The 249,581-nt window shown below is 52.5% G+C and overlaps 5 protein-coding genes, 1 long non-coding RNA gene and 1 other non-coding gene across 22 annotated transcripts; 5 read left to right on the forward strand and 2 right to left on the reverse strand.

The window, feature by feature from the left end:
- The first annotated feature begins 36,656 nt into the window (after window positions 1-36,656).
- Window positions 36,657-109,991, forward strand: DAGLA (diacylglycerol lipase alpha). Of its 3 annotated transcripts, XM_070457459.1 has the most exons (21): window positions 36,657-36,826; window positions 41,997-42,131; window positions 80,806-80,944; window positions 81,293-81,504; window positions 83,050-83,151; window positions 84,002-84,140; window positions 87,234-87,321; window positions 89,297-89,431; window positions 89,965-90,042; window positions 91,817-91,941; window positions 98,321-98,474; window positions 98,971-99,054; window positions 99,170-99,247; window positions 99,749-99,829; window positions 100,862-101,004; window positions 101,559-101,627; window positions 101,972-102,044; window positions 103,241-103,437; window positions 104,151-104,280; window positions 104,798-104,985; window positions 106,550-109,991. In XM_070457459.1, exons 3-21 carry the CDS (start codon window positions 80,850-80,852, stop codon window positions 107,502-107,504), a joined length of 3,126 nt encoding a protein of 1,041 aa, XP_070313560.1. In that variant the 5' UTR covers window positions 36,657-36,826; window positions 41,997-42,131; window positions 80,806-80,849; the 3' UTR covers window positions 107,505-109,991. The 3 variants fall into 3 exon arrangements, with proteins under 3 accessions (XP_070313560.1, XP_070313559.1, XP_020772546.1); XM_070457458.1 differs by lacking the exon at window positions 41,997-42,131; XM_020916887.2 differs by lacking the exons at window positions 36,657-36,826; window positions 41,997-42,131 and adding an exon at window positions 79,414-79,716.
- Window positions 109,992-115,857: 5,866 nt separating this feature from the next.
- On the forward strand, window positions 115,858-150,921 carry MYRF (myelin regulatory factor). Of its 10 annotated transcripts, none has more exons than XM_070457462.1 (27): window positions 115,858-116,046; window positions 128,888-128,975; window positions 129,155-129,418; window positions 131,792-131,853; window positions 132,781-133,060; window positions 134,063-134,313; window positions 134,394-134,517; window positions 136,432-136,627; window positions 138,196-138,272; window positions 138,458-138,568; window positions 139,210-139,300; window positions 139,657-139,857; window positions 140,095-140,206; window positions 140,699-140,808; window positions 141,665-141,825; window positions 141,898-141,970; window positions 142,072-142,160; window positions 142,460-142,528; window positions 142,955-143,035; window positions 143,174-143,262; window positions 143,372-143,563; window positions 143,803-144,054; window positions 145,545-145,632; window positions 145,863-145,937; window positions 146,292-146,397; window positions 147,859-147,933; window positions 148,117-150,921. In XM_070457462.1, the coding sequence occupies exons 1-27, from the start codon at window positions 116,001-116,003 to the stop codon at window positions 148,195-148,197; spliced, it is 3,444 nt and encodes a 1,147-aa protein (XP_070313563.1). In that variant the 5' UTR covers window positions 115,858-116,000; the 3' UTR covers window positions 148,198-150,921. The 10 variants fall into 10 exon arrangements, with proteins under 10 accessions (XP_070313563.1, XP_070313564.1, XP_070313565.1 ...); XM_070457463.1 differs by having other exon boundaries at window positions 143,177-143,262; XM_070457460.1 differs by having other exon boundaries at window positions 115,859-116,046; window positions 145,530-145,632.
- A 530-nt stretch (window positions 150,922-151,451) lies between these two features.
- On the reverse strand, window positions 151,452-155,265 carry TMEM258 (transmembrane protein 258). Of its 2 annotated transcripts, none has more exons than XM_020916877.2 (4): window positions 155,159-155,265; window positions 153,263-153,372; window positions 152,110-152,246; window positions 151,452-151,564 (listed from the first exon to the last, which is right to left on the reverse strand). In XM_020916877.2, exons 1-3 carry the CDS (start codon window positions 155,159-155,161, stop codon window positions 152,120-152,122), a joined length of 240 nt encoding a protein of 79 aa, XP_020772536.1. In that variant the 5' UTR covers window positions 155,162-155,265; the 3' UTR covers window positions 151,452-151,564; window positions 152,110-152,119. The 2 variants fall into 2 exon arrangements, with proteins under 2 accessions (XP_020772536.1, XP_070313574.1); XM_070457473.1 differs by lacking the exon at window positions 155,159-155,265 and adding an exon at window positions 154,996-155,079.
- A 118-nt stretch (window positions 155,266-155,383) lies between these two features.
- On the forward strand, window positions 155,384-160,000 carry FEN1 (flap structure-specific endonuclease 1). The gene is made up of 2 exons (XM_020916873.2): window positions 155,384-155,616; window positions 158,117-160,000. The coding sequence occupies exon 2, from the start codon at window positions 158,136-158,138 to the stop codon at window positions 159,276-159,278; it is 1,143 nt and encodes a 380-aa protein (XP_020772532.1). The 5' UTR covers window positions 155,384-155,616; window positions 158,117-158,135; the 3' UTR covers window positions 159,279-160,000.
- Window positions 160,001-162,714: 2,714 nt separating this feature from the next.
- Window positions 162,715-176,498, reverse strand: FADS1 (fatty acid desaturase 1). 4 transcript variants are annotated; one of them, XM_070457472.1, is made up of 13 exons: window positions 176,141-176,222; window positions 175,478-175,568; window positions 174,135-174,245; window positions 173,396-173,593; window positions 172,623-172,724; window positions 172,391-172,519; window positions 168,995-169,055; window positions 167,048-167,124; window positions 166,079-166,176; window positions 165,808-165,904; window positions 165,478-165,557; window positions 165,234-165,359; window positions 162,715-165,005 (listed from the first exon to the last, which is right to left on the reverse strand). In XM_070457472.1, exons 1-13 carry the CDS (start codon window positions 176,146-176,148, stop codon window positions 164,954-164,956), a joined length of 1,230 nt encoding a protein of 409 aa, XP_070313573.1. In that variant the 5' UTR covers window positions 176,149-176,222; the 3' UTR covers window positions 162,715-164,953. The 4 variants fall into 4 exon arrangements, with proteins under 4 accessions (XP_070313573.1, XP_020772524.1, XP_020772527.1 ...); XM_020916865.2 differs by lacking the exon at window positions 175,478-175,568 and having other exon boundaries at window positions 176,141-176,498; XM_020916868.2 differs by lacking the exons at window positions 175,478-175,568; window positions 176,141-176,222 and adding an exon at window positions 175,981-176,066.
- Window positions 174,902-177,167, forward strand: LOC139031859 (uncharacterized). Its single transcript, XR_011484368.1, has 4 exons — window positions 174,902-175,147; window positions 175,577-176,285; window positions 176,654-176,769; window positions 177,012-177,167. It is a non-coding gene; the product is annotated as an uncharacterized lncRNA (long non-coding RNA).
- Window positions 177,168-189,947: 12,780 nt separating this feature from the next.
- LOC139031954 (U6 spliceosomal RNA) lies at window positions 189,948-190,054 on the forward strand. Its single transcript, XR_011484503.1, has one exon. It is a non-coding gene; the product is annotated as a U6 spliceosomal RNA (small nuclear RNA).
- Window positions 190,055-249,581: the final 59,527 nt, after the last annotated feature.

Genomic DNA, 249,581 nt, shown 5'->3' on the forward strand with positions numbered 1-249,581 from the left:
GTGCCCTGGGGTCTGTGCTGTGCTCCTTTCCATCCCTGGAGGCCGGAGTCCAGCCCTAGGCCAGACCCTGCCTCCACCATTGCTGCCATGAGCCACAGGCTGCATCTAACTGGGGAGGGGACTCAGCCCTGCTCTGTTTAGGGTTCTAGCCGAGATGCCCCGACTGGGTGGGAGGGCAGGAGCTGGCTGTAACTCTGGGGAGGCAAGGAGGCTTTCTCCCCTGATACTCAGCCTCCCCCCTGCTTTCCTGGAAGGTCCAGGTCTCCCACCTTGGATGTCAGAGTAGCATCCATGCTTCAGAAAGCCAAGCAGGGGACTTCCCTGATGCTCCAGTGGTTAAGATTCTGTGCTTCCAATGCAGGTGGCACAAGTTCGATCCCTAGTTGGAGAACTGAGGTCCCACCAGCTGTGCCGTGCAACCAAAAAAAAAAAACAAAAAAAAAAACCACACACCCAATGAGCAAAAACAAGATAAACAAACAAAAATCCACAGGAAGCCTAGCAGGGAAGAGAAGGGTCTTGCAGCCCCACACTCAATGTCTCTGTCACCTGACCTAGCCCAACCCCTCCTGTCAATGCTACGCCTGGATCCAGTGCTACTGGATCCTGTGCATAAGCCCCCTCCCCAAATGACAGCCTTCCCACCCCCATCCCCGAAGGCCTCTCCCCAGCCCAGGCCCCCATCAGCACCATCCCCTTTCCTCCTAGTACCCTGACAAATCTGAATTCTAAGCCAGAGTGACCCGCGGGTCCTGAGCCCGACACACACCCCCCTCTGCTCCCACCCTCCACTTCCACCCCACTTTCCACTCAAGACGCCGACACCAGCGTCAAGGACAGCCACCAGCTGCCTGCTGAGTGCCCGCCCTGCCCTTTAACAAGCCTCCACACCCGTCCCCAGCTGCCCGGACCGAGGGACACTTTGTCACCACCAGGATTCACAGGCCCAGCTGACCGAGACCTTCCTGCCTGCCGGGGGCCACGTGACAGGCTGAGTCCAGTATACCTGCCCAGAGCTTCACCTGAACCAGGGCCGGGCTCCAGTGTTTAGAACCAGACACACCTAGCCATATGACCTCGGGCAAGTTACTAACCCTCTCTGAGCCTCTGCCATTTGTAGCTGACCCCAATCTGGCGTGCTTCCCAGGGGGCGCTGTGGTAAAAATCCACCTGCCAATGCTGGAGACGCAAGAGACGTAGGTTCGATCCCTGGCTCGGGAAGAGGAGGGAGGTCCCCTGGAGGAGGAAATGGCGACCCGCTCCAGTATTCATGCCTGGAGAATCCCACAGACAGAGGAGCCTGGTGGGCTCCAGTCCGTGGGGTCGCGAAGAGTCGAATATGACTGAGCCTGCATGCACACACACATCGGCCTCCCGAGGAAGGAACTACTGCACACTCCCTTACCCTTCTCTCCCTTACCCTTTGAAAGAGGCTCCACCATAACGGGTGGGTTGGGAGGGAGAGGGAGGACCAGTGTGCCTTCTGACCTTGCCCCAGGAGTTGGCCCCCAGGCCCACCTAGCTCAGAGCCGGGGAGACCGCACAGGCTGAGGAGGAAGGTGCTGATGCCCAGGAGAAAGTCTGGGGCGCCTCCTAGTGGACACCAAGGGAATGTCTACCTGAGCAGAGGACACAGCCACCCAGCTTCTAGTCCCGCCCTGTAATGAGTGGCTCTCAGCTCAGAGTCGGGGTCCAGTCCTGACCCATCGCTGCTAGCTCTGGCAAAAGCCACCTCTCCCCAGGGAACCTCTGTTTCCTCATCCCCCGAACGGAGCTGATGATGACAGTACCACCGCTCGGGACCACAGCGAGGTTTCCGTGTGCCTCGCGTACAGTAATGTTTCTCAAGGTCCGGCGAGGCAGGAGTTCGCCCGAGGGGCCCACGAGTAGTGGCCGAGTCAGGGTAAGGAGCCAAGGGCTCAGACTCCCGGTCCAGTGCTCTTTCCACTCCTGGGTGCTGTTCAGCATGTCCTTGGACTCGCCAGGCCTTTTAATTCCTCCTTGTGTCTCTAGACGTTTTCAGATGTTTTAGCACTGTCAGAACAAGCTTACGGCTGTGTCCAATTAACCTTCCTGCCAACCGTTATGGGACATGATATCTTTTCCAGGGCTGGCTGGGATATCTCTGTTCCCATCTCCTTTTCAAAAGACGGAAGCCTCCCGTGAGCCCTGAGGTGGCTGTCATGTCCCTCCAGCTGGGGCCACGTGACCCCATGCAAGGCCGACCAGCTCAACCAGGCCCCAGGTGGGACCCTGTTTCTGCTCCAGGTAAGAAACTGCATGTGTATACAGGGGGGCAGGGGTGGAGGTGGAGATAAAAGAGACCTCCCCAGGGGAGAAGGAAGGTGCAGAAGGGAAGCCCCGGCCTCAGAGGACGAGTTTGCTTGGTCTCTAATGAAAAGGGCCCCTCCTGAAATGCACGCTCCTGAATTCCTCTATGATGGTGATGGGGGTGACCCTGGAGACACGAAGATCAGAGGGGAACTTGGCCCTGCCTGATGCTGTGTTTGCCCAGTGGGCTGTCTCTTTTTACCTGGGTTTTGTGCTTATCTGGGGTGGCTGGTGCACTTCCCTGACTCCTTCATGCCAGGTCCATATCTCTGTGGCCCCTAGAATCCCCCCTTTCAGCCTGGGAGGGCCCTGGGGCCTCACTGAGAATCTGAAGGGATTGCATTCAGACATTTGTAAATGCTCCGTGTGCTCAGCGGCTCAGGCGTGTCCGATTCTTTGCGACCCCATGGACTGTAGGCCGCCAGGCTCCTCTGTCCATGGGATTCTCCAGGCAAGAATACTGGAGTGGGCTGCCATTCCCTCTCCATGGAATCTTCCCGGCCCAGGGATCGAACCTGTGTCTCTTGTGTCTCATGCATTGGCAGGCAGATTCTTTACCACTCGCGCCACCTGGGAAGCCCGTATGTGCTGCATACCCAGCTTTTAACAAACCACCCACAAGTACACAGATGCACAAAGAAACTGCGTGATCACACAGCCCTGAAAACTCTCTCTCTCTCTCTCTCACACACACACACACACACACACACACACACACACACGCACGCACTGGGTCCAAAAGCTAGTCAGGCCCTTGGGAAGTGGGCCAAGCCAGGGGTGTGAATGGATAGTTGGGACGTTGTGTGGGTTCCAAGCAGACAGGGCTGTGTCCCCTCCCAGACAGGTGTCCTTGCAGAGGGAGGCCCCCACGAGGGTGTGGGACAGTGAGGACTCACTTAGGTCTGAAGCTGGTAAACTGATCCACGCTGGGGATCCGACGCCTTCATGAAGCCAGGGTGGAGCCAGCCCTGGAAGTTCTCCCCTACTGATCCCAGCTGAACCAGCTCTTGCCTCCTCCCTGTTCAGCCCCTTACAGACCTTGCCCCACCTCCACTTTCATTTTTCTCCCATCTCCCCTCCCCTCCAGCTCCTTCCCTCCGGGTCATCCCCTCCCGACCTTTGCTTAGCTGGCCCTTTACCGCAGTCCCTGACAGACACCAGCTTGCCCTCCAAGACCCTTGCAGGATCTTAGCTCCCTGACTGGGGATTGAACCTGGGCCCTCGGCAGTGGAACCGCGGAATCCTAGCCACTGGACTGGAAGGGAAATCCCAATGCCTCCTTCTCAGAGAAGCTTTCCTGCAACCCTCTCTCTGATGCAGGATCAGTTCCTGCCTCCTGGTGCCCTGGGGCCCATGTACACACCTCTGCCATAGCTCCAAAGCCTCCCTGGTGTGACGATCCGAACGAACCTAACTCCTGGACTCTACTAACGGGGGCTGTGCTTTTTTCTCCTCTGTACTAAGGGCAATGGGAGCCTGGGCAACAGTTTTGATGGAGCTTGTAGGATCAGATTTGTGATCTCAAAAGGTCACGAGGCAGCTGACTGCCTGGTGGAGGGAGGCAGGGAGAGGGAGCATGGGACTTCTAATTGTCAAGATAGGGGGCTAAGACAGGAGACGTGAGCGGGTTCAGGAGATATTCAGGGTATAGCCTCCCCCCACCACCAACCAGTGGTCCCCAAGCCTGGATATGCACCCGATACCCTGGGGGAGGCTTTAAAAAACAGATTCTTAAGCTCTACCTTGATACCCCTAAATAGGATCTCAGGAATCAGGGACAGAATCAGTAATTTTTTAAAAAATTGTGATTAAAAAAATACATTACATAAAATTTATCATCTTAACCATTTCTCAGGGTACCTTCTCATGTTAAGTTAATTCACATTGTTGTGAAAAAGATCTACAGAACTTTTCTTATCTTACAAATCTGAAACTCAACACTCATTAAAGAACTCACCACCCCCACCCCAACCCAGGCCCTGGTAATTACCACTCTTCTTTCTTTTTTTTTTTTCACTTATTTTTATTAGTTGGAGGCTAATTACTTTACATCATTACAGTAGTTTTGTCATACATTAAAATGAATTAGCCATGGATTTACATGTATTCCCCATCCCAGTCCCCCCTCCCACCTCCCTCTCCACCCGATCCCTCTGGGTCTTCCCAGTGCACCAGGCCCGAGCACTTGTCTCATGCACCCAACCTGGGCTGGTGATCTGTTTCACCCTAGATAATATACATGTTTCGATGCTGTTCTCTTGAAACATCCCACCCTCGCCTTCTCCCAGAGTCCACAATGCACCACTCTTCTTTCTGTTTTGAATGTGACTACTTTAGATGCCTCATTTAAGTGGAATCATGCAGCATTTGTCTTTAAAAAATTTTTTTCTTGATTTGGCTGTGCCGGTCTTAGTTGCAGGATCTAGTTCCCTGACCAGAGGTTGAACCTGGGCCACCTGCATTGGGAGTGTGGATTCTTAACCACTGGGCCACCAGGGAAGTCCCTCTGTAATTTTTAGGATCCCCAAGTAGCTCAGATGAAGGTGGCATGTGGCCCAGAGTTTGGAAACTACTGTCCATGTTACCCAAGCTGGAAGGACCCCCTCTCCCTTTCCCTTTGCTCCTAGGAGAAAAATCACATCCTAGTGCCCTCTGACTTTCAGAGGATGGTGTTCACTTTGACCTCTGGGGAGAATCATCTCTCAGACAGGATCCTGAAGAAAACTAAAGTCAGACCAGATAATAACCCAACAGCCCATATTATTGTTCGTTTTCATGATCTACGTTTATGCAGTGTTTTAGATTCTAGTTACTCATGTCTGTTCCTGAACCAGCAGCACCAGTATACTTGGGGGCCGGTGAGAAAAATGTGGGGTCTCAGGACCCACTTGGGGTTCCTCTGAATAGTAAAGCTCTAGAAGCTCAGCTTTGGGGCTTAAAGAGTGGGTGGGCTGGGGGCTGGGGGAAGGAGAGGTCGCTGAGAGGCGGGGGAGGTGGCCCAGGTTGATATGGGCTTGTTGTGTCTCTCCCACACCACTGCCATGGTCTTGAACTTGAATAAGTTCAGCACTCCAGGCTCAGCCCCTTAGTCACCTGCCTCCTGGTTAGCCCTCTGGGGCTCAGCTACAAGTTCCCAAGGCTCGGCCTCTGGGTGGGACATGGGCTGTCTTCTTTGCAGCCCAGTCATGGAGGATACCCTGCCCTTGGCCAGTTCCTTCCCCAGCCTGGCCTGACACAGACCCTTCCAGCAGGGCACCAGGTCTTGTGACATCCAGCACTCCCATCAGGTCCTCGCAATGACCCTGAGAGATCCTGGTCATAACAATGGCTTACTGAACATGTATTAAACTCCAGGCACTGGGAAAAGTGGCTCAGGCTTCCAAGGACACCATGAGGTTGCCACAGGGGTTATCTCTACTTGGCAGATGAGGAAACTGAGGCTCAGAAAGATTGAAATGAGTTGTACAAAGTGATAGGACTTAGCACACAAGTGCTGTAAGTCCTAGAGCTAGGATTTGAATTTCCATTAATCTATCAAGTCTGAGTTTTTAAAAAATTTATTTATTTGGCCTTGACAGGTTTTATTAACAATTAGCCACATGTGGGATGTAGCCACAGGGGGATGTGCCCCCTGAAGGAGGGCATGCCAACCCACTCCAGTATTCTTGCCTGGAGAATCTCATGGATAGAGGCGCCTGGTGGGCTACAGTCCATAGGGTCACACGGAGTTGGACATGACTGAAGTAGCTTAGCTTGCTAGCTTGTGAAATGTATTAATAGTTCTCTGACCAGAGATCGAATCTGGGCCTCTTGCATTGGGAGAAAGAAGCCTCAGCCACTGGACCACCAGGGAAGTCCCTGTTATGTCTGAGTTCTTAACCAGGATGCCTCCTTCTTGCTGTCTTCTTACAGAAGGGGACCCTGAAATTCAATTCCGTAATTTACCCAAGTCAAATGACTGATAAGTGCCAAATCTTGGACTTGAACTCAAGACTGTGTGCCACAGACCCCCAGTTCTTCACTGATGAACCTGCTCTCTTTATCCCAGCAGCGTGTCCGCGTGCTGGTCTGTCCACCCCATTTCCGGCTGCATCAGACTCTTCCTGCCTGGGTTATCATGTCAGTGCTAACCGGCACGGCGGACCAGGGTCCCTGGAGCCACAGCTGCAGCCAGGAACGCAGGGAGCTCAGCACTGCGGGCAGAAATGGAAAGTGACACTTCCTGGCCCCACGGGTCCGTGCCTGAGCGGGGGAGCAGATCGCGCACCTGGGCACGGGAGGTGGCAGAGCGCAGCAGCTGTCAGAGGATCGGGAGGCGGAGGGAATGGAAACTGACAGTTCACCCACCCGGGCACTGCCGGGCACCCAGCACCACAGCTGGCTTGGAAGCTGGCGGGGGCAGGGCAGTCGAGCTCCTGGGGTGACCCCTGGCTTTCAGTGGGCTCCCCACACAATGGCAAGAGGACCAGGGTGTGTAAGCGTGGATTCAAATAGCGGGTGACCCCTCATCCACTCCATAACTGCAGTGCGTACATGCTCAGTTGTGTCCGACTCCTTATGACCCTACAGACTGCAGGCAAGTTGCTTAACCGCTCTGGGCCTCAGGGCCTCGTGTATCAGATGTGGACGGTCATAGTACCTCTGGCATTGCTAAGAGCCTTAGGAGTGTCAGCATATATAAAAATGCCTAGCTCTCAGTAAACATCATCATCTGAGCTGACCAAGTCCAAGAGAGGCAATGCACACCCGGCCGATGTGGGGGACAGATGAACTGTAACTAGGAGAAGCTGGTCATACCGGCACACAGCGAGATCTGGAGCTGCAATTGTTGTTGCTGCTGTTCTTTAATTGCTAAGTCGTGTCTGACCCCTTTGTGACCCCATGGACTGTAGCCTGCCCATCTCCTCTCCATAGGATTTCCCAGGCAAGAATACTGGAATGGGTAGCCATTTCTTTCTCCAGGGTGTCTTCCCAACCTAGGGATCGAACCCATGTGTCCTGTTTGGCAGGCAGATTCTTTACCACTGAGCCTCCAGGGAAGCCCATATCAGTAATAGATATTATTATTAGGAGCAAGACAGGCTACAAAATTTGCAGAATCCGGTACAAATGAAAATGTGGGGTACCTGTTAAAAAATGGTTAAGAATTTCAAGGTAGCGACAGCAGAACACGATCCCAAGCCTCGGTCCCTGAGCTACTTGCACATGTTTTTGTTGAGTCGCTCAGTGGTGTTTGACTCTTTGTGACCCCATGGACTGCAGCACGCCAGGCTTCCCTGTCCTTCACTATCTTCCAGAGTTTGCCTAAATTCATGTCCACTGAGTCGGTGATGCCATCCAACCATCTCATCCTCTGCCAACCTCTGCACATGTTAGACACCCGGGAAGCTGGCCCTGATCAGGAGATAGGACTCCCCAGTCCTTAGAGTGACTCCGTGGTCTGTCCTCAGGAAGGTTGCCATTCTGCTTGATGCTTAATCTAAATGAGGGCTTCCCTGAGCTTGCCTTCCCTGGTCTCCAGATTATTCCAGATGCATTTGTGACTGGGCACATCCAACTTGTCCTGCATGAGAAGGAGGCCCTTGGGGCTGTTCCCTGGACTTTGAGCCCTTCCAGACAGGCCCAGAGTCCTTGAATGTTAGGGCCCTTTGAGATTAACCCCAGGCCCACCCCAAGACAGGCAGGCCCTGCCCAAGGACACACAGGATGCTGCGGCAGGGTAGGATGAAGACCCTGGCCTCTGAGTTCTGCCTGGGAGGTCTGTCTCAGGGAACCAGCTGACACGCAGTGGGGGTTCCAGGCCCGGTGGTGGGAGAAGGGTGTGTGTGGGGAAGGGCAGTCTTCTGTATGGATGATGGGTTTTCAGCATGGGGGAGGGGAGTTTCTGTTCTCTTGGCTTCTCTGTTTTCTGCGATGGCACACACTGCTTTTGTAAGACCAGGAAAAAAAATACCATAAATGAACCTTCAGTTAAGGAATAGCACAGCGTTCTCATAGGAACCAAGAAGACAAGCCCTTGATGCAAAGTACATTCAGAGGGAAGAAAAATTTTTAAAAATAGACGGTTAGATCAGAGCAACTGATCTTGTTGCAATAACTCCTTAAGGCTCCCCTCCCTACCTACATGAGAACCCTGGTTCCAGGGACTGAGATGTCTCAGTTGGGCTCTGAGATTTTGGGTGAGGGCGTGTGTGTGTGTGTGTGTGTAGTGTGCTGTGTGAGTGACTGAGTGTGTAGGGCGAGGGACAGTGAGTCCCTCCAGAAGCCAGGCCCCAGGGGAGACGAGCGCAGCAGATGGCCCCAGAGAGCATGCTGTCTCTGAAACCAGGCGCAGTAGAGCCGGAATCCAGCCCCATCAACGGCTCTGGTTCTCTGAGCTGCAGTTTCATTTATAAAATGGAGAAAACGACGTCTGCTTCACAGGTTTGTAGCTGTGGGGATTAAAGAAAATGAGCTGGCTCAAAGAGTCAGCACGTAGTAGGTGTTCAATCACCAGGAACGCCTCCCTCCAACCTTGTACTGACAACCTTATGACCCCTTTCCCTTATGCTGACATCGTACTGAACGGTTTGATCACCGTCGCTGGTGATCTGATCCCAGGGGAGGGCAAGGGGAAAGGTTGGCATCGTAGAGGCCATGGCATCCTCAGGGGGTCACCACTAAGTCTGTTCTCGGCCGGATGGACCCTTCCCAAGCTAACCAATGCCCGCGGAACCCTTGACGAGACCCTAGCGGAGCCATTTGGTGGAGCGTGGAGACCCCTAGTGGCCTCACGGGGGACTGCCGTCTCCTTGGGAAACCCACCGGGAGCGGAGCTCCTGTGGGGACTCTCCTCTGTGTGGCGATCTTTCCTGAGTCCCTATTAAATACCAAAGCTGGCACCAGGTGCTGTGGAAGCAGAGAGAAGAGAAGCCCACCACCCCAAGGGCACCCATCATCAGGAGCGTTGCAGAGGCCGTTCCCTGCGGACTTATACTCCCATATCCATCCACAAGGAAGGGAACGCGGGGGTCAGCCTGGGACCTGGGTCAAGACACCCCCCCTCCCACAAAGCACCTGGAATAAGCAAGATTCAACAGTTATTATGATTATTAAGGGTATAAAAAGGCAGACACTTTGGGTTAGGAGTCATGCTCCCTTGCCCTTCTCCGAGCACGTTGGAAACTGCCAGATACTTGCATAAAATAAGTGCTTTCTCATATGGCATCTCATCTGATCTCTGAGGAACAGGTACTAATGACTAGCCTGTGGAAGAGAGAGCTGGTGCTCAGGGAGGTTTAGATAATTAAGTAAGAGTCAGGATTTGAACTCAGGTCCGTCTGGCTCCAGAATCCATGCTCTTATGCAAGAGGATCTGCCGAGTGGGGTAGCCAGTGACTTGCCAAGCAAACAGACTCACCTCTCCGGGCGTCAGCGTCCTTATCATTACAGGCCAGATGCTTTGCTTTTTGTTGTTGTTGTTGTTTTTAGGCTCACGTGGGCACTGGTTCCGACTCTGCATGGGGATCACTGGATTTCCTTGGTCTGGGTGCGTCCTGGGCCTTGGGATCACAAAGCATCTCAGGTGATTCTGAGATGCATGGAGGACTGGGACAAGACCCAGAGGTTAAACTTTATTTATTCTGCCGGGTGGTATTAAGCCTTGGGTGGGCAGGAGGGGGCTTCCTCCATCTCCCTGTGTCCAGTTCTGCTCAGTTCTCTTCTGTTATTTATTTATTAGAGAAAAATCACTTCCTCTAAAGTATACGGTTCAGTAGGTTGTTCAGATGGTAAAGAATTCACCTGCAATGCAGATCTGGGTTCAATCCCTGTGTCAGGAAGATCGCCTGGAGGAGAGCATGACAGCCCACTCCAGCATTCTTGCCTGGAGAATCCCCATGGACAGAGGAGCCTGGTGAGCTACAGTCCATGGAGTCTCAAAGAGTCAGACACATCTGAACGACTAAGGACACACAGCACAAAGTGTACAGTTCAGTGGGCTTTAGTATGTTCCACAAGGTTGTGCAAACATTATCACAGCAGATTTCAGAAAGCTTTCATCACCCGCAAAAGAAACCCTGTACCTATTAGCAATCCTTCCCTATCAGCTCTCCTGCTAGCCCCTGGCAATCTCTAATTGACTGTCTGTATCTACAGATTTGTCTTTTCTGGACATTTCACATAAATGGAATGTACGTGGCTTTCCGTGTGCACCTTCTCTCATTTACCTTTATATCTTCAAGTTTCATCCTTGTAACATGCACCAATTCCATATGGCGACATCACATTAAAAACATCCACTCATCAGTTGCCAGATGGTTTAAAGGCTCTGATGTTATCTTGGCCGAGAGAGGTGACTGGATTTACCCAGGTGGAGGGGCCAAGGGTGGCACCTGGGAGGCTGGGCGCTGCCTCTCAAGCCTGCGTGAAGGAACACCCAGAGGGGCAGGGATATGAAACCAACCCTAAAAAGCTCCAAGGAGGCAGATCCTGGGCAGCCGTGAGAGGTGGGCCATAACTGTTCCCTCCCGCTTCCATGAAAATAACCAGAGACCCGGGCAAAGTTGTATCCACAAAACTGCATCATCGCAGCACAGCTCAACAGTGAAACACAGAAATAATCTGGGTGTCGAAGAAAATAGGGAACTCATTCCATAAGCGATGCTACTGCTATCCGAGGGAATACCATGCAGTCAAATACGATGCAGTATCAGCTCACTTTTATTATAGTGCCAAAGCCTGCTTGTGCATTTCCCATGTGCTGGCCCTCATGGCTCAACCCTCATGATAAAAACATGAGGTAGGTGCTCTTAGGATCCCCATTTTAAATGAGGAGATGGAAGTAGAGAACTGTTAGGTAACTTGCCTAAGGCTGTGCAGCTAGAAAGAGGTGTGGCTAAACTCTAAACCAGGGTTGGCTTGCTTAATATCTCTGTTCTATCACTTCTCCGAGGGTAGAAAAAAATTTACCAGCGTGAGAAACCATTCACAAAATATTAGTTCAGTGAATAAATCAGTTCATGGAATAATATGCAGGGTACCAAGCAAGACTGGAAGGAAATACACCAGACTGTGGATAGGAGGGATCTCCGCACAGTTGGAGCAAGTGTAATTTTTGCTTTCTGCTCTGTGTTTGTATTTTCCCAGTTAGGTACAATACAAGGGACACATTTTCATTTTCAGGAAGAAAAGTATTTTATTTGGTTCATGTAAAAAATAAACAACATTCATATACAGATGGTGGGAATTTGATATGGAGCATTCCCTACAAAGGGCAACATTTTAACATTTATCAAAGTAGCAAATGCATTTGCCCTTTGACTCAGCAATCCTGGGTGGCTCAGATGGTAAAGAGTCTGCCTGCAATGCAGGAGATCTGGGTTCGATCCCTGGGTCAGGAAGATTCCTGGAGAAGGGAATGGTTACCCACTCCAGTGTTCTTGACTTGAACATTTCATGGACCCAGAAGTCTGGCGGGCTATAGCTGCAAAGAGTCTGACACAACTAAGCGACTAACACTTTTTCGCTTTTCAGCGATCCTATATCTACATTTTATCCTATAGGTAGAGCTGTTCATAAATGAATACGAGGCTACTCCCTATACCATTGCTTGTTATAACAAAAGCTTGGAGGCAAATTAAACATGCACTGTATATAAATAATCTTTGGAAGGACTACTATACAGTTGTAAAAAGAATGAGGATGCTTTCTATTCTGCTAGGAAAAGAGCACTGGGATATTTTTTCAGTGAAAAGGGCAAAATTCAGAACCATGTATTCATAACATTACCTCTGTGTGAGAAAGTAAGAAAGGGAGAAAATATTTTTTGTCTGCTTGTACTTTATCATAATGCTGGCAGCCAAGGTGATAATCAGAATATTTAACAGTTAGCACACAACAGATTACAACTGGCCTTATAACCACTGCAGAAAGGACACCCAAGGAACTATGAAGTGACTGCCATTAGAGACATGAAAATGGGGTGCATAGGACAGGGGTGGGAACAAGACTGACTTCTCAGACTCTGCCATCTTATACTGTTTAAATTTTTGATTCATGGCACTGAATTACCTGGTTGAAACATCATGATTTCAAAAACACCACATGCAAAACTGTGGCTTCCAGTGCCTGCTATCCCCCTGTCTAGGACATGGGAAAGCCTCGGAGGAGAGAGCACTTGGATTGCATGAGGGCTGGGTATCAGGGCATCCTCCGTTGTTGTGGCCCAGGCATGTAGGTGAGGGCATAGGTAAGGGGCAGAAGTGTTCCTCTGTCTTCAGAGGTCCCTGCGGGCTTTCTGGTGGGAGCAAAGGTCTTGAAGCTTCTTCAGCTGCTTTGACTTGGCACAGTGCCTGGCGCATAGTAGGTTCTTAGGAAGCATCTGTCTAATTAATTGCTCCCCTGCGGGCCCGATTATTTCACTGTTGGGGTGGTAAGCCTCTTACCTACACCGATCTGCCCCGTGGCTTAAGCCATGGAGTTGCTGGGCTCAGGACCACATTACTTTAATCAGATAATCAGATTACTCTTTCCCCTGCATCTGGCAGAGACCAGGCATTACAGAAAGGGAAATGAAAGCATAAAGTGCCCATCCCGTTGGGCAGACATTTATTAAGCACCTGCCACGCATAGGTCCTAGGCCTAGGTTCTGCCACGCAGCAAGCCTCTCCTGGGGCAGCCGTTCTCCCAGCACCCCTTGCAGCTAACGTCAATGGTGCACTCACAAGCAGCATCTCTCTTGGTCCTTCCCCCAGTCCTGCTTGGGATGTCATGCTTAGTCTCTTAGTAGTGTCCTACTCTTCGCAACCCCATGGACTATAGCCTGCCAGGTTCCTCTGTCCATGGGGATTCTCCAGGCAAGAATACTGGAGTGGGTTGCCGTCTCCTTCTCCAGGGGATCTTTCCAACCCAGGGGTCAAACCCAGGTCTCCCACATTGCCTATGGATTCTTTACTGCCTGAGCCACCAGGAAGGCCCATGGGAAGTGCTTTCATTATTCAGTGCCTATGGGTGCAAGTGACACAAACCAGACTCAAACGCATTTAAGCAAGAAGAGATTTGTATTGGCTCATACAACTGAAGGTAGGTAGGTTTCATGTACAGTGAGATCAAGACTCTAGCTGTTTCTGTTTTCTTTCTTCTGTATCCCCTTTGTCCTCAGGCTGGCTTGCCTCATAGTTGAGAGATGTCACCAGTAGGAGGGAACAGTATGTTTCCCTGTCTGTATCCATCAGAAGAGACACATAGCTTTCCAGATCTCTTTCAAGAATAAGGAAGATTCTTTCCCCCAAATTTCAAAAGCTTCAAATAAGTCTAACCTCACATCTTATGAACACAGATTGACTTAGAACTTCCCACCCTGTAATCCAATGGTTCTCAACCCTGGGGCTGCATGTCAGAATTACACAGGGAGTTTTTTGGGAAAAAAAAAGTTTGGTTCCCAAGCCGTTCTACCCCAGGTCCCATTAAATCAGAAACTTTGTGGGTAGGGCCCAGGCATCAGCATTTTGGGAAAGCTTCCTGGGTGCTTCTAATGCACAATGAGAGCCTCAGAGTTAGGCTTAGGGCATTGTCTCCCAAGGAAGTCGTCTGTCCAGTGACAGAGAGCTGGCCTGACTGAACCAGAAAACTTCACACCTGTGGCCCACTGCTGGCCCCCGCCACCTGCAATAGACCAGCAATTAATAATTTTAATAAATCCTATAATTTTCTTGTAAGCAGAGTAATTATATCGCTTAGCAATTTGTGTGCGTGCTAAAAGCATTAATTTGCTCAATGTAAACATCTAAAATATGCCACAATTATCGTAAGCCGTGTGAGCTTGTCTTGGTTTTTTTTTTTAATAAGCTGGGAGCTTACAGAACTGGATGTAGCCCAGAGCCTCTGGGCTCACGAGAGATTCCTGCCTGATGTGGGCCCAAGCTGAGTCACTTGGCCCAGGACCCTTCCCTTCTTTGGAGGTTTGAAATTTTGATCCCAATTCTTCCTTGCCCTGTAGTGGCTTTGAGACGTTACCCTTTCACAGGGGCCTCGTGGTGGAAGGGGGGCCCTTCTTGCTCTTGACTGTGAACTTGATCATGTGACTTGCTTTGACCCTTGGAGGATGAGGTGAATGGGGGTTCTCAACCTGCTTTCCAGCTGAGCTTGCCCCTCCCCCCTTTGCCCATCTGCCATATCCCCAGGAAGAACACATCCAGCTGTGGGCCCCTGCAGGCTGGGCCCCAGGAGGAGACGTGCATCTGAGCTGACCTGGCCCTTCTGCGTGGAGTAGAGCCACACGGCGAAGCCCAGCCCCTCTGCAGACCCATGAATGTGAGAAGTTGTGATTGTCCTTTTAAGCCACTGAGTTTGGGGACTTGCCTGGTGGTCCAGTGGCTAACAATACACCTGCCAATGCCAACGCAGAGGACATGGGTTCAATCCCTGGTTCGGAAAGATCCCACGTGCCACGGGGCAACTAAGCCCATGTGCCCCAACTACTAAAGCCTGCACACCTAGAGCCCGTGCTACTCAACAAGAGAAGCCCAAGCATTGCAGCTAGAGAATAGCCCCCACTCACTGCAGCTAGAGAAAGCCCACGCACAGCAAAGAAGACCCAGTACAGCAAAAAATAAAAAAATTAAAAAGCCTTAATAAAACTGGTGACCTTCAAATGACAAAAAAAGAAATAAGCCACTGACTTTGGTCGTATTTTGCTACACAGCACAATTGCCGCCTTCGTTGCCTGATACACCTTCCCAGACTATGCAGTGGACAGACATACCCCTAAACTCTTTTGGTCCCAGAGAACATTAGGGACCAAGCATAGTGACAAGAAGGGTCTGAACAGAAAGCATTTCCCTTCTGCAACCCAGTGATAGCATCCTATGTTTATGAAGGTTGTGGCCAGGCCTTAGGCCAAGCCTAGTGATTATAAGCATAGGTTATTTTGGAACCAGTTTGCCTGGGTTTGAAGCCCAGCTCCACCACTTGCATGCTGTGTGACCCCGAACAAGTCACTTAACTTCTCTGAGCCTTGGGTACCTCACCTGTCCAATGAAGATGTTAATAAGCTGTTTGCCTGCTTCTATTGTGCAGATGAAACAAATTAATTTGTCTGAGATGTGTAGAGCAGGGCCTGGCACACATTGTAAGCATTATATAAGTGTGAGCTCCTATTTTTAAGCACCGTCCATGCATTTAATTCTCTCAACAAAGCAACCGGAGAACCTTATCACTGTCTTGTGGATAAAGGAACTGAGGTTAAGAGGGGTTAAATAACTTGTCCAAGGTTACATAACACGTGAGTCACTGAGCCAAGGTATGAAAACAATTCCTTCTGACTCCAAAACATTTTTTATCTCTGTATCCAGCACACTTAAAGCAAACGTGGTGCTTGTCAGGAAATGAGGCACGTTGACGAATGAATGAACGGGCAAGGCTGATAGACAGCAGGCTGGACCGTGACCAGAACTCCTTATCCAGTGCTGTCTTTACTTTCCCCAGCTTTTAACTGGGCTGGGACTGGCTGGTGAGTGGGAACCTCCTCCAGAATGGTGTGGGAGGATGGAGGGCCATGGAAGCTGCCCTAGGTCAGGAGGCAGGGTCCCACATTCCCGTCCTGGCTCTGCCCCACCCACCTGGGCATCCCTAGGCCAGTGGCTCTGCAGACGCTCTGAGACCCAGTTGACTTGCAGGTTAAAGCAGGAGCCTGCAGGAAGGAGAGACAGGGAGCAGCAGGGCAGCCAATGCCAAGGTCTCTCTCCTGTCCTTCGCTGCCTACGACAGGCTCTGTCCTCCGAGGGAAATCTGAGCCCTGCTGAGCTGGCACATTCTGGGGTCTAGACAGCTGTGTCCCCATGCCCCCCAGCCCAGGGTGAAGACCTGTGCCTCCAAAAGGCAAGGACACGTGTGGAACTTGCTCAGGGCGTCAGCGGGCCCTGGGGTGGACCTATAGGCTGAGTCCAGAGGGTTCCAGAGTCAGATACGCCAAGGTGTCTCCTGACAGAGAAGGGCAGATCAGACAGAGCCCTGTGGCCCGGTACAGGGGAAAGAGAAAAGACCTAGAGGCAGGAAACAGCGGTCACTTCCCAGCTCTGGTCACTTAGCCACACGGAGCCTTAGTTTCCTTGGAACAAGAGTCACGATTCCTGCATCTTGGTGCCGCACAGTAGCTCCTAACGGGCTCCCTGGAGGGAGAAGTCCCTCCGTAATCTCTAAGGGCTTGGGCCCCAGGAGGTCACTTTCTGGACTTCAGTTTCTGCGTCTAAAACGAGAGCAAGGAGCTCAGAGGATGCTTCAGCCCAGCCCTGCGAGAAATGGTCAGTGCAAGTCAGCATGACTCCTGAGATGGAACGTGGCTTCTGGGGTAATGTTCTGTGAAGGAGACCACCGTCAGCCACCGCCTGTCCTCACCCAAAACACCTCGTGACCGAGCCCAACATTCTTCTGGTGACACAGGAGACAGAAGAATGAACGTAACAAGGCCAGAGGGAAACAAGGAGGTGAAAGCTGAAGGTGGAGCATTTGGCGAGGTAGCCAGTCTAGTCCTCACAAGTCTTTGTCGTAACAAAGTTGAGTGTGAGTCGCTCAGTCGTGTCTAACTCTTTTTGACCCCACTGACTGTAGCCCGCTAGGTTCCTCTGTCCAGGGGATTTTTCCAGGCAAGAAAGAATACTGCAGTGATGGCAGTATGGCAACACTGATGACCATTTCTCCGGGGGATCTTCCTGACCTAGGGATTGAACCCTGGCCTCCTGCATTGCAGGCAGACTCTTTACAGTCTGAGCCACCAGGGAAACCCGTCATAAGAAAAGGACTTGCTAAACCAAAAGAGACCTAAGTGCAGCCAACCAGAGGGTCACGGCAGTACCCGAGTCTACGTCGGCTTAAAGGATGTTTGGGGGCCATAGAAGGATTCTGAATACGTGCTGTGCAGTAGGTAAGACAAAAGTGTTTTGTTGGAGAGGTCAAGATTGTTAATGGCGGGGGGAAGGGGGAAGTAGATTACAACGCAGCAAGGGCTTTATGAGCTTGTCTTGATGATTATATATATTTATACGCATAAACAGAGATCTGGGAAGACAGACAATAAGGTATTTACAGTGATCCTCCCCAGATGGTAGGAAGAGAAATGGTTTTGTTTTCTTATTTTTGCTTATCTCTGTGTTCCAACGTTCTGCGATGTACATATACAGCTTTGGCGATAATCAAAATTTTTTAAGATAGAGAATTTCTCTGCACAGTCCCTAACTCTGACGGTTTCCTCTGGCCTTAGCCTCCTCTCTGAGCCTCTGCCCCGTCTCCAACCTGCCCTCAACACTGACCAGGCACTGGTGTCTTCATCACAGCTTCCCTTCCTCCCACCCTCTCCCATCATGTTTCCACGCGAAGGAGTGTCCATTGAATTGCAGTCATCTTCTAGCCTCTCTCTGTAGTTTACGCCCTCCTCTTCCCCTGCAGAGAAGTGATTGATGGCCAAGTTTGGGAGGCCTGCTTGGGCACGCCCGGCCCAGCCCCTTCTCTTTCGGAAGCTTCTACTCATCTGCACTTGGGCGGGGGATTGCGTGGTTTGGGTGGGTGAATGTCAAGTTCAAGGGTGGGGTCATAGGAAGTGCCCTTGGCCAAGGATCTGAAATCACAGAGGGAACCAATTTGATCTCTGTCTGTGCAGCTGCTGTGTGTTTCTCCCAGAGGGAGAAATGAGGAGGGATCTTGACTGAATTCTCTAAGCCCAGACATCTCGCTCTTCCTTCCCCGGTGGCCACTGCTCTCCTGCTCAATCCAGGCCCCAGTGGAAGCCCGTCTTCTCTCAGTGGACCTTCAGGACTGAGTTTCTGTGAAGAGGAGACATCCCTGGCCAGGACATCCCTGGCAGGTGGAGCTGAGGGTGGTGGTGGGGCTTGGGGATCCAGCAGAGGAAGCAGCGCGGGCACAGGCGTTGAGGCTGGATGGCCACGTGGGTGGCGGGAGTGAGCAGAGAGGAGGCTGTGTCCTGTGCCCAGGCTCAGCGAGGCCAGGCTAAGGGACTCTGACTTCAACGTGGGGCCACAGAACGGTTTTAGGTCCAGATGTGGCCTTGTCACCTTCAGATATTGAGACCATCTCTTGGGGCCACTGTGTGAGCCTCAATCAAGAAGGAAGTGGTCTGGAAGTAAGGGGACCAGCAGTGGGATTGTAAACCCAGAGCATTTACAGGGGAGAGAAAAGAACTGCTTAAAAGAATAAATGGAGACTTCCCTGGTGTCCAGGGGTTTGGAATCTGCCTTCCAATGAAAGGGACCTGGGTTTGATCCCTGGTCGGGGAACCAAGACCCCACATGCCACAACTAAACCTGTGTGCTCCGAAGACCAAGCCGGAGCGCCACAGTGAAGACCCAGTGCAGCCGAATTAAAAAAAAAAAAAGGAATAAATGACGGCAGCCTCCACAATCGAGTGAGCTGAGAACTTCGTTTCAGAAACAATCACACCTGGTTGGCAAGAGCTCAAGGAGGGATTTTATTTTGGGGGGTAGGGGTAAAAATTATTAAATGTTTTTAATACCTAGGTTTTTTTATTGTTGACTTCAAGTATTTACTATTTAACTGAGAGTAATAACAAGTCTGAACCTTGAAAATAAACAATGTTAATTATTGTTTATGTGAAAAAGAATGGGTTATTAAATTATGCAGAGGTGGGCCTTTGAGAGGTAGCTGGCAAACCCGGCAGACCCAAGCCCCTTTCAGAAGATAAATATTTTGCAAATATTCTAGGGCTTCCCTGGCGGCTCAGTGGTAAAGAATCCGCCTGCCAGTGCAGGAGACGAACACTTGAATCCTGGGTCAGGAAGATGCCCTGCAGAAGGAAATGGCAACCCACTCCAGTATTCTGGCCTGGGAAATCCCAAGGACAGAGGAGACTGGTGGGCTACTTTCCATGGGCCGAAAAGAGTTGGACATGACTTAGCAACTAAACAGCAACATTGCAAATATTTTGTTCCCCTGTTGCCAAGCTGAAATGGAATTCCTAAGTGATCACACATGCCCTCACACATGTTTTTTGGAAGGCAAATCGATGTAATATCCTGACCACAGTATGAAGAAGAAATTAAAGGGAAGTCATTTATAATAAAATAATTTCAAGGTGAAAATGCACAAGCGGACTGCGGAGGAAACGGGCTGCCGTAGCCCTGACACTTGCTCCTGGTGGCCCCACTGGGAACATGACAGCCACAGAGGCAGACGGACCCAAGTGGTCCTCCTGACAGTGACTCACACACCACGAGCCGTGCTGAGGCTGGTGACGTGAAATGGGCAACGAGTCCTGGCAAAATTCCGAACAAAACAAAGGACAATCTTCTCCTTCCGTGTACATAATAGAGTTGTGTTCCTGGAAGATTCTGTGCATATTAGAAGCGTGCAAAATTACTTGGTGTTTATATATAATAACTGATTACACACACACATTGTGACTAAGAAAAACAGCCTTACCGTTTTCCCAGACCCTTCCTAATTGAGTATCATTGTCTTAGAGCCTCTTCTACAAGACAGCAGCTGAGACCAAAATGTAGATGCCCTGCAGAATCAGCTTTGCACCCTCTGATGGCTAAGAGGAGGGAGGAACTGGAGAGGAGGGTCTGGAGAGGGGGTTGGTGAACAGGCTCCAAGAAATGGCCTCAGGTCTGGGCCACAGGAGATAGCAGGCTGGTGGGCACTTACTAAGATAGACAAGAGATGCTAAACGTGGTGAGGTCTGTGGTTCATCGTAAGTTGTTCTGATGCTGCACTGTAATCCCCTCCTTGATCTACCTTCCATAAAATCAGTTACAGGGACTTCCCTGACAGTCCAGTGGTTAAGACTCCAAGCTTCTACTGCAGGGGGTGAGAGTTCGATTCCTGGTAGGGGAACTAAGATCCCACATGCAGAGAAACATGGCCAAGAGATTAAAAAATAAATACATAAAATAAAATAAAATCAGTTGTAAACAGTAGTACTTGGTGAAAGGGAAAGTCGCTCAGTTGTGTCCGACTCTTTGTGACCCCATGGACATTACAGTCCATGGAATTCTCCAGGCCAGAAAACTGGAGTGGGTAGCCTTTCCCTTCTCCAGGGGATTTTCCCAACCTAGGGATCAAACCCAGGTCTCCCACATTGCAGGCAGATTCTTACCAGCTGAGACACAAGGGAAGCCCAAGAATACTGGAGAGGGTAGCCTATCCCTTCTCCAGCGATCTTCCCGACCCAGGAATCAAACCAGGGTCTCCTACATTGCAGGAGGATTCTTTACCAACTGAGCTATGAGGGAAGCCCTTGGTAGTACTTGGTAGGGGATGAATAAAAATGATGGCTCTGCCCCCTAACTACCAGTCACTGGAGGCTTTACCCACATCAACTCATATGACTGTTCACCAGCCTGAAGAGGAAGGGCCACACTTGCCCCTATTTTATAATGAGCAAATCAAAGCCCAGAGAGACAGAGAAGCTTGCCCAAGGTCAGTCAGCTGTCTGTCAGTGGAAGAGCTGAGCTTTGAACCTGGGCAGTCTTGCCCTTGTTGTCCAGCTTAATCACTCCATCAGCAAGGGCCAGGCCTGTGCTTGGGTGAAGCACCTTGGAGAGAAATCATAGCAGCAGGTGTGTATGTGTGGTGGGGGGATACTGCGATGAGGTTGCAGGAATCCAGACTAGGAGATACCAAGAGAGCAATCACGAGCATCCATTGGAGATACTTGGAGACGCGGTGAAGGATGACTGACGTTCCCAGTACGAAGAGTGTCTGAAGCCACTTCACCTGGCTCTTTCAAGGCAGGGGGACTCCAGGGAGGTGGAAGGTTTGAAGCATTCCATGACATACCCTCATGCTTTGGTAACCTCCAGTGGCCACACTGACAGCCAAGGCCTTCTGATCTCTTTTGTTTTCTGAACTCTTACATTTCAGTTTGACCTATTCCCACCCCATTTATTAATAGTTGTATTTTTGTGAAGTCACGAACTGAGAAAATATAACACAAAAGATGACTGCGAATACTGAAAAGCTTTCAGTCAATTCAAATGTTATTAACCACAATGGGATCCACATACATTTGAAAAACATTACCTATGCAGAAGCCAAATGCCTTCCAGCTACAATGCTTGTGGAACCTACAGGCAATGCTGGGTTGAGGTCACAGGTGGGAAATGAAAGCCATAGTGTGTGTGTGCGTTACTCGCTCAGTCGTGTCCAAGTCTTTGCGATCCCATGGACTGTAGCTGGCTAGGCACCTCTGTCTGTGGAATTCTCCAGGCAAGAATACTGGAGTGGGTGGCCATTCCCTTCTCCAGGGGATTTTCCTGACCCAGGGATCGAACCTGGGTCTCCTGCATTGCAGGCAGATTCTTTACGGTCTGAGGCACCAGGGAAGCTCAGAAGCCATAGTAGAGGCAGGCATTAGTCAAACAATCCCCCAGGTCCCAGATCACCCCATAGGGCGGGGGTGTTTAGGGTCACCACGAGAGTCCTGACCCATGTCATCTGCTCCCTGCTGATACTATATGTCCCGAGGAAAGGCTCTGACTGGGTGATCCTAATGCCACACTTTCTGGGATTCCTGGCCCCAATTTCAATGTGTGTAGAAGGCTTCCTCACAACAACAAGGAATTCCCCCACACCAGCAGGGTGCCTGAGAATTCAGTTCAGTGCTGACACCATCTGCCTGGAGATGGCATCAGATTCCATAGGTTAAAGGTTCAGTTCATCCAGACTGCCCTCCACCGCAGGTGCCAGGCACAAACCCAGGTTGTTACCTGTGTTTCTAACTGACCGACTGTAAACCGAAGTTTCCTCCTCAGGTGTAGTAAGTTTGCTAGAGCGGCTCACAAAACTCAAGAAGCCAGTTCAATCACCAGATTACGGGTTTATTACAGAGGATATTAAAGAACCCGACTCAACAGCCAGATGAAGAGGGTGCGGTCTCGAACAAAGGAGCCTCTGTCCTCTGGGAGTTTGGGGCTGGCCAGGAAGCACAATTGATGCTTTTGAACTTGTGGTGTTGGAGAAGACTCTTGAGTCCCTTGGACTGCAAAGAGATCAAACCAGTCCCTCCTAAAGGAAATCAGTCCTGAATATTCATTGGAAGGACTGATGTTGAAGCTGACTCTCCAATACCTTGGCCACCTGCTGTGAAGAACTGACTCCTTGGAAAAGACCCTGATGCTGGGAAAGATTGAAGGCAGGAGGAGAAAGGGATGACAGAGGATGAGATGGTTGGATGGCATCACTGACTCAATGAACATGAGTTTGAGCAAGCTCCGGGAGTTGGTGATGGACAGGGAAGCCTGGCATGCTGCAGTCCATGGGGTCAGAAAGAGTCGGACATGACTGAGTGACTAAACTGAACTGAGGCAGCACATGGAAGCATTCTGTTTCCCCTACATGTCAGTTGTCGGAACCCTCACGCCTTTTGTTTTTTAATGGAGGCTCTATTACTTAGGCATGATTGATTAATGCATTGGCCATTGGCAATCGATTCAACCTCCTTTTCCCCAACCTGGAAATCAGTCCCACTCCTGTATTCAGGGTGGTTCCCCTGACAACAAGCCTCCATCCTTAGGAGGCTTCTTTATAGTGCAAACAGAAGTCAGCTCATTAACATAAACCTAGTTGCGGTGGAAAGGGGTTTGTTGTGAATAAAAAAGGGCTCCCCAGGTGGCGCTGGTGGTAAAGAACCTGCCTGCCAATGCAGGAGAAGTAAGAGGCACAGGTTTGATTCCTGGGTCAGGAGGATCCCTTGGAAGAGGGCTTGGCACCCCACACCAGTACCCTTGCCTGGAGAATCCCATGAACAGAGGAGCTGAGAGGACTACAGTCCATAGGGTCACAAAGAGTCAGACAAGACTGAAGAGACTTAAACACATACACACACACACACACACACACACACACACGAATAACCAACCACTCATTTCACCTCTGTGTCTCTGAAGACAGATTTCATGAACCAAGGACAAGAGACCACATATCACTAAAAAAGATGCTCCCATTGATCATATTGCAAAGCAAATTCCAAGGGCTTGGGGAGCTGTGAGCCAAGAACCGTGGACGGGAACTAAATACAGGAGAAATATATTTCAGTCAAATGAATGACCAAGGGTATACTTCTTTTGAATCACAGCATTGAATACTTATTATAGAATGATTCCACGGGGTGAAGCTTAGATCAACCCCCACCAGGGAGTTAACTGACCTTCTGTCTGGTCCTTCAGAATGGGGGCCCAGGGCTATCAGCTCTGAACAATGGAGTCATGACAGGAGGTGGGAAAGGAAACAAATTGGGTCACATTCCTAAAAAAAAAGTGGATGGAAAGTCGACTAAAACAGAAAGGAGAGACCATCCCAATGTTAGCAAGGATGTGGAGTGACGGGAACTCTCATACATGGTTGGCAGGACTGTAAATTGGTAAAGCCACTTTGTGAAACTGGAAGAACTGACCAAACCTAACATACATATATCCTATGACTCAGCAAATCTATCCCTAGGAATGTACTCAACAGAAATGGGTGCACGCACATGCTCACCAAGACGTAGAAACAAACGTTCACAGCAGGACCCTGTGCTCTCACTGCCAAGGGTCCAGGCTGAATCCCTGGTCAGGAAACTTAGATCATACAAGCCACGTGGCATATGGCCAAAACAAAACAAAACACCCCACAAACAAACAAAAAAATAGAACAAATGAAAACAAAGCAAATAGGTGTTTCGGCAAATCAAAATATAAAACAAGCAGAAACAAATGAGCAAATAAGTTGCCAACCAGAAAACAAATCTTGGCAGGGATGTGGAGAAATTGGAACCCTGGGGCATTACTGAGGGGCGTATAAAATGTGCAGCTGCTATGGAAAACAGTATGACGGTTCCTCAAAAAGTCTAACATAGAATTAGCATATGATCCAGCAATCCTACTTCTGGGTGTTAAAAACAAGGTAACACGACCAAAATACAGTTGTGCATGCTAAACCCCATGTCACCAAACTGAGGCTGAATGGCAGTTTTGGCTCTCCCAGAAATGGAATCTTAACCCAGTCAATCAGGAATTGTCTGATCAGCGTTAGTTAGGTCATCTGCCTGACTGACCCCTGCCAAGCCCGGAAGAAAAGTAATTTTGCAATAACCAACCCACTTTTTTTGCCTTGTGTAACTTGCTTGTTCCCGTTCCCTTCTGCCCACAAAAGTCTTTCCTTCTGTTCAGCTCCTTGGAGCTCCTTTCTGTCTGCTAGATTGACTGCTTCCTGATTTGAATCCATTTTTTCCAATTCTTAAAAAATTTAACACGCCTCAGTTTATATTTTGACGTGGATACATACCCAAAATAATCGAAAGTGGGACTTGACCAGATATTTGTACATCCACGTTCATAGCATTATTACTGCCAAAAAGTAGAAACAACTCAAATGCCCATTGATGGATGAAATGTGGTCTATATATACAACAGTACATTATTTAGCCTTAAAAAGGAAGAAAATTCTGACATATGCTACAACATAGATGAACCTTGAAGATATTATGCTGAGCAAAATAAGCCAGACACAGAAGGGAAAATATTGCACGATGCCATTTATAGGAGGTACCTAGTACAGTCAGATTCATCCAGACAGAGAGTAGGAGAGAGGTTGGGACGGGCTGGGGAGAGAGGGGAATGAGGAGTCCCTGTTGAATGGATACAGAGTTTCAGGATGTGAAAGTCGCTCAGTTGTGTCTGACTTTTCGCGACCCCATAGACTATACAGTCCATGGCATTCTCCAGGCCAGAATACTGGCGTGGGTAGACTTTCCCTTCTCCAGGGGATCTTCCCAAGTCAAGGACAGAACCCAGGTCTCCCACATTGCAGGCAGATTCTTTACCAGTTGAGCCACAAGAGAAGCCCAAGAATACTGGAGTGGGTAACCTATCCCTTCTTCCCGACCCAGGAATTGAACCGGGGTCTCCTGCATTGCAGGCCAATTCGTTATCAACTGAACTATGAGGGAACAGAAAAATTTTGGAGACGGTTGCACAACAATGTGAATGTATTTTAACACCACTGAAACATACACTTTAAAATGGTTAAAAGAATCATTGGAAAAGACCCTGATGCTGGGAAAGACTGAAGGCAAAAGGAGAAGGGGTTGGCAGAGGATAAGATGGTGAGACAGCATCACTGACTCAATGGACATGAATCTGAACAAACTCCAGGAGACTGTGAAGGACAGGGAAGCCTGGCATGCTACAGTCCATGAGGTCACAAAGAGTCAGACTCAACTTAGCGACTGAACAACAGCAACAAATATTTCACCACCATACACACACATTTTTTTAAACTACTAAGAAACAGATGTCTGAGAGCAAATGCAATCCCTGAGGTTTCTGGGGTTCTTCCTGCCCACTGAAGTCCGTCGGGTTCTGTCCCCTCTGATATCTACCCTCCCAGGAAGACCCATTGCAAACTGCCTCCAGTGCCCTGTGGTGCAAATGCTTGCTTACCTTCTTGACAGGACTTCAAAAGTCAGGGAAAACATCAAGGTCCTACTGTATAGCATGGGGAACTATATTCTGCTTTTTTTGTTGTTGTTCAGTCGCTAAGTCGTGTCTGACTCCTTGCGACCCCATGGACTGAAGCATGCCAGGCTTCCCTGTCTTTCACTCTCTTCCAGAGTTTGCTCAGGTTCATGTCCATTGAGTTGGTGATGCTATCTAACCATGTCAACCTCCCCTGCCCCCTTTTCCTTTTGTATTCAATCTTTCCCAGCATCATGGTATTTTCCCATGAGTCGGCCCTTTGCATCAGATATCCTGTGATTAAACCATAATGGAAAAGACTATGAGAAAGAACATAATATGTATAAGTGAATCACTTCACTGTGCAGTAGAAATTAACACAACATTGTAGATCAACTATACTCCAATAAAATCAGTTTTATAAAAGGCAGGGAAGTCTCTGAAAGGTACTCGCTCTCTTTGGAGCCCATTGGGAAGCCATTGTCATTCACGAAATTCTCAAAAAGGCCACCTTCTGATTCCCAATTCAGAAAGAAACTGATGATATTGATTTGTTCAAATGGGTCAGCATCGAGTTCCTGCTAACTGTGCGCGTGTGCGGCTTAGAATGTCTCTGGGACCCCAGGGTAGGGCTCCCGGAAAGCGCCTTGGCTGAGCACCTAACAGCAAGCTCAGCACCCTGCGAATCATCTTCGCCACTGCCTGTCCAGGGCAATATTATTATTTTCTTGCAGGAAACTGAGCCTCAATGAAGGTCTCACATCCAGGAGAGGGGTGTGTGGGCTGGCTCGACTTGGCTCCAAATCCTGCTTGTGGACCTTCAAGCTGGGGCCTGCTTTAGGGAAAAGGAGGCTCTTTGAGCTTGGGGGCAGCTCAGTCTTTCTTCCAAGGTGAGAGGAGGAGGGAAGAGGGCAATGTCCACCCTGTGAAGCCTGTCCACACAGAAGTCCTTGCACACCCGGCAGACCTCTTCACTGGAAGTCTGTTTGTAGAGGAGGCTTCAGCTAGAAGGACTTCCAGTGTTTTCTACAGAATACATGTCTCCTCCCACCTTTGCCTGCGTCTTCACCCACTGTCAGGGTCTCCCTGACCCTTTCCAGAAGGGACGCCTCGGGAGAGTATATAGTGTATGTATGTATGCATGTGTGTCTGTCTGTCTGTCCCTAGGAGGAGAGCATGAAAGGAGAAGTTGATGACTCAGAACAGGGCTGAGAGGGGTGACATGGGCGGGAGTAGATGTGGGGGCCCTCCTGAGTGGAAAGAGCCCCAGAATGGGAATCAGAGTCTTGAGTTTTAGTCCTCACGAAGCTTCCATCACGCTGTGCAACCCAGGGGAGGTCCTGGCCCATCTCTCTGCCTCTGTTTCCTTGTCTATACAAGGGCAGGGTGAGAATTCTTAATTGCTAAGGTTCATCCACCAGTTAACACAAATATTCATGGAGCCCCTGCTCCAGCCACCAGCCAAGGTCTGGGGACTGAGAAGACTGACCTGTCCCCTGCCTCCCTGGAGCTGGTCTAGTGGGGAAGCTAGACAGAGTGACAAGCAAGCACATGCGCACTGTTTGCTCTGGGAGAGAAGAATGGAGGGGCAACAGACACCCAGAGCCGACAGACCCAACCCAGCCGCAAGGATGGGGCTCAAAGAATCAGCTCAGAGGATAGCCTGCTTTCCTCCCGGCCTTGACCCTGGGTCCCCAAGAGGCTCTCTGGTTGCTCCAGATCCCAGTAGGGGCACATGGATCCCAAAATAGAGGTTGGGGGGGGCTCCCCACTCCTGCCTTCCTGTTGCGCCATGGGGTAACTGCCATTCTCTGAAAGGAGAACTCCTCAGAATCAACCGGAAAGTGCTGAGAGAAGCCCAGGGCAGAAGGGCCTGGGGCACATTGCTTTGTAAAGGGGAGCAGCTGAGACCGCGGTAGTTCTCAAGGCTCTTCCAGGAGGCAAAAGCAGAACTAACACACCCTCAGCTGCCGAGAAGCAAGCGGGTCCTGCTACACAGTGGTTCTCAACCTCGGCTGCCTGCTGGGGTTGCCTGGGGAGCTTTGAGAACTCCTGATGCCTGAGTGCGATCCCCAGAGAGCCTGCTGTCACTGGCCTGGGGTGCCGCCTGGGCAGGTAATTCTAAGGTTCTGAGTTGAGAACCAGTGTCCTAGCAGAAGGCTGGGGTCTGCTCCGAGGCCGAAGTTGGTGAGTTAAGGAAGCCAAAGAGGTCAGAGGGTAGCCAACTCTGCCCAGGGGACAAACAGACTCTGTGTTTTCTAGAGAGCATGGGGACTTGGGTCCCCAGATAGATCTGTTTGGTAGTGAAGCTGGGATTAACTGCTCCCCCAACTCTGCCCTGTAGTCCTACTCCCCACCCATTGCCAGATAAAATACAGGATGCCCAGTTAAATTTGAATTTCAGATGAGCAACAATAATTATTTAGTATAAGTATGTCTCGTATAACACTTGGGACACACACTAAAAAAATTTTTTTATTGTTCATCTGAAATTCAAATTGAATTGGGCATCCTGTTTTTTAATTTGCTAAATCTGGCAACCCTACACCACCCCACCAACAAGCTGGGAGTCAAGAGCTCCAGTTTCAGATCCCAGCTCTGTTTCTAACACGTTGAGGGGGCCTTGGGAAACCCACCGCCCACCTTGGGGTTGCGGTCAGCTCCAGACTTATGTATAATACCCCTCCTTCCTCAGCGGCCAGGCTGACTGTTTCCAAGGCAGTAGGTATGAGTCACAGGTCCCTGGAAAGGCATCGAGCTGTCTTTAAAGGAAAACAGGGCCTTTCTCACTAAGAGATCAGCATTTCCCTCCTGTGGGTTTGATTCACATGGATGGTTTTCAAGAGTCTCCTTGCCCTGGGGATGCCGGTGAAATGAGACTGAAATTGAGGGTAGAATCTGGGGCTCGATGGTCTCCGGGGCGTGTGTTTCTGTCTCTCCTCCTGTCTCCTTGCTTCCTCTTCCATCCCTCTCTCCACACTTGTTCTGACATCCTCACTGTACCCAGACATCTCCCCATCCCTATCAAACAGAAGTTCATTCATTCAACAGGCAGCAGTTAGCTGCTGTGGGCCTACTATGTGCCAGGCACTGGAGCTGTGTGCTAAGGACACGAGAGTGACCCAGTCCCTACCCAAAGGGAGCTTCTCGTCTGTGGATAGGGTGCTGCGTAAGGATGGGGGGGCAAACTCAGTTACTTAAATAAATGGTTGTTCAGTCACCAAGTTGCATAGGATTCTGTGAGCCCATGGAGTGCAGCACGCCAGGCTCCCCTGTCCTCCACTTAAATGAGCATATCATGGTAAATCTTGATCTCTTGAGAAGTCTCTTGAGAGTTCCTTGGACAGCAAGGCGATCAAACCAGTCAGTCCTAAAGGAAATCAACCCTGATATTCATTGGAAGGACTGATGCTGAAGCAGAAACTCCAATACTTTGACTACCTGATGTGAAGAGCCAACTAATTGGGAAAGACCCCCGATGCTGGGAAAGATTGAGGGCAGGGGGAGAAGGGGACAACAGAGGATAAGATGGTTGGATGGCATCACTGACTCAGTGGACATGAGTTTGAGCAAATTCCAGGAAATAGTGAAGGACAGGGAAGCCTGGTGCGCTGCAGTATGGGTTTGCAAAGAGTTGCCATGACTTAGCAGCTAAACAAGAAACCTTGACAAGTGGCCTGGAGGAAAAAACTGGAGTGCTTGGAGAGCCCATCAGTAATTGGGAATTGACCTCCTGGGAACTGAGAGCTTAAGAGTGGGGGAGGGGACGGCCATCCTGGCAGAGGGAACAGCACACACAAGGGACACCTCTGAAGAACATCATGACAGGCTTGCCTGGCGGGAGGGTGGACAGAAGAGCAGAGAGTGGCCCAAGATGTGGGCAGACATGTTGGCAGGGCCAGACATGCTGGATGGTGGCATGAAGAACTTGAGGGTTTTGTCCATCTGATGACTGAGCAGTTCCACCAGTTCCACTCCTAAGTATCTACCTGGTTTTTTTTTTTTTGTTTTTTTTTTTTGTTTTTTTTTTTTGTTTTTTTACTGCATTGGCTCTTCGTTGTGATGCACAGGCTCTCTGTTGCAATGCTCAAGCCTTCTCCAGTTGTGGCTTGAAGGCTTCTCTTGTCGTGGCACACAGGCTCTAGAGCATGGGCTCAGTAGTTGTGGGGAGTGGGCTTAGTTGCCCCAATGTATGTGGGATCTTAGTTCCCCCACCAGGGATCAAATCTGTGTTCCTTGCATTGGAAGGAGGATTCTCAACCACTGGACCACCAGGGAAATCTCATATCTATCTGTATTAGCTTTCTATTGCTGTAATAAACTGACACAAACTTGGTGACAAGTTCAGAAGTCCAAAATGGGTCTCACTGGGCTAAAATCAAGGTATCAGCAAGCCTGTGTTCCTTCTAGAGGCTCTAGAAGGATAACCTGTTTCCTTGCCTTTCCCAGTTCCTTGGCTCATCTCCAAAGCCAGTAATGGCTGGTCAAGTCTTTCTCACATTGTCATCTCTCTGTTTCTCTCACCTAGCTTTCCCCTCCTACTTATAAAGAAGCTTTTGATTACACAGAGCCCACTCAGATAATCTAGGATAATCTCTCTATCTCAAGATCAGCTGATTAGAGAACTTATTTCCACCTGCAACCTGAATTCCCTTTTGTATTATACTTGAGGGCTTCCCAGGTGGCACTAGCGGTAAAGATCCTGCCTGCCAATGCAGGAAACGTAAGAGATGTGGGTTCAATCCTTGGGTAAGGAAGGTTCTCTGAAGGAGGGCATGGCAACCCACTCCAGTGTTCTTGCCTGGAGAATCCAATGGACAGAGGAGCCTGGGGTCCATGGGGTCCATGGGGTCACAAACAGTCAGACACAACTGAAGCGATTTAGCATGCAAGCACACACTATAATTAAACATACAAGTTCTGGGGATTAGGACACGGACATCACTAGGGGTCATTATCCTGTCCACCCCCAACCCAAGAGAAATAAGTGCAATATCCACTAAAAGACTTTTATAAGAATGTAGCAGCCTTATCCACTAGAATCCCAAGCTGGAAAAAGCCAGGGCAGCAGAATAAACAAAAAAATCATAGTATACTTATCTAATGAAATATTGTTGCTGTTGTTGTGGTTTAGCTGCTAAGTTGTGTCCTACTCTTTTGTGACCCCATGGACTGACTGTAGCTCATTGGGCTCCTCTGTTCAGAACACTCGAGTGGGTGGCCGTTTTCTTTTCCAGGGCATCTTCCTCACCTAGGGCTCAAACCTGCATCTCCTGCATTGGCAAGTGGATTCTTTACCACTGAGCCACCAGGAAAACCCTAAGGAAATATCACACAGCAATAAAAAAACAGTGAACTACTGGTATACATAATAACATGGATGAATCTCACAGACATAATGTTTCTCAAAAGAAGCCAGACACAAAAGAGTCCATGCTCTACGATTCCATCTGTAGGAAGTTCAGAAACAGACAAACCTAAAGTGTAGACATACAATTAGTGTCTACATCGGGGAGTGGGGTAACTGACTTTTATGGGCACAAAGAACTGGAAATACTCTGTGTCTTAGTCTGGGTGTGATCACAGGTACACACATATGGGGAAATTCATCATCCATACAGTTTACTGTATACCCAACAAAAATTGGGGTCTGTATTCTAAGAGCAATAAGAAACCACAGCGAGGTTTCAAGCAGTGACATGATGTAATCTGATGTTCTTTTATAGGAGGTCGCTTTATCTGTTGGGTGGAACACTAGATGAGTAGTGGGAGCAGTTAGGAGCCCTTGGCAGTGGCCCTGCAGAGAGGTAAGCGTGGCCCGTACCTGGGTGGTACTGGTAGGGATGGACAGAAGTGGATAGTTGCAAAGATATTTAGGAGGGGCAATCAATTGGACACGATTTAGGACATAGTTGGATAGGCGGAGAGATGGAAGAGTTGATGGACAGATAGGTGAGTGGATAGATAGATGGATGGATGGATGGATTTGTGGATGAGTGGATGGATGTGTGGGTGAATGGAGGAGTGAGTGGGTGGGTAGGTAGGTAGGTGGGCAATGGACAGACTGGATGGAAGAAGGTGAGTGGGTGAATGGGTGGGTGGGTGGATGTGTGGGTGAAGAGGAGGTGAGAGAATAAGTGGGTGGTTGAGTGGGTAGATGGATGGATGAACAACCTCAAGAGGACTCTCTGCTCTTGTTATTATTGTCCAGAAAGTGCAGATGAATCACACTAGTCAATAAGCATGCAGTCTTTCTCCTGAGACATCTGTGTTTATAATCCCATAGCTCCCTAGTGCCCCAAGGAGAAAAACTAGTTACTACAATGCCCGTTAGGGAGCAGACACTTACAAATAGGCTGGTTTAATGAGATGCGAGGATCCCCCAATCCTTTGGGCATTACAGTGAAAGTACTAGTGATACCCAAGTGAATGGAGGATGAAGTGGGAAAACTTTCCAGAACTACCCCCTTGGAAGTCATCAGTCCTTTCTCCTCCCCATCAATACCACCACCTAGACCATCAACACTCTCACCTCCTCCAGTATCTCCACCGTTATCACTCCATCACCATACAAATGTGTTGAGACTCTGATTGCAAATGATGCTCACTCAGGTAAAAGGCATGGGTTGCAGGCTCCCCTCGGGTGGGAGAGGATGACTTGCTTCTTGCACAAGACCTCAGCACATCCCAGTGGTAGCTGATTTTAATCCTCATGGGTCCAGCCCCCACTTACAGGCTATCTGCCCCCATGACCCATTCCTATATCTCGTAGTGGGAGGATCAAAAAGGCAGGAGAGCAGCGATTTTTAGGGGAAAAAAGGGCTGAAATCCTGCCATGAGAAACCCCGGGTAATCCTGAGCTGGCTCAGGTGTCCCAAACCCCAGTTCACATGCATTCATTCCCTAGACCTCGAAACTGGCTAATTTCTCTCCCTGTGGGAGTCTGACAGCTCAGCCTCCAGAGCTTTTCTCTCCTCTCCACAGGCAGAGTTCGTGCTATTTGGGTAAATAACATTTCTCGTGGTTGTCAGATGTTTACCCGGTGGGGCTTACCTGGTGGTGGGACTGAGCTACCCCTTCCCATCCGCCCCACCATGGGTGCCAGGATTCTGGGTGGGAGCCAGCATCCTACAACACTCAGAGATGGGGGACCCAGCACTGGTGAGTGGGCAATGATTTCACACCGACTACTGGGAAAGTCACATTCACTATTTCACTCGGGACTTGGACATCTGGGAACAAGCTAAAGTCACCATGCCCAGAGCTGATTTCATGCCTTATCCTATACCCTGCATCCAAGCTAAAATGTAGTCATTAGATCTCTAGCAGCCATGAGCAGATACTTTATACTTTAAAACGCTGCATGCTCTGAATTCCCGCTTAAGCCGTAAGCCAGTAGGCCGCATTGACGTTCCCTCCCTCGGGCTGTGAGGAAAGGCAATCAGTCAGTCGCTGGGACTAAGGGGCAATGCAGTCAGGGGGTTGGTGCCCAGCTCAGGAATGCTGCAGTTGTCTTTCTGCAGGCAGCTCTAGCCCGACGCAATCACCGGCCGAGCCATCCCACCCTGCAGCTGCTGGAAGCCAAGAGTCTGAGGCAGGGCACAGCTGTGCCAGCTGTCGGAGACAGATTACTCTACGGAGCTGGGCCGTGACTCACATTCCAGTACAGGGGAAACACGCAAAACTTAGACACCGTCTTTGGGGTGCCAAAAATCATCTCGGTTTTGTCTTGCAAGATGTTCAGCTTGCAGAGTGTGGGGCAGACGGAGGAACGGGGCGGGGAGGAGGCGAGCGAGGGGAGTAGATCTGTCTGCAGTTGACTCTGCCTGTCACACACCCTCATCGCTCTAATAACAACACTCAGCATTTAATCAGCCCCTTTGCAGAAGCAGACGATGTCATGCTCATTAATTAGTTAATCCACACAGCCCCCCTGGAAGGAGGAGCCATGTTATTATCCCCACTGGGACCCAGAGGGAAACTGAGGCCAGGGTGGGAATTTGGCATCAAGCTGAGGGAACACGGCTCGGCAGCTGGACCGGGACCAATCTCTGGCTCGTCTCCCATCCTGGAGCCCTCAGTCTTGTCTTCCTCCGTGACTCCAGTCTGCTCACAGCTCTGGTGGCCGTCTACAAAGACACCTGGCCAGACTCTGTCAGAACCGGGGCTGACGGCTTTCTCAGGAAGGGCAGATGGGATGATGGAGTGGAGAGAGCAGCCTGGTGGCTGGACCAGGTAAGGGCCCCAGGGAACATGTGTTCCGAACCAGATGTCTGGTAGGGTACGTTCCTTCCAAAGGGTCTCAGAACTAGGGGTGGACGCGGTGATGTGAGTTTCACCAGCGTCAAAATGTCTGCTGTCTGCTTCCCGTTCAGGCAATTCTTGAGTTTCGATTGTCTGGTGGTTTCAGGACTAAAGGGAGGGACGTTTCCACCAGGGGGCACAATAACGGTTCCGCTGAATTGGAGACTGGGACTGCCACCTGGCCACTTGGGGACACTCATCTCACACACACACAGACACACGCATAAGAGTGATACAGGCACGCAGGGTCCCCATGGAGTACCTTCTACGCCTTCATGCCCTACGGTAAAGGCAGACTGTTGTGATGCTTTACAGTTAGGATCACCAATAGCTCAGGGCCTCGAGGATGGACCCTGGAGGAGGAAATGGCAACCCATGCCAGTGCTCTTCCTGGAGAATCCCGTGGACAGAGAAGCCTGGCGGGCTGCAGTCCATGGGGTTGCAAAGAGCCGGACACAACTGAGCGACTAACACACAACTTCAAGGATGGGGGCTCGGGTCAGTCCACCAGGAAAATGAGATGCAGGCAGGAGTTAGAGGAAGGAAGTCATAAACACCTTTTAGGAGTTTGCAAACAGTTGCAAAAATAAAGATTGCAGCCACTATCTTGTTGGTTACTGGAGTTGCTGAAGATGAAATAAATCAGCCCTCCTGCTTTTCTTTTTAAACAGCAACGATCACCATTAAAACACATTTTTCATGTATTTTCTTCTCCTTTCCACCCGTATTTGGAACAGCAGTGCTTCTCAAATGGTGATGTGCACACATAACACTGAGGGATCATGCCAACCTGCTGAGACGTGGAGGCCTGAGATTCTGCACTTCTCACAAGCACCCCCCTCCCCATGGTGCTGCTGCCACCCTATGAGCATCAGGAATTCAGAGGACATGGTGGTGGTAGTTAAGTACCCTTTAACTCAATTGTTAGGTGCTCAGATGGGATCACCATAACCTTGAGGAGAAACGGACATGGACAGCACCTTGAAGATCTTGAACCTGGATATTCATCATGACATCAAGTCTGGAGGTAGCTGACCAGGGAATACTGGAACACAATATTGTTTGGTGAAGATGACTCTGAATGAATGGGAGGAGGTTCTGTGTGTGTGTGTGTGTGTGTGTGTGTGTGTGTGTGTGTGTGTGTACATACATGTGTGAATTTGTATGCACTGGGCAGCTAAGGGGGTGGAATGTAGCTGCTATGATTGACCATGGCCCAAGCTGGACCAACAAAACTTTTTCTTTTGGGAATCTAGAACTTTGAACCAAGGGAATGTTTAATTTGGCAGTTTTGATTCTGATTCATTGCAGTGATCTAGACAGAAGGTCCCTGAATTGCTACGCTACAATCAGTCCTTAAATCCTCCCTGATACCCTGCTCTTCCGAGGCTGGGAAGGTCCACCTCTTTCTTGAATCCCCTAAGGTATCCAATCCAGTATTCGTCCTCCCTGCCTCCATTTTTCTTTTTTTAAAGCAAACTGGAGTTTGCCTTCAAAATAACCATGGATAATACAGAACTCCTTCCAGAAGTAGCTCCCACATGCTTCAACAGAGAGGAAGGCTGCCCTGGACTCAGTCTCACTTTAAAGCAAAAGTTCAGAAAATTTTCAGGAGGGTGATCTACCTCAGTTCCCCTTCACATAACTCCCACTTACACCAAACTGCTGTGGGTCACCCTGTTTCCTTGGGATGACAACAGGGCCCCCGACAACACTTTAGAGGCACTCCCCTCGCTGAAATATGCCGCTCCCCTCTTTGCTCTGAATTCAACTCCAGCTTTGAGACCCAGCTGGGTCCTCTTGGCCTCCAGACCCAACTCCCTCCCCCAGGGCTTTCTTAAGGGTCCATCTAAGAGCTCCACCGCCCGCCGTCTCTGCTGAGCGCCTACACCGCAAGTACCCTGTACTGTATTTGTCTAGTACCCCCGAGATCCAACTCCTGGAGGTCTGGGCCTGGGTTCTGCTCATCTTTGTGCCCGCTCACTCCCCCAGCTTAGCTGGAGGCAGGGGGACAGTGGCGCTGTTGAGGGAATGAATGGATGCGTGTGAAGCAGAAGAGGAAGGGCAATTTTCTTCATTTGCCAGGAATTCAAAATTGACCAAGAGCCCTTTTGGAAGCCAGGCGCTATGCTGGGCCCCAGCGGGGTGGACGGCAAGAGGACACAGATGGTGAAGATGCGCTCTAACCGCCCCCCATCCCCCTTACTCCAAGGAGCGCTCTGAACCAGGAGGAGGTGGAATCCAGCTCCCTCTTTCCTCCCCCCAAATGAACTAGTTCTCCAGTGATCCTACACGCTTTTTTTTTCCCCCTCTCCCACGCTAAACCCGGTCACGCGGGGCCTGCAGGAGGGGGACCCAGGCGGCTCCCTTCCCCGCATGCCGAGCGGCGGGTCGTGCCCCTCCCGGCCGCCCACGGAGCCCCAGCAGCGGCAGAAGCCCGGCGCCCACCGCCCCCACGCGCCGGGCCCCAGCCCGCGAAAGACTCCGCTCCCTCCGGCCTCGGCGCCACTCCCCTCCCTGGCACCAGGGGGCGCTGCCACCCCACGGCCGTCGCCATGGTCACCGCTGGCGGCGGAGTGGGGTTTACGTAAAGGACGCAGCGTCCCCCGGGGGGCGGAGGCGGCCTTCGCGCCGGCGCCGGCGCCCTGCGGAAGCGGCGTTAGTGAATCGGGGCCTTGGGGAGCCCAGGATGGAGGTGGCGGTCGCGGTGGTGGCGGCGGGCCGAGCCCTGCGGCGGGCTGGAGGTAAAGGGGGACGCGGGTGCGGCGGGCCGGGCCCCGGGCTTGGGCGCGGTGAGAGCGGCGCGGCAGCTGGGCAGTGTCCAAGGCGCGCGATGGCCCGCCCGACGGGTCCGCAGGCGGAGGTGCGGCTGCCGCGCGCACCCGTGACAGGTGTGGGATCCGTGGAGCCCCCGGCACCGATGTGGGAAGGGTGACACGCGTGGCGCGGGCGTGGGCAGCGTGGTTCTCCTGGCACGGGTGTCAGAAGGAGACTCACCCCCACCTTGGTGTGGTGGTGGCCGCCCAGGTGTGAGGCGGGCGCAGCCCTCTGTGCGGGCAGGTGATGGGCATGGCCATCGGACTCCTGCTGGGGTGGCGGTGGCCAGCCGGTGGGCGCATGGTGGTGCCCCTGGCAGGGGTGTGAGGAAGTGCTCTCATTAGTAAGGTGTCCAATGGTTCTGGCCTTGAGATGGTCCGGAGTGATGGCACCCAGGGCTTGAAGAATGTGTGTCCTCAGCATGGCAGGAGTTCCTGGCTGTGACTGTGAGAAATGGCCCTGGCACAGCCTAGTGCTGGGGCAGCCTGGCCCTGCGAGGGGAGAATCCGTGGCCCTCAGACCCTGGTAGGCGGGCAGAGTGAATGCCTGTCCTCCCCCTCTGGGTATGAGGAGGGGTATTGCTTCTGGCACAGAGACCCACCTTTAACGTCTGCTGGGTGCACTGGGGGACTGAGGAATGCAGAAGTCTGGGAGAGGGTTGGTGTCCTTTATAATGGACATGGAAGAGAGCTACCAGGAGATGCTTCTACCTTGAAGACCCTGATGGTGACCCAGACGGAGACCTGTCCAGGCACTAGCCTCGTCCTGGGCTCATGAATTCATCCAGCTTTGGGGAAGAGGGGAGGGGTGGGTGGTTCTTAGCTCTGCTCCATATCTCTGAACATGTGTCCTGAGACATTTGCAGGGCTGAGAGGTGGGCCATGTCTGTGGGCAGGGGGAGGCGTAGGGCTCCAGCCATCTGTGGTTCCCGGGTCCTGTGTTTTCCTTGGGGTGATGGTGTCTGTGATGCTCAGAAGCCTTTGGGTCCAGAGGATCATTTGGGGCATGTTTGAAAGACGAGTCGGCAGCCACCAGGAGTGTGTTGGGGTTGCGTCTGCCCTCACCGATCCTTTGGGAAGCTCTGGGTGAGGGTCACACTCAGCATCACATATGCCCTACTTCACAGAGGGGCAATTTACAGACCCACCCCCCACCCCACCCCCAGAGAAGTCTTAGGATGTGGGAGGAAATTGTTAGGTCTTCGTGGATCTCTTGGGGAAGTAGAATTGCAAGAGAAGAATAAATGAGGCTGGGCCTTTAGGAGTCCAGAAAGACCAGGCTGAGGGTATAGGAGACTAGGGTGGGGCTGGCAACTCGTTTGCCCAAGTGGGTGCTTGGAGATGCTGCTGAGGTTCCTCAAAGCTGGAGTATTGTCCGGTGCCTTTGGGGCCAGAAGACTTGAATTCCAGTCTCACCGGTGTGACCTTGAGCAGCTGACTTTACCTCTCACAGCCACATCAGAAGGTGGTCGCAGAGGATGAAAAATGGTGCCTGCAGAAACCCTTTGTGAAGACCTGTCCAGGGGTCAGGGATTATCCTCAGGTGAAGAGACCAGGGCCGGAGACCGAGGAGGTGGAAGCATGGAATGTGAGTGGGGAGGAAGGGCCTGTCGTAGGGAATTAGAGGCCCTGAGCGTAAAGGCTCCTGGTGGGGAAAGTGGGATCTGTTGACACTGTGAGTCAGCTGCTGAGCTGGAACCAGGCCCCAGGTTTCCCGAGGACGGTCCGAGCATGGCCGCAGCCACTGGAGAGCCCTGCAGGAGTGGCCTGAGCAGGAGAAAGCCCTTCACTGGGGCTGCAGATGTGCCTTTGGCCGTGCCGGGCTGGGAGGTATCTGTGGCTGGCAGATCTGGGGTACCCGGGTGGGAGCATGACTTGGATGTGTGTGTTTTCTCTTGAGATTTTACTTTGGTTCCCGGTTCAGAGGATGTGAGTGGGCGGCAGCCACATCTGTGTTTTGGGGGGCCATGGCCTAAAGAAAGCCAAGTGGGTCAGAGTCACCAGAACATGGGGCGGGGTGGTCCTGTGATGGAGGTGGAAGCTAGATGGTAGGAGGCTGGGGCCCATGAGGAGTGTAGGGGGCAAGGAGAAGGGGTGAGGGACACCCTCAGAGCGAGCCTCTTGAGAGCGGACAGGTGTAGCAGGAATCCCCCAGGACCCACTTCTGCCTGAAGGGCCGACCCAGGTGAAGAAGATGAGTGAGGGTGGCTGCCAGGGTCTTTACTTTACGCCACTGGGGCCCAGTTACTAATAATGGGCTGCAGAGTCTGAATTACATACCCCACGGCTCGAAAGCTTCACACTGGCAGGCCGGATTCCATGAACCCAGGCCCGTTTCTCCAGCGTTCCACAGGAGTATCTGCCTTAGCCAGCAACCCATTTCACAAGCTTGGTCCCCAAGGTAGAAAGTTTTTGCCCTATGTTCACGCTGCAGTGTCACGGCACGAGGGGTGGAGGAGGATACATCCTACCAGGCCCCGGATGGTGAGCTGACTTGTCCAGGCCAAGGACTGTGCCTTCCCAGGGGTCGCCACCTGGACACTGCTTGGTGCTTCCTCGGCCACTTGTCCCCAGGTCATCCTTGGGGTGCCAGAGGCCTATTGTATGTGCTCCCCGCGGCCCCTTTTGCTGTCTCCCCAGGAGTTGCCAGCACTTCAGCTCCTGCTTGGAATGCTCTCCTAGTGAGAGTCCATTCAGAGGAAGCCTCAGGCCTCCCCAGTGTGAATATTGAACGATCATGTCCCCTCAGCGCACCCTCCACACCTCTGCCTGTTTGTTCTGATTGGTGGCTCAGCCTTGTGGTTTGGGGATCCAGAAGCCCTTTGCAGCCACCCCTTGCCATCTGCCTGGGAGGCTGGGACTCTGCACAGGCGAGCTGGGTGGCAGGCGGGGGAGATGGGAGAAGCCAACCTGGGAGGACCCAGCCTCTGTTGGCCCGAAGCAGAGCAGGATTGTCTTCCGAGTCCTCAGGGTTTGAGGCCACCAGGAGGCCCGCCAGGTCACCACCACCCCTTGTCATGGTTTTGAGCAGATTCCAGCTGAGGGGAGGGAACTGGTAACACAGGAGTGGCCATTGAGGGCTCTCTGGAGCCAAGATTTTTTTCAGCTCTCCTCAGTCCTATTCCCCTTTCTTTGTCCATGTTTCTCCAAAAGTTGCTTAACTCAGCTCCTGGCAACCTTTCCACCTCAGCTGCCTCGTAAATCATGGTGCCCAGCTGCTCAGCAGCAGGGGTGCCAGGGGATCGGGCATCTCTGGACAGAGGCTTCTAGGCCACAGCTGAAGGCACGGACCCTCCCTGCATCCCCTCTCTCCAGGACCAGAGAGGGATCCTGCTCAGGGTTTAATCACCTGTTGGCCCAGCGCTCCATCTGAGTTCAGTTTCTCCCTGGAATTGCTTTGCCTTACACTCCAGCAGGGGCTTCCCTGGTGGCTCAGTTGGTCAAGAACCTGCCTGCCAATGTGGGGGACCGGGGTTTGATCCCTGGGTCAGGAAGATCCTCTGGAGAAGGGAAGGGCAATCCACTCCAGTGTTCTTGCCTGGAGAATTCCATGGACAGAGGAGCCTGGAGAGCTACAGTCCGTGGGGTCGCAAAAAGTCAGACACGACTGAGCAACTAACACACTCAAGCAGACCAGGCATGTGGCGCTGGGGAATTATCAATGCGGTCAGAGGACAATAAATCTAGCGCCGTGGAGCCTGGGACGTTGTGGGATGTGGTTACGTCCCAGCGGGCAGGGCTGAAGGCTGTTTATCTTGTCCTTTTTCCTTTCTGATTCCGACTTTGGCTGCACGGGATCTCTCTGGTGGATGGGGCAGTGGGTGTGCTGGTGAGGAGGATGCAGAAAACCATCCTCCCTGTGGGGTCCTCTTGGCCACTGAGGGAGGGTTTGGGGGAGGTGATGTAGAGGGAGTGGTATGGCCACCGTCACGGGCAGAAGTACCCCGATCCTCAGCAGGATCCTGGTGGAGATGGGCAGGGGTGGGGCCGTTCCCGCCACAGGGCTGCCGGGCGAGTGCACGTGTGCGGAGCCGCGTGTGCCCGTAAGCAAGTGTTTCTGTGGGAAGTGAGGGCTGAGCGGGAGGAGCGCCTGGTGGTGGGGGAGCCCGTGGGCTCCTGTGTCTGGCTGGCCTGGTGTCAGTGGGTGTGTGCGCTGGGGTGTTGCTGAGCCCCTTGAAGCAGGAGAAAACAGTGGGAGGCGGGGGGAGGGGTCGCCTTCCAGCTCAGGGAGGGGGAGCTTAACGTCTCGTTGTGATTCTTACCGGAGCAGCCTTTCTGCTTTCTCAGTATTCCTTAGAAGGAAGCCCAGGCTGGGGGGAGTGGTTCCAACACCCGTATATGCTCACACAACGCCTGCTCCCGCCTCCTCCCCAAGCCCCCGGGGAAGTCAGCCGGGGACAGTCCACTCGGTGACAGAAGAGAGCAGCATAGCCCATGGGCTTTAGAACTTGGGACTCTGGGGTCAAACAGACCGGAGTTCAAATCCTGGTGCCTCTCTACACCTCAGTTTCCCCATCTGTAAGATGGGGACAGTAAAACCTCCCAGGGGGAGCCGGGGTTATAAGGACCGCATGCCTGGTGAGTAGAGAGATCACAGTCGTGAGAAGTACCCTCACTAAGTGCTTCTGCTCTTGCAGTCAGGATCTTTCCCACAAAACAAGCAGCTTTGTCCTGATCTGCATATATTAGCACCAGGGGGAGATGCAATAGGGCATGTCCCTTTTCTTGATGAGGAGAAATTAGCTCCACCCTACCCTCGGCATGGATGGAATCTGGCATATCTGTCAATAGAATCATACTCAAGATAACGTTGTGGTCCCTGGTGTATGTTCCCATTCCGCTGGAGCTGATAGTTATTTCTTGAGCACCTTCTGAGGGCTGGAGGTCAGTGAGGGCCATGAAGATGAAGTGGACACGCATGCATGCATGCTCAGTCGTGTCTGACTCTTTGCGACCCCATGGACTGTAACCCACCAGGTTTCTCTGTCCATGGGATCTCCCAGGCAAGAATACTGGAGTGGGTTGCCATTTCCTACTCCAGGGGACCTTCCCCACCCAGGGATCAAACCCACATCTCCTGCGTCTCCTGCAATTGCAGGCGGATTCTTTACCACTGAGCCACCTGGGAAGCCAAAGTGGCCATACCATCGCCTACAAGGTATGGAATCTGGTGTTCACAACCTATTGAGAAGCTATGAGATGGACCTGGAGGTCTCCACTGTAACATCAAGAGGTGGGTGCTACCGGAGGTCAAAGGAGAGAGAGCGGCTCAAACCACAAAGATCAGGGGAGACTTAAGTGGCCATGGCCTTTAACCTGGCCAGCCAGGTGATTGTAGAGGAAACGGCAGCAATGGCTGAGAAAGCGAGGGGCTGACCTTTTGTGATCTGGCTTGACCGTGGGAGCAGGAAACGGAAGTGATAAAAGGTTGAGAAGTAAGTTGGGGCTGGGTCCCCAAGAGCCACAACCATGAGGCAGAAGGTCCGGTCCTTGAACATGGGCAGTCACTACAGTGTTCTGAGTGAGAGTGTGCCGGGAAGAGGTGTTGCTGCAGGTGCCAGGGGGAGCTGGGGGGCGGGAATGGGGAGGCTGGCACCCAGGCAGTGGCTGCCCTCGGGAGGCCGGGAAGGTAGAGGCCACGAGGTTTGTCACTTTGGTCAGTAAGAGGTGGGGCCTGGGGCAGAGCCTCTTCTGGGACTCAGATGTGGCTCCCACACTTGCCTTCCAGCTGCTTTGACTCGGGCCGGGGGGGGGGGGGGGGGGAGTTTCCAGGCTGGGGGTGCGAGCAGGAGGCTGTCTGGGATGCCCTGAAGGAGGCTGTGCTCCTTCGTCCCCAAGCACCCAGCAAGGGGGCTCCAGTGTTCCTCACACTTTTTGCCAGGCTTCTGATCATATTCTCATTGTGTTACCCCTTGAAATTTTGCCTGCCCGAGTTCAGCCCAGGAGGTTACTATTCTGGGAAGTTTCATCAGAAACCCTCTTGGCGTCTGAGAGCTCTCCGAGCTGGAGGCTGGGTGGGAGGAGAGCTGGGCTTAGCTTCACCTGCATTTGGGGAGCTGCTTCTGAGGACCAGCTCCTCCACTGGAGATGCCCGTGGCTGCACACCCTGCGGGCCGGGGGCGGGAGGGTGGGCCGTGCTGCGTAAGGTGAGGCAGTTTGCCGCCCCGAAGAGGCCCCTTGTCCTTGCCTTTCCCGGAGCCATTTAATTAATTTATGATTGATGTTCCTGGACTTCCTTGAGGTTAATTTATTATTGATGTCTCTTTATTATATACAATCCGCCTTGCGCCTCCCAGCACACGGCGGCTCCCACTGGGCCGGCCTCACGTGGGGTGAGCTCTGTGAAGCCTCTCCTCTGGCTCCCTGCCCCCACCCACCTTAGGGCCAGAGCCCTGTCCTTGGCTCTTGCCAGACCCTTTCAGGTTTGAGGGGTTGGGAGGCCTCAGGGCATCTGTCTCCAGGAACCTTTGCTCAGCCACAAAATAACAGTAATAATAACAATAGTTTCCATTTTGTGACTGCTAGGAACTCAGCCTGGGACAGCATACAGCACAGAAAGAATCCCACTTACTCCTTGTGATTAAGTATCCCTCTACTTCCCCATCCCACTCCACTGGTGTCTTATAGGAGGCTCAGAGAGGGTGAGTTACCTGCCCAAGGACACACAGCAAGTAGGTGGGAAGCCAGGGCTTGAGCCCAGGACCCTACCCTCTCCTCTCTGAGCCTTGCCTCTCCTTCAGGCCTGCACAGTGCCCACATCTACTGTGATGCCTTTCTTCCCCACCCCCTGCCATTGCACTCCAGGACTGTACTACGTGACGTGGTCAGGGGGTGTAGCACCGGCGCCCTTCTGAGCGTGTGTTGTTAAATGTTCATGGCTTGCTCCCCTCACTAATGCATGTTCTCACTGAAGACCAACAATGATGGCAAATAGCACCTACCAAACATGCCAGGCGCCATGCAAAGCACTTTTCATGCATTAGCTCATTTAATCCCCATCACCACCTGAGAGGCAGGTGGTATCAACCCGTTTTATAGGTGAGGTGTGGAAATGTGCTCTAGGCAGTCAGCTGACAGAGAGCAGGGCTTCCTGGACTCCAGCAGCCTTGAGATACAGGGTGCTGGCCTCGTCCCCCTGTTATTCTCTCCTCTCTCCATCTCCTCTGGCCTGTTTATCCAATATCTGTATATTTATCCAGCGGCCTCAAACCTTTTGCTTGTCTGGTCTGATGTGTTGGGCTGCCTCCTTTGCCGTGGGGATCAGGAGCACCCATTCCAAGGGTCCCAGCATGGGTGATTTTAGGGAGACAGCAAGGCAGGTGGAGGCTGCCAGGCTTGGATCCTGCCTCTGGCTCTGCTGGGCAACTTCAGATGAGTCATTCAGCCTTTCCAAGCCTCAGTTGCCCCATTTGTATAACAGTAACAATGATATTTACTCTGTCTCCTTCTCTGGCTGTGCCCATGCTCAGAGGCGATGCTGGGTGGGAAAGACACTCTGCTGGTCAGGGGTTAGAATTGCTTGTGTGTGAGATTCAAAGCTTCAGGAGCTGGCATGAAGGCCAGGAATGCTTCCGACCCCGGGCCAGGGATCTACACCCACGCTCCGAGCTGCCTGCACAGACTAGTGAATTCCATGGTTTACCAGCTGGAAGGCCTTGCTTGAGGACCCTGCTGGGCCAAAAGCTGGGCAGGAGGTCCCTCAAGGGGGCCAGGCCACAGTCTGGTGTCCCGGATGGCTGACCAGTGTGCTTGGGCCCTTTGGGGGCCACCCCGCCTGCCCTGGGGCCTTGGGTCATATGGAAGTGCACGGGGCCTGCCTGAGCTTCAGACCTCACCACCTGTCTCGTCTGCCACTTGCCTGGGCAGCCTGACCAGGTTGCTTCAGGCAGGTTCGGTGCGGACAGAGGATGCCTCACCACGCCGCCCCAGGGTACCTCCCCTCACCCCTCCAAGTATGTGGAAAGCCTGGTGGAGAGGTGAGCCCCGTGTCTGCTCCGGAAGGCGGTGAGACTGTCAGTCTCCCGATGGCAGGCTTCCCAGGGCATTGGCTAGAAACCCTCTGGTTTCTCATCAGCTTTACTCCGAGCACGTCTTAGCACTGGACCAGGTCTGGGGGCGGTGGGGGGGGCGGTTCTCCCCCAGGCCCCGGGGAGGAGGGCAGAGGCCTCAGACTGTGGCAGGGGCGAGGCCCGCCTGGCATGGCCGTTGGAAATCTGTGGCCGGGCTGCAGCGAGGTGACGGCTGGTTTCATTTCCCAAGTTTCCGCCCTCTGCAGGCGGGGATTACATCAGACTCTGCTTCATAGGAGCTCCGCACTGCCCTGGGCCAGCTGCCCCGCCGCAGCTTCTGGCCGGCCCGGATCCTCCCGGCAGCCCTGGGCCCAGTGGACCGTCCTGGCCTCTGCAGTCTCATTGGATGCACTGCCTCCTGGTTGGCACTGCCCATCCAGCCCTCTCGGCACGGCCGAGCCTCCCAAGACCACGCTGCCCCTCTCATTCTTCCAATCACCCAGCACCAATTCGTTCTCTCTCTCTTTAAAGTCACTGTAACATGGGCCTGCGAACATGGACTTCAGCATAAAGCTCCATTCGAGTCCACTGCTATGTGGGCAAGTCCCTCAACTCTCAGAGCCTCAGTTTCCTCATCTCTAAAGGGGGGGGGGGTGGTGTCTAGTGGAACATGGCACACCGGGCAGCTGTTGGGATCAAATGAGATGCCACCTCTTTGGACATTGCACTCAATGCCAGGAGCACTGTAAATGTTAGCTGCCGTCCACTCATCTGTCCCCCCAGGGGACCCCCGCCACTGCTTTCGTGAGGCTGCATCTTGCAGCCAGGCAACCCTGGCGCTTCTCAGGGCTGGCAGTGGCCCGCCGGCCCTCTGGCGTCCAACCCTGTACCCGCCCCAGCACTCTCCGCGGCGGCCCGTCCCTCTTGGTTCCTCTCCTAGTTTGGTTTCCTTCCCTTTGGCGCCTCTTCCATCCGGCTGCCTTTTTTTCTTTCTTTTTTTTTTTTTTTTTCATCCACCTTTTCCTCCCCTGAGGTCTCTGGGAGAGGCCAGTCTTTCCTTAGAGAGTCTCTGACCCCTTTGTGCCAAGCGGCCGTCCCCCCACCCCTCCCCCTCCCCACGACTGTGGGAAGGTGGGCCGTGGGTGAGACTGTGCATCCCGAGCGTGGGGGGTCACGACTTGGACTCACAGCCAAGAACGCGGGCAACCTTGACAAGTCCAGAGTCCCATCCGGTCCTGTCCAGCCCTGGGAGCCTGTCGGCTGGGGCAGCCTCTCCTGCGACTGGAGGAGGCCAGCCTGCGGGGCCACAGAGGTGCTTCCTGAGCCAGCAGACCCCGCTGCTTCATCCTCCTGGGTTCCGGGGACTTGTGGAAGGAGAAGGCGCGTCAACCCCGGTGTCCCGGAGCCAGAAAACCCAGCCACATCTGGAGTCTCTTTCCTCCTAGGAAGTCAAGGAATGTTTCTCAAGAGGTGGCTTCAGACTCATACCTTTGAGAGAACTTGGTCTTCCGCCCAACACCGTCCCCGGGACCCAGGCCAGCCTGCAGAGCCAGGAACAGCCCCGCCACTTGTAAAACTCCCATCCACCCGCTCTCAGGGACCCTGGTCAAGCAGCTACTGCAGGCCAAAGTTCTGTGCCTGGAGCTGGGAGTAAGCAAAGTTACCACCGCTTCCTCAGAGAGTTCCCAGGTTAGGGCCGGATACATAAACAGACAATGTAACAACGGCAACAAAGCGCCAAGAATCCTCTCCCTGGCGGGCACACCTTCCTCAGTGCTCTGTCTGCGGTTAACTCATTTAATGCGAAGAGCAGACACAGCCCTGGTGCAGTGGGCGCCCACCCAGCTCTGTGCTGGGGCCGTGCCCTGGGAGGGAGGCACGTGCGTTTGACAGCTGAGGGACGGGCTGAGGATCTCAGCTTCCTTGGAGGATTGAAGAAACCTACTCAATGCCGTGTGTTTGCAGCTGGCCGGCTGGGCCTCGGACCCTCATTGGTCTGGCCCCTGCTCTTGGGTGGGGGGGTGGTGTTCCTTCTTGCTCCCCCACCTGGCATTGGGTTGGGGGACCCCTTTAGGCCCAGGAAGGACAGGTTCCTACAAAAGACCCCTCCTGGAGCCACCCTGTTGCTGAGAAGACCAGCCTCCCGTCTCCTTTGTCACTGCCCATGTGTGGGCCCATCCGTGGCTCAGACCCTGCGCCTTGGCAGGCCGCAGGGGGATGGGGGGGCTTCCTCTCACCCCCACATCCCCTGCCAGCCTTGCTGAGCTGCTGCAGATTGTTCCCCTTGTTGCCTGCCTGCTCCTCTGTGCGGCGTAATAAATGGCTAACAGAGGGCCCCCATCCTCTGGGCCCGCCTTCTCCATTTTTTGGCCCCTTTAGAGAACCTGATCCCTCCCCCCTCCACCCCAGGTGAACCCTATTCAGCAGGCTTCCAGCAGTGGTAACTAAGCCAGGCGCCCAGCCCACCACCTGCTCAGTACTTTATAAAAGTTTAACCTTAATGGTGTAATGAACTCCCATCATAAAGCGGCTGGAGCAGTGCATCCTGAGATGTATAAATTACAGGCGCCTCTGAAGTTGTAATTGGAAATGGCAGCAAGGGGAAGGTTGAAAGGGGCCAGCCTCATTGGGCTGAGCACAGATATTCTCTGCTGCCTTTCAAAAGGCACACATAGAGCTGAGTCTGGCTGCGAAGAAAGAATGTCCTCAGACCAAACTGAGCTCCTGGTAGCTCCACCCCAGTTCCCGCTTCCTGCCCCCACCCCCGATGACCGTGTCCACAGAGCCTGTAGGTTTCAGGAGGCGCAACCCCCACCCAGACCAGGGCAGAGTGGGCCCAGAGGGAAGGACGCGGGTGTGGACACAGCAGACCCACCCCCAAGCCCCGTCTGCATTTCCCTGGGAGCACTTCTGAGCAGTTGGTTTGATTCCCCTGGTCTCTGAGGTCTCACCTCTTGCCATGATTGTGGGGCTTGAACGGAAAACTGCAGAGGGTGTTGAGAGTTGGGGTGAGGAACCCGGGCTCTGGGGCTGGACCATCAGGCTTACTGTTGCAGCTCCTGCTGGTGGCACTTATGAGACCTTAACAACGTCACGTAACCTCACAGCTGCAGAATCTCGGCTGTAAAATCAGGAATAATTGACCTGCGTCGGAGGAGTGTCAGGAGGATGACACAGGTTGACGGAGTTCAGGTCCCAGCGAAGTGCTGCTTTAGGGACTTCCCTGGTGGTCCAGTGGCTGGGACCCCACACTTCCACTGTGGGGGTCATGGGTTCCATCTCCAGCTGGAGAACTAAGATCCTGCAGATTCCCTCTGAGGCCGGTGGGGCCCAGATCTGCCCCCTGGGACGAGGCTCTCGAACTCAAGGCTCACCTTGAGCGGCTGGGGCAGTGTTCAGGCCCTCAGAAGAGCTCACCCAGTGCCCGCTGTGACTGCCCTTCCAGGCGGGTGCCCGGCACCTGCACTTGCCCACTGTACTTGCACACGGTGCCCACGCTGGTTTAGTCTGAGTGCTCCTGCGTGTGGCCCATGAACCAGCGGCAACGCCTGAAAACAGGTTAGAAAGGTCAGAATCTCAGGGCGCCCTTTCCCACACTAAATCAGAATCTCTGGAGGGGGGCCCAGGACTCTGCAGTTCAAGCAGCTCTGAGGTGCCTCCTCGGCTCACTCAGGGAAGAGAAGCATGCTGGGCCTCATCCTCTCCAGGAGGGCATCTCTCAGTGCCAGGAGGCTCACCCAGCCTCAGAATCTCCTGGGGCTGACCTTGATGGCCTTGATGGGCTCAGCTGTAGGTTCCTGGGCCCTACCTAGGACCACTGGCTTTCACAATGCCTGGTGGGGCCTGGGAACCTGCCTTTACCCACCTCCTCTCTGCCTAGTCAAGTTTGAGAGTCCCTGGAAATCACTCATTGTCTGAGAGTGGTGGAGAAGGGCAAGACCCTTCTACCCACCTGCCCATACTGCACACAAGGCCCTGCCTCTGCTGGGGGAGAATGGACCCTAGATGGGGGCCAGGAGCCCCCAGTAGCCAGCACCACCCTGCCTGGGGGCCCGGAGCAGCTCATCCTTGGGTCCAGCTGTGGGGCTTTTCTCACAGTGAGAAGGGGAAACAGCCTAATGGCCACCAGTAGGAAATTGGTTGAATAAACTCACATACTGCATGCACATGGACTGCTGTACAATAATGAAGGAAGACTGGGCTAGAAAAATGTTTAGTGAGGAGAAATATTCACCTTCTCTGGCTCAGTTAAAAAAAAAAAATGTGGCAGGTACGGAATGATCCTGTATTTGAAGAGGAAAGAATGACTACACAGATCTTAATAGTTAATAATTTTCCTGGAGGGATCCTGGATGCTTTCTGTTTTTTTGTTTGTTTCTGTTCTCTGTGGAGAACATGTACTTTGTGATAAGAAGGGAAAAGAAGGCATAGGTAATCTTGTCTGGTCCAGGGTCCTCAGGCCACAGGTGCCAGTAGCAGCCCGGGACCCCCAGAACAGTGTTTCTCTTGCCCAGCCTGCCCCCCGGGGTGTCCTTCCTCTTGGTCTCTTCCTTTCCCCTCCAGGCTGCGCCCAGTGTTCCCCAGTCCTTCCCACTGTTTCTCCACTTTTTCACTTCCTCCCTTCTTTAAATTTTCCCCTGGTGATGGGAGGGCACCTCCTCCTCCTCTTTACACAAGAGAGATGAGTGGGAAGGAGAGAGCCAAGGGAGGGGCCATGGGAGGCCCCCTGCCCACCCCCCGTCCCCCAGCTTGCAAGCCTCAGGGGACAGACTTCAGTTTTCATCAGGGCATCATCTAGGAAAAGCCTAAGCCTAAATTCCAGAGGCTAGGCACCTAGGATGTGCTTGAGAAGTAACGGTTGACATGAAAGAGTCTTGGAATGAAGCCAGGGACAGGACAAGGACCCATAGCTGTGTGACCTCAGGTACATCAGCGTACCTCTCTGGGCCTATTGGAGTCTTCACCACTAAGATTCAGGGAGTGTTGAACTCTGAGTTCCCTGAGCCCTTCCAGCTCTCGTCTCTGGTGAGTCACATACCTTCCCACTCTTGCTCCTTTGCCTGGTTTTGTAAGCAGTTTGTGCAGTCCAGGAAAATCTCACCTGTCCGTTCTGGCTGCTCAGTTGTTGCAGGAAGGGGGACCCCTTCCAGGACCTGAAACTGGGCTCTTGTCTAACACTCAGAAATGAATTGTCCGAGGAGACACATGTGCTGACAAAGCAAGAGATTTTATTGGAAAGGGCACCCGGGTGGAGAGCAGGAGTGTAAAGGAACCCAGGAGAACTGCTCTGCCATGTGGCTCGCAGTCTGAGGTTGTATGGTGATGGGATTAGTTTCCGGGTGGTCTTTGGCCAAGCAATCTAATTCAGAGTCTTTCCTGGTGGCGCACGCATCGCTCAGCCAAGATGGGTGCTAGCGAGAGGGATTCTGGGAAGTGGACAGACACGCGGTGTCTCCTTTCAACCTTTCCCGAACTCTTCCGGTTGGTGGTGGCTTGTTAGTTCTGTGTTCCTTACTAGGATCTCCTGTCATAAAACAACTCATGCAACTGGTTACTATGGTGCCTGGCCAGGGTGGGCGGTTTCAATCAGTGTGCTTCCCCTAACAACTCCCCCCTGAGAGACTTCACACTCAAGATACTTCTTGGGAATTGGGGCGGAGGTCTCTTTCTTCTGCAACTTCTTCCTGCTGTGCATGGGCATAGGCCTGCCTAGCAGAGCAGAAGTCTCTCTCTCCCTGATCTAAGTTGGGGTGTTCCACATCTGAAACCAGCTTTCACCCTTGTAATAACAGCAATTTAGTTTGAAACTGTTGGCACCTCTCAGAGGTGAAATAGAAAGGGGCCAAACAGGAGACCTAACAGGATGGTCATCACTGGTTCCCAGAAACAGGAGGCAACATTTGGGGTGAGGGCTGCAGGGTTTGTGACTTTTTTGGTGGTGAAGCAACAGAGCTATGCTCCAGGACTCTTGTGTTTAGTCTGAAGCTACCATCCTCCACCTGGGTGGGGGCTCCTGTGACGTTGCTCAGTCGTGTCCGACTCTTTGTGACCCCATGGACTGTAGCCTACCAGGCTCCTCAGTCCACGGAATTTTCCAGGCAAGAGTACTTGAGTGGGTTGCCATTTCTTTCTCCAGGGGATCTTCCCAACCCAGGGATCAAACCCGGGTCTCCCGCACTCCAGGCAGAGGCTTTACCCTCTGAGCCACCTCAAAAGACACTGTTATGCATATTTCTTTGAGTAGGAACCAGGACCCTGTCTGGAGACTGTACCACCATTTGATTGTTTCTCCTGTGTTTCTGTATTCCCTCCCCTCCCTGATTAGCAATTGTTTGAATCCACCCTTTGGAACTCAGGGAAGGTCAAGGAGGCTGAATGAAGCCTATATCCTACAGATAAGAAATGGAGAACACACAGCAGATCTGTACACCAGAGTCGCCACCCCACAGAGTCCTGCTCAGTTTTAATTTAGGGAACAGGGCAACTATGACTGTGATAACTTCCTGTCAAAATGGGGCATAGGACTGCCTCAGCTTGGAGAAGAGACACTGAATTGGAAGTATTCCTGAGTTCCAAGTCCTACATCTGAGCCTTGTATGATTAAAATCTCAATCCCTTCGTCTGCCATTTTGTTGTAACAGACCCAATTAGTAGTAGCTGGAGGAGGGATAACTGGAATTTTAATAGACAGAATAAATCTCTTTCTTTTTAGAAGAATGGGCCTGAAACCCAGTCTGGACCTGGCACTTTGGGGAGACTTTTAGCCAGATGGCCAGTTGTCTAGTTTTATAAAAAGTAAGGTAGAAGTTACTAGCTTCCAGCAGACATTGTTTTGAGAATGATGGCATCTAAGCCTGACATGACCCAGAAAACTCAAGTGTTTAGCAATACAACGTCTAATCTGAAATTACACCCATAGTAACACCTGGTTATTTCCCAGGATGTCTGAACCATAGCTGAGTACTCTATTTTGACTTTTAATTGTAAAATTTTCCTTAATAGCCAAAGCATATGTCACCATTAATGATGTCAGTGTTTCTCTAGGTATGAGAAGATGCAAGAATTGGGACTCATAAAATCTCCTGAAAAGATCTAACTATTTGAAGGCCTGTTCTGCCAGTTTTTCTCAGAGCACGGAAGGCCTCATTCTTGATTTTCACCCTGAACTCCTTTCAGGGCCATTGAAAGTCAGCAGTTGCAGTGGCCATGATTTAATCTCTGTAGATGTAGATAGCAAGTGTCAGTCTTCAGTTGGCAGAGCCCCTTTTTGCTCATAAACTTGACCATGATTTTGAGGGGGGCATTTCATGACCATTTTATCCCATGGTACTGAGAATGTCCATTCTCAAGTTTGGCAAAGATTTTGTTGACAGGCCACTCAATGTGCTGTTACTGGACTAGGCCACAAAACAGTATCCAAAATTCTCTGGACCACCTGTCTTACTAGCCTCTTGGTCCAGGAAAACATTCCCTGTTGTTGCTTCTTCCCATATCTAGAGTTACACTGTTATCATCCTCGATCTCATAGGGAACTATATACTATTCTATCAGAGGCCTCAGTCATACATTTGACAGTGTAAGAAACAGCAATTTTGTAAAACAGGTGAAATACAAAGAACATAGCCAGCAGTATTAGTAAAGTCACAAGTAAGACTTAAGTTAAGAGCTTCCATTAGATGTAGCCCAGTATATCCCAGGTCGTCTGACTTAGTCTACTCTGTATGAATCTTTATCTTTCAGTGAAATTATACATTGGCACCTCCGTCTATAAGGCACATAGCCCAGTTTTCTAGTGTTACTAGACTGATTATCCTTAGTATGATTTAATTGTTTCTAACACAGGGGAGACTTTAAACCTAAATTACCATAGCCTGGTGTTATCTATATAAATCCATCTCATAATCGTGGGAGATTTCTTTCTCCCTTGCTGAAACTTTTCTTGTTGCTCTGATTGAGCTTGAGTAATAGAAAAAGGCTCAAACTTATGGCCAGAATCAGAGTAGGCATTATTAATTGGCCCAGTGAGGGGATCCCGTCTATTAGTATCACAGTGACCTGAATATGACTATAATTTTTTTTTAAAGTAAATTTCCTCAGGGCCAACCAGTTAGAGTCTTGTAGTAGAGAAGTTTACCAAAGTAACCCAGAACTAGATACAGGTGATTGGCCACAAACCCAGCAATTGGATTGATTTCTAAAACTAGCTTAGGATCAGGCCTATGAAAGAAAAGCATTTGATTTATATGCAAAGGTCTAAGAAGTCAAGAAAACATTATAAATGATCATACGAATCAGGTCCAGCATCTTGGGCAAGCTGTCTACCTCTGCTGTCGTCTTCTTCTCATCCTGGTGTAGTGTAGTTTCTCCTGGCAAAAAGTCCTTCCATCCGGGTTGGAGACAGTCCCTTAAATTATGTCTTTTTCCAGTCCTGGTTGTAGGTCATGAGGCATCTGATCTTCATCCAAAGACAGATTACTGAGATAAGCTTCAGAAACTAGATACAGGTAATTAGGGTGTGTTTAGGGGTGTTCTTTAAGAATTCAGTTAAATTTTGCTTGGGTGTTCTTTAAGAATTCAATTAAATTTTGCATTAATATCACATAACAGCAAAGAACTATCCAAGAAATGAGTCTTACTACATGCAGCCCTCCATTAACAAACTGGGATTTAACATTTTTTGAAATATCTTTTTCTCCCTGAAGTTACCCTCATTTTTTTCCCCTCATTTTTATCAAATACAACCAAATTAAAGCTAGTTTGTTTGCAAAATAGGTCTGTTCCCACTAATTTTGGTCTGATGATTTATATAACCATAATTGATTATAGACTTTTTATTTTGCTGAAACATTCATAGACTCTCAGACTGAACTTCTAATATAAAACAGGGCTGGGAAACTCACACCAAAGGCTTATCACAGATTTTGCCTAACAAACCTAGATGAACTCTTCCCTTTTTAAGTTCTCAAAAATTCCTTGAGATTTTTGTACCTGTTAGTGAGATAACCTTCTTAGCTCATTTGATAAACTTACTGGAAACCTAAGAGTTCAAATTTCTGGAGGAGTCAGATAGAGAGAAAATATAATTGTTTTGTTTATAATGTATAATTTTACCAAATTATTTTCATAATTAGTTTTGAGAGGAAGGTTTTCCCTGGAAAACACAAGATTCAAACTTGTAATTTTTCAGATAGAAACCATAAAAATTACAAGCGTATTCGCTGGTTCATTCCGTCCTTTGTTAACTTTTGTGAACGCATCAGGTTCCTCATTAGAATACCAAGACATATGTTAAGAACTCCATATAATTTCTAGGATATCTGTATTAGTAATTTTACCATACATTATAACATGAGTGGATTTATTACTCATTTGATAATCTTTTTTATGTAATTTAACCAACCAAATAAACACAGTTTAATATCTCTCTTTGGGATGTTTCAGGGGCCCTCTGAAGCACCCCAAAGTTAGCTAGAGGTCAAAGGAACTTCAAAAGAATTCAATTTAGGAAGTTTTATCGAAAAGATCAATTAAAAGTTTAGAACATTTGGTCAGATTTAGTCAATGTTGATGGGTGTATCATTTAGCTTGTTGATACGTCACAATGGGCGTAAAGACCAAGGCTCAAGGTCGAGTGAAAGTCAGCTCCGCCATCTTGGACCTAATTGACTCTAACCAGTTTTCTTATGACGTGTCATTCCTAACAAAATCCATTTATCTAACTAATTGTAATCCAATTTTATAAAATCCTGATCATGCATAACTCTTTTTAGTATTTTTTCATACCTTTTTTTTTTTTTTTACTGAAAGCACACTTCCTGCTTTCCTTTAGCAACCAAGAGCTAACATTTATATTAGCATTTTATAGATTGGTGAGCATAAATACCAGTGATAATTTCTAAAACCCTTGCTTTCTTAAAACATTTTGGGATGGCATCAGACATTATTCATTTATAGTCCCAAATCTCTTTAGTTTTCCTGTAGAAGGAAATCAGTGTTTAGTAGTAAATGTTTCAAAATCTTATTTTATTTGGAAATGACCTAATTATTTAATAGACTTCCAATACTTAGTTTAGTACAACTCTTAGAAATTCAAGTTACGCCAATCTGGAGAGACTACTGTAGACAGATATTCTTAAAGAATAATTATTCTTAATAGAGTTTATATACAAACTCATATCTCATTTACATTTTTTAGAAGTTTTTTCACTTGAGGTAATTTCCTTGTTGACAAACTTGTAACAGATATAATATTTAACTTATATGAAACCTAGGTACAATGAAAATATTCTACTTGATTACTGTAAGACATGTCTATATTAGATAGGTCAACAAACAAACATTAATATCAGGTATTTAATACTGAATATTTCCCAGTTCACCTAAACCTGGAATTTATTGTTTAATTTAGAATTATTTGATTTGTAAGTGCTTACTTTTCTTTAAGCCAGTTAAATAGAGCTCATTTACAAATTAACCTAAAAAATATTACCCAGAGACAAAGACATACCAAGACATATTTAGACAGACACAGTGAGAGATCTAGCTTCATTTTCTAAGTTTGGTCATGAATTAGATATTACAATATAAAATTTACTAGTTTATAAAAAAAGTTGAAATAAATAAAAATTTTAAAGGCTTTTTCCCTTTCCCCCTCAGTCTCAGGAGTTAGAGATGGTCTAGATAAGTGTTGCTGAGAGCCCTGGTCTCAAGGCACAGGGAAAGAAAATCAAGTTCTAACAAAATGGCAGCAGGTCTAAACCAAATGGTGGCCAAAGGAAAACGGCCATCAAAAATCACAACACAGAACAGAGTTAAAACACACACGTATAAACCTGGCAGTCTTCATCAGACACTCCCTTAAATATAAGAATACAGTCTCTCAGAAAACCTTCTATAGAGACACAAAACTTCAAAAGGAGGAAAGGAAGCCAGGTTGAAAGAAGGGGGAGGAGGCGGGAAAGGGGGCAAAAGGGGTGGCCTTACAGACGTCTCCTGCCACCTTCTGACACCCAGGCGTTACGGGACTTTTCCCTGGGCTTCCAGAAAAGGGAGGACTGGAACTCGGCCCTACCAGAACCAAAATTCGAGTTCTCTGCCAAGAGGAGGTGATCAGTCTCCAATCTTCAGCTCAAGCTGAGGCCCTTCGACCAGATTCCTGCGTCCAGTACCAGGGGACTTGAAAAACGGGAAGGATAGGAAGGGCTAAGGAGAGGACAGAGAGAGGGAAGGGGAGAGAGGTCAATAAAGTCTCTTGTTCCTTACCGGTCGGGGCACTCTGGCCAGTTGTCCGCATCAGGAGGAGACCAGGGACAAAAGGGTCCCAGTTGTGGCCACTGGGTCTGGTCCATTTGCAGGCAAGCTGGCCCCTGAGTACCCCGAGTGGTCAGGATGTCAGTCTCAGGGAAGAAGAGTCCCCACCAGAGTCGCCATTTGTTGCAGGAAGGGGGACCCCTTCCAGGGCCTGAAACTGGGCTCTTGTCTAACACTCGGAAATGGATTGTCCGAGGAGACACATGCTGACAAAGCAAGAGATTTTATTGGGAAAGGGAGCCTGGGTGGAGAGCAGGAGGGTAAGGGAACCCAGGAGAACCGCTCTGCCACGTGGCTCGAAGTCTGGGGTTGTATGGTGATGGGATTAGTTTCCGGGTGGTCTTTGGCCAATCATTCTAATTCAGAGTCTTTCCTGGTGGCGCACGCATCACTCAGCCAAGATGGGTGCTAGCGAGAGGGATTCTGGGAAGTGGACAGACACGCGGTGTCTCCTTTCAACCTTTCCCGAACTCTTCTGGCTGGTGGTGGCTTATTGGTTCCATATTCCTTATCAGGATCTCCTGTCATAAAACAACTCATGCAACTGGTTACTATGGTGCCTGGCCAGGGTGGGCGGTTTCAATCAGCGTGCTTCCCTTAACACAGGGAGACTGTGCAGAGGCAGCTGCTCAGGGCAGGGCCCTCTAGGCGAGGGTGACGAGAGGAGCAGGAGGGAGGGGGACCCATGGTGCTGGGAAGGCCACCCGTGGTCGAGGGCTTGAGGGTATCTGAGCGTCCCCGGGTCTGATGCTGGCCTCCCACGAGCCCTCCTCCGTCACCTTTGCCCTGCCTGTGGTCGGGTGTCATTTTTCATCTTCTGCCCAGAGCTGCCTTATCCCAGTGCCTCCGGCCCGGCTTTGCAGCCAACACTCCGTTTCCATCGGGCCCCAGCAGCCCTGAGTCTCTCCCCTGTGAGCTGCTGTTTTCCAGTGAGTGGCTCAGTGGGGAGAGAGGGTGGGAGAAATCCATTCAAGCCGTTTGCTTTAAAGACATTTCAGTAAGCTCATGGGATTTGTGGTCACATCTCTTCAGTGCTCTTTGAAAGAAATGGATGGGCTTTGGGTCTCTCCCATCACCAGCTTCCCTGCCTGGCAGCAACCCAGAAGCTGGAGCTGGGAGCTAGCCCTGATGCTCAGCCCAGAGCGCCTCCAGGGCAGAGGTGGGGGGGGTGGGGTACAGGCTGAATGCTGGCTGGGGCCAAGCCCCTGCACAGGCTGTGTTTGCCCCCAGGGGTTCTGGGAGGCTAGTGTGTATGGGTGCAGGAGGAGGGGGAGGACAAGAGTGACAAGTGCCTACCCTCCGGCCTGGTGGTGAACTCCTACTCAGTCGTCAGCACCCGACTCGAAGCCTTCTCTGTCTTGCCTTGGGCTAAGCAGCTGTCCTTGCTGCGGGGTCCCTGGCGTTAGAGCCCTGTATTCACTGCCCCGCATGTGGGTGTCCTCATTATTCTGCACTGTGAGCTCATCAGGGTTGGGGCTTGTCACTTTCGTGTTCACAGCCCGGAGGCTCCTAATTAAGAGCTCATTGAGCATCGGCTGGGGCGGGGCAGGGGCCTTGTCTGCTTTCCCACCCCTGATCTGAGGGTCGAGGATGCTCAGAATATCTCCCTGCCCTCACCTGTGCCCAGAAGGTGGTCCTCCCTGGGCAGGTTTCGGGCTGGGAGGGAATGAAATAACGGATTGGGTGGGGTCGACAGTGAGGCACCCGCTAGGCAGGATCTTGCTCAATGGGGCCCCCCGCCCCAGCACTCTCAGGCAGCCGGCAGTAAAGAGGTGGCCGCTAACCGGTCTGGCGGGTTTGTGGGGACCTGGCTGGGTTTCTTGAGGGACAGGACGTCCTGCTGGGGCAGGCTTTATGTCCGTCCTCTCTGTCCTCCCCACTCAGGCTGCTGGCCTTGCTCTTCGCTTTGCTCTGCCTCACTTCTCCTGGACAGGGCCTTGACCCTGCCCTTCCTGGAGACCAGGACAGCTTGTGGTGGGGGTGCCCAGGCAGGAGACCGGCCAGGGCCCCCCAGGAATGAGGGAGAGATACCGAGGATACCAGGAACATGCTCTGGAGATACCGAGACCCCAGGAAGCAGAATACCCAGAGGCCGGGGTGATGGGCGCTGGGCTGGAACTGGCGGCCACCATAGCGACCATGCTCCTGTCTCCTTCCCAACCGCTGCTCCAAGGATGAGAGACCAGAGCCCCGAAGAGGCCGCAGACCAAGGCCTAGGCCTGGAGCTCCCATTCGTAAAGCGTCTCTTGAGCAGTTACTCCTCTCTGCCCCGCAGCCAGGCTCCCTTCTCAGGGAACAGGGCATGGGGGTGGGGAGCCCTTGGGGTGTTTCTCTCACCCTGCGCCGGGAGGGGCTGGGCGCCCTGCTCCGGAGGTGTCAGCGGAACTGTCAGTGGGTGCCGGCGCAGGGATTCCCCTGGCTGACTCACTCACCCCGGCCTGCCTGTGCCTCAGCCCAGGCGGGAGCCGTTTGTGAAGGTGTCACTCACTCGGAGGGTGTCCCAGGAACCAGGGGAGCTGGGGCTGAGCAGCCCTGGGAGGCTGGGGGCAGATTCGCCCACGGAGCCCTCAGGCCTCCCTGGACCCCTGCACCCAGCTGCCTCCCTCACCCCTCGACATCTCCATCAAGCTCAGGGCTCCCACTTTCCAACACAAGAGGAGCCTTGAGGCCTCGGGGGTCCTGAGTCTGGGCCTGGCTGCTCCCTGCCTCCCTGAAAGATTCCCCCCAAGGGTGATGAAATGCCTTCCCTCCGGAGAACAGAGAAGCCATTGATTCCCTTGATCCGCCCGGGCACTTCAGAGCCAGGGCAACCCGATGGGGACTGAGAGGCAGGAAGTGGGGCCAGGGCGGTGACCCAGCCCGGGGGCCAAGAGCCCCTGGAGAAGGAGAGAAAACTGCAGGCTGCCCCCCGAGAAGAGTTCACACAATCCAGTGCGCGATCTCCAGGCCCACAGATGCCCCGCGGAGCCTGTCTTCAGACCCTCTGGAGAGCAGGCAGCGGGATGGAGGTGTTGCAATCACGGCGTGTTGGGGTGGGGGGGTTGCTGGGGGAGGACCAAGCAGACAGAAATGTGGAGCGCGCGGCTGGAGAGAAGGCCTGTGGGGGCGGCAGCAGCAGGCTGCGTGGGGCGAGCCGGGCTGGGGATGGGATGGGATAGGAGGCACAGTTATGGGTGATTGCCCCAGAAATCCTGCCTTCTGGGTGCCGAAGGGAGTTGGGGGGGCTGCCCTCTGACTTCTCCAGGCTGGAATGGCAGGGGCCGGCAGCCCCCTAACCCCCCCATCCCTTCGGGGACTGGGCTGCCCAGGGCTGAGTGAGCTCCATGGAGGGGCATTCAGGACCCTGGCACAGTTCAGTCTAGGCAGGCAGGCTTCTCTGCAGCCCACCTGCAGAAACCACCCTCCTGGTCTGGTGAGAGAGGCCAAGGGTGTGGTTGGCCGGGTGCCACGGGGCAGCTCCAGCGTCTCTGGTGAGCGGGCCACCCAGTACCCCTGCAAGCATGCCCAGCCTTTTTGGCCACATGAATCCCTCTGTGAGCAGGCTCCGGGCAGGGCGACCCGGGGGGAGGTCCAGAGCAGGCCTGGGGCACAGCCAGGAAGACAGGCCTCTCCTTCCCTGGCTTTCAGCTCGGCCCCCTGCTGCAGTCAGGGGCATGGAGGATCAGGGAGGCCTGGTCCAAACCAGGATGGGCCCTCGAGGCAGGGCCAGCCCCCTTAGCCCTCCGAGGGCTGCCTTCTTTAAAGGCCAGAGAACAGCCCTGCATGGGAGCCTGCTGAGGCCCCGGGAGCCGGGTCCCAGGCCAGGGTTCATGCTGCTCCCAACCTCCCGCTGACCTCAGGGTGGCCTGGGGCAGGTTTCCACATCCTTTGCGCTCCCTTCCCTCCCTGAAATGCGGGTGTGTGACTCCGTGGTCCAGAAGGTCCCTTCTCACCCAGATGTTCTCCTGTTGCTCACTGAGCTCCCCCAGCTTAGAGAATAAAGGAGGGCCCGAGGACCGTCTCCTACTGGGCCTCGGTGGCCAGGTGCCCTGCACCCTGGGGCAGAGCACAGGTGCCCTCCTGGACTCTCTGTGTCTCCTCCCTCCTCCCTGGGGTGACGGCTGAAGTGAGATGGTGGCCGCGAGCTCCCAGTACAAGGCCTTCCGGCAGGCCATCCGGCTCTCACTGAACCGGTGTTGTTACCCTTGTTATGATGTCTGCAATGTTATTATCATTGTGATGGACTTGTCCCCTCAGAGCCTGTGGGGGGCTCCCTGGAAGAGATGGCTCGAGTCCTGGGCTGGCATCGCCTCCCCCCGCCCCCTGCCCCAGCCTGCTTGAGAAGCAAGAGGTCAGGCGGGGGCAGCTGAAAGGTCTGGGTGGTGGGAGGGGGCCTGGCCCCTCTCGGGCTTGGCTGAGCCCGCCGGCGCCCATCTGCGGAGGGGCGGCCGCCCTCCGAGAGTTGGCTGGGAGACCTCCGAGCCGAGGAGCGCGTGTTCTCCAAACATCTTGTTCACGGCAGATGGCAGCCACGACTCCCTTTCCCCTTGCAGTTCCGGCTGCACTTCCCTTCCCTGTGCTCGCCCTCCTGTTAACTTTGCTTTCTGCTTTGGGAGACAGCCTGCAGCCCCCAAAGCCGCCTCTGACTGTGGGGAAGCTTGGTGCGCAGAGCGCGGACGGTGTCCAAGCAGAAGAATTCTCGAGCCCCCATCAGCTTGGTGAGGGAAGCTGTCTTGCCTAGGTTACCACACACTGCCTGAGTCTCTTTGGCCAAAAAAGTCCAGTGGAAAGATCTCGGAAGAACAAGGGCCTGGGACTGGTTTGACGTTTCTTGAGCAGCTGCGAGACCCCAGGCATAGTCTGGGTGCCAAGGACACAGGCAGAGGGTGCAGTCCTGCCCTCCATGAGCTCCCAGCTTGGTGGGGAACCAGGGCACCTGGGGCAGGAATGGAGGGGCACCAGTCGGATCTGCCTCAGGGCTGGCAGGCTTCTGCGGGCTTCACAGAGGAGGGCGTGCTTAGGCTAAGCCCTGGTAGGTTGAGGAGTTCGCGGAAGAATAGGACTAGAAAAGGCATCCTCTGCCAGGAGAATGGCCTGTGCCAAGACACGGAGGCATGACGAACTCTGATGCCGCAGAGCACTTGACCATGGTGAGTGATAGAGCAGATGAAAGCCAGGTGGTTTCACCAGCGTGTGCCATTCAACCCCAGAGTAGGGTCTGTGAGGAGGAGCAGACCGTGACCCTCTGGTTGCTCGTGGGGCAGGGCCAGCCTGACACAGAAGCCCTGCATTGGAGCCAGTGGGGCCCTCGGCAGCTGGAAGGAATTCTGGGATCTGACTCATGGTTGCCCTGAGTTTGGGGCCAGCAGGAGCATCTTCTGTTGGTAGAGCACTCCTGCTGGTGGAGCACCTCCTGCTGGTGGAGCATCTCCTGCTGGTGGAGCACCTCCTTCTGGCGGAGCACTCCTGCTGGTGGAGCATCCTCCTACTGGTGGAGCACTCATGCTGATGGAGCACCTCCTGCTGGTGGAGCACTCCTACTGGTAGAGCACTTCCTGCCTCAGCTGGTGGAGCATCTCTTGCTGGTGGAGCAGCCCCTGCTAGTAGAGCCATTGTCAGAAGTCTCTCCCAGAGGCTAAGACAAGGGGGCCATGAATAAGCGTGCCCTCAGAGGGTGTGGTGCCCAGACTCCCACGGGTGCTGCCCCTCATTCTGTGACCTGCCCCAGCTTCACCCCACGTCCATGTAGCACTGGACAGAGCCTCCGTGAATCAAGACCCTAGTCTATGCCAAACCGTGCTAAGTGCTCCCACACAGGCCTCCTCCCAATTAACCTTCACAAGAGCGGTACTTGTGGGCATTGCCCCAGGTCCCGAGACTTGTTCAGAGTCACCCAGTCAGGAACATGGCCAAGGTCCAGGCCCAGGTCAGCCTGACTCTCCCTGGCAGCCTCCTGCTCAGGTACATACCCTGTCCCCTGGAGAAGGCTTGGTGTACAGGTTGGGGTGGGGGTGGCCCGCAGTGTTTGCTTTTCCCAGCCCTGCTTTTGCCCTGCCGCCAGCACCTGGCTGACTGTTTGCCCAAGGATCTGCCCTCCAGTAAAGTGGGTGGGACTGGGCAGGGGTGGCGGACGAGTGGTCCACTGTTTTTGGCTTCCAGCTTTTCCGTGTAACCGAGAAGGGCTGCGCTGCCCGTAAGCGCCACACCCTGCAGTCTGACGCTGCCCCGGCAGTGCCTGGCCTCGCCCGCGCACAGCATGTGACTTTGCACTGCTGGGCCTGGCATGCCTGGCGTGCCAGGGCAGCAGTGGCAGCGGCAGCTGGATGGTCAGCAAGGAGCAGGAGAGGTCCCCAGAGCCCTTGAGTCAGGGCAGCAGTGTGGAGGCGAGGCCTGGCATCAATGGGGCTTTTGTGCAGCCAGGGGCAGAGGAGCACGTGGCCTAAGCTGGGAGCATCCCACCGGACACCTGTGTCCCTTCCTTTCCTGGGGCAGCTGCGCCTGTCCACGGCCCTGCTCTCCGTCCCAGAGAGGAGAGTCTGCCTTGATTCAGGCCTTCCCTGCCCTGCCCTCACCTCCTTTCAGATGAATCAGAACCAGAAACTTCCCTGGTCCTGGGCCCGCCCCCACCTCTCCTCCTGAGAGCGGCATTCACCGACTGGGGAATGTGTTTGGTGGCTCCCTGAAGTCACAGGCTGGATCTTTGGGACCAAGGGGAACAGATTAGGTAAACAGAGGCTGGGAGGGTCTCGCGTCCCAGTGGAGAAGGAGCCGTTTCTCCCCTGAAGCTGGGACCCCAGGGAGAGGCCTGAAGGAGCTGGACAGGGAGCTGGCACCCCTCTCCCTGCAGTCCTGCCTGTGGCTCAGGTCCTGGAGAATGAGGGATCTTGCCCTACCACGGCGTGCCCACCTTGCTTTGCACTGTGGCCTTTAGCAAGCCCACTGCCATGGCCCGTGGTCACTCCACCCCTTGGTACCTGCCAGACAAGCCGTGAGGACCAGCAGGCTGTCACCAGGGGGCTGGACTGCACCCACCATGGGCTGAGAACTCTCTACACAGAGCGCAGCCGGGAGCGCGTCCTAGCTCAAGTTGGGGACGGTCTTCCCAGGGAGGCACGGCCGTGTGAGGTTGTCTGGTCACTCCCATGGTGGCCCTGAGGGAGCTGGCTGTGTGCTGGGGCTAGGGAGGCAGCCTGGTGTCTCCACCACCACCTCTTATCTGGGGAGCAGGACCTACGTGGAAGAGGGGAGTGCTGGTCCTCCGAGGCTGTGATTTAAGTCACAGATTTAAGTCGGACACTCAGTTGTGTCCAACTCTCTGCGACCCCATGGACTGTAGCCCACCAGGCTCCTCTGTCCATGAAATTCTCTAGGCAGTAATACTGGAGTGGGTTGCCATTTCCTTCTGCATGGGATCTTCCCAACCCCGGGATCGAACCTGCGCCTTTTGCATCTCCTGCATTGGCAAGGGGTTCTTTACCAGCTGTACCACCTGGGAAGCCCCAACTTGCCCACAGGTAATATAAACTGAGCCCAGTACAAAGCCTGGATTCTCGGACAGCGAACCCCATGCATCTCCCCCCTCTGCCCCCGACCTAAACCAAAGTGCTAATAAATGAGCCCATTGATACGTAACCCCCACTTTGGATCCCTCTGGCTTTTTTTCTCTGAGGAGCTCCGAGCACTTCCCAGATGTGATCTCACGTGTCCTCCCAAGGCCCAGAAGAGCTGAGAGGACTCCAGATGCCAAGGGTGGGCGGGCCACACAGAGCCGGCCACAGGGCCGAGAACCAGCCTGCCCGCCGTCCAGACCTGCCTTGGTCCTCTGCCTCTAGTAGGGGGAGACTGGGGCGTGTCTCCCGCTGGGCCTGCCCTCAGCCTCCAGTCTTGGTCTCCTGATGGTGCAGGAGGAGGGGGGACGCTGGGAGAATCCCGATGAGGCCCCACGGGGGCGGGGGTGTCGAAGCCCAGGGTTCTGTCTTAAAGGGAAGTAATCATATTTTGAGGCTTTTTATAGTGCTTTCCTTCTAAGAAGCCTCCGCTCTGTCTTGTTCTCCTCCCATTCCTAGGAAGTTGACAAAGAGCAGATGAGGGTCACAGGGAGGAGGCAGAATGAGGATCTGCAGGGCAGGCCCTTTCCCTGGTCATCTCTGGTTCCCACCCCTAGCCAGCCCCCAGCCCAGGAGGCAGCCACTGTTCCCATGCCCATTGTCTGGAGAGGAAAGAGGCTTCAAGGCTCCGCAGTCACGGGCAAGTCACCGATGGCCTAGGTTTTGGCCTTGGTTCTGATTGATCTAAAATACTGGGCCTAGAATGATCATTCCTGGCCCATCTCCCTCCCAGGGCAGCCATGCGGTGGTATCGATATTTCAGTGTCTTTCCTAGGATTATGTCTGCAAAGCAGAGGCTGAAGGCCCTTGGCAAGTGAGCATTCGGGAGGAACAAAAAAGTGAGTCCTGGGGAAATGGGAGAGAGTGTGCATTGCATGCTCAGTCGTGACTGACTCTCTGTGACCCCATGGACTGTAGCCCGCCAGGCTCCTCAGTCCATGAAATTCTCTAGGCAATAAATAATACTGGAGTAGGTTGCCATTTCCTTCTCCAGGGGATCTTCCCGACCCTGGGATCGAACCTGCATCTCTTGTGTCTCCTGCATTGGCAAGGGGTTCTCTACCAGCTGTACCACCTGGGAAGCCCCAAACGGGAGAGGACTGAGGCTCTAAGAGGGGAGTCATTCTCCGGGTGTTCCCTTTCCTCCTGCTGACAGCATCCCTGGGATCCTGGGGAGCCCCCGGCCCCCCGGGCTGCAGGCACGTGGGTCTCTCAGGGACCCTGTTGTGGGGAGGGGGCTCGAGTGCTCACCACACCCTGAGAACACAAGCCCCGGTCTCCCCGCTGACGTGTGCCTTCCCTTCAGCGGCAGGCTTTGTGGTGGGGGGTACCACAGGCCACCCTCCCATGGACAGGCAGGCCTGGGTGCCTGCTGGGAGGCCAAGGGAGCAGGTGCATCCATGCAGTGGAGCCCCTTAGCCAACAGGACACCCCAGACAACTGGCCGCATCCTGGCTCCACTGTTCAGTGTCACCCCAGCAGATCACCAGCACCCTGACCCTGCATTTCTGCATCATTGGAGCAACGATGGCGCCGCATTTCTCCCCCGCCTCACCCGCAGTGTGGTCTTCAGGCGCCAGGGAAGCCCGTCCGTGGCCTCTGCTGCAGGAGAGCCATCCAGGCCCGAGCTGGGACTCAAGGCACATGGCCAGTGGGTGGAATGGAAAGAGCTGGGGCTGGAAATCAGGAGTCTGGTCCTGGGCTCCACTCTGCACTGGATTCCCCAAGGCTGCACTTTAGATGTGGCTCCTGCCACCTGCCAGGCCCTCTGCTGAGGGCTGGGGACACACAAGGGAAGGAAACAGACAAGGCCCCTGCGCAGGAGCCACATCCTGGTGGGGAGACTCAGACAGTAATGTGCGTGCTAAGTCACTTCAGTCGTGTTCCGACTCTGTGTGACCCTATGGGCTGCAGCCCACCAGGCTCCTCTGCCCATGGTATTCTCCAGGCAAGAATATCGGACTGGGCTGCTGCTTAGATAGTAAACACGTCAACCCGTGAATAAACCAGAGAGGGTTAGATGGTGGAAAGTGCTGAAAGGGAAATAAAATGGTAATGTGATGGAGAGGGCCTGCGGGCTGCCCTGAGGCTGGGCAGGAAGGCGGGAGGAGGGTGCATGAGCTGGGATCGGAATGATGGGGTGGGCAGGGGGGTGCTGTGTCCAGGAGACAGGACAGGCTTGGCTGTCTGAGGGACAGAGAGAAAACCCGCGTGCCTGGGGCTTGGTGAGCAAGGGCAGTGTGGAGGTGAGGGCAGGCCGGCCGGCAGAGGAAGGAGAGTGTTTTCTACATGTGATGAGCTCCGCATGGAGACTGGAAATGGGGTGTGGGGGCGGGGGGGGAGGCTGGTCGACTGGCAGAGACATCCTCTCTCCGAGCCTGTTTCCCTGCTTTAGTGCAGCACACCACCCCCCTCCCCCGGGTGGTGGCATGTGTGGTCAGAGCCAGCGGCCGGGAGAGTGAGGAGATGAGCACGGAAGGAGGAATGCCTCTTCCCTCAGACTCGTGATGGGGGTCCCTCGGCTGGGGGAGTGCAGCCCAGGGATCACCCCTGAGTGGGTGCCTGCTGGACAGACGCCCTGGCCTGCCGCACCGCCCGAGGGCAGAGCTGAAACTGGGGAGTGGGTTCCCCCAGGATGCGGTGGAGCGGGGCGTGGCCCATCCTCCCCTGCCTGCAGGAAGAGACCGGGCAGGAAGTGCTCCAGGCGGGCAGCCCCGGGTGACGGCTCAAGGCTCTGAGGTCTGATGTAGTGCCGGCCCCTCCGCCTGTCTGGGGGAACCATCATCAGGCCGGGGCGTCCTCAGCAGTACCTGGCCTGTCGGTCACTGCCATCTGCTGCATCTCGGTCTGGCCCCCACTCCTCTCCCCTATCATGCCCACCTTGGCCCGGAGCTTCCCACCCAGCCCCAGGGTGAAGCTGGCTCACAAGACCCCAGGAGGCTCTCCAGCGCATCCCTCCCCTCGGCTCCCATCTGGCTGGTTCTGGTCTTCACTCCATCCTCCAGGTTCCCCTCCCCGTCCCGCACATGGACCTGCCGCCCTCTCCGAGGGGCCGGGTTACTCCACCTTATACTTCAGATCTCAGCTCCGGCTCCCAGTTCTTAAGGCAGCTGCCCCTCAGCTCTGTGCTGGGGCTCCGATGAGGACCCTTCTTCTGACCACAAGTCGTAGAATTTTTCACTATCGTATGTGAAGATTAGCTTCTAGCCTGTCTTTCCTGTCTGACCTGCCGGATCCGTGAGGGCTGGCCCCACCTGGGCCTTTACTTATTGCTGTGGCCCCCTGGCACGTAGTGGGCTCTCTGATTGTGTGTTGGAGGGTGGAGGATGGCTGTGTGTGGGAAATTAATTTTTACGACGTTTCACCTGTGTTCACACCCTGGGGCCCCACCCCGGGGGCTGCCCCTGGCCTCCTCTCCCCTTAGGTCCCAGTGCTGCCCTGAGCCAGGGAGTCTGGAACCAAACTGGCCACACGTGGGGATTGGGGGTCCTCGAAACCACCAGGCCTGGGGCCACGCTGTGTCCTCTGCTCCCAGGTCCACTCAGCCCTAGGGTTTGGGGCCTGGACCTGCCCGGGGTCCCTCGAGGGGGAACAGGCTCACTCAGATGCCTACCACCGACTGGAAGGAGAGTCAGTGTCGAGTCCACCCAGGCTGGCTTCCGGGTGGTGGCAGGTTTGCAAGCCAGGTGGCGTTGCCAAGGAGCCGTGGACTGGGGCGGGGGGGGGGGGGGGTGGGCAGCGGAACAAATGGCCTTGGGGCCTTTGCCCATGGGCCTTAGGGTGGAGGCTGCAGTGAGTGGTCTCAGGCCTCCCACCTGTCTCCTCTGCGGACTGGCCAGGCTGTCAATCTCGGGGGATCCGGCATCCCTGGCGCTTGCCGCCAAGTGGTAGAAGGGATGGTGGTGGGAGACTGGGGTTGGGAAGCTGCAGCCATCCCTCCCAGTGCCAGGGTCTCCCCAGCCCTGGCTGAGGCCATGCTCGCCATGGGGGTGGGCTCTCGGGCTGCAAGGACATTCTGGTCAGGCTGCCGCATCTGATGCTGGCAGGGAGGGGCGCCCAGGAGGCCCCAGAGCCCACAATTCTAGGTCACCTCCTGCACCATTGGAGGCAGGAGCCATATTTATAGCAGCCAGTGGCCACCGAGGGTGGGGCAGTCAGCAGGAGCCGTGACGCAGGCCACCCCCTCTGGTCCCCTAGCTCTTGCCGACTCCCCCACCGCCACCCCCGACTCCAGAGGCTTCCTGGGCAAGCGGCGAAGGGCTGGGCCTGCTGAGGAAACAGGCCTTGTCACCCTGCTCCCGGAGCCCGGCGGGGACACGGTGCCATTCTCCGCCTGGCAGGAGCCTCGGCCCCAGTTGGTCTGGCCAGGACCCTGTCTGTCTTCTGGACCCCAGCTGGGCGCCCCGTCACAGCGCTCAGCCCCCGGCCCTGCCGGCCTGTCTCCGCGGTGCAGTCAGCTCTGGTTGAAAGGTCTGGGCCCTGGAGTCACCGGCAGCTTTGCCAGCCTCTCTGCGGCTGCCAGGTGCGTCCCTGCTGGTGGCGGGCAGTTAATGGGGCCACGGGCGCCTGCCCTAGGTCGACAGGGCGGAGACCCTGCCAAATGCCTGTCACCTCCCGCCGTGACCTTGTGAAATGGCCGAGGAGTGCCACTGGGGGCGGGCAGGGCGGGCAGCGAGTGCAGTCACCACGGCTGCTCCTCCTTCCGCCGAGGCCCCAGGGGTGACAGTGTGATGAGCCTGGGGCCCCAGGCCCTGAGGGTGAGTCCTCTGGGGAGGAAAGTGACACCCTACTCCGGAGCTCTCTCCCAGGCCTCATGTGCCCAGATACAGAGCTGGCCCTTAGGTCCCGCCCAGGCCTGAGGAGGCAGAAGGCTGACCTCTCTATTCGGGGCCTGATGAAGTCACTCCCATTGTGGAGGCCAGTGCCCCCCAATTTCCAGTCTATGTTGTCCTGAGCCACTGGGCCCATCCCCTAGCCTGGGGGGAGAAGTAGGGGGAGGCCAGTGGGGGGGCCTCCAGTGTTAACAGACAAGGTGAGACAGGAGGGCCGGGAGCCTGCAGGATGGTGAGCCGCAACTTCACTGATGAGCCGTGGGCTGACCAACCAGGACTGGGGCTTAAGGCTGATGGGATGGGCCCTGGGCTTTGCCAGGGAGGAATCCCTAAAGTGAGCGGGTATCTAGAGAGAAAGAAGCACCAGGCAGGGGCCACGCCACTAATGAGCAGGAGAGGGACATGGGTGCAGGGAACGGGCTTGCTCAAGAGCTGGGCTGGAGAGGCTGGTTGGTGCAGAGCTCAATAGCTAATAGTTGGGCGTTGTCATCTTATTTGAGAGGAATTTAGGGGCTTCCTTGGTGGCTCAGTGGTAAAGAATCTGCCTGCAATGCAGGAGACGTGGGTTTGCTCCCTGGGTTGGAAAGATTCCCTGGAGAAGGAAATGGCAACCCACTCCAGTATTCTTGCCTGGAAAGTCCCATGGACAGAGGAGCCTGGCGGGCTGTTGTCCACTGGGTCTCAAAGAGTTGGACACAACTTAGCAACTAAATAGTAACAACAAGGGGAATTTAGGAGTTTTAATGCACTTGTGAGGAGGGGGTTAATTTAGTTAAAACTGTTAACAGGTGTGGTTGGGTGGGTGTGTGTGTGTGTGTAGCCAATGCTACCAAGTATCCCGTGTATGCAGGACCCAGCTCTCAGCACTTCACAACTTTGAACTTACTCTGTCATCTCCCATGAGGAAGGCACTGTCATCACCAGCCCTGCTTTCCCGAGGAGGAGAAAGCAGTGGTTGATTCATCCTGACTTGGAAGGTCATGGTTCTGTGCACGCCTGAGTAGACAGACACTAGAACAAAAAGCAGGTTTACCCTGTTCTCCATCCAGTGGCCTTCGGAGCCCCCAGCCCTCCCTGGAGACTTGGGGTCATGTGCTTGGGCCTGACTTTGCTGTGCCCAAGGAGATGTGAGGGAACGAGGGGGTCAGAGGGAGTCTCCGAGCACCTGGGTCAGTGTTTCCTTTGGCGCCTTGTGGCGCAGGCCAGGCAGAGATGCGTGATGGTTGAATTTTCCTAGACCCCTGGGTGAAGCCCCGAGGCTCTCTCCTCCACCAAAATAGCAAGTAGAACTCTAAAATCCAAGGCCAGAGTGGACCTACCAGAGAGGTCAGGCTGTTTCCAGGGGTTTCTCAAACGTTTTTAAGCCCTGAGACCATTTAGCTCAAACACAATGTCACAAGGAGCCCCAGTGAGTAAAAAAGCTAAAATAGCGACTCTGACCAGCATAGCCTGCAAGTTGCAGCCTGCCGTGACCTGCTCCCCCCCCCACCTCCCGAGGCCCCAGGGCCCATGGAAGCAGCACCTGCCGCCTCCAGCAATGCTCCTGTGGCACACGGGGACTCTGCAGACCTCGTCCCCTGGGAGAGAGCTTGTGTTACGCAGTCACTCGATCCTTGCCCGCTTCTGCGATGCCCAGAGAATTGTTGACGTGAAACTCCATACCCAAGCGCAGGGCTATGCCCGAGATGGCTGTGCTGCCCGGGGAGGTGGCCCCCCTCTGCGGATCCTCCATAGCCCATGCAGCCCCCACCCCCGGAGTCGGGAGCCCCCCAGTACAGGCTGCAGAGGCAGGCGCGATAGGACCGATAGGACCGAGGTGGCACAGGGTATGCGGGGCGTGGGGGCGGGGTTCCCGGCGGGAAGGTGTCAGGCGAGGTGTGCCCACTTAGCAGACTCATTAGCGGCCTCGCTGGGGGCTCCTCATGAAGTGGAGGGTGCTAAATCCTCTCGGAGGTGTTGCCAGCACCCGGAACAAGGAGACTCTTCTCAGAAGCTCTGGGAAGCCAGGCCAGTGTGCTGCAGATGAACTGCCTGGTGGGGTTCCCAGTGACTGGCTCGCCAGAGAGCGGAGGCCCCGGGGGAGGCCAGGGGCCAGGGGGTCCACAGGGGGCACTGCCAGCAGGATGCTGGAGTGGGCACACGGGCATGAGCGGTGGGCCTCTGCTCCTTGGGGCATCCAGAGTCTGGGCTGGGAAGGGCCCTACAGGGGACCCCCTGAACCTCTGAGACAGATGATGGGGGGCGTCTGCAGGAGCATGGAGGGGCCTTGGGCCGGAGCTCCCCCTTCCAAGCTGAGCCGTGGGATGGTGATTCTCATCTCAGTGGCTCGTCCTGGGTTAAGGAGACAGGTCTGGTGAGGCTTCAGCCTGGGCAGGTGAGGCTCCTGCCATCTCTACCTGAGAAGGTGGGTCAGGGCATCCTGTAGGCTGGCTCGGGTGAGGGCAGGCATGGGTCAGCCTGGTGGCCAGGGGTGGGGAGCAGGGCCTTTCTGTGCAGGAGGCCTGACTCGATTGCAGAGATCAGTGGCCCTGCCACAGCTCAGGCGGTGAGGGATTTGGGCCGTAAGGATGAGGTCTAAGCACTCTCAGGAGAAGATGATGGATAAATAATGATGGTGGCAATGAACACTTGCCAGGCGCTGAGTGCTTTCGATGTGTTATTTCATTTACTCCTCACGACTCCAGGTGAAGCGGGGACCTTCGTTGTCCTCTCCTGCAGATGAACAAACAGAGACTCAGAGAAATGAAGGTCACAGACACCTCGAAGTAACAGAATCAAGATGCAAACTCAGGGCTGTCCCACCTCAGGCTGGAGGGAAGCCAGCGGTGGGCTCCTTGGAGGAACCAATACCCTCCAGGAGTTCGCATTTGAGACTGCGGGTCCCAGGGGAAGGGGGGACGCGACACAACCACAGGGGCAGCGCAGGAAAGACTCTGCCTAAATAGAAACAAACCTGTGAAGGGCTCCTGCCTCCATGCACAGACAGGCAGGAGGAACTGGCCAGGGGCTGGGAGACCAGAGCCCGGCCTCTCGGGGCCACCCCAGGGCACCTCGGCCCCAGGCACCAGAATGAGTGTGGGATGAAGGCCATTCCTAGTTTCAGGAATAGAAGCCGTCTCCAGGGAAGAATTCAGAAACAAAACCTGGACTGGCCAGAGGGGAATCTCTTCTGCTCTCCGGAACAAGTCCATTCTGGCCCGGGACAAAGCTGGAGGAGTGGACCAGGGAGGACTGACGGGCGGAAGGAGGGCCCGGCCTGACTGCCATGCCTGGGGAAGGGAGGGGTGGAGGGGTGGGGGGGGCACATCCTGCTGCCTCTCAGGGCGGCAGCCCCCCCAGACTCATCCCCCAGCAGCCAGCCTCCCTCCTGGAATAACTAGCAGGAAACGAAAGGCCTCAATTGATTCCCAGGGAGTTGGCTGGTGTCAGTGACAGGGCCCATGGCAGATGGCAAATTCCGCTTGTTGTAGACGAGTGGAAAATAATTAGCGTGAGAACGAGAAGCTGGAGCCTCTGTGCTAAACGGAGCCCTGATGAGGGCTTGTCGGGAGGGGCCAAGGGCACAGGCTGGAAGCTCGCGGCCCGGCTCTCACCAGCTGAGTGACCTTGGGCAAGGGACCTAACTTCTCTGGGCCTGTTTCTTCATCTGTAAAATGGGGTTGACAATATCACGTAGCTCATAGTGTTGCTAGAAAGATGAAATTAAAGTAGGTGATACTTATGAACTGCTCACTGCTGTACCTGGCGTGTAGGAAATGCTATGTTAAGAATTTTTTTTTTTTTTTTAATAACTGGTGATAGAATAGTTGCTGGTGCCATCTCCAGGTCCAGCCCAGCATGACTGTAGGTGTGGCCCCCAGCAGTGGGGCTGCCTCTCTGCATCTTCTTCCCTGAACTCTGTGCCCAAGCCCCAGAGTGCTGGTTTGTGGGCTGCCGCGGCTGCTCATGGCCTTCCCTGGTGGCTCAGATGGCAAAGAATCTGCCTGCAATGCAGGAGACTCAGGTTCGATCCCTAGGCCAGGAAGATCCCCTGGAGAAGGAAATGGCAACCCACTCCGGTCTTCTTGCCTGGAAAATTCCACGAACAGAGGAGCCTGGTGGGCTACAGTCCATGGGGTCGAAGAGTCCGACACGACTGAATGACTGACACATGGATGCTCGTGGGTGTGGGGAGGACACCGCAGGGAGGCCTGGCTTCACAGCCTGACTTGGCCCCTCGCTCAGTCGGTTACTTAAACTCGGAACCTCAGTGTCCCCATCTGTGATATGAAAGCATGACATGAAGTCATGCCCACCCACGGGCTCCTAGTGAGGAGAGTAGGAGGCACCTCCCCAGGTCCTTCAAGGCTGCCCTGGTTGGGGGGAGGGGGGGTTTGCAGGAAAGCTGCTCATGAGCTGAGACCCTAGGGGGGAGGGTGGCGGCGTGGGGCGGGAGCAGAGACAGCAGCATGCCCCCCCACTGCCCCGCTGCGGGCCTCACCAGACACCTGTTTCCGTCCCAGGGCCTGGGCGTGTGAGGACCCATCTCTTGCCGAAATCCGTCCACAGCCCTGGGCAGGCTCGCCTCTGCCTTCTGCTCCGGCACAGCTGACGTGTGAAAAGCAACAGCTTTCGGGCCCGGACTCCGGTTGCCCACACCCCGGCCCCGGCGGGCGGCCCCCACCCCCGCGTGTTCACTCTCTGTTGCCTCCCTCGCCGCTCTCCCCCGCCCCTCGCCTCTCCGAGCCCAGCTTCTGCGGGACCCTCACACCTGGGAGGCAGAGGGACTCGCAGGGCAAGCAGGAGGGGCAGAGACATTGTTTCCTTTGAAGTAACTCCAAGAGGCTGCTTTGAAATCCCAGCCCTGCAGCCTGATGAGGCTGAAGTAAGGGGACACATAAAGTTTCTAGCTCCGGGCTGCAGCCCACGCACCTGCAGGCAGCCCGTGGAACAGCCTCTCCTCAGCCTCAGTTTTCCTCATCTGGGAATGGGGTCGATGCTCACGGTCTCCCTCTAGTGGTGAGACCAGGAGTCTAGAGCCAGAGGAAGACCCAGACGGCGGGTTGTGGTCCCCAAAGACCTGGCGCCTCCCTTCACCGGGTGGGGGAGCATGAATAGCCCGCTCCCAGGTTTCAGAAACGCATTTAATTAGATCCTGCACCTCTGAAGTGCCGGTTAAGACACGGGCTGTGGAACCAGGGTATGTGACCCGGGGCAAATCACTTCATCTGTAAAATTCGGTAATAGCAGTGCCTCCAATGAGGACTGAGTGAGTTATGTGCACAAAGGGCTTAGAGGAGGCCCAGGACTCGATAGGCAACTGACAAATGCTGGAGGGCGCAGAAGGGCTGAGTCCCCCACTCGCGGTGGGCGGAGCTCTCTTCCCTCACCCGGAACCGCCCCGCAACCTCGGGAGATGATTGGTTACTACGTGCCGCGCCCCTCCCTCTGCGGGTGCTCCCCGTTTAAGTCTCACAAGCCAGCAGGGAGGTTAACGAGCTCCCGAACGAGCCACATAGCTGAGTAGTAGTGGCCGTGCCAGGATTCCACCGCCCCAGGAGCCCGTGCTCTGGACAGAGGTAAAGCGGGCAGGAGGCATCTGCCAGCCCACATAGGCCAAAGGGCAGCCCCGGTTGAGTCTGGCCCAGCTGGGACTGAGCCTCTAGGGGCCAGCACCCGCCCTGCAGGCTGCCCGGGGGCCCAGCCTCCCTGCGGTCAGTCCTCCAAGTCAGATGACCAACCTTCAAGACTAGTCAAGCTCCAGCGGCCAACACAGACAGGCCCAGAGGGCCTAGGAGGCAGCAGGTCCCTTTCACCGTTTTGGGAGCATCTTCTCTAAGCCCTGTCGCATGGGGCATCCCATTCATTATGGGAATGGGAGTTCTGGGCCCTCCCCTCAGAACCCCGAGGAATACAACACCTTACAGAGTGCTAAAAGACGCCTTGCATGCATGTGCATGCTCAGTCGTGTCCAATTCTTTGTGACCCCATGGACTGTAGCCCACCAGGCCCTTCTGTCCGTGCAATTTTTCAGGCAAGAATACTGGAGCCAGTTGCCTTGCCCTTCTCCAGGGGATCTTCCCGACCCAGGGACCAAACCCACGTCTCCTGTATCACCTGCATTGACAGGTGGATTCTTTACCACTATGCCACCTGGGAAGCCCTAGAGAGTGCATACAGACTACCCAATTTCCCTTTTCACTTTGGCCACAGGCAGCATGGAGGCTAATGCTAGTTTTACATGCAGCTCCTATGATGGGCTTTATGTCTTGTACATGTATGACGATTTCCCCAGCTTTCTATTTTAATTTACTTACTTTTTGTTCTCAAGTTTGTTTTTAAATTTGTATTCCACCTTTTCATTGTTTTGAGTTCCTATATAGGTACATGCAGCCTTGGATGCAAATAAATGTTAACAAATACAAAAACATCAGCCTCCCCTTAGTCCAGGCTCCTCATTCTTCAGAAGAGGTAATTGAGGTCTGGAGGGGCAGTGACTTTCTGTCCTGGGGACACTGCCCGTGGTCTGGGACTGGCAGCTCTGGAGCGTGGCTGGACCTGGCCCGATCACCAGCCTCAACCAGCAGGGCTGTTCAGGACCCAGGGAAGGTGGGCTCAGGGCTGAGGTCTCCTCCTCTGCTTTGTCAGCTGAGCTGCAGAGCCGCGGGGACCCCACCCACCGGGCGGTGGAGAGCTAGCCGCCGACGACTCTGCTTGAAGCTACTCAAGTGATTGATGCCTTCTTGCAGGTTGATCTCCAGCAAGGGAGCTCATGTGAATGTTGCTGGCTTCCAAGAGGGTTCTGTATCCAGAGTGTGAGAGAGGATCTCAGCCCAGGCTCCCTGGGGCGACACTCTCCTAATGGGAGCAGCTCTCAGGAGTTGGAGAAGGCGTGTGCTGTGTGGCAGGGAAGGGCCGGGCCGGCTCAAAGACTCTGGCTGCATGTCCGGCTCCCGCTGGGAGGGACATAATGGGAAAGCTCGGAGCCTCTGGGGCCTTCCTGAACGTGTTTCCTCACCCATAAATGGGGGCCCCAGGACAGTTTCCAGGATCCCCTCTAAGCGTGACATTCCTGCAGTGGGTGTGGGCTTTGGATGGCAGGAGGAAGGACGCTAGTCTCTTGCCTGCCCAGCCTCCTGCTCCTCAGAAGGTGTGGGGCAGGGTCTCTGAGCCTCAGCCTCCTCATTTTCAATGAAAATATGAGCGGAAGAGCCACGTTCGCTAAACATCTGTGACAGGTGCTGGCTTAAGTGTCTGCGACTCATGTAACCCTTGTGACAGTTCTGAGGTAGCTACTGTTCTTCGCCCCATTTTAGAAATAAGGAACCATGGCACAGAGAGGTTAAGTAACTTATCCAAGGTCACACAGCCAGGAAGTGCAGAGCACATATGTCTCACTCCCAGACATATGTGGAGTGAGAGTGAGGCTGTCACCCTGCATCGCTGTTGTGAGGATGGCGGGCAATTCGTCCGGGACTCAGAACATGGAAGGCGCTCAGCTGATGTCAGATGTATCCTAGTGGCCTGGACCTGGCTGTCATCCCTTCCTTCAGGCTCAACTTCCAGCCCATCCTTGGGTCCAGATGCCCGAGGCCACCTCTGCTAGGTGGGAAATCTCATGGGCTGACCTAGGGGCTGCTGGACGGGCCTCCCACAGCACATCATCCTGTCCCCTGTGGTTGAGCCTGACTCTGGCCCCTGGCCCCACTGCAGGCTAGCTCCCACCAGCTCGAGCTGGAATTCTCCGTGCCCTGGTCCCTCCCCCTGGAGCTCTCAGCACCCCATCAGCTAGGACCCACTGCTGAGGGGCACTTCTCCCTGAAGCCTGCCCCCAGGGCCGAGCCCAAGGGGACCTTCGGGTCAGGGGATGAGGCCCAGCCCCATCTCTATATAGCAGCGCCCCAAAGCCCATGGCAGGGCAGGGGACCCTGTTAGGATTCAGGTCAGTTAAGCCCAGCCATTTCTGATCAGTTAGAGCTGATCAGGGACATCCCAGTAACACCTGCCCAGACCCTGCACCTGTCACAGGTCACCCTGCCAGGAAACCCCCAGAAGCCCTGTTGATACGATCCCCCCACCCACCCACGAGTGGAGCCCGGGCTCTGCCAGGACCCATGCAGACCTCTGTGACCTCATCCCAGCCCTCTCGCTGCAGCCTTCTGGGGGCTGCGGTTGTCCCCCTTTTGCAGCTGAAGAAACGGAAGCCCTAGAATAGTTAAGATAGCCAGAGGAGAGGGTGGTCTTCTGAGAGCGATCAGGGTGGGGGTGCTGGGGAGGGACATTTTCCTCCAAAGTGAAGGATTTGAGCTAAGAGGGGCAGGAGTCATGTCTCCTACCCTTATGGCAGCTGCTTCAGGAGGATGGAGCAGTGGTTTGGAAGGACCAGGGCTGCCCAGGGGGAGAGGGGCTGTGTTCACACTCCAGGGGCAAGAGCTGGGCGGGGGGTGCGTAGGCGTGTGAAGGAGAGCAGTGCTGCCAGGCCCCCACCCCCCCACCCCGGGACTCTCCTTTGAGCATGACCGGGATGGGCAAGAAGGAATCAGCACGTGTAAGCCAGTATGCCCAGGGTATTGAGATGAGGGGTTCCCATAAGGGAGTGTCTTGTTCTGCATGAAAAGGGGTGGGGGGGTGCCATCAGGGAGGGTTTCAAAGAGGGCTGGCTTTTGGTTGGCTTACAAAGATGAGTAGGATTTTGCCTGCCAGAGGAACTAGGATAAACAAAGCACAGATTCCAATGAGGTGTTTTTAAGGGAGCAACAAGTTTGGGGGTTGGGGAAGGAGAGTGAGGGAGTGTGAGGGGGCACTGGAGTGCCTCCCCAGCCAGAAGGTGGCCCTGTGCCTGTCTGTGCCTCGGATCCCTAGGAGTTGGGGAGTGACTTCCTGCTCCATGACTCAGAGAGGGCAAGGCCCCTGCCCAAGGCTGCACAGCCTGCCTGCCAGCTGCTGCGGCCCTTAGGTGCTGCCTGATAGGCTTGGACTTTATCCTGCTGATCCCTGGAGCCATGGACGGTTTTTAAAGGAAGGGTCAGTCTGTGTGTTTTTGAAAAACAGTTTAGCATTTTTAGAAAGAGGAACTCGGAGGATGGTTCATACTTAAATCAAAGGCCTGAATCCCCATCAAGGAAACTGGGCTTTGTGAGTGGAGGAAGAAAGGGCCTCAGAGTGCCCCTCAAGTCATTCCACCCATGTGTGGGGAGCGTCCTGGGCGTTCACACCTGCCTGGGCAGTGGGGGGGATGTCCAGCCAGCAGCATAGGGGGCTCCCAGCAATGTTTCTGTTCTGCACCCCCTGAAGGGGGCACTGCCCCTCCCCTGGAAGTGCCCCTGGTCTGGATGACCCCTGCCCCATTGAGGCCCCTGAGGCCTGGGGGAGGAGAGCCAGAGGAGATGCTTTGTGGCCTCCCCAGACCAGGAAGTAGCCTCTGCCCTCCCCCATCCTGAGACATTTCCTCCAGATGAAATCACATCCCCAGCAGGGGAACAGGCCCCCATTGTGAAGGGCTGGGGTCTCGAGAGAAAGGGCGTCTTTCAGGCCCTTAAAAATAGCAGTCCTGAGATTTATGAATCCGCATGAAGTAGCGGGGTCCATCCTCCCCCCACCCCCAACAGCAGCACAGGCCCTGTCATCACCCCCCTCACCCCCCATGACCTGGTGGTGACCAGCTGGACAATCCGCTAGCCCAAGCAGGGGAGGGACAGCTCGTCCACCCGGTTCACACGCTCTCTCTCTGCTTCGCCCTCCTGAGCTAAAACTGCCGCTGGCTTCTTCCAGCGCTGCCAAGGCCTCTCGTATGGTCCGCACCAGACCCTTAGCAGGTGGGGACCATCGACATTTTACAGATGGGGAAACTGAGGCACAACTAGTAAGTCATACCGTGAGTGGGTGATGGAACCAGGGTCGGGAGCCAGGCAGCCCTGGACCTGGGATTCTGCAGTGGCAAGCTGGCCCCGGAGGTTGTGGGGTGTGGTCCCCAGACCTGTTACCCGGCACCCCGGGGGGGTCAGCCCGCAGCCACCCTGCCATGTGACCTAGGTGTGACCTAGTCAGTGCCTACAGCGGGCGGTCAGCTGGGCACTCCTCCCCTCACCGAGCTGGGGGGGCAGAGGCTGCCACTCTTCGTATCACTACAGGGGTCTTGACAGATCTTCGGCCCCCTCTACACGGGTGCCAGGCTCCCCGCCCACCCACTTATACCAGAGCCATTCTAGACTCTATAAGAGGTGAAGGGCTGGGAGAGGAGGCGGTTGAGAAGGGTTCACTGGGTGTACCCCTGAAAGCGAGACGTCCTGGGCTCCCGGCAGGGCAGCCCGCGCCTGCCAGCCCCTCTGGGACAGCCCTCCCCTTCCTCTGCTGGGGTCTGGCTTGCTGAGAGTGGCTGCTGCACCTGCAGGGACCTCGCAGTGGTTTCACATGTGTGTGTGTGAGGGACCCCCCGGGCCCAGCCCCACGCGGCTCCTCGCCCTCCGGGGGCCACCTGGCGTCGAGGAGGGGCTGGCGGCTGCCATCCCAGCTGTTGGCAGCTCCGTCCTCCCCAGCCCGGCCGCCGCCCACGGCGTCCCAGCGCCTCCCACCCCGCCCGCCCCGTCCCTTCCAACCGAAGCCGGCGGCGCGGTCAGCCCCTCGTCCCCACAGGCAACTGGAAGCCCCGGCCTCCCGCGGCCCCAGACCCCCGCCCCCGGACGCCCCGCCACGCAGCGCCGGGCTCTCCATCCTTCTCCCGCTTCCCAGAATCCGCGCTCCGCGCTCCGACTCCTCCTTGGAGAGAGTGGGATGATGTCACTTCCTGAGGGTGGGGGGAGGAGTAGGCACGACCCCGGCAGTCTAGCCCGCCCGCCCGCCAGGCCGCCACCTCGCTGAGAGCAGCCTGGCAGCGGCCGGATGAAGCGGCTGCACCCGGGAGAGGGCGACGGAGACCGGCCGGGCCGGATGTGCTGGGCCGGCCACCTGGCCCCACACTCCCTAGCCCACCCTGAGGGCCGTGCCCACCGGCTGGGGAGACTTGGCCACTTGCTGAGTGATGCTGGTCTCCACGGACGCTCTTCTTCCCTGGAGCCGTCACCGGGGAGAGGAGGACTTGCCACCCAGCCGGGACCAGGTGCCATGTAAGCCTCTGCCAGCCTGGGAGCAGCGGCCCACCAGCGCCCAGTCTCCGGTCGCTGGGGTTTCTCTGTTGAGTTGAGCGCGGGGCTACCCTGAGCCCCTCCCCGGTGTCTCCCCACCAGCCCCCTGTGGGGAGCCAGTGGCCTGCGCCACTGCCCTGGTTCCTGGGGCTCTTGGGAGGGGAGGACCGAACTCCTGGGCCCTTCTCCCCACGCCTCCCTGCGGCTAATTTGAATTCAGCTACTTCGGAGAGTTGGGATCCAGGCAGTAGAGACTGCATGGCTCAGGTGGAGCGTGGAGGGTGGAGGGTGGCTGCCAGGAGGATGGGATACCCCCAGGGCTCACCCACTGCCCTTCCAGCAGAGAAGCTGGGCACCCCGGTGACACTCCTGACCCGCCCCCCGTCTCAACCAGGTCCTTCCCTACCAAGGGGCGTCGCTGTGATTGGGGATTCTGTCTGATGGGTGCAAAATCAGGTCATAGAGTGTCCTCCTGGCATTCTAGCAAAGCACGAAACAGACCTCACTCAACAGATATTTACTGAGCACCTACTATGTGCTGGGTGCTCCCATCCTCCATGAGTGCCAGCCCCACGCATGCGCTCACCCCCACCTTCCCCAGCGCCTTCAGCCTTCCACCTCCCTGGCTTGGCTGATGCCGGGAGACAGGCTCAGGCTTGGGCTGGGAACCCCCCACCCCACACCAAGGACTGCATGCACTGGATAGGTGGGTGGGGGTCCCCTGATCCCTTGGAGGGGGGCAGGAATAAGCCCAGGTCTTTAGTGGAGCTTAGCAGTTCCTGTTGGGGTAACCCCAGGCTGAGCTGATCTCAAGGGGCCTGTGCCACTCTTGGGGACAGGCAAGTCCTCGGGGGTTAGACTGAAGCCAGTGTCTGGCTACTGCGGTTTTCCATACTGGCTCCAGGAGGATGGATATGGTGGGGGGTGGGTCCTGCCCAGGGATGGGACTGAAGCCCTGGGGATGTTGTACTAGGAGGATGCCCCTGCTGCTGGGCCTGCCTGGCCAGGAGCACAGTGGTCCTGGATGCGACCGCGGCCCGGGCAACCTGGGGGTTGTCTGCTCTGTTTCAGGAGGTGAGCGCCAGGCCCGCTGAGCCTCCGCAGAGCCGCCAGCCATGCCTGGGATCGTGGTGTTCCGGCGGCGCTGGTCTGTGGGCAGCGATGACCTCGTCCTGCCAGCCATCTTCCTCTTCCTGCTGCATACCACCTGGTGAGTCTCAGGGCCATGCACAGGCTTGGGGGTGGGGGAGTCACAGGCCTGGGGGAGGCCTTCTGACCCTCTGTCCTGACCCTGTCCCAGAAGTCAGCGCTGAAACATCCACCCCCTTTAGGGCAATACCCGCGCAGAGCCCAGAGACCCTGCCTGGCCACTCTGGGAGCCCTGGGCTCCCTGCTCCCACTGCCCTGTCCCTGGGCGCCTGTGTCCTCAGAGGGCCCTGCTGCCTGGCGGACAGTGGTCCCCTGCCCAGATCAGTTAAGCCCTTCATCCTGGAGTCCAGGCTGGGCGGGCCCGCCTGCCAGGGGCCGCCTAGCCCCTCTAATGTACACATTCCCCCAGGTTTGTGATCCTGTCCGTGGTGCTCTTCGGCCTGGTCTACAACCCGGACGAGGCCTGCTCCCTGAACCTGGTGGACCACGGCCGCGGCTACCTGGGCATTTTACTGAGCTGCATGATCGCCGAGATGGCCATCATCTGGCTGAGCATGCGCGGCGGCATCCTCTACACAGAGCCCCGTGAATCCATGCAGTACGTGCTCTACGTGCGCCTGGGTAAGGGCCACCCGCCGTGGGCGGGGGCTACTCCGGCCCTCCTCACCCCCACCCCCCTCCTGTGCCTAACAGTCATTCAGCCAGCACCGAGGGCCAGCCGCAAACAGGCAGACTCCCTGCACCCACTTCTGGACCAGGGATGGGCAGACTGCAGCCTGAGGGCCACATCCTGCCCGCTGTCTTTTTTTTTTTTTAATAAAGTTTTATTGGAACCCAGCCACACTCAGCTCCTTTAGTACTCCCCACCTCTGGCTGCTTCTGCACAACCATGGCAGAGCTGAGTCATTGTGATGGAGAGTATGACCCACAAGGTCTGAAATATTTACTCTCTGGCCCTTTATGGAAAAAGCTTGCCGACCCCTGTTCTGTCTAGGCTGTGTGTGTCTCTTCAGTCGCTTCTTGATCCTTCCCCAAACAGCCCCTCCTCCTCGTCCTGGGAGGGGGGCCCTCAGGAGCCTCGACCAGCTCCCTGAGGACACACCTGTCTCCTCCTCCTGGACTCGGGTTCCGCCGCCTCCCCCGGTCACTCCTGCTGGACACTCTTGTGCTCCCATGGCCTGAGCTTAGCCCTCTTCCTGTGTTAACTCAGGGAGGAGCCCTTTGTTGGTCTCATTTTGCAGATGAAGAATCTGGGGCCCAGGGCGGTTAATTAGCTCCCTTAAGGTCACACAGCTAACAAGTGTGCAAGTGTCAGAATTGAGATTTGAACCCAGGCTGTCAGACTCCAAAACCTGGACTCTTGGCTGCCACAAGGGGCTGCCTGTGGAGCTGGGGCTTCCAGTGCTGTCCCTGGGGTGGTGGGGGCTGGCGTCCGTTCTCCCCCCTGCTCCCCACACCCAACCCCATGTCAGCCCTGGGCTCAGCCCTGGACAGGGCACCTTGAGCAGCTGGTTCGCCCCTTTCCTCTTGTTGCCTCAAGTGCTGGAGGCCACCTCCCCGGGAACAGCCATTTCCGTGAAATGAACACCCTGTCCTCCAGTTCTCACAGCCATGAACTGTGGACCTCATCACTCCCATTTTACAGAGGAGGAAGTGGAGGCTCAGAGAGATTAGGTAACTTACCTAAGATACAGTATTAGTCGCTCAGTTGTGTCCGACTCTTTGCGACTCCATGGACTCTAGCCTGCCAGGCTCTTCTGTCCATGGGATTCTCCAGGCAAGAGTACTGGAGTGGGTTGCCATTTCCTCTTCCAGGGGGTCTTCCCAGCCCAGGGATCAAACCTGGGTCTCCTGCATTGCAGGCAGATTCTTTACCACTGAGCCACCAAGGAAGCCCCACATCTGATCCCAGAGTTCACTGATACAACTCTAATTCCTGAAAGAGCAGGGAAATGCCTCTTCATCATCCACCTTTGCAGTTACCTTCTCAGGGGAGTGTCAGGGCTGAGGGCACGTGAGCCAGAGCAGGGGATGGGATGGCCACACTCCCCGGGCCTCTGCACCTCGAGGCCTGAGAGCGGGGCAGTGGGTGGTTTGCTGCCGAGTAGCCGGGCCCAGGTTCCAGGGCCTCCCCGTCCTTCAGCCAGGACCCTGCTCTGCTTGCAGCCATCCTGGTGATCGAGTTCATCTACGCCATCGTGGGTATTGTCTGGCTCACCCAGTACTACACCTCCTGCAACGACCTCACTGCCAAGAACGTCACGCTCGGTATGTTGGTCGGGCCTGGGGTAGAAGGGCCAGGCCAGGTTAGAGACAGCAGTCCTGGGGTGGAGGGGATATAGCATCCTTAACCCTGGGTTGGGGGCTTCCCCGATGGTTCAGTGGTAAAAGAATCCACCTGCCACTGCAGAAGACATGGGTTTGATCCCTGGGTCGGGAAGATCTCTTGGAGCAGGAAATGGCAACCCACTCCATTATTTTTGCCTGGGAAATCCCATGGACAGAGGAGCCTGGCTGTAGTCCATGGGGTCTCAAAGACTCAGACACGACTGAAGTGACTAAACAGCAACGTATTCCATGGACAGAGGAGCCTGGCGGGCTACAGTCCAAGGGATCTCAAAAGAGTCACGAGTGACTGAGCACTCATGCAACCCTGAGGTGGAGGGGACACAGCCAGCCCTAACTCTAACCTTGGGATCGGGGGTCCGGGGGCCAGGTTAGAGGGCAATAAGCTCAGGCACCTTGAGACACCTTGAAACAGTTTCTGTGAGCTCGGCTGACGGATTGGCTGGGTGAGGCTGTAGCCTTCATCCTGAGGTCTGCTGTCTCCCCACTTGGGGGCCCTGGTCTGGGGGTGCACAGCAGAAGGCACAGAGCTGACCAGGGCTCTGGAAACCCACATAGCCGTCTGCCCTGTGCCAAGGATGTGGGGGGGTGGTGGAGGGTGGTCACAGTTCAGCCAGGTGATGGCCATGTAGCTGGAGGTTGGGGCTGGGGCCTTTGGAGTCTGGCTGTTGGGCCCCAGAAGCATTTTGAGGTAGGGAGGCCCCAGTGCCCCTTTCTTTCAGAGAGGTATCCCCAGTGCCATGCCCCTTGGCTTCCCACCCCTCCTCCGCAGGGATGGTCGTCTGCAACTGGGTGGTCATCCTGAGTGTGTGCATCACGGTCCTCTGCGTCTTCGACCCCACGGGCCGCACCTTCGTCAAGCTGAGGGCCACCAAGAGGAGGCAGCGTAACCTGCGGACCTACAACCTGCGGTCAGTGGGCTGGGCAGCAGGGTGGGACTTGCTGACCCTGGGGAAGACAGAGGCTGGCCCTGCGCCTCCCTCACTCCATCTCAACCTGTGTGAGTCCCAAGTGCTGGCCCAAGGTTTACCTCAGTTTCCTGGTCTGTAAAGTGGGAACGCAATCATTTCTGCCTCATGCAGCTGCTGTGAGGTTTATCAGAGTAATGAACACGGGCGCTCACGGGAGCTCCGTGCTCAGATCACCTTCGGGACTGAAAACATGACAGTAATAGTAGGAAGCACTCGGACAAGCAAGCCCAGAGGTGCGCGTATGCTGTTCGTGTCATCCCCATAATACAGATGAGGAAACGGGCACAGAGAGGTTATGTGACTTGCCTGAGGTTGCACAGCTGGCAGACAGTGGGGCTGGGATCAAGCTCAGACAGTCTGGCCTTAGAGCCCTGACTCTTAACCACTAGGCGAGGCTGCCTCTAGGATTAAGGGGGCTAGAGGAGGTTAACCAAGGCAAAAGGCTTCTTGCAGTGGGGGGGATGTTTTGTAGTGTTTTGGAGAAGGAGGGAGGCAGAGAAAATGAGGCAGGGTGTCCAGGACGGTCACAGAGTTCCTGTTTATTGAAAGAAAAAGAGCAGAGAGGCTTTCAGGGCAGGCCACAGCGACTCCCGTTCATCGAGCTTCTGTCCCAGGTTAGGCCCTGCACTTCCACGGTCGTCCGTTTCATCCCTTTGCCAACCCTGGTGCGGCTGTGAGACCCATTCTACAGATGAGCGGTCCGAGTCCCAGGGAGGGCAGGCCACATGCCTGGGTCAGGTTGGTGGGGGAGTGGAGCTGGCACTCCACCCCCAGCCCAGGGCAGCAAGGTTGGGAGCCCTCACCCAGGGGAGCGGGTTGCCCGGGCCCCCACCCCACCCTCCCATGTCCCTCCTTCCAGCCCCCCTGGGCCCTACACGTCAGCTGGGCCCTGCAGCCAGAGCCACACCCGCGCCTGGACTGGCCACCTCCCAGCCCCAAATGCCAGGTCTGGGAGCCAAGGTCCCAGAGCCCGCTGTTCGTCCCGGCGGCACAGCTGGCCACCACCACCCGTCCCATTTTGCTCATTCTGAGCACATGCCCCCACCTGACCTGGTTTCTGGACTCCTGGGGCCCTGGGGGGGAAAAAAAATTCCCCTCCCCTACTCTGGATAATTGCCTTTGGGGCCCAGGGCAGCCAATGCCTTTACAGTGGGGGTGGGGGAGGGAGGGGGTGTTGGCGGTGGCTGTCATCTGAATTAGTAAGTCTTCCAGCGCTTCCGGACCCTGTTCAGGTTGTAAGAGGCCTCAAGCTCCTAGACCCCCACCTGTTGCGGTTTCTCCAGCTCTCAGATGGGCTGGAGAGGGCAGCCCAGTCCACGACTGCGTTACTGTGACCACCTCTCCCGCTCTTCCCCCGGCCCCCTCACTCTGCTCTTAGACCAACAGAAAGTTTTTCTTAACAAGGACATTTTTCAAGCCTGCTGACCCTTCATCCGCTTCCAGGTTTGGTTTTGTGCACAAGTCATGCTGCTGCCACACTGGTGGGTTATTTTAGTTTCTGGGAGTTAGGTTGCTGCTCAAGTCCTGGGTCCTTTCTTCTTCCGGTGAAATCTGGTAGGATTTGAGATGGGTTCTTCCCACCACTGCTCCTTGGGGGCCTGACCTTGGATCTCTGCAAGAGTGTCTGCCCTCCCTTCGCTTTAGTGAGCCCCAGGGCAGAGGGGTGCCAGGTCCACGAACTTTCTGTCCAGACCGAGTGTCTTGGTCTCTGTAGCCCAACGGATGTATTAGGCCAAACTTGTCGTTGGCGCCATCTACCCCCTGGTGGGCATAAAGGGTACTGCAATATAGTATGCAGGGCTTAATCTGCCAGAGGGAAGGGAGGAAATTGTCTTTGAATGTTTGACCGCCAGTTTGGTTAGAAAGAGTTAAAGAATGTGATGCTCTGGGAACTTAGCTTAGCCGGCATGCTGTCCCTTCATCCAGCCCCCAGTAGGGGGGACTTTGGCTTAGGATATGAGGCTGCCCAAGTCCCTTAGGGCTGGCAGGTTCCAGAAACAGCAAGTCCCTTGCCCTGTTTCCTAACCCCGTCCTGTCGCTCTGACGGCACTGTGGCTTCCCCTGACCTTGTGGCCCATAACGCTGTGGCACCAAGATTGGGAGCAGGAAGCGGCTGTTAGCTGCAGAGAGGAGGCGGAGGCAGCGACCGCCTGGCCTGTCACTCCTGATGGATGCTAAGTGCCTTGCAGGCATCCAGGGTCATTCAGAGCCTGCCCCTCCTGACCACCCAGCACCAGGCTCTGAAAGGGCTGGCGGGGAGGGCGCATGTCACAAAAGCCAGCCAGCCCCTCTTGCTCAGTCTGGAAATTTACATTTTTAATGTTGGATCTGTGATCTTTATGCTCAAAACACACACCGACCTCTGGACACTCAGTGTTGGAATGGTCTCCATGGATAACCGGCCAATCATTCTCGCTTTGAGTGCAGACTCCTGGGTACCCTGCCGCCCCATCAAAGCAGCCATACCCACTGGGGCTGGGGGTGGAGGCGGGGGAAGGGCAGGGGCCCTCTCCCTTGTAAGATAATGGATCCAAGGCACTGCAGCATGCTGAACCTCATTCAGCCCTTTAAGCTTCCCCAAGTACCAGATGAGAGAAATCCTTTCTGAGAGGGGAACAGGTCTGGCCAGCAGGTCTGCTCCCAACGTGGAACAAATCAGCAGGGAGGCCCAGCACCCTGCCACCATCTCCCAGGGCCCTTGGTTAGAGCCTTTGGAGTGGGTTTCCGGGCAGCCCCCATTTCGGGCTCCCAGCTCCGAAGCCCCCCGGGTGTGCTGGCGCCCCTGTGCCAGAAGCCCAGGCTCCGGCCCTGGCCAGCAGCGCGCCATCGTAGGCCAGCAGGAGCTCCTCAGTGAGAGCCCTGCAGGCCGACAGCTCACTGGCCACCCGGCTCTGACCGGGCCCAGTTGCCCCCCCCCAGACCCTCCTCCTGCTGGGGTCCTGGGAACAGGCTGCTCTGTTACTGTAACATCTAGGCCCAGCTCTTCTGGTCCAGCCCTCTGACCTCACACATACCAACTCTCCCCCACTGCAGGCACCGCTTAGAAGAGGGTCAGGCCACCAGCTGGTCACGTCGGCTCAAAGTGTTCCTCTGCTGCACTCGGACGAAGGACTCCCAGTCAGTAAGTACTGGGAAGTCGCCGCCCCGGGGCTCAGGTCCTTGTCTCTGCCAGGTGGGGTGGGGCTGGGCTTCGAGCAGGACCGGAGGTTACAGCCTGCTCCTCAGAGGACCTGTTGTTCTTCACCGCCCGACTCCCTCCTACGTGTGAAACAGCCCTTCCCTTCCTTTGTCAAGGGACAGAAAAATGGGAAGACCTTTTATTGACCCCCTTGGAACTTAGAGATGAGTCTAGGAGAAGAGGTACTCAAGTATCAGGGTGACCTGAAGACGAAGCAAAGCAAGCAGCATCTCACCAGCCACAAGGGCTTCTCTGGTGGCTCAGTGGTAAAGAAACTGCCTGCCAATGCAAGGGACATGGGTTTGATCCCTGGGTCGGGAAGATCCCCTGGAGGAGGGCATGGCAACCCACTCCAGTGTTCTTGCCTAGAGAATCCCATGGACAGAGGAGCCTGGCGGGCTACAGTCTATGGGGTCACAAAACAGTCAGACTAAACCACATCCAGCTGCAAGTCCTGTAAGAGCAGCAGCCATGTGGTCAGTGCGGCCCTCGCTGTCCTGCGCACCCACTAGGGCGCTGCAGAAGGAAGGTGGGTCAGCAGTGGGTGGCCCCCGGGTGGGGGAGGGGAGGCAGGCCCTGGGGAGCCCTCCGTGGAGCGCCTCCCAGTGGAGCACCCCCTGCAGTGCTGGCAGGGTCCTTAGGGGTCATCTAGCCCCACCCCTCATTTTGCAGATCAGGCAACTGAGGTCCAGAGAGGTGGAGTGACTTGCTCAGCGTCCCACAGCTAGGTAGTGGCAGAGCCAGTGAGGTCAGGAGACCACTCCTGCCCGAGCCAGACAGCGAGTGCCCTCCATGGAAGCCACCGGAAAAGCCTCCAGTGGCTCCTACCCACCCGCAGCCCCTGCTGAACCATAGAGTGAGTAATGGAGTGTAAGAGAGCCCCGCCCACCCCGAGGTTCCCTGGTGGGTGGGGAGCACCCCCCACGGGGCTCTCTGGGCGGGGTCTCATCCAGGGCACACCCACCCCTCCTGGCAGGCAGACTGGTGGCTGGTGTTGGACCCTGGGGAAAAGGCTGAAGTCTTTTCTCAAAAAAGGCAGGGGGGCGTCCCCAGAAGCTGGGTCCCACCAGACACTGATGGTGGTCAGGTCAGGTCAGGTCAGGTCCCGCCCAGAGTTTTGATCAGCTCATGCTGTGTTGCTAAAACATTTGCACTGGATGCCAGGATTTAAAAATCGGGGGCGTTTGTGTCGAGTTCAGTATTTCTAGATTCGGCCCTTGCATTAGGCGTTTGAGTTTGCAGCCCTTGATTTTTCTTCTCTCACAAGTGCCAGACACTGAGGGGTGAAACCCAGCAGGAGAAAGCTGGTTGCCATGAGTCTGTTCCCACCACAGCCTCTCCTGACAGGTTAGGGAAGAGGTTCCAGGCTTCCACTTGTCGGGAGGCAGACAGGCCTCTGCACAGGACTGGCGGGGCTGCCTCTGTCCTCACGACCTCCCCCGAAGCCCCGGCCCCAAGCACAGGTGTCCTGCCTCTTGTCCAGGCACATGGTGGGGGTCCCTGCGCCTCCAGCTGTGGGCAGGAGGGGGAGGGGGCCTGAGACCCTGGGCTCCAAAGGGCCCTTGGCGGGCCATTCAGGGTCACAGCTGGAGGGAGGCGGGAAGAAACAGCGTGGAGAAAAGCAGCCAGGAGCTCAGTTTTGGCTCCTCTGCTGGAGGGAGAGAAGGGCGGAAGGAGAAACAGGCCGGGCCTGCAGGCCTTGGTCCTAGTCCTGGAGCAGGAAATGGCTTGGGGGTGTCAGGCTGGTGCCTGAGTGCCGAAGGAGCGCCAAGGACAGGAGGGCTGGGAAGGGGGGGCCAGAGAAGGGTCCCTGCAGAGGGACCCCGAGCGGACGCCCATCCCCGGACATTCACGCCCGGCCTCTGTCCTCTCTCCTGCTCCCTGCCACCGCCCCCCGCCGCCTCCCCGGACCACGTAGGACGCCTACTCGGAAATTGCCTACCTCTTTGCCGAGTTTTTCCGAGACCTGGACATCGTGCCATCGGACATCATCGCTGGCCTGGTGCTGCTCCGGCAGCGGCAGCGGGCCAAGCGCAATGCCGTGCTTGACGAGGTGAGCCCACGCGCGAATCACGTCCCTACAGTGCCCTCTGCCGAGGTCCGTCCCTGCTGCCCCCAGGTTCCACGCTCCCCTCCCTTCCCCAGCTCACCCTCAGCCCAGGGCCCCTGCTCCAGCCGCTTCCTTCTGCAGGGCCCAGAGGCTGTCTACCCCCATCTACCGTCTAATCACAGCGGCCCCATGACCCACCCAGCGCTGTGCTCCAGCCTTCGCAGCTTGCCTCATCACCCGCCCCACCTGCAACTCACCAGTCCTAGCTAGGGTCTCGCAGCATCTTGTATAAAATGTTTTCTCCTGGCCCTGGGCCAGCTCCCTCCCCTAGCATGGATGCTTTGGGTGGAAGGGAAGCAACTGGATATATGAGGAGACCTCGGATTTGGAAAGCGGGCCCAGTCGTGGAAGAGCTAGAAACCACACACCTCTTTGGGTTCTCAGGCCCTTGGGAGGCAGGCAGAGTGCAGAGCCGGGGCCTGGACCCCTTTCTCAGGCTGGGCCCGGGCAGCCACCCTCACGCGCCTGTCTTGCAGGCCAACAACGACATCCTGGCCTTCCTGTCCGGCATGCCGGTGACCAGAAACACCAAGTACCTCGACCTCAAGAACTCGGTGAGTCAGGACCACCCCCACCGCGTCCCGGGTCCCTCTCTCCCTCTCTCCCTCTGCTGGGCTGACCCGAGCAGACCACCTGCCCGCGGCCCTTGAGGCACCGGCTGCACCTGCTCCGCTGTGGGTCCCACCTCGGCCCTCCAAGCAGCCCCCTTCCTCCCAAGCACACCCTGACCTGCCTCCCTCCACATTTGTCTGGTTCTACAGGCAAGCCCCCTGAATCGGTTCCACTGAGCTCAGAATGTTTGGCCCTGGCCTCCTGAGATTGTCAAGTCCTTCCAGGGGCTGAGCTGCTGTTATTTTTGCCACGGTTGTTATTGTTATAAAAGGCAGCAAGACGTAAAACTTGGTTTCCAAGGGTTTTTTTTTTTTTTTGAGTAGCAGGAGCTCTTCTCAAGCGCCTTTAGTGGAAACTCTGGCGTTGGGTGTCCCAGTGAAGGGGGGGCTGGTCCTAGGCTAGGGGAGCCCCTCACCCAGGGCTGGAACTGCAGCCAGAGAGCGGCCCCTGCGCTGGGAGCAAACAGGTTTATTGTGCGGCTCCCCGCCGGGGGCTGTGACCTTGAGCGAGTCCCTGACCCGGCTGCGCCTATTCCCGCAGCGGAAGCGGTGCTGGGCCTGCCTTCCAGCGAGAGCCCTGGTGGGGAGGGGGATGAGTGAACTCTGGTGCCCGTAAGGACAGCGTTAGAAAGGATTCGGCTTTCACATCTGACTCACCTGGAAACGCCGGTTCTCCATCGCCCCCCAACCCCCGCTCCCCAAAGCGGGCGGGGGTTGCATCTCTCTCCAAGCAGCCCCTCCACAGCAGGCCCCCCGGCTTGCAGGTCCCCGCCTCCTTCGGGGATGCCCGCCCGGCTCGCTTTGCCCTGCGGAGGGGCGGGGCGGGGGCGGGGCCCCGCCGAGCCCCCAGGTGCCAGCGCCCCGCCCTCCAGGCGTGAGCCAGAGGTTAATTACCTCCTTCTGCGCCTTCCTGAAGAGCAGACCCAGCGGCCCGGGACGGTTCCATCCCTCTGGGCCCTGATTAAAGTCCTGCTTATTTCACTTCACGAGATGACTAATCACCGTCTTTAACTTTTACAAGGTGACTAATTCCCTCTAAGTGCAGGAGTCCCCCAGTGCCTGGGGCGCCCAGGACTGGGGAGAAGCGGCTTCCCTGGGACACGTGTGCCTCCTGACTGCCTCCCTGGGCAGTCTGGCTGATAACAGCAGCCACCGGCCTCAGACGCCTGCTTTCAAACCAGAGCCTTTCTCAGAATGATCCCGACTGCCCCAGACGCCCTTGAGTCAAGCCAGGGTCTCCCTGAGTGCAGAGCACGGCCGGGGTGATTGGGTCCCCAGCATGTCTGCATCTTCAGGGCCGGCCCTGCTGCTTCTGGCCTGGGCATCCTGCTCCAGAGGGGAGGGTCCAGACCTCTTGGGGTTCAATTGCCCTTCCCGGGGCCTGATGGCCAAGGCGGGTGATTGTGGCTCTCACCTCCCCCTCTCCCCTTCTTGGGAAACCGGCAAGGAAATCGATCCAGTGCTCTGAGTGTTTTTCTGTCCCCAAATCATTAATTCTGAGATTGGAGCAACAGGACAGGTCTCAGGAGGTTTCATGCCCTGGTTGCATGCAGATAATTAGGGAAATGCAATTATCATCTGTTGGCGTGTTCCCTCCTCCACGAGGGGTGGGGGTGGCATGGTCTGCTGCCTGTGGGGAGGGCAGCTCCCGCCTCCATCGCCTCCGAGGCTACAGGCGGGAAGGGCAGGAGGTAACCTTACTCTGCATCTCTTCCAGCATGAGATGCTCCGCTATAAGGAGGTCTGCTATTACATGCTCTTTGCCCTGGCTGCCTACGGCTGGCCCATGTACCTGATGCGGAAACCCGCCTGCGGCCTCTGCCAGCTGGCCCGGTCCTGCTCGTGAGTACCCCGGCCCTTCCCCGATCCCCGCCAGTGGCGAGTGCAGAAGGGCTGAGGTCACAATGCCGGGCCACCCATGGTAGGGCGGGGCCTCCCTAAATGGACTGGACCTGCTACCGTGCCCCCTGTGGCCCACACCACTGCACTTCTGCACCATCTCTGGGCCAGGACCTTTCTGGTTCTGCGTTATCCTGGCTGGGTTTTTGGAATTATCCATACTTTGTCATTTTCAGAGTCAGGGAAGTCAGCATACCTCTGCAAGCCTCAGTTTCCATCTGTGAAATGGGGATGGTAATACACACCTCCCAGAGCTGTTCTGAGAGGCTGAAATGAACCCAGCATCTGGCTGGCTTGCCGCTTCCTTCCCCCCACCCCCCATCTCCCTCCCTGCCCCTCTCGACCACTCCCCTCTGCCCACATCCTCCCTTCTCCTGACTCCCCTCCTATTCCCCTCCTGTGCTCTGCCTTTCTGGAAGAAAGGCCTTTCTGGGTAGAGGCCCAATCCGAAGAAACCTCTGGAAAGGCAGCAAGAAGGCCCTTTGTGAATGGCTCCAATCCTCTTCACAAGGAGTTGGCAAGACCTCACTGGGTGCCACCCTTGGCCAACTGCGGGGGGTGGCCAGGGTGGACCCTGCTTTCCTAAGTGGGCCAGAGGAGGGCTTGGCTCCGTGAGGGCCCCTCCCCTTCTCTGGCATCTCCACCTTCTGCCCAGGCCTGGCAGAAGGAGGATGGTTGCCCGGGTTCCCTGTTACGGACAGGCTGGCATGCTGGGCAGGCAGCTTCTGTCCACCACACCCCTACCCTCGGGGCCCACAGCAGCCACCCCGTCCTTCAGTGTCCTTTCCCCAGAAAGCGGGGGGGGGGGGGGGCTCTTTGGGTTGTTGTCACCATCCCCCAGTTGACTGATAGAGCCGACCAGGGCACCCCACGCCCCTCCCTATCTCTGCCAGCCCACAGACAGCATCCTTGGGAACCCTGCGGCCACTGAGAGGTCCTCGGAATGAGCCCAGCACCAGGAGTTCTGAGACCCGGGCTCCCACAGCCCTGGCAGGGCTTTCTCACTTACTTACTTACATTCCTTACTCACTGGCAGGGTAGGAACGACATTTGCACAGGCAGGGTCTGCCTCTCCCGCCGGTGGGATCTTTCAGAAGCTGGGAGGGAGATGGTGTCCCTGGCGGTCTGGGCATCTGAGGGGCTCTGCCAACAGGGGCAAGGCTGCATTCATATCAGCTTATCAGAGCTGCCAGGAGAGGCAGCAGAAAGACCTCAGACCCGTGAGGGCCCAGCTGGGTCCCTGCCAAGAAGAGCCAGGTGCCTGGAGGGTGGAGGAGAGGCAGGCCCGAAATCCCAGGCTACAGCCCAGAGAGTAGGGCTCCCTTCTCTGAGCCCAGCCTATCCACAGCAGTCCAGGTTCCCAGCACAGGCTAGAGGAAGGACTGCCCACCTGCCTCAGGCCCAGCCCTGTCACCTGGAGTTGTTTTCCCATCCCATGCAGAGCAAGGCAAGCCAGGCCTGCCTATGCGCCACCCCCCAACCCTGGGGACACCCCATTCAGACCCAGCCCTGCCCTGGACGTGTGGTTGGTCTCCTGTGGGCAGGAGAGGCCCTGCCAAAGGCCAAACAAATGCTCAGGGCTCCCGCAGCCTCTGAGCCCCTCAGCACCCAGCCTCCTCTAGGTGGGAGTGCTGGCCTCAAAGGTGCCATGGGCCCTTCCCTCCCAGGCTGCTGGCCCTGCCGCTCTCATGGTTCCCCAGGCCCCCAGATGACTGACTCGGGGGCTGCCGTCTCCCTGGTGCCTACTGTGTGCCAGGCTCTTTGTGCATCTTGGGCCTCTGATCTCACCCCAGCCTTGTGAAGTAGCTCTTGGCACCTGCCCCCCCGCCAGGCCATCACAGTCAGGAAGGGCCACCGGAGCAAGGATTCCAGCCCAGGCCTCTGTCTCCCCAGGCCACACCGTGGCAGTCACATGCTCAGTGCTGGGGGGCCAGGCTGAGGTCGGAGAGGAGTGCTAGCTGCCTGAAAACGAGCGCCTGGCCCACAGACCCAGAGCTGTGTCCATTTGGACCAGTAGTGGCAAGGGAGGGAGTAGGGGTCTCCCGGAGTAAATGGAGGTGGTTGCCCACCCCAGACCCATTCACTTCCAAGACGTGGCTTGACCCTGGGTTTTCCCGTGGAGGCCTCTTTCCGTTGGGAGGTCTGCATCAGTCCCCCAGGGGCTGCTGCAGTGAAGACAGACCTCTCCACATCACCTAAATCTAGGATTCTTAGTAAAATCTTAGCCATCAAATCAGGAAAGCAGATGGTGACTGCAGCCATGAAATAAAAAATGCTTGCTCCTTGGAAGAAAAGCTATGATAAACCTAGACAGCATATTAAAAAGTAGAGACATTACTGTGCCAACAAAGGTCCATCTAGTCAAAGCTATGGTTTTTCCAGTAGTCATGTATGGATGTGAGCGTTGGACCATAAAAAAGGCTGAGCGCTGAAAAATTGATGCTTTTGAATTGTGGTGTTGGAAAAGACTCTTGAGAGTTCCTTGGACTGCACGGAGATCAAACAAGTCAATCCTAAAGGAAATCAGCCCTGAATATTCATTGGAAGGACTGATGCTGAAGCTCCAATACTTTGGCCACCTGATACAAAGAGCCAACTCATTAGAAAGACCTTGATGCTGGGCAGGATTGAAGGCAGGAGGAGAAGTGGACGACAGAGGATGAGATGGTTGGATGGCATCACTGACTTGATGGACATGAGTTTGAGCAAGCTCTAGGAGATGGTGAAGGACAGGGAAGCCTGGCGTGCTGCAGTCCATGGGGTCGCAGAGTCAGACACAACTGAGCGACTGAACAGCACCAGGAAAGCCGGCAGATTTGGGTCACATGCTTTCTGGTTCCCTGATCCCCATATGTTGGGTGCTAGCTCCCTCTGGTGGCCCAAGGAGTAACTGCACCCACAATGGGCACCCTGCTCAGCAGCTCACCCATTCATTTTTGGGGAGCCTACTGTGTTGTGGAGAAGGAAATGGCAACCCACTCCAGTACTCTTGCCTGGTGAATCCCAGGGATGGCAGAGCCTGGTGGGCTGCTGTCTCTGGGGTTGCACAGAGTCAGACACGACTGAAACGACTTAGCAGCTTAGCAGCAACTGTGTTGTGGGCAGTGCCAAAGAATGTTCAAACTACCCCACTATTGCACTTATTTCACATGCTAGCAAGGCAATACTCAAAATCGTTCAAACTATGCTTCAACAGTGTGTAAACTGAGAACTTCCAGGTGTACAAGCTGGATTTAGAAAAGGCAGAGGAACCAGAGATCAAATTGCCAACATCTTCTGGATCATAGAAAAAGCAAGAGAATTTAAAAAAAAATCTGCTTCATTGACTACACTAAAGCCTTTGATTATGTGGATCACAAGAAACTGTGGAAAATTCTTCAAGAGATGAGAATACCAGACCACCTTACTTGCCTCTTAAGAAACCTGTATGCAGGTCAAGAAGCAACAGTTAGAACTGGACATGGAACAATGGACTGGTTCCAGATTGGGAAAGAACTATGTCAAGGCTGTATATTGTCACCCTATTTATTTAACTGATATGCTGAGTACATCATGCAAAATGCTGGGCTGGATGAAGTGCAAGCTGGAATCAAGATTGCCAGGAGAAATATCAGTAACCTCAGATATGCAGATGATACCACCCTTATGGCAGAAAGTGAAGAAGAACTAAAGAGCCTATTGAAGAAGGTTAAAGAGGAGGGTGGAAAAACTGGCTTAAAACTCAACATTCAAAAAACTAAGATCATGGCATCTGGTTCCATCACTTCATGGCAAATAGATGGGGGAAAATGGAAATAGAGACAGACTTTATTTTCTTCAGCTCCAAAATCACTACTGACTGTGACTACAGCCATGAAATTAAAAGGCACTTGATCCTTAGAAAAAAAAGCTATACAACCATTACAGTATACTAACACATATATATGGACTTTAGTAAGATGGTAACGATAACCCTATATGCAAAACAGAAAAAGAGACTCAGGTGTATGGAATAGACTTGTGGACTCTGGGAGAAGGCGAGGGTGGGATGATTCAGGAGAACAGCATTGAAACATGTATATTATCTAGGGTGAAACAGATCACCAGCTCAGGTTGGGTACATGAGACAAGTGCTCGGGCCTGGTGCACTGGGAAGACCCAGAGGGATCGGGTAGAGAGGGAGGTGGGAGGGGGGACTGGGATGGGGAATACATGTAAATCCATGGCTAATTCATATCAAGGTATAACAAAAACTACTGTAATGATGTAAAGTAATTAGCCTCCAACTAATAAAAATTTAAAAAAAAAAAAAAAGAAAAAAAGCTATACAAACCTAGACAAAGTATTACAAAGCAGAGACATCACTTTGCTGGCAAAGGTCAATAGCTTTGACTATGGTATTTCCAGTAGTCATGTATGGATGTGAGAGTTCGACCATAAAGAAGGCTGAGTGCCGAAGAACTGATGCTTTTGAACTGTGGTGCTGGAGAAGACTCTTGAGAGTCCCGTGGACTGCAAGGAGATCAAACCAGTCACTCCTAAAGGAAATCAGCTCTGTATATTCATTGGAAAGACTGCTGCTGAAGCTGAAGCTCCAATACTTTGGCCACCTGGTGTGAAGAGCCGACTCATTGGAAAACACGCTGATGCTAGGAAAGACTGAGGAGGGTAGGAGGAGAAAGGGGCAACAGAGGATGAGATGGTTGGATGGTATCATTGACTCAAGTGGACATGAGTTTGAGCAAACTCCGAGAGATTTTGAAGGACAGGGAAGCCTGGCGTGCTGTAGTTCATGGGCTCGAAAAGAGTCAGACATGACTGAACGACTGAGCAACAACTGTGTTTTTGGTGCTGGGGAGGCACAGACAAGGAAATGCAGGAGTATTTTGGAGAAAAATTGAGCTGACTGTGTGGTCAAACTGGGGAACACCGGGCAAGGGGTAGCTGTCATATGAGATGGCCCCAGGCGGATCTCACAGCAGTATGAACTTTGCACAGAGGCCTCAAGAAGTGAGGGATCCAGCCACACAGTGTCCAGGAGGAGAATGTTCCAGGCAGAGGGAACCGCAGTGCAGAGATGCTGAGGCAGGAATGACCAGTGCATCGGAGAGGAGTGGGAGGCAACAGGCCAGAGAACGGGGCCAGATGGAGCTGGGCCCTCAGCGCTTGCTCGGACTCTGGCCTTTACACTGGGCAGGAAGGGCAGCATTGGAAGGTGTTGAGTGCAGTGATGTGGCTCATCTTATATCTTTTTTAAAAAATAACTTTATTTATTTTTGGCTGTGCTGGGTCTTAGTTGCTGCACGGGCTTTTCTGTAGCTGGGGAGAGTGGGGGCTACTCTTGCTTGCCATGTGCAAGCTTCTCACTGCAGTGGCTTCTCTTGTTGCGGAGCGTGGGCTCGATGGTTGCAATTCCCCGGCTCGAGAGCACAGGCTCAATAGTTGCGGCTCATGCATGGCTTAGCTGGTCCAACACATGTGGGATCTTCCCAGACCAGGGATCGAACCCATGTCTCCCGCATTGGCAGGCAGATTCTTTACCACTGAGCCACCAGGGACGCCGCCTCATCTTTTATCATAGAAGGTCACTCTGGCTGAGAACGTAAGGGGCGGCTGTGAGTGAGGAGGACCTGTTGGGAGCCCCCGTGACACTCTGAGGCAGGCAGGCAGGGATAAGGTGGCTTGGAGCGGGGCAGGGGGCTGGGGAGAGGTGAGGGAAAGCATTTGGCATCTGGATGTGAATTTGAAGGCACAGCTAATGGATGTGCTGACAGACAATATGGGATATGAGGCGGGTTGAGGACCCGGTGGTTCTAAGCGTGGGCTGAGTGCTCAGGGGCAGGTTAGGGTTAGGGGACTGTTGAAGCAAGGGGCTAGGCCCCTGGGATCTGGAGCTGAGAGGACTGCAATCCTGGGGCATATCTGGGAGGAGGGTTTTCATGGGCGGTTGAATGGGAGCAGGGTCTGGGGGGCTCTTTGGCACTCAGGTGGTATTTAAAGCCCAAGACTGGGTAAGGCCCCGGGAGCTCGTGTCATTAGAAAGAAGAGGAGGTCCAGGGATGACCTCTGGTCTCAATGAGAAGACACGGATGAGAAGAAGCAGTCCAGGAGGGGGTGTGCCTCTGCCAGATGGAGAGAGTGAAGTGGGGCGGGAGAGACCCCCTGGGTCATGTGTTGTCAAGAGGCCGAATAAGGCGAGGCCTGGGGAACGGACTGGAGAGCTTTGCAAGGGAGGCTTTCAGAGACGGCATGGGGCTGGCTGCAGGAACAGGTTCCCGAGAGGATGGGGGAGACCGTGGCTCCATCGGGGTCCCGGGCTCTGAGCCCTCTGCCCCCCGCCCAGGTGCTGCTTGTGTCCTGCCCGGCCCCGGTTCGCCCCCGGAGTCACCATCGAGGAAGACAACTGCTGCGGCTGCAACGCCATCGCCATTCGACGCCACTTCCTGGACGAGAACATGACCGCAGTGGACATCGTCTACACCTCCTGCCATGACGCGGTGAGGGTCCAGGCGGGCTGGTGCGCAGCCTCCCCGCAGCCTGGGTCCTGCGCAGGGGCAGGAGCCCTTGGCCTGGCTGGCATGGCTCCCCTAGGTGGGCGAGCCAGAGCTGGGCTGCCTCCTTCTCCCCACATCCTGGCCTGGGCCCACTCTGGGGCTCGGATGTGAACCCCAGCCCTGCACCCGCTGTTGCGGCTTCCTGGCTCCAGCCTTGGGGGGAAGGAATTGAGGGACACGGAGAGGCACTCAGGAGGGGAGAGGGCAGCCCCTTGGACCGGGCAGGCAGGACCTCGTACTCAGGGCTCCCGAGTCAGCAGAGGTGGGAGGGCAGGGCAGGCTGGGTGCTGGGCTGGGAGGGACCTACTGTGACCCTTGCAGGCCTCAGGGGCCAGTGGAGCCAGACTCCTGGGCCCCGAAGGAAACCTGCTTCCGTCACTTCCCCACATCTGGCCCCAGCCCAGGGGCCACTGAGGCTCACGAGCTGCCCTTCTCCCAGGTCTATGAAACCCCCTTCTACGTGGCAGTGGACCACGACAAGAAGAAGGTGGTGATCAGTATCCGGGGAACGCTGTCCCCCAAGGTACGCCGCCCAGTGACCCTGCCCGCCCCCCAGGCCCCCTCATAGCCCCTGGGGGGGCACCCACCTCCTTCTCCCTGTTCTCAGCCCCACGCCTCACCGTCCTCCTGCCCCCTAGGACGCCCTGACAGACCTGACTGGTGACGCCGAGCGCCTCCCCGTGGAGGGCCACCACGGCACCTGGCTGGGACATAAGGTACCCCTCTCCTCTCGTGGGCCCCCAGTGGACCCCAGGCTCCTCCTCTCTGCTGCCAGCAGGCAGGCCTGGCCCGCGGTTGGGGCGGGGGCTCCTCCAGAGTCACTCCTCTCACCAAGAGAGATGGTCAGAGTGGTGTGGATCAGTCTGGAAGGTCCACTGCCCCCCACCGGCCGGGAACCCCGCAGCCCTGTGCAGCCCAGACCCTGCCCCACAAGAGAGAGCTCAAGGAGGCAATGGAGAAGGGATCTCACTGGTTCCTCTTAGACCCACAATCCCTCTGAGCCTCAGTTTTCTCATCTGTGAAATGGAAATAATGTGATCAAGTGTCCACCAGCCCACCCCTCATCCCCCCCGCCACCACCAGGTTGTCCTGAGGACCCAAGGGGGACGTGGGTGGGACGGGGTTGGTGAGCTTCACATCACTGACCTCACTGGTCCCTGACGGGCCCCCCTGCCTCCCCATGATAGTGACACCCACCTCTGTCCCTCCTCACCCAGGGGATGGTCCTCTCGGCCGAGTACATCAAGAAGAAGCTGGAGCAGGAGATGGTCCTGTCCCAGGCCTTCGGGCGAGACCTGGTGAGGGGTTTTTCATACTGCAAGCCCTCCTGCAAGGTGACAGGTTGGGGACAGAATGGGTGAATGATGACGCAACCCTGCCCGCCCCCCACAAGCCAGACTCGGACACTCTCCTTCCATCCCAGGCCCCCAGCCCTCTCCTCACTGCTCCGTCCCTCCCACCCCCTCTGGCCCTTTCTTCTTTTGTACCAGTTCCTCTTGGACACCTCTGCTTGGCCCCACCTGGGTGGTGGGCACCTGCTCAGTGCCGGGCAGCTGAGGCACAAAGGTGGCTCAGGTCCGGAGCTTCTGAGATGCTGAGCAGAAAGAACACAGAACGTGATTGCAAAGCAGATAGAAGGGGTGCTGCTGTGGATGGGGTGATCTGGGCCCGGCCCACTGCCCACCCCTCCCTGTGCAGGCAGGCAGCTCCCAAGAGGCTCCCAACTGCCCTTCCCACAGTCAAGCCGTCCCTGGGCTCAGGAGACCTGGTCCAGCTGTTGGGAGCAGATCCAGGGATGGGAGCAGGTGACCACATGGTCATAATAGAGCATAATCACCCATATAAAGGTCTGTCCTGGGTGCAGGCTTCTCTGGTGGCTCAGAGGTAAAGGATCCACCTGCCAATGCAGGAGACCCAGGTTCGATCCCTGGGTCAAGAAGATCCCCTGGAGAAGGAAATGGCTACCCACTCCAGTATTCTTGCCTAGGAAACCCCAGGGATAGAGGAGCCTGGTGGGCTACAGTCCATGGGGTCGCAAAGAGTCAGACATGACTTACTGACTGAACAACAGCAACAATCCCAGGTGCAGGCACATCCTGGAAAATCAGGAAGGGCTTCTCCAAGGAGGTCGCCTCTGTGCAAGGTTTTGAAGGATGAGTAGGAGTTTGTTAAATAGTCTGAGAAGTTGCTCCTTGGGTGTCTAGCTTGGCTCTTCCCCTGCCCAACACAACACAGACGTGATCCCAGGGCTCTGGGAAGCACCCTCTGCCTCCCTGGGGTCAGCCTGGCAGCAGCAGGTCAGGCATCTCAGGGCTTCTCTCTGCCCCCAGGGCCGCGGAACCAAACACTACGGCCTGATTGTGGTGGGCCACTCCCTGGGCGCGGGCACTGCCGCCATCCTCTCCTTCCTCCTGAGACCCCAGTACCCAACCCTCAAGTGCTTTGCCTACTCCCCCCCAGGGGGCCTGCTGAGGTAAGTGGTCCAGGGCCCCAGACTTGGCTGGGGCTGGTAAGGCAAAGGGTGGATGGTGAGGGGAGCTGGCTTGGGCCGGGGGCTGCACTGGGCAGACTGGTATCTGGTCATCAGGGAATCTAGGGATGGCCTGGAGGGTGGAAGTGGGCGCTCTGTCAAATACCAGGCCCACCCTGGGATCCAGCCCCAGCAAAGAGTTGCTGACAGGGTAGGCGGGGCAGGGACCCCAGCCCCACTCCCCACGGGGTCTTTTTTTCTTTTAATTTCTTTATTTGGCTGTGCCAAGTCTTAGGTGTGGCACTCGAGGTCTTTGCTCTTCCTTGTGGCCTGTGAGATCTTTGTAGTTGCCATTTGTGGGACCTAGCTCCCTGACCAGGGATCAAACCCAGGCCCCCTGCCTTGGGAGCGTGGAGTCCTAGCCACCGGACCACCAGGGAAGTCTCCCCCCAGAGGGTCTCGAGTCAAGAGACTGCCTCCAGGAGTGCTGGAGCAGAGCCCCCCGGGGACACACTGCACCCCTCCGTGGCCTTAGCACCCCTTGGCTTTCCTTGCAGTGAGGACGCCATGGAGTACTCCAAGGAGTTTGTGACGGCTGTGGTTCTGGGCAAAGACCTTGTTCCCAGGCAAGTGGGTCCCTCTCTCCCCCGGCCTGGTCTGGGCTGTCCTCACCCTCAGCCCTCACCCAGGAGGCCCATCTTTCTCACTGAGATTCCCACCTCCTCGAGGGACCCCAGAATCCCCCTCACTCGTGTCCAGGGTGAGAGGAGAGGGTGGGGCCCGGCCTGCCCCACCGCCCTCCCTGGCCCCACTTCCTGGCTGGGCCCTGCTGAGCTGCAGGCCCTGCTCCACCCACCCCATGACCCTGATGGACTGGTCTCCTTGTTCCTGGGGCTCCAGCTGCCCCTCACCCCCACCTCCCCATCCCTGGCCAGCCCCGGCTGACATTCCGTCTTGCTCTCTCCCCCAGGATCGGCCTCTCCCAGCTGGAAGGCTTCCGCAGACAGCTCCTGGATGTCCTGCAACGAAGCACGAAGCCCAAAGTGAGCTCGCTCACCTCTCTCCCACCTTGGCAGCCAGGGCTCTGGTCTCCCCAACCTCCTCCTGGCCCATGGGTCCCACAGCGCAAAGCACAGGGGCCCCCGCCACGGGAGGCCAGACTGGGGGTGTGGCTGGTGTTTCGGGGACCTCAGGCTCTTAGACTCTCAGCATCTCTGCACTCTCCCCAGCTGCCCCCTGTCTGTCCTTGTGCAGATGGGGAAACTGAGCCCCACAGTGGGCAAGGGACCCGCTTTTGCTCACACAGACAGTTGTAACAAAGTCAGGACTGGAGCTGAGGACTCCTGAGTCCTGGCTCCTGGGCCCAGAGCCACCTACAGTCAGGCCAAAGCAGTCCCGAGGTTCAGTGGTCCCATGTGACTGGAAGTCTTCCTCCAAAGCCCCCCGCGATCCCCCAGGCTTAGGGAGGCTGGAGGTCACCTGCAGAGGGGACCTGGGGGCAGTGGGTTCTGATTTTGCCTGCAGCTGAGAGGAGAGAGCCGGCCCTTCCTAACGCCCTTGCTCAGGCCTGTGTAGGGTGGGACACTGGAGGCTCCTCCTGTAGCAAGCTGGCCTTCAGCATGCTAGGCCGGGGGTGGGCAGGCTGCAGCCAGGCTCCCCGAGGCAGGCAGGGCCTCTGTGTCCCCAGGCCGGCCCTCTCTCCACTCACCTTCTCAGCCCAGGTGGGACCATTCCCAGCCTTGGTGCCCAGGACCCTCTGGCAGGCAGGGTGCTGGGCCAGGTGCCAGGTGCCAGGGTGGGCAGGCAAGAGAGCCTTAGGAGGGGCCTGGTTCCAGGATGTGGAGCTGCCCCTCCCAGGCACTCATCTGGCCCAGGAGGAAGTGGGGGCACCTGACACTGACCTGGCCGAGTGGGTGCAGCTGACCTGAGCTTCAGGGTCTATTCTGCCTCTGACTTACAGCCTAGAGCAAGTCCCCTTCCTTCACTGGGCATGTTTCTCATCACTCCACAAGGGGTTGACTGGTCTTGCAGTCCCAAAATCCAGCCATCCCACGCCAGCTGTCCCTGGCACCTTTTGGCCATCGTGGCCGCCAAGCACTCCAGCCCCGGCCTCTTCTCTGGGCGCTGCCCTTCCCTTGCCCCCTCCCAGCTCCCCCGTCCCTGTGAACCCTCCTTCTGAGCACTTCCCCAGCTGGCCAGCGCTGCTCAGGCCTGACCCCCCCTCCCCCTGTCCCCACAGTGGCGAATCATTGTGGGGGCCACCAAATGCATCCCCAAGTCAGAGCTGCCCGAGGAGGTGGAGGTGACCACGCTGGCCAGCACGCGGCTCTGGACTCACCCCAGCGACCTGACCATCGCCCTGTCGGCCAGCACTCCCCTTTACCCCCCCGGCCGCATCATCCACGTGGTCCACAACCACCCAGCGGAGCAGTGCTGGTAGGTGCTGCCTGTGACCCGGGCAGCTGGGAGGCGGCAGCGGCCGGGGCAGGGGGGCAGGGGATGGGCTGACCTTCACTCGGTCACCCTCGGGGCAGGGCGCAAAGGCTGGGCAGTGATGGCCCAGGGCCCCCACCGCGGGGCTGCCCCAGTCTCGGGCCCTGGACATGCAATGATCGGCCAGCCCATGCCTCCAGCATCAGCCCTTCCTGGTGTTCCCCCAGCACAGCTCTCCCCACTTGAGTCCATTTAAAAGCAAATGCCCTGGAGGGTCACCCTAAGGCCCTGGCTGGCCCACACCTCAGTTGTCAGTTGGCATCACTGCTGGGATCAGCTGGTGGGGGCAGGAGAGAGAAAAGGAAGGGCATCAGAGAGACTTCTCCCACCTCGCTCTCCTCACTCTGATCTCTCAGAGGAGTGAACTGGGACCCTGCCCTAGGGATGGAGCAGGTATGGCCAAGACCACAACTCGGCTCTGTGATCAAAGGCTCTGTGAGGGTCAGGACGGGGCCCCCGGTCAGCCTCTCTGGCTCCGTTTGGCATAGGCGTTCCTGGCGCGGGTGGGGAGCGAGGAGCCCAGGGACGCAGCCCGGCTGGCCTGACCAGGCAAGGGGTCTCCAAATCCACACAGGGCTGAGAGCAGGGCCAGGGGGCCAAGGCCAGGCCGCCCCCACCCCCGACCCCTGCTTCCCTCTGGCCCCTGTACCCCTCAGCTGCTGCGAGCAGGAGGAACCCACATACTTCGCCATCTGGGGCGACAACAAGGCCTTCAACGAGGTGATCATCTCGCCGGCCATGCTGCACGAACACCTCCCCTATGTGGTCATGGAGGGGCTCAACAAGGTGAGCCACGGCCCCCGCTGGCCGGGGCCGTCCCCGCATTACACACAAGGGGGCCACGACACGCAGAAGCGTCCACTCCCTGGACACCCAGTGGGCCGGGGAGCCCCTTCGTGTCCTGGCCTCCACACCCCGGCTTTGTCCACACCACTGTGTGGTCCTGGGGTGGGAGAGTCTAGAAGATGCATGGGGACCTGTCCCTGAGGCAGGCTGGGCTCAGAAACCCTGAAGCCACCTGGCGCTGGGCGGATACACAGCCAAGCAGGGGCTGCCTTGGTCATCTCCTGGCTGTAGAACGGCCGACCACAGGGCAGCTCCAATCTGGCCCATGTGTGGGGCGAGGCTCCATCACAGGGCCCGTCCCTGGCCTTCCTGGAGGAGCGGGGGCCTGGCAGGAAGGAGAGTGGGCCCAGCTGACCCCATGAAGGTCTCTCGGGCCTGAGAGGCCTGGCCTGCCACCCCGCGCCCACTTGTGATTGTCACCCCTCGGCCACTGCTGGCTTCCCCGTCCCATCCCCAGGTGCTGGAGAACTACAACAAGGGGAAGACGGCCCTGCTGTCTGCTGCGAAGGTCATGGTGAGCCCCACGGAGGTGGACCTGACCCCCGAGCTCATCTTCCAGCAGCAGCCGCTGCCCACGGGGCCACCTGTGCCTGCTGGCCTGGCCCTGGAGCTGCCCGCTGCAGACCACCGGAACAGCAGCGTCAGGTCAGTGCTGTTCCCCGCCCCAGGGAGTGCGTGCAGGGGCCCCAAGTGTGCGTTCAGAGCGTGAATGCTTGTGGACCTTCGTATATACACCCGGGGCCCTCCGTATGTTCACACAGCTCTGTATGCATGCACAGGAGGGGTTGCCCTTGTTTGGGGTCACTCCTGCTCTGCCCCCCACTGCCCCTCAGCCTGCCACCACTGAAGCCCATGTGGGCCAGTGGGCGTCTAGGGATACACACACCCCCAGTCACAAACACAGATTCACTCATTAACTGTTTAGACCCGAACAGGTGGACACCCATGCACTTACACACACACATTTGTTGTTCCGTTGCTCAGTCGTGTCTGATTCTTCCTGACTCCCTGGACTGCAGCACGCCAGGCTTCCCTGTCCTTCACCATCTCCCAGAGTTTGCTCAAACTCATGTCCATTGAGTCAGTGATGCCATCCGATCATCTCATCCTCTGTTGTCCCCTTCTCCTCCTGCCTTCAATCTGTCCCAGCTTCAGGGTCTTTTCCAGTGAGTCGGCTCTTTGCATCATGTATTAAAGCATACGTGTGTATATACTTGTGTTCACAGATAGTAGCTCTGAGTGTGCAGAGCCGCATACAGACTCACATATAGAACACACACCAAGACAGCAGCCAACACACTTGTACGAACACAGGTATATGCTTGCACGGGCAGCCATGCATGTAAATGAGGGATGCACTGTGCCCAGACCCAGCCACTCAGATGCCTGGACCGGCTGACACGCAACGCATGCTGCACACAAACAGAGGTGTGCGCACACACCCTGCGTTCATACACACCCTTTGGGGCCTCTGAGGCTGTGGCTCTTGAGGTGGATGGGGCTCCTCCTGCCTCTCTGGGACCTTTCCCTCCCAGGTCCTGGGTCCCGGTGACAAATCTGGCCCAGGGGCAGTTGAGAAGGGTGCTGCTGGCTTCCCGGTCCTTGGCGGGCACACTTGGATGTCTCTCCCTGCTGCTGACCAGACGGGGGAGCCAGTGTCCGTGCAGCCACAGTAACCGCTGCCTCCCCATCCCTGGACTTTCATTCACTCCCTGCAGGCCCGTGTGCGGAGCCGGGGGCTCCGGGGCCGCATCCAGCAGAGGCTACACCCCCTGGGAGAGGTGGGAGGGACCCCAGGGTGAGGAAGGAAGTAACAGCAGCTCGGAAGGGACCCCCTCTAGGTGCTGGCCTGGTGGATGCGGCTCTCAGCTGTGCCGCCTCCCTCCCTGCCTTCCCTCCTTCCCTCTCTCCCCTTCACCTCTGCCTGCAGGGACCTGGGGCAGCCAGTCTCTCTGGGCCTCAGTCTCCTGGTAGGTACAATGGCACCAGTGTCCCCCGCCCACCGCTGTCCTGCTCAGCCCTGCATCGACCCTCCTGTCTTCTATCTTGGGGTCTCCTGAGCTGGTTTAAAAAATGAAGGTTCCCTGTCCCCAGACCGTTCAACTACCTCCCTCTCCTCCCCTCCCCAAGTTCCCTCCAGCTAGAGGAGCTGGGGGTGGGTCTCCCCGCCCCTCTGAGTCTCACCCTTCCCTGCCCTCCCCCGCTGCAGGAGCAAGTCCCAGTCTGAGATGAGCCTGGAGGGCTTCTCGGAGGGGCGGCTGCTCTCCCCCGTGGCCGCGGCCTCGGCGGCCCGCCAGGACCCAGTGGAGCTGCTGCTGCTGTCCACCCAGGAGCGGCTGGCGGCCGAGCTGCAGGCGCGGCGGGCACCACTGGCCACCATGGAGAGCCTGTCGGACACGGAGTCTCTGTACAGCTTCGACTCACGCCGCTCCTCCGGCTTCCGCAGCATCCGCGGCTCGCCCAGCCTCCACGCCGTGCTGGAGCGCGACGAGGGCCACCTCTTCTACATCGACCCGGCCATCCCCGAGGAGAACCCGTCCCTGAGCTCACGCACCGAGCTGCTGGCGGCCGACAGCCTGTCCAAGCACTCGCAGGACACGCAGCCCCTGGAGGCCGCCCTGGGCAGCGGGGGCGTCACCCCCGAGCGGCCCCCCAGCGCGGCGGCCAACGAGGAGCCGGAGGAAGGGGGCGGGGGGGCAGCCCCCCGCAGCGGAGAGCTGGCGCTGCAGGAGAGGCGCCTGGGGGACTCGCCCAGCCCGCAGGTGCTAGAGTTCGCCGAGTTCATCGACAGCCTCTTCAACTTGGACAGCAAGAGCAGTTCCTTCCAGGACCTCTACTGCATGGTGGTGCCGGAGAGCCCCACCAGCGACTACGCCGAGGGCCCCAAGTCCCCCAGCCAGCAGGAGATCCTGCTCCGAGCCCAGTTCGAGCCCAATCTGGTGCCCAAGCCCCCGCGGCTCTTCGCCGGCTCGGCCGACCCCTCCTCGGGCATCTCGCTGTCACCCTCCTTCCCACTCAGCTCCTCGGGCGAGCTCATGGACCTGACCCCCACGGGCCTCAGCAGCCAGGAATGCCTGGCGGTGGACAAGGTCCGGACTTCTACCCAGGCCGGCCGCGGGGCCAGCCCCACCAAGCAGGACGACCTGGTCATCTCGGCACGCTAGCAGCACCCAGGAGTGGCTACCGACCTTGGCCCAGGCCAGAGCAGGTGGCTCCTTCGGGCTCCTGGTGGCTGCCCCTCAGGCCGGGCAGCTTTAGGGAGAGGCCCCTCCTGGGCATGTGTCGCCTCAGGCGTTGAGCACTGCTGCTGAGCTGGGGGGTCCGCCTCCCTACCTCAGCTTAGGACCCCCCTGGAGCCAAGGCAGCTGGGATCTGGGCCCTCCAGATAGGGAATGACAGGGAGGGCCGTGAGCAGGGAGGAGGCTGCAGGGACAGCCTGCCAGGGGTGGGGCAGGGCTGCACTCTGCCCTCCCAGCCTGACTGCTCCCCTGCAGGGGCATCCTGGCACCCCCTATTCCGGGACAGTCCATGAGTATGCTGACTCCCCATCACTGCCCTCTGGCTACTCTCCCAGGGCCGAGATGGAGAGCGGCCCCCTCCCCACATATTCTCATCTGTGGTCCAGGCTGGCACCTGCCCTGGCCACCCCGAGATCTGGTGCCTGCTGGCCAGCCCCCTGGGGGTGACCCCCCCCCAACCAAGGTGGCCCGCAGTGCCGTGTATGTTTACAGAAGCTGCTGGGCTGGGCTCAGGATGTGTCCTGGGCTTGCAAGCCCCCCTCGCCCTTGCAATCGTGTGTTCAGCCGCCCCTTTCTAAGCAGGCAGGGGCCAGCCTCCACAGGGCCCACAGCAGCCATGGGGCCTGGAGGTGGCCCATCCATCTGCTTGATGTCCCTCACGGTGATCCCTCTGTCGATGGGTCCCGGGTACCCGGGCCTGCCTGCCCTGCCAGCCCGTTCCTTCCTGGCCTGCCTTCTACCCCCAGGATCCTGGCCACTCAAAGGGTGGAGGGCACAGGTGTGAAAAGCCCTGGCTGCAGATTCAGTGCCCTGGGCAGAAGGAAGGCCCCACTACCACCCCCCCACCCCCCTTTTAATCACCTCCCCCAGGCCTCGGCACTCCAGGCCCTGGGATCTGAAACCAAACAAGCCTCTGCTCCCCACAGCTCCCACTCCTTGCCCCCGGCCCTGGGCTTTCTCCTGGGAGCTGGGCTCTCTCCCCTCCCTCCCGCCATGTCCTGTTGTCAGGAAGTGGGGCTGAGAGTAGGGTATTGTGGGACCTGGCTAGAGACCCGGGAGGGCCAGGGGCTTAGCCTGAGGCCTCCACTGGAGGGGCGCCTTTCCTGCTAGGTTGGGGAAGCATAGGGGATGGCGTGGAGACCCTGCCTGTCCCTGGAGGCCCAGCAGGGGGGTGGTGCATGCTGGGGTGGGGGTGTGTGTGTGTGCATGTGCATGAGTGTGTGCCGTCCCTGAGGACAGGGTCAGGGGGGTGGCTGGAGCGCCCTCCCCGCCCCGTCTGCCCGCTGGCCCCCACCTCGGCCTGCCGAAACAGCAGGCAGCGAACATGAGGGGCGCCATGCAGTGGGGGCCATGGGATGAGCTCAACTTCTGACACACAGTCCCCCCCTCGTCTCGCCGGCCACTCTGACCCCTGGTTTGGAAGACGGGTGTGTGCCGAGGCGTTGACCGCCTGCTTGTGCCTTCATCTCCTCGGAGGCATGGTCCCCCCTACTCTGGGCCCACCCACGGCCTCCCTGGGTCGCCTAGGGCTTCCCTCACCAAGACCCCCATCTCACGATCACTGCTATCTGGGACCCCTGCCCACCCTACCACATGGGGACAGAGACCTGGGAGCTGGGCCTCCCTCACCCTCTGTGACTCCCACCCTCATCAATCTCCTGCCCCTGCTGGCTGCCCCCCCACCGCCCCCCTGCACAGAAGCAAGATGGAATCAGTGGCTCTTAGAGTTAAAAAAAAAAAAAAAAGACAAATCATAAATCAGAGTAAAGTTCCAACTAGCACCCCAGCCAATAGCAGGGGGGCTTGGGATCTGGCCTTTTAATTCCTCCTCCACCAGGGTGGGCCTGGGACTTCTGAGGGGGCGTGGTGCCCACCCATGCCCGGGACTGAGCCATCAGGGACAGACTCCCCACCCCCAAGGCTGCAGCCGCACAGGTTGGCAGGCTTGGGGCTGGGGCAGGCTCGGACTCAGCCCTGGACGCCCCCGGGTCAGCCCACCCCCTCCCCACCTCGCCCCTGGAGGATGGGCCTGCTGCGTGTGTCTCCCTTCCTCCACGCACCACACTCGGGGGGGTCTGAGCCACCCCCCTCAGCCCAGCTCGGCTCAGACAGACCCCCCACTCTGTCCCCCAGACCCGCAGCACAAGGTCTCCCGGACGGCGCTAGCCTGTCCTCCCAGGGGCCTGGGCGACCTCCATATGCAATCAGTAGTGAGAGCTGGGCGCCACAGACACTCATGCACTGTTCGTGCCATCCTCCCATGACTTTTTTTGTACCTAATGTATGAAAGATCCAAACTAATATTGCTGTAAAAAGGAGAGACAAATTAATATAGCTTATTCTATAAATATATCTGTATATAAAGGTTTCTGTATATTGTATAGAGCTGTGTATAAACTGGATGTAGAAGCACGCTGGCTGCCTGGAGTGACCTCTCTTGCCTGCAGGTTGGGTGGGGGTGGATCTCAGTGGCAGAGTGGTGGGAGGGGAACCCCCCACCCCAGCCTGAAGTCAGCTGTCACCACTGTCAATGCCCTGGTCCAGGACCACCCTCGGAGTCACAGTGAGAGACCAGAAAACACTTGAAGCCCCGTTTGAATGGGGGCAGCTCCTTGTTGGGCCCTGCCTGTGTCAGACACATGCCAGGGGATCTGTCTGACCTTGTTAGGGCCCGTTCTTCCCCCTGGCAGGTCTGACAGTGCCTGCCCTCCCCCACTCCGACCCCGACTGCTGGAAGCCAGGGGTAGGGGGTGGCCGGTTGGTGAGGGCACTAAATCTCCTGATCTGGGTAGCACTGGGATGCAGGGGCCACTGGAAGTCTTTGCTGAGAGCTTCCCTGTGAAAGTGTCTAGTAGCTCAGTCATGTCTGACTCTGTGATGCCATAGACCGTAGCCCGCCAGGCTCCTCTGTCCATGAGATTCTCCAGGCAAGTGGGTAGCCATTCCCTTCTCCAGAGGACCTTCCTGGCCCAGGGATCGAACCCGGGTCTCCCACGTTGCAGGCAGATTCTCTACTGTCCCAGCCACCAGGGAAGCCCATCTTGGCAGCACTCAGACCGGAACTCAAGATTTCCCATCATGGAGACCTCCTAGCCCACCTTCCCTAGGGAGGGTGCAAAAGCCATGGTCAGGCCCAGGGACCCCCTTCCAGCCTGGCCCCCGGCCAGTGAGTCCTGAGGAGTGGCTGCAAGGCCAGGGTGGGCTGGCAGCCAGGCCTCCTGCCAGCCCGGTGCCCAGGTCTGCCCCCTCCGCGCAGCAGATGGCGCTGTTCCTCCAGCCAGTCCCGAGGGGACCTGCACCAGCGCCGCCCGGGCATGGACCAGCCAAGGTCTGACCAGACCTGGACCTTCCCCTCCCCACACTGCCCACACTCCCAGCTCTGAGCGCAGACTGAGGGGCTGCGGAGGGTGACAGAGTGGTTCTGTCTTCCCCCAGGCCTCTTTGAACAGAGGAAGCGGAGGCTACATAAGGGTGGAAACCTTCTCGAGGGCGCTCAGGCCCAGGGACAGATTTAGGACTAAAATCCAGGCCTTCCCAGCCCCGGATGGTGGCCTCCACCCTTTCCTAATGGTTTTCAGAGGCTCTTCACACCTTGTGGTCTCATTTGGTTTGCAAATTGTCTTATCAGGGGAGCAGGAGCAGAAGCTGAGGATCAGAGAGGTTCTGTGACTTGCCTGAGGTCACGCAGCCAGAGTGTGGAACGGGGAAAGGCTCTCATGAGGAGCGACTGGGGGAAGGACTGGAGCAGCGCCTTGCCTCCCAGACCCCACTCAGCACCCCCGGATGGCCTGTCCCGTCTCAGCTGGGAGGGAGGTGGGAGAGAGAGGTGACTCTGCAGGACCCCTCGCTCGCTGACTCCCTGGGTTCACGCTCACCACCCTTTGGGCCCTCCTCTCTTCCTCTGCAAAGTGGGCAGGTGCCAAGGGCTGTCTGAGTCCACAGGAGGCCCGGAGTCCTGCAGGCTGCAGCAGGGAGGGTTCTGCCCACAGCACTCCACCCTCCCCTGGGCCAGCCTCCAGCCCGTTACTCATTAATGCTCATGTCCCTGCCTCCCTCTCCCCAGGGTTGCCTGCTGAGTGGCTGCCTCTTCCTGACCCGACTGCCCCCTCAAGGGCCAGCGCTGGGCTCTGACCTGGAATCAGAGAAAGCCTCATTTATCAATCACCTCCCTGGTACTTAACCTACACCGTGAGGTGGGAATAATGGGTTGACTCAGAGATGAAGGTGCAGAGGACAGGCCTTGCAGAATGGTTGAGCCAGCCCCAGGGACAGCTATGTCTGATGGGCCAGAACGGAAATCTTGGTCCCTTACTCGTGTGGTGTGGTGAGGAGGGGGTACTGGTAGGGACTCCTCTCCACGGAGGGGTTCCCTCAAGGTCCTGCTTACGCAAGGCTCTCTGGGGCTCCTTCACTAGCCTCAACCTCCTTCATTATGGAGTTGGAAGGTGGCAGCTTTGACTCTTCGCTGAGCCCTGGAGTCTGGGACCTTTCAGCCACCCTAGTCCCCCAGCACAGAGATGAAGATTCCAGGGGACCACTGCTCCCTTGCTCAGTGGTTTAGTGGAGTCAGGGGAGACAGCAGGACTAGAACCCCCTGAGCGAGGTCAGCTCCCATGAGGTGAACAGGAAGCCCCATCCCACCACAAGCATCTTCAAGGCTCATGCGCCAAGACCCAACAACCCAGCCTGAGGACTTGGGTGCTGGGGACGAAATACGCATAGCCCCACCCACCCACTGCCAGGGTAAGGCATCACTTGCGGATGGGGACCGCGTCCTAACGGTAGACTTTTTGGGCACCGCGTGGGATGTGGCAGGAAGACCTGCGGATGGGGGAGGCTTATAAAGAAGCTGATTTTCCAGGCGGTCCTGGGCAACTCCTAAAATAAATTCATTTTAAAAAATCACTCGGCGTAGGCGGGTGTCTACTTTGTCCGCGGGGCGGGCCTGACCCGGGTGGGGGAAGGGGCAGAGCAGAGAATAACAATTGTCTTAAGGGAGGCTGCAGAGGGGGAAAAACCTCTGGGGTGTATCAGCTGGAAAAGAATAGGCGTCTCAGTGTGGCCCTCTCCCTCCCTCAGTCGGGCCCCTGCGGGGGGAGCGCCGGTCAGCACACACAGCTGGGGCCTCCAGCAAAATCCATTTCTATATATCTAAGAGCAACAGCTCGGAGAGCGGCCCCCGGGGGACAAAACCTCATTGTGAGGTGCCCGCCGGCCTGGGCACCCCCTCCCCCAGTCCCAGAACTGTCGTGGCATTGACCCTCCTCGGCGGGCCACCACGGGCCTGCTGACTGGGCCACATCTGGGGCTCAGGCCCCGGCCGTCCCCCCCACCCCCACCAAGGCTGGCCGCTGGGGAGGAGGAGGAGGGTGGCCTGGGTGGGAACCGCTTTGCAGGCTCTCATCGCCGCCCCCACCCAGCAGCCCAGCTCGCCCCCCACCCCCCACTGTCCTCTAAGGGACCACCGGTGGGCAGGCTAGACTGGCATCTTGATCTGCCAGTGGGTCCCCCCACCACCCCCTCCTTGGCCTCTGTTTCAGTTTTGTCCTCCAGCAATCAGCGCCGAGGAAACCAAGCCTGAATATTCACGGCAAGGACTGATGCTGAGGCTGAAGCTCCAATACATTGGCCACCTGATGCAACAAACTGACTTCCTGGAAAAGCCCCCGATGTTGGGAAAGATAGAAGGCAGGAGGAGAAGGGGGTGACAGGGGCTGAGCTGGTTGGATGGCATCATCGACTCAATGGACATGAGTTTGAGCAAGCTCGGGGAAATAGTGAAAGACAGGGAAGCCTGGCGTGCTGCAGTCCCTGGGGTCAGAAAGAGGAGAACACGACTTAGCATCTGGACAACAGCAAAACAGGGCTGGGGTGGGGTGGGTTTTTCCCAGCCCCCGTGCTGTGTCTGAGGATCCAGGGAGGCTGTGAGCGGAGCCACTCTGTAGTGAGATGATCTGCCGGGTCCAGGATCCCAGAATTCCCTGCTTCCGAGGTTTCAGAGTTCTAAGATTCTGCACTTTGAAGACGCCACCCTCCAGTCATTCATTCATCACATCTATCAATATTTTGAGCACCTACTGAGTGCCAAGTGGCATTTTTGGTGTTGAAGTTAGAGCAATGACCAAGCCAGAAAAAGCCCTTACCCTCATAGAGCTTCCGTCCATGAGCGAGGAGAAGAATGATAAAAAAGAATAGATACAAATCTTTTATGTGGTGAGAAAGAAATGCTTCCCAGGTGGCCCTAGTGGTAAAGAACTCGCCTGCTAGTGCAGGAGACTTTAAGAGATGAGGATTCAATCCCTGGGTCAGGAAGATCCCCTGGAGGAGGGCATGGCAACCCACTCCAGTATTCTTGCCTGCAGAATCCTGTGGACAGAGGAGCCTGTGGGCTACAGCCCATGGAGTTGCAAAGAGTTAGACACAACTGAGCAACTTAGCACTTATGCACACAGGGGGAATTGCTTTCAATAGGATGGCCAGTGAGGTGATGAGTGAGCTGAGACTGACTACTCCGAAGGAACCAGCTCAGGGGAGCCAATGTTGCAAACAGATGGAACAGCATATGCCAAGGCCCTGCGGCAGGTGTGAGTCTGGCATGTTTGAGTGATGGTAAGGAGGACTTTTGGTGGCTGTGACTTAGCAATGGAGAGAAAAGGAGATGATGAGGTCAGCATTACAGGCAGGATCAGGTCACACATGGCCTTGGAAACCAGGGTGGAGGTTTAGATGTTGTTTTTATTTTTTAAATTTTTATTGGAGTATAATTGATTTACAATGCTGTGATAGTTTCTGCTATATAGCAAAGTGAATCAGTTATACATACATGTGTGCTGTCTCTTTAGTCATTTCTAACTCTTTGCGACCCTACGGACCATAGTCCATCAGGCTCCTCTGTCCATGGGATTCTCCAGGCAAGAATACTGGAGTGGGTTGCCATTTCCTCTTCCAGGGGATCTTCCCGACCTAGGGATCGAACCCATGTCCCTTAAGTCTCCTGCATTGACAGGCGGGTTTCTTTATCACTAGCACAAACCGGGAAGCCTATCAGTTATACATACACAAATACAATGCCATTTGCAGGAGCATGGTAAGACCTAAATGTTATTTTGAGTGCAAAGGGAAACCCCAGGTTTTAGGAAAGAAGTGACATGATCTGATCTATGTTTTAAAAAGAGTGATTTGGGTGACTACCCTGGCCATCCAGTGTTTAAGATTGTGTGCTTTCCAATGCAGGAATACTGCGGTGGGGGTATCCATCCCTGGTTGGGGAACTAAGATCCCACATGCTGTGTGGCTGGCCAAAGAATAAATAAATAAAAATAGATAAACAAAAAGAGTGATGTGGGAGGGTTATAGAGGAGATCAGTGGAGAGAGAGGCTGTGCTGTTTGGCAGAAAAGAAATGAGACGTGCTCACAGAGATGGAGACAGAGAGAGAAGGCTGGTGGATTCACTCGGAGGGGACCCTCCTGGATGACGGATGGAGCAGTTTCCCAGGTCAGCCTGACCTGGCTCTGATGTTGCCTTTGACCCTAATCACTTTGAAACTGTTAGACCTGGACTGTCCAATATTGCACCTACACATAAGCTATTTAAATTTGAACTAATTAAAATTAACTAAAAATTGAGAAGTCAGTTTCCCAGTCTCAACAGCCACTTTTCAAGTGCTTGGCAGCCAGATGTGGCTGGCGGCAACCCTGATGGAAGACAGAGAAGGATTCCCCCATCACTGCAAGGTTGTACAGGACAGACTTCCTCAGACAGACTTCACTGAGCCTCAGCGTTCTCATCTGTAAAATCACATAGTAGTCTCTCCTTGACTTAGCAGGAGCAGCAGCAGTCTCTCCTTGGTAGGGTACCTGAGAGGATGTACTCAGAGATAATCCCCGTAGATCACTCAGGGTGGTCCTGGCCCCCAGCGAATGTTTAAGAAATGCAAGTTATTATTGCTGAGATGGGCGGTGGGTCAGCAGAGGAAACGGGGGCTGTCCCTGAGGTTTGGTTCTGAACATCTAAGATTGAGAAGCCCGCTGTCTTCTCTTACCCCAGGAGCAGGCGAGGACTGCGGGGGTCCTTACCTCCCGCAGCCCAGGGGTCTGGCGGCGCAGCGAGCCCCCCACCCCAGCTCGATTAGGACGCCCCACTTCCCGCCGAGCGCCCCCTGGAGGAGCTGCGCGCATCCTGCCCGGCGCGGGGCTGCGGAGGACCGGCAGGGGGCGCGGCGCGCGGCCGGCGGGCGGGGCGCGTGCAGGGCGGGCAGGGGCCGGGCCAGGGCCGCGCTGGGGGCTAGCGCGGCGGCGGGCCGGGCGGGACCGCAGCGGGAGCCGAGCCGGGACTGTCGCGCTGGCCGCGCCGGCGATGCCGCGCCCCCGGGCCGGGCTGTAGCGGGGCCGGGGCGGAGTGAGCGCCGGGCAGACCGGACATGGAGGTGGTGGACGAGACGGAGGCGCTGCAGCGCTTCTTCGAAGGTGAGGGACCGCGCGGGGCAGGCGGGGACGGCGACCCTCTCGCGCTGGGAGCCCCCAACCCGGTCTCCCTGGGGACCGGGACCTCTGACTGTGCTTTCGCCACGCCGGGACCCCGCCAGAACGCCTGCTCCGGACGGGGGCCCTCCTCCGTCTCCTGCAGGTTAATACCCACCTCTGCTGAACTTGGGCTCACCCTCCCTATCCCTCCCACCCCCAAACACACACAACTTCCTTGGAGCTGCGTCCCGTCCCTACTCAGCCCTACTTCACGCCTTCCAGGACCGCAGTCCCCTCTAAATTCTGACCCTTCCCGACCCCGGGGATCGTCTCTCTGCTTTGCTGGAACCCCCTCTAGGCTAGAGCTCCCAGCTCGCCTTCCGGGGGGTCTTCCATGCCTCTTAGGATGGCACCCCAGCGTGCCTCCCAGAGACTGGGACCCTCGCCTAACGACCCAGGCGCCCTGCCGTGCCTTTCAGGTTGGCACCCTGCTCCCGCTCCCCCCCACCCCCCGCCCCCGGGCTGACTCCTAGGAGCGGGGACCTGCCCCACGGTGCTTCCTGGAGCCTAGGACCCCCATCAAGATGGGAAGACCCCCTTCAGGACGGTCACCCACCTTCTCCAAGGCCGCCCCCTCCCCCACGGCTGGACTTCCCCTGGAAGCAGCTACCCCTCACCTACTAGAGGCTGGGGTACCCCTCCCCAGCATTCCTCTGTGGGCGGGATTCCCCCCCCCCACCTCCAGTGCTCTCCTTGGGCTGGAAGGAGCTGAAGTTGGCATCACCCCCCCCCCCCCCCCCCCCCGCCTCCACCCCGTTAGCCACCTCTGCCCTCTGAGACCCTCTGGCTGCCTCCTGCCACCCCCAGGGCCCTCTGGGCTGTATCTCACACCTGTCCCTGGAGCTCTGCCCCCTCAGACGGTGCCCCTGTCCTAGGAATGACCTCTTCTCCTCACCTTGACCCTAAAGGACCCTCGCCAGGGCTGGGATCTACACACACCCTACAGTGTTTTCTTCTGCTCTCTCCCCGCTCCTGAGCAGTGGTTTTGGGGGCGCTGCACCTTCATCTCGCCAACTCCTCTCCCCTTTTCCTGAGTAGCCTCCACCCCTCCTCCAGGCTGTCCCCCTCCCGGGTGCTGAGTTCAGGAGGGAAGGGACAGTGGGGGAGGGGGACAGGCGCAGGCAGATGCCCCCAGCTTCTCAGACCCTTGCTGGAACATCTAGCCAGACCTTCTGGGTGCTTTTGTGTTCTTCTCCACCCACCTCAGCAGTCCACCCTCTGCCCCTATCCGCTCCCCCGCCCCTGAGCCCATACCCTGCACCTCAGTGCTTTCAGAATGCAAAACTCGATGATCCAGAACCTTCCATCAGTGTGAACCTGCCCCTGGCGAGTTGCGGGTGGCCCATGGGGCACACAGGACAGGGAATTAGGGCCCAGGTTTCAAACCCAGCGCCCAGATCCCTTTGGAGTCCTGTGAGGGAGTAAGGAAGGCCTTTCTTTGACTCAGTTTCTCCCTGTGACTTCCGGGGGGTGAAGGTGGGAGCCTTTGTCCACTCTGCTTGCTGCCCCTCAGCCAGAAGTCACAGACAGGGAGAAAGCTTGCTGAACAGCCCAGGTAAGGGCATTCCCAAGCCTCAGGCCTCCCCACTGCAGTTTTTGGGAACCCCCACAGCCCCAGATCCGAGAAGTCAGTTTGGGACTAGGTTGAATGGTTCATCCTGAGTGGTTGGGCCACTTGAGGGTCCTGACATTTCCCCATCGGTCCCAGGGGCTCTGGGCTCTTGTTCATCCTTTAGGAGCCTTGAGGGGCTTTATGGGGGCCCTGGGGAGGCAGGAAGGGGACATTCGTCCTTGCTTGGGGGCTACTCTTTTGGGGGTGCCCTGAGCATGCCAGACGTCCCGATGACTCACAAGCCAGACCCCCTTGCTTCCGGCAGATATCCCTGTGCCTCCTCCCCCCAGGACCCTGGGCCTGGGCAGAGGGGTGGGCCTGGCTGGCCCAGGCTCCCTGTCTCCGGAGCCAAACTTTCCCTCCTGGCCGTGGGTGGGGGGTGGGGGTGGGGGCTGACGCCACGGCTCAGCCATGCGGCTGGCCTGGCTGGCCTGGCGGGGAGGCTGTGCTGCTCCCTCCAGAGAGATAAGAGGAGACTCAAGAATGTCTGTGGAGGGAGCCAGGGGCTGGAAAAGTGCTCCCAGAGCCTGTGATGGGGGGAAGGTGGGGCCGGCGCTGAGGGCTGGGGTCTCCCGGACAGCTTGGGTGGGGAAGGCCTGGCCAGGAATCTGGTGGGCAGTGACACATGGGGGACTCAGTGTGGGTGTTAGGGAGCCCCTGGGGGAGTGGGGGCTGCTGGCGAGTGTGCTCATGAGTGGAAGTGTGGAAGTGTGAGCAGCGGTGCTGTTGTGCGCGTGGTGGATGTGTTGTTCCAGGGGAAGGGAGGAGACGTGGTGCCTATGTCCCTTGGGGCTGGGGGACACCTGAGCTCTCATCCTGGGTCCTGCTTGGCTGTGGTCACCCCCCAGGACAGTGGGTACATAGGTGCAGGGTTTGTGCTTTCAGCTCTGGGTTTGGAGACGGGAGAGGGCTTGACTGAAGGGGGCAGGGCGTGCCCAGGCCCCTCGTGTGACATGGCCCCCTCTCCAGGCACATCAGGCGTGTGTCCTGGGTCCTGCCTGCACAGGGTGGGGGGCCAGGCTGTACCCGGCCCCAGGGTGGGGGGCTGTAGGCTAAGGCGCTTTGAGCCTCAGGTGGGAGGCTGGGACAGGGCGGCCCCCTCGAGGCTGGTACAGCCGGGCCCCCGTGACCGCCTTGCTAATCCCCTAGAGGGAGGCTACCCAGACGTGCGGGCACAGGGCCTGCGGAGAGCGGACCCTCCGGGCACGATGCACTGGCTCCCAGCAGGTAACCGGGACGCAGTAGCAGGTGTCCTCCTCATCACGTTGACCGGCTGGGGCCTGGGGCTCCCAGAGCTGGTCAGGGACAGGGCCAGGCAGCGTTGGAGAATCCCTATAGTGTCTTAGAGGTTGTGGGGCGGGCTTGGCCACTGAGAGCTGTGTGACCTTCTCTGGACCCCTTTTCCTCACCTGCAAGACAGGAGTGGGTGGCAGAGAAGGTTTTGATGCGGCCCTGGGCTCTGATGAGCCTTCTCCTCCAGCCCTGGGGAGGAGGGATGTTTTAGAAGGCGGAGGGTACTGGTCCCTGGCTTCAGGGACACATGGGGTGTGAAGCTGGTAGGGATGGAGGAAGCGACTGAGCGGAACTGGGCTGCCCGTATGTGCTGGAGAGGCCGCCCCGAGGTTGGGGTGCCTCCCCCGGCCTCTAGAGCCATGCTAGGGTTGGAGCGGGGAGCCGGGTTTTCACTCCTACCAGACCTGCTGGGTAGCTTGGGCAGGTGACTTCCCTTCTCTGGCTTCATGTCCCCTCCTGGGGTAGGGAGGTAGGCTGGACCGGAGCAGGGGCTTCCAGTATGATTCTTTTTAGCCACCAAACAAAGGCAAACTCCTGACCTCGCAATAGGACATAACCACAGGATACGGGGGGCGGGGGTGCTGGGCTCCTCACCGACCCCAGAACACCAGATCCTGGTTTTGACCCTTCCTCAGCTCTGGGATGGGGAAGGGGAGGGATGGCATTGGCCTGCTTTCCCCAGAGTCCAAGACTGTGGCTCCGAGAGAAGGGGGTCAGCCCAGGTGAACCAGGGCTGATACCCAGGCTTCAGCACGCCCCGTTGCCAGGGCCTTGGGGAGGGAGGGTGGCCTTCCTATGGGGACCAGCCCCTCTGCCTGCAGAGGAGACCCCCGGGGGAGCCCAGCTGACCATCGTGGGAGAGGACGCCCGCCCTGGACGGGAGTCTGGGGCTGAGATGTGGTGTGTGACCAGGCACTGTGCCCGAGTCCACCTGTCTGCAGTAGGTCTGGGGAGTCGGTGGGTGGGTGAGACCACTAGACCCCTGACTCTCAAGGGGATGAGATGGGGTGCCTCCTGGGTCCGCCCAGAGCCCCTCTGGAGGACTCCTGTCCCAGCCCCACCTCCCTAGGTCCTGACCCCAGCTGGAGGGGAAGTGGTAAGTAGCGGGGGTGGGGGCAGGGGGCCTGACTCATCCCCCTGTTCCCAGCACCCAGCGCAGGGCCGCACGGGGTGGGAGGGGGCAGGAGATGGAAGCAACAATGACCGTGTGAACAGAGGCAGGGTCGGGGGCCTGGCTCAGCACAGAGGAGCGGAGCAGGCTGCTTCCAGCCTGCCGACCCCAGGACCTCTCCTGAGTCTGGGGGCCTGGGCAGAGGGCCCCCCGGAGTCTTAGGCAGAGCCAAGCTGGGTGTTGAGGGGAAAGATAGGCTGCTCTGGGCAGAACGGCCCCCTCCTGGGGACCTGGCCCCCGCTCCCTGACTCCTTGCCGGACTGGGGGCCCTGGCACCAGAGGCTGCTGGGTAAGTGCCCAGCGGGGGCTGCTGATTGGCTGCTGCCCTTGGACTTTGCCCGCTCGATAAGGATGGGGAGAAGAAATCATTAACTGAATTATTAACCGGGGCTGGCCCCGCCCTACCCAGGCTGCCTGCCCTTTTTCTCCCACCTTCTTCCTTTTCACCGAGCCCTCCTCTGGGCCTCAGTTTCCCCCGCAGCCTGGGTGTGTGCACGGAGGGGCATCCTCTCCCATCTTGGTCTCCAGCCCCTGTTGCCAGCATGTTGGGCAGCCCCTTGGGCCCATGTGGGTCTCTGCATTCACCGAGGTGGGCTGTGGGTCTGTCCTTAGCCTTTTCCTGGTCCTGTCCCTAGACCTCTTTGTGCCTCCACCTTCCCATCTGTAGAATGGGAACACAGCTGTAGGCGTCGTACCTGCCTCTCAGGGTTTCCGTGGGGATGAGGTAAAGGGGGTCTGGGGTGGTGCCTGGTGGGGTGCCTGCAGCCTGGACTGTGATTGCTGTCCCCTGGGAGGCTCACATCAGGTACTATGCTCCCCGCTTTGAGGAGTTATTGGTCCAAGGGCAGGTCAGTACCCCCAACATGGGACTAGGGCTTGTGGCTGGTGCTGTGTGTCTTGGGAAAGCCCCTCACCCTCTCTGGGCTGCTCATTCCAGGGCTGAAGGGAAGCTGTCACCTCCTTGAGCACATTACTCAGAGGCCGCTCTGTGGCCCTGCCTGGCCCTGATGCCACTCCTGGGTCCTGGTGCCTTCAGCGGGGCCTGCCCCACCCTCCAGCTGAGAGATGAGGAACTCCTGGGCCGGTGGCTGGGGGAAGGGGCTTGACCATCCTTTGTCTTTGCCAGCCGCCCCCAGGCCGGAGGTTTAGGCGCGTGTTGTCTCCTGGGAGTCCTGGAGCCCTGTGGAAGTGCGGCTAGGGTCCCCTCACTTCTGAGAGGGGGCTGCTGAGGCAGGAGGAGGAGGCAATGGGGCAGGCTCACTCAGGGCAGCCGTGGCAGAGCTGGGTGGGATCCCATCTCCTGAACTGCAGCCCGTCACAGCTGGGTGCCAGCTTGGAGTGGGGTGGGAGGGGGCCTAGCATTTGTGTGCTGGGGGTCCTGACCCATCACCCATGGCTGTGCTGGGTGACTTCTGTCCAGCCCCTGGACCTCTCTGGACCTCAGACCCCTCACTCAGAGCATCAGGGTTGTCTGATAGAAGCAGTAAGACCCCAAGACTGTTGAAGCTGGAGGAAGGAAGGAAGGGAAAACCCTGGGTCGAGGGGCAGTTGGCGCCTAAGCAGCCCCTGGCCTGGACCATGGACAGTGGGCTTCAGAGCTTCCTGGCCTCTCCCTGCCTCCTTGCTCATCCGTGTGAAAGGTTTTCCTCCATCTGACCTAGATCCCTCCAGCCCCACTAATGCACAACCACAGCCTCTGTCTCTCTGAGGAGCTTGGGGACCCACCCCCCTCACTCCCCTCTTCATCACCTTAGTCCCCCTGTGCTCCCTTCTCCCCACCGTGGTTCTTCTCCTGGGGTCTGTGGTCTTGAGGGGTTAGGGGGGAATCCTCATCCCCTGCTTTGCTAACTTGGAGGGGGCTGCCTTTGGTGACAGATTTGGACTGGCTCACACTGAGTTCGCTCATCTGGACTGGCTTCACCTGGAGCTGATGGGGAGGTGTGCTGGCCTGGGCCTTCCTTGGGTCAGCGACCACTGCAGGCACGCGTGTGTGCTCACTCAGTCATGTCCGACTGTTTGTGATCCTATGGACTGTTTGGATCCTATAGCCTGCAAGGCTCCTCTGTCCATGGGATTTTCCTGGCAAGAAGACTGGAGTGGGTTGCCATTTCCTCCTCCAGGGAATCTTCCCGACCCAGGGATTAAGCCCGCATCTTCTGAGTCTCCCTCACTGCAGGCAGATTCTTTACCTACTGAGCACAGGTGTAGAAATGTGAGGTGTGTTGAGGTGTGAACATGCCTCAGGGCCTTTGCACTGGCTCCCCACTGCCTGGAATGCTCTTCTCTGTTGTCCATGTAGCTCACCTCCCCTGTGTCTTTGCTCTGTGCAGCCTTCCCTGCTATCCTGCTTAAAATGGCAACTCCTCCTCACTCTCCTAGCACCCCAACCCCATCTCCCTGGTTTATTGTCTCCATAGCATTTGTCACTTTCTAAAATGCTGTGGGTTTTAACCATCTATCTTGTCACCTGACTCTGCATGCAGAATGTCAGCTCCATGTAGGCAGGAGGTTTTTTATTTTTATTTTTTTAAGGAAAGTTTAATTTATATGTACAGCCAATAAGTCTGATATAGAAGAGGGGACTGGGACAGGCCGGGAGTGGGTGTGAAGAGACTGGGAGAGGGGCAGCCAGAAAGTGAAGGGGAACCAAGAGGAAGTGGGGTGTTCCTTGTGCAAACTGCCACCCTCCCCAGCCTCTCCTGGGGAAGAGAGTATGCCCGTGTCTCCCAAGCTTGCCCTTCGCTATTTTGCTCTGGTCCCAAAGGCAAGGTCGTCCCCTGAATAGGCCCCCTACCTGGTCCACGAGCGGGACAAGGCAGGAGGTTTTGTCTGTTTACTTCCCCATCTCCGGAGCCTATCATCATGACTGATACATAGTAGATGCTCAGTAAATAATTGTGTGAAGGTATGAATGAGCACACTTGGAACATGCTGGGGTGTGCACATGTGTGTGTCAGTGTTCAGCATCTGTTCCTCTGCATAGGTGTATGTTTGGATGTACATGATCATGTGTGTGCCAGTGGATACATACCTGGGAGTGTGCTCCTGTGTGCACACGTGCGTGTGGGGCATGCTGGTATGTGAACACAAATGGGCCTGGGTGACCCTGGTAAGCCCACCCCGAGCTGCAAGGTGCCTGCTTTATCTCTGTGGGGAGGGGTCTTCCCCAGTCTGCCTGGCCTGGTCATTGTGGGAGAAGGTTGGGGGTCGCAGAGCAAAGTGGAAATCCCTAGGGACCAAGGCGGGTTCCCTAAGAAGGGGCCACAGTTGCTGGGCCCAGCTCTGTTGAACCTGGTTTGGGAGCATCTTGGGGCTGAGAGTTCAGCCTTGTGTGGGTCTGAGGACAGGGTGTTAGCTGTGTGGGGACCCAAGGAGGACACAGCTATACCCCAGAGGGGGCTCAAAATTTCAGGTCCCCTGGACTAGAAGGGTCTCTGCAGACAGGATACAGGACTCGACTACATTTTTGACAAGAAGTTGAGGGAACAAAGACAACTGTGGATCAGATTTAAGGATCTGCTGGCAATGACTCCAGAGCCTCATCCTTGTCATTCAGCCCCAGGCTAACTAGGGATTTGGTGCTGAGATGCAGAGGGTAGCTTGCAGAACCAAGCATTTGACCTGAAGGCATTTCGGGTGAGAAGGCTCTGGTCACAATTTGAAGCCTGAATTAGTTATCATATATTAATCATAGGTCATATTAATAAAGATAGAAAGTCCAGACCAAGGGAGGTGAGAGCCCGTGTGCCCTGTCCCAGTGGGAACTAGTTCGGCACAGGTTGATCAGCTCAGTCAATATTGGGAGATGAAACCACAGCACTGGGGCCCCTCTGTGACTGGGGTGATTGCAGAAGGACCGCCAGGGCAGGCAGGCAGTCACAGAAGTCTTACCCACTGGAGTGAGGATGGCTAGAGCCAAGTCCTGGAGGCTGGACTATGCCGCAGGTATGCCAGAATAACAACATGGCACTGGTTGTGCCTGGGCAGGAAAGGAGACGGGAGTCCCAAGGTTGATGGAGACAGGATAATTAACGCTAACTGAGGAATGGCCTTCTGGGGTGAGGAGCTCTCCCACCATCTCATAGAAGACTCACAACCACCCCATGATGCAGGAATCTCCTGCACTTGAGAGAGAAGGAAGCTTAGGCCCAGAGAGGTCAGGCCACTTACTGAGGGTCACACAGCAATGAAGGAGGGGCCCACGTTACCAACCAGGTCTCTTTGACCCCAGGGGTGTGCCAAGGTGGGCAGTCTCCTGACCATTGCTACCCTGGCCCAGCCCTTGTCTGGAGGCAGGATGCCTGGAGTGGACCCTTGATGGCGAGAGGACAGACCTGTGCCCTTACAGCCCCAGGTTCTGATCAGCCAGGCCCGGATGGCATCCTGAGGCCCTGGCCTGCCCTGCCCACAGCCACGTGGCCGACGGGATTTCCGCCATGTTTGGGGCATGAATTGACAAGTGCCCCATTGACGGGTGGGGGGGAGGGTGTGGACAGGGCACAAGCCTCCCACTGTGCCGTGTCCCCACCCTCCCCCGTTCCCCGGGACAATGGCCGAGACTCAGCCAGCGGCCACAGCTGGTGGTGAGGGGGCGTGAGTATGAGGGGGGAGGAAGGGAAGGGTCCAGGGTGGAGGACCACCTGGGCCCCCACCCGCCCTCAGCCCGCACCTGGCTTGTGTCCCCTGGGTTCCCCTTCTGCCCAGCTGGGTGGCCTTAGAGGGAGGCGGAGAGAGGAGGGCAGGGGGCTTCCTTCCCACAGCCCCGATCCCTGTCTCCCTGGGAAGGAGCAGTGTCTGGCTCCTGTTAAAAGCAGGTAATAAAGGGCCTAATTAATGAGGAGCAGCTGGGGTGCATAGCTCAGTGGGGCGGGGGTGATGTCTGGAGGGGCCCTGTCTAGCCCCAGATCCTGACCACAGCACAGCTGGGTGGAGGTCCACAGACCCAGGCCGGCCTGGTTCCAGTGCCCCGCTTGCCACTGTGCTCATTCATCCTGTGAACATTTATTGTGTACCTACTGTATGCTTAGATGCTAATGCCACAGAGGGCAGAATGGGGAGGACTCAGCCCAGCTGCCATACCTGCATGGCAGTGGAAAGGCATTTATCCTTCCTGAGCCGCAGTTTCCTCATCTGTGAAACAGGGAACAAAAAAACCACCTACCCCGTAGGATTGTCTTAAGAATTATATATGGATTATGTATGGTCCAGTGGTCAAAACCCCGTGCTTCCAACGCAGGGGGCATGGGATCGATCCCTGGTCAAGGAACTAAGATACCACATGCCTTGCAGCCAAAAAAAAAAGGCTGTATAAAGTGTGTGACATGGAGCTGGGCAGAATGACCACTCGGTGAATGGGGGCTGCGAGTGGGCAGAGGACAAACTCTGCCCCTGGGGCGTGTGAGCAAAAAACCTGATGAGAAAGTAGAAAGGAGACCGCCACTCAAGGGATTGGAAGAGTCAGACACTGTCTCTGGGAGGCTCTTACACTTAAGGCAAAACCTAATGAGAGATGAGGAATGGGAACAGCGTGAGGGACAGAGGATGAGATGGCTGGATTGCATCACCGACGCAGTGAATATAAGTTTGAGTAAACTCTAGGAGTTGGTGATGGACAGGGAGGCCTGGTGTGCTGCAGTCCATGGGGTCGCAAAGAGTCGGACACGACTGAACTGAACTGAAGAGGGAAGAGCATGTGCCAAAGGCCCGATGAGCAAGTGGGGCTTTTTGTCCCAGGAGGGAGTGAGGTGGGGGCTGGACCGTGGAGAGTCACGGGGAGGGGCACTGGGGCAGGAGCAGCCGGGGAGGCAGGCAGGGTGCCCGGCTGCCAGGCCTTGCAGGAGGGTTCTGGTTGCCCTGAGCAATGAGAAGTTGGAGGGTCTGGGGAGAGGGAGGGCAAGGATGCTGGTTTGTGACCTGGTGGTGCCACCTTCAGGCTGTGGGACCTTGGGCAGCCTCCACACCTCCCAGGGAGGTCTTGAGGATCAGCAGAAGACACTCTTAGCTTCCTGCCTGATAGGTATCTGCTCCTGGCTCAGCAGTCTCTAGGGTTCTTTTGGGAGCAGTGGGGAACAGGGCACCCCCAAGAGTGTGCCCCAGGCGCCCTGCCTTTCTTCTGGGTTCCTGGGGGCCTCTGCTCCAGCCTCAGGAGTCCCTGGGCCAGAACGTTGGGTTAGAGATCTCCAGTGCGGTTCACGGACTGACTGGGGGCATCTGCTCAGTGGCTGGACCCTTTAGGATGGATGGTGTGGGGAGAGGACCAGGGAGGCCTCGAGGACTCCCAGAGAAAGCGAATATTTGGGGTCAGTGTTCCTCAGGAGGCCCACCAACCCCCCAAACCTCATACTTCTCTCCCACCCATTGGCCCACCCCCACCCTGCCCCAGGGGCTCACCCCTCCCTCCTGCATCCTCCCGTCCGCCCGGCCCCTGGCACCGGAGGGCCTCTCCTCCCCCCAACCACATCTGGTTCTCGTTAGGGTCTCCCAAGATGCCTCTGTCTGAGCGCCCCCCCCCCAATCCCCAGGGTGGGGGGAGGTGGGCAGGAGGATTAGGGGTGATTAGGAGTGCTCCTAGCCAGGGGAGGAGGGGGAGGAGAGGTGGAGGGGGCCTGGCCTGTTATAAATAGCAACACCATGACTCCATCACCCCATCATTCACTGTGGATTCCAAGTTCAGTCTCAAAAACCTGCAGCTTCGGCGGCCAAGGTGGGCGTGACGCTTCAGTACCTCTTCCCTCCCCGTTCCCTGTGCCCGATCCTCCCTCCCTGGGGACCATCCCCCGATCCAGGAGGGTCGCCCAGGATGGCCGGGAGCCTCTGAGACCACCAACCAAACCTTCCCTCTTGGAGTCAGGCCCGTGCCCCTGGTCTCTCCTCGCCCTGTTGCCTTGGGCAAGAGACTTGGCTTCTCTGGACAAAGGGAATGAGGCTAATAACAGACACCAGGTCTTCAGGGCGATTGGGAGCTAAACTCATTAAGCACTTAGAAGGGCGCTGGGGCCTGGTGGGCACTCAGTGGGAGCCCCGTCAATATCATCATCATCATGTCATCGTCACCATTACAGGCTGGGAGGGTGAAGTGTCTCACTGCACGGGAAAGGCCTGTAGGATGCCTTGCATAGAATAAACTTCTATGGTTATTAACATACTCGGCTCTAAAAGTGCCCGGCACACAGCAGGCACTCAATAAATGGGACCTTCAGTTAACTGGGGAGGACGGGGTGGGGGCCAGAGTGTGATCGGAGTCCTAGAATCTCGGCCTGCAGCCTGGTGACTCCCAGCTTGAGAAGCTCCCCTTGGCCCGGGCGGCCACTGGCGATGCTTGGTGGGTGTCCCTTGTTCCCGGCCGGGTGAGCCCAGGCAGGAGGGCCTGTCCCAGGCAGCGCGTGACTCCTAGGAGGGCTTAGCCATTCATTAATCACCTAAGCGGGGCTCAGCATTCTTGAAATGCCGGCCAGGGCCAGGGAGAGGCCTGGGCCAGGGGTTCCTGGGGACCCCAGTGCTCTGGGCGCTGGGGAGTGACGGGAGCCACTGTTTGCTGAGCACCCACTGTGTGCTGGGCCTCTTATATACCTTAATTTGTTTCATCCTCAGAACAACCCTTTAAAGTGTTAACTGTTCGTGTCCCCATTTTACTGAGGAGCTTGAGGCTCCGAGAGGGTGAGTGACCTGCCCAAGGTCACACAGCAGGGAGTAGGTGATCTAGGATTTATTACTGGACCTGAGGTCTGTTCCCAGGGTTCACCAGGGGAGGGGGCATGAGGTGCAGACCCCAGACTCAAGGCCTAGGGGCCTGTGGGAGGGGTGCCTCCTGCCTCAGTGGGGCCAGCCAGCCCAGGCCAACAGGGTGGGTGGGGCCAGCCTCCATTATCGGGGTTGACGCATCTCCCACGTCAGCCCCCTTATCACCCCGCCCTCCAACTCTCCCTGCAAGGTGACCCCGGAGGGGAAAGGCCAGTGCCTCCCCCTCTCCTCCACTGCTGATTCCCGAGAGCACGGGGGCGCCTTTTCTGAGAGTCCCTCCCCTTGGTGGGGCCAGGCCAGGCCAGGGGGAGGGCCCGGGGCCCCCACTGTTCCTCACTGAAACTCCCTGAGGCTGTTTCCTCCTCTCGGCTCAGCACCCTCGCCCTCATTATGAGGGTGGTGGGCACACACACTGAGGGTGGTCTGGACGCTCCTGACTCCGACCCTGACTCCCTCTCCACCTGCAGCTGGGCCTGGGGTGCAGGAGTCTCTCCCAACCCCATGTGCCGCCCCCACCCAGGATGTGTGGTCCAGCCCAGCTAGGCCTGATGCTCCCGGCTGCCTGCAGCTGGGCCGTCTGGAACCGCCGCCTGGAGGACAGGGCAGGACAGAGTCAGCAAGTCTGGGCTCAAGTCCCTGAGGGTGGCGGCACCTCATCTGCTGCTCATGGCACCCTGTAAGACGGGGACATGTTCATCCCATTTTACAGACAGACGAAGGGACTTGCTTGTGTCACACGTCTGGGAGAGGGGATGGAGGGGCAGGAGGCGGTGGGTCTGTCCAGATTCGGACTGTGGGCCCCTCCCCTCCTGGGGGCAGTCCAGGGGGCCTTGTGGGCTGGGGGCGGCAGCGTCCCTGCCTGCCGGCGGGGCAGCAGGTGGTGACAGTGAAGGGCTCTCCCTCCACTTGGACACAGGTGGGGGCGGTGCCAGATCTCTGCCCTGGCTCACGTCCACTCCTCCCCACAGGCCACGACATCAACGGCGCCCTGGAGCCCTCCAACATAGACACCAGCATCCTGGAGGAGTACATCAGCAAGGAGGATGCCTCTGACCTGTGAGTGGCCCCGCCCCCAGCCCCTCACCTGGGAGGCCTGACAACACCCCGCCTCCAAAAGCCGCTCCTCCCCCTCCCCCAGCCTCGGAGCCCTGTGCGGGGTCCACGCTGCCCCGTGGGTGGGGCCCCGGGAGGGACTGGGGCCCCCGCTGGCGCTGAGCTTCCTCCCTTCTCCGCAGCTGCTTCCCTGACATCTCTGCTCCAGCCAGTGCGGCCTCCTACCCCCACGGGCAGCCAGCGATCCCCGGTTCCAGCGGGGTCCACCACCTGAGCCCCCCGGGGGGCGGACCCTCCCCGGGGCGCCATGGGGCCCTCCCACCCCCGAGCTACAGCGCCCCGCTCAACTGCAACAACAACAACGGCATGGGTGTTGCTCCCAAGCCTTTCCTGGGGGGTTCTGGGCCCCCCATCAAGGCAGAGCCCAAGGCTCCCTATGCCCCCGGGTAAGTGAGGGCAGGGAGTGCTGCGGGCGGGGTAAGACGCAGGGGTCCAGGGCCAGGCAAGGTGTGGATGCATTGACGGTGGGCCTGGGGCCGAGGCTGGGCAGTGGGGAGCGGGCTGCCCTGTGGGTAGTAAGGTGGGGGTGGGGGGGAGGCTCCAGGGGTAGGCCGAGGAGGCGCTCACGGCTTTGTGCTGAGGCAGTGGGCAGCTGAGGGTCTGGAGCAGGGGAGTGATGAGGGCTGATGTAAGTGCTAGAAAAGGCTCCATCCTGAGCTGTGTGGAGAGTGGGGGGAGGGGCTGAGACCGGCGGCAGGACTGTTTGCATTCAAGGGCACTTCCATAGGCGTGCAGGCACCCCGAAGCCCTCACTGCGCTGTTTTCTGCGGCCCCAGGGCGCTGGCTGATGGGGCAGGTGTGGGACCTGAAGCCAGTGCAGCTGTGGGGACACGCCAGGCCCCACCCCAGGTCCTCCCCGGCTCCTCTCCAAGGAGTCCACGGCCCCGCCTGACCCAGGGGCTCAGCCTGGGCCCGGCTGTGACCCGAGGCTGCAGGTGGCCACCGGCCCAGTCCACGTAGACGCAGGGAGTGTGGGTCTGCCAAGCTCTGCAGAGGCGCTCAGAGAAAGTTTTGGGTCCCCCCCAGGCTGAGGCAGGGGGCAGGGGACCCCGTCTCTGAGTGGAAGGATAGTGGGGTGCTGGGAGCACTACACCCGTCTCCAGCTCCACTGTTCCCAGCCTTCTGGGACTGCAGGCAGATTCTTTACCAGCGGAGCCACCAGGGAAGCCCATCCTTCCGGGTACTGACCCGCAATCTCCATTAGGGTCTCAGCACCCCCAGCTGTAAAGGGAGCCCCAAATGCTTCCGCCCTGCCACGTGACTGTGGGACCCGGGGGAGGAAGCCCAGAGGAAGAACTGGGGGACAGTGGCCATGTCCTGGCTTATGGGGGAGGCCAGGCAGGGGTGAGCCGTTGCGGCAGAAGGCAGCTGGCTGCTTGAGGCCCAGACGCTGTCCCTAAGCCGCCGACCCTGAAGGGCAGGGAGGGAAGAGAACTAACACCACCTGACAAGTGTCTGCTGGGTGCCCGCTGCTGTACCCCAGGCCTCTCTGTGAGCTCATCAACTGCCCCAGTAGTCAGCTCCTGGGGGACCCCAAAAGCAGCCAGCCTGTGAGTAGAGCCCCGTCTCCCTCACAGCAGGATTCAGATGGCCCACTGAAGCCATTTGCCAGGGAGAGAAAGCGCGTGTCCAGAGCCACGCAGACACTCCGTGGGCCCCGGGCGGCTCCCACCGCCCCACCCCTGCCAGGCCCTGTTCTAGGTGGAAAACAAGTCAGGCCCTTCTCTCCTGCAGTCTGGTTGAGGAGGGAGTTAGTAATCAGTAAATGAGCAACTCGAGCGCTGTGAGGAATTATGAGGAAGAAGGCGAGGTCGTGTAGACTTGGCACGTGTGTTTGCAGGGGCTGGAGGGAGAGAAGGGCCTTTACACAAGGCCACTGTCAGGGCAGTGCAAGCAGCAGGCAGGGGACGGACGTGGAGCTGGAGAGGCCCCGGTCAGCCCACCGGGCCGCGAGGGCCACAGCAAGGACCGGGTCCCCATCACTTCTTCCTGTTGTCCTCACCCAGGGAGCCTGGGGGAGCCGGTGGGGGGGTGGCTTGTTCAGACGAGCTTGGGGACCCTCAGTCAGCCCAGGGCCGTGTCTGCAGTGACTGGGCTGCCGCAGACACTGCCTGGGCCTGACAGTGGCCAGTCTTTCCAGATTTGGGGGTCGCGATGGCCAGAGAGCCAGCCCCCTGCAAGTGGCCACCGCCCTCCCGTCTGGGCAAGCGCAGGGTTCATGCAGGACGTGCTGACCTCTCAGAGTCGAGTTTGTTCTTTCTCGCCCGAACTACTGATGATAACACAAAACCTCTGAGCGCAGGCCTGGCAAGCTGGCTCCCTGCCCAGCCCACACCTGCCTGTGGCAGGGCAGCCCCTCCGGTGACCCACTGACGTTTCCCAGGCCCAGCCCCCTAGGGCCCCCTAGAGTTTCCAGGAAGTGGGGCTTCAGTGGGTGCAGTAAGGAAAGAGCGGGCCTGGCCCTTGGGTCTGGGGAGGGAATCCTTGAACCCCTGAGCCAGCATCAGGGACACAGGTGACAGGCCCCCCAGTGACCCACAGGTCTGAGGGGATGCAGGGTGGGAGCCCAAGGCCCCCCTGACCCGCAACTCAGCCCCAGGCCCTGCCGGGCACCCCAAGGGGGCTGGTAAAGAGAAATGCCTGTGATGGGGGTGGGGGGAGACCTCGAGGCCTCCAGACCCCGGGCCTCTGGGACCCTGCCCCGCAGAAGAGCTGCCCGTCCCGTGGCCCAGCCAACAGCCCTTCCCTCTTCTCCACAGCACCCTGCCAGACTCCCCCCCAGACTCCGGCTCCGAGGCCTACTCCCCCCAGCAGGTGAATGGTGAGTCCGGCGGGCACCGCCCTCCCCCTCTGGGGTTTGGGCAAGTTGGTTGGGGCGGCCTTATCGGGAGGGAGGGAGCAAGCTGGGGGTGGGGGGGCCAGCGGCCGCCCAACAGGCCCAGATTATCGCTGGTCAAATACTCCCCGGCGCTGGCTATTGTTTCCCCGTGGGCGGGTGGGGAGCCGGCCGGCCTCTGAGCAAGTGTCCCTGCCGGTGATGCCACCCGCCTGCCCGCCTGCGCCATCATGGACGCACCCTTCGGCGGTGAGTGGACGGCTGGGGGAGGCAGCCTGGGTGCAGGCCTCGTCGCTGGCTGGGCCCACTGCGCCTTGGGGGGTGCTCAGGGGTGCTGCGGCCCCCAGGTGGCCAAGAGCAGAAGGATGGCAGGCAGCCGTCTCCCCACGGCCCAGAGAGGGGTCAAGAGTTCTGTTTATCTTACCAGAAACATCTCTGGAATGCCTCCTGGGGAACAAAGGGAGCTGGGGCCTCCCCCCTCAGGCTGGGGGGCTGGCCCCTGGGAGCCTGGTAGAGGGGCTGCCGGAGGGAGGAGGCCCCCCCCCACCGTAGGACTGTGCTGGGGGTCCCGGGAGACTCCTTCCTGAAGTCCAGAGGAGAAGCAGGCCTGCGAGGGGCTTAGGGGAGAGCCCTGGGATATGGGTCCTCTCCAGGGAGCTGGGCCAGGCCCGGCCCCGAGGAAGGAGCCGGCTCAGATGGGGTGAAAGGCTATCGACCCCCTGGACAGGGTCTGGCCTCCCCGCCCAGACCTGCAGTGGGATTGGGCTGCCCAGCCTCCTTCCACGTGGGATAGGTGGGAGGGCAGCCCCCAGGCTGGGCTCAGGAGGGGGTGGGTATGAGGAGACCCTGCCCCAGGGAGAGCTGGTGCCTGGAAACCTAATGTCCACTCCACCGCCCCTGGCTCTCCCACAGACCCCCATCTCCTGCGCACCATTACCCCCGAGACCCTCTGCCACGTGGGCGTGCCCTCCCGCCTGGAGCACCCGCCCCCACCTCCAGCCCACCTGCCAGGCCCCCCGCCACCCCCACCGCCCCCACCGCACTACCCCGTCCTGCAGCGGGACCTGTACATGAAGGCCGAGCCTCCGATGCCCCCCTATGCCACCATGGGGCAGGGGCTGGTGCCCCCCGACCTCCATCACGGCCAGCAGTCCCAGATGCTCCACCAGCTGCTCCAGCAACACGGAGCTGAGTAAGAGCCGGGCAGCCTCCTGGGGGGTGGGGAGATGGGCTGATGGGGCCCGGAGGGGCGGCCTCAGGGCAGCAGCTGCAGGACAGAGACAGAGGTAGGAGCAGAGATGAACCCAGAAAGGGCAGAGGCTCTGACCCCCCAGAGACGGGGGTCAGTGAATGTATATGTATATGCCCAGCAAAGCCTAGGGGATTTACAGTCAAGGCCACATGCTCACCACTAACTTATTTGATGAGCATGGTCATCCCTGTTGCCCAGATAGGAAAACTGAGGCTTGGTGGGGGCAGGGAGGTCATGGAGGTAGGAAGGGGCAGAGCCACAGCCTGAACCTGGGCTGGTGCTCTTACCCATATAGCAGTGACTTTCTAACCACCACGGAGTCCTCAGGTTTCTGAGGAGATTCTAGGTGTAGACCCAGAACTACTTTTGCTCTGACTCCAGCTGCAGAATTATCTTTTTATCAGTTTTGGACATTTGAGATTTTGTGAAAGATTTCATTCAAGGAAATATTCCACTGGCATAGTTTTTGGTAAACCAGAAGGGGAAGGGGTGCTGTGTAGCCCCCCAGATCATCAGCCTCTTTTCCAGGAAACTCTACCAATCTTGGTGGTCCAGACCCTCTGGCTTGTTTCTGGAGGCTGCCCTCCAAAGAGCCCTCACTATAAAGGGTGATGCTGAGAATGACCCCACAGGCAGGGACAGACTCATTCGTTCCACCAGCGATTCTGAGCACTTGGTGCACCAGGCCAGTTGCTGGGTGTGATGGGACACACGGACGAGTCAGGTGTGGTCCTGCCCTCTTGGATCCCACAGCCTGGGGGGCAAGGAGGAGGGACAGACACATGATGATATGCACAGAAGACGCGGGCTTCCTGCAGGAGGTGTCCACTGGGCTGGGCATATCTTGCTGGAACAGGGCAGAGAGGGGAGCAGGGATACTGCTCAGTGGGAAGGGTCCTGGGGAGGGGCTGGTCCCCCATGATGCACACCTGTATCCCCCAGGCTCCCCCCACACCCCTCCAAGAAGAGGAAGCACTCGGAATCACCTCCCAACACCCTCAACGCCCAGATGCTGAACGGAATGATCAAACAGGAGCCGGGGACTGTGACGGCCCTGCCCCCGCACCCAGCGCGAGCCCCTTCCCCACCCTGGCCTCCCCAGGGCCCGCTCTCACCCGGGCCTGGCTCCCTGCCCCTCAGCATTGCCCGGGTCCAGACGCCCCCTTGGCACCCACCAGGTGCCCCCTCACCAGGTACACGGCTGGCCTGCTCGGGCTTCTGAGTTGGGGGCGGGGCCCGGGGCTCTGGGCCCATGGCTGTTCCCTCTCTCCAGGTCTCCTGCAGGACAGTGACAGCCTCAGCGGCTCCTACCTAGACCCCAACTACCAGTCCATCAAGTGGCAACCACATCAGCAGAACAAGTGGGCAACACTGTACGACGCTAACTACAAGGAGCTGTGAGTGATTCGTGCCCCTCCCCTCAGTGAAGAATCCGCCTGCCAATGCGGGAGACCCGGTTCCATCCCTGGGTCGGGACAATCCCCTGGAGAAGGAAATGACAACCCACTCTGGTATCCTTGCCTAGAAAATCCCATGGACAGAGGAGCCTGGCGGGCTACCATCCATGGGGTCGCAGGAGAGTCAGACACGACTTAGCGACTAAACCACCACCACCCCTCCTGGTCATGCCATTTGGGCACCCCCAGCCCTGGCTTCAGGATCCTGGAGCAGGGCTGGAAGCACCCCAGGAACAAGATAGTCCCCCTTTCACAGAAGAGCAGACGGGCTCAGGGCAGAGCTAGGACTGCCACTCAGGGCTCCTGATTCCTGAGCCGACCCGAGGCCTCCTTAAGAAGGTGGTGTCGGCCAGGGAGGGGCCAGTGGGGGCGAGTCTGTCAGCAGTGGGTGGAGAGGGGTGTTTTCTGGCTCCTCCTCCCCCTCCCCTCCCCCTCCGCATTCCAGGAAGGTAGCCGGAAGCTGAGTGTCAGGGAGGCCCTTCCAGCAAGCCCCCTCCCTGCAGGGGAGGGACCAGTGGGCGGGGGAGGACTGGTCAGAGGCTGCCCCAGCATTCCTAGCTCTGCTGCAGCACCCACCCATGCGGATTCAGCTTCCTGGGACCCGGCCAGGAGCACTCTGGGACCACTCCCCTCACTCCCACGGAAGGCCAGCGAGGGGTGAGCGCATGGCTCACCATCAGCTCACTTTGGACCTTGCCAGGCCTGGGCAGGGTATCCGAGACTTGCCTTCTCACAGCTAGTCCAGCCTCCTGGAGTTGGGGGTCCCAGGCTCTGTGGGGTTGTTAGTGCGAAGCCCTCAGGGCTGCGACAGGGAGCTGTCCAACTGAAGTAGTGGCTAAAGGATCCTTTGAGGCCCTATCCAGGTGGCGGGGAGAGGTCTTTTTATGTCCAGCCGTATGGCCTGGTGAGGACCCCCCCATTCCTATGGCCATACTTCTCAGGTCAGCCCTGCCACCCCAAGTCCCAAGGCCAGGAAGTTGGCACCTGAGGTCCCCCCATCAGTGTGGTCCAGGAACTTTCTGGGTGTTTCCTGGGTGGTCAGGCAGATAAGCAGAGCCCAGGGAGGGAGAAGCAGTGAGCCCTGCGTCTTCCCGTAGATGTTAGCCGGGCCCAAAGGCCTCTCCAAGTTTGGCAACATTCTCCCTGCCCAGCTTCCTCCAGGCAGGCCTGGGCATCGGGGGCACTGATTGTGCCTGGTGACCTGGGGGAAGGCGGGCCAACAGTCTCCCTGTTTCCTACCCCCTGGAGATCCCCCGAAGAGCCCAGACCTAGAACACCTTCCCAGCAACAGATGGGTAAACTGAGGCTGAGTCCAGGCTGCCCAGAGAGCCCCTTCCCCACCCGGTAGGAGTCAGGATGAGGATGTCTGGGGGCTTGAGCAAGCTGGTGGGCAGGGGCTGGGCCCGTGCAGAGCTGGCGCCTGGTTCCACCGTTTCCATGGCAACCAGCTGTCAGGCACAGTGAGGCTCTACAGACGCATCCCCTCTCACCCTGTCTCCCTGGAGGGAGGGGGCTTCGGGCAGCGTTCTGGGAAGAAGCCAAGTGTGGTGGGCTGTCAGGCCCCCTCGTCAGGAACTCACTCCCGTCCTAGGGTCTTGCCCAGCCTCCCCCATCACCCGGGCGCAGTGGTCCCAGGCACGTAAGGGAAGGGTATTGACCGAGGCATTGTCAGACCAGAGCTCAGATCCTCCTGGGGGGCTCAGTTTCCATTTCTGAGAAGTGGGAGCAATCCCGAGAGAGGTTTGAGGATGGGGGCACCAGGTAGGAAATTGGCTTGGGGACATGGTCACGGATGGGACAGGCAAGGCAGGCCGGGCTGGGGGGCCTCGGTCGAGTGTCCTCACCTGCCCCCAGGCCCATGCTCACCTACCGCGTGGACGCCGACAAGGGCTTCAACTTCTCGGTGGGCGACGACGCCTTCGTGTGCCAGAAGAAGAACCACTTCCAGGTGACGGTGTACATCGGCATGCTGGGCGAGCCCAAGTACGTCAAGACGCCCGAAGGCCTCAAGCCCCTGGACTGCTTCTACCTGAAGCTGCATGGAGTGAAGGCAGGTCTGGGGCTCGGCAAGGAGGGTGGGCGGGAGGCTGGGGGAGCCAAAAGAGCCCAAGACCAGGTGAGTGTGTCCTGAGGAGGCTCCTGGGTGCTGAGTCCAGCCGCCTCTTCCCACCTGAACTCCCGTGCCCGCCCCTTAAGGGTCATGCCCCCCAGCCCTCTTCTCAGTTCCGCTTCCCGTTTCCTTCTCTACCCTGTGACCCCAAGTCTGTGCCCCCAGCCAGGACCCCGCTCCTGACCCTGCCGTCAGCTGCCTCAGTATAGCATCCCCAAAATTAACTCCCTGCAAACTCGCCCTCCCTAGGCTCTTCTCTCCGGGAATGGGGCTCCAGGGCCCTGGTTACCCAAGCATGAATCTGGGACCTGCTTGCCCATCTCTCACCATCCATTAGTCCCCGCTCTGTCTCCTGGAACGTTCCACACCCTGGTCCCCTCCTCTCCTCCCCACACCTCTGCCCAGACCAGGCCGGCCCCCTCCTTATCTGACCACCTACAGCTGGACTCCTGTTCCACCTGAGACACAGGCGAGCCCAACATTCCCCATTCAAGGCCCCCAGGACCCTGTCTCCCCCATCCACCCCAGCAAGGCCCTGACTGCTAGGCTGAGCCATCAGAGGCTTTCGGGACCCCCATCCTCACCCCGGCCCTGGTTTGCTGTGCCCAGTCACAGCCCCCACCTCCCCCCAGGCAGCTCCTTCTCTGGGACGCCCTCTGAACCCCACTGCCTGCCTCCTCCCCTGGCTGACCACTCCTTGACCTTCGCCGTTTACTCTGCTGCCTCCTTGGGGACACCTGCCCTGAGGCCCATCTTGACTTGAGGCCCCTCCCTGTCCAGCACCTCCACAGTGGTGGTGGTTGGTTTTGAGCCCATGAGCTCCCTGATGGCCTGGCCACGTGTGTCTCCTTCCGTGTCATGAGTGGGGCCTGGCATTGCTGTGGCTCAGCCAGTGCTCTGGAGGGCTTGAGAGGCCTGGGAGTGGGATGGGGTCTGGGGAGTGTGGTTTTGGGTGTGATTGGGTGTTTGTGGATGGGCTTCCTGGTTGGCTTAGCAATGAAGAATCTGACTGCAGGGCAGGAGCTGTAGGAGACATGGGTTCGATCCCTGGGTCGGGAAGATCCCCTGGAGAAGGGAATGGCTACCCATTCCAGTATTCTTGCCTGGAGAATCCCATGGACAGAGTAGCCTGCTGGGCTACAGTCCTTGGGGTTGCAAAGAGTCAGGGCCGAAGTGACTTAGCATGCACGTATGTGTTTGTGGAGGTTGATTTAGGATGTGTACTTGGAGATGGGTGGAGTGCGTGGATGTGAATTGGTGGCCGGCAGAGTTGCCTGTGTGTGTGCTCACGTGTGTGCACATAGGCGGGGAGAGTGGTGTGGGTGTGGGCCCATGGGGCCACGGCGGTGTAGGAGAAGGCACAGGAGTCTATGGCCGAGGGGAGGGTGGGCCTCAGTTCCCTCAGGAGCTCCCGCTGGGCTGGGCCTGGGCTGAGAGGCTGAGGAGGGCAGGACCAGGTGGGGAGACCCTGGGCCCTGAGGTGCCCTTGGCCTCTGCTCCTCCCCCAGCTGGAGGCCCTGAACCAGTCCATCAACATCGAGCAGTCGCAGTCGGACCGAAGCAAGCGGCCCTTCAACCCCGTCACGTGAGTGTCTGAGCTGTGTTGGGGGGATGGGTCCCCAGGAGGGCTCCCCTGGCAGGAGCTAAGAAGGGCCAAAGGCACCCACATCCTGCCCCTCCCACACATGCCTGACCCCGGGGCCCCACCGCGGCCTGGCTCTCCGCAGCCCCCCTTCCCTGGTCCCTGAGTACCCTGCCCCTCCTCTGCAGGGTCAATCTGCCCCCCGAACAGGTCACGAAGGTGACTGTGGGGAGGCTGCACTTCAGCGAGACCACCGCCAACAACATGCGCAAGAAGGGCAAACCCAACCCCGACCAGAGGTGAGCGGGCTGCGCCCCTGCCCGGGAGCCCCTCCATTTCTGAAGACCAGGGGCTGGAGGGTGTCTCCCCCCACCCCCCAGCTTGCCAGGCACGGAGTCCCAGAAATTGACCCACTTCCCAGATGAGGGACCTGGGTTTCAGAGCCCTTCACCACTTACGGATGGGAGAATGGAAGCTGGCTTCCTAGCTGTTTCCGCCCCCTAGTGGAGACTCAGGTTCCTTCTCTGTACTGCGTGCTTAGTCGGCGTACTGCGTGCTTAGTCGGCGTACTGCGTGCTTAGTCGGCAGTCGTGTCTGACTCTTTGCGACCCAAGGGACTGTAGCCCCCCAGGCTCCTCTACCCATGGAGATTCTCTAGGCAAGAATACTGAAGTGGGCTGCCATGCCCTCCTCCAGGGGGGTCTTCCCGACCCAGAGATCGAACCCACGGCTCTTCTGTCTCCTGCATTGGCAGGCGGGCTCTTTACCGCTGACTCCACTTGGGAAGTCCCTCCTTTGTAAGGTGGGGTGTTCATGCTCTCCTCCCAGGCGTCTGGGGGAGATGACCAAGTGCACTGTACATCTGACCCAGGAAGGTTGGTGGAGGTGGAAGGGGAATGGGGTGGGACCCTGGGCGCCTCTGAGACCCTCTTGTGTCCAGGTACTTCATGCTGGTGGTGGCCCTCCAGGCCCACGCACAAAATCAGAACTACACGCTGGCCGCCCAGATCTCAGAACGCATCATCGTCCGGGTGAGGGCCACCTCCCCACAGGGGGCTGAGAGTCCTCCCCAGACCTGGGAGAAACAGCGCCCAGGAGAAATACAGGGTCCTCAGGGGTCAGGAGCTGGAGTGCTGATTCTCTGTGGCCCTGGGCAAGGCTCCCACCCTCTCAGGGCCAGTGTCTCCTTCACAATTAAGTGTGGAGGTGGCCAGGACCTGGTTGGTGGCTTTTCTGAAAGTTGCAGACAGTTTAAGGACAGTTTAAGCTGAGCATGGGGTGAGGAGCTCCTGCTGGAGCTGGAGGGGTGGCTGCGGGGTTTCCCCCTTTCCCAGGGCGCTGCGCATTCCCCAACCCCCAGGACTGATCCAGCCCCAACTCCTGCCAGGCCTCCAATCCAGGCCAGTTTGAGAGTGACAGCGAGGTGCTGTGGCAGCGGGCGCAGGTGCCGGACACGGTCTTCCACCATGGCCGTGTGGGCATCAACACGGACCGGCCGGATGAGGCGCTGGTGGTGCACGGCAACGTCAAGGTCATGGGCTCGCTCATGCACCCCTCTGACCTGCGGGCCAAGGAGCACGTGCAGGAGGTGGGGGCAGGGCCGGGGGCGGGGACTCCCTGAGCGGGGAGGAGCCGGTGGCAGGGGCGGGCTGTCTTGTGGGCGGGGCCCCGAGAGGCGGGGCTCCAGGGGAAAGGCATGGAAGAGGCTGGCCCTGGGTCTCTGGATCCTGCCACGCTGGTGGTAGCAGGGTCTGCCCCCCCACACTCCTGCCACCGGACGGGCCCAGGAGGGGAGGGGTTCAGCTGGGCCCTGGCTCCCGCGCAGGTGGACACCACGGAGCAGCTGAAGAGGATTTCGCGCATGCGGCTGGTGCACTACAGGTACAAGCCGGAGTTTGCCGCCACTGCCGGCATCGAGGCCGCGGCGCCAGAAACCGGTAAAGATCTAGGGGCTGGGATCTGGCATCTGGTAACCCCGCCCCTGTCCCCTGCCCTCTGGAAACCCTGCTTCCAAGAACCCCTTCCCTCGACTTGTGGAACCTCGCCCCTGGGAATCCTGGCCCTCTGGGAGGCCTGCCCGTTCTCCCAGAGCCCCTGCACTTTGACACTGGAAGTCTGGCACTTGTGGCCCCGGGATCCTCCCTGCTCTGCTCCCTGGATAAATATTGCTTTTATTCTCCTGGATCTCTGTCTCCTTTCCCTTGTGGTCCGTCCTTCCGGGAGTCTGCCCCTAGCCCCGCCTACCCCGCGGAACCCCACGCCTTGATCCCTGGAACTGCCACCCTGTCCCTGGGAAACTGCTCCAGGGCCCCCTGAGTCTCAGATTTCTGGCTCCCAGAATTTCACCCTCACTAGTCCCAGCCCCTGCCTACGTTATGGTGCTGTGGGCAGTCCTCCCTCCAACACACTCTTGCCTTGTCCCTCCCCAGGTGTCATCGCTCAGGAGGTGAAGGAGATCCTGCCCGAGGCCGTGAAGGACACGGGAGATGTGGTCTTTGCCAATGGGAAAACCATAGAGAACTTCCTGGTGGTGAACAAGGTCTCTGGGTGGGGGAACTGGAAGGAGCCCAAGAGGCAGAAGGGTGGACCAGCTGGAGGGCATTCAGCACCACCCCCCACCCCCAGAGAGACAGGGCACTGAAGTGCAGAGAGTCCGAGCATCCCCCCACCCCAGTCTTCTCTCATGCTGATTCTAGAGCCCCTTCCCCACCCCGCAGGGAGAGGTGGAGGTGGGAGATGAGGACTTGGCCAGTCTGTGGCTATGTGATCAAGGGCGAGAGGAACCTCTTGAGAGTCATCTCCTCCTGCAAAAGGCGGGAAACAATTCCTCCTTACAGTCCCCCAGTTACAGCTGAGAACTTCTCATGCTATTTTGTTATTCAGTTGCTCAGTCATGTCCGACTCTTTGTGGCCCATGGACTGCAGCACGCCAGGCTTCCCTGTCCTTCACCATCTCCCAGAATTTGCTCAAATTCATGTCCATTGAGTTGGTGATGCCATCCAGCCGTCTCATCCTCTGTCATGGGGTTATGGCAAAGTTTAAACATGTGGTTTGTTGAGGATGATGTTTGTAACTTTCATGGCATGAGGCTGGGTGCCAGTGAGCATGTCTTAGGTCTTGGCCTCTGCTGAAGTCTCAGACACCGTGTCCATCAGAGGGGAAGATGGAGGCGGGAGGCTCTGAGGACCATGGGTTCTGATCACAGGTGGGGATAGGTGCAGAGGTGGGATGGTGTTCAGAGGCAGGAATGGGGAGCCAGGGAGCTGAGGCTGGACGAGAGGTGAGGCTGGCCGGGGTGGGGCTTCGAGGGCTCCCTCCTGCTCCCCCATGGGCCCGGGGCCCAGGGCTCCCAGGGGCTGACTGTGCCCTCGACACTGGCCATCGCCTGTGGCAGGAGCGCATCTTCATGGAGAATGTGGGTGCCGTGAAGGAGCTGTGCAAACTGACAGACAACCTGGAGACGCGCATCGACGAGCTGGAGCGCTGGAGCCACAAGCTGGCCAAGCTGCGGCGTCTCGACAGCCTCAAGTCCACTGGCAGCTCGGGCGCCTTCAGGTGGGGGCGTGGGCTGGGGGAGGGCCAGACCCCCTTCCCAGGGGCACCTCTGACCTGGTCCTCTTGCTGCAGCCACGCAGGGAGCCAGTTCAGCCGGGCAGGCAGCGTCCCCCACAAGAAGAGGCCCCCCAAGGTGGCCAGCAAGGTGAGGGTGGGCAGGATGGGGGGCAGGCTGGACTGGGGCCTCCCCATCCTCATGGCGCTCCCTAAGTCTGGGCCTTTGTCCCCTTTCCTCTTGGTCCTCAGTCATCGTCTGTGGTCCCAGACCAGGCCTGCATTAGCCAGCGCTTCCTGCAGGGAACCATCGTGGCCCTGGTGGTGGTCATGGCCTTCAGGTGACTGGTCCTCCAGACTCTGGGGGTGGCTGGCTTGGGGCGTCAGGCTGCTGGCAGGCCCAGGCCTCGGGGAGCAGGAGGCCGGGGCCCAGGAGATGAAGTGGCTGAGCTCTCAGGCAAGGAGTGGAGGGCTGCCTCATCCTGTCTCCTCCTCCCCGCCCCTCCCCGGGACTGGGGAGACCCACATACAGCCATCACTTTGGGAGCCTGTCCCCTGGGACCCACAGGGCCCCATCCTGGGGAAAGGGCACTGGTCCGTGGCCCCAGCTCTAACAACAGCCCTTTCCCGTGGCTCCCAGCGTGGTGTCCATGTCCACCCTGTACGTGCTGAGCCTGCGCACTGAGGAGGAGCTGGCGGAAAGTGATGGGTATGTCCCTGGAGGCCTGGCTGCCAGCCACCACCAGGCCAGGTGGGGTTTGGCCAGGGTCAGAGGAGCCCTGGAGAACATTTCCTGTAAAGGGGGCTCCACCTCCAGATCTCAGCCCGCCAGGGTTTTTTGGGGGGGTGGGGCAGGGGGTGGGTCAGAAGGCCCCCTGGTTTGGGGGGGAGGCAGCTGCTTTGCTGTCGTGCTGAAGCTGGTGTTGCTCCCTAGCCTGCTCAGGGCTTCTCCAGGTAGCTGGGCCTCTGAGGGGCCCTGGTTAGAGCAGGGGGTGGGGGAAGGAGGGCCAGGGTGGGGCCTTGGGCTCTTCTGCCCACTGTCACCCTCAGCCCTTGGGCCATCTCTGACCGTGTCTTCTCTCTCTCTCCTCCCCATGCCTGTCCCCAACCCTGTTTCCTCTCTGCCACCCCTTAGCTCTTTTGCCGTGTCTACTTCCTGTCTTCTGGCCCTGCTCCGGCCCCAGCACCCTGGGGGGAGTGAGGCCGTGTGCCCATGGTACGTGTCTGGACCAAGCCTTCTCCCCACTGCCTCCTTTCTGCCTTCCCTGTCCACCTCCTCACATCCCTCCCACTTCTCTGCGACTCCCAGCCCAGGCTCGCCCAGCCCCTCTGAGCTCAGCCCACGCTTCCCCAGCAGGTCCAGCCAGAACTTTGGGACCACTCAGCTCCGACAGTCCCCCGTGACCACTGGGGTGCTTGGCCCACAGCCCTCTCTGCTGCTGGGTGCGTGCCGGGGGTGGGATTGGAGGAGGTAGGACGGGGAGCGCTGGGTGTGTCCTAAGCGGGGAGTTGTGCTGACCCCTCCAGCTCATACAGTCTCTGGTTTCCTCAGGTACCACCGGCCCGACCCGCTCAGCCCCAGCTCCAGCGCTCCGCACCTTGGACCTGTGCTCTACCCGCCCCTGCCCGGTCATCTGCTGCTCCTCGCCCAGCCCCACCCCCTCCACTGACCCCAGTCTAGGCCCCAGCTTTAATCCTGGTCCTGGTCTCAGCCCTAGTCCCAGCCCCCCCACCAACCGCTCAGGTATGGCTTGCATGGGGCCCGGGGTTTGGCTTGAGGAGTTTTTACATGAGGCCTAAGAAAGGCCCCAAGGACCCATTAGTGGGAGGGTCTGATCTCCTGGAGCCCAGAATAAGGTTCTGGAAAAAGATTGAGACCAAGAGACAGATGGGAGTGACCTGGAGTCCCATGGGGCCCTCGAGACAGCTGGATAGGAGGCTGCCCATGCCCTCCTCTCAGCCTGGGCCTGTCTCTCCCCACAGGCCCCAGCCAGATGGCCCTGCTGCCGGTCACCAACGTCAGAGCCAAGTCCTGGGGCCTGTCAGCCAACGGCATTGGCTACTTCAAGCATCCAAAGAGCTCAAACCCCGTGGCCAGCCCTGTGGTCCCCTTCCCTGGGGGCCAGGGCAAAGCCAAGAACAGCCCCAGCCTCGGCCTCCATGGCCGGGGCCGCCGATCAGCTCCTGAGCCTGGCCTGAGCCCTGCTCAGCCCACTCAGGCCCAGGCTCAGCCAGGTACCTGCCCTACCCTCTGCCCAGTTCAACCTAGCCTTGCAGGGCTCACTGGCTGGGGCGCATCTCAGCCCATCACTAGACTCCCCAGGTGCAGAGTCGTCAGTCCACATTCACTGAACATGACTGAGTCCCAGGAATCAGTCCAGGCTGATTCTGTAGCGTTGTATCGATGGCCTTGGTTAATCCTCAGAATACTCCCATGAGAACGGAATCGTCCCCATTGTTCACATGAGGAGATGGAAATTTGGGTGAAGTGACTTCCTGGGATCATACAGTCTGTTAGCAGCAGAGATGGAATTTGATCCCACGTCTGCCTGGCTCCTTCTGTGTCACCCTGCCAGGGCAAGGAGGGTGCTGTGGTTCCCCCCAGTTTTCCAAACCTCAAGCTTTTGGTTTTAACAAAGCTGCTGCTGCTGCTAAGTCGCTCCAGTCGTGTCCAACTCTGTGCGACCCCATAGACAGCAACCTACCAGGCTCCCCTGTCCCTTGGATTCTCCAGGCAAGAACACGAGTGGGTTGTCATTTCCTTCTCCAACGAATGAAAGTGAAAAGTGAAAGTGAAGCTAGAGGACCCTTTAGTGTATTCGTTTTCAAACTGGGTGTCTCCGAACCTCCCCCACCCTCCACCCCAGGCTGCCTAGGAGGTTGAAGGGGAGGCTGAGAACCTTCCTGGTTTCAACCAGGCACCTCTGGCTCTAGGTACTGGGCCTCCTCATCAACTTTCATTTGATGGGTTTTGTGGCTTAAAAAAAAAAAAAGAGCTTCAAAACTGGTTTGCTGAGATTAAAGTTCAAAGTGATGGGGAAACCCCACGAGGCAGACGCTCACCAGGCACCATTTCCTGGGCCCCTGCTCTGGGGCTGGCTCTGTACAGGGCACCCGGGGGTGATGGAGATGGATGAGCCCTGCCCCCAAGGGCTCAGAGACATGAAACAGCGGTGTGGCAATGCTCCCCTCACCTGTCCTGAGGGGACACAGAGGCGGCTTGGTGACTGGTGAGGGCACAGAATCTGGACTGAGGTGGGGAAGTCATCAGGGGAGGCGTCCCTGAAGGAGGTGACATGGAAGTTGAGTCTCTGAAGGACAGGGGATTTGTGTATGGGAATACTACCATGGCTGATTTCAAGCTACCAACTTGACATCCCTGAGCTCCGAGTTGGAGAGAAATGTGTGCAGTCAGGAGCAGAGTTCTAAAGAGTGGGCTCCTGGACGCTCCTGGCAGGGGTGTGGAAGACCCATCCCTGCTCCTGGTTGTTCTGGGTCCATCAAGGAGGCAGACCTCAGGCTCATGGGAACTAGGGAGTCCTGGGGCTGCTGGGGAAGGTGGTGGTGTGACCTCAGTCTAAGTGGGAGCTGGAAAGAATAACCTGAAACTTATTCATGCTAAAGTGTGAATGACTGATCCAACTCAGGCAAGGGAAAATTTGACTCCTCATTTGTGTCCTGACTTGTCACCCTCCTTTCTGCTCCAACAGCCTCTCTCCTTGCAGACCCAGTGCCATCCCTGACCTCCATCCAGGTGCTGGAGAATTCGATGCCCATTACTTCCCAGTACTGCGCTTCAGAGGATGCCTGCAGGTGGGCTCGGCTGCCTCCCTACATGCCCCCAGGACAGGTTCCCTTGGGTGACATGAGGTCAGGGAACAGGATCTTGCTCCCCTCAGGGAGAAGTTTCCCTCACAAGGTGGGGCAGCCCCTTCCAGGCCCTCGAAGGGCTCCCCTCTAGTCTGGGGGCTGAGGAATTGATGGGCGTTAGGGGTGGGGTGGCAGGGTGTCCTTGGGCTGAGGAGCCAGCTTGGCCCTTTCAGGCCTGGAAACATCACCTACCACATCCCCGTCAGCAGCAGCACCCCCCTGCACCTCCGCCTGACCCTGCAGATGAAGTGAGTGCCGGTGCGGGGGATGGGGTGCAGTGGTCCTGGCGATCTGGGGGATGGGGGCCCTGAGGGGGCGGCCGGCTCTCCTGCCTGCTGCGTGCTTCACTGGCTTTGTGACCCGGCAGTCTCCGGGCCTCAGTTGCTCATCTGTGAAATGGGCTGTGAAGAGTGTGCGGGATGGGGGATGGGAAGGGGTCTGTAACCATTGAGGGCCGTGACGGCTGCGCCTCATTGACTGGCCGAGGGGAGTCAGTGGCCAGGTTCTGTGGGGAGAGGGAGGCCGAGGGGAGGGCTGGCTGGGAGGGGGCTGGGGTGGAGGAGCTCAGAACCCCAATTCCCCGCTGACTGGGCCTTCCCCAGCTCCTCGTCCCCCGTGTCCGTGGTGCTGTGCAGCCTGATGTCAAAGGAGGAGCCGTGCGAAGAGGGGGGCTTTCCACAGAGCCTTCACGCCCATCAGGACACCCAGGTATGGGGCGACGGGGAACCCGTGGGCCAGCCAGGCCGGAGCTTCCTCTCCCCAGCACAACTGAGCCCCCAAGTGGGTGAGGAGCGGGAGCCAGGGTCAGAGCAAAGGCATCTCCACAAGGGACCCTTTGGGACCTGGGCCTCTGTGCCCCAGGGAGGGGGTGTGCACGCACCCCTCCATGGCAAGTGTCTCCCGGCCCTGCCCTGCCCAAGGCCTAGCCTGGTGGAGACAGAGGGCTCCTGGGAGCCCGGCAGGGAGAGCTGACCTTGTCTGGTTGCAGGGTCAGGATGCCTGCCTGCAGGTCGTGCTTGATTTAAGACGAGACCTGAAGGATGATACGGGATGAGCAGGGGGAAGGAAAGGGGACAGCGTCCCAGGAGTCGGGGACAGCGTGTACAGCGGCCGGGCCACCAGGGAGAGCATGGCATGCCGGCAGAGTTGGAAACATGGTGATGGTCGTGCCTCAGCGGAGCCGGGGAGGCTAGACCTCAGGCTTGGGCGGGGGCGGTGACCCGGTCCCATCTGTGACTTTGGAAGGTCTTGGGCTGCCTGGAGGGGGCTGGGAACCAGGCGGCTGGGACCCAGTCATCGTCCGGCTCCTCTCTGGTCACATGACACTCAGCACAAGTTAAGGCAGTTTCTTCTCGCCAATTCGTGTGTTTATTCAATCAGTATTTCTTAGGGCCTCCCCTGTCCCTGGCCCTGGGCTGGGCCCAGCTGAGGGGAGCCAGAGATGGGGTAGAAACAGACCACACCTTCCAAGAATGCAGTCCCTCACCAATGAGAAAAGAGGTGCAGAAGTAGCTTGCGTAGAGGATGGAGTGCTGAGAGCCCTAAGGAGGCTCAGGCCTCGGGGCCTGGCAGACAGGGGAGAGCAGAGAGGGGTGAGCCCCAGCTTGGCCACATGTCACCGTGGGAGTTTAGGCAGGTAACTCAGCAGTGCCCTCATCTATAAGCAGCACCTCCTCAGCAGCGTGTAGCGAGCACAGGCTTAGTGAAACACGTCCATGGGCCCGGAGCACAGTGTGAGGGAAGGCAGTGAGACAGGAGGCCGTGGACCCTCAGGGCCGGGCACAGAGCATGCAGACAGATGGTGGCCCCTGCTGCTCCCCAAAGCAGAACTTTTGCCCTCCAGTCTCTCCTGATTTCTGCTTCTCCCCTATTGTTGCTCAGCTGGTAAAGTATCCGCCTGCATGTGGGAGACCTGGGTTTGATCCCTGGGTTGATAAGCTCCCCTGGAGAAGGGAAAGGCTACCCACTCCAGTATTCTGGCCTGGAGAATTCCGTGGACTGTATAGTCCATGGGGTCACAAAGAGTTGGACACGACTGAGCGACTTGCACTTTCCTTTGTAAAACCTGCTACAGAGCCCCGGGGCTGTGATGGCCATGGCGAGGGAATGCAGGTTGTGGGGATGGGGGTCTGTGCCGCTGTCCTGACCCCTCTTCTTCTCCCTCCCCAGGGCACCTCCCACCAGTGGCCAGTAACCATCCTGTCCTTCCGCAGATTCACCTACCACTTCCAGGTGGCATTGCTGGTGAGCAGGGCACCCCGCCTCCCCGAGACATTCAGTGTGGGGCTTGGGGGAGAAGTGAGTGGGGGGCGTTGGAGAGCACATGGTGGGACTTGGGGCAGAGTCAAGCGATGACCGTCAGTAGGGGGACCGCCTCCTGCCTGGCCCTGGAGGCACTTCACTGGTTCCCCCTGCCCTTCCACCCAGGGTCAGGCCAACTGCAGCGCGGAGGCCCCCGTCCGGCCGGCCACGGACTACTACTTCCACTTCTACCGCCTGTGTGACTGAGCTGCCCTCTGGAGGCAGCGCCACACCAGGGCCCGGGGGTTCCCGGGCGCCCCTTCCACACTGGATGCAATGGTGTTACACTGGAGCCCGCCGCCGGCACTTCTTTGGAGACTGAGCCGGCTTGGCCCTCCCCGCGCCTGGTGAAACTGGAAGTCCTCACACTGGAGCTGCTGTTCCCGCTGGCGGCACCCCCACACCATGGATGGAGCCAGAGAGAGACCTGCCGGGCCCAATTCACGTCTATCCAGACACGGCCGATGCAGGCCTGGCGATGTCAGGTGCCCAGAGGCGGGGGAAGCTGTGACTCTGTCCAGAGCCCACCCTCCCTGCCTCCCCTTCTGGCACTGGGAGCTGTCCCTCTTTGGGGAGAGCACCTGTCTGCCTTTGGTATTGGCGGGGGCTTGGCTCAGAGACCTGGCCGAGTCAGGAGTCAATGGAGGGCGGACAGCCCTCAGTCTCAAAGCTGCTCCCTGGGGAGAGTCAGGGAGCGGACGTTTTAGGGTTTGACTGTTACTGTACTCGGACTTCTAAGCTTTAAGCGTGGCCCAGGAGGTCTCTTCTCCCTGGAAGAGCTTGGCTCCAAGAGCTCCCAGGGCAGCTGAAGCCGGCCCTGGATGGGCTGGCGACTGACCATGTGCCTTCGATACACTCAGTGCCTGGCCGAACCAGGGGCGGGGCCAGCGGGCCAGGTAAGCCTTGGACCCTAGAACCTGGAGTATCCCAAAGTGAAGTTCCCTGTACAGCCACACAGCCTGGGCTCCGGGGAGTTTCCACTGGTCTCTGAGCAGAGGAGCCGGAATCCCTGCACGGCAGCAGGCTGGTCTTGGCTGGTGGATGAGTGGATGCAAATAGCTTTTGCTGTTATTAATGAAGTAATTACTAAAATGCACTTAAACCAGGGCAGGAGTAGAAGAATGGAGATGGAGAGTCCCAAATGGGCCAGAGCTCTGGGGGACACTTGAAAGGCAGGGCCCTGGCTTTGATCCGTCCTTGGGTGCCTAGACACCCACCCCACTCCGACCAACAGGATGGGCCTCTTCCCCCTCTCCTGTCTGCTGGTGGCTTCACCTTCCCAGATCAAGGGCCCCATGCTGGGCTCGGCCAGCCAGGCTGGGGGCCCTGTTCTCGGCAGTAGGCCTCAATTCTGCCCATCCTCTGGAGCAGAGCAGTGGGTTTGGGTTACTGAAGTCTTATCTCAAGTGCCAACATTAACCTTTCTTAGTGGGTATCTGGACCCTTCTGAGGCCACAGCCAGGCTCATGGAAGGAGTGGAAATCACTGCGTGTCTGCCAAGGGTTCAGAAATGGGGACAGAACTGCCGTCTTCGCCTGGTGATGTTCTGCCACCTCTGGGAGCCAGGCCTTGCCCCTCCTGCCTCTTGTTCTCAGCTGAGTGGGAGCCTTTCAGGGGAGACCTGAATCCTGAGAAGCCTAGGAACCACGGGCCCCGTTCTGCTACGGACATCAAGCACTTGTCCACACTGGCGGGATGGGGGGTAGCCAGGATACCTCACCTCCCAGCCCCTCCGCAGTGGGATTCCATGCCCTTCTTCTGACATAGGAATTAAGACAGTTCCCCACACCACTGCTTCCCTGGTAGCTCACCTGGTAAAGAATCCACCTGTAATGCAGGAGACCCCCCGTTCAATTCCTGGATCAGGAAGGCCCACTGGAGAATAGGCTACCCACTCCAGTATTCTTGGCCTTCCCTGGTCTTCAGCTGGTAAAGAATCCACCTGCAATGTTGGAGACCTGGGTTCAATCCCTGGGTTTGGAAGATCCCCTGGAGAAGGGAATGGCTACCTACTCTAGGATTCTGGCCTGGAGAATTCCTTGGACTGTATAGTCCATGGGGTCACAGAGTCGGACACGACTGAGCGACTTTCAGGTCACCACACCACACAGGTGGCTGAGCCTTACGTAGCACTACTGTTCTTTCCCCTATTGCGGGAACCCTCCCTAAATGCCATAAACCTGCCGAGCCTTGCCCCTTGTGATAGGATTCTGGGGCTTCCTCAGTGGGGCTGCAGGCTTCTTGGACCACAGCCCCTGAACTGGAGTTAAAAAGTGCTTAAACTGGAAAGTGACCCTCCACTGCCCCCTGGAGCCACTTGGACACAGCATCGCCCCAATCTGGTCAGCAGCTGGCTGTTACCATGCCTGGGGAGGGGGTCCTCTGTGTGGAGGCTGGGGCCAAGTAGGGGCTCCAAGCTGCTCAAGGCAGGGGGGCAGGGAGGGGGGTCAACCTTGGACCAAAGTTGCCTTAAGCCCAGGGAGGTAAAAGGGCTTCAGGAAAGGCCAGTGGGCCACCTGCTGGAAGCTGACAGCTGCCCAGTGGGTGCTGCTGAGTGGGTGTCTTGGCTCTATCCCGTACCTGTGGTCCAGCAACCCACCCCTCCCTTCCTCTCCCATTTGGCATTTACTCCCGTAGCCACTGGGTGAAATCTCCCCAAGCTTCAAGCTGTATATAGGGCCTCTCAATGCACAAGCACCCCCGCCCACGTTACAGCCCCCAAGGAAGCCTGCATGTGCATAGCGCACCCCCTCCCTCCCACGTAACTGCCCCCCGCCACCCTGCCCCGAGCTGACTCGTATTTATCGTACCAACTCTGACTCGAGGGGGCAGAGGGAAGCGGCCCCAGGCCTGCTTGCTTCCTGTCCCCTGTTCTTTTCTGAAGTAAATATCCGTATATAAATAAATGTATAAATACTGCTTTGTATCTGAGCTTGCTTCCTGTCTTCTTGAGATTGTTCTAGGGCAGGGTGGGGGTGGGGGGAGGATGGGGTCATCTGTGGGGCTGGGACCATGTGGAGCCCCTGAGCCTGATAGATGCTCTGTATGCCATTATCCCTCGTAGCTTCAGGCCTGGGAACAGGACGCGGTAGCCCCTTCCCCTAGCCACACCCCACGGACCTACAGCTGCCCAGCCTGGGTTAGAAGGAGGGACAAGCTTAGCTCAGCTTAGGGACAAGCTGAGCCTTTTGAGGGTCCCTGGCTATACTTAGAGGAGGGGACTGGCCCGGGACGGACTTGACTGGTGTGGGTTCCTAAGGAAGCTTACTCTAGAAGCGCAGAAGAGGGCAGGCTCCAGTGCCTTCCTGTCCACCGGAAGCCCTCAATTCTAAGGATAAGACACTCCCCACACTCCCTTCCTAGGCAGAGCGCAGGGCTTCCCAGCCACAGGAACCATCTGGGAGGCAGCAGAGACACAGGAAGGGGAGGGACTGGGGAACCATGAGTCCCAGCACCAGACACGCTGTCATATCTGCCTTTATTGTGAGCAACAGGTGGGACATTTCCAGCAACAGTAAAATAAAAAAAATTAATTTACAAAAGCAGGGATTCAGTGAAGCTGCCTGGTTGGAATCTGAAAGAGAAGGGGATCAGAATGAGAGCAGGGACCCATCTTTCCATCACCTTCCCTCACACAACCCCTCCACCAAGTGACCAAACATCAGTAAAAATTTATCTCAATGACTGAGAACACTGAAACTGACTAAAATGGAACTCCTGGCAGCAAATCCCGGACCCTGGCCCACCGCCTGGCCACTTGCCGATGGCTTCCCAGCCACTGTGCATGATGCGTAAGAACACAGAGGTGGTGCTCGCTTCGGCAGCACATATACTAAAATTAGAACACAGAGGTGGAACCACGTGAAGCCTGCGCCCACAGCCCAAGGCAGTACATTCCAGCACCAGACCCAGGTCAGACAGTGTGGAGACCTCAGATCTGACACAGGTCCTGCTCGGCTCAGATTCCCACCAGGGGACAGGGAAAGAAGCCCATGTGTCCGGCGTCCCTGTCCTTTCTGCCCAGTCTGTCTCCATCAGCCAAGGGGGCACGCGGGCCCAAGGACCCTGATGTGGGTGTGGGGAGGTTTCTCCAGCATCCCGCCCTGTCACCGCTCTCACCCTTGGGAGCTCATATGTAGATGCCGACCCAGAGCAGCAGGAAGAGGACTCCGAAGCCCATGAAGAGTGAGGCCACCAGGGAGATGAGGAGCTCTTTGTAGATGTCCCGGGTGTACTTGGTGGACGTGACCTCATAACTGGCCGGGCAATTAAGGAGAAGCAAAGGTGTGGACCACGCAGGGCAGGGAACCTGGCCAGGGCATCTCTGGGAGAAAGGTTTGCGCTGAGGGCTTTCCAGGAGGCTGGTCTGGCTCCGTGCAGCTGGGCAGAGGAGTCCAAGAGATGACCTAGACCCTGGCGCTCCTACTGTTGGGGCCAGTGTGAAGAAAGCAGGAGAGACTCCATCTTGAAGCCTGTCATCCATCCTAAAGACAGGATGTGAACCCTGCCCAAGAGTGAGGAAACCACTGCTAGTGAAAACCAGGTCTGGAGACTTCCCTCCCTACAGATGGCAAATGGAGACTGAGGTCGGGCAGCCCCTGTTAGATTAACCATGGAGACATCCTCCCTCGATGTATAATCATTGTTTGCCGCCCCCCACCCCCACCCCCGCAACCTTAATTGTTTGTTCTCCTAGCACTTACTTAGTTGTGAAACTCAATCATACACAACAAAGGGATTGCTAATATGTAACCAGTCAAGTAGTGGGGAGTATAAAGCTGGGCCTCTCAGAACCATCAGGGGCCTTGTTGAGAACTGATTCCCCTTGGATCCGCTGGCGTAATAAACTGTACTCCTCTGTCTTGAGTGTCCTCTGAGGTGTGCTTTGCGACTCCGGATTCCACAACACCCTTCAACCACCAAGGTCACATAGCTAATGAGCAGCAAAGCTGGGACCAGCCCTCTGATCTCCTGACACCTGAGTATATCACTCCTTATAACACTTCTCAACTTCAGTTCCTGTGCCCAGCCTCCAGTCCAGCCAGGCCCTCTGCTTACTATGAAGACTGAAGAGCAACTGAGCTCACCTGAACTTGGAAAATAAGGCTACAACCTGACTTTGGATGGCAATGGCCCTTACCCCTTAACCTCCTGACTGTCCTGCTTCCCCACGCCAGAACAAAACTGGCTGGGTGCCTGTACCCAGTGTAGTTCCTCCCTCCAGTCCCCACATCACTAACTCTGGCCCACTGGCTGCTCAGTCAAAGGATACACGAAGAACCAGGCGGTGAAGAACATGCCAATGGCCAGCAGCACCACGGTCAGGTGGGGAAAGACAGCCGGGTTCACGGGGCTGGTGTATCTGCTCATGGCCTCAAGTTCCTAGGGGAAGGCGTGAGATCAGAGCCACTGAAGGATCCCAAGACTTCAACTTCAGAGGACTATGGGATTATCAGAGCCTCGTGCTGCTGTGAATGACTGCAAGAAGCTTAATTCAGCCTGGGAGACAGGGACATTCTTCCCGGTTCCTTTGAAAGAACCACTGTCAAATGATACCTTTTGGGAATGACAACGATTATGATGGCATCTTAAACTAAGGTGGCGCTTTGTCTTTTCAGTAGGAGATGAGAAGGGCAGCTAAGAGTCAGAGGCTGAGACACACAAGGGGACTGATTAGCTACAGATCAATAGTCCTTAACATTTTTTTTTTTGGCTGCACCATGCAGCTTGCGGGATTTTAGTTCCCTGACCAGGGAATCGAACCTGCATTCCCTGCATTGAAAGCGTAGAGTCTTAACCACTCAACTGCCAGGGAAGTCTGGTCCTTAACATTTTCTGAGGCCACTGATCATCATGGGGAAAAAAAAAAAAAACATGATGAAAGGTCTGGACTCTTTGCCTGGGACAAATCACACACAAGAAAAAGTTTGTGGGAGGGGTGAGTCCCTTCACTGTTCACCTGAAACTATCATAACATTTTTCTTTAATTGGTTACACCCCAAGACAAAATAAAGTGCTTTTTTTTTTTTTAAAACAAAAGAAAAAGTTTGCTTATGATTTTAGGATCTTTATGGACCCATGTCTGTAGACACCAAGCTCAGAATCCTGACTGAAAGGCAGATTCTGAACTGGTCCAGAGTCTGCCTCAACTTCTAATTCTCTATTCTTCCCACTACACAATTAAGGAATCTCGGGAACTGCAAACAAAAGACATAAGTCAAAATTCTGACTCTACTAAATACCATGAATCTCAGTAAGTGATTATAATACCTCTCTCACAAGGTTGATGTATGATTTAAGACAAACGTCACAGCATCTAACTCATTGCCTGGCATAGAGTTGTTGCTCAATAGGTGTTTGTTTCCTTCCCAAGGTTATAGGGAAGATCATGAGCTAATGCTTGTGAAAGAGGGCTGTAAAAGTAAAGTTCCGTACAAATGTTAATTTCCATTGTCACCCACCAGCCAATGTTTAAATCCAGAACATAACAACTCTAGGCAAGTAAACTGAGCCCATTGTTCTAAGAGACACTGGAATTCAAATCAGTAAACATTTATGCCCCCCCCCTGTAAACGATGAAGACAATCGCTGCCATTGACTGAGCCTCCAATTGCAGGCCCTGTGTTTGGCACTGGGAATACAAAGATGAATAGACATCATCCCAGGGCTAGAGGCACGTCAGATGGTGGTCACTAGGAGGCGTGGCAGATAACAAAGAAGTCCATGACACGTGGCAAGAGGGCTGTACACAGGTTGTGGGGGCTCCCAGGGCAGAGCGGACAAGTGCCCGTGACAGCTGGAAGTGCTTCACCAAGAAGGTGACTTTTGCCCAGCGCTAGGTAGTATGAGTACGAGTTCCGCAGAGCAGGGAGAAACTTGTCAGATAGAGATAACAGTTTGACCACAGGTAACAGAGCTAAATGCTGGAAGGTATTAAAAAATGCACTCACGCTCCTCATCCTTATAAACTGCGAGATCAGAAGCCCACTGAGAGCAAAACCTTACCTAAGGAGTCAGCCCATTCCCCGCCCCTCAGTCCAAATCGAAGGATCCAGGGTCCTCCCGCCCTCTAGACATCGGGCACCTGACGCCTCTGTGAGAGAAACAGGCACAGGATGGAACTCGGGGGTCCCCAGAGCCCCATCGGAACTCCCCTCAACCCCCTCACCATTTTGCCGGTCACAGGGTAATCCGCCACTCCGCCACCGGAAGAACACGTCGTCAGGAGCAGGCGCGCTGCTCAACCGGAAGAGGAAATGCAGCCACGCGGGTGGCTCTGTGGGACTTGTAGTCCCGTGGTTTCGGGTGTGGCGGGATCTGGGGCCTTCGGGAGCCCGGGGTGGAGTAGGGGCAAGCAGTGGAGAAGGGTAGGGTCAGGTCGCAGAGCAGGTCCGTCCGCCCTGGCGGGACTGATTGCCATGAGAGAAGCTGGCCGAGGGGCCTGGGGTCTGTACTACGCTTCCCAGGAGGCTGTGCGGCGCGGCAGGTCACGTGACAGGAGCGCGGGCTTTGGAAGGCGGTGAAGCGAGAGGGTACCAGAGACTGGTGCTGAGGAGGCTTCGGGGCAGAGGCGGGAGTCGGGCTGAGTTCTGTTCTGGGCCACCCGGGAGCACCCCAGAGGCCCAGGTGAGACCCTCGGGAAGCGTCTCTGAGAGCGTCGGGCCCGTTTTGCGCCGGGTGTTGGGGAAGGCGGGCGGCTGCCGCGCGCGGGGCGGAGAGAGCGCGGGATTCAGACGGGCCCGCCAGTTTCCCGCTGCGAGTCCGGGGCCAGTCCCTTAACCTCTGAGCCTCTTTCCTCATTTGTAGAAAGAGGGTGATAACTCCCACCTCATGAGGTCGTTGTGTATTGTGACCGAGCTCCTGGAGGAGACACTTTTTTGACCTGCACTTGTTCATATCACTGCCTTTATCGGACGCAGTGGGAGGATATCTGCCCTTGTTCTAGCAAAGCCGGTAACTTGAGACACGAACCAAAGGATCGAGTGGGTTCTGCCGGGGGAACGTTTGCGAGCACCTAGTGTTTGTGTTTTCGTCTGATATCTCACTTAACCCTGGCAGTAATTCTGCAAGGCAGGCATGGTTATCATCTTACTTGGTAGATGAGAAAACCAATCCTAAATGGCTTAGTAATGTCACACGCTAAGTGACTTAGTGATCACTGTTATCCAGGTAGTAAATAATGGTGCCTAGATTCAAAGCCACTGCCATTCACAGAGGAACTAAAACGAGATAGAAAAGGGCTGCAGAATGGTGGGAGGAGCGTACAGCTGAACAGAAGTGAGACAGGGCAGTCTCATCCCAGTTTTTGTCTTGGATTCCCAGGCTGTATAGCGTGTTGGACATACCACATGATGACCCCTAAAATCCCTTTTTTAAAAAATTTTTTTGGCAGCTGTGGAACATGTGGGATTTTAATTCCCCAACCAGGGATCAAACCTATGCCCTCTGCATTGGGAGCACAAAGTCTTAACTATTGGACCTCCAGAGAAGTTCCCCCGAATCTTTTTGAATACTTACGCATTTAACATGTAGTAAAATATAACTGATAAAGCACAGATATTATTGCTTAAGATGAATTCTCTTTTCCAATTTAGTTTTTAGAAAATGGTGTCCATATAAAGAAAATTTTAAGTTTAGGTTTTCGTGGGAAGTTGCACAGAATTGTGAGGGTGGTTTGGGCCTGACTGAAGTTTGGAAAATACTGTCCTAAGGAGTCCAAACCACAGAACTGTGGTACTGGGCTAAGTGACTGTAGCATCACTGGATCAGAACTCAGGGTAGAGAAGAAGCTGTGGAGTTCACATTTCAGACTTAGTGGTGGAGAGAAAGTACAAAGGGAAAGACTTAAAACAACATCATGACAGAAGTAGAAACTCTTTGACATGCTGAGGGGATGCTGAAGAGAGATTAGAGAAGTGTTGTGAAAACCGCATTATTCTCACACCAATGTTATTCCTGCCAGTTCTTCAAAGCTGCTATGTTGCCCAGAGAAGCAGAACAGACAGGATCTAGAATATGGATATATGGGAAGGCTGACTTTAAGGAATTGGTTCAGAGGATCGTAGGTGTTGGAAAGTTGAAAATTGTAGGTCAGGTCAGCAGGCTGGAGACTCTGGTAGGAGTTGATGACTGGTCTTGAGGCAGGATTTCCTTGTGAGACCCGTTTTTGTGCTTACGGCCTTTCAGCTGATTTGATGAGGCCCTCCCACATTGTGGGCTTCCCTGGTGGCTCAGATGGTAAAGAATCTGCCTGCAATGCAGGAGACCCAGGCTTGATCCCTGGGTCGGGAAGATCCCCTGGAGAAGGGAATGGCTACCCACTCCAGTGTTCTTGCCTGGAGAATTCCATGGACACAGGAGTCCATGGTGTTGCAAAGAGACACAGGCACGACCGAGTGACTAACACTTTCACTTTGCCATATTGTGGAATGAAGTCTCCTTAAAATCAGCTGATATAGATGTTAACCACACCCACAAAATACCTTCACAGCAACACCTGCATTAATGTTTGATTAAATAATTGGATATTGTGGCCTTGACAGACTGACACAGAACTAACCCCTCAGAGCTGCTGAAGGGAGGTAAGCTGGAGGAGTGAGTTGGGAATAAAGATCCAAAGAAGGAACGAATGTGTTGTTCATGAATTGGCAAGAAGACAGATACTCCTAAGTTTGTTTACCACCTTAGACATTTGGTTGCCTTTTTATCTGTCTTGTCTCACCTTTGTGTAACGGATTTGCGTGTCATTCAGGGGGCAGTTCTGCCATCATGGTCCCTGGACTCCTCAAGCTGGCCCAGGCTGTCTCCTCTGGCCTTGCTGTAGCCCTTTTTGCAAGCTAGCCCTGTTGCTGCCTTAGCCACAAAACTTTTAAGTCCCTTAACGACTTGAATATCTTATCCTCTCAGCATGTAGTTTAGTGCCTGATACTCAGGAATCCTTAGTATTAACTGAGTGAACTAGTATTAATTGAGTAGACTTTCTTGCTGTACATTTCTTGATGACTTGGTGTCCTTTTGTTGTGCTAAATTTGTTTAGCCGCAGGCATGACATTGATGATATAGTGCCCCTGGTAATCCTCCTGCATCCTTTAAGTTCCTCCTTGTCTTACCCACCTTTCTTTTTTAGCTGTCCCTCCTGTACTGCTATGGGAATTCAAGGACTGGCGAAACTGATCGCTGACGTGGCCCCCAGTGCCATCCGGGAGAATGACATCAAGAGCTACTTTGGCCGCAAGGTGGCCATCGATGCCTCCATGAGCATTTATCAGTTCCTGATAGCTGTTCGCCAAGGGGGGGACGTGCTGCAGAACGAGGAAGGGGAGACCACCAGCCACCTGATGGGCATGTTCTACCGCACCATCCGCATGATGGAGAATGGCATCAAGCCCGTGTACGTCTTCGATGGCAAGCCGCCGCAGCTCAAGTCTGGGGAGCTGGCCAAGCGCAGCGAGCGGCGGGCTGAGGCGGAGAAGCAGCTGCAGCAGGCTCAGGCCGCTGGGGCCGAGGCAGAGGTGGAAAAGTTTACGAAGCGTCTGGTGAAGGTCACCAAGCAACACAACGACGAATGCAAGCATCTCCTGAGCCTCATGGGCATCCCGTACCTCGACGCGCCCAGCGAGGCCGAGGCTAGCTGTGCGGCCCTGGTGAAGGCCGGCAAAGTCTACGCTGCGGCCACAGAGGACATGGATTGCCTGACATTCGGCAGCCCCGTGCTCATGCGGCACCTGACTGCCAGTGAGGCCAAGAAGCTGCCCATCCAGGAGTTCCACCTGAGCCGGATCCTGCAGGAGCTGGGCCTCAACCAGGAGCAATTCGTGGATCTGTGCATCCTGCTGGGCAGTGACTACTGTGAGAGCATCCGGGGCATCGGGCCCAAGCGGGCCGTGGACCTCATCCAGAAGCACAAGAGCATCGAGGAGATCGTGCGGCGGCTGGACCCCAACAAGTACCCCGTGCCGGAAAACTGGCTCCACAAGGAGGCCCAGCAGCTCTTCCTGGAGCCCGAGGTGCTGGACCCAGAGTCTGTGGAGCTCAAGTGGAGCGAGCCCAATGAAGAAGAGCTCGTCAAATTCATGTGTGGGGAGAAGCAGTTCTCCGAGGAGCGAATCCGCAGTGGGGTCAGGCGGCTGAGCAAGAGCCGCCAGGGCAGCACCCAGGGCCGCCTGGATGATTTCTTTAAGGTGACCGGCTCTCTCTCTTCCGCCAAGCGCAAGGAGCCAGAGCCCAAGGGAGCCGCTAAGAAGAAGGCAAAGACTGGGGCAGCAGGGAAGTTCAAAAGAGGAAAATAAACGGGTTTCCCTTCACGATACCTCTGTGATCCCAGGATATTTGCCTCTACCTGTAAGAGCTGGCGCTGGAGAAACCTCCATAGGGGTGGGGAGGGGCTTTCATTGCTTCCCTGGCACCACCCTGCTCAGTTGTGCTTTTCCCTTTGTTACTTGATTTCATGGCAGGAAGGCCACAGAGGTACGTCATTGTCTTCTTTTTTAGCTCAGGAAAGTATGTCAGGCTCAAGCCGCCTCTCAGGCAATTTAATGGACATTGAATCCATTGTTACATGAAAGCAACAAGTTTTGAAGAAGAGAGGGAGATAAACGGTGGAGATGAAAGACTGGGATGATTTCCTGCCTGGCCAGCTGGTGGCTGGTGGGAGGTGACCGTGGAACCAGACTGCTGCTCTCTCTGGCTCAGCCTTGACCCGCCCTAAAGAGTACCTATCAGGGAGATGCAGTGTCTTAAACAGATGGGAAGAGCTGCTGAGAAGTAAGATAGGCAGAGAGCTGGAGTTGACACCAAGGGTTTGATTACCGGCTTTGAATCCTGGGGTGGGTAGAAATTTGAACTTGCTATGAAATTCCATACAGTGGTAATTCATAGGCATAAGGTGGTGGAGTGGTTCTCACGGCCTTCCTGAAGCATTTGAGTTGAAACTTTGGGATAAGATGCTGTTTTCATGTGCTGTTTTTTTAAGGTATGAGAAGGAAAGATTCAATAAAACTATAAAAAGTAACCAGAATGTCCTGTTCTTTGAGAACATTTGAAGACATCTCAAGTGCCCCAGGCTTCAGGCAATGTAAAATGTTCTCACCCAAGGTAACGTTAGAATTGCACATTATTAACAGGTGATTTGAGAATGGCCAGAAGATGGCACCATTCTCCACAGGATGGCCAAGGCAGCATTGGAGGTCCTTCAGCCATGAAGCCTGGTTTACCTTGCTGGGAAAGGAGTTTTAATAAATTGAATGAATTTCTAGTTTTGCACCTACTGTGTGAGATAAAGGAGCTCCTTTGAGAAATCCTCATAATTTAGATCAACTACATACATCAAGGCATCCAGGCATTTACTTTACCAGTTTATTAATCATGAAAGCTATCATTCAAAAATCACTTTATTATTTCCTCTGTGACGTAAATTTCAGGTTACTCTTTTTCATAGAGTTGGAATGTTGTGGTGGTTTTTTTTTTTCACCAACATAACTTTTATCAATAAAACATACCCTCAGTAAAACAACATAGTAATTGTTATACTTCAATAAATTTTTTTAAAAACAGTAATTAACACAATATTGTAATTAAACTATACTTAAGTAAAAAAATGAATCAAAAATATCTGGATAGGTTTGATGTGATATCTGTTGTGATTTTGATTTGCACTTCTCCCATGATCAGTGAGGTTGAGAACATTTTCATTTATTGCTTCACCATTTTTACTTAATTTTGGGGAGATGTCTGTCCAGTTATTTGGTCCATTATTAAACTGGATTATTAGCCCTTTTTTGGAACTTGATTTATACTTATTTCTTAGTCCTTTTTCAGTCATATGGTTTTAAAATTTTCTTCCCATTCTGTATGACTGTTGAAGAGACTTCTTTCCCATTGTGGAGTTTTAGAACCTTGGGGAAGATGATTGTGCCAGTATGTGTGAGTTTATCTGAGGGCTGTATTCTGGCCAATAGGTCTATCTGCCTGGTTCTATGCCAGCACCCTACTGTTTTGCTTTTTGTGCCTGTGTAATATATTTGAAATCAATAAGTGAAGCCTCCATCTTACTGTCAAGATCATTTTAGCCCTTTGGGGTCCTTTGTGTTTTTATATGCATTTTTCAAAAATTTCTATTGGCATATAGCTGCTTTACAGTGTTGTGTTAGTCTCTAGTCTCTTGTATACAGTAAAGTGAATCAGTGATATGTTGGTGTATATTCTTTTAAAGACCAGTGGTGTTCAGATATTTTTTAAGAGTAAACTATCTTTCAAGTGAAATCTTACATGAAATGTCAGACTTACGAGCTCCTCTGGTTGAAGCAGGAATGAGATACAGTCTCCCCGGCAACATCCCATAACCAGGGGCCTCCAAACCACTGGTGTAGACAGAAAGTTCTGTCCTTAGGGCAGGGATTTTAGTCTGTTTCTAGCAGTTGACAAACCAATTTTCCGGATTGAACCAAGCCACAAAACTTGAGTTCCGTTTTTCTTTTTGGCTCTGCTGTACAGCATGCGGGATGTTAGTTCCCTGACCTGGGATTGAACCCTGCAGTGGAAGTGTGGAGTCAGCCTTCACCAATGGTGATGGGGGCCCAGAAGTGGGAAGACTTAGGAGTTACTGCGTTGACACAGTAGCCCTAGTTAAGGGCCTGTCTACTGAAGTGGCAGGTAGAGTGCTTTGTCTTTGGAATTACCTAGTCTTTTCTAGAAGTTTATTAACCACTGCAGGGAGAATTAGTCCACATTTTATTTAGCACATTCTAATATTCTTGCTTGGAGAGAAGAGCTGTTCTAGTAGGGCCCTGGTTAAAGGGGCATTTCCTTGCAGTCCAACTCTGAAGTATAAGAGTTGGCAAAAAGCAGTCTTATGGAGACCACCCACACCCAGATTAGATATGAGTTTAAAAGGGTGAGGGCATTGCCTCATGATAGGAGATGATGCACTGAGCACTGAAACCGCTTAGTGTACACAGGCCGTCTACACTGAGCGCTGAAACCACTTAGTGTACACAGGCCGTCTACACTGAGCGCTGAAACCACTTAGGTACACAGGCCGTCTACACTGAGTGCTGAAACCACTTAGTGTACACAGGCCGTCTACACTGAGCGCTGAAACCACTTAGGTACACAGGCTGTCTACACCAAGTGCTGAAACCATTTAGGGACATAGGCCGTCTACACTGAGCGCTGAAACCACTTAGTGTACACAGGCCGTCTACACTGAGCGCTGAAACCACTTAGTGTACGCAGGCTGTCTACACTGAATGCTGAAACCACTTAGTGTACACAGGCCGTCTACACTGAGCGCTGAAACCACTTAGGTACACAGGCCGTCCACACTGAGCGCTGAAACCACTTAGTGTACACAGGCCATCCACACTAGGCGATGAAACCACTTAGGTACACAGGCCATCTATACCAATCGCTGGAACCACTTAGTGTACGCAGGCCGTCTACGCTGAGCACTGAAACCACTTAGGTACGCAGGCCGTCTACACTGAGTGCTGAAACCACTTAGTGAGTCTAGCATTTAAACTCTGAGGGTCATGGGAAGGGGTTGGCCTTTCTTCCTGCCAGTTATCCGAATCTTGGTGTTTTTCAGAGGGACCTGATGATCCGCCCTCTACCCCAAGGGGACTCATGTTCTAGAAAGTTAGAGCTGTAGAGGTAGATAGTAATTTGAAGCAGAGGTAGAGGCAGCCCTATCAACAGGAAAGCATCATGCATTATAAGTGAAGAGGCTTTGTTTGGTCCAGATTAACTTTTATTTCTCAGTTTGACTTCATCGGCATGTGGTATCAAAATTGGTACACACGAAAAGGATACTGACACAGGGTCTACTTAAAAGGCCTGTAGCAGAGTGGTAGGAAGATGAAAGTAACAGACAGCCTAGAAGTTGGAGTTTTTAAAAAGTGAGTTCAAATGTTAGTTCTGCCACATCTATGACCAGAGAGGCAACTTCTCTCTAATCCTGCTTTCTCCTGTTACGGTGTGGATCTGGTCATTATGAGATCACTCACGTTATCTTGCAGCTCTGAGCTTTCTGTTACTCGTCTGTCCCTTTGTGGCCATGTGAGACCACACTGGGCCAGACTAAGGAGAGAAGGCCACAGTGGTTGAGGTGCTTTGAGGACCTGGACTTGGCTCAGTAAGACCCATTAGCTTTGCTCAGATTGGGCAGCCTGGGCCCAAAGCCAGATGGCTTGATAGGCTGGGTTTAGCACCTATTCTAGAGTGAAGGAGCCAGTGGAAGTAGACTCTCCAATTCTGCTTATCAATTGTTCTGCCCCAGTGGAAAAGATCTAAAATCTGTAACCTGGTTTCCTGTGTGTGTGTGTGTGTGTGTGTGTAAAAGTCTAAGTAACAGCAAACCCTGTTGGGTGGTGCCTCTGACCCCACCCCAACATGCCCTAGGCCCTTCATCGCCCTGATTATCACTCTCATCTCTTTGCCATTCTCTTCCTAAACTAAACCTGAATGCTCCCAGGCCTCTGCTTTTTTCTTCTAGTTTAAGGTTCTCTCTTTGCAGTGTCCGGAATACTCAATATGCTTAGAGAAGATGCTGTTGAACAGGTGAATTGATCTCACCTGAACTGAAAGGCTATGGGGGTGGGGATGTGAATGCTGATAACCCGTGGGACACAGTCCTGGGGTTCCCTCTCTAGAGATGGGTTAAACTGTTTTCACTCTTGAAAAAAAAAAAAAACAAAAACCGAGATTAAAAAATTGTATTTCAGTGTTAGACTGATACACTTTTAAGAGATTCTCCTAAATTCCTATCTGGTCTCCAGCAGAGAAAGACACTTGAATACAGTTGCCAGAGTAAGGATTCTAAAGGACAGCCATGATGGTCAGACTTCTGTTTTTTACCTTCCTATTTCTGATAAGAACTATGAAGTCATTATATTTACCCAATGCCCCTGCTCAAAAGTGATGCTGTAACATAATTTGTTATAGAAAATCTCTTACAGCCCTTATGTTCTTTGACTGAACTCTTTTGTGTTTTCATCATGCCTGGTGATTCCAGTTTCTCCCCGGCCTGGTCACTTGCGCTCACTTGACTGCTATTTTTACTAAATTTGGGATTACAAGTAGGGGAGTAGAGGGAAACCACTGGGCGCCCCAGTTTGTTTCTATGGAGAAGACTGGGTGCTGCACCTGTGCAACTTGCTTATGGAGCAAGTAGACGCCCCATCCTGGGAGTGTTCTGTCCCTTGGGTGAGAGTTAAGAGGTCAGTCAAAAGCTGAAAGGATTTTTAATGCCCAGCGACCCCATTGGCAGCCTCATGTTCCCTGGGTACCCAAGATGGAACACGAGGCCAAATCCAGTAGTGTTAGCATCCTTCAGGGCTGGATGCCTCCAACAGCACAGCCGTGGCCTCTGCTTCCCCCCACCACCCTGCTCCTCAAAGTGGAGAAACTGCTTCCTGAGGAGTCTGAAGCAGACATGGGTCATGCCTAGCCCTAGAGTATGCTGAGCTGCCAGGCCTCAGAATTCTCAATCTTGCCCAGGCGGTTCACCTGCTCTGTCTCCCCCCAGCCTGTGAACCTCTTGAGGTTTGCAAGCCAGGGTAGAGAAGGCACCGAGAAGTGGACCAGGGGGCTGAGCACCTCCCTTTCCTGGGTGAAATTTCAGTGCTAAATCTCTTCCTGATTTCTGGGCTCAGTAGACCTTCCCTATTCTCACACCCTCCCACCTCCCTCTTAGCTCACCAGCCACCTGCACCTGCCAAACAAAAAAAAGAAACAAAACTCACAGCCCTGTCCCAGAAGCTCCACCCCTCCTTTCAGGGGGCTTGTGTGTTTCCCTCCACCCCTTTGGGTCTTAGATCTATGCCTGGAAAATAAAGGGGAGGGGTTTGGGTGCAAACCTGTTGTCTCCTCAAACCCACCCCCTCTGAATATTAGGATTATAGTGGCATTGCCCCCAAGCCTCCGTCTGCTTTGGCGCCATAACCCTTCTTGCAGAGGGAGGCGACTGTTATTGGTGGAGATAGGCATCTAGCCAAAGCTGCCCGGACTCCTTCAGTGAGCTGTGGGGGTAAGATGAGGGCAGGTGGTAAGGGAAATGGGCTGGAGCAGAGCCCAAAGCCAGACCACCCACCAGAAGTGCAGCAGCAAGGCCCTTCCAGAGGTGATGCAAGGCCTCTTTGCTTGGTGACCCTCCATTCCAGAAGACCCGGGAAGCACTGCTGTGCTCCCACCCCACACTCTATCACCGACCCCGCCACCTTGCCCTCTTCCCAAGCTCAGATACTCACTGGACAATGTCAGCGAAGGCTGAGAGCAGGGGCTTGGACTGGTACTTTATGCCATGCTTGGCACACAGGGACTGCACCAGGGGAGCCACCTTGTAGTAATTGTGTCGAGGCATCGTGGGGAAAAGACTTCAGGGACAACAGGGGACAGTCAGTGGCTCCAGCTCCTCTGTCCCCGCACCACACCCCTCTTCCTCCCCTACGTGAACCCTCCCCAGGTCCCTGCCTCCCCGGCCTCCCTACTCACTGGTGCTCAATCTGGAAGTTGAGGTGGCCACTGAACCAGTCATTGAAGGCTGACTTGTGGACGTTGCATGTTGCCTGGAGCTGCAGGGGAAGGTCAGAGGGAGCATGGCTCTGGGTACCAGATGGAAGGGCCAGCCCAGCCTCCTTCAGGCAAAGCTGGCCTGCTTCGATCACTCCCTTCTCCACGTGGTGGCAGGAGAGAAGTGTCCAGCTAACGAGGCAAGGTTTGGGAACTTCTGTTGTTACCACCACCCACCCCCTTCCCTGGGTCTGTGCCCACCCACCCTTTTAATTGTGTTATGCCCAGGTCTTTCAAGTGACTGTCCCTTACCTGGGTGGAGACCCAGTCCATGTTGCGGTCATGGTCGATGTGCATGGGGATGTGGTTCATCTGTGTCACCCACACAAACCAATTGCTTTCCAGGAACCTGGTGGATGATGCACCCAGACAAAATCAGTATAAGCAGAGCCCAGAGTTCTCATTCTCCCTCAAATAACTGCTCTAGCCCAGCACCTTCCCCAGCCAACACTCCCAGACTAGACTGGTTATTCCCAAACGTCTGCTTCTCTGTGCCAGCCCCTGATCCCCCATCAAGTACTACCTGACCATGAAGAAAAGCCCCAGGAAGCCTTTCAGTCCCAACAGCGGCACGTAAGTGAAGAAGATGCGGACGTAGAAGGTGATCATCCAGGCTAAGTCCTGCAGCGAGAGGCAAGAGAGCACTGTCATGCCACAACGCACCTCTCCTCTTGCAGCGCTTGTTTCTCTGCACGGAGCAGAGACTCTCCCCGACCCTGAGACGAGCGTCACAGCGGCCTCTCTCAGCTGCCCCCTCCAGTGCCATCTGGCACCGCTGCTCCTTTCTGAGGGGCGCCCCCAGCCCTCCTTGCTGGTTTCCTTCACAGGGGCCAGGTCTCCGTCTCCAATCCCCCCCAGCCCATCTCTGTCCTTCCTCTGGCTGCCAAATGAATCTTCTAGGACTGCAGCTCAGTCCGGGCCAGCACCCTGATCAAACTGTCAATCAATTTCCCACATCACTCCCCACCTCTGACACCCAAATTTGTCCATTCATTCCCAGCTTCTCTGCTCAGAGTCTATTCCTACTTCCCCACCTCTACCTGTCCAGGGCCAGCTAGAAAAGTGATGTCATGAAGTCCTTTCTGATGCCTCCCATCCAGCCAGGTGCAGTCAGCTCCCTTTTGGAATCCCAGAACCTTCAACCTATACCTCTTCTCTGGTTGTAATCACATCCTGTTTCATCAGACATTTCCTGAGGGTAGGGGCCGTCTCTTGTTCCTCTTCCCCCTACCCAGCCTGGCCCCTGCTTTGTGCCGAGCACAGTGACCTCAGGAGATACTCGCTGAATGAAATAGGGCATCAGAAGTCAGGTTGCCTGCTGAGCCCAAATCATCTCATCTAGAGATATAGTAGGTCTCTACCTGGTTCTCCTATTTTGCTCTAAATTAGGCCTGGAGTAAACCCCAGTGGCATTTTCCCTGGGGAACCCCATTCCCAGCCCTTAGGGTACTGGAGACAAAGGATGTGGGATCTGGGGGCCATGGATACTTACCACCCACTTCTTCCTCTTGATAACAAAGTAGAAAATATACCACTGGAAGTAGACAGGCAGCAAGGCTGGGGGCCCAACTGGGGAGGAAATGGAGACATGGGCGGGAGTGTGAGCCGCAGAAGGGTCACCAAGGGCCAGCTGTTAAGGGACAGATGGCCTCCAGCACAGGGCTGCCCCTCTGCCACCTCCTGTCACCCCTCCAGCCGCCCCCCTCAATCCATCGGGACCGACCAGGCACTGAAAGTGGGCATGAATGCCAGCCTGAAGAAAGGAGAATCTCCCATGGATGCTGAGAGGGTGAGCAGTAGGGCATGACATTCTCTTCCGTGGAAGAGGACAGCTGGGGGAACAAGCTTCACTTGGCGTGGAAGCTGCCCTGCACCCGTGCCTTGAAGAAGGTGCTGCTCATCCTCCCCGAGCTGAGCTGCTGTGTCTTCAGCCCTGCCTCTGCTGGGGGCCCTCTCCTGGCCCTGTGCCCGTCCTTGCAGCCATCAGCCCCCTGCTCCTGGCTGCTCCACCACGCGGGTGAAAGGACAGGAGCTGCAAAGTGTGTGTGTTGAGTGGGGGGACCCTGCTGATCCTCCACAGGCTGAAAGCTCACTTCCCTGCACTAGGGAAATGAGCTGGTGCCACCCAACCTGAAGCAGCCTGGAGGTTGACTATCGAAAGGGGCGCAAGAGCATCTCTTAGTACTGGGAGTTGAAGAAGAGGCTCCCGTCCACTGTGCTAGTCGGTTTCCTTCTGTGTCCCTTCTCTGCAGGGCCCTGACGTTACCTATAACCCAGCGTCACGACGCTCACCCATGGCTCTTCTAGCCTGCTGTGCCATGGAGTCTAGCCTTCTTCCAGTGTTTCTGTTCCCCTCTTCTATCCCATCCCCGTTTCTCCATAGGGATGGAGTTAAGATAAATTCCTTGAACTAAAATGAGATCAATGGAATCATCCCCGCCTTGGGGGAACAGCTGAACGGCCGTTTAAAATTCCTTAGGCATTATGGAAGGGCTTCCCTCGGAGTTCAGTTGGTAAAGAATCTGCCTGCAAAGCAGGAGACCTGGGTTCGATTCCTGGGTTGGGAAGATCCCCTGGAGAAGGAAATGGCAACCCACTCCAGTATTCTTGCCTGGAGAATCCCATGGACAGAGAAGCCTGGCAGGCTACTGTCCATGGGGTCTCAAGAGTCGTACATGACTTAGCAACTAAACCATCACCACAGGCATTATGGAGCAGATCTTTAAAGCAGCAGCAGTCTTCAGAAAGAGCTTAACAACTTCCCTGGTGGTCCAGTGGTTAGGAATCCACCTTGTAATGCAGGGGTCTTGGGTTTGCCCCCTGGTCAGGGAACTAAGAGCCCACATGCCATGGCATAACTAAGCCCGCACTCCTCAACTACTGAGACCGGTGCTCTCCAGGGTCTGTGATTCAAAGTGAAGTTCCCTCATGCAGCAGCTAAGACCCAACACAGCCAAATAAATGATTGTTTTTAAAAAAGGAAGAAAGAGCTTAAGACAACCATAGAAACGTTGTCTCTTCCGCTCCCTCTTGCGGTCCAATCCTCCCATTGCTAGCCAGCTACCTTTTGTCCCCTGGAGAGTTGGGCTGTGCTCCACCTTGACCCTGGTGAGTGCTTGACAAATCAAAGTGAAGTTTCACAGGTTTAATCAGGATTGCTCCCCAGCACTCAGTTCCCTTGTGGAAGCCAGGGTGGGCCTGGAGGAACTAGTTTGATCCCAACACCAGTGACCTTTGACCAAACATTAGCCTAACTGTTGACTTTGCCCCTTAGAAGGTAGACTGCTCCCTTGCAGGGAGTAACCTGGTCCATGAGGAGAACTTTCTCCAGCCTTTACTTCAAACACTGTCATCCCAGGAGGCTCACTCCCTACTTACACCACAGTTGGCAGCCCCTGCCAAGGCAGCAGCCACCCTGGTGCTGGAGGAGGATACTCACTCAGGAAAAAGTATTTGTGCTGATGGTTGTAGGGCATGTACTTTTTCTTCTGTTTCCCCAGCTGGGAAGGAAAAGCAAACACAAGTCAGCACCCACAGGCTGGTCACCCATCCCCTGCCCCCTGTGACTCTGGCTCTTCCCCAGCAGGAGCAGAAGCCTACTGCAGGGGCCATCAGCTTGCTGGTGCCATAGAAGGCTCCCATAGGTCGAGCCTGACCTCCAGCTCCTGGCGCATGAAGCCCAAGCTGCTGGGCTTGCTAAGCTCACCACACCATGGACACGGCTCAGTGGCTCACACCCGCACAAGGCATGAGCACAGTAGAGCCTGGGGGTCCTCAGAACTCCCCATGTTCATCCAGACACACCCTTGTCAGGTTTCCAGGGCCCCTCACTTCCCCTTCCTGTCTCCATCTGGTACTCTTTTGACACCAGCGTCTCCACAGACAACCATCTTCACCTCTATACGGGCCAGCAGTCTCTCTATATCCAAGCCCCTGACCTTCTCCAAAACTGTTTAGTTTCTTCAGATGTCAACATGAGCTTTATAAAACCCCTTGAAAGCTAAGCAATGTATGCCAAATATTTGTAGAAAGAATACCAAGAAGAGCTTGGCAATCTGAAGGTCCTGGCAAGCCAGCAGGTGGTAAGGCGAGCTGCTACCAGTTCAGCCAGGGTCCCCTAACGAGAGCGCTCAAAACCGTGACAGCGCAACTCTGCACTCTCCTTCAACAGCTCCTTCTGCCCCACGTGCCCTCCTTGGTTCTGGTGACCAGACGACCACAGGGTACAAGAGGAACTCTACCCCAGAGCAGGATACCCCAGAGCTCATCCTTCCTTCGTAAGTCCATTTGCTGTTTTGACAGAACATTTACTGAGACTGTGCCAGGCACTTTTGCTAAATGCAGCATTCTTCCTACGTTAACTGACTCATTCAACAAGTATTTATTAAGTGTCTATGTGCCTGGCACTGTTCTAGGTGTGAGGATACAGTGATGAGCAACACAAAATTCCTACCCTCGTGGAGCTTATAATCTTAGGAGAGGAAGCTGGTAATGACCTTATAGACAGAGTTGAAGATAATTACAGATTAAAAACAGTAAAATATGACCGAAAGGGAGGAAGGCAGTGTCTTGGGTAGGATAGTCAGATACGGCCTCCTTGGGGCCCTGAAATCAGAATGGAGACCTGAATGAGAAGGAGCCAGCAGTGCCGACACTGGGAGGAAAAGCATTTAAAGCAGAGGAAACAAAGGTTTGGGATGTTTAAGGGACAGAGGAAGGCCAGTGCAGCTGGGAATATAAAAGGGAGAATAGTCAATAAAGCCAGAAAACTAGGGATGGGCAAATCATGCTGGCCCTGGGAAGGCTACAGGAAGGAGTTTGGATTTTATTCCAAAAGTGATGGGAAGCCCTGGTTGGCCTTCAGCAGGTGGCAGGATCTGCTTTGCACTTTAAAGGCTCACTCTGGCTAGTGGTGGGGAGAATGAACCGCAGGGGGCAGGTAGAGTTGAAGGGAGACCAGCAAGGCGACTGGACCAGTATTCCAGATCTGAGATGGACCAGACCCAGAGATGGGAGGCAGGGGAGATGGAGAAGTCTATGGACTGGAAATATGTTTTGAAGGCAGCATCCCATCCCAAGCAACATTAACCAAGAGGGAGAAGCCAAAAGAGAAGCATCTGCCATGTTTGGTGGTGTAGGTGGGTAGAACTCTGGCCTTTTTGTTTGGGGACTGTTACGGAAGGGAGCTCTGTGTGCCGGCTGCCTCCTTGAATGGCAATCAAGACTGATGGCCATTACAGTGCTGATAACTGCCCCACTGTGTTTCAGCTCTTGAAGGCCAGTAAAGTTATCTTTAGCATGAAGAGTTCCCTACACTTCCCTTGTTCTCCAGGGGAGCTGGGAGGCACTGGGACAGATGCTCCTGGGTCAGCCCGGGATCAGTCCTCAGTCTGGACCCTCTGAGGCTGAACCAAGAGCCAAGCAGTCTGTAACCCACGCATTTCCTAACAGACAGCCTATCCTCAGCCTTGTAACTAAACAAACAAACAAAAAACCCCCAAAACAAAAAAAAAACCCCAAAACTCCAGAGAGTTATTTTGGTCCCAGAGCATTCTCTATTTTTAGTGTCTACAGAAAGGAATTTCCTAAAAACCCGAGTACCAAGAAACAACAGAGGGGAAAAAAAGAAGCACCAGAGGCAATGGTGTGAGAAGGTTCCCTTCCACTTAAGACTCTCGTCCTTTTTTTAAAAAAAAAATCTTTATGTCCTTTTTAAAAAAGAAATCTGTATAGTGACAACAGAAGTGCTACCAGGAGCCTCATGCTCTGCCCAGGAAACAACCCACACTGCTCTCTAAGGAGCCACGCGAGCCAGGGCAGGCCAGGGCTGGGTGTGTCACTGGCACAGTACTGGGCATATAGCAAACCAAGTAAGTCTCTTTCCAGGAAGTGGGACAATTAGAACCTTGTGGTCCCAGGAAATACAAGCCCCAAGCTAGGGGTTCCTGGTGCTAGGACGGCCAGCGCTGCCAGAACCTTCCCACAGAGTTCTTCTCATGGCCAGAGAGGAAGGGAAGGAGGGCCAGGCTGTCTTAAATTCAGGCCTGGAACTGAAATGTTTTTAACAACGTTTAATTCTGGGTGTGCTCAAATGTCATAGCGCATGGAGTAGGGGAGGGGGACCTGGCAAAACTCAGACTACTGCCCAGAGCCTTGGGACAAAGGGTTTTAAATCAACTTTTCAAAGAACTCCACTGGCCACTCACAGCCTTCGGTCGCCTAGCACTCACTGCAGGCTCACAAGGTCTCCCACCCACTCTCAGGAATTCATCCAGTAGAGGCTGCAGTGTAATTGTTGCTCACAGCCTCAGATGGCAGCTCAAACCCAGTGCTGACCACCCTGAAAGTCAGACTAGAATCAGGTGGGCGGGAAGAATTACTCAGTGGATGAATATTCCAGGCATTGGGCGACAGAGGAGTAATCCAGTCTAGCTGTTGTGGGGGAGACGATGACACAGTAGGATGCGAGTGTGATGATTACAAAGTGCAGGGGGCTGACAGCCTGGGGTGGGGGTGTCTAAAAAGCACCATCCATCGCCTTCCTTCAAGGCTGAGTGGCGTCTGCACAGCAATCTGGTCATCCTTTGAGTCCTTAGCAGCATGTGGTACCTTTCTGCAATAGCTATTTGCTGACTTGAATTCACAACGAAGGACTTAGGCTGTCCTGGCAGCCTGTTTATTCCCTATGGCCTCCCACAACTTCCAAACAGTCGCCTGGCCAGCCCAGCCCGCAATGTCTTACCCACACAGACCAGCATTGTGAGCACTTGCCCGCAAGCCCACTGTGCTGGCTGGTTTCTGTGCTCCAAGACCATCACTGATAACCTCTGCTCACCTCCACAGAGAGGACCTTCCCCAGGGCAAAGAAGAAGGGGTGCATGTTGATGTCGGGGTCTTTGCGGAAACAGTTGGGCTTGGCATGGTGCTGGAAGTGCAGGTGGTTCCACCAGCTGGCAGGGGCCCCCTACAAAAAAGTAGGGTGTGAATATGAAAGCCTCGTGTCCCCTCTCCCCAGGGCAGCCCGTCATCGACTTGAGTTTCAGAGAGTTCCTCCCCATCCCACTGACCTTCAGGTGACCGATCACAAAATGATGTATCAGGTGGTTCCACTTAGAGGTGCCGAAGACGGACAGGTGTCCAAAGTCATGCTGCAGCCAGCCAGCCTGGACCTGAGCGAGAAGGGTTAGCGCTGAGAGCAGCTCAGCGTCCATCAGAACTGACTCGGCCTCTCCTCCTTCCCTCATCCACCTGGCCTGTGCTGGCCAAACTGAGTACATCCGGAAAGGAGTCAGGAAGTCTGGGTCCTGCCTCTGCCACCGACTCACATGAGAGCTGGGGCCAGTCACTATCCCTTCTCTGTTCTTCGGAGTCTCCAGCTCTGGGCCTCTGTGACTTCCGATGGACTAAACATCCAGAAGTACAGACCGGGATGGAGTGACAAACTCAGGCAAGCAGGAGGCTTAATGAACAAGTGGGTTCTGACAGCCAGGTGTTGGGGCAGTGTTGTGGCGGGGGGCGGGGGAAGCCAAGCTTTACCAAGAAACCAGAATCTTGGTTCTTGGCATGCCTGGACCATGACAGAATCTGAACATGAAGTTTCTGAGGAGACACGCCACAAGAAGAAGGGAACCCTGGGAGGAGCAGCTAGAGAGGTAGCGGGAAAAACAGAAGGTGCCTGTGTGGTGAAGATGAGCAGAGAGAAGCCACAGACAACGGGACGTGTGTTCTCTTTCTGCACCAGCTCTCCCGCTGTGTCCTCAGTGGCCTCCTAAGGGGTACAAAGAACTTACCCTACGGGTACTGGGTGAGGCTGTGCTCCCAACAAGCCCAGGGCTCTCACCTGAACTATACTGAGCAGCACGGAACACAGGAGGAAGGGCACGAAGGACGTCCCCAAGAGCCAGAGAGTGAGCCAGGCGGCGACGTCCAGCAGCAGGATGTGCAGCAGGCACAGCAGGAAGAAGACAGGGTTGGACTTCATGAGCCCCATCCGCTCCACCGTGGCCCGCAGCTCCCGGAACTCATGAGTCAGCTCTTTCTGTATTAGAGTGGAGGTGGAAAGGCTGTTATTCTCCCCAGTGCAACCCAGCACTGCAGCCAAGATCCCTCTTAAGCTCAAGGCACTCCCACTGTGATAACCTAGGAAGCCCACAGTCATAGGTAAAGGTACCACAATGCCAAGGATAACAAGAGGTGCTGTGGGATCAGGTCTAAGACCATGTGGTCTTTGGAGTTAAACAGAATCATTCTGCCCCTGCTTTGCCACTTACTGACAGCGTGATCCTTGGTCATGTTGTTTAACCTCTCTGACCCTCAGTTTTCTCATCTGGAACTGTGGATTATATGATGTTATGCTTGGCACAGAATTAAGTGCTCAGTCAAATGGTCTCGGGTTGAGGATGGTGATGGAAGTGGTGGTGGCCTTGTGAGAACCACAGCTTCCAGAGGCCCTGAAACCCAACAACTATGTGGGGGAAGCAAGGGTCTCAAGATTTGCAAGAACTACTGACTGTGGTCACCTGTGAGCATATGGAAGCCTGCCTTCTACCCCCTGCCCCTCCATCACCACAGGGTCTCACATTCTTAGTGGGCTCAAAGCTGGGCTGCTCCGGAGACAGCTCTCCAATCAGGAGGGAGTTCATATACTTCCCCACAAGGCCTTTGTTGATGTGGAACGCCACAAAGGGATCCTGCAAGGATGGGAAGACAGAACAGTGAGGAAGTCAGCCCTGCCCCCTGGACTTATGGAGGGCTCACACCAAAGGCCATCCTCCTGATCCTGCAAGGACATTGCACCCAAGTTCAAATGGAGACCACCACCCTCCAAGCAGCCTCCCTTTGAAGCTGCTCAGACTAGTCCCTGGTGTCCACCACTCAAGATCACCCACAGCATCTGTGTTCTAGTAAGAAGGGTACCACACCAATGAACAAGAAGCACGGGCAGGGGGACCACAGAAAGCCGCGCCTGTGCTGGCCTTTCCTCTGAGTGTCTCATGAAACCTGAGGAAGGAGACTCCTTGTGTCCACTAGGGGACGTGTGCAGTTCTCCCCCTTTGCTCCATAGCTGTTCCGGTGGCCTTCCATATTTCTCCTCCCACTCCGAATACCCCATGCCCTGGCGCACCAATTCTGGTTCTCCAAGGTGGGGTCCTCAGTGACTAAATTGATGAGATTAACGTCCTGAAGGTCAGACAGCCCCCAGGCCCTAAGGCAAAGCCACTAGCGAGGAGGGATCCGGGGCGGAGCCAGCGGCCAGTGGCACCACACGTCCGGACCAATCGCGCTCCCCGCTGCGGCCGGCCCCGGCAGCCAAATCACACTGCAAGAAGCCCCAGGGTTCGGGCCAGCTCAGTCTACACATGCGCCAATCCACACCTTCTTTGCCTTCGGCCACAGCCTGCGCGCCCCAGAGGCCTCTCCGGAGACGAGCACAGCCTCACAGGCTTACCGCGTCCGAGGGAGGGGCTGGTCCTCACACGGTTGGGCTCCACCGCGACATCACAAGAACCCTAGTAGCCCGAGGGGCGCTCTGAGATAGCAGAGAAAGCTGGGAACAGTAGAAGGGGTCGCGGCGCCAGGCGAAGGATATAGGGTGAGAGGACACAGCGAAGAGAAAGCTCCAACCTCTGGGTCCCAAGGAGTACCCCACCCCACCCCCCACCCCCCACCCCCAGCTCTGCAACTCAGAAGGGAGGTGCTAGCAGGTTGTCTAGAGAGGGAAGCAGCAGAATCGGGGCTGAGGAGCGCGCTGGCCCGAGGGAGGGATGCCACCAGCACCAGGCTTAGAGCCCAGGAGTGCAAACAGCTGTCCGCTAAGGCGAATAGCTGGAGACCCTGCTGGACTGAGGCTGAGTGACCTCCCCCACAGGATTCCAGGACTGCTCTCGGGTGGGTCCTAGCTATGCTGGTGCAGGCTCCCCACCTTCCGCACGATGGCCCCATTCCTCCCTGGGCACAAGCAGGCGCTAGGCGTCTCTGGCCAGTGCTGCCCCATCCCTGTTGATGTCTTCACCCTGTGCAGGGGTTCCCAAGACAGTGGGCGCTAGGTGGCTCTCCCCCAACTCAGTTCTCCATCCTGCCTGCACTCGCCAGCCTAGCCAGGCACGCTTGGTCCAGACGCCGCTGCGCTTCCCTCCCAGCCACCCAGACAGGTCAAGAATCCCTCTCCCCGCCACTGACCCCTCCTCCCTCGGTCTCGGCGGGTCCGCCGTCGGGGAGCCCCGCACCCGGGAGCTTCCTCTCCCTCCTAGCCCTGCTCCCCGGCCTGCCCACACTTTGAGACCGCAGATTCCCGGCCGCAAACAGAGCCCCCAGAGCGGTGGCGCGGCCCTTTGTCTGTGCGTGCACATTGCCGGCCTCCGTCCCTACTCCCCAGACTCCACTTCTTCACCGCCTCTCCTGCCCTTGCCCGATCTGGCAGCACACCCAGTCACCCAGCAACAGGTACGCTCCTGCGCCTCCCGGCTTTCCCCAGAACTAGAGGGTGTTCAGCCACGACTGCCAAACTTCCTGTCTCGCGCGCTGAGCCTCCAGCTCTAGCCGTCCGGTCCCGCCTCCTCCGGTGCCCCCGTCTGGCAGCTCTCACCGTGGCATCCTGCCCCGCGTAGTGGCTGATGACCCGGGAGCCCCCGGGATGCCGGCGGACGAATTCGCTGATGTTGTACACCTTTCGGTCAACAACGAGCCACCGCTCTTTTTCACGCCCAGAGCGCTGCGCCACTTCGTCCCAGGTGAAGTAGCGCGGGGTCTGCCCCTGGGCGGGGGTCTGCCCCTGGGCCGGGGTCTCGGGAGCCATCGGGGCCGGGCGACAACGCGCGCCGGCTGGGTGGCTGCGGTCAGGAGCACGCACAGGCCCCGCGGGGTAGCGCGCGCGGGCCTCGCAGGCTCGGGTAGCGGGTCCGCTGGTGCGCGTCCCGAGCCCTGCTGCTCGCGCTCCTATTTGTCGAGCTGCGTGGCGCGGGAGAGAGTCCCCGCCTCCCCGCCGGCCCCTCACGGGCGGGCGCTTGGGGAGGGTCGTGGCAGGCTGGCGGGGGGCGGATCGCGCGCCCCCTTGCGGGCTCCTTGCCCGGGTCGCCGCCGGATCCCACTTTTTTTTTAGGCTCGAGCTCACAGGGGGCGCCGCGGCCTGGATAACGGTTCCTGTGAAGACTCCTGGGTGCGGGGCCCGGCTCGGGGAGGAGGGCGCCTAGTGCGCGGGTGCCCTGGGCTTCTAGGGTAGGGTGGGCTCGGCCGGGGTGGAGGGCAGTGGGCAGAGGCCGAGCGGGCGAGTGGGTGGACGAAGGGCGGGCCTTGCTGCCAAGGAGGCCTGCCACGCCTACAGGGTTGAAGACTGGGGGGTTTGGCGAGGGGGTGTGGAGAGGGCCGTCCCAGGGGCCTCGTCTTTGGAGTGGGGGCATCCTCGCTTGTTCCAGACCGTGACCTGACCTGATGAATTCTCCCGCCTTCTTCCCTCTTAGCTCCACCGGTCGAGTGGCTGGAACGAAAGAGTCAGAACCCTTGGCAGTTATCTTGTAAAGGCATAATTATGGGGTGTTGGCTCGGGAGGTGGGTGGGAATGGTTAATGCTTTACTGTGCTCAGTATAACATTAAAAATGCCCTACAAATGTTGTAACCCTGTTTGCCCTTTTTGCTTTTTTTTTTTTATTTTAATTCTCCCAATTAACTTCCATCCTTAAATAAAAGGAAGTGGCCCAGCATCTCGGAGTCTCTGGGAGGCCCTGAGTGGACAGCCTGGACCTTCCTTTTGAGGCATCGCTCCTCCATCCTGGAGGCACCTGGGAGCTGCAGGAGACCTTTAGGTAGCTTAGGGGCTTGGAGCTCTGAGCTTTCCGAAAAGGTGAAAAAGAACACAGGTTTCCTGGGTCCGGGGTGGGGGGGGGGGGGGGGGTGGACAGTCAGAAGAAGTTAGAGTTATGAAGAAGCTCAGTTCATGTGTTAAATTTTATTTATTCAGAAAGCACTTTACAAAGCACGTACTATGTGCCAGGCACTGTTAGTACGTTGTGAACATTACATTCATTTAATTCTCTTTAACAACACTTTGAGATAGGAACCTCACCTACAGATGGAGCAGATGGAGCCCCTGGGAGGTGAAGTATTTTGTCACACAGTTAAGTGGAAGGACTGAGCTGAGAACCCCCCTGTACTCTGAACCCCTGGGCTCTGCTGTCTCTCCTCTGATTATACTAGTGGGATTCGATTCTGCAGCCCAGAGAAAGGAGACTGTATTCCATGCACTTGAAGTAGGGTATTTGCCCGTAGGAGTCAGGAGACTAGGAGAAATACAGCTAGATTTCTGGTAGGAAAGAACCTTCATCCATTCAACCCAAATCCCTCATTTCTTGAGATAAAAATGGAGGTTCAGAATGGAGAAAGGACTTCTGAGGGGAAGCTCAGGTGTCCTGGCTTCCAGGTAAGATGCCAGGCCACTGTACCTTGCTCAGGAATGATGGCCCATGAAGCTCCCCCTTAGCACAGCCAATTTTCCATTTAAAAAAAGAACATGCCCAACAACTTAGCTGTGTAATACAGGAAGTGGGGGGCAAGGGGCTTGTGGAGGATGAACTCATGGGATTTCTTTAATGCAGTTGTCTTCTTACCCCTTACAGACCAGTATAGTAAACCTACTATTTAACAGATAAGACTGAGATCCAAAGAGCAGGAGCCACACACTGAAGTAATGAGAATTAAAAAAAAAAAAGCGGGGGGGGGGACCTAATTAAACTGAAAAGCTTTTGCACAACAAAGGAAACCATAAGTAAGATAACCCTCAGAATGGGGGTTATGCAAATGAAGTGACAAAGGATTAATCTCCAAAATATACAAACAGCTCAATGCAATTTAACGTCAGAAAAAACAATCCAATCAAAAACTGGGTGGAAGACCTCTATAGACATTTCTCCAAAGAAGACATACAGATGACTAACAAACTTGTAAAAAGATGCTCAATATCACTAATTAACAGAGAAAGGCAAATCAAAACTACTATGAGATATCACCACACGTGGGTTAAATGGTTACCATCACAAAGTCTACAAACAGTAAATGCTGGAGAGGGTGTGGAGAAAAAGGAACCCTCTTGCACTATTGGTGGGAATGTAAATTGATACAGTCACTGTGGAGAACAGTATGGAGTTTCCTTAAGAAACGAAAAATAAAACTACCATGTGACCCAGCAATCCCACTGCATTTATGAGCATTTCCTTAGGATAAGTTCTACATGTGTAATTAGTGCACTAAATGATAAAAACATTTTTAGACTCCTGTTAAGTGTTGCCACATCACTTCTCTGCGAAGTCTGTTTATTGAGCACATACTTTGGGTGATTTCGTTTCACTGCAGCTGCCAACACCAGAACAAGACAGGAATGCAGATCTACCTGGCCAAGTGTCTCCCCCCCAGCACTGTGAGCTCTAAACATTCAGGAATGAAGCACAACCACTTGGGATCTCACCAGTCCCCCACATTCTATCCAAATAATTATAATATCTACTTGCAAACACATTCTATTCTAAATGCATTTCAGGCTTAAAAAGGGCTCCATCAAGTTCCAACAAGATGTAGCAAGGAAGGGAGGCAGTGTGATAGGATAGAAAGAGTGAGGATTCGTATCTGAGAGACCTGGGACCTAGTCCGCCACTCCACTCGATGCCGTGTAATGTCATGTTAGAAGTCACGTCAGCCTCTCTGGTTACAGGTTCCATATCTAAATTAAAGAGGCCAGATTCCTTCCAGTACTAGTAATCCATATGTTTTTTGATGAAAGTGTTACTTAAAATTCCATATCTCTGGTCGGTATTCACTTACAGACAAGGCTTTTGATAACCATTCCTTTCTTGGATAGATTACGCAGCAGTTGCCTGTCATTGAAGGCAAATTTGACACTCCTATTAAGTTTCTGCCATTTTTATTATTGAAAATTACTGAATTTTTAAGATAATTATGAACTTTTACTGCAAATCAGCGAATTGTTATCTAGTGTACTTGGTTCCAGCAGTTTGGCCAGAGCGATAGTGTTAAGGTCTCCTATTTTGCAGGTAGATTCTTTACCGTCTCAGCCACCAGGGAAGCCAAGATAATACAGTCCTTTTCATACAGGGCTTCCCTTGTGTGGCTCAGCTGGTAAAGGATCTGCCTACGAAGTGGGAGACCTGGGTTCCATCCCGGGGTCAGGAAGATCCCCTGGAGAAGGGAAAGGCTACCCACTTCAGTATTCTGGCTTGGAGAATTCCATGGACTGTATAGTTCATGAGGTCACAAAGAGTTGGACACGACTGAGGGCATTTCACTTTTTTTTTTTCATACAACCTGTGTCCTCTGAGCCTCATTATTTAAACAAAACAAAACAAAAATTTAAATTCCTGAGTGGTCCAGTGGTTAGGACTCTGTGCTTCCACTGCAGGGGACACAGGTTCAGTCCCTGGTCGGGGAACTAAGATCCTGCATGCTGTGCTGTGTGGCGACACCTGCCTCCCCCACCCACCCCCCCAAATTAAATAAGATCAGATATTTTTGTCCCCATTTTGTCATGAGGAAACTGAGAAACTACCATCAGGCAGTAAGTGATGGAGCAGGAATACTGTGACCTGTGATGGCTTTTGATCTGTGACTTCCCACAGATACTCCTCCACAAAGCCCAGATCCACCGCTATATTTGTGACCTAATCCTAGTGAAGCAGAAAATCTTATTCCTGACAACAGTAATTGGACCAAGGGGTCAGAAAGTGACCTCAAGCTCGTTAGAGCCAGTCCCGCAGGGCATATATGGTAAGCAGGGGATGGGGAAATATTCTGCTGGGGTTGCTTAGGTGCCGCCATTTTTTCCTATCACATTGAGATGACTTTCCTGCAGTAAGAGAGAATCAGGCCAACAGGGTAAGAAAAGCAGAGACAAATATCAAGTGTTGAATTGCTGCTTCCAGAGGCCCTGGCTTCTGAAGCTATTTAGTTCTCTGGGAAGTCTCAGATCAAAAGCAATCACAGGTCACATTAGTATTCCTGCTCCATCACTTACCGCCTGATGGCAGTTTCTCAATTTCCTCATGACAAAATGGAGACTATAATTTCTGACCTGTCTTACCTAGTTTGTTTGTTTGTTTGTTTGTTTGTTTGTTTGGCTGTTTGGCTAAGTGATCCAGTAAATTTATTTGTTTCCTTACACTAATTGGAATTTATTTCTTTCTTTTTTTTTTTGTTATTTGCAGCCAGGAAATGAACCCAGAACCTCTGAGTCTCAGGCACCAGGGTTCTTTCTTCTAATTTTAATAATAGAAAGTAGTCTTTGAGCTCTTCCAGTATACCAGGCAGTGCGCTGAGCACGTCACTTATTTACTGGACCAAAACTAAGTCTCAACCCAGAAAGGCTGAATAGGGGACCTTGGAAAAGAGAAACCCCTTCCCCAGGTACCATGACATCTGAACTATCTTTTTTAAAGACTGGGGAGATTAGAGTTTTTGTAAAAAGTGTGGCCAAGTGATTCTGAAACCGAGTCCCCCTAAAACCGAATTCCCTGAAGTCCCATACCGTTTGTAATTAATCTCTCTATCTAAAACTTCATCCCTTTCTTGTTCCCTCTGACCTCAATCCTATGCTACCTGAGCATTCACCGGCCAGAGTCAGATGACTGAAATTACCACAGTCGATAACATTAATTACCCACTAAAATTTCAAATCTAGGTATTATCATTAAACATGCAAACTCTGTTGTTTCTTCAGGGCAAGATCAGCTAACAGATCCTTGAATAATGTACCACTTAGCAAGAGAACTGTAAATCAAAGACATGCTGACTCCTGAAACTACGTCTAAGAACTGTCATAGAAATTTCACAAGATGATTAATTTCCACCTCTTTGTTCTCCCCACCATTTGAAAACTATGTGTTTATTTACTTTGGCTGCCCTGGGTCTTAGGTGTAGCATATGGGATTTTTTAGTTGCAGGATGGAACTCTTAGTGGAGACATGCAGGACTTATTTCCCTGACCAGGGACTGAATTCCAGGCCCCCTGCATTGGGAGCACAGAGTCTCAGCCACTGGACCACCAGGGAAGTCCCCCCCTCCCCGCTTTTTAAAAATTTATTTTTGACTACGCTAGGTCTGTGTTTTGGCACACAGGGTCTTGGGTGCTTTGGGCTTTCTCTAGTGGGGGCAAGCTGAGGCTACTATCTAGTTGTGGTACCCGGGCCTTCCACTGTGGTCGATTTTTATGTTTCGGATCAGGGGCTCTAGAGCACGGGTTCATTAGTCGTGGCACACAGGCTTCATTGCCCCATGGCATGTGGAATTTTCCTGGACATGGGATCAAACATGTGTCCCCAGTATTGGCAGACAGATTCTTAACCACTGGACCACCAGGGAAGTCCTATTCTTCTCCTTTTTAAAAAACCCTCACTCAAAGACCAAGTTAGAGTAGATCTGAGGTTTGTCTCCTATTCCTTTGTTTGGCGCTCTGCAATAAATCCTGACTTTGCCGCGAACTCCCACTGTCAGAGTTGGGCTGTCTGTGCCACAGGCACCTGAGCCCTTGCTGGGTTTCTGTTCTTCCCTGGTGGGGAAGGCTCCCCAGTGAAAGGCTCCAGATTGCAGTACACTCTTCTACAATGAAGGAGCTAGTCCTTTCCCTGCCTCCTTCCTGCTTAATGCTTCCTCATTCTTATTAGCCATTCTGATTTGATAATGTGCAATGGGTTTTTTGTTTGTTTGTCCCCCCACCCCACCCCTGCACTACATGGCATGTGGGATCTTTTTTTTTTTTTTTTCTTCTTCCATTTATTTTTATTTGTTGGAGGCTAATTACTTTACAACATTGCAGTGGTTTTTTTCATACATTGAAATGAATTAGCCATGGATTTACATGTATTCCCCATCCCGGTCCCCCCTCCCACCTCCCTCTCCACCCCATCCCTCTGGGTCTTCCCAGTGCACCAGGCCTGAGCACTTGTCTCATGCATCCAACCTGGGCTGGTGATCTGTTTCACCCTAGATATACATGTTTCGATGCTGTTCTCTTGAAACATCCCACCCTCGCCTTCTCCCACAGAGTCCACAAGTCTGTTCTATACATCTGAGTCTCTTTTTCTTTTTTTGCATATATGGTTATCGTTACCATCTTTCTAAATTCCATATATATGTGTTAGTATACTGTAATGGTCTTTATCTTTCTGGCTTACTTTGCTCTGTATAATGGGTTTCAGTTTCACCCATCTGGCATGTGGGATCTTAGTCCCCTGACCTGGGATTGAACCCACCCCCCCTGCAGTGGAAGCATGAAATTTTATGGAGTCTTAACCACTAGACTGCCAGGAAAGTCCTTGCATTGCATTTTTTTTTTTTTTTTTTTTTGATGTGGACTATTTTAAAGTGAAAGTATTAGTTTCTCTGTCATGTCTGACTCTTCGTGACCCCATGGGCTGTAGCCCGCCAGGCTCCTCTGTCCATGGAATTCTTCCATGGCAAGAACACTGGAGTGGGTTGCCATCCCCTTCTCCAGGGGATCTTCCTGATCCAGGGATTGAACGTAGATCTCTTGCATTGCAGGTAGATTATTTACTGTCTGAACCACCTAGGAAGCCCTGCATTGGAAGGCGAAGTCCCCCACTGGACTGCTAGGGAAGTCCCCCTGCATTGCATTTTTGAGAGAAAGGCTTGATGTAAGTGCAAGATACTTTTTCTGCTAAATCATTATTTTTTAAAATTTCTAACCCATTGCTCTTTTTAAAAAAATAATTGAAGTATAATGTATATGTATGACTGAGTCCCTTCACTGTTCATGTGAAACTGTGTCAACGTTGTTAATCAGCTATACCCCAATACAAAATAAAAGGTTTAAAAAATAATTGATGTATAATTGACATATATTAATTTCAGGCATTAAAACATAATGAGTGAAAAAGGTCGCTTAAAATTCAACATTCAAAAAATGAAGATCACGGCCTCCAGTCCCATTACTTCGTGGCAAATTGAAGGGGAGAAAATGGACACATTTTTTTATTTTCTTGGGCTCCAAAGTCACTGTGGATGATAACTTCAGCCATAAAATTAAGTTGCTTGTTCCTTGGAAGAAAAACTATGACAAATCTAAACAGTGTATTAAAAAGCAGAGACATCACTTTGCCGACCAAGGTGCATAGAGCCAAAGCTATGGTTTTTCCAGTAGTCATGTACAGAATTGGACTATAAAGAAAGCTGAGTGCCAAATAATTGATGCTTTTGAACTGTGGTGTTGGAGAAGACTCTTGAGAGTCCCTTGGACTGCAAGGAGATCCAACCAGTCCATCCTAAAGGAAATCAACCCTAAATATTCATTGGAAGGACTGATGCTGACATTGAATCTCCAATATTTTGGCCACCTGATGCAAAGAGCCAACTCATTGGAAAAGCCCCTAACGCTGGGAAAGACTGAAGGTAAAAGGAGAAGGCAGCAGCAGAGGATGAAATGGTTAGATAGCCTCACTGACTCAATGACATGAACTTGAGCCAATTCCAAGAAACAGTGAAGGACAGAGGAGTCTGGTGTGCTTCAGTCCACGGAGTCACAAAGAGTCGGCCATGACTCAGCAACTGAACAGCAGCAGCATGTACCATGATGATTTGAAATTTCTGTATATTGGAAAATGATCACCACAAGAAGTCTAATTAACAGCTGAATCATTCTAGATTGCAAAACTCTAACCATTGACATCATTACATTTAATTACCTTCAGGCTTCATGGTGAAACCTAATGCTTTGACTTGCTTGTATTGGCTTCCTTGGAGGCTCAGTTGGTAAAGAGTCCGCCCACAATGCAGAAGACCTGGGTCAGGAAGATCCCCTGGAGAAGAAAATGGCAACCCACTCCAGTATTCTTATCTGGAGAATTCCATGGCTGAGCCTGGTGAACTACAGTCCGTGGGGTCACAAAGAGTCGGACACCACTGTGACTAATTTTGTTTCTCACTTTCATGGTGAAAACATGAAGAACATTTCCCATTAAATTTATATGGTTAGTCCAAATCACTCTTTTGAGCTTCTAACTCACATATCTAATGCTTTGTGGCCACTTCCATTGGGATGTCTTACCATCATATCCAGATTAGTATGTCTAAAGCTGAACTTGCCATCATCCTGTTCAACTCCCAAACCTCCCCTTCTGTGGTCTTCCTTATTATTATAAGTGCTCTGTTGACTCAGTGGGAAGACCTAGAGACCAGGGAGTTATTTCTGCAACTTCACTCATCACGAGCCGCCATGGTTGATTCATTACCCAGTCCTGCCAGTTATACCTCCCAAAATATCATCAATGTACTCCTTTTCCTCGTTCTCCAAGGCATGTGTGCTTGCTAAGTCGCTTCAATTGTCTCTGACTCAGTGCGACCCTATGGACTGCAGTCTTCTAGGCTTCTCTGTCTTTGGGATTCTCCAGGCAAGAATACTGGAGTGGGTTGCCAATTCCTCATCCAGGGATCTTCCCAAACCAGGGATCAAACCAGCGACTCTGTCGCCTGCACTGGCAAGTAGGCTCTTTACCACTAGCACCACCTGAGAAGCCCAGGCAAGAATACTGGAGTGGTTTGCTGTGCCCTCCTCAAGGGGATCTTCCTGACTCAGACATCGAACCTGTGTCTCTTACGTCTACCTGCATTGGCATGTGGATTCTTTACCTCTGGTGTCACCTAGGAAGCCCCATTCTCCAGTGTCTCCACTCTATCCAAACTATTGTCACTTACACAGATTCCTGTGTTAGTCTCCTCACTAGCCTTCCTGCCTTTATCCACATTTGCCTCCCTCCTATCCAATCACAGAACAGCTAGAATGGTCTTTGAGAATTTAAGAACATGTCAGTTTCCTAGTGTCAGTTTCCCAAAGCACTGGAAGTAAAATTCACATTCCTGTGACACCAGCCCACCTCTCCAGTCTCATCTGCTGGCTGTCTTCCCCTCACCAAGGACACTCCAGCCACAATTGCCTGCCTGTTCCTGAAACATGCTAAGCTCATTCTTGAATTAGAGCTTTTGCATATGGCTGTTCCTTCTGCTTGAAACGTGATCCACTGCTCCTTCCATGATTCACTCCTTCTCAACCATCTGTTCCTAACTTAAAGTTCATTTCTTTAAATAATCTTTCCATGACTACCACTTTTTCTAAGGAAGATTCTCCCTACTGCTGCTTACTCATGATTTTAACAACCTCTTTATTTTCTTCTCACAGGAATTGTAATTATTCTTTCTTTGCTAATTTTCTGTCTCCCTGACCAGATTATAAGCTTCATAAGGATGAGGTATTATCTTGTTCACTGTTGTATCCCTAATGAGTACTTAGTACAATTAATTGGATGAATGAATAAAATCAGTGAGGAAAAAAGTTAACACAAATGAGTGATACCAACAGGAAGTCATAAGAAAAAATGTACACACAATCAATAAACACAAGAGGTTGCTCAGATTCTGTCCCATAATTTAAAAGGCAGGAGACAGCACTTTTCATATGTCAGATTGCCAGAATTTAGAGGTTTGGCCATATCTCTTAGACTTGGCTAGAGTTTGGAAAAACGGGTTGTGGGATGGTAAATTAGTACAGTGATTTTAGAAAGCATTTGGCAATATCCACCAAATTATAAAAGGAATATATTCATTGACCCAAGAATTCCAGATGTAGACTTGCATGAGAATGCAAATAAATAACTTCCAAAGTGTTTATTGTAACATTTTTTTTTGTTATAGGAAGAATATGGAATAATAACAGCTAATATTTTTAAGTACTCACTGTGTTCCAGCACAGTTCTCATATATTGCACAGAGCAACTCTACGAAGTGGTTGTTATTATTATATTCCATTTTGCAAATAGGGTAATTAGCAGGTAACGTCCCCAAGGACCCACAGCCAGTAAGTGACAGAGCTGGGAATTTAACCCAGAGCTGTACACTTAATCATTTTTTTTTCCTTTTTTTAAATTTTTTTTTTTAATTTGTTTATATTAGTTGGAGGCTAATTACTTTACAATATTGTAGTGGTTTTTGTCATACACTGACATGAATCAGCCATGGATTTACATGTGTTCCCCATCCTGAACCCCCCTCCCACCTCCCTCCCCATCCCATCCCTCTGGGTCATCCTAGTGCAACAGCCCTGAGCACTTGTCTCATGCATCAAACCTGTTTCACAATTGATAATATACACGTTTCAACGCTATTGTCTCAGATTATCCCCTCCTCGCCTTCTCCCACAGAGTCCAAAAGTCTGTTCTATACATCTGTGTGTCTTTTTCTGTCTTGCATATAGAGTTATCATTACCATCTTTCTAAATTCCATATATATGTGTTAGTATACTGTATTGGTGTTTTTCTTTCTGGTTTACTTCACTCTGTATAATGGGCTCCAGTTTCATCCACCTCATTAGAACTGATTCAAATGTATTCTTTTTAATGGCTGAGTAATATTCCATGGTGTATATGTACCGCAGCTTTCTTATCCATTTGTCTGCTGATGGGCATCTAGGTTGCTTCCATGTCCTGGCTATTATAAACAGTGCTGTGATGAACACTGGGGTACATGTGTCTCTTTCAGATCTGGTTTCCTCGGTGTGTACGCCCAGGAGTGGGATTGCTGGGTCATATGGCAGTTCTATTTCCAGTTTTTTAAGGAATCTCCACACTGTTCTCCATAGTGGCTGTACTAGTTTGCATTCCTACCAACAGTGTAAGAGGGTTCCCTTTTCTCCACACCCTCTCCAGCATTTATTGCTTGTAGACTTTTGGATAACAGCCATTCTGACTGGCGTGAAATGGTACCTCATTGTGGTTTTGATTTGCATTTCTCTAATAATGAGTGATGTTGAGCATCTTTTCATGTGTTTGTTAGTCATCTGTATGTCTTCTTTGGAGAAATGTCTGTTTAGATCTTTGGCCTATTTTTTGATTGGGTCATTTATTTTTCTGGATTTGAGCTGGAGGAGTTGCTTGTATATTTTTGAGATTAATTCTTTGTTGCTTCATTTGCTATTATTTTCTCCCATTCTGAAGGCTGTCTTTTCACCTTGCTTATAGTTTCCTTTGTTGTGTACACTTAACCATTACAGAAAGTCCCATACATATGAACGAGTTCCATTCCGAGAGCACATTCTTAAGTCCAATTTGGTCACAAGTCCAACAAAGTTAGCCTAGATAGTCAACAAATACAATCAACTCTATAGTACTGTACTATAATAGGTTTATAATACTTTTCACACAAATAATAAATAAAAAGCACACACACAAAAAAACATTTTTAATCTTAACAGTACAGTACCTTGAAAAGCACAGTAGTACAGTTCAACAGCTGGAATATAGGGGCTGGCATCATCTGAGCAAGCAAGAAGAGTTGCTGACTGGAAGGGGTAGAGGAGGTGAGAGATGGTAGAGCTGAAGGATCATCAGCAACAGGAGATGAAGGGCAAGCCGCACAACTTGCATAGGATGCATGCGCATGACAGTGGATGCCCAACACATGAACTGACTTACGTGATTGGACATGTAAACACACGTTTGCATCTTTGAAAGCTTCCAACTTGAAGTTTTGTATGTAGAGGACTTACTGAATTCTACACTATTATTTGTGTGCTAGTCACTTAATCGTGTCTGACTCTTTTCGACCCATGGACTCTAGCCCACCAGACTCCTCTGTCCATGGGATTCTCCAGACAAGAATACTGGAGTGGGTTGCCATTTCCTTCTCCAGGGGAACTTCTAGACCCAAGGATCAAACCCAGATTTCCTGCATTCAGTTCAGTTCAGTTCAGTTGCTGGGTCATGTCCAATTCGTTGCTATCCCATGGATTGCAGCATGCCAGGCTTCCCTGTCCATCACCAACTCATGGAGCTTGCTCAAACTCATGTCCATTGAGTTGGTAATGCCATCCAACCATCTCCATCTCATCCTCTGTCACCCCCTTCTCCTCCTGCCCTCAATCTTTCCTAGTATCAGGGTCTTTTCCAATGAGTCAGTTCTTTGCATCAGGTGGCCAAAGTATTGGAGATTCAGCTTCAGCAGCAGTCCTTTCAATGAATATTTGGACTGATTTCCTTTAGGATTGACTGGTTTGATCTGCTTACTGTCCAAGGGACTCTTCAGAGTTTTCTCCGCCACCACAGTTCAAAAGCATCAATTCTTCAGCGCTCAGCTTTCTTTATAGTCCAACTCTCACATCCATACATGACTATTGGAAAAACCATAGTTTTGACTAGACAGATATTTGTTGGCAAAGTAATGTCTGCTTTTCTGTCTAGGTTGGTCATAGCTTTTCTTCCAAGGAGCAAGCGTCTTTTAATTTCATGGCTGCAGTTACCACCTACAGTGATTTTGGAGCCCCCCCCCCCCCAAAATAAAGTCTCTCACTGTTTTTATTGTTTTCCCATCTATTTGCCATGAAGTGATGGAACCATGAAGTGATGGTTTTTCCAGTAGTCATGTACAGAATTGGACTATAAAGAAAGCTGAGTGCCAAATAATTGATGCTTTTGAACTGTGGTGTTGGAGAAGACTCTTGAGAGTCCCTTGGACTGCAAGGAGATCCAACCAGTCCATCCTAAAGGAAATCAACCCTAAATATTCATTGGAAGGACTGATGCTGACATTGAATCTCCAATATTTTGGCCACCTGATGCAAAGAGCCAACTCATTGGAAAAGCCCCTAACGCTGGGAAAGACTGAAGGTAAAAGGAGAAGGCAGCAGCAGAGGATGAAATGGTTAGATAGCCTCACTGACTCAATGACATGAACTTGAGCCAATTCCAAGAAACAGTGAAGGACAGAGGAGTCTGGTGTGCTTCAGTCCACGGAGTCACAAAGAGTCGGCCATGACTCAGCAACTGAACAGCAGCAGCATGTACCATGATGATTTGAAATTTCTGTATATTGGAAAATGATCACCACAAGAAGTCTAATTAACAGCTGAATCATTCTAGATTGCAAAACTCTAACCATTGACATCATTACATTTAATTACCCTCAGGCTGCATAGTTAAACCTGATGCTTTGACTTGCTTGTATTTGTATTGGCTTCCTTGGAGGCTCAGTTGGTGAAGAGTTCACCCACAATGCGGGAGACCTGGATTCAATTTCTGGGTCAGGAAGATCCCCTGGAGAAGAAAATGGCAACCCACTCCACTATTCTTGTCTGGAACATTCCATGGCCGAGCCTGGTGTGCTGCAGTCCATGGGGTCACAAAAAGTCGAACACAATTGAATGACTGAACTGAACTGATGGAACCAGATGCTATGATCTTAGTTTTTTCAATGTTGAGTTTTAAGCCAAATTTTTCACTCTTCTCTTTCACTTTCATGAAAGGGCTCTTTAGTTCTTCTTCACTTTCTGTCATCACTGTGGTGTCATCTGTGTATCTGAGGTTATTGATATTTCTCCTGGCAATCTTAATTCCAGCGCTGGCTTCGGCAGCACATATACTAAAATTGGAATGATACCCAGAAGATTAGCATGGCCCCTGTGCAAGGATGACACACAAATTCGTGAAGCATTCCATATTTTTACGATAACCCTATATGCAAGACAGAAAAAGAGACACAGATGTATAGAACAGAATTTTGGACTCTGTGGGAGAAGGCGAGGGTGGGATGATCTGAGAGAAGAGCATTGAAACATGTATATTATCAATTGTGAAACAGGCCGCCAGTCCAGGTTTGATGAATGAGACAAGTGCTCAGGGCTGGTGCACTGGGATGACCCAGAGGGATGGGATGGGGAGGGAGGTGGGAGGGGGGTTCAGGATGGGGAACACATGTAAATCCATGGCTGATTCATATCAGTGTATGGCAAAAACCACTACAATATTGTAAAGTAATTAACCTCCAACTAATACAAATAAATGAAAAGAAAAGAAACAGGATATTCCTTAGAAGGACTGAGGCTGAAGCTGAAACTCCATACTTTAGCCACCTGATGCAAAGAACTAACTTATTAGAAAAGATTCTGATGTTGGGCAAGATTGAAGGCAGGAGAAGGGGATGACAGAGGATGAGATGGTTGGATGGCATCACCAACTCAATGGACATGAGTTTGAGCAAGCTCTGGGAGTTGGTGATGGATAGGGAGACCCGGCGTGTCACAGTCCATGGGATTGCAAAGAGTCTGAAACGACCAAGCGACTGAACTACCAAACTGAACTGAACTGCTTGAAACAAAGTAAACTGAACGTGTTCCAGGCGCTCCCTGGCAGTGTGGTACCCCCCAGGCAGCTCTGAGAGGGCATGTGATGCCACCCTCAGCCCCTCCTGAAAGGTCTGTGGCCTCCCTTCTGCCACCACTGTATAGTGGCCCTTGCTGGCCCATGTTTTCTTCTGATGCATTATTCACATTTTTAAAAGATTCATTGATGTCATTTATTTGTATTTGTCTGCACTGGGTCTTTGTTGTGGCTCACAGGCTCCTCACTGCGGCAGCTTCTGTTGCAGAGCATGGGCTTCATGGCTTCAGAGCATGTGGCATCCTCCCGGAGCAGGGAGCAAACTTGTGTCCCCTTCATTGGCAGGCGGATTCTTAACTCTTGGACCACCAGGGAAGTCCCCAATAAATTCTTAATTATTTAAAAGATAATTTAAAATAAAGAACTAAATTTAAAAAAATCTTAATTCCAGCTTGTGCTTCATCCAGCCCAGCATTTCTCATGATGTACTCTGGATATAAGTTAAATAAACAGGGTGACAATATGCAGCCTTGATGTACTCCTTTCCCAATTTGGAACCAGTCTGTTGTTTCATGTCCAATTCTAATTGTTGCTTCTTGACCTGCATATAGATTTCTCAGGAGGCAGGTCAGGTGATCTGGTATTCCAGTCTGTTGAAGAGTTTTCCACAGTTTGCTGTGATCCACATAATCAAAGACTCTGACATAGTCAATAAAGCAGAAGTAGATGTTTTTCTGGAACTCTCTTGCTTTTTCGATGATCCATTGGACGTTGGCAATTTGATCTCTGATTCCTCTGCCTTTTCTAAATTCAGCTTGAACATCTGGAAGTTCATGGTTCACATACTGTTAAAGCCTGGCTTGGAGAATTTTAAGTATTATGTTGCTAGTGTGTGAGATGAGTGCAATTGTGTGGTAGTTTGAACACTCTTTGGCATTGCCTTTCTTTGGGATTGGAATGAAAACTGACCTTTTCCAGTCCTGTGGCCACTGCTCAGTTTTCCAGATTTGCTGGCATACTGAGTGCAGCACTTTCACAGAATCATCTTTTAGGATTTGAAATAGCTCAACTGGAATTCCAATACCTCCACTAGCTTTGTTTGTAGTGATGAGCAATTATAAAACTGACAGAAGACATGAACCAACTGTTTTTGGCCATTTTACAATCAGTAGTGTGATTCCCAAATAAAAAGAGGTGTACAAAATGCCACTATCTCCTCAGCTTTTTGCCTGATGCCACTTTCTGGTGCTGCAGTGAGGTGAAGTTCAAGCAGAACATAGCAGAGATGAACATTTGAAGCTGTTGATGGAGCTAAGACTTGTAGGTCAGAGTGTTCGACAGAAGGGTGTACAGAAAAGGTGTACCAAAAAAAGGATGTACAAAAAAGTTGTATATGGGTCTTTTTAAGCCTTTTGTTGTTATTGTTAAGTTGCCCAGTCATGTCTGACTCTTTGAGACCCATGGACAGCAGCAGGCTAGGCTTCCCTGTCTCTCACCATCTTCCAAAGTTTGCCGAAGTTCATGTCCATTGCATTGGTGATGCCATCCAGCCGAACACTAAGGACTTAAGAATATTCAGGGTGAGACCTCACAGGCCTGGCCTGTTTGGTTTTCACAGCATTGGGAAATGTAGGAGTTGCTATTAGGTAGAATCAAGGGACCTCATTAAATTGTCAAGCATTCAGTTGAGAGCCAGAAAGGTAATGCATTAGGAGTATGGCTACTCTAATCCTATTATGCTAGAGCTTTCCCACAAAGTTTAAAAATATGCCAAACACACACACACACAAAAAAAAGCTACCAGTCAGTAAATTAACTTGGTCAGAACAAGATAAAATATCCTTTAAAGGAAGGCAATAAAATCCTAACACTCAAAAAAAATTAGCATTCACATTGTTTAACATAAAATGTAGAATAGCTAGACATGAAAAAAACCCATAACCAGAGTAAGGAAAAAAAAAAGACAATAGAAATTGACCCATAGGTGGGACACTGTAAAAGCAGTGCTAAGGGGAAGGTTCATAGCATTACAGGCCTACCTCAAGAAACAAGAAAAAAGTCAAATAAATAACCTAACTCTACACCTAAAGCAACTAGAGAAGGAAGAAATGAAGAACCCCAGGGTTAGCAGAAGGAAAGAAATCTTAAAAATTAGGGCAGAAATAAATGCAAAAGAAACTAAAGAGACCATAGCAAAAATCAACAAAGCTAAAAGCTGGTTTTTTGAAAAAATAAACAAAATTGACAAACCATTAGCAAGACTCATTAAGAAACAAAGGGAGAAGAACCAAATTAACAAAATTAGAAACAAAAATGGAGAGATCACAACAGACAACACTGAAATACAAAGGATCATAAGAGACTACTACCAGCAGCTCTATGCCAATAAAATGGACAACTTGGAAGAAATGGACAAGTTCTTAGAGAAGTATAACTTTCCAAAACTGAACCAGGAAGAAATAGAAGATCTTAACAAACCCATCACAAGCAAGGAAATCGAAACTGTAATCAGAAATCTTCCAGCAAACAAAAGCCCAGGACCAGATGGCTTCACAGCTGAATTCTACCAAAAATTTAGAGAAGAGCTAACACCTATCTTACTCAAACTCTTCCAGAAAATTGCAGAAGAAGCTAAACTTCCAAACTCATTCTACGAGGCCACCATCACCCTAATTCCAAAACCAGACAAAGATGCCACAAAAAAAGAAAACTACAGGCCAATATCACTGAGGAACATAGATGCAAAAATCCTTAACAAAATTCTAGCAAACAGAATCCCACAACATATTAAAAAAATCATACACCATGACCAAGTGGGCTTTATCCCAGGAATGCAAGGATTCTTTAATATCTGCAAATCAATCAATGTAATACACCACATTAACAAATTGAAAGATAAAAACCATATGATTATCTCAATAGATGCAGAAAAAGCCTTTGACAAAATTCAACATCCATTTATGATTAAAACTCTCCAGAAAGCAGGAATAGAAGGAACATACCTCAACATAATAAAAGCTATATATGACAAACCCACAGCAAGCATTACCCTCAATGGTGAAAAATTGAAAGCATTTCCCCTGAAATCAGGAACAAGACAAGGGTGCCCACTCTCACCACTCCTATTCAACATAGTTTTGGAAGTGTTGGCCACAGCAATCAGGGCAGAAGGAGAAGTAAAAGGAATCCAGATAGGAAAAGAAGAAGTGAAACTCTCTCTGTTTGCAGATGACATGATCCTCTACATAGAAAACCCTAAAGACTCTACCAGAAAATTACTAGAGCTAATCAACGAATACAGTAAAGTTGCAGGATATAAAATTAACACACAGAAATCTCTTGCATTCCTATACACTAACAATGGGAAAACAGAAAGAGAAATTAAGGAAACAATACCATTCACCATTGCAGCAAAAAGAATAAAATACTTAGGAGTATATCTACCTAAAGAAACAAAAGACCTATACATAGAAAACTATAAAACACTGATGAAAGAAATCAAAGAGGACACAAACAGATGGAGAAATATACTGTGTTCATGGATTGGAAGAATCAATATTGTCAAAATGGCTATTCTACCCAAAACAATCTATAGATTCAATGCAATTCCTATCAAACTACCAATGGTATTTTTCACAGAACTAGAACAAATAATTTCACAATTTGTGTGGAAATATAAAAAGCCTCGAATAACCAAAGTAACCTTGAGAAAGAAGAATGGAACTGGAGGAATCAACCTGCCTGACTTCAGACTATACTACAAAGCCACAGTCATCAAGACAGTATGGTACTGGCACAAAGACAGAAATATAGATCAATGGAACAGAATAGAAAGCCCAGAGATAAATCCATGAACCTATGGTCACCTTATCTTCGACAAAGGAGGCAAGGATATACAATGGAAAAAAGACAACCTCTTTAACAAGTGGTGCTGGGAAAACTGGTCAATCACCTGTAAAAGAATGAAACTAGAACACTTTCTAACACCATACACAAAAATAAACTCAAAATGGATTAAAGATCTAAATGTAAGACCAGAAACTATCAAACTCCTAGAGGAGAACATAGGCAAAACACTCTCCGACATAAATCACAGCAGGATCCTCTATGACCCACATCCCAGAATTTTAGAAACAAAAGCAAAAATAAACAAATGGGACCTAATGAAACTTAAAAGCTTTTGCACAACAAAGGAAACTATAAGCAAGGTGAAAAGACAGCCCTCAGATTGGGAGAAAATAATAGCAAATGAAGCAACAGACAAAGGATTAATCTCAAAAATATACAAGCAACTCCTCCAGCTCAACTCCAGAAAAATAAATGACCCAATCAAAAAATGGGCCAAAGAACTAAACAGACATTTCTCCAAGGAAGAGATACAGATGGCAAAAAAACACATGAAAAGATGCTCAACATCACTCTCATTATCAGAGAAATGCAAATCAAAACCACAATGAGGTACCATTACACGCCAGTCAGGATGGCTGCTATCCAAAAGTCTACAAGCAATAAATGCTGGAGAGGGTGTGGAGAAAAGGGAACCCCCTTACACCATTGGTGGGAATGCAAATTAGTACAGCCACTATGGAAAACAGTGTGGAGATTTCTTAAAAAACTGGAAATAGAACTGCCATATGACCCAGCAATCCCACTTCTGGGCATACACACCGAGGAAACCAGATCTGAAAGAGACACGTGCACCCCAATGTTCATCACAGCACTGTTTATAATAGCCAGGACATGGAAGCAACCTAGATGCCCATCAGCAGACGAATGGATGAGGAAGCTGTGGTACATATACACCATGGAATATTACTCAGCCATTAAAAAGAATTCATTTGAATCAGTTCTAATGAGATGGATGAAACTGGAGCCCATTATACAGAGCGAAGTAAGCCAGAAAGATAAAGACCATTACAGTATACTAACACATATATATGGAATTTAGAAAGATGGTAACGATAACCCTATATGCAAAACAGAAAAAGAGACTCAGATGTATAGAACAGACTTGTGGACTCTGTGGGAGAAGGCGAGGGTGGGATGTTTCAAGAGAACAGCATCGTAACATGTATATTATCTAGGGTGAAACAGATCACCAGCCCAGGTTGGGTGCATGAGACAAGTGCTCGGGCCTGGTGCACTGGGAAGACCCAGAGGGATCGGGTGGAGAGGGAGGTGGGAGGGGGGGACCGGGATGGGGAATACATGTAAATCCATGGCTAATTCATTTCAATGTATGACAAAAACTACTGCAATGATGTAAAGTAATTAGCCTCCAACTAATAAAAATAAATGGAAAAATAAATAAATAAAATGCTAAAAAAAAAAAAAAAAAGAAATTGACCCATAGGTGACAAATGTTAAAAGAGCAGACAGGTAATTTTAAATTGCTATTCTTAATACACTTAAGAATTTAAAGGAAAAGATTAACATACTGGGTAAGAGATGGAAAAGTTCACTAAAAGAAACAGTGAAAAAAAAGAAATGGAAATTCTATTTTTTTAATTGAAGTACAGTTGATTTACAAGGTTGTGTTAATTTTGCTACACAGCAAAGCGATTCAGTTATATATATATATATATATATATTCTTTTTAGGTTTGTGTTTGTCTTTTTGTTTCTTTTTTTCGTATTATTTTTTATCATGGTTTGTCACAGGATATTGAATATAGTTCTCTGAGCTATAGAGTAGGACATTGTTGTTTATCCATTCTATATATGAGTCTGCATCTGCTAACCCCAACTTGCCATTACACTCCTTCCTCACCAACCTCTTCCCCTTGGCAACCACAAGTCTATTCTCAACATCTGTGAGTCCGTTTCTATTTCATACGTAGGTTCATTTGTGTCATATTTTAGATTTCATATAAAAGTGATATCATATGCAATTTATATTTCTTTCTGACTTACTTCACTTAGTATAATCTCAAGTTGCATCCACGTTGCTGCGAGTGGCATTATTTTGTTCTTTTTATGGCTGAGTAGTATTCCATTGTACATATGTACCATATCTTCTTTATCCATTCATCTGTCTATGGACAGAAATGGAAATTCTACAAGTGAAACTGTAGCATCTGGAATATAAATCCACTGGGTGAAACTAACAGCACACTGGAAACTATAGAAGGAAAGATCAGTGAAATTGAAGATAGGGACATAGGAATGATCCAGAGTGATGCTTACGGAGGGGGGTGGGTGGAGGATAGATAAAGAAAAAAGAGCAATGAAGGCTTCCCTGGTGGTCCAGTGGTTAAGAATCCGACTAGCAAGCAAGGGACACTGGTTCAGTCCCAAGTCTGGGAAGATCTCACATGCCACAGAGAAACTAAACCCATGAGCCACAGTACTGAGCCTGTGAGCCTAAAACCTGTGCTCTGCAACAAGAGATGCCACCGCAATGAGTCTGCACACCAAAACAAAGAGTAGGCCCCGCTTGCCACAACTAGAGAAAGCCTGAGTGCAGCAATGAAGAACCACCACAGCTAAAAAATAACATTAAATAAATATTTTTTTTTAAAGGAGCAATGGGTTGGTGGGGAAAGAGTGTAAGGGGAAATTGGGGTTAGCAGATGCAGACTATTAAATGTAGAATGGATAAACAACAATATCCTACTATATTCAATATCTTGTGATAAACCATGATAAAAAAGAATATGAAAAAGAAACAAAAGTAATATACTAGATAATATAAAATGATGTAACATACATATAACTGCAGTCCTAGAATAAGAGGAAAGACTAAGGTTAAAAAAAATTAGTGGCCAAAATGCTTTCAAATTTGAAAATATCAATTCATAGATCCTAGAATCTTAATGAATCCCAAACAGGAAAAAAATACAAAGAAAATCATACCCAGGCATAGCAGTTAAATTGCTGAAAGTGAAAGAGAGTAAATATTGAAGTACCTATAGTAGAAATATACACTACAGTTAATGAACAGCAATAAAAATGACCACTGATTTCCACCAGAAATAATGCTATCAGAAGACAATGAAAAAATACAGTTATTGTGGGAACCTGTAGCCAGTGAAAATACTCTTGAAAAACAAAGGCCTGTAATGGTGGGGATGGGTTTGAGGGTGGTTCAAATGGCATATGGGAGCTCTTTGTACTTTTCACTCAATTTTATTGTGATCCTAAAACTGCTCTATTAAATTAAATGTTAAAGCAAGTTCTTCAGGTCAAGGAAAATGATGTAAGGTAGAAAATGAGATTTAAACAAAGGAATGAAAAGCACCAGAAATGGTGCATTTGTAGATAAATAAAACATACTTTTTCTCATTTATTAACTTTCTTTGAAAATAATTAACTATTTAAGACTTCCCTGGTGGTCCAGTGGTTAAGAATCTGCCTGCCAATACTTGGGGACACAGGTTCGATCCCTGGTCCAGGAAGACCCCACAGCTAAACCTGTGTGGCACAACTACTGAGCCCAAGCTCCAAAACAAGAGATGCCCCCACAATGAGAAGCCTGTGCACCACAGCTAGAGAGTAGCCCCTGCTTGCTGCAACTGGAGAAAGTCTGCATGAAGCAATGAAGATCCAGTGCAGCCAAAAATAAAGAATAAACAAAAATTTAAAGTAACTATTTAAAGAAGAAATAATAACACTACATTGTGAGGTTTATAACATAATGTAAGGTTCTTTGGTTATACCTGAAGTGGTATATTAACTAATGGTAGACTGTGATGAGTTATGGATGTATATTGTATGCCCTAGAGCAACTATTAAACCAAAGAGGTATGTCTAAAAAGCTAATGGAGGAGATCAAATGAAAACAAAAGAAAGAGTTTAAAAAATACAAGAGTGGAGGGATAAAGGAACCAAATATAGATAAGACAGAGAGAAAACAAATAGCAAAATGATAGACTTAACCCAACCATATTAGTAATGATACTAAACATAAACAGACCATATATTCCAGATTGTCAAACTGAATATAAAAGCAAGACTAAGTTATATACAATTGCACTTTAAGTATACTAACACAAATAAGTATAAGAATTGAAAATGTATACAATGCACAGGTTGATCATAAGAAATTTGAGGTGGCTAAATTAATTAATATCAGGTAAAATAGACTTTGAGATAGATTATTATCATAGGGAATTTCACAGTAAGGAAGTTATTAATTCATTAAGAATACATAAGAATTCAAATTTTGTATAGATCTAATAAAAGAGCTTTGAAATATGTAAAGCTAAAATTGACAGAACTAAGAAAGACAAATAGACAAATCCATAATCATAGTTGGAGTTTTTAACACCTTCTTTTAGGAATTTATAAAACAGACCAAAAAAATCAGTAAAGATAGAGAATGAACAATACCATCAACCAGCTTGACTTATTGAAATGTATCAAATACTGCATTCAACTACTGTATTTTCAAGAATGCATTGAACATTCAAGATAAACTATATGTTAGGCCATAAAAATGAATATATAACACTACATATAATATAAAATTATACAGAGTATATTCTCTGACAACTCTGTTAAATTAGGAGTTGATTACAATGGCATGTCCAGAAAATCAGCAAATTTTTGGAAATTATCGTATTACCAGATAATCCATAGAGTCAAAGAGATGGCAAGGAATTAGAAATATTCTTAAATGAATGGTGATGAAAACACATTAAAATTTGTGTGATACAGTTAGCAGTGCTTAAAGGGAAACTTATAGCTTTAAATGTTTGTTTTAGAAAAGTTATGATATTAATGAAATATAGAATGAAAGTAAATACAATAAAAAATTAGTAGTTTGGAAAAATGAAAAAATCTGTAAATCTCTAGCAAGAATAATAGAGAAAAAAGAAAACATCTTACACCATTTATAAAAACAAACTCAAAATGGCTTAAAGACTTAAATATAAGACATGACATGATAACACACCAGGAAGAGAACATAGGCCAAACATTATTTGTCATAAACCATACCAATGTTTTCTTAGGTCATTCTCCCAAGGCAATAGAAATAAAATAAACAAATGGGACCTAATCAAATTTACAAACTTTTGTACAGAAAAGTAAGCCAGCAACAAAATGAAAAGAAAATCTATAGAATGGGAGAAAATATTTTCAAATGATGTGACAGACAAGGGCTTAATTTCCCGAACAGGCAAAGAGCTGATACAACTTATTAACAACAACAACAAAAACCCCAAACAATCCAATCAAAAAATGGACAGAAGATCTAAACAGACATTTCTCCAAAGAGCACAGATAACCAAGAAATACTCACAGTGCCATGTGCTCAGTCATGTCTGACTCTTTGCGACCCCATGGACTGTAGCCCACCAGGCTCCTCTGTCCATGGAATTTTCCAGGCAAGAATACTGGAGTGGGTTGCCATTTCTACTTCCAGGGGATCTTCCTGACCCAGGGATCGAACCCGCATCTCCAGCGTCTCCTACATTGTGAGCGGGTTCTTTACCCATTGAGCCATCAGGGAAGCCCACGGATAGACAAGAGGCACACGAAAAGATGTTCAACATCGCTAATTAAATGAGGACTCACCTCTGGCCTGTCAGAATGGCCATCATTAAAAACTCTACAATAACAAGTACTATAGAGCATGTGGAGTAAAGGGAAACCGCCTACTCTGTTGGTGGGAACGTAAGTTGGTGTCGCCACTGGAGAAAGCAGTATGGAGGTTTCTCAGAAAGCTAAAAATAGAATTACTGTATGATCCAGCAATCTCACTCCTGGGCATGATTTAAAAAAATGCATGCACCTCAATATTCACAGCAGTACTATTCACAGTAGGCAAGACATGGAAACACTTTAAATGTCCATCGACAGATGAATGGATAAAGAAGATGTGGTACAGATAGACAATGGAATACTACTCAGCAACATAGATGCGACTTGAGATGATCATATCATAAGTGAAGTCAGGGGAATTCCCTGGTGGTCTAGTGGCTAAGACTCTGGGATCCTATTGCAGGAGGTCTTGGTTCCACCCCAGGTAAGGGAACTAGATCCCACATCCCACAGCTAAGATCCCACATGCTGCAACTAAAAGACCTGGTGCATTGAAAACAAAAACAACCCTGAAATAGACCTACATAAATAGTCAACTGAACTTTGACAGAGGAGCAAAGTTAATACAGTGGAGAAAAGAGAATGTTTTCAATACATGATGTAGTAGAATTTAACATCCACATTCAAAAAAAAAAAAAAATTATCTAGGTACACACCTTAGACCCTTCACAAAAAATTAGCTCAAAATGAATTGTAGACTTAAATGTGAAACACAAAACTGTAAAACTATAACATGGGAGAGAATTAATGTGATCTCGAGTTTGGCAATGGCCTTTTTATACACCACACTAAAGGCATGACCCATGAAAGAGATAATTGATAAGCTGGACTTCATTGAAATTAAAAACCTATGCTCTGTGAGAGACAATGTGAAGAGAAGGAGAAACCAAGCCACAGGCTGTGAGAAAGTATTTGCAAATACTTTCTGGTCCAGGCCTGTTACTGATAACAGGACTTACCTGATACAGGACTGTTATCTCAAATGTACAGAGAACTCTCAAACCTCAAAAATTAGAAAACAAATGGAGAAAATACTTGCAAACCATATATCTGATAAGGAACTCATACGACTTAATGGCAAAAATATATAAGGAACCCATACAACTCAATAGCAAAAAAACCAAATAAACCAATTCAAACATGGACAAAGTATCTTGTAAAATAATAGAAAATATATGTTGATCTCTGTCCCCAGTTCCTGGAACCTCTGTCATTTCCTGGGTAGATAGGAGTGTCTTTGCTCTGGTGAAGTGACTTATCGAGGGTAGGCTCCTGAATGAGGGCCAGTCACCAGAAAGATTAAGCCATAATCAGTAGGCTTGGAGTTTTCAATCTCATTCCCCCATCTTCCACAGAGGAGCTGGAAATGGAGTTAATGATTGATGTTGCCTGCATGAGGAAGCCTGCATAAATATTCTGAAAGTGTGGGGTCTGGAGGGCCTCTAGGTTGGTGACCACATCGAGTGGGGTGTGGAGAGTTTTACACGTGGACAGGGCATAAGAGTTCAGTGCCCCTGCCCATATACTTTGCCCTATACCTCTTTTCCATATGGATGTTTGCCGGGAGCCGTACGGGAGGTCCTGCCCGTGACGAGGTCATGAAGAAAATACCGGGCAGGCAAGGCTGTCCGGGACCCCATCCATGACGAGGTCACGAGGAAAAAAACTGACAGGCAAGGCCGTCTAGGATAAGGGACCCTCCAGGTTGGCCCCGGCCTCTACCCCACCCTGTGTCCTCCGCTCTTTTCTGCTGTTGTTCTTGTTCGCCCTGCTGCGGATTCTTGTGTTGCCTGCCGAGAGCTCTCCTGCTCCTCTTTCACTGAATGAGGACCAACTTGAAACCCTAATTAATAAATCTCCTGGACACTGGTACCCTATCAAGGGGCCAGGGATGAAGGAAATGCTTCCATTCAAACCCTTTTGCTGGCATTCTGGCTTGTGTGATAAATACGTGCTGTCATTGCAAAAAATGCTCTTGATTGTTCTAAACATCCTAAGCACAGTATGCTAACAAAAGAAACTATTAAGCATAGGCCCCTTCACGGGGTGAGAAAAGCTCCACAAATATGATAGCCACAAATGTGCCTAATAGAAAATACTTTAGATAGAGATTAGCTTGCGACTTCTTGCAGGTAGTTAACTTTTAGACTAAGAGCCTATTTTGTGCCATATCTGCTGTTTCTGCAGTCCTTCGCATTTCTGTTCTGTAAAAATGTAATCCTATCTAGTTCCCATAGAGATGACACTTATTAGAAAGAAAATAGATTAATTATAAGGAAAACAGGGTTGGCTACTGAAGTTGCTTAAGTCACACCAGGTGCAAGCCATAAAATGTTAGCGGGCCTGAAGGCCAAATGATAAGACTTGTGAACGAAAAACTATGTGGGTGACATCCAGTTTCTGTTGAAGGTCAAGTTGCTGTAATGTTTTGAGATGACCTGTGTGTAAGCAATATGCACTTCCCCCCAAAAGATGTTGTTAAGGGTATAAAGGAGCGGTGCAAAAATAAACTTCAGACTTAGCCCCGAGCTTTGTCTCACTGTCTCTCTCATTCGCCGACGCCGTTCATCCTGAGGGTTCCCCTGGATCCTGCTGGGGCTGGACCCCGGCAGATGTTCATCTGTATCCATTACCATATCCTATTACAGTAAACTGGTGAACAGTAAGTAAACTGTTTTCCTGAGTTCTGGAACCATTCTAGGAAATTAATTGAACCCTAAGATGACACTGTGGGAACCTCTGATTTGTAGCCAATGGGTCAGAAGCACAGAAGCATCTGAACTTTCTATTGGCATCTGAAGTGGTAGGGAGGGGACTTGTAGGACTGAGCCCTTAACTTTGTAGGATCTGACACTATCTCCAGGTGCAGAGTGTCAGAAATGAGTTAAACTACTGGTGTGGGGAAACCCCCTTCACATTTTGTGACCAGAGTGTCAGAAGTGAAGTGTTCTGTGTAAAAGTAAAGGACACACATAGGAAAAAAGGACTACCGAGGGGTTAAAATACAGGCCTGGGGGACTTCCCTCATGGCCAAAATTCCTTGCTCCCAATGCAGGGGGCCTGGATTCGATCCCTGATCAGGGAACTAGATCCCAAATGCTGCAACTAGGAAGTTCTGGTGCCGCAATGAAGATTGACGATCCCATGTGCCACAGATGCAGTTCAGTCAAATAAATAAATATTTTTAAAAATAAATGAATAAAATACAGACAGACCCTAATAGATGTTATACCAGAGAAGGTATACAAATGGCCAACAGGTACATGAAAGTTTTTGCAACATCATTACTCATCAGGGAAATGCAAATCAACCCCACCTCTACTCCCCACAGTGAGATATCATCTCACACCTGATGTCTGTTACCAAAAGATGAGAGAGAACAATGAATGTTGGCAAGGATGTGAAGAAAAGAGAAGCCCTGTGCCCTGTTGATCAGAATGCAAATTGGTATAGTCACTACAGAAGACACTATGGAGGCTCCTCAAAAAATTAAAAATAGAATGGTCCAGCAATCCCACTTCTGGACCAACCTAGACAACATATTAAAAAGCAGAGACATTACTTTGCCAACAAAGGTCCGGCTAGTCAAAGCTATGGTTTTTCCAGTAGTCATTTATGGATATGAGAGTTGGACTATAAAGAATTCCGAATAATTGATGCTTTTGAAATGTGATGTTGGAGAAGACTCTTGAGAGTCCCTTGGACTGCAAGGAGATCCAACCAGTCAATCCTAAGGGAAATCAGTCCTGAATATTCATTGAAAGGACTGCTGCGAAGCTAAAGCTGCAATACTTTGGACACCTGATGCGAAGAGCTGACTCATTGTAAAAGACCATGATCCTGGGAAAGATTGAAGGCAGGAGGAGAAGGGGATGACAGTGATTGAGATGACTGAATGGCATCACTGACTCAATGGACATGAGTTTGAGTAAGCTCCGGGATTTGGTGATGGACAGGGAAGCCTGGTGTGCTACGGTCCATGACGTCACAAAGACTCGGACATGACTGAGTGACTGAACTGAACTGAACTGATCTGAAGGAAATGAAATCACTCTCTCAAAGAAACACCTGCATTTCCATGTTCACAGCAGTGTTATTCACCATATCCGAGACATGGAAACAACCTGAGTGTCCACTGATAAATGAATGATGTTTTAATGTGGGGTATATACACATTGTAATATTATTTAGCTGTAAGAAGGAAGGAAATCCTGCCATCTGTGACATGGATGGAACTTGAGGGCATTCAATTCAGTTCAGGTCAGTCACTCAGTTGTGTCTGACTCTTTGTCACCCCATGGGCTGCAGCTCGCCAGGCCTCTCTGTCCATCACCAACTCCTGGAGCTTACTCAAACTCATGTCCATTGAGTCGGTGATACCATCCAGCCATCTAATCCTCTGTCATTCCCTTCTCCTCTCACCTTCAATCTTTCCCAGCATCAGGGTCTTTTCAGATGAGTCAGTTCTTCACATAAGGTGGCCAAAGTATTGGAGTTTCAGCTTCAGCAACAGTCCTTCCAATTTGATCTCTGGTTCCTCTACCTTTTCTAAATCCAGCTTGACCATCTGGAAGTTCACGGTCCATGTACTGTTGAAGCCTGGCTAGTAGAATTTTGAGCATTACTTTGCTAGCATATGAGATGACTGCAACTGTGCGGTAGTTTGAACATTCTTTGGCATTTCCTTTCTTTGGGATTGGAATGAAAATGGACCTTTTCCAGTCCTGTGGCCATTGCTGAATTTTTCAGATTTGCTGGCACATTGAGTGCAGCACTTTCACAGCATCATCTTTTGAGGGCATCATGCTACGTGAAATAAGTCAGTCAGAGAAAGACTAATACTGTTAAAATCACACTTATATGTGGAATCTAAAAAAAAGAAAAAAGCAAACTCAGGAACAGCGAGTAGAACTGTGGTAGCCAGAGAGATGGGGAGGAAAGAGTGATGGTGGCCACTTAAAAGATGAATAGGTTCTGGGGATCTAATATATGGCAGCGTGATGTCTATAGCTAACAAAACTGAACTGTGTACTTGAAAATTGCTAAGGGAGTAGATTTTAAATGTTCTCGTCATCTGCTTCTGCTGCTGCTAAGTTGCTTCAGTCGTGTCCGACTCTGTGTGACCCCATAGACGGCAGCCCACCAGGCTCCTCCGTCCCTGGGACGGAGTGGGTTGCCATTTCCTTCTCCAATGCATGAAAGTGAAAAGTGAAAGTGAAGTCGCTCAGTTGTGTCCAACTCTGCGCAACCCCATGGACTGCAGCCTACCAGGCTCCTCCATCCATGGGATTTTCCAGGCAAGAGTATCGGAGTGGGTTGCCATTGCCTTCTCCATCTCTCCATCTACACACACTAAAAGAACTATGTGAGGAGATAGACATATCAGTCTATTTTGTCTACTATAACAGAAATACCATAGGGTGAGTAGCTTATAAACAGTAGAAATTTATTCTTCACAGTTCTGGAGGCTAGTAAGTCCAAGATCAAGGTACTAGCAGGCTGGGGATCTGGTGAGAGAGTCCACTTCTTAGACAACTGTCTTTTTACTCTACATTCTCATGGTGGGTCTGAGTTTACACCTGAAGAGATTACGGGGCATGCCTTCCAATGCAGCAAGCCGTAAGACCTAAGACTTTAGTTTTCAGCCATGTCTCCACCAGATACTGGTCTGCAAGGAGAAAGAAGGAAGTGACATCAAGGAGGAACAAAGGAGGAAGAGACCTGCCAGCCTTCAAGTTCCTGCATCTGCTCATTCCCAATCCCCTCCATCCCCACCTTCTAGTGGTCAGATTGTCCCACCTCTCCTTGAATTTAGGGAGGCAACAAATTTTTCCTTTTTCCTGAGCCAATTCATGTTTACTCCCTGGCAACCAATATGGCTTCCATCCCACTCTATTTCCCCTGGGAAGGAAGCGGCACTAAATTGTAGTGGAAGGAATTTGTACTTCAGAGTAAGCTCCTTGACAAGATGTGGCTAAAACAATATGTTATGCTATTTGAGCTTTAGAAACTGTCAGAAGCACTGCAGAGAGGATAAGAGACTAGGCTGTTGTCTCAAACACCAGAGTACATTCAGGCTGCTATTGTCCCGGAGGACAAAGGTCTTAGATCTATTTGAAAAAAGGAAACAAAACCACAAACACTGTATGTTCATCTTAGTTCACTCACTCTTGACATAATAACAAAAAGGACAATTGATGAATGAAAATTCTCTTCTCCGCCAGACATGCTTTCTAATTTTAACATTTTACAGTTGCATTTGTCTTTTAGAATGCAGTCTGCACATTCTTATGGTTCAAAATTCAAAAAGGGATACAGTAAAAATTCTTCCTCTCATCCTTGTCCCTGGCTCAGTTCTTCCTAAGCCCCCAGGCAACCAGGGTAGCCAGTAAAGAAATTTTTCCAGAGATACTTTCCATGAGTACTTGGCACATGACAAGTCACTCCAGAACTTAGCAGCTTCAAGTAACAAGCATTTGTATCCGCTCTAGATTCTACTGGCCAGCTGGGCAGTTCTTGGCCAGGCTTACTCAGTGGGATGGATGACCTAGAATGGCCTCAGTTACGTGTCTGGCAGTTGGCAGGCTGTTTAGACTGGGGAGTCTTCACATATCGGAATCTGGCTTAATGTCAATGTCAGCCTGAGTGACAGACACCCATCTCCCAACATGTAGCAGGCTAGTCCAGCCTCCTTCTTGTGACGACAGGAGATTCCCAGCAGTGAAGGCATGCTCCAATGCACGAGCACTCTTTGAGCCTCTGCCTTCATCACGTCTGCTAATGAACCTCTGGCAAAGCAAATTAAATCAAAGCAAATAGCCACGTCCTGATTCAAGGGATCTGGAGAAATAGACTCCATGTTTTGATGGCAAGAGTGTTATTTTTTCTTTTTTTAAATATATTTGTTGTTGTTGTTTGTTCGTTGGTGTTTTGGCTGCATTGGGTCTTCGCTGCTGTCCTCAAGCTTTCTCTAGTTTCAGTGAACAGGGGTGACTCTCTAGTTCCAGTGCACAGATTTCTCATTTCAGTGGCTTTTTTCACTGCAGAGCACTGGCTTCAGTAGCTGCAGCATGTGGGTTTAGTTGCCCCACAGTGCATGGAAACTTCTTGGACCAGGGACTGAGCCCGTGGCAGGCAGATACTTAACCACTGGGCCACCAGGGAAGTTTGGAAAGAGCTTTAAAATCACATTGCAAAAGGGCATCCATTCAGGGATGAATAGAATTCATGGCTTTTTTCTTTTTTTTGCAGTCTACCATGGCATATGTTTGTTAGTATGAGTATATAGACTCTGTGTGTGTTTATACTTTTTCCTATTTTTTTTTTACAGAAATGGTAGCATTCTGTTCTATGGCTTTTCATAAGTATTTAAAACTTGTTTTACAAACCTTGATGTCTACTATAACATAAAAGTTATATTATAGATGGTTAAAACAGATTGATGTCAAACAATTGGACAGGAGATTTATCTCTTGATGTCAAGTGAAACGGAAGGGTCTGTTATTTATGATAGAGAATAAAACAGACTTCACTTTAGTTTTACTGGGTACTTTTGCCTTAGTTGACTTATCAGCTACTCAAAGATCTTGGTATAATTCTCAAAGATGGCAAAGTCAGTTTCTTACAGAAGTACTCACATAGTATCTGAATAACCACAGTCCTTTTTGGTCCAAGGATTTCCTTCAAGGTCTCTGTTTAATGTGTGTGTGTGTGTGTGTGTGTGTGTGTGTGTGTGCGCACGCGTGCTCAGTTGTGTCCAACTCTTTGTGACCCCATAGACTGTAGCCCCCCCAGACTCCTCTATGAAATTTTCCAGGCAAGAATACTGGAGTGGGTTGCCATTTCCTACTCCAGGGGATTCTCCAGACCCAGGGATCAGACCTTACATCTCTTGCATCTCCTGCACTGGCAGGTAGATTCTTCACCACTGTGCTGCTTGGGAAGCCTAATTAAATGTCAGGGAGTGTTTGACAGGAGGATTCCTATGTGCTGTCTCTCATGAGCCCTTTGTCCCTCTTCAAGCGGAACAGCACACTGCTCCCAGGGACTGAAGTCATTGTGTGAGGCAGGCTTGTGTTTCCCTTAGTAAACATTCTCTTTACAACAAAACTCCTTAGTCTCACTCCCCTTTCTTGAGATATGGATTGTCTCCTGACCTTGTGACTATTATTACCCCTTGTTCCCTTGGTAACGGTTGCTGTACATTTGGTTTTCTGATCTCTATCATTGCCAAAAGAAGTTTCTTGTACCACGGCCTATATATACTCATAGAAAAATCATTAAAGCACCTTTGCTCCATTAGAGCTTAGGTCCCTGTGTCTTTTTTGTTTCTCTCTCTCTCTTTTTCTGGCTGATTCTCTGGAGCGTGGAGACCCGTCATGCTCACTTTCCTGCCCCAGCTTCTAAGACCCTCTCGAGAAGGCACTTTGTGCCTTCACCCCCTCGAGGGGACGCCTGGTGCCCTCATGAGCGATGCAAGTCCTGTGTCAAGGGCTTTATTGGTCCTCTGCGTAAACCAGGGAATATCAGCCTCTTTCCCTCTTTTACTTTCTTATCGTTGACTCCGAACTACTAGGTTCCGGTCCATTAAAGGACCCCAACAATTACAGCTGATTCCCTTCTCAAAAGAAGACTCATCTTTCAGTTATCCTTTGTCCAAGATCAGACTCTCCTCCTTCAGGTCTCAAATGTCACCTTCTCCAGAAAGTCTTCCCATCCAGAATACAGGAGTACCCCCTGAGACGTCCCTGGCAGTCCCGTGGTTAAGACTCCATGCTTCCACTGCAGGAGTCACAAATTCAATGCCTGGTCAAGGAACTAAGGTTCTGCATGCTTCATAATGTAGCCAAAAAGAAAAAAAGTACCCCACTTCAACTCCCAGCTTTCCCTTCCTTTCCAGCTCATTATTTCCCATAGCACAGTTACCACCTGACCAGGTATATATTTATTTGTTGATCTGCTTATTATCCATCTATACTTAGCTCTAGGATATTCTCCTGTTTACTCCTGTATCCCTGCACCTAAAACAGCACACACATAGAAGGCCCTTGATGCATATTTATTGAATAAATGAAAATAGCAAATATTTCTGCATATTAGTCTCCTTACTATACTCCAATGACCTCATCTGTAAGATGGAGGTTTTCTTTTTTTTTTTCTGGGCTTCATCACATGCCATGTCGCATCTTAGCTTCCTGACCAGGGATCAAACTTGTGCCCCCTACAGTGGAAGCAGGGAGTCTTAACCACTGGACAGCCAGGGAAGGAGACTCTTAACATCTCCTTCAGAGGGTTCCATGCAAAGTGAGTTATGTATGTATGACACCTCATGTAACACATGACATCTAGACAGACATCTATTGCTCTGTTGATCGGAAAATGCACTCACAGGGAATTCCCCAGTGGCCCAGTGGTTAGGATTTGGCACTTTCGCTGTTGGGGCCCAGGCTTGATTCCTGGTCGGGGGACTAACATCCAGTAAACCATGCGACTTGGCCAAAAAAAAAAAGGAGAGAGAAAAAAATACATTCACAGCTTTCATTTATACAAAGGCGTACACGTCATAAGAGCAAGTGGTCCTTGCTCTTTTCCCAAATGTCCTCTCTTGGGACATTTGAACTTCAGTGTGTGTCAAAACCTTGTAAAAAGAAGAAATTTAGGTTTTTATAAGGTTACTCCGGACTTCCCTTGCAGTATAGCAAACCAAACACATGTACTTGTCTTCTTCCTCTCTTGATGCTCCACCGAAATTAGAAAAAGGAACAGTTCAGCGCTCTGTGATGACCTAGAGATGGGGGATGGGTGGGAGGGAGGCTCAAGGCGGTGGGGGGGGGGGGTATATGTCTACATCTAGCTGATTCACTTTGTTGTATAGCTGAAACTAACAACATTGTAAAGGAAGTATACTCCAATAATAAAATTAAATTAAAAAAAGAAACAGAACTAAACTCATAACATTGAGGAGAACAGCATGGGCCATCAGTGGATGGTGGATTTCAGTGCATTTCTGGAAGATATAAACTGGACAGAAATGCCTTGATGGATGGAGTGGAAGAAAGCACAGCCAAGCATAAGCGCTGGCAGATACAGCCAACCCACTGAACAGAATGCCAGGAAGTAGGGTACCTCCGACAGAGAGTGGAAGCAAGATGGGAAGGCTGTCAGGGAATAATGAAAGTTCATCTGTTGAGCAACCGTATCCATCAGCTGCCACCACTCCCATACCCTGTTCTTCCTTCCTCATTCCTGTGTCAATAGAGAGCCATCCATTTAGACCTAGCCAAAAAGCATATTCTCCAAAGAAACTGAACAAACTGTAGCTAAAGGGAGTTTGGTGCCTCAGAGGAGAGGCCTCTCCCTTCTGCCATTTAAGGTTTCACACAACCCAAAGGTTAACTCCTTGCCCATTCACTCATCCTAAAGCATCACATGAAATCAATAAGTCCCACCCAGGTACATAGATGGACCAATCAGGAGAGATGCTTTGTGGGCAAAGAGGAAATGCCTACTGACCGCTATGTATAATAACCAAACTTGCCTTCCTTGATAGATGTGAAACCTTAGCCAAGGCTGAAGACCAGCAACATGGAAGAGAAAGAAAACCATTCCTACACAGAAAGCCAAAGTTGGTTGTTCACTGGGGGCTGGGACATTCTTCTTAGAAGGGGGAAAGACAGGCCAACAGAGAAAGAAGAAGTAAAGGAGGAAGGGGAAACATTTACTCATCATGTACATCTGCCCTTGGTAGAAAGCACAGAAGTGATAAGATCAACCCCTCACTTCTACTTATAGTGATGGGAGAGGACTTCACAGAGAGTTTATCTGAGGGATTCTCGGATGGTGTGACAGTTAATTTTATGTGTCAACTTGGTAGTGCCACAGTGCCTGAAAATTTGGTCGAACACTATTCTGGATGTTTTTGTGAGGGTATTTTTTGGATGTGATTGATATTTATTTATTCATTTTGAAAGAGTATTTATTTATTTGTCTGTGCCAAATCTTAGTTGCGGTATGTGAACTCTTAGTTGCAGCATATAGGATTTAGTTTCCCGACAAGGGATTGAACCCAGGTCCCCTGATTTGGGAGCTCAAAGTCTTAGCCACTGGACCACTAGGACAGTCCAGAGACTGACATTTAAATTGGTGGACTTTGGACTTCCGTTGTGGTCCAGTGGTTAAGAATCTGTCTGCCAATGCAGGGGACATGGGTTTGACCTGTGGTCTGGGAAGCATCCCAGAATTGTGGTGCTTTCAAATTGTGGTGTTGGAGAAGAGTCTTGAGAGTCCCTTCTACTGCAAGGAGATCCAACCAGTCAATCCTAAAGGAAATCAATACTCATTGGAAGTACTGATGCTAAAGCTGAAGCTCCAGTACTTTGGCCACCTGGTGTGAAGTGCTGACTCATTGGAAAAGACCCTGATTCTGGGACTGAAGGCAGGAGGAAAAGAGGGTGGCAGAGGATGAGATGGTTGGATAGCCTCACTGATTCAATGGACATGAGCTTGAGCAAACTCCAGGAGATAGTGAAGGACAGAGAAGCCTGGTGTGCTGCAGTCCATGAGGTTGCCAAGAATCAGACATGACTTAATGACTGAACAACTAGGAAGATTCCACATGCCTCGGGGCAACTAAACTCGAGAATGACAACTACTGAAGCCCACGTGTCCTAGAGCCCACGCTCTGTAGCAATAGAACCCACTGCAATTAGAAGCCCAAGTACTACAACTAGAGAGCAGTCCCTGTTCACCAGAACGAGAAAAAGCCTGAAGGTAGCAACAAAGATCCAGGGCAGTCAAAATAAACAATAAATATTAATAAATATATTAGTGAACTTTGAGAAAAGCAGATTGCTTACTCTCCATAATGTGGATGGCCCTCATACAATCAGCTGAAAATCTTAATAGACCAAAAATTGACTTCCCTCAAGCAAGAGGGGATTCTCCCCAATAGATGGCCTTTAGACCTGACCTGTAACTTTGGCTCTTCTCTGAATCTGCAGACTTCCCACTGGGCAGATTTTGGAGTTGCCAATTTCCGTTATCATGAGAGATAATTCCTTAAAATAATCTTTCTGTATCTCTCTCTCCCTGTATATTTATATATGTTCTGTTTCTCTGGAGAACCCAAATTAACACAAATGGATATCTCTGGCCCTCTCCAAGGGCACTCCTGGGCCATTTTGCTCATGGCAAAGATGGGTATTTGACAGTAGATGTTAAAGAGTCAACCAACGACTAAGTTAAGACAGTAGTTCTATGCCGGGGAGGCAGAAATAAAACCAGGAAATTGCTGTCACAAAGAGGTGGTTTAAGAGCAAGCTTGGGCACGAGGCTAAACCCTGGGGCTGTGGTGATGAGCAGTACTCTAAGGAAGAAGATAGTAGAGTCATAATTTCTTTATCTCAACTGTCCCAAATACTTTCCAGAAGCGTGGCTGCTAAGGGAGGACCATGCCTGGTTGGCAAGTCAGGGAGGGCTTCTCTGAGGAAACGATAATTATCTGAGATCAAAAGAGGAGTGGGAATCAACCAGCAATGGGGGAAAGCCTTCCAGCTAGAGGGAACGGCATGTAAGAAAACCCAGACTGGGAAGAGGTTTGCAGAGCTGAGAAGTCCAGTGAGGCTGGAGTGAGATGGATGGAGAAGAAAGTGGTGCAGCTGAAATTGAAGCAGTAACAGGAGGAGGTGGGAAGAATCTTGTAGGTCAATGTAAGGAACATGGGCAATATTTTAAGGCACCTGGAAAATGATGGACTGGTTTTCATCAGCAAAGTGGCCCGAGTATTTCTTCAGCAACTTTTCCTGTCTTCCCCCTCCCTCCTCTCCTACTGCAACTTGACTAACACTTATGTGAGAGTGCTGGATATTTCCACGGGTCACAAAAAATGCTCTGCTCATTTTTTGTCAGACTTTTTTCTCTCCATTCTTCCAAGTGGACAGTTTCTATTGTTATGTCTTCAACTTCACTGATTTCTTCTTCTGCAGTCTCTAATTGGCCGTTTATCCCACCCAGTGTAGTTTTTTATTTAGATATTGTAGTTTTCATCTCGCAGAGTTTATTTTGGGTCTTTTTAAGAACTATCTTTCATTTCTCTCCTCATCTTGCTCTTCTTTCCCTCTAGCTTCTTGAACCTGTGGAACAGATTTTTTTTTTTCTTTTTAAAATATCCTTGTCTGCTAATTTCATTATCTCTGTAAATACTGAATCAGTGAATAAACTCCATGAGATGAAAACTACAAATCTAAATCTATGAAGACATAGCAATAGAAACTGTCCACACTGAAGAATGGAGAGAAAGAAGGCTGACAAAAAATTAGCAGAGCTCATTTGCTCAAATGCTCTGTTCATTTTTTGTGACCTGTGGAATTATCAGTGACTTGACAAATTGGGGAGGGAGTGGAGCCACAGTGCTCAGTCTGTTAAAGGAGAAGCCCTTTTATTTTAGTTCTTTTTTGGGCTACACCTGTGGCATGCAGGATCATCATTCCCCAACCTGGGATTGAACCTGTACCCCCTGCATTGGGAGCACGGTCTTAACCACTGAACCACCAAGTAGCCCCTTCTTTATTTCTCTTTTGAACTGAGGCAAAATTCATGTAACATGAAATTAACCACTTTACACAATTCAGTGCACACTTTTAAATGCATTTAGTTTTGTGCATTTATAATTAAAATGCACTCTTTATAGTGTTGTGCAGCAATCACCCTGTCACGTTCTGAAAGATTTTCATCAGCCTGAAAGGAAACCCTGTATTCAGTGACCAGTCACTTGCCATCCCCCATCCCACTCATACCCCGGAGAGAAGCCCTTTTTTGCCCAAGATTTCTGAGTGCCAGGGTTGGCACTAAGAGTATTTTTTTGAGGGTTTGAGGCTGGGCAGAAAGACACATGAGCTCTAGGATCAGACAGGAGCAGGTTCTAAAGCCAACTGTATCACTTTTCTGTGACCCTGGTCTATTTGTTTACCCTTTCAAGCCTCAAGTTGGGGATAACATCTACTTTGCATTCAGTGTTTAAATATCTGGAGGGGAATGCTTCTTAAGAATTGAGACTCAGGAATGGTGGCGCTTGGTCCTCACAGAGCCCCCTGTCTTCCAGGGTCTCCACAGACGGCTCTACAAAGATTAAACTTGGTCACGATGTCCTTCCATCAGCCTTTAGTAGCAGGGAAGCCTAGGGAACTTACATTCAAGCTTATTTCAGGACATCAGCCTCTACTTGCAATACATACTTAATTCCGTGCTTGGCTTGTAGATTCTTAAGAATAAATGAATACAGAAGGCAGTTATTACCTCCCCAGGCAATTCTGGAGAGGTATTGGGAATTTTTTTTTAATTACTTCATTATTTTGGCTGTGCTGGGTCTTGGTTGCTACATGCGGGCTTTCTCTAGTTGCAGGGAGCAGGGGTCACTCTCTAGGTGTGGAGCTCAGGCTTCTCATTGCAGTGGCTTCCTGTTGTAGAGCACAGACTCTAGGGCTCACCAGCTTCGGTAGTGGTGGCACACGGGCTTAGTTGCCCTGCAGCTTGCAAACCTTAGTTCCTTAGTCAGGAACTAAGTTTTCCTTGCAAACCTTAGTCAGGAATTGAACCAGTGTCTCCTGCATTGGTAGGCAGATTCTTAACCACTGGACCACCAGGGAAGTCCCAACATGTTGAGAATTGAGTCTGAATTCTTTCACAGAAAGTTTCATGATGGCAGAGGAGAGTGAGTGGGAACCCTGGCCATGGATCATGTTTATCCCATGGCCTTGTGTGCCTTCAGAGGCACTGACCTCCAGTCTAAGAGGTACAGCTGTGGCATAGTCACTGGGTTCCTTGCCCTTCCCCAATGGGAAGGAAACTCTCCCCCATGTTCTCAGGGCTCTCACAATGTGCACTCATCACTATTGGTCACATGGGTTCCAAGCTTTCCTAGGTTCTGATCTGTGAGTCCATAAGTGGATTCTGAAGGTTGGGGATGATCTGGTCTGGGCTTTTAGGCTGAAGGAGCAAACTGACAGGGCCTTTGGGTTCTTGGGCATTGAGCAACTTCAGAGAAAGCTTAGCAACACAGTCTCAACAAGCTCTGGAGTCCCAAGGTGAATGCAGAGCTGGCCTTTCTTCAAGAGCCTACTGGGGGACTTCCCAGGTGGTGCAGTGGCTAAGACTCTGTGTTCCTAGTGCAGGGGGCCCAGGTTCGACCCCTGATCAGGGAATTAGTTCCCACAAGCTGCAATTATGGAGTTAACATACTGCAACTAAATATCCCAAGTGTAACTAAGATCCAGTGCAACCAAATAAATGAATATTTAAAAAGAAAGAAAGGAAAGAAAAAGAACTTACTGGGCACAACAGAGCCAAGCAAAGGACCTGTGGACCTTGAACTCTTGGGAATGATCAGATCTGGTCCTGCAATCAGACAAGACAGTTGTTTCCAGTGCCAGTGGTCAGAGATAACCCACCCTATTTAAGACAGTCCTAGCGAGAGGAGAGGTCCCCAGAGCTGGGATGAGCTGGAGTATATTTCTGTGATGCTGGTGAAGTCCTCAGAATGTAGTTCTGGGCCCTGGGTAAGGCTCTGAGGTCACAAAGCTGTGACTTATTCAGAAGACATGGTTTGCTGGACTTCAGAGTTTTGGGGAGAAGAGGCCTGGGTTTCTCAGGGGCTGGGGCTTGGGGGTGCCAGAAGCTTGGCCAGATCCAGGGTCACGGAATTTCCAGTGTGGGTTTTGGAGCTCTTCTTTTATTAGAACTCCCCCAAATCTTGTCAAAATTCAGTAACAACCTCCTGACTGTTTGGTGGCAGGTAAGACAAGGTCCACTGATAGCTCATTAACTGGAACACTGAGTAAGGCACCAACATGAGTCTTCCTGAAAGGCTTTTAGCATTACAGAATGAATGCCGGGGATGAGTGCCATCAGCGGCTGTGCAACTCTTCCCAAGCCTTGGGCTGATCCCTGGAGACCACCTCCAGCAGCAAAGGGGTGCCAGAAGCCCTGATGACCAATGGGCCTCAGTTTGATCACCTATGTGAAAAAAAATGGCCCTAGACTATCTGCTAGTGAGGACTTGTTTCTCCCTGTCTCTCCTTTTTCTCTGTCAGAAGACTTCTGGAGAAACACGAAGGGTGTTTGTTTGCTTTGTTCATCCAGAGAGGGGTCAGCCTTGGTGTTTGTTCTAGTAGTCATTTTCCCTGTAGGCTTGGGTGATGAGACCCATCTTTTGGAGAGCAGGAAGGTGGTGAAGGAAGGTGCACAGTGCCGCGTGGGTGGATGAGGAGAGGACACCTGAGATCTTAGAAGGGGAGGCGGCCCCCTCTGGAACTGGATATTCAGCAGAGCCAAGGGTATATGATGAGTATAGGTTTGGATATTCTGAGTATGAGAAACTTGTGTTGAAGAGGAAAAGTTAAAATTTTACATAACCTCCTGCTCCTTCTGCCTCTGTAACTCAGCTTGCTCCCTGCAAATTTTGGATCACGTAAGTCACGTGGTCTCAGAAAGTGAGGACTCAAAATATTAGGAACTGGAGCTTATCTCACTCACCCTTGTCTTGCTCTTTGCAATTGCCCAGCCCCTGCGAAACTGCTTAATCATTCCTGTCCCTGTAAAGGTCAGGATCCCTCTCCCCATCTTGACTGCTGTTCCCGCACAGGCGAAACCCCTTAGTTTATTTTTTTATTTTTTAATTTTTTTCATTTATTTTTATTAGTTGGAGGCTAATTACTTTACAATATTGTAGTGGGTTTTGTCATACATTGACATGAATCAGCCATGGAGTTACATGTATTCCCCATCCCAATACCCCCTCCCACCTCCCTCTCCACCCGATTCCTCTGGGTCTTCCCAGTGCACCAGGCCCAAGCACTTGACTCATGCATCCAACCTGGGCTGGTGATCTGTTTCACTATAGATAATATACATGTTTCGATGCTGTTCTCTCGAAACATCCCACCCTCGCCTTCTCCCACAGAGTCCAAAAGTCTGTTCTGTACATCTGTGTCTCTTTTTCTGTTTTGCATATAGGGTTATCATTACCATCTTTCTAAATTCAATATATATGTGTTAGTATGCTGTAATGTTCTTTATCTTTCTGGCTTACTTCACTGTATAATGGGCTCCAGTTTCATCCATCTCATTAGAACTGATTCAAATGAATTCTTTTTAATGGCTGAGTAATATTCCATGGTGTATATGTACCATAGCTTCCTTATCCATTCGTCTGCTGATGGGCATCTAGGTTGCTTCCATGTCCTGGCTATTATAAACAGTGCTGCGATGAACATTGGGGTGCATGTGTCACTGCAAGTATGAAAGAGGAAATTAATAGTAACACAATAATAGTGGGAGACTTTAATACCCCACTCACATCTATAGATAGATCAACTAAACAGAAAATTAACAAGGAAACACAAACTTTAAATGCCACAATGGACCAGCTAAACCTAATTGATATCTATAGGACATTTCACCCCAAAACAATCAACTTCACCTTTTCCTCAAGTGCACACGGAACCTTCTCCAGAATAGATCACATCCTGGGTCATAAATCTAGTCTTGGAAAATTCAAAAAAATTGAAACCATTCCAGCCATCTTTTCTGACCACAGTGCAGTAAGATTAGATCTCAATTACAGGAAAAAAATTATTAAAAATTCAAACATATGGAGGCTAAATAACACGCTTCGGAATAACCAACAAATCATAGAAGAAATCAAAAAAGAAATCAAAATATGCATAGAAATGAATGAAAATGAAAACACAACAACCCAAAACCTATGGGACACTGTAAAAGCAGTGCTAAGGGGAAGGTTCATAGCATTACAGGCTTACCTCAAGAAACAAGAAAAAAGTCAAATAAATAACCTAACTCTACACCTAAAGCAATTAGAGAAGGAAGAAATGAAGAACCCCAGGGTTAGTAGAAGGAAAGAAATCTTAAAAATTAGGGCAGAAATAAATGCAAAAGAAACTAAAGAGACCATAGCAAAAATCAACAAAGCTAAAAGCTGGTTTTTTGAAAAAATTAACAAAATTGACAAACCATTAGCAAGACTCATTAAGAAACAAAGGGAGAAGAACCAAATTAACAAAATTAGAAACAAAAATGGAGAGATCACAACAGACAATACTGAAATACAAAGGATCATAAGAGACTACTACCAGCAGCTCTATGCCAATAAAATGGACAACTTGGAAGAAATGGACAAGTTCTTAGAAAAGTATAACTTTCCAAAACTGAACCAGGAAGAAATAGAAGATCTTAACAAACCCATCACAAGCAAGGAAATCGAAACTGTAATCAGAAATCTTCCAGCAAACAAAAGCCCAGGACCAGATGGCTTCACAGCTGAATTCTACCAAAAATTTAGAGAAGAGCTAACACCTATCTTACTCAAACTCTTCCAGAAAATTGCAGAAGAAGCTAAACTTCCAAACTCATTCTATGAGGCCACCATCACCCTAATTCCAAAACCAGACAAAGATGCCACAAAAAAAGAAAACTACAGGCCAATATCACTGATGAACATAGATGCAAAAATCCTTAACAAAATTCTAGCAAACAGAATCCAGCAACATATTAAAAAAATCATACACCATGACCAAGTGGGCTTTATCCCAGGAATGCAAGGATTTTTTAATATCCGCAAATCAGTCAATGTAATACACCACATTAACAAATTGAAAGATAAAAACCATATATTATCTCAATAGATGCAGAGAAAGCCTTTGACAAAATTCAACACCCATTTATGATTAAAACTCTCCAGAAAGCAGGAATAGAAGGAACATACCTCAACATAATGAAAGCTATATATGACAAACCCACAGCAAGCATTACCCTCAATGGTGAAAAATTGAAAGCATTTCCCCTGAAATCAGGAACAAGACAAGGGTGCCCACTCTCACCACTACTATGCAACATAGTTTTGGAAGTTTTGGCCACAGCAATCAGAGCAGAAAAAGAAACCCCTTAGTTTAAACCAGCCTATTAGCAGCTAGTGTTGCCCACTATAGTCTGTCTGTAAAAACTCTGTAGCCTCTTCGTTCAGGGCTCAGAGCTTGGAGTGTTAACCCCTCTGGGCCCTCTGGCATAATAAACCTGAGTTCTCCAACTCTCCGAGTGTGGTGCCTGATTTCTCGAATACTGGTTTCTGCAATAATGTGACACCCAGGCAAGACGGTCTGGTCAGCAGTTGGAGAGGGAGCTCCGTTTAGAGACATAGATCTTGGTGCTGTGGGCCCCTGGTGGGTGAGTGAAATGGAGGAGCAACTGAGCTGCCTCAGGGACACTCTGACAGTGAGGAGGAGGGCGAGGGGAAGGTCCACAGTGAGGAGCTGGGCAGACAGCGAGCAGAGGAGAATGAGAAGACAAAGCTGAGGTTGAAGGAGGAGAACCAGGAGAGCACAGGGGCCTGGCAGCCTGGGCAAGAACATGTTTCCAAAAGGAGGAAATGGGCAACAATGTTTAGTGCTTCCAAGAAGCTGTGAACAGAGTCCACTGGGTTTTGCAACATGGGACCATTGGTGATGATCATAGGGAGAGCAGAAACGTCCCCAAAGCACAGGCTCAGTCCCAACCTGTGCTCAACCACCCCTGGGGAAGGCCCAGCATTTTAGACCCTGCGTAGAGAAAATAGTGTCACAAACCCTCATGTACCCATGATTGCTTAATTCTCCAAGGGCTTAAGAGATGATGGGTGTCACTTATCAGGTGCCCTTGTTGCCACTTGGCTATTCTCAGCATTGCTTTCTGTTCTTGCTCTTCCCCTTGTGCTTCAGTGACCCCAGTGCTTGGATTATAGACCTAGATTAGATGTCAGAAAATGTGATCCCTGTTGCTGGTGGGAAGAGATGTCAGCGATTAGTGTGTAGCAGAAGAGAAAAAGGATAATTTTATTATTTGTTATGAAAAATAGAAAATCTATACAATAGTTGAGGAAAAATACACAATGTACCTCCACGTACCCATTGTCCAGTTTCAACAGTTTTTAACCTTATGGTCAGTTTTTGTTTCATCAACAAACAACATGTTTCTCCTTGGTAGAATTTTGAAGCAACTCTCAAGCATCATACAATTTCATCACCTGTAAGTATTTCATTATGTATCTCGTAAAGATTTTTTTAAAAAACCCAAGACAATTATCACACCTAAAAAAATTTAACAGCAGGAGAGGACAATTTTTATATGGATAAAACATAGGATAAGAAGTAGGGAGATCTTTTCTTAAAGCAACAAAAACAACAAAACAATTAGCTGTTGCAAGACCTCAGGCAAGACAGTTAACTTTCCCATAGCTCGGTAGTTACTGACACATAGAGATAGGAGTATTTGCCTCAGATAAATAACATTGATTGTATTTGTAGAAGGGCTCTATTTGCTTAAAAAAAGAAAAAAGGTTTTTTAGAATATTTATTTATTTATTTGACTGTGCAGGGTCGTAGTTGCAGCACACAAGATCTTCAATCTTCATTGCAGTATGTAGGATCTAGTTCCCTGACCAGGAATTGAACCTGGGCCCCCTACATTGATAGTGGAGAGTCTTAGCCTTTGGACTGCCAGGGATGTTCCTAAAAAAAAAAATTTTTTTAAGTAGTTTTGTGTCACAGAAATAGACCCACAGACATAGAAAACAAACTTAGAGTTACCAAAGGGCGGGGGGGGGGGGGGGGGGGGATAAAGTAGGAGTCTGGGATTAACAAACTACTATACATAAAATAGATAACCAACAAAGACCTACTATATAGCACAGGGAACTACACTCAACATTTTGTAATAACCTCTAAGGGAAAAACAATGTGAAAAAAATAGAAATATGCATATGTATAACTGAATAACTATATAACTGAATATATATAATACAGACATATGTATGTAGAACTGAATAATACACCTGAAATTAACACAACATTGTATATCAACTATAATTTAATTAAAAATTATTTGAGATTTGGTAATAATTTTTTTACCCTTGACTCAGCTTCCCTGGTGGCTCAGATGGTAAAGAATTCGCCTGCAGTGTGGGAGACCTGGGTTCGATTCCTGGGTTGGGAAGATCCCCTAGAGGAAGGCATGGCCACCCACTCCAGTATTCTTGCCTGGAGAATCCCCATGGCCAGAAGAGCCTAGAGGGCTACAGTCCATGGGGTCACAAAGAGTTGGATACAACTGAACGACTAAGGACACATGATATTATTTTAAAGAACCTTAAATAAAGGAAAAGTTTTATGTAGTATAGCTTTATGTCTTAAACTTTCAAAGTACTTTTATCTGGTCTTTTATTTACCTGTATAACCAAGGTAGGGAAAGGTAGGTGTTATTTTTCAGGTAGAGAAATGGAGGACCAAAGCGATTGAGTCATTTGTTCACAGACAGGAAGTTCAGGGATTCAGCCAGAGTTAGAAGGGTTAGAACTCTGCGGTCGATAGGAAGCCAGCCAAGGCGAACATGAAGAGAGGGCACCCACGACCCCCTTGGAGTGAGTGCCCCCTCGACTCTGTCCTGCCACTTGCAACACTTGGGGGACAGGCAGTCCTACTTTAGCCCTTTCACTTCCACAAAAGTTCTGGCCTCAGAGGGGTGGAGAGGTGGAGTTTGAATACCTCTAAATGGACAGTATCTTTGCCATCAAATAAAGATTTCTGCTTTAATTCTTTTGTGGGGGACGGGGTGGGGTGGTGGGAGTTGGATGTGGGTCCTGAGGCATGTGGGATCTTAGTTACCAGATCAGGGATGGAACCCATGCCTCCTACCAGGGAATACCCTCTGTTTTGATATTAATATTCCCCCTCCCCCCTTTTTTTTTACTTTGCATTCGCCATCCCATTAATTTTTAACCTCTTGGGGTCATTTTGTTTTAGGTGGGTCTCCTGTAAGCAGCATATGGTTTGACCATTGTTTCTCCCCCCCGGAGTCTTTTCACTGGGGGAGTATAAATGATTGATGACTATTGCCTAATTGATCGATTTGTGGTCTTCCTACCCCAAGCCCACAACCCCAGTCTAATCATGAGAAAAACACCAGATAAATCGCATGTGAGGGATGTTCTACAAAATATCTGATCAGTGCTTCTCAAAACTGTCAAGGTCATCAAAATAAGGAAAGTCTGAGAAACTGTTACAGCCAAGAAGAGCCTAAGAAGGGATGACAAAATGTAACATGATATTGGCGGTAAGATTCTGGAAGAGAAAATGGATGTTACCTTAAAACCAAAGGACTCTGAATAAAGTACAGACTTTTTTTTAAAGCTGTCCCATAAAATAACTCTGGCCATAAATGGCTTTACTAGTAAATTCTACCTCACATCTAAGGAAAAACCAATGCCAATTCTACACAAAATCTTCCAGAAAATAGAAGATGAGGAAACACTTCCACTTGTATAGATAAACCATTGTTGTTTAGTCACTAGGTCACGTCTGACTCTTTTGTGACCCCATGGACTGTAGCCCGCCAGGCTCCTCTGTCTATGGAATTCTCCAGGCAAGAATACTAAAGTGGGTGACCATTTCCTCCTCCAGAGAATCTTCCTGACCCAGGGGTCAAACCCAAGTCTCCCACATTGCAGGCAGATTCTTTACCATCTGAGCCACCAGGGAAAATCACACACACATATATAAGCAAACTGTCAAAGAAACATTAACCTAAGTGTAAGAATGGAACAAACATAGGAGAAAATCTAAGGGATTTTGAGATAGGAACAGATTTCTTGACTACACAAAACGGCATGAACTCTAAAAGAAAAAAATGAATAAATTGGATTGGGTTTGTCAGGCGAGTGTATGCTCCTCGGTTCTTTGTCTCGTCACAACAAAGATTTGGAGTGACGGACATTAAAGCCCCCTTGGTGGCTCACAGCTCTCGGAGGACAGACCGTGTTATAGCTCTCAGGTCTCAAACGGACCGTGTTATAGCTCTTAAATAAATCAGTGTTACAGCTCAGTGTCACAGCTCTATTTTATTTAGATAATAGCAGGAAAATCCATCTTCGAGGTGTGAGTGCACGTCGATTCAAAGACGCGAAGAGAAGAGCGCCCCATCACGCGGGAGAGAGAGAGCGAAGAGAGCTTTGGCTCCTCTTCTTATATGTTTCTCTGTCCCTGGGCCTGTCTTATGTAAATTGGGCCAGCCAGGAGTGTTGTTTGTTTTACCTGAGGCTCTCACTCCCGGTCCTTGGACCTTTCTTTGTTCTATTTTCGAGGGCTTTCCCTTCCAGGTCTTTTAGCCACCGCCATTGTGGACTCTTTTTCCCTATTCTAACTACCTAACATTCCCCCCTCAAGAGATGGGAGGCCCAGTTCTTTGGGAGTAGGGGCGTCAAAGTCTCTCTGGCTACTTCCCGCTGAACTGGGACAGCGAGAGGTATTGGGCCTCCCCCTCTTGCTAGTCTCAGGCCTCAGAGTCCTTATAGAGGTGTCCATCTAAGGGTGACTGAGGTTTTCCGTGGTTGGCTGTAGTTTTATATCTTTGTTGAACTAGCGCTGCATGTCGTAGCTTGACCTGGGCAGAGACAAGACAGGTTAGACAATTGACAGTACATGGAACAATCATTAGCAGCATCAGTATGGCATAACAAGCACTAGTAGGGGCATTAGTCAATTTCAAATTCACATCACCAGGATGGCTCAAGTCTCTCCTTGTTCAGAGATCAGAAGAACTATCTCCTGTCTGTTTTGGAGTATTATCCCTGCCAAGCTGTGTTGGCTCTTTAGAGCTGTCTTGAGAAATCTTATCCCCAGAGACCAGATTTTAGGGTTGTGTATTAGAATGGCACTCATTTGGAGTTTTGAATAGGTATCTATTCAAAACGCACAGGTGTATTGAGTGTCCTCTTCTGTTTTCCTCCCTAGCTTGACTCGTGAGTAGTGAATCCAGGAGTCATGTCCTGGCACTTTGACTGCTGTGGGAGTAGAAAGTATTATAGGGTAGGGGCCCTTCCATGTGGGCTGGAGTTGAGCCTTTGGGGACCCATCTTTCCAGACTTTAGTTAGGACATGAGTCGCTGGAGCATATAATGGTGACTCCTTGGAGTCTTTTGGGTCCTGGTTCATACCCCACAAGCATATATCCTGTTGGAATTGCCCAATGGCCATGGTATAAGACTGGAGGGTCTGAACCTCTGGATCTAGGAAGAGGTCATTGACATAAACAGAAAGTCTCCCATATAGCATCTCATAGGGACTAAAATCAACCTGTTCCTTAGGGGCAATATGGGTATGGAGAAGAGCTATTGGTCAAGCCTCCTTCCAATCCCAGGGAGGTCTCTTAGGTTATCTTTTTATCGCTGATTTTAAGAATTGGTTGGCTCTTTCTACTTTTCCCGAAGACTGAGGCCTCCAGGCACAATGGAGATAATAACTAATGCCCAATGCTTTAGAGACCCCTTGGGTGACCTTAGAAGTAAATGATGTCCCATTGTCACTTTGTAATGACCTGGGCAGACCAAACCTTGGAATGATTTCATGGAACAGTTTTTTTTTTTTTTAACCACCTCCTCAGCCTTTTCAGTCTGGGTGGGAAAGCCTTCAATCCATCCTGTGAATGTATCTATCATGACTAATAGGTATTTATACCCTTGAGAAACTGGCATCTGGGTAAAGTCCATCTGCCAGTCCTCTCCTGGATATGTCCCATGTCGTTGGACGGACTGGGCCAGCTGGGGTCTTCGAGCTCCTTGGGGATTGCTTAGTTGGCAAGTGGGACAAGAGGAGACCACTTGTCTTATAGTTGTTTGGAAGCCTGTTCCTCTGAAAGACCTTTCTAGTAACCTTTGGAGGGTCTTTTCTCGTAAATGAGTGGTGGTATGTAAGGAGTTAACCAACTTCCATCGGAGGTTCCCAGGCAGAAAAAGGAGCCTCTCCTTTTGAACCCCATAGATCTTCTTGAAAGCCCTCACTCTTAGGTTTAAGAGTTTCACCTTCAGTATATGAAGGAGTTTCTGGCAAGTTAGTCTGTGGAACTAAGGTGGCAACCCCTATTAGGTCATGTTTCTGTAACGCTGCTCTCTTTGCTGCCTGATCGGCTGCTTGGTTCCCTTGTGCCACTTCTCTGCTCCCTTTTTGGTGTCCTTTACAGTGGGAGACTGAAACCTCAGTGGGCAGATGGACTGCCTCCAAGAGTCTAAGGATTTGATCACCATATTTGATTGGGGACCCTCGGGTGGTCAAGTGGCCCCTTTCTTTCCAAATAGTTGCATATGCATGTAGCACCAGAAAGGCATACTTGGAGCCAGTGTAAATGGCTATTCTTTTTCCTTTTCCCAGCTCTAAAACTCGAGTCAGGTCTATGAGCTCAGCTAATCGGGCTGATGTACCTGGTGGCATAGGCTTAGCCTCTATGATCTCAAAATTGGAGACTACTGCATATCCGGCTCTTCTTTTTCCATCCAAGACAAAGCTGCTTCCGTCAGTGTACCAGATTTCCTCAGGATTGGTCAGGGGATCTTCTGACAATCCCTCTCGGGGTTTTGTCCAGTGGTCCAAGGTTTCTAGACAGGAGTGAAAGGGGAGAGAGCCCTCGGGGGTAGGCAGGAGGGTGGCTGGGCTAAGAATCTCACAAGGGGATATAGTGAGGCCTGGGTTTTCCATCAGTATTACTTGATATCTGAGGACTCTTTGAGCAGACATTCATAAATGGCTTCTCCCATTTAGGAGTTGTTTTATTTGGTGGCTGGTAAAAATAATTTGCCCCCAAAGGAGAGTTTTAAAGCATCTTCTATCATGATTGCAATAGCTGCAAGATTTTGAAGGCAGGGGAGCCAGCTTTGGGCGGTTGGATCAAGTCTCTTGGATAAATAAGCTCCAGGCTGGGGCTCAGATCCCAACCTTTGAGTTAACACTCCCAAGGCTATTCCATCTCTTTCAGGGACATAAAGTTGGAATGCTTTTTTTTGGATCTGGCAACCTCAAGGCAGGTGCCTGTGTTAAGGCCTGTTTTAGTGTAGCCTCTGCCTCCTTTTGAGGAGTTCCCCACATCAGTGGGATTGAATCATCTCGTCCCTTTAAGTTTTCATATAAGGGCTGGGCAATTAGACCATAGCTGAGTTTCCAGATTCTACAGCACCCAGTTAGCCCCAGGAAAGCTCGCAATTGTTCTCGAGTTGCCAGGGAGGGCAACTGGAGGATTCCTTGTACCCGATCAGAGGACAGCCTCCTGGACCCATGTGTAATCTGAACTCCCAGGTAAGTGACCTTCGTCTTGACCATCTGTGCCTTAGCATGGGAGACTTTATATCCCCTTTCTGCCAAAAAGTTTAGAACCTGAATTAGCTGTTGTTGGGCACTTCTCTCATCTTTAGAGCAGATTACTAGGTCATCTACATATTGTAATATTTTCCCATTAGGTCCCAGGTCCAGATCTAGGAGATCCCGGCTAAAAGCCTGTCCAAACAAGTGAGGGCTGTCTCTGAACCCCTGAGGTAATACTGTCCAAGTCATCTGTTGGTGTTTTTCTCCTGGGGCCTCCCACTCAAACACAAAAAGATATTGGGATTCTTTAGCTAGTGGTATGCAAAAAAATGCATCTTTGAGATCCAAGACTGTAAATCACTTGGCACTGCCTGGGATTTCTCCCAAGATTACATAGGGATTGGGTACTGTGGGATGGAGGGGGACTACAGCTTCATTTATGATCCGGAGATCTTGAACCATTCGCCAGGTTCCATCCTTTTTCTTTACTGAGAGGATTGGGGTGTTACATGGTTAACAGGTGGGGACCAATAGCCCACAAGCAAGGAATTTATTTATTAAAGGCTGTAGTCCCTCCCGAACCTCTCTTTTGACAGGATATTGTTTCCAGTTAGGAAAGCGAATGGGATCTTGGAGGACAATTATAACTGGTTCAGCTTGGTGGGCTCATCCAGGAGTCCCCTGATCCCACACCTTGGGGTTAATTTTGTCCTCCCATAGTTTTTGGTCCCTCTCTATTGGAGGTGTAATGTGTTCTTGAGTAGTAACCAGAAGCTGTAGGGCCCTAGGGGCTGAAAAGCTTCCTATCACAAGGGTGGTCCTCAGTTTACTGAGTATTTCTCTTCCCATTAAGGGAATAGGACACTCAGGGATCACCAGAAACTGGTGGGAGAATATCTGTCCATCCCAGCAACAAAGAAGTGCTTGGGTGAGTCTTTCAGTAGTTGCTTTTCCTGTAGCACCCAAAATGGTACAGGTTTGGGAGGAGAAGGCTCCAGAGTAGGAGATCAAGACAGAGTAGGTAGCCCCTGTATCAACCAAGAAATTCTCGGACCTACCTGCCACATCCAGGTGCACCCTTGGCTCCAGTCCCATGATGGTTATCTGTGACAGGCGGGCTGGCTGGAGCGGGCCGCTTCAGTCCTCTTGAACCATCGTGAGGGAAGGCTTGGCGCTTGATCTTGAGGCTCTTGGGCCCAGAGGGCAGAGTGCCGCCCAGTGTCCCAGTTGATGGCATTTGTGGCAAGCTGTTCTAGGAGACTTGTCATGGTTAGGACACTCTTTGGCCCAATGCCCTGCCTGTCTACGGATTAGGCATTTGCCTTGTGCCTTGTCATTTAAGGACTCGGGGTGTGCCATCGGGCTTCCCTGGAGAGCGGCCAGCATCTGGGCATGCCTTGTCTCTTTCCTTCTCTCCCTCTCCTGGGCCTTGGCCTCCTTCTCCTGTTCTCTGTTATAAAAGGTATTGGTGGCTGTCTGGATCATCTCATCTAGAGAGGCAGCAGGGTCCTGCTGCTGTAGCTGTTGTAACTTAATTCTGATATCTGATGCACATTGGGACAGGAATTTGTCCTTTCAAATCACCTGTCCCTTGAAAGAGTCTAAGTCCAAATCGGTAAACTTTTGGAGGGCCTCTTTTAGCCTTTCCAGAAAGGGAATGGGGTTCTCATTGGGCTCCTGAGTTATTGCTGAGACCCGGGCATAGCTGATTACTTCTTGCTGGGCTGCTTTCAGTCCTGTCTTTACACAGATTAGAAAATGATCCCTTTCCCAGATGTCCTCAGGGTCATTATAATTCCAGTTAGGATCGGAGGAGGGGACTACAGTTTCCCCTGCTGGGTATCTATCACTTGACATGTGAAGCCCTGTTGCATACCTCCGGTCTTCCTTTAAGACCCTAGTATGTTAGGGTCATCCAATTATCAAGGATGCATCTCAAGGGCGTCTGCTGGGAAGTGGATTGGTTATTTCCCATCTGAAAGACAGTCATGACAGGGAGAAAAAGGAGAAGGAAAAAGACTAATAGGCTTTTTGAAGCTTACCCTACCCAGTACTGTCACAACCTGAGAGCCAGGCATCCCTGGGTCAGTATGCAGATCTCCAGGCAGGCTGAGGCGTGATAGCCTCCTAGAGATGGAATCCCTGGGCAGGTCGAGGTGTGACGGCCTCCCAAGTATTGGGCCCCTGGGCAGGTCAAGGCATGATGACCTCCTGTGACCCCCGGACTGGAGTATGGGTGTCCCCAAGATCTCCAGTGTGACCAGTAGGACTAAGGGGTTGGATATTATACCGTTCTTCCCTCCCAAGGCCAGCTATTTTCTGGTTATCCCTCTAGAAGATTGTAGAGGCAACACTGTGGGCCTGGATGGGGTTGAGGGAAGGAGCATGAAACAGGAGGGAAAGGGGGACAGAGCACAACCTTTGAAAGAATGACATAGCACAAAGGCATAACATAAACCGATTAAAATCAATTGGGTCCAAGATGACAAGTCCAATTTGAGTAAACTTTAATCCCCAATCTGTAAACCAAAAGACACACCCAAAGGTGGCAGAACAGCTCCAAGTCACTGTCAAAAGACAGAGGAGTGAGTGGTTCCCCAATGGCTGGTATGATCCTCCTGCTCATTAGCATATGAATTCACCCCCTCGCAAAACTTAGTTAGGTCACATTCTGTGGCCTGTACCCTGTAGAATGGGCGCTTCTCTCTGAATCTTAGCAAATCCACCTCCCACTTGTCCCTTTGTCTCTCACTGAATTTTCGCAGTAAGACCTCAGAGCCTGACCCAGGCATCCTGGATTTTGGTCTGGCTCTCGTCCTGGGAGAGAGAGCTGAAGGACAGGAGGAAAAAGCAGTGGGAAAAACGTGCCAAGTAATCCCCTTCATAGCCTGCCGGAAAATTTGCTACATTCCTGACCTGTGCTCACAGTTTCCATTGGCCTGATTCTTGGCACAGAAAAGAGTAAGGACAGAAGAGCCCCCACCGGCTTGGGTAACCGCTACTGGGGCCTTTGGGACAGCAGACAGTGCCTTTGGGACATACCGAAGAGTAGCCTCTCCAGAGTCCCTCAGTTGCGCCCACTGCCGCCCGCCTGTTCGTGGGGGGTTCGAGGAAGTGAGAAACGAGAGATTGTAAAGGAATTAAGATTTTGTTAGGCATGTCCCTCCAGCCATAGGAGCGAGGACCTCCTGCCTTAACCGCAGGTCTTCTGGAATCTGAGGCTGAGCCACGTGAGCTTTCTGCTGAGTTCAGTTTTTCAATGTCCCGGTTTCCAGCACGACGGGCCTTCCCCTGCGCTGGGTTTTCTTCGCGTTCCGCTTGTACCTCGGGAGCTTCGCTGGGTTGGGCTCCTGCTGCGCTTGGCCTTTTCCGCGTGGAGGTGTTTCAGCCAGGTTAAATCTGAGCCACGGCACCAGAGATGTCAGGCGAGTGTATGCTCCTCAGTTCTTCGTCTCGTCACAACAAAGATTTGGAGTGACGGACATTAAAGCGATTACCCAAGCCGGTGGGGGGTTCTTCTGTCCTTACTCTTTGTGCCAAAAATCAGGCCAATGAAAACTGTGAGCACAGGTCAGGAATGTAGCAGATTTTCTGGCAGGCTATGAAGGGGATTCCTTGGCACTTTTTTCCCACCGCTTTTTCCTCTTTTCCTTCAGCTCTTTCTCCTGGGACTCGAGCCTGATCAAAACCCAGGATGCCCAGCTCAGGCTCTGAGGTCTTATTGCAAAAACTCAGTGAGAGACAAAGCGATAAGTGGAAGGTGGATTTGTTAGGATTCAGAGAGAAGCACAAGCTTCAGGGTGTGGGCCATTGCTGAGGGCAAGGGCTCAGGTCATGGAATGCGGCCTAAATTTTGCGAGCTCGGGGGTTAATTCATATGCTAAGGAGTGGGAAGATCATCCCAGACATTGGGGAACCACCCACTCCTCTGTCTTTTGACTGACTTGGAGCTGTTCTGCCACCTCTGGGTATGTCTTTTGGCTTACAGATTGGGGATTAAGTTTTGCTGGAATTTGACTTGTCATCTTGGTCCCAGTTGACTTTAATCGGTTTACGTTATGCCCTGGTGCTATGTCGTTCTTCCAAAGGTTGTGCTCTGCCCTCCTTCCTTCCTGTTTCATGCTACTTTCCTCAGCCCCATCCGGGCCCACAATGTTGCCTCTACAATCTACTAGAGGGATAACCAGAAAATAGTTGGCCTTGGGGGGGAAGAACTGTATAATATCCAACCTTAGTCCTACAGTGACAGTACTAGGTAGGATGAGCTTACATCATGGCATCTATTCCCATCCACAGTGGACAAACTAGCAATGAGTTACAACCCCTTAATTCTACCCAGCACTGGTCACGCTGGAGAACTTGGGGACGCCCAAACTCCAGCCTGGGGGTCCCAGGAGGTCATCACGCCTTGACCTGCCTAGGGATCTGGTCCTCAAAAGGTTGTCACGCCCAAGCCTTTCAGGGATCTTCTAGTCCCAAGGTTCTCAGGAGGCCGTCATGCCTCGACCTTCCCCGGGGATTCGATCTCTAGGAGGCTGTCATGCCTCAGCCTGCCTAGAGATCTGCATCCTGATCCGGGGACGCCTGGCTCTCAGGTTGCCACAGTCCTGGGTAGGATAAGCTTCAAAAAGCCTATTAGTTTTTTTTCTTTCCCTTTTCCTCCCTAACATGACTGTTTTTCAGATGGGAAATAACCAGTCCACTTCCCGATAGACACCTTTGAGATGCATCCTTGACAACTGGAAGCTGTTCGATCCTCTAACTCTGAGGAGTTGTTTAAAATTCGTTTGTGCCACTGCGTGGCCACAGTATCCACTGGGGGACGAGGAACACTGGCCCAAGGATGGGACTTTAAATTACAATACCATCCTGCAATTAGAATTATTCTGCAAAAGACAAGGGAAGTGGACAGAGATCCCCTATGTCCAAATTTTCTTCAGACTGAGAGATATGAAGGAATTCTGTCTTAAGTATGGGATTGTTGTACACCCTAAAAGTGAGCCCACTAAGCAAATGGTGTTAGGCACAGGCAACCAAAGGAAGGAAACCCCCTGTGAAGGCTCACCTCCCACAGCTCCCGAGTTGCCTCGTGCTTCTTCCTTGTATCCAAGCGTGCCCACATATCCGGGAGCACCCCTTCCACAAAAGCCAGCTCGAGTATGTCCCTTAGTTGAAACTGGAGGAGAATTCGGACCAACACGAGTCCATAAACCCTTCTCCCTCTTAGAACTAAGACGGATCAAACAAGACCTGGGAAGCTATACAGATGACCCAGGCAAATACATAGATACGTTCCAACATATTACCTTGGCCCTTGACTTGACATGGAAGGACATCATGGTCATATTTAGTCAAACTTCATCTGACCCTAACATACTAGGGTCTTAAAGGAAGCCCGGATGTATGCAACAGGGCTTCACATGTCAAGTGATAGATACCCAGCAGGGGAAACTGCAGTCCCCTCCTCCGATCCTAACTGGAATTATAATGACCCTGAGCACATATGGGAAAGAGATCATTTTCTAATCTGTGTAAAGGCAGGACTGAAAGCAGCCCAGCAAGAAGTAATCAGCTATGCCCGGGTCTCAACAATAACTCAGGAGCCCAATGAGAACCCCATTCCCTTTCTGGAAAGGCTAAAAGAGGCCCTCCAAAAGTTTACCGATTTGGACTTAGACTCTTTCAAGGGACAGGTGATTTGAAAGGACAAATTCCTGTCCCAATGTGCATCAGATATCAGAATTAAGTTACAACAGCTACAGCAGCAGGACCCTGCTGCCTCTCTAGATGAGATGATCCAGACAGCCACCAATACCTTTTATAACAGAGAACAGGAGAAGGAGGCCAAGGCCCAGGAGAGGGAGAGAAGGAAAGAGACAAGGCATGCCCAGATGCTGGCCACTCTCCAGGGAAGCCCGATGGCACACCCCGAGTCCTTAAATGACAAGGCACAAGGCAAATGCCTAATCCGTAGACAGGCGGGGCATTGGGCCAAAGAGTGTCCTAACCGTGACAAGTCCCTAGAACAGCTTGCTACAAATGCTATCAACTGGGACACTGGGCGGCACTCTGCCCTCTGGACCCAAGAGCCTCAAGGTCAAGTGCCAAGCCTTCCCTCACGATGGTTCAAGAGGACTGAAGCGGCCCGCTCCAGCCAGCCCGCCTGTCACAGATAACCATCATGGGACTGGAGCCAAGGGTGCACCTGGATGTGGCAGGTAGGTCCGAGAATTTCTTGGTTGATACAGGGGCTACCTACTCTGTCTTGATCTCCTACTCTGGAGCCTTCTCCTCCCAAACCTGTACCATTTTGGGTGCTACAGGAAAAGCAACTACTGAAAGACTCACCCAAGCACTTCTTTGTTGCTGGGATGGATAGATATTCTCCCACCAGTTTTTGGTGGTCCCTGAGTATCCTACTCCCTTAATGGGAAGAGACATACTCACTAAACTGGGGACCACCCTGTGATGGGAAGCTTTTCAGCCCCTAGGGCCCTACAGCTTCTGATTACTACTGAGGAACCCATTACACCTCCAATAGAGAGATAACAAAGACTATGGGAGGACAAAATTAACCCCAAGGTGTGGGACCAGGGGACTCCTGGACGAGCCCACCAAGCTGAACCGGTCATCATTGTCCTCCGAGATCCCACTCGGTTTCCCTACGGGAAACAACATCCCCTCAAGAGAGAGGCTTGGGAGGGACTACAGCCTTTAATAAATAAATTCCTTGCTTGTGGGCTATTGGTCCCTACCTGTTCGCCATGTAACACACCAATCCTCTCAGTAAAGAAAAAGGATGGAACCTGGCGAATGGTTCAAGATCTCCGGATCATAAATGAAGCTGTAGTCCCCCTCCATCCCACAGTACCCAATCCCTATGTAATCTTGGGAGAAATCCCAGGCAGTGCCAAGTGATTTACAGTCTTGGATCTCAAAGATGCATTTTTTTGCATACCACTAGCTAAAGAATCCCAATATCTTTTTGTGCTTGAGTGGGAGGCCCCAGGAGAAAAACACCAACAGATGACTTGGACAGTATTACCTCAGGGGTTCAGAGACAGCCCCAACTTGTTTGGACAGGCTTTTAGCCGGGATCTCCTAGATCTGGACCTGGGACCTAATGGGAAAATATTACAATATGTAGATGACCTACTAGTCTGTTCCCCAGATGAGAAAAGTGCCCAACAACAGCCAATTCAGGTTCTAAACTTTTTGGCAGAAAGGGGATATAAAGTCTCCCATGCTAAGGCACAGATGGTTGAGACAAATGTCACTTACCTGGGAGTTCAGATTACACATGGGTCCAGGAGGCTGTCCTCTGATCGGGTACAAGGAATCCTCCAGTTGCCCTCCCCCACGACTCGAGAACATTTGCGAGCTTTCCTGGGGCTAACTGGGTACTGTAGAATCTGGAAACCCAGCTATGGTCTAATTGCCCAGCCCTTATATAAAAGCTTAAAGGGACGAGATGATTCAATCCCACTAATGTGGGGAACTCCTCAAAAGGAGGCAGAGGCTACACTAAAACAGGTCTTAACTCAAGCACCTGCCTTGAGGTTGCCAGATCCATAAAAAAGCATTCCAACTTTATGTCCCTGAAAGAGATGGAATAGCCTTGGGAGTGTTAACTCAAAGGTTGGGATCTGAGCCCCAGCCTGGAGCTTATTTATCCAAGAGACTTGATCCAACCGCCCAAAGCTGGCTCCCCTGCCTTCAAAATCTTGCAGCTATTGCAATCATGATAGAAGACCTTTTGTTTATGTCAATGACCTCTTCCTAGATCCAGAGGTTCAGACCCTCCAGTCTTATACCATGGCCATTGGGCAATTCCAACAGGATATACGCTTGTGGGGTATGAACCAGGACCCAAAAGACTCTAAGGACTCGCCACTATATGCTCCAGGGACTCATGTCCTAATTAAAGTCTGGAAAGATGGGTCCCCAAAGGCTCAACTCCAGCCCACATGGAAGGGCCCCTACCCTATAATACTTTCTACTCCCACAGCAGTCAAAGTGCCAGGACATGACTCCTGGATTCACTACTCACGAGTCAAGCTAGGGAGGAAAACAGAAGAGGACACTCAATACACCTGTGCGTTTTGAATAGATACCTATTCAAAACTCCAAATGAGTGCCATTCTAATACACAACCCTAAAATCTGGTCTCTGGGGATAAGATTTCTCAAGACAGCTCTAAAGAGCCAACACAGCTTGGCAGGGATAATACTCCAAAACAGACAGGAGATAGTTCTTCTGATCTCTGAACAAGGAGAGACTTGAGCCATCCTGGTGATGTGAATTTGAAATTGACTAATGCCCCTACTAGTGCTTGTTATGCCATACTGATGCTGCTAATGATTGTTCCATGTACTGTCAATTGTCTAACCTGTCTTGTCTCTGCCCAGGTCAAGCTACGACATGCAGCGCTAGTTCAACAAAGATATAAAACTACAGCCAACCACGGAAAACCTCAGTCACCCTTAGATGGACACCTCTATAAGGACTCTGAGGCCTGAGACTAGCAAGAGGGGGAGGCCCAATACCTCTCGCTGTCCCAGTTCAGCAGGAAGTAGCCAGAGAGACCTTGACGCCCCTACTCCCAAAGAACTGGGCCTCCCATCTCTTGAGGGGGGAATGTTAGGTAGTTAGAATAGGGAAAAAGAGTCCACAATGGCGGTGGCTAAAAGACCTGGAAGGGAAAGCCCTTGAAAATAGAACAAAGAAAGGTCCAAGGACCAGAGTGAGAACCTCAGGTAAAACAAACAACACTCCTGGCTGGCCCAATTTACATAAGACAGCCCCAGGACAGAGAAACATATAAGGAGAGGAGCCAAATCTCTCTTCGCTCTCTCACACGCGATGGGACGCTCTTCTCTTTGCGTCTTTGGATCAACGTGCCCTCATGCCTCGAAGATGGATTTTCCTGCTATTATCTAAATAAATATAGCTGTAACACTGAGCTGTAACACTGATTTATTTAAGAGCTATAACACAGTCTGTCCTCCAAGAGCTGTGACCCGCCGAGGGGGCTTCAATGTCCGTCACTCCAAATTTTTGTTGTGAAGAGACAAAGAACCGAGGAGCATACACTCGTGTGACAGTTGCATACTACATACTAGAACTGGTAGAACTCCTCAGAGTTGATTTAAGTTGAAGCAAGAGGTCTGGACCTCTGTCTTATGGCCTCAACCAGTCACTAGATTCACGCTGCCCCAAGGAGAGGGCCTAACCTTGGGTGAAACAGCTTCATTCAGCTCCTGAGGAAGGACTTAGCTGGGGAAATGAGTGCCTGGAGCATGAAGGGGGAAAATACAGGCTGCATCCCTCAGCATCCACTACAGATAAGACAACCGAGTGATGCTGGGTAGGCAGGTGATTCAATGAGTCTGGAGCTGGGAGAGATACCTAGGGCTGGAAACACAAAGGTAAAAGTCTTTGTACTAAAGATGTTATCTGAAGTCATGAGACTGGATGAGATCAACAAGAGAGTGAAAGTGTTACTGAGTCCAAGCTTGCTCTGCTCACCACAGGACAGGACAGGCTAATGAATCGGAGAGAGGTGTTGAGGCAAGGAATATGACTTTACTCGGAAAGCTGGGTGACTGAGAAGATGGCATACTAATGCTTCAGAGTAACCATCTTGTCAGAGTCTGGATGCCAGGTTCTTTTATAAAGTCAGAGAGAGAGAAGCAATGAGGAATTAAAATCAAAGGGCAGAAGAAAGAGGGAGAGGCAGTGGGGAAGTAAAGTGGAAGGGTCTTCAGTCTTCCAAAACATTTCTAAAGGAAATGGCTGGCCTTTGGAAGGGGTGTGTTAATCTCTTCTTTTTGTTGTAGCTATTTACAGGTGGGCAGGGTCAGAATATATCTCTGTGAGCCGAACAATGGCACTTTAGTTTACAGTCGGGCAGTGCAGCAGGGTCCTCTGAGGCAGGCTACTATGTATGATTATAATGAAAGTGAACGTCCCACAGTCATGTCCAACTCTTTGCGACCCCATGGTCTATACAGTCCATGGAATTCTCCAGGCCAGAATACTGGAGCGGGTAGCCTTTCTCTTCTCCAGGGGATCTTCTCAACCCATAGATCGAATCCAGGTCTCCCACATTGCAGGCAGATTCTTTACCAGCAGAGTCACAAGGGAAGCTGCCCAAGAATACTGGAGTGGGTAGCCTACCCCTTCTCCAGTGGATCTTCCCAACCCAGGAACTGAACCAGGGTCTCCTGCATTGCAGGCAGATTCTTTACCAACTGAGCTATCAGGGAAACCCTATTTATAATGACAAAAGCAACAAAAAGCAAGTGAAAGAAATAATTTTCAACATGGAATCAGAATTGGCTTCTTCTCTGCGACAAAAGTAGAGTCAAACAAGAGATGGAGAACCAAAGAGGACAGAGGAAGCATAAGACACTTGCTTGTTAAAGAGAATCCATGAGGGCAGGGATCTTGGTCTTTTTTGTTCAAGAGCTCAGAACACAGTAAGTGCCCTATAAATATTTGTTGATTAAATTAAAACAGCCAATAAAAAGTTCAAGATGGAAAAGGGATTCAAAATCACATTATGCATCAGCGAGAAATAAGTATGTGTTATAGACTGAATATCTGTGTCCCCCACCTCCCTAAATTCATATCTTGAAGCCCCAACCCCCATTGTTATAGTATTTGGAGATGGGGCTTTGGGGGTTAATTGGGTCAATTGGTGGGGCCCTGGTCTGATGAGAATCGTGCCCTTTTCAGAAGAGACACCTGAGAGCTTGCTTTCCCTCTCTCCATGCACACGTGTTAAGGAAATGCCTTGTAGGCACACGGCAAGGAGGTGGCCCTGTCTGCAAGCCAGGAAGAGATCTCTCACCAGAAACCCATCATGTAGCACCCCGACCCCAGACCTCCCACCTCCAGAACTGTGAGAAAACACATTTCTGCTGTATCAGCCACACTGTCTACGGTATTTTGTTATGGCAGACCCAGCTGATTAATATATTATGTATCCTGCGAGATGCACTGGCCTTCACCCAAGAAAATCTGAGTAAGAAAAACAAATGAAGTCCTTAGCAACCAAGAGCATTCAACTGTGATTCCCGGCCAGGTCCTGTACAAAACAAGTTCCAAAGAGTGAGACATGAGTGAGGGCCTGATGACCAGTCCTGGTCTGCTGTGGGGCAGTGGTGTCATCTCAGGCAAAACAACTGCACCTTCATTATTGGTCAACTGAGAAAGTTGTATGATTATGTACTATTATTACTTTTAAATGCAGAGATAATTTGTGTTCATTTTAAAACTTCAGCCATTGTAGAAATAGGGTGCATGCTCCGTCACTCAGTCATGTCCTACTCTTTGTGATCCCATCTCCAGGCTCCTCTGTTCATGGGATTTCCCAGGCAAGAATACTGGAGTGGTTGCCATTTCCTCCTCCTGGGGATCTTCCAACCCAGGGATCAAACCCAAGTCTCCTTCGTCTCCTGCATTGACAGGCAGATTGTCTACCACTGAGCCACTTGGGAAGCCCCTATTGTAGAAATATGTAGCGTAAAATGTGAAATGATCTCCTTGTGATTCTAGAGTTACCAGTGTAGCAGACATCCTCCCAGAACTTTTTCCTGCCATATCCCTGCTCAAATCTTCCCTTCATGGAGCCTTCCCTTGTCTCAGGTTCCATCTTTCCCTTCTTTTTCCCTTGATACTTTATACTGGCAGACAGAGGTTAAAGGGATGCAAGAGAAAGAGTAGCTTTTGTCAGAGCATCACCTGCTTCAGAGAAAATTCTCTGAAGAATCATTTATGGAACCAGCCAACTCAGCATCCAGTTGACAAATAGAACAAGAACTTCTGTGGTGTTTCCACTGGTGGGAAAGAGAGTCAGAATATATATCTCATAGGACAAATTTTGAATATATCTAGCCATTTATTTTTTAAAATTGAAGTGTAACACACATACAGTAAAATACACAAATATTTTTAAATTTATTTTATTGAAGTACAGTTGATTTATGATGTGTTAATTTCTACTGTACAGCAAAGTGATTCATTTATATATACATGTATGTACATATATCACTATACATACACATTCTTTTTCATACTCTTTTTGATACTCTTTTCCCAATCCAAGCCTCCCCCACCAACCACCCTCTCCCATGGCAACCACAAGTCTATTCTCTATGTCTGTGAATCTGTTTTATTTTTAACTATTAATTGATTTTTGGTTCCACTGGGTCTTTTGCTGCTATGCATGGGCTTTCTCTAGTTGCAGAGAGTGATGGCTACTCTCTAGTTTCAGTGCATGGGTTTCTCACTGTGGTGGCTCCTTTTGTCGTGGAGCACCGGCTGTAGGTGCCTGGTCTTCAATAGCTGCAGCACCCGGGCTCAGTAGCCCCAGCATGTGAGCTCTAGGGTGTGTGGACTTCAAAAGTTGCAGCATATAGGCTCAATAGTTGTGGCTCACGGACTCTAGTTGTGCTGGGGCTCAGTTGCTCTGCGGCGTGTGAACTCTTCCTAGACCAGGGATCAAACCCGTGTCCCCTGTGTTGACAGGTGGATTCTTATCCACTGCACCAAGGAAGTCCAATCTGTTTCTATTTTGTGTATAACTTATTTTGTGTCATATTTTAGATTCCGCATATAAGTGATACTATATGATATTTATCTTTATGTCTCTTTTTTTAACTGAGCATTCAAAGGGTTAATCAATTGCTAGTTTGGAAAGAACCTGCACTTTGTAAATAGACCTAAATGTCAAATCCAAGGTACATGAATCACTTAGCTTCACTGAGTTAATTCTTCCAACTGTAAAATGGCAACAGTAAGGGCACATTTACTTCTCGGTACATTTCCTCCCATAGGTCACCCCACGTTTGATCACAGGCATGAGAGCTGCCTGGCAAATCAAAGGCTGAGTGTAGGGGTGGTGACTAGAGACTAGCCTGCCAAGGCCTGTAAGTCCCAGCAGATTGGAGATTCTGAACCCCGGAACTCTGCAAGGTGAGAGGAGAGAACACAGATGTGGTCAAGGATGAAGCAGGAGGAAACTTCAGGATCCAGGCTCTCAGACCCTTTGGAGCTCTGAGACCCCATCAGCCTCCTGCTCAAACATACATGTATGTTTTGTCATGTCAGATGAGGTCTTGCCACGTGAATCTGTCTTGTTTGCTGTCCATAACTAGATCACCAATGAAAGACCTGTGACCTTTGAGTCAGAACTTGAGCTCCCAATCTTTCTTTTGCCACTAGTTTGCCACACAGTCTTGGTCAAACTCTTCAGCCCTGATGAGCCTTAGTCTTCTTGGTGATACAATGAGATCCTCCCAGCTCTAAAAACTATGACACTCTGAACTTGCACTTGAACTCAGTAAACTTGACAGCAAACCAAGGTCCCCAGAGCAGCTCTTCCAGGAGGACTGCTCCATCTTCTGACTTTGGCTGCCTTGTTCCTGTTGAGCATGGCATGAGTAGGCACTCAACAGCTGTTGCATAAATGAATGACTGACTGAATGGTTTTAGGTTTTACCATTTAGCATTTAGACACTACGCTAGCCAAGGAGTGCAATTTGGTGGAAAGCACTTGGGCTACAGAAGCAGACATATTTCAACTCTGCTTATAAACTTGGGAACTTGGGCAAGCTACTTAATCTCTCTGAGTCTTGATGTCTTTATCAGTCCTTGTAGGATTACTCTGAAGATTAAAATGGATAATGGGTATAAAGAATTTAACATACTGTTTGGTGCATAAGAAATGGTCACACTATTCCTCAACAGTCCTGACAGCCAAAGAGACAAACAGGGGCAGGAGCACCAAAGCCCGGCACTACTTATACAAAAAGGTAGAAACAGCAATAATCATAAGTCCTTTATATTGTGTATAGTACTTCACAGACGGTCAAGTGTTTTTTGTTTTTATTGTATATGTCTGATTGTATCTTCATATTTCTGTGAGATAAGATTTATTGCATTTATAGTGTAGCGATAGACAGTGTTAGTTGCTCAGTCATGTCTGACTCTTTGTGACTCCATGGACAGTAGCCCACCAGGCTCCTCACTGCATTTAACAGCTGAGCTATTTCAAATCCTAAAAGATGATGCTGTTTAAGTGCTGCCCTCAATATGTCGGCAAATTTGGAAAATGCAACAACGGCCCCAGAACTGGAAAAGGTCAGTTTTCATTCCAATCATAAAGAAGGGCAATGCCAAAGAATGTTCCAACTATCACACAATTGTGCTAATTTCACATGCTAGTAAGGTAATGCTCAAAATCCTTCAAGCTAGCCTCAGCAGGACGTGAACGGTGTACTTCCAGATGTACAAGCTGGATTTAGAAAAGGTAGAAGAACTAGAGATCAAATTGCCAACATTCATTGGATCATGGAGAAAGCAAGGGAATTCCAGAAAACATACTTTGGCTGCACTGACTACACTAAAGCCTTCACTGTGTAGATCACAACAAACTGTGGAAAATCCTTAAAGAGATGGGAATACTAGACCACGTTACCAGTCTCCTGAGAAACTTGTATGCAGGTCAAGAATCACTAGTTAAAAACTTCCATAGAGCAACAAACTGGTTCAAAATTGGAAAAGGAGTACAACAAGGCTGTGTATTGACACCCTGCTTATTTAACTTATGTGCAGAGCGCATGCATGTGTGCTCAGTCGGTTCTGTCATGTCTAACCCTTTGTGACCCCATGGACTGTAGCCCATCAGGCTCCTCTGTCCCTGGAATTCTCTCCGCAAGAATACTGGAGTGGGTTGTCATGCTCTTCTCCAGGGGATCTTCCCGACCAGGGATCGAACCTGAATCTCCTGCCCTTATATGCAGAGTATATCATGTGAAATGCTAGGCTAGATGAATCACAAGCTGGACTCAAGATTGCCAGGAGAAATACCAACAACCTAAGATAGGTACATGATACCACCCTAATGGAAGAAAGTGAAGAGGAACTTAAGAGTTTCTTGATGAGGGTGAAAGAGAAGAGTGAAAAAGTTGGCTTAAAATTCAGCATAAAAAAAACTATCAATAAGATCATAGCATCTTCTTCAATCATTTCATGGCAAATAGATGGGAAAAAATGGAAGTAGTGACAGATTCTACTTTGGGGGCTCCAAAATCACTGCAGATGGTGACTACAGCCACAAAATTAAAAGACACTTGCTCCTGGGAAGGAAAGCTATGACAAACCTAGACAGCATATTAAAAAGCAGAGTCAAAGGTATGGCTTTTCCAGTAGTCATGTATGGATGTAAAAGTTGGATGCTTTCAAACTGTGGTGTTGGAGAAGACTCTTGAGAGTTCCTTGGTCTTCAAGGAGATCAAACCAGTCAATCCTAAAAGGAAATCAACTCTGAATATTCACTGGAAGGACTGATGCTGAAGTTGAAGCTCCAATACTTTGGCTACCTAATGTGAAGAGCCAACTCATTGGAGAAGACCTTGATGCTGGGAAAGACTGAAGGCAGAAGGAGAAGAGGGTGGCAGAGGATGAGATGGTTAGATAGCATCATGGACTCAGTGGACATGAGTTTGAGCAAACTCTGGGAGATAGTGAAGGACTGGGGAGCCTCACAGGCTGTAGTGCGTGGGGTCGCAAAGATTCAGACCCAACTTAGTAACTGAGCAACAACAACTAGCAATACTGAGCATCTTTTCATGTACAATGCACAAATCTTAGGTATACAACTTGAATAATTCACACACATATACATATAAACACTTCTGTAACTACCACACAGACAAGGAGCTTTCCCAACACCCTGGAATTTCCCTAAGCTCCTTTGCAAGCAATATCTCTACCCAAAGGCAATCACTGTTCTGACCTGTATCACCAGTTATTAGTTTTTCCTGTTCTTGAACTTCATCTAAGATGGAATCACACAGAATGTAGTATTTCATGTCTGCCTTTTTTTAGTCATCATATACCTGTGAGGCCCCCTCAAGTTCCTGCAAGTAGCAGGAGCTCGTTCTTTTCGATTGCTCAGTAGTAGCCTGCTGTGGGCTCCCCTGGTGGCTCAGGGGTAAAGAATCCACCTGCAATGCAGGTGACATGGGTTCAATCCCTGGGTCAGGAAGATCCCCTGGAGAGGGCATGGCAACCCATGCCAGTGTTCTTGCCTGGAGAATCCCATGGACAGAAGGGCCTGGTGGGCTACAGTCCTAGGGTCGAAAAGAGTTGGACACGACTGAAGCACCCGGGCACACATGTATGCAACTTGTTGTGTGATTACAGCACAATTTCTTCATCCTTTCCACTGTTGCTGGACCTCCGGTGTGTTTCCAGTTTGGGCTACTGTGAGTAAAGCTGTAAAGCTGCCCTGATCGTTCTTGTGTTTTTCTCACGGGCGTCTGCGCTCGTGTCTCTTGTGTATTCCGTCTTGGAATGGATTTGCTGGCTCATGATTTTTCTCTCAAGGGAAGGCTTTGTAGGGATTTGTCCTGGCCATGAATGCTGAGGCCCCAGAAGTCACTGTAACAATATTTGTGACATGGTGAGAAGCACGTGTGCCTGACAAGGTTATTTCTCTCTGGAAAGGGCGACAGTCAGAGAATGACCTAAAGAACCCCAAGACTGGGGAGAGGTCATCTTGCCCAATTCCCACAGCCTGGAGCAAGGCTATGTGGTGCTTTCCAAGGTTGGCCTTTCACTGACCTCCCTGGCTGTTTATCTGGTCCTGGCCCCGCAGCTTAATGAGTGACTTAATGTAAGCGAAGTTCACATCGTACGAGTTGCGGACAGGCTCCTCGGCTCAGGCCAGGGTCTCTTGCGACCTCTAGAAGGACTTTGAGTTTTTGGGACTCAGCCCTGATGAGCAATCAACAGCCCAGTGACAGTGGGATTCCTGAGGCACTCGGCTCATGGTGCCACCACCGCCGACAAATCAGAGCCAGGAGGTAGGGGGCAGCGGTCCCAGGGAGTGAGGAGGGGAGATGCTTACAGGCTCGGTGCCCCGCAGCCCTCGTAGCCCTCGGGCTCTGTCTGGGGTGCCACCTTCTTTCTGCTGCACCGGAAGCCTAGGGAGCACTTTATGCAACAGACCCACCATAGCATCGGTGGAATCAGACTGGAAATGGTTTAAAGACCGTTTTTCTTACAGTCATCGGGCTTGACGGCCCCCAGGGCTGCACAGTCTCCCATCGGAAACACAACCCCACTACGCAAACAAAAGCAGCCGGAGCGGGTGGAAATCAATAAGCCCCAGCCCTGCCAGTGGCTTCTTGGTGACACTTCCCCCTGGAACCACAGTTTGATGCTGAGTACAGTGGGTTAACAGGACCCACTCTGGTGTACCACCCAGAGTGACTTAGAGAATCACCTAATCTTTGCTTGTCAGAAAACGTTAAACCCAGCTCTGTAAACAAAAAATATTTTATTAGGCCTCAGCAGTTGTTTATGGTCAGAGTGAAGGGATGATCAGTCCAGTGGCGCTGGCTGAGAGCTGCCCAGCCAGGAAAGTCCCTCCCTCTGGGGCATCATTGTCACCCGCCTTCCAAGGCAGAGAGCAGATGGCTGCAGCACAGCCTGAGCCCAGGAGGCCTGGGGCAGCCTGGAGCCCAGGTGGGATCAGAGAGGTTAGGAATCAGCGCTGGGAAGCATGTTCCTTTTGGGTCATCAATTCCACAAGTGTTTATTATTATATTTAGTTGTAGATGAAAACTCAGACACTCAATGGTTAAGAAATGTAGTCAGGAACATGGGATGCTGGCCCCAGGACCCCACTGCAGTCCCTTTTTTTCCAAGTTCCACCTCTTTTTTTCTTTTTGGCTGTGCCACACCGCCTGTGGAATCTTAGCACCTCAACCAGAGATTAAACCCAGGCCCCCAGACTCCTGTGCTCTTGAATCAGCATCTGCGGAAGCAAGCTCTTGATTCTCAGTGCAGCCAGTCGGCAGGGGTGCAAGTACAGGTGTTGTTGGTCACCAGCATAGATCAGGAGCGCTGACGGGAGATGAAGAGCTAAGCCTCAGATGCAGGGCTGCCAAGCACTAGCTGTGTGATCTCACACCACTTAGTTCATACTTTTCATCGCTATTGCTTCACGTGATCAAAATAGATACAGTAAAACCTCTCATAGAATTTTGATGGGACAATGCTGTGAAGGTGTCTGTTGGCCGGCTGCCCCTGTGTGTGGACCCAGAGGCTATAGACCCCCTGCCTGTGCTAATCATAAAGCCTCTGGAGGAGACCTTGGTGTATTGGGGTGGTAGCCCAGGCCTTGAGGCCAGACAACACTGGCCAAGTCTACCTGGTTTGGGTCCTCTGGGCCATCGGTAATATGTCTGCTCCACTACCATGGTGGTCCTGCAGGAAAAGGCAGAGGTGTGAGTGCCCGGGCATGGGTACCACATTCCTCCAGGATGTGGGATGCCGACATACTGCCCAGGTATCCAAGCCTGGCAGATGGCCCAGTGCTCGCTGCCCTGAAATGTTGACCAGGAGGATGGCAGAAATCTTGGAGAACTCATCGCTCAGATAAGGATCTAGAGGTTCAAAAAGAAAAGGCTTGCTTGAGGTCACAGAAAATTAGTGCCCGGGTGTGGTGCCGGAGACCCCCTCACTGAACTCAAGTCTGACTGAGGGCCAGCACAAGACAGGGTTGTGGGGGAGGGTGAACATTCTTCCCCAGAGGCTCTGTGCCCCACAGCTGAAGGGAGGCAGACCCTATATCTGTGGGACCTGGAGCCTCTTACCAAATGAACCGCTGACCTCTCCCCTGGCCCCTCTTGCGCCACAAGGCAGACTTCGGTAACATTCGGACAGACAAACAGTGGGGACCTATGGTGCTATTTCCAGGTTGGCATTTTCTATGCCAGCTGAGAGCAGGGTCAAGGACTCATATGCAGGGTTCATTGAAGGGATCTAAGATAAGCCTGTGGTATCTCAGGTCAAAGATTGTCTCTTTCTCTGGCATGATTTTGCTGCCCTCTGTTTTGCTCTGCTAGACCCCAGTGACCTTTGTTGACCTTCAATGTTGGCAATTTGATCTCTGGTTCCTCTGCCTTTTCTAAATCCAGCTTGAACATCTGGAAGTTCTTGGTTCACATATTGTTGAAGCCTAGCTTGGAGAATTTTGAGCATTACTTTGCTAGCATGTGAAATGAGTGCAGTTGTGAGGTAGTTTGAATATTCTTTGGCATTGCCTTTCTTTGGGATTGGAATGAAAACTGACCTTTTCCAGTCCTGTGGCTACTGCTGAGTTCTCCAAATTTGCTGGCATGTTGAGTGAGTGCAGCACTTTAACAGCATCATCTTTTAAGATTTTAAATAGCTCAGCTGGAATTCCATTACTTCCGCTTGCTTTGTTCGTAGTAATGCTTCCTAAGGCCCACTTGACTTCTCACTCCAGGATGTCTGGCTCTAGGTAAGTGGTCACACCATTGTGGTTATCTTGGTCATTAAGATCTTTTTTTTTTAAGATCTTTTTTTGCACAGTTTTTCTGTGTATTCTTGCCACCTTTTCTTAATATCTCCTGCTTCTGTTAGGTCCATACCATTTCTGTCCTTTATTGAGCCCACCTTTGCATGAAATGTTCCCTTGGTATCTCTGATTTTCTTGAAGGGATCTCTAGTCTTTTCCATTCTATTGTTTTCCTTAATTTTTTTGCATTGATCACTGAGGAAGGCTTTCTTATCTCTCCTTAATATTCTTTGGAACTCTGCATTCAGATGAATATATCTTTTGTTTTATCCTTTGCCTTTCACTTCTCTTCTTTAATAACTTATAATGGAAACGAATCTGAAAAAGAATATGTGTGTGTGACTGAATCACTTTGCTATACACCTGAAACTAACAAAACATTGTAAATCAACTGTATTTCAATAAAATGAAAAAAAAAGTTAAACATAGAATTCCCATAGGGTTATAGTACAGTGTTAGCTGCTCGATCATGTCCAACTCTTTCTGACCCCGTGGACTGTAGCCCACCAGGCTCCTCTGTCCATGGAATCCTCCAAGCAATAATATTGGAGTGGGTTGTCATTCCCTTTTCCAAGTGATCTTCCCAACCCAGGAATCAAACCTGGGTCTTGTGCATTGCAGGAAGATTCTTTACTGTCTGAACCACCAGGGAAGCCCAGAATTCCCATATGACCCAGTAATTCAGTCCTAGGTATGTGCTCCCCAAAACTGAGAATAGGAATTCAGACAAATACTTGTCTGTGCATGTTCAGAGCAGTAAAACATGGAACAGCTCAAATGTCCATGAATGGAGGGCAGGATGTAGGATATCCACACAATGAGCTAGTGTTCAGCCATATAAAGGAATGGAGCCCTGACACACGCTGCCAGACTGATGAACCTTGATAGCATCATGCTGAGTAAAAGAAGCCAGACCCAGATGGGCACATATTGTGTGATTCTGTTTATATGAAATGGCCAGAAAGGAAAATTCACAGACACAGGAAGCACGCTGGCAGTTGCCAGGCACTGAGAGGAAGGGGACCAGAGAGTGACTGCTTAGTGGGTATGGGGTTTCCTTCTGAGATGATGAAAATGTTTTGGAATTAGATGGAGGTGATGACTGCACAAGATTTTATATATTCTGTTGTTGTTGCTTTGTTGCTAAGTCATGTCTGACTCTTTAAGATCCCATGGACTATAACCCTCCAGACTCCTCTGTCCATGGGATTTCCCAGGCAAGAATACTGGAGTGGGTTGCCATTTCCTTCTCCAAGGGATCTTCCCGACCCAGGGATTGAAACCACATCTTGCAGGGTTCCTTCCTTGCAAACTCCTCATCTTGGGGAGCCCTCTGAAAATCGATGACTCTCTGCTTAGCTCACTTCCTGCTACTCCCACGGAGGGAAAAGTGAGCTACGACCTCAGAATCTACTAGCACAATGTCCTGGTTCTTGTGGCTCCCCAATGGAATTAGAGAAGATATGGAAGCAGCAGACCTGGGGCTTCCCTGGTGGTCCAGCAGTTAAGAATCAGCCTTGCAATGCAAGGGACACGGGTTCGATCCCTGGTCCGGGAAGATCCTACATGCCAAGGAGCAACTAAGCGGTGCATCACAAATATTGAGCCTGTGCTCTAGAGTCTGCAAACGGCAACTGCTGAGGCCCAGGGACCTAAAGTCTGTGCTCTACAACACACTACAATGAGAAGCCCACACACCACAAGCGAGGGTAGCCCCTGCTTGCCCCAGTTAAAGAAAGCCCATGTGCAGGAAGAAGACCCCCCCACAACCAAAAAATAAAATAAATAAATAAATTTGAAAAAGAAACAGCGGAGCTAGAGGAAAGCTCAAGCTCTATTGTACATATTAGGTTTGGTGGTCCTGCTCTGCCCCGTCCCTATTTCCCTAGTGCGCCCAATGATCTGTGTGGTGGGCCAGCAGGAGCTAAGGCCCAGGAGGACTGGCAGAGGAGCCAGGCAGGGGTGGATAGAAGGTGACTGTCAAAGAGCCTGCGTGGAGGGCATTGTGTTCCCAGCCATCTGGATTGGGCTTCACACTTGCAACATTCTTCCTTTGATTCCCACCTGATTTTTACAATCACTTGTGGGTCAGCCAGGCCAACAGGCTTCCTCCTCACTTTACAAGATAAACTCCAGAAGGACTTCCCCAGTGGTCCAGTGGCTAAGACTCCACTTACCCACTGCAGTGCCAGAGGCTTGGTGTCTAACCCTGGTCAGGGAACTAGATCCTGCATTCCATAAGATGCAGGCCACAACTAAGACCCAGCACAACCTAAATAAATAAATGAATATTATATATATATTATATATAATATTATTTATAAACATATAATTATATATAAACATATAATTATTTATAAACATATGATTATATACAATATAATAATATATAATTATATTATATAATATATTATATACTATATAATAATATGTTATATAATATTTATATAAAATAGTGACATATAATGTAATACATAATATATAATTATATATAATTTATCATTATATATAATTATATATAATATATCATTTTATATATATAATTATGTAACATATATATTATATATATTATATATATGAAATGAAGTTGCTCAGTAGTGTCCAACTCTTTGTGACCCCAAGGACTGTAGACTACCATGCCCTTCCATCCACGGGATTTTCCAGGCAAGAGTACTGGAATGGGTTGCCATTTCCTTCTCCAGAGGATCTTCCCAACCCAGGGATTGAACTCGAGTCTCCTGCATTGTACGCAGATGCTTTACCATCTGAGCCACCAGGGAGGTCTAACATATATATAATTATATACATATATATATATACATATAATATTATATCTATAATAGTATATACATATAATTTTATATGTAAGATTTATATATATAATATATATGAGATTATATATAATTTATATGTAAGATTACATATAATATCATATATATTATATCATATATAAATGATATTTTATCTATATATATATATAAAAGATAAGCCCCAGAGATTGACTTGTCTCAGGGTCATCCAGTGAGGGTTAGGACCCAGGTCTCCAAACCTCCTGACTCTAAGATCTTTCCATTGCTTCTTCTCCAACACCTCCTGGAGACCACTCCAACTCACCCAAAAGGAAAAGACTTCCTCTCTCAAAAAGCATTTTCCACTCATGCTAGGGTGGTGGGGAAGGGGCAGGAGGAATGACTTTCCTCAGTTGTTGGAATTTCCTAGATGAACAGGCTGTCCTTGATCTTGGAAAGATTAGGTGTCAAAACCCTCTAGACACAGATGCTTCCTTGAACTGATCTTTCAGAGCCAACAACCAAGGCTTGGCTGGGCTGCCTCTGGCCCCACCTGACATGCTTCTGCTTCCGAGGTACCTGCTGATGGTCTCGACAAGGCCAGTGGTACTTGATTCTGAAGCAGCTATGGAGATCTGGGCCTTTTCCTGTGGCTTGAAATGCAAAGCTGCAGATAGAGCAAGCAAATAGGTACTCCCAAGGTCACTGGTCAGGGAACTGGAAAAGGTCAGTTATCATTCCAGTCCCAAAGAAAGGCAATGTCAAAGAATGTTCAAAGTACTGCATAATCACACTCATCTCACACGCTAGCAAAGTAATGCTCAAAATTCTCCAAGCAAGGCTTCAACAGTATGTGAACTGAGAACTTCCAGATGTTCCAGCTGGATTTAGGAAAGGCAGAGGAACCAGAAATCAAATTGCCAACATCCTTTGGATCACAGAAAAAGCAAGAAAATTCCAGAAAAACATCTA

Source organism: Odocoileus virginianus, chromosome 28 (genome assembly GCF_023699985.2).
Source record: "Odocoileus virginianus isolate 20LAN1187 ecotype Illinois chromosome 28, Ovbor_1.2, whole genome shotgun sequence".
NCBI classification, from domain to species: Eukaryota; Metazoa; Chordata; class Mammalia; order Artiodactyla; family Cervidae; genus Odocoileus; species Odocoileus virginianus.

Excerpts from the sequence above, each read along its gene's own strand:
- DAGLA (XM_070457459.1), top strand. The coding sequence starts at position 80,850 with ATGCCTGGGATCGTGGTGTTCCGGCGGCGCTGGTCTGTGGGCAGCGAT. Across the intron at positions 90,043-91,816 it reads ACCTCGACCTCAAGAACTCG|CATGAGATGCTCCGCTATAA; the intron begins GTGAGTCAGGAC and ends CATCTCTTCCAG. Across the intron at positions 104,281-104,797 it reads TCATGGAGGGGCTCAACAAG|GTGCTGGAGAACTACAACAA; the intron begins GTGAGCCACGGC and ends TCCCATCCCCAG.
- MYRF (XM_070457460.1), top strand. The coding sequence starts at position 116,001 with ATGGAGGTGGTGGACGAGACGGAGGCGCTGCAGCGCTTCTTCGAAG. Across the intron at positions 131,854-132,780 it reads CTCCCCCCAGCAGGTGAATG|ACCCCCATCTCCTGCGCACC; the intron begins GTGAGTCCGGCG and ends GCTCTCCCACAG. Across the intron at positions 138,569-139,209 it reads AAACCCAACCCCGACCAGAG|GTACTTCATGCTGGTGGTGG; the intron begins GTGAGCGGGCTG and ends TCTTGTGTCCAG.
- TMEM258 (XM_020916877.2), bottom strand. Across the intron at positions 152,247-153,262 it reads TTCACCGCCTGGTTCTTCGT|TTATGAGGTCACGTCCACCA; the intron begins GTATCCTTTGAC and ends TTGCCCGGCCAG.
- FEN1 (XM_020916873.2), top strand. The coding sequence starts at position 158,136 with ATGGGAATTCAAGGACTGGCGAAACTGATCGCTGACGTGGCCCCCAGT.
- FADS1 (XM_020916865.2), bottom strand. The coding sequence starts at position 176,350 with ATGGCTCCCGAGACCCCGGCCCAGGGGCAGACCCCCGCCCAGGGGCAG. Across the intron at positions 174,246-176,140 it reads ACGCGGGGCAGGATGCCACG|GATCCCTTTGTGGCGTTCCA; the intron begins GTGAGAGCTGCC and ends CCATCCTTGCAG. Across the intron at positions 172,520-172,622 it reads TTGTGATCGGTCACCTGAAG|GGGGCCCCTGCCAGCTGGTG; the intron begins GTCAGTGGGATG and ends ACTTTTTTGTAG.